At 56.4% G+C, this 243,793-nt stretch overlaps 19 protein-coding genes across 34 annotated transcripts in view; 13 read left to right on the forward strand and 6 right to left on the reverse strand.

Moving 5' to 3' along the window:
* The window catches only part of CGN (cingulin), an 11,485-nt gene extending 10,886 nt beyond the window's left edge, over window positions 1-599 (reverse strand). The window contains exon 1 of the mRNA XM_086768524.1: window positions 461-599. The gene's annotated coding sequence lies outside the window, so the exon portion shown is untranslated. The remainder of the gene's footprint in view (window positions 1-460) is intronic.
* A 2,204-nt stretch (window positions 600-2,803) lies between these two features.
* Window positions 2,804-5,315, forward strand: PSMB4 (proteasome 20S subunit beta 4). Its single transcript, XM_086768574.1, has 7 exons — window positions 2,804-2,964; window positions 3,274-3,480; window positions 3,715-3,861; window positions 3,979-4,060; window positions 4,149-4,265; window positions 4,732-4,820; window positions 5,189-5,315. The coding sequence occupies exons 1-7, from the start codon at window positions 2,843-2,845 to the stop codon at window positions 5,199-5,201; spliced, it is 777 nt and encodes a 258-aa protein (XP_086624700.1). The 5' UTR covers window positions 2,804-2,842; the 3' UTR covers window positions 5,202-5,315.
* An 860-nt stretch (window positions 5,316-6,175) lies between these two features.
* POGZ (pogo transposable element derived with ZNF domain) lies at window positions 6,176-42,969 on the reverse strand. Of its 2 annotated transcripts, none has more exons than XM_086768518.1 (18): window positions 42,854-42,969; window positions 30,810-30,934; window positions 19,641-19,816; window positions 18,979-19,087; window positions 17,889-18,068; window positions 16,774-16,971; window positions 15,871-15,980; window positions 15,253-15,587; window positions 14,829-14,983; window positions 14,248-14,348; window positions 13,234-13,380; window positions 12,202-12,333; window positions 11,730-11,899; window positions 11,056-11,196; window positions 10,412-10,471; window positions 9,952-10,064; window positions 9,146-9,170; window positions 6,176-9,015 (listed from the first exon to the last, which is right to left on the reverse strand). In XM_086768518.1, exons 2-18 carry the CDS (start codon window positions 30,931-30,933, stop codon window positions 7,437-7,439), a joined length of 3,855 nt encoding a protein of 1,284 aa, XP_086624644.1. In that variant the 5' UTR covers window position 30,934; window positions 42,854-42,969; the 3' UTR covers window positions 6,176-7,436. The 2 variants fall into 2 exon arrangements, with proteins under 2 accessions (XP_086624644.1, XP_086624643.1); XM_086768517.1 differs by having other exon boundaries at window positions 12,202-12,336.
* A 9,588-nt stretch (window positions 42,970-52,557) lies between these two features.
* Window positions 52,558-68,000, forward strand: LOC104479152 (methanethiol oxidase). Its single transcript, XM_086768545.1, has 12 exons — window positions 52,558-52,804; window positions 57,629-57,685; window positions 58,763-58,875; window positions 60,024-60,209; window positions 61,841-61,961; window positions 63,800-63,982; window positions 64,077-64,255; window positions 65,091-65,169; window positions 65,677-65,798; window positions 65,971-66,063; window positions 66,454-66,572; window positions 67,214-68,000. Exons 1-12 carry the CDS (start codon window positions 52,801-52,803, stop codon window positions 67,374-67,376), a joined length of 1,419 nt encoding a protein of 472 aa, XP_086624671.1. The 5' UTR covers window positions 52,558-52,800; the 3' UTR covers window positions 67,377-68,000.
* An 8,466-nt stretch (window positions 68,001-76,466) lies between these two features.
* On the forward strand, window positions 76,467-79,388 carry LOC104473482 (methanethiol oxidase). Its single transcript, XM_010123630.2, has 9 exons — window positions 76,467-76,649; window positions 77,180-77,300; window positions 77,391-77,573; window positions 77,742-77,920; window positions 78,081-78,159; window positions 78,353-78,474; window positions 78,572-78,664; window positions 78,898-79,016; window positions 79,219-79,388. The coding sequence occupies exons 1-9, from the start codon at window positions 76,482-76,484 to the stop codon at window positions 79,379-79,381; spliced, it is 1,227 nt and encodes a 408-aa protein (XP_010121932.2). The 5' UTR covers window positions 76,467-76,481; the 3' UTR covers window positions 79,382-79,388.
* Window positions 79,389-89,426: 10,038 nt separating this feature from the next.
* LOC147597330 (methanethiol oxidase-like) lies at window positions 89,427-92,371 on the forward strand. Its single transcript, XM_086768555.1, has 9 exons — window positions 89,427-89,612; window positions 90,143-90,263; window positions 90,354-90,536; window positions 90,705-90,883; window positions 91,044-91,122; window positions 91,316-91,437; window positions 91,535-91,627; window positions 91,861-91,979; window positions 92,182-92,371. The coding sequence occupies exons 1-9, from the start codon at window positions 89,445-89,447 to the stop codon at window positions 92,342-92,344; spliced, it is 1,227 nt and encodes a 408-aa protein (XP_086624681.1). The 5' UTR covers window positions 89,427-89,444; the 3' UTR covers window positions 92,345-92,371.
* Window positions 92,372-102,376: 10,005 nt separating this feature from the next.
* LOC147597331 (methanethiol oxidase-like) lies at window positions 102,377-105,298 on the forward strand. Its single transcript, XM_086768579.1, has 9 exons — window positions 102,377-102,559; window positions 103,090-103,210; window positions 103,301-103,483; window positions 103,652-103,830; window positions 103,991-104,069; window positions 104,263-104,384; window positions 104,482-104,574; window positions 104,808-104,926; window positions 105,129-105,298. Exons 1-9 carry the CDS (start codon window positions 102,392-102,394, stop codon window positions 105,289-105,291), a joined length of 1,227 nt encoding a protein of 408 aa, XP_086624705.1. The 5' UTR covers window positions 102,377-102,391; the 3' UTR covers window positions 105,292-105,298.
* A 10,039-nt stretch (window positions 105,299-115,337) lies between these two features.
* Window positions 115,338-118,530, forward strand: LOC147597332 (methanethiol oxidase-like). Its single transcript, XM_086768554.1, has 9 exons — window positions 115,338-115,520; window positions 116,051-116,171; window positions 116,262-116,444; window positions 116,613-116,791; window positions 116,952-117,030; window positions 117,224-117,345; window positions 117,443-117,535; window positions 117,769-117,887; window positions 118,090-118,530. Exons 1-9 carry the CDS (start codon window positions 115,353-115,355, stop codon window positions 118,250-118,252), a joined length of 1,227 nt encoding a protein of 408 aa, XP_086624680.1. The 5' UTR covers window positions 115,338-115,352; the 3' UTR covers window positions 118,253-118,530.
* Window positions 118,531-125,941: 7,411 nt separating this feature from the next.
* LOC104480546 (methanethiol oxidase-like) lies at window positions 125,942-129,720 on the forward strand. Its single transcript, XM_086768575.1, has 10 exons — window positions 125,942-126,064; window positions 126,355-126,540; window positions 127,059-127,179; window positions 127,367-127,549; window positions 127,869-128,047; window positions 128,613-128,691; window positions 128,784-128,905; window positions 128,998-129,090; window positions 129,230-129,348; window positions 129,480-129,720. Exons 2-10 carry the CDS (start codon window positions 126,373-126,375, stop codon window positions 129,640-129,642), a joined length of 1,227 nt encoding a protein of 408 aa, XP_086624701.1. The 5' UTR covers window positions 125,942-126,064; window positions 126,355-126,372; the 3' UTR covers window positions 129,643-129,720.
* Window positions 129,721-130,308: 588 nt separating this feature from the next.
* Window positions 130,309-135,411, forward strand: RFX5 (regulatory factor X5). Of its 4 annotated transcripts, XM_086768539.1 has the most exons (10): window positions 130,313-130,447; window positions 131,766-131,896; window positions 132,256-132,289; window positions 132,672-132,754; window positions 132,880-133,005; window positions 133,172-133,288; window positions 133,660-133,741; window positions 133,918-134,119; window positions 134,228-134,322; window positions 134,430-135,411. In XM_086768539.1, the coding sequence occupies exons 2-10, from the start codon at window positions 131,778-131,780 to the stop codon at window positions 135,363-135,365; spliced, it is 1,794 nt and encodes a 597-aa protein (XP_086624665.1). In that variant the 5' UTR covers window positions 130,313-130,447; window positions 131,766-131,777; the 3' UTR covers window positions 135,366-135,411. The 4 variants fall into 4 exon arrangements, with proteins under 4 accessions (XP_086624663.1, XP_086624665.1, XP_086624662.1 ...); XM_086768537.1 differs by having other exon boundaries at window positions 130,309-130,447; window positions 131,763-131,896; window positions 133,918-134,322; XM_086768536.1 differs by having other exon boundaries at window positions 133,918-134,322.
* A 742-nt stretch (window positions 135,412-136,153) lies between these two features.
* Window positions 136,154-160,180, forward strand: PI4KB (phosphatidylinositol 4-kinase beta). Of its 2 annotated transcripts, XM_086768530.1 has the most exons (12): window positions 136,154-136,377; window positions 141,961-142,930; window positions 151,615-151,659; window positions 155,506-155,733; window positions 156,157-156,384; window positions 156,585-156,694; window positions 157,099-157,203; window positions 157,893-158,016; window positions 158,105-158,370; window positions 158,527-158,659; window positions 158,974-159,094; window positions 159,816-160,180. In XM_086768530.1, the coding sequence occupies exons 2-12, from the start codon at window positions 141,989-141,991 to the stop codon at window positions 159,995-159,997; spliced, it is 2,484 nt and encodes an 827-aa protein (XP_086624656.1). In that variant the 5' UTR covers window positions 136,154-136,377; window positions 141,961-141,988; the 3' UTR covers window positions 159,998-160,180. The 2 variants fall into 2 exon arrangements, with proteins under 2 accessions (XP_086624656.1, XP_086624657.1); XM_086768531.1 differs by lacking the exon at window positions 151,615-151,659.
* Window positions 160,181-163,643: 3,463 nt separating this feature from the next.
* Window positions 163,644-187,061, reverse strand: ZNF687 (zinc finger protein 687). 5 transcript variants are annotated; one of them, XM_086768519.1, is made up of 9 exons: window positions 186,959-187,061; window positions 168,442-170,708; window positions 166,747-166,925; window positions 166,300-166,476; window positions 166,005-166,167; window positions 165,415-165,711; window positions 165,176-165,288; window positions 164,709-164,850; window positions 163,644-164,277 (listed from the first exon to the last, which is right to left on the reverse strand). In XM_086768519.1, exons 1-9 carry the CDS (start codon window positions 186,969-186,971, stop codon window positions 163,804-163,806), a joined length of 3,825 nt encoding a protein of 1,274 aa, XP_086624645.1. In that variant the 5' UTR covers window positions 186,972-187,061; the 3' UTR covers window positions 163,644-163,803. The 5 variants fall into 5 exon arrangements, with proteins under 5 accessions (XP_086624645.1, XP_086624649.1, XP_086624648.1 ...); XM_086768523.1 differs by lacking the exon at window positions 186,959-187,061 and adding an exon at window positions 186,823-186,839; XM_086768522.1 differs by lacking the exon at window positions 186,959-187,061 and adding an exon at window positions 179,440-184,771.
* A 1,037-nt stretch (window positions 187,062-188,098) lies between these two features.
* PSMD4 (proteasome 26S subunit ubiquitin receptor, non-ATPase 4) lies at window positions 188,099-194,978 on the reverse strand. 2 transcript variants are annotated; one of them, XM_086768558.1, is made up of 10 exons: window positions 194,888-194,978; window positions 192,658-192,798; window positions 191,809-191,923; window positions 190,854-190,940; window positions 190,001-190,069; window positions 189,454-189,669; window positions 189,258-189,366; window positions 188,750-188,881; window positions 188,500-188,567; window positions 188,099-188,387 (listed from the first exon to the last, which is right to left on the reverse strand). In XM_086768558.1, exons 1-10 carry the CDS (start codon window positions 194,911-194,913, stop codon window positions 188,220-188,222), a joined length of 1,131 nt encoding a protein of 376 aa, XP_086624684.1. In that variant the 5' UTR covers window positions 194,914-194,978; the 3' UTR covers window positions 188,099-188,219. The 2 variants fall into 2 exon arrangements, with proteins under 2 accessions (XP_086624684.1, XP_086624682.1); XM_086768556.1 differs by having other exon boundaries at window positions 188,500-188,570.
* Window positions 194,979-197,314: 2,336 nt separating this feature from the next.
* Window positions 197,315-220,548, reverse strand: PIP5K1A (phosphatidylinositol-4-phosphate 5-kinase type 1 alpha). The gene is made up of 16 exons (XM_086768121.1): window positions 220,488-220,548; window positions 210,611-210,645; window positions 209,755-209,844; window positions 206,819-206,949; window positions 206,322-206,439; window positions 205,921-206,073; window positions 205,047-205,346; window positions 204,285-204,490; window positions 203,573-203,656; window positions 202,862-202,910; window positions 202,362-202,446; window positions 201,870-202,007; window positions 201,309-201,438; window positions 200,264-200,344; window positions 198,353-198,437; window positions 197,315-197,850 (listed from the first exon to the last, which is right to left on the reverse strand). The coding sequence occupies exons 1-16, from the start codon at window positions 220,546-220,548 to the stop codon at window positions 197,848-197,850; spliced, it is 1,749 nt and encodes a 582-aa protein (XP_086624247.1). The 3' UTR covers window positions 197,315-197,847.
* Window positions 220,549-221,210: 662 nt separating this feature from the next.
* On the forward strand, window positions 221,211-224,423 carry VPS72 (vacuolar protein sorting 72 homolog). Its single transcript, XM_086768559.1, has 6 exons — window positions 221,211-221,359; window positions 222,672-222,824; window positions 222,970-223,081; window positions 223,164-223,343; window positions 223,459-223,600; window positions 223,883-224,423. Exons 1-6 carry the CDS (start codon window positions 221,243-221,245, stop codon window positions 224,274-224,276), a joined length of 1,098 nt encoding a protein of 365 aa, XP_086624685.1. The 5' UTR covers window positions 221,211-221,242; the 3' UTR covers window positions 224,277-224,423.
* A 489-nt stretch (window positions 224,424-224,912) lies between these two features.
* On the forward strand, window positions 224,913-229,109 carry TMOD4 (tropomodulin 4). Of its 2 annotated transcripts, XM_086768560.1 has the most exons (10): window positions 224,913-225,049; window positions 225,626-225,756; window positions 225,845-226,001; window positions 226,268-226,390; window positions 227,272-227,361; window positions 227,572-227,702; window positions 228,240-228,347; window positions 228,546-228,689; window positions 228,772-228,916; window positions 229,001-229,109. In XM_086768560.1, exons 2-10 carry the CDS (start codon window positions 225,634-225,636, stop codon window positions 229,021-229,023), a joined length of 1,044 nt encoding a protein of 347 aa, XP_086624686.1. In that variant the 5' UTR covers window positions 224,913-225,049; window positions 225,626-225,633; the 3' UTR covers window positions 229,024-229,109. The 2 variants fall into 2 exon arrangements, with proteins under 2 accessions (XP_086624686.1, XP_086624687.1); XM_086768561.1 differs by lacking the exon at window positions 224,913-225,049 and having other exon boundaries at window positions 225,607-225,756.
* Window positions 229,110-230,013: 904 nt separating this feature from the next.
* Window positions 230,014-231,882, reverse strand: SCNM1 (sodium channel modifier 1). Its single transcript, XM_086768573.1, has 7 exons — window positions 231,810-231,882; window positions 231,270-231,340; window positions 231,088-231,176; window positions 230,911-231,005; window positions 230,740-230,834; window positions 230,316-230,606; window positions 230,014-230,216 (listed from the first exon to the last, which is right to left on the reverse strand). Exons 1-7 carry the CDS (start codon window positions 231,858-231,860, stop codon window positions 230,117-230,119), a joined length of 792 nt encoding a protein of 263 aa, XP_086624699.1. The 5' UTR covers window positions 231,861-231,882; the 3' UTR covers window positions 230,014-230,116.
* A 317-nt stretch (window positions 231,883-232,199) lies between these two features.
* Window positions 232,200-234,211, forward strand: LYSMD1 (LysM domain containing 1). 2 transcript variants are annotated; one of them, XM_086768583.1, is made up of 3 exons: window positions 232,200-232,475; window positions 233,352-233,614; window positions 233,735-234,211. In XM_086768583.1, the coding sequence occupies exons 1-3, from the start codon at window positions 232,377-232,379 to the stop codon at window positions 233,877-233,879; spliced, it is 507 nt and encodes a 168-aa protein (XP_086624709.1). In that variant the 5' UTR covers window positions 232,200-232,376; the 3' UTR covers window positions 233,880-234,211. The 2 variants fall into 2 exon arrangements, with proteins under 2 accessions (XP_086624709.1, XP_086624710.1); XM_086768584.1 differs by having other exon boundaries at window positions 233,409-233,614.
* Window positions 234,212-234,470: 259 nt separating this feature from the next.
* On the forward strand, window positions 234,471-242,948 carry SEMA6C (semaphorin 6C). 4 transcript variants are annotated; one of them, XM_086768527.1, is made up of 18 exons: window positions 234,471-234,728; window positions 235,684-235,860; window positions 235,934-236,048; window positions 236,785-236,842; window positions 236,922-236,978; window positions 237,557-237,658; window positions 237,754-237,844; window positions 237,946-238,068; window positions 238,272-238,360; window positions 238,593-238,810; window positions 239,117-239,248; window positions 239,341-239,496; window positions 239,737-239,955; window positions 240,167-240,304; window positions 240,871-240,948; window positions 241,049-241,104; window positions 241,246-241,299; window positions 241,897-242,948. In XM_086768527.1, exons 2-18 carry the CDS (start codon window positions 235,752-235,754, stop codon window positions 242,679-242,681), a joined length of 2,580 nt encoding a protein of 859 aa, XP_086624653.1. In that variant the 5' UTR covers window positions 234,471-234,728; window positions 235,684-235,751; the 3' UTR covers window positions 242,682-242,948. The 4 variants fall into 4 exon arrangements, with proteins under 4 accessions (XP_086624653.1, XP_086624651.1, XP_086624654.1 ...); XM_086768525.1 differs by lacking the exon at window positions 234,471-234,728 and having other exon boundaries at window positions 235,615-235,860; XM_086768528.1 differs by lacking the exon at window positions 234,471-234,728 and having other exon boundaries at window positions 235,615-235,860; window positions 241,052-241,104.
* The last annotated feature ends 845 nt before the right edge of the window (window positions 242,949-243,793 follow it).

Raw genomic sequence — 243,793 nt, forward strand, 5'->3', positions numbered from 1 at the left:
GCCAGCTGCGCTCGCCGGGGTCGGCGGCACAATAAACCCTTTGTGCCGAGGACGTTAACCCAGAAAGTTGTTTTTTTGCAATCGCAGGCGGTGCTGGAAAAGGCTCCTACGCCGAGCGGGGGCTCTGTGCCGCACCGGCTCTGCGCTTGCGGCCAGCACGGAGAACGCCTAGGCGGGGAAGGCGATGGCGCCCAGCTCGGGCTGATCCTCCTCGGTGAAGGTCAGCCGGGTAATTCCACCGCGGGCCACCGCACACCGGGGCCCGGCAAGGCGCCGGCACCATTCAGCGGTGAAGCCAGAGCCCACCTCGGCCCGAACCCAGCGGGTCGGGGTCACACGGCCGCCGCGCCCCCCTCGAGCACCGCGAGCGAAAGCTGTCGGATTATCCCGAAGCGCTCCGCGTCCAGACCGACGTTGCGGGGAAGGAGGCTGGCGGAGATGCGTGAACCCGGCATTTCACCTGTTTTGTGGCTCCTGGTGCGGTTCGGGCCGTTTCCGCCGGGGGTTTTCCCGAAAGCTCTGCTGTGACTCCGGTGCCGCTTGCTCAGCCGTGTTTGTACGCAGCGCTGGTTTCGCTGGGGGCCAAAGTCCAGGGCTGGTTTCAGGCCGTGCCCACACCCTGCCCGTCACCGGGCCAGCCCGCGCCGACACCAGCGGAGACCGGCTATTCCTGCTCTCCCGCAAACACCGGAGCGCAGAACCTTGATAACTCCTCGGCCGAACACGTGAGCCGTGGGTCGGAGGAACGCGAAACCAGGGCACCCGCGTCACGTCGCGGGGACGGGCTGACGGTGACGCTGGGGTGCCGGCCTTGCGCCGGGGGCCAGTGGAGGGGCGTCTGCGGGGGATAAGGGTCACCCGCGGGCGGCATCCCCCCGGGGAGCCGATAAGAACGGAATTCCCAACGGAATCCCTCCACATCCCAGCCCAGCCGCGGGCTGAGCCCCCGGGTTAATCATCAACCCCCATACTGGAAAATCCCGTTCCCAGCCTCTCGCAGGCCTTCGGAAAGCGAAGGTCCTGGCTTCTCCCGGGGCAATAAATATTTCCCGGGGAGCGGGGGGACGCGGGCGGGGAGCAAGGAAGCGCCCCGGGGGCCGGAACGCGGAGCCACACGAGCCGGCAGGACCGCGGGGCTCGGACGCGCGGGGTTCACCCCGAACGGGGACGGGGCTGGCGGGAGCCGGCTCAGCCGGGAGCTCCAGGCCGCGAGTAAGTCGGGCGCGGCGGCGGCGGGGACCGAGCCCGGCGTTTTTCCTTTCTTATTTAAACCGGGCGGCCAAAACCGCCGCCCCGGGAGCTGGCGAAGCAGGGCAGCCCCGCGCGCGCACGTTTTGGGGGCACTGTGCCCCCGAGGGGCAGGGCCGCGGCAGCCAGCCCCACGGCGCGGGTCCAGCCCCACAGCGCAGGCTATAGGGCGAGGTCCAGCCCCACGGCGCGGGTCCAGCCCCACAGCGCAGGTCCAGCCCCACAGCGCGGGCTATAGGGCGAGGTCCAGCCCCACGGCGCGGGTCCAGCCCCACAGCACAGGTCCAGCCCCACGGCGCGGGCTATAGGGCGAGGTCCAGCCCCACGGCGCGGGTCCAGCCCCACAGCGCGGTCCAGCCCCACAGCGCGGGCTATAGGGCGAGGTCCAGCCCCACGGCGCGGTCCAGCCCCACAGCGCGGGTCCAGCCCCACAGCGCGGGCTATAGGGCGAGGTCCAGCCCCACACCGCAGGTCCAGCCCCACAGCACAGGTCCAGCCCCACAGCGCGGGCTATAGGGCGAGGTCCAGCCCCACGACGCAGGTCCAGCCCCACAGCGCGGGCTATAGGGCGAGGTCCAGCCCCACGGCGCGGTCCAGCCCCACAGCCCGGTCCGTAGGGCGATGTCCAGCCCCCCCGGCCCGGTCCAGCCCCCCAGCCCGGTCCGTAGGGCGATGTCCAGCCCCCCCGGCCCGGTCCAGCCCCCCAGCCCGGTCCGTAGGGCGATGTCCAGCCCCCCCGGCTCGGTCCAGCCCCGCAGCCCGGTCCGTAGGGCGATGTCCAGCCCCCCCGGCCCGGTCCAGCCGCCCGGCCCGGTCCGTAGGGCGATGTCCAGCCCCCCCGGCCCGGTCCGTAGGGCGATGTCCAGCCCCCCCGGCCCGGTCCAGCCCCGCAGCCCGGTCCGTAGGGCGATGTCCAGCCCCCCCGGCTCGGTCCAGCCCCCCGGCCCGGTCCGTAGGGCGATGTCCAGCCCCCCCGGCCCGGTCCAGCCCCCCGGCCCGGTCCGTAGGGCGATGTCCAGCCCCCCCGGCCCGGTCCGCAGGTCCCGCTCCGCCCCCCGCCCCGCACTCACCGCCCGCCGCCGGCTCCGCTCCCCGCCGCTCCCCCCACAAACCTGTTACCTTTGCTCAGGCCCCGCCCCCGGGGCCCGCCCATTGGACCGCGCCGCGCCAGGCCCCGCCCCGGGGCGGGATCGGAGCCGCACGAACACACCCCCAGCACACGCCCCTCTCCCGCTAGTGGCCCGCCTCGGGAGGGCGATCACGTGACGCCGCCATCTTGGGGAGGGCGCTGCGCGCGGTGTGGCGGGGGCGGTCCCGGGCCCTCCCGCCCCCTCCCGAGGGGCCTCGGCGGTCTCCGCGCCTCCGGGAGCAGCAGCGGGGCGGGAGCGAGGCCTCTGGCCCCGAGGGGGCGACCTGCGGCCCAGGCGAGCGAGTTCCGCCACACACAAGATGGCGCCCGGCCGCCGCCTTCCCTCTCCCGGCTGGCTCTAGCTACGCCCAAGATGGCGCCGCCCCGCCTCGCCTTCCCCTACGGCGGCCGGGAGCGGCCGCTCTTCCTTCGCGCCTGCGCAGCGGGGGCCGCAGCGTGACTAAGATGGAGGCAGGGGGAACGCGGGCACCGCCGCCGTTTTGGGCTGGGGGCCCGGCCCCGGGGCAAACGTACATCCCCGGCGGGCTCGGCCCCGCCGCCGGCCTCCTGCCCTTCAGCCGGACGCTGTGAGTGCGGGGAGGGGCCCAGGGGAGCGGGGATGGGGACGTGGGGGGGGCGCTGAAGTGGGGGCTGGAGAGCGGGGAGGTGGAAGGGAGCGGAGGGGCTGGGGATGCAGGGGAGGGGTCCTGGGGCCCGGGGTGGGGAGACTGGGGTGTCCGGGGAGCGGGGAGTAGCAGCGCTGGGCGAGTGGGGGGCCTGGGGGAGCTGGGAGGGGGCTGGGGTGGGGGAAATGGGGCTGGGGGAGAGCGGGGGGGGGGTGTTTGGGGACGAAGGGCCTGGGGGAGTCCGGGGCCGCGCTGACCTTGCGTCCCCAGGAGCCCGATGGTGACGGGCACGTCGGTGCTGGGAGTGAAGTTCGACGGGGGCGTGATCATCGCGGCGGACACGATGGGCTCCTACGGCTCGCTGGCCCGCTTCCGCGGCATCTCCAGGCTGCTGAAGGTGAACGACACCACCATGCTGGGCGCGTCCGGGGACTACGCCGACTTCCAGTACCTCAAGCAGATCATCGACCAGATGGTGTAAGTTCTGCTGGCCCGGGCCGCGGCTCGTGCTGCGCTGCTCTTTTCCCAGCCCTCAAAGGACTGGAGCGTAATCGGATGCGTTCACTGAGCAGTATCACCCTGAGCTGAAACCCTCCTCTTGGTACAAGTGTCTTTTCCAAATTCTCCAGCGGAGAGCCTGGAGGTGGGCTGTGCTTTCACGCAGGCGGGTTCCAGCTTTTCTCAGCTGGATGAAACTTTTGTCTGAATTAGAATCGACGAGGAGCTGTTGGGAGATGGTCACAGTTACAGCCCCAAAGCCATCCATTCCTGGCTGACCAGAGTCATGTACAACCGGAGGTCCAAGATCAATCCGCTCTGGAACACCGTGGTCATCGGAGGCTACTACAACGGCGAGAGGTGAGCGAGGACGAGCGACGCGGGGCGCGTGGTGGTCGCTGCACGTCCCTCCCTGGGGCTCAAAAGCCGAGTCCCCTCCCCGCCGCAGCCGCCGCGCTCACAGCTCTGTCCCCTCAGCTTCCTAGGTTACGTGGACATGCTTGGCGTGGCCTACGAAGCCCCCACGCTCGCCACAGGCTACGGGGCGTACCTAGCTCAGGTAGAGTACGCCCTTGCTCCGCTGCTGAAGTGACCTTGGCGCAGGGTGACTGTTTGAGCTATTGCGTTTTATTTTTTCTTTTCCCCAGCCGTTGATGAGAGAAGTCTTGGAGAAGAAACCCAGCCTGACAAAGGAGGAGGCCCGTGACTTGATTGACCGTTGCATGAAGATTCTGTATTACAGAGACGCGCGATCCTTCAACAGGGTGAGTGCCTGGCTTTGGCGCGCCTCGCTCTCGGGCTGGCGTTCCCGGCTTCGCCCTGGGTCATCTCCCGTCTGTGATCTGGGGAAACTGCCGTAACTCCTGAGCTGGCGGAGGCAGGGTATGCGAAGGGACCCCGTCAGCAAAGCTGCCCTCCAGAGCCCGTGCCCCCTGCCCTGCAGCTCAGAGGAGCTGTTTGAGCGTGCGCAATGCTCGTCTCTGGTGTTTTCTTACATCTGATGATGCTTCTCCCATCGCCACGCCTGCAGCGTCCGAGGCTGCGGTCTTTTAGCGTTGGAAGCGTTCCTCTTTACTGCTGCTGCCTCGGCTGGCCCACCAGACCTTCCCGAGTGCCGAGCCACATTAAAACAACGCTGTTTAAAGCGCAGCTGTGATCTCTGTCGACGAGAGCTCTCGCAGGGCCGGGAGTCGGGCTTTTCTGAGTTCTTGCCCTGCGTTCTCTCCGCAGTATGAAGTAGCTATTGCAACAGAGAAAGGCGTGGAGGTGGAGGGACCCCTGACCCTGGAAGCCAACTGGGAGATAGCGCACCTTGTCAGGTAACGCCTGCCGGATCGCGCGCGCCAGCCCCGGATCCCGAAGGCGCAGAGTAAAGCGGCTGCTGAGGGCTGGGAGACGCGCAGGTGCTGCAGGAGTCTCCCTCATCGCCCCGCTGCACCCAAATTCTTTGCGCCCCAGGAGGCAGCTGTCTGCCCAGGGCCAAGGCCTGGAGGCGGCAGCGGGAGCTCCTGGAGCGGGAAGGCTTTTTGCGGCTGCGCCATCCGCCGCGCTGCCCCTGCGCCTCCTCAGCACAAGCGTCGCCGGGAGGCAGCGCCTGCTCAAAGCCGAAACGCCCCATTTCAGCGCAGACGGTGACCGCGTCCAGGTTGTGCATTACCCTGACACAATCAAAATATTTCCCTTGCAGCGGCTTCGAATGATCTCCGAAGAACCGCTCCAGGTTGTTGCGTCCACGCTGTCGCCCTCCGTACGTGCTGTAAATGCTTTCGAAGCTCCGAGCTGAATGGTTTTGGAGACGAAATAAAGCTGTTTGTTAAGAGGAGCCTGTGTGTTTGGGCTGGGGCTGAGTCTGGGGGATGCTCCAGAAATACTGACTTCAGGAAGCCGCCTGCTTCCAAGCTGCGAAGGTTGCTAACGGCCGCAGTTTTTGCTGGAGAAGGGTAGCAAAAAAAAAAAACCACAAACCAAACCAAACCAAAAAAACCAACAAACAAAATTTGTTTTTTTTTCCTGGCTGGGGTTCAGGTAGGTACCGTCCTCCTGCCACATCCAGCTTGGCCGGGCAGCACACAGCGCGTTTCTCCTGCAAGTGATGTAATCCAGCCACCCAGGAATTCTGGACGGGTTAAAAATTCTCAGCCTTTAGAAGCGGCCTGCGGACAGACTGAAAACACATCCCAGGATTTCAGACGCAGCCAGCCCCGCGCCGGTCTCTGCGTGCGGTTCAGAGCGGGCTGCACTGGGTATAAATTCATAAATAATCGTTAAAAGCGGTCTTTACTGCCACCCGAGATAAACAACAGCAAAAATACTTACTCAGGAGAGAATTTTATTAATGATTTTTCAGACTTTTTTTCTTTTTAAATAAAAGAACAATCTCACTGGGGGGAGTAGGCTGAGCCCACTGTATGGTTTGAGGGCAGAGAGGGGCTGCAGAAACGCAGAACGGCCCGAGCTCTGCCGCGCGTGTCAGCGACACGTAAACACATTTAATTACCGTCCCACCTCCGGGCTTCTCCAGGACACGCCAAACCCCCCCGCACAGAGAGGGACCCCGGCCCACCACGGCGCACAGCTGGCGCGGCACGGAGGAAGGCGTGCTGCGCTTCGGCATCGGCATCACCGTCTTCCGAGAGTTAAATACTTCTTCGTAATAAAACCACATGTTTATAAATCCATTTCCCTGGCTTTATTAAATGTTCCACTTATGTACATTTTTTAAGATGAACCATTTACAGGTCTGCACATGCTGCCTCCTGCTTTCCTTCGGTAACGGGGAAGGTTCACAAAACCTCTATGGAAACAGAAGGGTGCAGGTGCTCCGAATTCCGTACGTCAAAACGCTTTCGTTTATACCGCAATACATACAATTAAAAAACCCTCAAACATGCAAATTGTAGAAAAATTTAAGCTGGCAGTGAAAAATAAAAACAAACGTCTTCTTTTTTTTTTTCTTTTTGTGCACGTCACAGTTTGTTTCGTTAAATGGGATTTCTAATTCTAAGGAACGTAGTGTCTGCTGCCACCGGTTAAAGCGGGTTTCTCACCTACAAGCAGCTAAAGGTCAACAGTTCAGGGTCCGCACACCCTGACCTCCCCTCTGCTCTACAGGAAGATCAAGACGGAGCTGGCTTTCCCCTTCCACCACGTACCCTCTGTCCGGATTTCTTTGGAGCAAGGCGGGCGCCGGGCGGTTTCCCCACCGCACGGGGAAAGCGCGAGGCGCGGGTCGGCGCCACCCCTGAAGCCCCTGACCGCAGATCTCGCTTCACCCTGCTTCTGGCTCCCCAGAAGCGCTGCTGGCATTGAACAGGCAAAAAAAAAAAAAACGCTTTCGCTTGTGTTTTTTACCCCAGGTCCAAATTCACAAGCAAAATAATTACTCTTCTTTTTTTTTTAAAAAAAAAAAAAAAAGAACAAAACAAAAAAACCCAAACCAAACCCAGCTCTTCACGGCCGATTCCAGAAGGCTCACACATTAAAGCAGTAAGTCATACCTAAACTTTCCACAGAAACCTACAGCTCTGGGTCAAGTGTTAAAAGAAAAAAATAAAAAAAAAAATCTGTGTTAAGCCAACCCAAAAGATTTATATACTGGTTCATAGCTACATCTTTTGTCCTTTCTTTAGAAATGGTCACATTGACAATGTATAATTCAAAACATTTCTGCACAATAAAAACAGAAAACTTATGGTACAGTGAGGTAAAGAAAACGCAAAAATATTCACCCACAATATATTTTCAGAAAATACCAACACAGTGATTCTTCTTTTAAAAAAGCACAAAACTTATAAATGAACAGCATAAATGGCTATTTGTCTGAGTGATCGCCTACCAGTTTCCTAAACCCACAAATCCACAGGGAAGTGTAATGGTCTCACCCAACATTTATTGAAAAACCAACCCTTTCCGGACCACGCTTCGCAGACCAGCGCTCAGATTTCCATCAGATCCAAATCAGCGTCTTCAAAGCCATAGAAGGACTCAGTCTCGCTCTCCCCTTCGAAGAGCTGGTGGAGGATTTCGGGGTCTGCAGACTCCTCGGCCTGGGTCCGGTCCTGCCCCTCAGCCGCCGCTGCCTCCTGCTGCTGCTGCTCGTCGTTCAGCTTCAGCTGCTCCTCCAGAGAGGCGATCAGCTCCTCCTGCATGTCAGCGTTGCGCGTGGGCGAGTTGGCCGTGCCGTCCGGACCGGGCAGCACGCTGGCCACCAGGAAGGACTGCTGCACCAGTTCAGGAGAGTCACTGATGACCTCCAGCACCTCCGCCAGCCAGCATAAAACCAGCTGGAGAAGGATGTCTGAGTCGCACGTGGAGTCCGCCATTTCCTTGGCTTGCTCTTTCCACTTTTTATGCAAGAAATTTTTCACAGTCCTTTTTATACAAACATCCAGAGGTTGGATTTTGGAGCTGCAGCCAGCAGGGACGACAGCCGGCAGGGTGCTGGAAGCGCTCAGCAAGGAAAGTACTTCCTCCGAGAGGTGCGTTCGGTGACAGTCCAGCACCAGCATGCCCTTGCTGTTCTGGCACTCCGTGTGCCTCTGCCACACTCTGGACGACCACAGCTCCATGACTTCGTCGTCGCTGTAGCCATTCTCCTTCGCCTCCAACATGATCGATTCCGGCACGTTGGCGGGCTGCTGTACGTGACCCCTATAGAAGACCAGCGTCGGGAGCACGCTTCCGTCAGCGAGGATCGTCAGGACGACATCGCACCAGGGCTCCCCGGTTCCCACCGTCTGCAAAGCGTTCTCCTTCCGGTCATCGCTGCTCAGCACCTCCACATCGAGGAACAGAGAGATTTCATCGATGGCCGCGATCATGGAGAGAGGCAGGTCCTGAGTGTGGATCTGCCGCTGCACAAACTCGATGAAGCAACTGGCGTTGTCCTCTATGTCTTTGGGGAGAGGGTGAGCCACCGCCCTGCGAGTATGCATGCTGAGGTTGTGCCGCAGCATGAACCTCACTGCCCACTCGTAGGAGATCTTGAAGCCCCCTTCGAGGGATCGGCCGATCTTGGTGGCTTTCTGGAAGAGCGTCTCCTCGTTCACGGGCAGCTGCTGCTCCCTCTGCGTCAGGACCCATTCCGCGAGCTTCTCTTCAGCCTCCAGGCTGAGGTACTTGCCTTCCGACAGGGAGGCCAAGTTCTCTTCTTGGAAAGCTTGAAACCTTCGGAGCCAGCGCTTGATCCGCCTCTGAGGATTTCGGAAGTGCTCGGCAGCCTGTTCGGTGTTGCAGCACAACGCGAACAGTACAACTCGCAGCTTTTTTACCGACAGCTGCTCGCTTCTGCTGGCAGGCTCGGGCTCCTTCGCTGGCTGCTCGTCGTCCTGAGCATCAATATTTAAGCACTCCTCTTCCTGGCAGAGCAGAGGCCTGTCGTAGGCTGCTGGTGCCAGCTCGGGCTCCAGGTCGTCTTTCACCGGTAACACCGACTTCGTCTTCACAGCAGCAACTTTACTGGGGGAATAGGGAGGGCACATGTTCTTCAGGGTTTTGTCCTGGGGCTGAATGTGCCTTGAAGGGAGAGAACACAAGGACCTTCTTAAAAAAAAACAAGAGAAAATAAAGCTGTGGAGGGAAAACAAACCAACCAATCCCCAAACCAAAAAAGGGGATGGCAGATAGGAGTTTACAGACGGTTTACCTGGAATGTGATATCCAAGTAGGCCCTGTTAAGAAAAACAGCACAACAAAAACATTTTTAACTTAGCAAGCACAGGAGAAGTCAGTGCGAACAAACAACCCCTCTCGCAGAGGAGGATCAGCAGCCCTCTGCTGCCTGTCACTCCAGAGCATCCCGATACTCCAACACTCATCCATCCGCTCAAACCCAACCTCCTCCCACACGCCAGTACCGTCCCATCCCAACCAGCAAGCGAAGAGCGCTCAGCCGGGCAGAGCCGCACCCCTCAGCCATCGCTAGAGACAAACGGTGCGACCCCACCTCCGTTTGAAACAACACACGGAGCTTGATTAGAAAGCTCCGCTTCGGCCAGATCCCCACAGGCAACGCCCCGGTGTTTTGCCAGTCGCGGTAATTCCCGGCAAACAGCCGGGACGCTGCAGCGGGGCTCTGTTCAAACCCCAGCAGCAGCAGCTGCCGCAGGCCTCCTGGCGTGAGTGAGGTACGATGGTGCCTCAGAGGAACCACCGGAGCCCCGGGCATTGTCCCTCCCTGGGAAGATCTCCTGAGAACAGCAAGCGTTAGTGCCGCAGCTGAGCTGCGGGCTGAGCCAGCCTCCCTCGGAGCTCAGCCCTCCGATCTCCATAACAACGGAGACCCTCAGGCCCCCCAAGAAGGTCCCTAACGCCACAGTGACAGAACTCAGGACTCAGTAAGCACCCGGCCCAACGCCCAACAACGATGTATTTGACCCGCGGCCTACGAACTGATGTCTTATGCCCTGCGTTAATTTTTTGCCTCTTTTCTGCTCCTCTTCAAACGCTCACCTCGGAAAATAATGTTACTGAACTCGTGCGACGGATTGAAGACCAGATGCTTAGCCATTGCATCGCCCTCAGACGTTACGAAGAGGCAAGAGGAACAGGAGAGCTTTACACCACTGCAAGGGAAAGGAAAAATAGGGGGAAAAAAAAAAAAAAAGAAGAAGAAAGTGAGCTTAGTATCAGCACCAGATACAAAAATATGTACAGCCCCTCATTAACAATTAGGAAAAAAGAGTCACCCTCCAGCGCAGCCAGGCAGTGTCCCACCCAAAACATTCACTCCCACTGGGAGACAACACGAGTCAGCACACTGCCCTTAACTCAAGGTGTTTTCCCGCGTGGCAAATAAACCCCAACAGAGCCGCCTCAGAGGCGGATAACGAAAGAACAGAACTGCAGGGTCAGAAAGCCAACGCGCGTTAGGTTCCCAGGGGGTTAAAGTAAGAAGAGAGGTCTCCATTACCAGGCAGTATAGTTCTTAAACAAAGCCAAGTATTTCGGACTCTTCCGGGGAACGTGGTTGCTGCAAGAGAAAGAGTTTATTGCCCGTCAGAGTTTTCCCAGGTATTTACAGAGCTATAAAACCGTGCAGAATACAGCACGTTTACACCCACAGCCCCAGTTCTGGTTTTAATAACAACTCTGTCCGCCAGTCTTGCGTTCAAGGAAATGAAAGCTCTGTGTCCCATCAAAAACCCTTGCACAACAACACTTTAAAATACCCAGATTTTGGAGTAACTGCTCTGCCACCCTGGTCTGTGGCCTACAGATCAAAGGCTTGCAGAAGCATGGCATAATTAAATTACTAAAACCTGAGAATTTTGCAAGAAATCCTAGGGGCACGGAAAACCGTGCAGCCACGTGCAGTGGACATGTCATCAGCTACAACAGCAACAGCTTGGAATCAACCTCAGCTCTTGCGCTGCGTTCTCATCTCGTTTGACAGCCACCCCTCGCCTCTGCGCCGACACAGAACGTCTCCAGCGTCTCACAAAGCGCTGCAGTGAACCAGAATTTCCCTGACACCCCTTTTTCACAGCACAGACAGGCGCGACGGCATTCCGGCAGGAGGAATTTCTACTGCAGCGCTCAAAGCATCACCCGTACTTGATCATGTGGTTGGCGTAAGCTCTGGAGCAGCAGGTGCTGTAGCGACACAGCGAACAGTGCACGTAGGTTGGGAAGTGGTTTGGGAAGTCGGGGATTTCGAAGCTGCACTCCAGACAGGTCTGCCGGCCCAGGACACTCCTGAAGAGAAGGGGCATTCCATTAGCGCCTGAAGAGCTCTCTCTGGAGCGGTAACAGTCATCGGGACACAAAAACTCAATGACACTAAACGTTCAAAGCGTACAGTCAAGCTCCTCTCACTGTGCACCCACCGCTCCCCAGGCTGCCGCGGCGCCAGGCAAAACATCTCCCACTTGCTGTACTCAGGAGCACACAATTTAAGGGTGGATAATAAATTTTTAAAATACAAAAAGAGAAAATTACTGAAGACAAGGCAGCAGGACAGAGAGCATTATGCTGCCAAAATTCCCTTGTTTCTGTAAAAGCACCTAGCCAGTTCTGTATTTCAGTTTCACCGTGTGGGCTTTGGGAATATGACTTAATCCTGGTTTTGTGGGAAGCGAGATTCTCCTGGCATAAAATTTCCCTGGCAACTGGTAAGACAGAGCTGTCCAGTGCCAAGATCATATTACCCATCACTGTGGCATTAAACAAGCTAACTGCATTTCCTTTAACAACATTTTACAATTTGAAATGGAGCAAAGTGTTCTGACATTTTTCTGACGGCTCTCTTCTGGACGTTCCTCTGGACAGGCGGGTACAGGAAGATGGGCTGGGGATCAGTAGAAGACGACAGCAGAGCTGTTTCCTGTCCGGCGCCCTGCGGCATGTCGTTCAACACCGGCACCGTCCGCGGCTGTCCTCTGGATGCCCTGATTGTGACCTGCGGAAGACAGTACACCCAGAGCTCCTGAAACACAAGGGCAGGAGCGCTCCGTCCAAAGTCAGACTCCTCGGTTTGGAGCAGACTCTTCGCAGAGGAGAAAGATGTGCTCCCAGGACAGGATTCATCCCACCCAGGGCAGCGGTAGGCACACAACCTGAGCCCCAGAAGGGCCACTGAGCGTGCTTTAAGTGATGCAGATGAAGCAAACATCAGTGTTGCAGCACGTAACAAACACACACCACTGCGGACGCTGCAGGTGTTTCCTGAGGCAGAGGCCTGCTATTAACCGGGTTTCTTACCTTGGTTCCAGGTTTCAATCCTTCTAACTGCTTGGGCTTTCGGAAAGTTTTGTGGTGCTGCAGCTTGTGTTCGATTTTATCCTTGGCAAAGAGGAACTGGAGTCTACACTTGTTGCAGTGATAAACACTCTTCTTCTAAAGCAAATGCAAAGGAAGTATTTCATTTTAGAGAAAGAGAAGTCTTAACAAAGAACCTCGCTGTGTTATAAAAAAAAAAAAAAAAAAAAAACAAAAAACCAAAACCACAAAACCAAAAACCAAAAACCACCCCACTTTGAAACCAAAGCCAGCCCCATTTTAAATTGGCATCTGAAAGTGCCCCCATCACCACGCTCTTCCTGGAAACGCCGTGGAACAAGTCTCACCCAGCTTGCTCAAGCCAAAGTAAGGCCACTAGCAGAGCAGCGCGTGGGGCAGCACTCCTGCAGAAGCTGCTGGCCTCCGCCTCGTACAGGAGTCAGCGAAGGACTTGGAGGGCAAATAGATTCAGGCACCAGGTAAGAGCGCTACCTTTCTATATTCTCAAAGCTCTCTTCAGCTACACCCACCCAAAATACATCGTCAATACAGCCAACACACGTGGAAACAGAACACCAAGCTGTGACGACGACGTTCATTTGTGTGCACACAGTATTATTTACTTGTTTATTACCTGGAGAGACCAAAATTTAACCCCCAAAGAACACAGAGCCCACTGTTGGTTAACCATCACACGGAGCAAACACGGCCCAGCAGAACATGCCTTTGTCCTGCTAAGTGACAGCAATCTGCGCTGCTCCCAAGGAGCAACGCCTCTTCTCTGCAGCACAGTCCCTGTGCAAAGTCTGGAATGACAGCACGCAAACTGCATTTGTACGGAGGGAACACAGCATCTCCTAAAAGCCCCCTTTCCACCAAGTTTTCTTTCCTTCTCTTTTTATTCCAAGCAAACGCCCAACTCATCACATGCTTACTTATCCACCGAATCTCTGGGGAAAGAGAATCACCTTAAAAAAAATAAATAAAACATAAGAGACAGCCCTGACACAGTACCTGGTGCCTCATGAAATGCTGCTGGAAGGCGTTGCCGTTCTTAAAGACTTTGAGGCAGTAGGGACAGAGCAGGTGCCGCGTGTCTTCGTGGATCATCCGGAAATGGCTGTCCACTTCAGAATAGAGCGACGAACGATACTGACAGACCTACGGGAGCGGACGGAAGCAATTAACAGTGAAACAACACAGGAATATCACACATCCACCGCTGCAACGTGGAGATCTTGACAGCAATGCCCAGATCCCCAGAGATACTTATCAGTGGAGTTTAGGAACCAGGTCCTACAAAACCTGCTCGATATTCCAACTGAAAAATACTAAATCACGCCATGTATATTCAGAGTAGTTTGGAGAAACAGATTTGAACTACATGTATAAAAAGAAAGTAGTGACAATTCAAGCTCCAGATCCAAGGAAAAAAAAAAAGAAAAAAAAAGGCAGAGAGAGTCAAAGCAAAACAGTTGGAATACATCAAAGAGCAGTTTCTTCAGGGTCTATGCAAGACAGAATTTGGAACATAATCTGTTATATTTTAGAAGTTTCCTCTCTGTTTTCTTTTTGGAGGGACAGCGTTAGGACCTCTGGTGGAGATGACACATTCAGAATCGATGCAAGGACAAATCTCATGGCAACGCAGTGTCAAGAAAAGGTATGACACAAGCAACAATCTCATCTGCTCCAGAGTGACAACTTCTCTTATGGCACAGCCATTTGCCTGCAGGCCCTGGGAGGAAAAAGAATAATTTGGCTCTGAATGCCACTGGGTCTAAGAAGCCTCTACCAAGCTGATCCAGCTTCAGAGTGCTGGGAACCAGTGGCAAACACTCAGCTGCCGTAATGGCCACTGGACTCCTCTAAGTCCACACCTGGAAAAAAAAAAAAAAAGCAACGGGCTCCAGAGCACAAGTCTGAGTTGGACCACCACGAGCCACGCATCTTGCTGAGAAGCGCCAGATTCCCTCTTGCTCTCTAGTGTGCGTTTATGAAGTCCAGCTCCTAAAACCACTTTAATACCTGACAGACATAGGGCATCTCGCCAGGCTTGTGCGTGTCCTTCATGTGCTGCAGGAACATCGGCTCACTCTCAAACGCCCACTCGCAGATCTTGCACTTTGCTGCAAAAGAAAGGAAAACCAGTAACATCAAAAAAAAAAAACCCAAACCATTACAAGTTCCTTTGGTAACAACTGTCCCTGAAAACAAAACAGACAAACACATAGCCCAAAAATCTAGCTCTGAATTGGGTAGACAACAAAATCTATTCAGAGAGGCTTCCAAAAGGCAGCAGAAAGTCTCTTTAACAAAGCGGTGGGTACAACAAGATGTCCTAACGAGGAAATTGCAAGTGATTTTAAGTCAATGTCAATCTGCTGACAAAGATTAAATTCTAAATGACACTGTTATTGAACTCAATCTTTAATATACTCTCGCCGTAAGTTTGCAGAAATGTAACTGGGCTGGATTTTTCTGGTGGCCTACCAAACAAACGCCCCAAGAGGCAGGGCAGAACAGACATTCCTTTCTCAACAGACGTACGGTTCATACAAGACAGAAACCCTCTTAAACCGAAGAAGCCAACAGCAAAATCAACTTACTCGTTGACTCATAGGGACTGTGGACGTTCTCCAGGTGACATTGTAGCTGGAACGGAGTGGAGAACTGTCTGTAACAGTGCTGACAGATGGTGTGGACATCCACCTCTCCGTTCTGCTGGTCCAGTTCAACATGGTGCTTCATGTGGTTCATAAACCTTACGGAGGGGAAGAGACAGTGTGTGAACAGAAATCCAAATATTTCACGTCTGTAACCCTGCAAGCATTGTGAACACCACGCAAGAGGGGTTTTTAACAACATGGAAAAGTTTCCTTCCTGCTCTTCCCACCAATGCAAGCAACATCTCTCCAGCAGCCTCCCACTCCCTAACTCCAGGGGAAGCCAGGGAACAGATTCTGCAGCACAGAGGCTGCGCTACTTGCTTCTGAGCATGCCTGACCCCAACCGCTGACGACGAACCCTTACCGTATGTTGTTCTTTAGCCTCTTGGTGCAGTGCGGACACCTGAAGGAAGTTGGGACCTTGGGGAAGTTCAGCAGCTGGCTCACTTTGCCACCGTCTCTGCCATAGTAGAAATCATCTACCAACATAATGAGCTTACTTTGGGAGGAGTCAACCACGTTCTCACTTGGCTCTGGAGCTTTAGCAGGCGGGGACAACGCAGGGATAGGAGTAGAAGAGGGTGGGGAAGAAACAGCTGTAGTTTTTTCTGGAGATGGAGGCTTTGCAGACTGAATATTTGGTTCAGATTCCAGAGATTTTCTTTTCTTGAGGAATTCAACCATTTCAGGGCAGCAGTACTAAAAGGAAAAAAAAAAAACAACAAACCCACAGTTTAATATGTGCGGGGGTTAGTATCTAGGAAGAACTACAGAAACAAAGACTAACTGGTACTGAGGACAGACAGAGGAACGCTAGGGAACTCTCGAGGAAACAGCAATGCAGAGTCAACAGTCGATCTTACATTTTGATTGTTTACCGATACACAAGACTAGAAAATAAACACATCTCTGGCACCAACAGGACATAAAACTGAGGTCCTGCCTACTTCCACAGAGGGATGCTGCGCATCTCAGAACTTACACACATGTGTCCTCTTAAAGCTTCTGTGACTCGAAACTGAGCATCACATCTTGGGCAGACCTTCCTGCCACCATCTTGCAAATCAAATGTGGGAATAGGAGACGAACTGACTGTAACGGGAAAACACAAAACAAAACAAGAACATTAGAATCCTTACACGTAATCTTAAACGCAGGGAATCTTTTTGGTATAGTAGGACGCTTTCGTTTCCAGAGCTGTAATTTTAACTACTAAACTGGAAGAGGCACGGAAAAGGCAAAAGTACGCAAACTTCTGACAGTCTGTATGACAAAACGTATCTCCTGGTAGCTAGGATAAGAATAGGAGCCTCTCAAAACTAGAGTTAATAAATCAAAAAGAAAAGAAGGAAAAAAGATCAGCTCCACCCATCTCCCTTTTTTCTTTAATCATTAGTTTGGTTTCTTTAATCATTCATTTGCTTTAGTTTCCATTCAAACTAAAACGCCTCATCTTCACCTCCAACCGCAGGAAGAGGCTCAGAACACAGCTCACACGAGATGTACCTTAAACCAACTTCTGGACCCCCAAAAACCTTCGGAAGGCGCTTTTTTGGAAGAAGAGAAGCAAAGATTTTATCCTTTTGCCTCTTCGTGTAGAGTATTTCAGGGGTGCGTTTTCAAAACGGCAGCATGCACACCAGTAGTTCTGAACGCAAATTAACGCCCGCAAGCAAACACCCACAAACAAAACGTGATCACCGGGTAAAAATGTACAAATAACAAAGATGAAGAAATTAATAGTGAAGCTTCTCAAGTGTTTATCCCTACTATGAAATCACAGTAAGTTCCAGTTTTGTGGGTTTTTTTTTTTAGTCCAGAAAATAGAATTTATGGATTCTCAGCAGAATCAACCAAGCTGTACGACAGCTGCTACAGACCAGACCTTTCAACGACGACGACGACTCTGAAACACTGGATCTCTGGGAGCCGTGCACGGGGCTGCTGTTGGAAACCACCAGCGGGCCAGGGCTCTGTCCTAGCGAAGGGACGGTGTTCAGGGTATTCACCAGCTTAGCAACCTCGCTGCTGTTCTCGCCGGTCACGCCGGGCCTCTTCACGGTGACGAAGCTCGCAATGCTCACTGCCGAGGGAACGCAGAGCAGAGCGCTAATAAGGAATCAGCGGGATCCGGTCCACTGGGTGAATCCCGCTCCCACCTAGCACGCCTTGCCTCTTGCTCTTCTACCTTGAGTGCTCACCAGAGACGACTAAACCATCAGCGATCCCGTTCAGTAACGCAAAGGCTGGCAAGACTGGAACGTAAATTTCCCCAGCCTTCCAGACCACACTCCAAGACATGAGCCGTGTCCCACCGTGAACTAAACAGGACGCTGATGGTCACAAAAATCATCTGTATTTCTTTTCTAAATGCAGCTGTGTATGATTATGGCCACTTGACGCTACAAATAACCTGACTACTTGTGTGTGAAGTTTTGGGTTTTTTTTCCTTTTTAAGTTGTTTGTCACTACTCTCGAGCAACCATTTCATTCATGAATTCAGCCAACATTGAAAAAAAAACCAAAAAAGCAACAGGGTTAGTGTCTGCTTATGTTCATCATCTATTTGACTTCGCCTTTCAAAAACCACAAGTGATTAACAAGCAGTAGTTTTCACTTCTGGGGAGTTCTAACCCATGGTCTCGGAAGACTCGACAGAAGGAAATGTAACTGGCTCTCAGACCAAACGGGACACGATGGCAGGACTGCCCTCATTTTCCAGGTTGGTAAGAGCGGTGAAGCGTGAGTCAGTGATGGAGGCAGAGATAGAACCCAGGGGTTCTGACTCAACTGCTGTCTTTTAGCCGCTAGGCTGTACGCTCCAAGATCAAACCACGGACAAGTGCTCCGCACTCGAGGCCGCCAGCTTTTCCAGAGCAAGTCTTACCTAATTTGGGGTTAGCGGCTCGACTGGACTGCCCTGGCTGCTGCACAGTTAACTGTCCAAGGTTGTTGGCTGCACCGCGGTACGAGGTGTGGAGGTGCTGGGAGCGGACTTACTTTGCTGCTGCGCCTGGGACTGCGGAACAGTGCTCCTGATGGTAAGCGTGGCCGGAATGACCGTGGTAAAAGTGTTGGCGGCGGGGCGGACCGGCATGGTTGCACCTGGTCTCACCTGGGCCATTTGAGAGAACACCTGAGGAACTCCGACTGTTGGTTTAACAAACTGGGTACCTGGGGCTTCACAAAACAAATGAACAAACAAGGCAGATCAAGCAATCCATTTCCATTCCTTGCACAGTAATACCTGAGCGCAACCCATTTTCCAACGCTGCTGAGCTCCCCAAATTCCCCAACTTCCATTTCAGTGGAAGTTTTAAGAGTTCAGCACCTTAATTTCACTTCCCAAGCAGATGAAAACTGAACATGGATGCAGACAGAGCGAAGACTGTATTTACAACTTTTTTTTAGGTGGAATTTTCCAAAAGGCTCAAGTAGTTTACGAGCATAAATCCTGCTGACTTTCGTGAGGCTCACAGTCCTAGTCACCAGGTCCCACGGAAACTCATGGAAGGCTTCCTACAACAGGACAAGGGCGATCTTACAGTTGCAAAGTAGTTTGCAATACGAGGCTTTGGAGATTTGCTCTGGGGAGAGTGAAACGTGACTCATCACTAGGCACAGCTGCGTTGTTACAAGGCAGGTGTCCAGTGACCAAGAGCTCTTGGTCTCTCTGATGATGCACGAGAGGATCAGGTAGCAGAAATCAGTGTTAGAAAAAAATCACCCTCGGGGTACGGCTTGGTTTGCAGGCAACTGGGGAGATTTCGAAAGGAAGGAAGAGGAGTGGTCACGGGCTGGGATTTTGGAATTAAGCTAACTGAGGAGGAGAGATCATACGGAGCGCTGCGAGGAAGACATGCTTTCCAGCTGGAAGTCCCCTGCTCTGCAAGGTGGGGCAAAACGAGGAGCGCAATTAGAGCCACAAATACCGACAAATCTCACCTGCTACAGAACTGAAAATCCCCCTCTTTAGAGTTACTAGATATGCAGGTGAAACAGATTTCAAAGATAATATATATATATATTTTTAATCCTTGTTGCTCTAAAGAGGAACACGACGATGGCTTGGACACGTTCCAGTCCTTACCTGGGACGAGGGTGATGGGCCTAACTGTTTGACCTTGCTGTACGTTCAGAACAATCCCAACTTGATTCATTGTGTTTTGTACAGGCCTCACGTTCCTCACGGGAAATCCCTGCGGTCAAACAGCACCATTACCACACCGAGAGTATCTGAGGCACTTTCAATACGAGCTCTCTACCATAAAAATCAAACAAATAATTAAAAAAGACCCACCCCACAGTACTATCACCTCTAGATCAGTTGAACTATGAGGCCATGCTGTTCTTGGCCAGCACATTCTAAAAAATTTACCTGCACGTCTCCCAGGAAACTAAACCAAAGCCATTAAGTATTCAAGGTCAAATTCACGCAGAGCGGAGAGACCCACGTGCAGCAGGGAGTCAGGCCCCACGCATGAGAGCCAGCGTGAAGTCCCACCAGACCAGCGCTGGCTCCACAGGACCTGCTGAGGTGTGGAACGTGGCCAATTTTCTCAACTGCAAAAGGACTAAGAACACACTACTTCTAAACCTACAGAAACCAAAACCCAAAAACCCAACAGATTTCAGCGCAAGTCTAACTTCCACTAAAGCGTACCACAAAATCTGAAAGAGGCAGCTGATTATTTCTCAACAGAGAAAAGTCTCCCACAGATGAGCGCACCAGAGCTTCTGCCTCAGCCTCACCTGGGTTGTTATGAAGATGGGCTGGCTCGTCACCGGAGAATTCGTGACGTGATTGGCATTCTGCATGATCTGCACAGGTCGCAACACGGGCTGAGTTACCATTGTGCCCAGCCCCGAGGTCGGGTTCTGGGTAAGGATTAGCGGCTGTCCGGTTTGCTGAACGAGAGGATTGCCAGCTGGAAGAAAAACAGAAACAGAGCAGAAGTCACATTTGTCCAGGAAAAAGGTTGCTGCTTCTCACACACACTCAGCTGGTAATTTCAGCCTTCAGTTTTCCAGAGCATGCTTTAAAAGGAAACTTGTGAAAATACCCAACCCTCTGTATACTGTTTCAATACGAATATTTAGGCTAGGATTTTCCAAGCTGCCTAGGAACTGGGTGTTCAAATCCCTGAGCCTTGAGCAACCTCAGAGACCGATGATTCTGGCTCCCACCTGCCCTCTGAACACAGCCACGCTAGCTCAAGGAAATATTTATTTTCTAGTGTCATTGACTATTAAATACCAGTTCGCCTGCTGGCAGACACTGGAGAACTCACACTAAACCCCCACAGCCCCGGCACAGGATGTGCACCAGAAGTAGAGCAATACTGAAAGTTTCTGAGCAGACCATCGGAGACACCAGGGTCTGCTCAGGGCTTCAATGAGCCAGGACCAGGAGGTGGCAAGAATTCTGCAGTAACCTGAAGTTATCTTCAGTATCCCCGGACAGAAAGAGGAGTATGGGACTGCACCTTCACAAAGCGGCCGACAAATTTCAACTGTAACAAAAGGGGGAAAAAAAGAAGACACCAAACTCGTGATGTGCAGCCTGCGCCACAAGAATATCTTGCAACGGTTCAAAGTGCTGATTCTCTTCATTCAGAAGTGAAACATCCTGCTTGAAAAAAAAAAAGTTATGATGGGGAAGAGGCAGCAGTTTCATCTGCTAAACTCAACACCCTTATATCACACAACACACAAAATATTTCACCCAGGTCATTTGGTATGAGAGCGTGTTGATGTGAATGCGAGCAGCAGTGCTACTGCAGCTTAGCAACAAGCCAGCTCCATTTGGAAGTCGAACCGCTCCGCTGGAACACCTTCCCAGCGTTCGTACTCGTGGACGTCGTTCAGTTTTCGCTCGTTTGACAATAACTTGCGCTTTACAGCAAGCAGCACCAGGCTGATTCCTTGCAGTTGTGCTGACGTACCTGCCGAGGAGTTCAACACAAAGCGCCTTTCCCTTGTAACGCTCTCCCCCGCACAGTCCCCCACGGGCTGTCCGCCATCTCCCACCACCCCCAGGAAACCCCACATCAATCAGCTGCTGCTCCTCTTGGCTCGCACCAGCCGAGCGGATGCTTGTGAGCGGTCGGCTGCGTCCTTCAGTCAGGATCCCGTTTGTCCCACCGTGCTCCCAGTTCCACAGGCTCCTCCTCGCCAGCCAGAGCAGACTGGCAACATCTGCACAGAACGAGGAAATCCACACCCAGGAACACTGCCCAGCTGCTTCTGGCAACCTGGGGGGCCAGTGCCGCACCAAAACAGCGCTCTCTCCTCACGACGGTTAGCTCATTCAGGAATCTGTGCTTACGCACGACTCGATCCCGCTGTCGTCCACGTCTCGAGGGCCAAGGGCTTCCAGACGGGCAGAGGGAGGTGTGACACAGGAAGCCGCAGAGGAACTCACAGATTTGCAGCACAATACGACACAACGCCCAGGTTGGTTCAGGGCCACAAACGCTCCGGCGTTACCAAAACTGCCGACGCCGAGAGAAAAGGGCTGCTGCACCCCAAGAGCAAGCGTTTCCTGCGTAACTGTAAATTCAGAAAGAGACCCGCTGCACGCCAAAACGTTCTGACCCACAGCCAAAACAGCTTTTCACGGAAGATGCTTTACAGTCTGGCTGCTGCCTGGCTGGCAGTCCTCAGGGCGTGTGATCCAAATGTTTTCATGAAGACCAGACCTGGCAGAAACAGTAGGCTGGGGGAAGACTGCATCAGAAGATTCACATCCAGCCACACAACTGCTTAGCCCACACTGCACCTCGCCTCACTTTTCCAAATGCCTCCGCAAGCAAGGGGACCGCTGGAAAAGAGATACCAGTTCCCACTTCCAGACCATTAAAAAAAAAAAAAAGTCAATCAACAATCGCAGCCCCAAACCAAGGCAGAGGATAGAGATGCAGAGATGTCGTGAAGGCCTATCTTTGACCATTTTCTTCTTTAAGATCAAAACCAAGGAGCACGAACCCACTACAGTCTGAATGCCACGCGTGCTGCCTCCGGTCCCAAGCGCAGAAGAGGACACGCTTCCGGCCTCCGCGGTTTTACAAAGCAAGGTCTCTGAAGATGGACAGGAAAAAGACGGAAGGAGTAAAGGAAAACCAGAGACAAACAGACTGAATTTGCAATCTTAAAAAACAAAACAAAAAACCAACCAACCAAACAAAAAAACCCCAAACAAACAAACAAACCAAAACAGAGAGGTAATCCCTGCACAAGACTCCTGAAAATGAGGTGATTATCCAAGAGAAGAGACGGGAGATGAGGAGAAGGAAAAGAAAAGGATGTTCGGACAGCTCCATCAGGTTCTGACCATTGACATCCCACCCAGCACCTGATGAAGGCCCAAATCCACAGCACGAGCCGATCATTTTCTCCTCCTCAGCGTCTCAACGATCTCACACGGCTGACAAGGAGCACACAGTCAGCCCCAGAGCTCTCACGGAGCGGAGACCTTCCCAAACACTGAAGGTCTGTGACTGCACGTGAGAGGTCCTACACTGCCGCTCCAGCTTCCGTGAGAAATCCTGACGACTGAAGCCACAACGGCCTCGCGGTCAGTTCAGAGGCCACCGCGCAACCTCAAGCAGAGCGTCACAGTCGGGTTCCCAACCCCTTTGGAGTTTACAGACAACCTGGGAAGACTTGTACTAGCCTAACAAACGGCTTTGGGTTCGAGTCCATTGTAAAGCCGCCAAAGATCTTCTGGTCAAATCAGCCCAACGACTTTGACTGTCTCCTCTCGGCACAGACTAGGCAGGTCCCCGCCACATCGCTCCCTCCTGAAATGCTATCGCTACTAGACAAAACAGCAGAAGCACAAATAAATACCCTGATTCCTTACCAGAAACTGCAGATTCTTCTCAATGTGGCCAGGATGGACACAGTTGTATGGCCAATTTCCCCCCCCCCGCCCCCGGCTTTGGTAGACTTTCATAAGTGAGAACGCCAAGCCTTCTGTAGTAGCATGTCCAAGAGCGTGCAGTACTCTCTTCGATTGTTTCCAAGGAGGTTTTTAATGTTTCCACAGGTCCTGGAGCACTTTAAACTCATCGGCCAAGACAGATGTACACAGATTCACTACTTCATCTAGGGAGAGCGAGGAGACCATGGCAGAAATCAGCTGCTGGGAAAGAACAAATTATGTTCTTCTCTCTTCTCCTGCCTCAAGTTTATGATTTGCCAAGCAGCTTGCTGGAAGTGGATTAATTGGCTTCTGGGAGGAGGGCGATGTAGACCTAAATGCCAGTTGATGAAGCAGACCTCCTGAACAGCCCATTTAGTCCAGTGATCCCTGCGATCCCAGGCCTCTTCCTACACTTCTTGAACTCCTCCTCGATTTCCAGTGTGCTACCAGGAAGGAAGGACACAGACATGCGGAAGAGGAGCTTCTTTATCCTCTCCCTCAACTACGCAGAACAGAGACGTTCTCCTCTAAAGGAGACGCCGCTCTCATCGGCCGTGCCCTGCCTGATCACAGGAGAGGCTGGACTGACAAAGCCCCGCTCATTCGATTCTCCAGAAACACCCACGCAGATGATCCGCACTTCACAACAGCGTAACCGTCCAAGAGAGGAATGCTGGTGCTGGGCCCATCAGGTATTTCAGGGCTCTGGGTTCAACAGTCAAAGGCTCTGGGGCGCGGGTGGTGTTCTCGTCAATCCTCCCGGTCCAAGGGCAATGGGCCTGAAAGGGCCAGACGCATCTGGCAGGTCAACTCGTGGCTCAGGGAGTGGTGCTGCAGCCAGGGCTTTGTGTATCCAGATCACGGGGCGTGCTTGGAGACGCCCGGGCTGCTAGGGGCAGACGGCGTGCACCTAACCCAGAAGGGGAAGAGCGTGTTTGGACAAAGACTTGCCGGGCTCGTCTGGAGGGCTTTAAACTGGTGTTGCTGGGGGGGTCCCCGATGACTGCTGCTTCCCAGTCATCAGGGACCTCACGAGACCGCCACGATTTCTCAAATACGACGGCCAGTGGCTTGGCAACTTCATCCGCCAGTTCCCTCAGGACCCGCGGATGGATCTCATCAGGTCCCATGGACTTGTGCACCTTCAGGTTTCTCAGACGCTCCCGAACCTGCTCTTCGAGTACAGTGGGCGGTTCTTCATCCTCACAGTCCCTGCTTGCGCCTTCTACCCTGCTTGGGTGGTGGGACAGGAACTCTTGTCGGTGAAGACTGAGGCAAAAAAGTCATTGAGAACCTCAGCCTTCTCCATGTCCTGGGTAATCAGGACACCAGTTCCCTTCTGGAGGGGGCCTACATTTTCCCTGGACTTTCTTTTGTCCCCTACGTACCGATAAAAGCTCTTCTTGTTACATTTTATATCCCTGGCCAGATTCAGTTCTGCCAGGGCTTTGGCCTTCCTCACCTGATCCCTGGCCACTCACGCAGCCTCTTTGTAGTCCTCCCAGGCTACCTGTCTCTGTTTCCACCCTCTATAGGCTTCCTTTTTCACTTTCAGTTGCTCCAGGAGCTCCTTGCTCATCCACGCCGGCCTCCTGGCCTTTTTGCCCGACTTGTTCTTCATCGGGATGCACCTCTGCTGAGCTTGGAGGAGGTGCTCCTTGAATATGGACCAACTTTCCTGGGCCCTTCTTCCCTCCAGGGCCGCCTCCCATGGCACTTGGCCCATCAGGTCCCTGAAGAGGCCGAAGTCCGCCCTCCTGAAGTCCAGGGCAGAGAGCTTGCCATGTAGTTTCCTTGCTGCCCCGTGGATCTTGAACTCCACCATGTCATGGTCGCTGCAGCCAAGGCTGTCCTTTAGTTTCACATCCCCCACCAGCCCCTCCCTGTTGGCGAGCACAAGGTCGAGCGTGGCACCCCTCCTTGTCGGCTCCTCTAGCGCCTGCAGGAGGAAGTTGTCGTCCACGCGTTCCAGGAACCTCCTGGACTGCCCGTGCCCTGCCGCGTTGTCTCTGCAACAGATGTCAGGGTGGTTGAAGTCCCCCATGAGGACCTGGGCCTGTGACCGTGAGGCTGCTCCTCTCTGCCTATAGAGCGCTTCGTCTGCTCTGTCCTCCTGGCCAGGCGGCCTGTAACAGACCCCCACCCTAACGTCCCGTCTGTCCCCGTCCTCTAATCTTGACCCATAAGCTCTCTGTCAGCTCCTCCTCCATCCCCAGGCGGAGCTCCACACACTCCAGCCGGTTGCTGATGTAGAGAGCGACACCCCCTCCTCGTCTCCCCTTCCTGTCCTTCCTAAAGAGCCTATACCCCTCCACGTTGGCGCTCCAGTCGTAGGAGTCGTCCCACCACGTCTCCGTGATGCCAACGAGGTCGTAGCCCTGCTCGTGTGCACGCATCTCCAGCTCTTCCTGTTTATTCCCCATGCTGTGTGCATTGGTATGGAGACACCTCAGCTGGGCCCCCGACAGAGCCGACTTGCTGGCTGGAGCGACAGGGGTTCTGTTGGACCGCAGTTTAGGTTCATTTGCACGTACCTGCGATCCTTCCTCAGCTTCCGGACCCTCGGTGCTGGCACTGGCGCCATGCTGACAGCGGTGGGCTGAACTGTGCTCCCTCTCCCCCAGCCTAGTACGCAGCTCTGCTCTATTCAAAGGAGAAGTGGCGGTTTGCGTGCTCAGCGTCAGGCAGTACAACACTCCACACAAGGAATCCAAGCACCCGCTTGTTAATTGTCTGGAGAGTCAGATATTCACCAACACGGGTGCTGTTCTTTAAGAAAAGGATAAATCTTGGGCCTCCAGGCTTGCTCCTAAGTGAATTACATCCTAGAGGGGAAAACCAACCAAACCAACCCACAACAAAACCTCACGCTGGAAGAACAGATAGATTTAACGGGTCTTTTTCAGCCCTGGCTTGTAAGTCTTTTTAATTAATGTAAAACAAAACACGAGACGACAGCCATGAGCGTAAAAAACAGATTGCTGAAAGCTGGGATGACTCCAGACACGGCTCATTTCGCAAGCGTTCCACCTAGTCACAACTTAAACTGGGCTGTGACCCTCAGTTACTGGGCCAGCAAAGGCTGCAGGGACCGCAGAGGTGACAGATGTCCCCGTGGCACGTTGCCACTCAAACTCCTCAGCGGCATCAGGCCAGAACGGGTTCCCCTGCGAGTCAAAGTCACGTCAGGCGAGCTGGCAGCGACTCAACGAATGCAACGCTCAGGAAGGAGACGGCCACGCTGTAGGCTGAAGGAGTCCGGGTTGGTCCTGAAGTTACCGGGCCAAGCAATCCTCTGCTCCCTCAATGCAACCAGGAGGAGAATTTACTCCAGCACAAGAACGAAGTGCTCTGGAGATACACAAAACCAAGCACGTTTCTGTATTTTTTTCCACCTAACAGCATTTAGAAGTCTACTGCTGGGTGAAGAAGGCGACCAGGAACACACAGCAGCACCACCAGCATGTTCCTCACACCCACGCAGAGTTGTTTCCATTCCAGCAGACCAGAAAAACACCAGTATAACCCACATCATCCAGTTCACCCTGAAACACACAGCCCAAACTGCGACGTTGATCGCTGTGATGCCGAATACTTTGTTCGACAACGCTAACAGAGCCGGCCAAGCTGCCCCGTCATAAACCCTGTCCATTTGGAAAGTAACTGTCTTGCTGTAAAGGTCGGTTCCCTCGCTCCTCTCCTGCACAGCACTGACACACACCTCAGACTCGCAGATTCTTTCAGCGGGGTAAGAGCCACGCCAACATCACCTCAGGAACTTTACAAACCCTCCTTAACGTGCAGGCTTGCACCCTGTGGTGGAAGGCGATCCCGACACGCAATACCGCAGCACGAGACGAGGGAAAGACTTTTCCAAGGCCTGCGAGGAACTAAGCCGCGAGGAAAACCTTTCTGTGTGCCTCTGGACTGTGCCACACGCACTGAAAGAATAAATATTTCTAGCTAGCCTGTAGGAGCGGGGCACAGCAATCCTCCCCAACCGCTAACACCTCCATAGCCCAGAGAGAACGCTGGGTGCAATCAGACTACGCAGCAAGGGACCGAGAACAGACGACAACACCATTACCGCTCGTCTTCTTTCCCAGCCTTCTTCACTACGTTTTCGAGTTGCACACTGGAGCTCTGGAGTCGTTTCCAGAGTTTACCACGGCTCTCTTTTTGAGGCAAACAAACAATACAGGAACAAAGACGACAGTTTCTCAGACCGCTGCCATTCTGCACAATCCTTTCAAATTTAAGATGTGACAAAGGCCTCTGCAAATTAGATTCCTGTAGAAAGGAACCAGTTTTAACGGGATCTGGGAATGATCTGGATAGCAGATCCTACGGGGACATGTTCGAACTTGTCAGAAGAGTACACAAATACTTTACTGAAAAATACATTGTTATTAGCAGATAATTTTTTTAGTAGTCACACTCTTCTTTTTAACCATTAATTTAATTATAGCACAGTGACACAGCCAAGCCTTTATTAATTTTTGTAATTGATTTAGAACATCTGTCTCCAATTACTTTTCTTAGTAAAGCTATGAGACATTCATCACCAGTGCACTACACAGGGATATCTAACACATTCGGAGTTCAAGATACCACATCACAGTGCGCCAGCGTGACCCTGAATAGTCCGGACCTTCACCTTCTCTCTTACCTGGAGGGTAATACCCCCACTGGTAATTTGCCCGCGCGTGCAAGGACACCGGAGTCACCCTTGAGCGGAGGAAAACCAGCTGCTACTCCCCTGCAAGGCTTTGCACAACTCCCACCCCAGCACCGCTCTGCCCTCTCCCTGTTCAGCCCGAGAAATCGTGACTGCAAGTGAGCCTCGCGTTTCCCCCCTGCACCTCGAACCGCTGTAACACCGAAGGCATTTCTGCTCACCATCGCTGCTCACAAATACCGTCACCAGCATCTTCTCAGCACTGCCGCTATCCCGAGCCCCACTGCTACCGACGCGGCTGCAGAGAGATCAGCACCTACAGACGCAGGGGCCACAGCCGGCAGAAGGGCAGAAACGGGCTGCAGGCTCACTGAAACTGCTGGGAAGGAACCGCACGCTTGTACTTCGAAAAAAAAACCAAAACACAGGAAGCACAATTTGTTTGTGGAGACACAACGCTACACTCGCATGCCGCCTGGCAGTGCTGCCATAGTGCCACGCTAAGTCACACATTCAGCTTCGTACAGCGGTCCGCACCCACATCCAGCTGCTGTAGCGTCGTGTTTTCTATCCAATGGCACAAGCAAGAGAAATTCAACTCGCTCAAGACCACTGCCAGTTTATTTCCATTCCAACCCATGGCTGAGGCACCTTCTCCTTCCAAACACCCTCCCACCTCGACATCTCTCAACTCTATTCAAAGCAAGCTCCTTCTAAATCCTGCCTGGCAGGAAGGCCAGAGGAAGCCGGTGACAGCAGGCAGCAGCGGAACATCCCCTTCCCTACGCAGGGACAACCTTCCTCTACTCCCCTGCCACTATCAACCAGCCTTCCAAAGTCCCGGGCGCCGAATTCCTTCCAGACGGGCGGTGTTAACCGCCAGCTGTGGAGAACAGCCGCTGCCAAGGAGTCAGCGGCACCCACTACGACGAATGCTCCCACGGCACTGCCTAAATGCTGATCCTAGCGCGATCGAGCCGTCAGAAACGCGAGACGTTGAATCACCATCGTCAGTTATCCCTGGCCTACAACAAGACACAGATCCATCTCTATTCCAGACACTGCTTCTCTTGATCTTCACCAAGAAAAGGTAATGGGAACGGCTGAACAAAAGCCTGACTTACGAAACACGCCAGTCGGCTTCACCCACACGCATAGCTAGGGTAAGAACGCGGTCTTCCACGCACCAGACTCCAGTGCCTGGCAGGAGACAAAGGGACAACGAACACAAGTTTTTCTTATTCTTTCATTTACTCCCATATTGTGGAATGTTCATCGGAGTTTAATTTGTATAAGACACGCACAATGGCCCAAGTCACTGCGCTGACACCAACAGGCATCACCGATGAGAAAATACCATCCTTGTGTCTTTACTTAGGATTCCTCGACAAACCGAGTCACTATACAGCATCTGAAAAACACAAAGCCTCCAATCTGGCAATTACCGCTTTATTTGAGTCCAGATTTCGCATTATTTGAGACAACTGGTGGATAACAACATACTCTGACCTGCATATCGAATGCAAAGGCAAAAAAACCCCACAAAACAATTGAAACTGATGCTATCAAATCGCGAGCTAAGTAATAATAACTAGTTTTATCTCACTAGTTTGAGCAGGTAAGTTAAGTCACAGGAAACAATTCACCAGTCGAATACCTGACTTCCTCACTCATTTCACAACTGCTAGAAAGATCAAAACTCAGTCACCGCTGAAAGCTGATACTACAGCACTTCATAAAATAAAAAGCATCACCTCCCATGTAAATTATCAATTCTCCGCTCTTAAGAAACCACTGCTTTGGTGGAACAGAACAGAACACTGTGGAACACTAATAACTTCGCGTAAGCTCACTTCATGTTTTTTTAAACAGGCCACCCTTTTCAACATCTGCAAAAATCTTACTTCTCTTGTACAGAGGGGGGGTGTTCTGGTTTTGTTATTGAGGGGGGGCTGCAGTGGCAGCTTCTGTAGGAAGCTGCTGGAAGTCGCTCCCCTTTGTTCAGGGGACTTGGCCAGGCCTAGGGCGGACCCGCTGCTGGCCAAGGCCGAGCCGATTGGTAGCAGAATGTCCCGTGATAACACCTCTGCGATAACGTATTTAAGAAGGGGAAACAAAGAAAAAGGAGAAGATGTGAAGCAGCTGAGCGGGGGGCAGAGGGGGGAGGCGCGAGCCTCATGGGCCTTGCAGGCCTCACCCTCTGGCCTCCCGCCGGGCAGCGACTGGGCCCAACTCGGCCCGGCCTGGCTGCAAGAAGTGGAGAGGAGATGAGAAGTGAATAAGATGTAAAAAGGATCCTGAGAGGCGTCTGCCAGCCTGTTGTGAGGAACGGCTGCAGACGCCAAGGTCAGTGAAGAAGGAGGGGGAGGAGTAACATGGCTCCTGGCCAAGATTCCTCTGCAACTCGTGGTGACGACCATGGTGGAGCGGGTTGTCCCCCTGCAGCCCATGGAGGTCCACGGAGGGGCAGAGATCCACCTGCAGCCCGTGGAGGACCCCACACCAGAGCAGGTGGAGGCCTGAAGGCAGCTGTGGCCCGTGGAGGGCCCGCTGGGACAGCTGTTCTAGAGGGACTGCACCCCGTGGAAGAGATGACCCACGCCGGAGCAGTTCCACGAAGGACTGTGGACGTGGGAGGGACCCCACGATGAAGCAGGGGAGGAATGTGAGGAGTTCTTCCCCCAACCATGAAGCAGCGGCGTAAAACAACGCGTGATGAACTGACAGCCACCCCCATTCCCTTTTCCCCCCCCGTGCCGCTCAGGAGGGGAAGGTAGTAGAGATAACGTTAAGCCCGGGAAGAGGGAGGGGTGGGGGGAGGTTATCTTGTTCCCTGTCTCATTCTCCTGCTAGTTTTAGAAATAAATGAATAGTTTTCCCCAAGTCGAGTCTGTTTTGCCCATGACGGTAACTTTAAGGATTTCTCCCCGTCCTTATCTCAAACCTCGAGCCGTTTTTCTTATATCATCTCCCCCTGTTCTCTCGGAGGGTGGGAGGAGTGAGAGACAGACTGTGTAGTCTGGTCCCGATCGGGGCTGAACTACGACGGGAGGGGGGGGGAAGCAAGCTTTTTCCTGCCTCCTAAACTACTTATTTGCAGGACACCAGGCCCCAGGCAGCACCCATCATGTCAGTGCTCCCCAGCACTCAAAAACTGTTTGTTCACAGAGAACTGGTTCCGTGACTCATTAACAGGGTTTTTTTTCTTTTATCAAATAAGATTACTTACTGGATAGGATGTAACCAATCACCGCCATTTCCCTTCAAATTTTAACACCAGTAACAGAAAAAATTCTAGACTAGAAGACTTAATTACCCGCAGCAGTTTTATCAACTGAATTATAATCCTCAACCACGGAATCTTCAATCACATCACTGATTTTCTGCCACGGTTCCAGCTCCTCCTCCTCACATTCCATAAAAAGGTCTGTGTCCGCCATCCTGCAGAGGGAAAAGAAGAGAAACCTTTATTGGAAAATTGTGTTTTGTTGGGCAGAAGTCTCGTTATAAGAAAACATTTAATGCCAGAAATACAAACAGCGGTTTTATTTCCCAGTATTCCAAAAAAAAAAAAAAAAAAAAAAAAAAAAAATGGCTGCACATGCTACTTTAACAGGCTGTGTTTCTTTTTCAGACGAATCTGTGCAGAAGGCACTTGGTTTTGACTGAACAAGGCCATGGCTTTGCCTCTCCTGCGCAAGAAAGCCAACCCAACAGCGGCGAAATCAGGAGTCACCCCGGCAAAGCCCGGTCCCTTCAAATAACGAGTAACTGTGACAGCAAGGAGGAAGAAGCATGGGTTTTGTTCTGTGCATGCTTTTGAATATTCCAGGATTCCTGCCAGCATGCATGATGGAGATTGAATACCCAAGCTTAAACGAGTCAAAAAAAGGGTGCGCAAACACACAAAGAGTGCTCGGCTAACCTCAGCCCACCCCTCCAACCAAAGCCGCGTGTTCCCAAACGCCGGCACGCTCCCCAGCCCCGACTCCAGACCTTCCTCGGAGTGGGGAATCCGACAGACAACTATGAACTTGTTCAAAGAACAAAATAAAAAAAAGAAAGATTTTCTGCAATTGGATCCATAGTTATTGTCTTTCTCCTCAGACAAATATCCTGCGATATCCGCAGTAAAGCGCCCAATTTACCTTTCCTGCACTGCTCCTCGCGGGCAGGGCCATCACCGCATTCACTCGGAGAAAAGACACGACAGACAACCCCAGCCTGCCCCCCTCTCCTGATGAGCAAGTCTCTCGTTCTTGCCACCAATCTCTTGAACTTCTATTTTGGCTACAGCCTTTGTGAGCCGGGGAAGCAGAAGCCGAGCCAAGGAGAGAAGCGGGGCGGGAGGGTGCATCGCTGCGGACACAACGATGTCAGAACACAACTCGCAGCGCTGCCTTCTGCCCCGCTGTTTACATACCTGCCCACTTTGTTTGCTCTTCCAAGCGCCACTGTGCACACAACCCAAGTTTTTATGGAACTGCCTACAGCGAGAGCCAAGCGCTTTCTCCTGGGACTGCATCTAATCAGACCTCAGTGATGGAGAAATCTGCACGTGTTTAAAGTTAAGAGTTCAATTAAACATTCAGACCACCGAAACCAAGCTGATTCACAATTATCAACAGTCTCAAGCGTCCTGCAGGAGATCTCTCCTCAGAAGGTGGGAGAGTTGCCACCAAAGGTCCCCAAAAAGCTGCTTGTCACTGCTGTTACCGAGATCTCATCGACAGGCACGGATTTCCAGTCACACCGACAGCCTCCAAGCCATAGTTCCAAGCTGCTGGAATGAGCTTTCTCCCAGATCTGGTTTTGCATTGTTTCAGGATTTGTCTGTTTCTAAACTTCTCTTGTAAACGCTGCTTATGCGAAGTTTTAATTCTCCTCAGTAACACGTTCAGGAGTCTCTAACCAACACGACTAATTCAAGAAGCTCAATTGCTTTTTTTAAAGGCAATAAGGATTCTTACAGGAAGTAAGACCCGGCAAAAGCTGAATTTCCTAATTTCCCACCTGCATTACAGCAAAAAAGATTCGATTCTTTCCCGCCATCAACCACTAGAAACGCTGGCGAGTGGGACAAGCGGCAGTTCTGAACTGTGAGCGACTGGGAATCAAGATGCCTAGCGGGGATTTTTCTCCTCTTGGTCACGTTTTGGTGGCAAAAGAGCCTGTTCCAACTGCATTGTGTCATCTCTACTACTATTTGACAGCCAAAAAAATCTGATGGAAATGTTCTGAGGCAAACTGGCCAAAAACCAGCTTACAATAGGGGACAAGCAAGAAAATAACCCAGCTCACGTGCAGACAACCCGCGTTCACAACAGCCGCACAAACCAGTGCTGACCAGAAGGCTTAAACACAGAGGAACGTTTATGAGCTCGCTGTTGAAAAACTAGGAGACGTAGCTTTAAAATATAAGCTGGATTAAGTAACCACAGAGCAATTAAATTATAAGTCTGGCATCATTAAGCTCTGTCTACCCTTCTTATCCTAACAGAGTCATAACTCCGGCCAAACAAACGCTCAGTCTGCTATAAACGTCGGTTTGCAAACCAGGCCGAAGCTGGGATTTACAGGAGCAGCTGCTGAGACTGTGGGTGCGACCACCTTGCGCAGAGTCTTCAATTTGTATTTGTGTTGTGCCACACGAACTGTAAAACACAAAAGCGTGACCATCAGGAACTTCCTGCAATGCAACATGAAGCCAAAACAAAAATTCAGCAAATGCTCATCTGAAGTGACTGTAACGGCTTTCCCGCTCGACATCCTGCTCTCCAAACTGGAGAGACATGGGTTTGATGGACGGAGCACTCGGTGGGTAAGGAGTTGGCTGGATGGCCGCACTCGGAGAGTGGTGGTCAACGGCTCGATGCCCATGTGGAGACCGGTCACGAGTGGCGTCCCTCAGGGGTCCGTGCTGGGCCCGGCCCTGTTCAACATCTTTGTCGGTGACATGGACAGTGGGGTAGAGTGCACCCTCAGTAAGTTCGCCGACGACACCAAGTTGTGTGGTGCCGTCGACACGCTGGAAGGGAGGGATGCCATCCAGAGGGACCTTGACAGGCTGGAGAGGTGGGCCCGTGCCAACCACATGAAGTTCAACCAGGCCAAGTGCAAGGTCCTGCACCTGGGTCGTGGCAATCCCAGGCACAAATCCAGGCTGGGCGGGGAATGGATTGAGAGCAGCCCTGAGGAGAAGGACTTGGGAGTGCTGGTGGACGAGAAGCTCAACGTGAGCGGCAATGCGCCCCTGCAGCCCAGAAACCAACCGCATCCTGGGCTGTACCAAGAGAAGCGTGGCCAGCAGGCCAAGGGAGGGGATTCTGCCCCTCTACTCTGCCCTGGTGAGACCCCACCTGCAGTACTGTGTCCAGTTCTGGAGCCCCCAGCACAAGAAGGACGTGGACCAGTTGGAGAAGGTCCAGAGGAGGGCCATGAAGATGATAAAAGGGCTGGAGCAGCTCTGCTGTGAGGCCAGGCTGAGAGAGCTGGGGCTGTTCAGCCTGGAGAAGAGGAGGCTCCGGGGAGACCTGAGAGCGGCTCCCAGTGCCCAAAGGGGGCTGCAGGAAAGGTGGGGAGAGACTCTTCAGCAGGGCCTGCTGTGACAGGACGGGGGGTGATGGTTTTAAAATAGAGGGGGGTAGATTTAGATTGGATATTAGGGAAAAATTTTTTACAATGCGAGTTGTAGAGCACTGTCCCGGGTTGCCCAGAGAGGCGGTGGATGCCCCATCCCTGGAAACGTTCCAGGCCAGGTTGGCCGGGGCTCTGAGCAACCTGATCTGGTTGGAGATGTCCCTGCTCCTGGCAGGGGGTTGGGCTGGGTGGGCTTTGAAGGTCCCTTCCAACCCTAACCATTGTATGGTTCTATGATTCTAATAACCAGGTAAGCCTCAAAAATAGTAGGAATTGTAAAAACTTGTTGTTGTTTGCCAAATCCAAACTGCCAGCATTTTTTTTGAAGCAACACATAGCGTTGTTTTCCCCTAGACACAGCCAGCCTCTCAGACTCTCGTTTTCCTGTGTTGCATTTGTCTGAAAAGGATTCGCAGAGCTTACACCACGGTGCTGCAGTTGCGTAAGAAATCCTCCTCACAGTTTTACGCCTGCTCATGCTCATACCTGCAATTCTCACTTCTCAGTTATGCTTTTGAGGCACAGCAACGTTCACTTTCAGAATAACAAAGAATGAGATTTAAAGGAAGCCCATCGCACCACTCGTGGTCAGAGCCTGATCTTTTGTTTTCCGCTTCCGCCACGTCCACATCGATAAAGAGTGGAAGCCTGAATGACCAGTCCTGCCGTTAGTCCCGTGAGTTACGGCGCGGCAGCACGTTTAACTGAACTGCTTTATGCCCATTCACGCACTGACAGTTTATGTCAGACAGCTATCCACGCGCCTCACAATTCTGCGCATTTACAGCGCAGAATCTTAACTAATATGCTAAATGGAAACATTTCCATATAATTTCACTTTGGATCTCTATGAAATTGCGTTTGCCCTTCCTTTAAAAGACAAAGAGCCCCCAAACTTGCAAATAACTCCTGCCAACACTACCTCTTTCAGTCTGCTCCGGGGCGCGGGGGGAACCTACACAGATTGCTGAAACAGAGGGCGTTCGTGGGCTCGCTCGGCTACCAGGACGAAGTCTTGGTAGAGAAATATTACCTAGTGTTGCGCTTTTACAAGGGAAGTGAAGAATCTTGTTTCTCTGAACACAGCTAGTACAAGAGATTATTTCTTTCCTCACTGTTTCAAGTCCCTCTCAGTTGACTTCTAGCCTAAACAGTACACTTGCAGAACTTTAAATGACCTTGCCCCTTCCAGCTGTCCCCCAAGCGCCCTGCCCTGGTATTCTGCCCAGAGACACAAGCCTATCTCCACAGCCGTTTTCTCCTCGCTGTTATCACCTTCCCAGCACACGCTTGGAGACGAGAAAATCCCAGTAACAGCTCAGGCTCGCCACGTCAGCCCGTGGGATCCACCAGCAAGTTATCAGCAAGCAGAGGGATGTTTTATGGTTCCTCATGGAAAATGATGAGGCCGTGCTCTGCGCGCCGTGACACTGCCTGGAGCGCAACGCTGAGATAAGCTTACACAACCAGAAAGTTGAAGAGAGCTAGAAAATGTGATCTTCAGGAAAAGCTGGGACAACCTGGAGTTGTCCCATCTACAGAGGGGATCACTGAAGCACAGTAATCCTCAGATGCGTAAAAGGCTATTGCGAAGTGGAAGGAAGCGGTCCGTTCTGCACATTGACAATGGGAACAAGAAACGAAGGGCTCAGATTGGAGAACAGACGATTCCAGCTTAGACATCACAAAACCTTCTAGGAGCGACGATGAAGTACTGCAACAGGCTGCCCAGGGAACAGGGGGAACTTCCAGCTCTGGATGCCCCTGGGAACAGCCAGGCCTGTAGGAGAAGGCGTGGATGCTGTGAGGGAGGCAAGGTGGATTCAACGCCTTGCTGGGGATGTTTGAGGCTCCATTTTTCCGCAGCACTGTGTAACTCATGAACTAAACATCTATTACCGGTTATTTCTGCACCACTACAAAATGGCAAGTACACATTAGTTCTTAACGTCGAGGCTTTTGCGATAGGAAGCAATTAAATACTCCGAAAAAGTTAACCCTCTTCATCCTGCTGAATCCACAAAACACTACTACTAAATAACACATGTACAGCAAACTACCCCAGCTTCACAAATCCAAATTCCTGCTCACAAACACTCTATAAAGCAGCTGTTGTTCAAACATGTCCATTAAACTTTTCAAACATATGCCTAAAACTAGTCTTTGTAAAACGTCTTGTAATCAAAGAGAAAAAATAGCCAACTAATTAAAAAAAAAAATTCAAGTCTCTTACTTGTCAAATAAAATTACACTACTATATTTAAAAAAAATAAATTTAAAAAGTACTATAATAATCCAAAAATACAATTAACCAAGTGTATTACATTAAGCGTGAAGCAGCTCACATTCTGCATAGTGCCCGTCACCCTGCCTGCTTCAAAACCACTACGAGCTTCTTAAATCACACAAAACCTGCAGCGCGTAAAGGTTTTTCATAACCTTACTGCCAAGCTGGGAAACCGAGTTCAGTGAAATTAAGTGATTTGCTAAAGACTCTACGAGCAGCGAATGGCTCAGTCAGAAATCAAACTCAAGATGCCCAGCCCTTGTTCACATCACTGAACGGAAACTCAAACTTCTCCCTGTTAAAAAAAAAAGAAAAAGTAAACAGAAATAATTTCTGAATGACAATGAGAAGAAGATAGATTCCAAGAAATGAAGCTCTGAAGTACAGGTGTATGCTAGAGATCTGCTTAGCAGGGGAAAGCAAGAATCAGAAAGCCTTACACAGTATCTTCTCTGCCTGTTAACATAAACTTTTTTATAATTACAAGATCTTAGTAAAAACAAGCAAAACCTCAGACAAGATACACAGTAAGATCTTGAACGGACAGGCGTTACAACTGATCAATTCCTACACATTCATCCTTCACAGAAACATCCAGAAAAAAAATCCCACGAAGCTTCTAGGACAAAGCTTCTCCTCGCTGGCGAAGCCGGCGGCGCTCACCACAGTAACTGTTTGTCTGGAATCACATTACTCCTCGCCAGACGAGTAACAGCGCCTCAACGCTCTGGTGATGGGCAGCCTATAAACAGGCAGGGTAAATAACCTGCTCCCTTCATTAAAGCATACACATATGCCTACCCGGGAAGGGGAGAACTCCAGAGGAAGCCTTTGCACACAGTGTCAAAAATCCATTATTGAACAGCTCATAATTATTCAAAAGATGCAGAGACAAAATGCTGAAGAGACGGTAGTTACAAGCTTCTTTTGACACTAACTTACATTATGCGCACAGTGTTTCATCTGTTCACATCAACCGCGCTAAGAAAATGTCTCCTCTCTTCTATCATGTAACAGCTTTGTTTTTCAAAGCTTTGATCTTGAATATTTGTGTGTGTAAGAAGTCTTTGCTCAATAAAATGATTAATCCCAGTGATAAATACTCTACATTTAGCTTTTCAGCACGTAGCTGGCAGATGCTCGGTTGAAAAAGATGGATGCCAAAAAAAATTTACAAAACAAAGCAAAACAAAAAAAATTAAAAAGTCTTCTAGACACACTGCAAGAAATAAAGCCTTTCGGACTGAAGGGTATTTACTCTCCCTTTTAGTCGGAAAACAGGAGAAGACCTTCAGGGGAAGAGCCAGTATAGATTAGCCTTACACAAATAACTGCCATCACTGCAAGATAGACCCTTTTTTTTTTTGTGAGCTGATGTGGTTCATACTCATTGTTGCTACACTGGGGGGGGGAAGCCAAGAGCCATTACATCTCATATTGAGAGGCTGGCCACCGGATTACATTCTCTGATCAACGTGATCACCGTTACCAGGGGAAATCCAACAATAAAGATGTTTTACTTGCGTACAACCAGGCACATTACCCTGTCAAGAGAAGAGAAGAAATCCTTTTCTTCTCTCCTATGCCTCACTAAAAAATTGAAAAAAAATTTCTCCCTTGCAATTTCAACCAATATTCAGAATCTAAGATCCAACGGCATTTACTTAGCAATGAACGACTTTCAAATAGTTAGAGATCAGATACAATCCCTACAGCCTGCCATCATTTTCGAGATAAAATGACCGAACAGGTAGAGCGGACAAACCACGGTACTCTGGTTTAAAAGACCACTGGCACTTTCACTCTTCAAAACCACCTGAAGAAACAAAATAACACTTCGCCCACTTTCTCCACCCAAATGAGGTGGCAAACAAAGGACTCTGCTACCGCAAAGCAAGTTTTAACTCTAAATTCACTGACTTGGAGCGAAGCAAGCGCAGAGCGCCGGGTCCCACGTGTTCTCCATTACCCACAGCACCTGTGGAGAGCAGGTCTGACGTGACAGCTGCAGAAGAAGGCAGCTGTGTCTCATCGAAGCGATCTCCAAAAGATGTGTGGTGATGTATTTACAGTTCCATTCACAGCTTGATATTATTTGACACAAAGCAAGCAAGTTATGACATACATATGCTGTATAGACGCACACGCTTCTTTTTAGAAGAGACTTCAAATTAATGACTCTTTCAGTGTTCTTCAAAACTCACATGATGGGATGTGCCACTCTTGCTAGACAAACTTCACTTTCTAAGGCTTTTAATTAAAAAAAGATAAATAAATCAGCACTTGTCAGGGCACCACTGGTGGCCCAATTTCTGCCCAGTGGGTGAAATCATCGGCAGCACAATCAAGTCTTAAGGGCACACTACCAGGGCAGAAATAAATCCCTACGGCACGATACAGGTCAGCCGGTAAAGCAGAACACTGGATTTTGTTTAAAGACGGAACAAAGAGGAGGGATGGAGCCTGTTATCCCAGAGAGACGGAGAGCATTACCCAGAATTTCACCACGGCCTCCCTCCAACACCAAGTTGCCTACAGAGGTACGAATACAGCCGCATACGGACAAAAAAAAAACCAAGGAAGAATTCACAGCCTCGCACGATCAGATGCGGGGAAGTTGTGAAGGACGCAGGAACGTCCGCTCCTACCTGGCGCTCCCCCTGAGCCGCCTGCATCGCCTTTCTCTGGATAGCCACGAATTCCAGGGGCAAACACATTTACGCTCCGACCATCACAGAACGAGCGGCAAGTCACGTCATTTAAAATAAAAGACACCGGAATCTTAAAAAAGATATCGCCAAGCCCTCACGAATCCTAACTTAAAGCTTTATTCACATTTCCAAAAGAGAATATGCGTCTTCACGTGAATTTACAATGTAAAAAACCAAGCGACTATGGAGCGGGAGTCAATCCGAGTACTGGCACATAGCATTAACGTGCTAGTATTTTTTAAATTTTTTTTTTTTTTTTTTTACAAAAAAAAGTCCCACCTGACTTGCAAGGGGAATCCACAGTCGCAGCTGGCCATCAGTGATGAAGGACTACTGAAAGCTGAGGAAACGATGAGAGAATAGTTTATGAACTTCACAGATGGGCCTTGCATCTTCCAAAAGTCTACGACTAACTTAAATTTTCACACAAAGGTGACTCCTGCAAGTTCTCACTTCATTCGGCGCCGCTACACCTGGCAGCACAGCGGTTTGGGACAGAGCTGGCGCAAAGAAGCACCAGAACAAAGAGCAAGTCCCTGCAAGGTACCTGCCCAGGGAATCCGCAGCAGCTCCTGGACAGACAACGTTACAGACCGGCCATCAGGCTTACGGTGAAACCGCGTCCTACAGACTCCACCGCACCCAGGGAACGCGGCTGTTCTGCCCCACAAGGAAAGGCAGAGGTAGGCTGTGTACAAACTGCTTCCCAGAAGATTCTATTTTTAGCACCAAGCGTATAAACTTTCTTCATCCTTCTTGCCAAAGGCCGGTCAGTTTTTATGCCAGCCTAGATTTGCCATTGTAGATTTAACTGCAGCACGGTTACAACGCGATCGAAACCCCAATCCTTTCCAAAAATACACACAAATAATTAATCGACGCCGACATTTCCTTCACCACTTGCTACAAATCAGCCTCCTCCCCTCCTGACAGCCCAGAAAAGATCTGAACTGTAAGACTGAGGGTCTGTCTTTAAGAGACCTACAAATAAGCTTGAGGAGATGATTCAGTGCACGCTTTAGGACAGAAATTGATGTACAAATCAACTTCTCTTGTCCAAGTTCTCCTTCTGAACGGGCGTTTCTCTCCATAACGTCTTCCCCTGGTGAACACGCAGCCTCAACAGGATCGCTGTCCTGTTACTTATTTTCTCACTCACTTTCGATAACTTAATGGCAAGGAACGTATCTTAACTTTTTCAGAACCCAGACACCTGCCGAGGTTACGTTAAACGCAAATGAATCCTACGATAAAGCATCAGGCTGTCAAGACATGCTGCAATCCCTGCCCTGCAAAGAAGACAGTGCTCTTCAGCGGCTTTTAACGGCTAACTGGCACAGCCTAAACCCGATACAATCTAAGCGATGAAAATACACACTGGCGGATGTTTTCCTTGCTGTTCATACGGCTATTCATCGCGAGCAACACCTCCAAACGAAGAAGGGAGGTGAAAGGCGCTGCGCGAGCTGAATGCCAGAGTTCAACAGTCACATCCTTCAGGCCAAGGGAAATTTACTTTCTGTCGACTGATGTGGTTGACTTGACTTTGCTGGGTACTGAAATAATTGCAAAAGGCATATTTCACTTCCTGCGAACGCCATCATTTCAAGTCCTATATGTTTTATTAAAGCTTTGAAGTGTGAGATGCCTACTAATTAAAATGTATTATTACACACTCGATTACGATGATTGCTATCTACCTTAAAGTTTGAGCTGCAGAGCAATGAAAACAAACCGCTTTCCGATTATTTGTCTCTACGGACCAGCTTAACGCTTTTGGCGTATTTTGTGAGCACGGGACTACCTTGAAGCTTCTAGAGGCCAAGAGCGAGGCCGTAGCCAGGTTTCTGCAACGGGCTCTTTTGTGAGGAGACAGCCCGGAGCGGTCCGCTCTGCCGGCGCGGATGCAGGTCCGCCGGCACCAAGGCAGCTGGAGGTTCTGTAACAGCATCTAAGCAGCTGTGGGGATGGCGCACACGAACAACGTAACCGTACATATCCACAAGCACAACACCAACTGCAAGCAACGTTTCCAGAACCCCGCACCCAGACAGAGCTTGAAGAGGCAACAGAAAGGAAGCTCTCTGGGCAGGCAGCCCTGTAGGACAGCCTTAGGCACGCGAATAATTATACGACTGAAAAAAGAAAAAAAAAAAAAAAATATGGGCATGCAGTAAGCTTAGCTTCACGATCAAGGATAAACATTAACTACTGAAGCAACATGAAGCTATGAGGCGGAGAACATGGAGAATCAGAGCAGGGAAGATGCGTTAATTCGTATATCCCCGTAAAGTATTTCCAAAAAGGAACAGATCCCCCCCATCCTCTACCCCGACTTCCAATCGCTCGCTCCTGCCCCATTTGGTATGTCTCAGTGACAGCTGCCACTGCTGCCAAGTTAATAAAAATAAAGCTGTGCGTGTTGTCATGCGTGCCGTGTTTTCTGCAAGGGTGTTGGGCAGCAGGCTCCACGCCTCTCCTTCATCTCCACACATGCTTCATGGAGCATCCCAGCCAAGGGGAAGAAGCAGAGAGCGAGGATGCCCAAACGCAGCAGCCCGGGCTCCCCAGGTATTCAGAAGAGCAGGACCACAGCAAAGGAAACATCTTCATGAAGCCAAACATCTTAATTTTTAATATCTGTAGCCAGAAGGATCAGCCATGGGGTATTCTATGCAAGTCTTTCAGTGAGCCCAGTCCTTCTCCAGAAGAGCCTGCTAAACCGAATTCCTGACCAGCAACGGGCAGGCGAGCGGGTATGTCAGGGCCATGTGCTGGGCCACCCGAGATTTCTCACCCACGTAAGGGGACAGGGCAGGTGAGGCAGCACAGGGAGAGGGCCTGCAAACTCAGGGGTTAAGAAATAAAAAACCAGTTTCCCCCCCTCCACCTAGTCGGGTGCGCTTGGGAAGAGGCCCTGGCACCGGGAGCCTGGCACGGAGGCGGGGAGGCCTCTGTCCTGTCACCCGAGGATGACACCCAAGGGAGAAGCGAGAGGCCAGGCCGAGCAGAGCCCACCGCCCAGGGAAGGCGCTGAGGGGCCGGCTGGCTGGCAGGCCCGGCTCCCCGCGGCCTCCGACAAGGCGACAACGGAGAGGGGGATCCACTCTGCGGAGAACACGCAGGCCAAGGGGGGATCTCACCTCCGAAGGAGCAGGCAGAGACCCCCCCCCCCACTCGAAAAGGGGCGAGAAGGGCATTTCCCCAGAGAAGCAAAGCAAAACCCACCCTGAGCGTATCGTGGCGGCTAAGAAAGAGAGAGAAAAATAATCCCCGTGCCCAACATGGCCGCCCACCCAGCACCAAGCCACAGCAAAAAGGAGGAGTGGGTGGTAAAACGGCGACGATGCGGCCGCCCCCTCCCCCGCGGGACGGTGGCGGGGAACCGGAGGGAGCCACCCTCCGAAAAAGACCGGGGGGGGGGGGGGGGGGGTGTGCGCGGATCCCTCCGCCTCCCCCCTCAGCGCCCGGCCGGGCGGCACAGCGGGACCTGCCGCCGCCGCCGCAGCTCCTCCCCGTCCCCCGCCTCGGCGGCCCCGCCGCGCTCGTTCCCTCCTCCCCCCGCCGCCGCCGCCGCCGCTTTGTGTACGGCGCGCTGCGGCGCAACCCCCCCCCCGCGCCCCAGACCCAGGCGGTTCGAACCGGTTCCAACGGTCACCAAGCGCCCCCCCCCCCCCCCCCGCCGCCGCCTTCCCGCCACATAACGGGCTCGCGCCACCTCACCTTCGGGCTCGCGCCGCGCTTCTCCCGCCGCCGCCTCAGCCGCTCGCTCTTAAAGGGCCCCCCGCGCACCGGCGAGGGGGGGTGGGCATGAGCGGGGGCCCGCGAGGAGGAGGAGGAGGAGGCAGGAAGGAAGGAAGGAAGGAAGGAGAAGAAGGAGGAGGAGGAATTATCTCTGTTTCTGCTCGCCCTCCGTACGTTCGCGCGGGGGGCGGCTCCGCGCTCGGCGGCTGTCTCCCGCCCCCCCGTCAAGAAGAGAGGAAAAAAAGGGAGGAGGAGGGGGGGGGGCGGTGGGCGGGAAAAGAGCGCCCGGCGGGCTGATGCGCGCGCGGAGCGCCCGCAGACACACGCGCACATATACAACATACATTTAAAAAAAAAAAAAAAAAATTAAAAAAAAAAAAAAAAAAAAGGGGGGGGAACCTAGCCGGCGGAGGGATACGGTGACGTCATTTCCTTCAGGGCCGCGGGGCGGCGCGGTGACGTCAGCGGGAGGCGGGCGCCGCCGCCGCCGCTCGCCGGGCCCTGGCGGAGTTTGTCTCCAGCACAGATTGGGGGGGCGCCGTCGCCGCGCCCCCCCCCCCCCCCAGGACCCCCCCCAGCCTCCCGGCCTCCCCTCCAGCCCTGGCCGCCCCCCGGGGGGGCTGCGGCGGCCTCAGGGGCTGGCCTGGGCCTGCCCAGGCCCCGCGCGAGGCCTGCAGGCCCTGCGGCGCCTCGCCGCCATCTCCCTCAGGTCGGGGCTGAGCGGGGGGGGGGTGTCCCCGCCACCCCCCCCCCCCCCCCCCCCCCCCGGCCCCGGGAGGTGCCGTCCCGCTGTGGGGGCTGTTGAGGAGCCCCGCCGTTGCTGGAGGAGGCGGTTGGTGCCTCCAGCCGAAATCCCCCACCTGTGGCGGGCAGCGTCCGCGCCGTCACCCGCGCCTTCGGGATTTTGCGCCTTGGGTTGCATCTGTCGCGCCGTGGACCTGCCGTAGGTTGGCAGCGTGGCGGGGATTCAATGCTGCCATCTGCAGGTGCAGCGATAATTAGGTTATGGGTGGTGTAACGAGGTCTTGAGGTCTCAACTGCGTCATGGTTTTGGTGGCTGGCGGTGTTGTGGAGAGTCGAGCCTGCCACCTCTGCCTAGGTGCCGTTAGGTTTCTTGGGGAAGGTGAGGAGAACTGATGCGGTTACGGGACTGAAACCCGTCATCCACGAAGAGTGATGGGTCCGATAGCGCCATTGCTGCAATTCAGACATGGGTTTGGTGGCTACGTCTCCAAACAAGAGACTTCCAATGTCCAAAAATAATCATTAAGAGGCCTTTTTGATGAAACTATTCCTTCTCTTTACATTTTATGTCCCTTCTATGAGACTCACATCAGAAGCTGGCACAGGTTTCACCCCTCGGGGCTGGCTTCGAGGCGGAGGCTGAAGATTAAATGGCCATAAACGTCTCCACGGGTTCTGGCGAGGTTTCCTGGAAGTCTGTGGTACGGCGCGACACCGGGAGCTGTCCACCTAGGGGTGAGGGCTTTGCCTGAGCGGATACGTAAGCCTTTATCCAACTTTACGTATTTAAACGATGCAAAATACAACCAACACGACCGTATAAATGCTTCAGATTGTGCCTTTGCTGAGGTACGTTGCTGGCTGGGTGCCATCCAGGTTTCCTGCGCTGTCAAGCCAGCGTATCGTCAGTGACTACATTTCTCCCTAGCATAAATTCAAATGGTTCGTATCCGTAACCGTGAACTTATTAGTGTGGTTATATCTGTAATAATGAACTTCTTATTATGAATAATTTAGGGATGATGGAACACACTGCTTTTAACCGCGTACGGTTCAGACTGAATACTGAAGACAGTATGGTTAAGACAGATAATAAATGTTTTGTATTAATAGTTAACAAAAATACAAGGATACGTTTTGTAACTCTGTTAACATTTCTATCTCCAGCATACTTTGAAATGTTATTTTATTTATTCTTAAAACACTCTTAGGAATTTGGTGAATAGTGTGCTTCCCAAATGACCCCCGTGCTGTGACACCCATGTGTTGCTGGAACGTCCTTTATTATTCTGCGGTTTGTTAAACAAGCACATTCGTTTTCTTCTGACGGTCTTTGTGAGTTACCAGTCACTCTTCCTGGTTTCCACCACGCACCAGGCCACCTCGCCTCATGCTGGAGGGAAGCGTGTTCACGTAACTGTCTGTCTGTCACCCATAAATCAGATCCATGCGCAGTGCAAAGGGCCGCGCTCTCTTCTGTGGTTATGCCAGTGATAACAACAATGGGCATCGTTATCGCTTGTTACGCATTCGTATTCCTGATTGTGCTTCGCAGCCTCTGCCTTAGGTTAAGTATTATTTAATTATTTAATATTATAATAGCAATTTTCACTTGCTTTTTTAAAAACAAAAAAAAAAATCTGGAACCAGAAGCTATGAATAAAAAGTGATTTTTTTTTTCCTTAAGTGAAGGGGAAAACAGCCAGCCGCACTGGCATTGCTAGCGATGGGAAAAATTAAGTTTGTAAATGGAATTCAGATGTCAACAGCAGCAAAGATTTGCCAGCAGTTTTATGTTACTGATGACTAATGATTGTGTTTACCGCTGAAAAAATTATCATCTGCTAATCCCAAACTTGATTTCCTCCTTCCTTGTAAATGCAATGTTTCTTAGACCTAAGGTAAGAGTTTAAAAAGCAGAGTTTAAAAAAAAAAAAGCCATAAAAACTCACCAGGGTAGTTTTGCCTTTATCCAGTGTAGGTTCTGCAGATACCAAATTCAAATGAAATTAACGACCCTGTCATGCAGCTGTTTTAAATCACAGCACCATTGGTGAGCGATTTTTCATTTTTGCTGTGTCCAGCTGGAACAGAAGAGAGCGCAGTAGAATGAGAAACTTTTAGTTGCTATTGAAATGCATAAATTCATGAGGGCAGCAAGATAGGAGTCCGGTATTCTTGCTCCAAAAAGAAAAATCCCATTTCTTTAGGAATAAAAGTGAATTACGTATGTTTTAAAACACGATACGTGTTTGGAACTCTTGTGTTTCACCTGGTAAATACCAACTGTGCGTGCACTTGGGGCAGTCGAGGAGATCCGGTAACTGCAGGTGCATGCGTCGACAATCTGTGGCTGGCAGAAGCAGCAAACGAACAAGTCGTGAAGTAGAAAGAAGGCAAACACCTGTGAAGACGTTGACGCGCTGTTTTCCGCAGGGCTCGTTCACCCAAGAAAAACAAGCCGTGTTGAGAGCAGCACGCACAAACCGATTTAAGCATGACAGGCAGGCAGGTCCAGCTCTGCATCTCAACTGAGCCGTTCTCCTAAGCTAAGGTAGGTTTTAGTGAAAAGTTGGACGTAGGAAAACTGGGTTGATAAATGCCGTGTCCCGAAGACAGTAAGTTGGGATGCTGGATTTCGCTTCTGCAGGTGTTTTGGACGCCTGCCACGGAAGGCTTTTTGCCAGGAATCTAAGATTGGAACCTCCTGCAGCAATAAGTGAAAAATTTCAACATGCGGTTTTAGAATAACTGACAACCATTGGAAGGAGGTACTTCAGCTCTGAACGTGGAATGCGATGTAGCGGACTTCTTCCAGTGCTTACGTATATTCAAAAAATAGTGTGGGGTTGGCCAGAGAAGATTTTGAGGGCGCAGAAATTTCCGCTAGAATAGGTTTGAATGAAATAAGCTTTGAGAATGCCGCTAACAATTTGAAAGCAAAGTTCTCTATGTAACTCCTTTTTTTCCTGTGGCAGCTTGGCTGAGTCAGGTGCGTCGAGGTAGACAGAAGCTTCTGCAGCAAGGCGTGCTGGCGGCCCCAAATGCCCAAGCTTACTACAGTTAAGTGACGCTTTCCCTGATTTTTTCCCAGTTTTTTTTTAATTATATTTATGTGTTGTTTTAAGTATAGGACACTTCCCTGTTTCCTTTTGATTACAGAACCATCTCCGTTTCACTTACGCCATTGAATGAACACTTAGGTTCAGTTTATCTTGTTTGTGATCGATTTGACATTAACTGGTATTCTTTAGATCTGAATGTTTAAAACATCCACATGTTCTATGTTTTAACTGACATATAGCGCTTGGAACTTTGTTAATCTTTTTTTTTTTTTCAAACAAACATTAAATAACATGTCTCTAGCTCTTCCTAAAATGCTTTTCTCCACCTCCTCACGAAGCAGAAATCAAACGTGGTGTTTCACTTCAAAAGGCTGGATTTGGGGAATCCTCCTTTAAACGTTTATACTTTGCACAAATTGGTCACTGTGGTGCCTGAGGATTCTTATTAATTTGTTCCGTGCTCAGTTTAATTCTCAAAAACGGTGTAACTAATTTACAGTTACAAGGTGTAACACAGAGCATGAATTTTCATTAGTTTATAGCTACAAACTTCTCCCTTCTCTCCAGAGTGTCCCTGTGATAACTAAGCGTGTAGGAAATGCCCTCCCCGGTGCAGTTGTTTCTGTACAACCCAGCGGACAGCCAAGGACAGGAGCGGGTGCCCAGGAGTTACTCAGGCTGATTTAAACCACATAGCTACCAAATGTGTAAGCCTCAGACACCACTTGTGTCTTTGAAAAGATTGCTAAAAATAATTTAAAAACCCTTACGTTTCTATTTCTAGGGTAAAAATCTTCTGCCGAGCTGTTTCAGTATGTTACAGAGAGGTAAGGAATATTTTTTCATTTGTTTTTTTTGTCATTGAGGAATCTTGTAAGTCTTTTTTTTTTTTTCCTGTCCTTTTTTTTTACTGAAATGAGCTGTTACAAAGAAAAAAAAAAAAAAAGAATGTATATCACAATCACAGGCTCTTATTTCAATGCCTGTTTGTGTAACAGGGGTAAATACCGAGGCAGACCAAACCCAAACGTTTGTTTTTAGAGCGCCTCAAACATTTGAAGGGAGCTAAAGCGCATTATGGGCCAGCTCTTAGCCCATGCAAGACTCCCTCCTTTATTCTTGAGAGTGCCTAGCTGAGCAGCACAGCTACAAAAAAGGAACGGGATTCCTTTCCTTAAAGAGCTGCTGAGACAGGGCAGTTTTTTACTGGCAGCTAATAATACTAGCCCTGAAAGAATGACAATATTATCTGCAAAATATGAGCTAATTACTTAGGCAAATAGCTTACCGCTGCAGAAGAAACCTACTCAAGGGAAGGCTTAATAAAAATAGAGGCCTCTAGCCTACAGGACTCTGGGATTTGGCCCGGGATCAAGATATTTCTCTGCAGGAAGCTGTTGTGGCTATAAAAATGTCTGTCTTTTTAATCATTGGTTTTGTTTGTCTTGTCAAGTCCCAGCTGAGATTTCCCTTTGCAGTTTCTCTAAACATCTGGTTGTTGTCATTTCTTTATTAGCAACCTTGAAGTGAAAGAGAGGGCTCTCCAAGATTATGCAATTTCTGTAAGCATTATGAAATTATTAAAAATAATTAATATGTGGGGTTTTGTACTTGTTTCCGCCTCAAGCGGTGAGCGCTCCATAAACACAAGGCTTAGCATATTGGCTCTTAAAAAGAAAAACGGATTCCTTCAGATAGCATGACTGTGGGATTGAACAGAAATCTCTAGTATAAGATCTGAGGTAAAATTTGCAAGTTGTCAGAGGCATCGTTTATTGTTACGCGTGTCGATGTTTAACCCCGCTTGCCAGTGGAATTGCCGTACAGATGGAGTATTTTACCTAACAATTAAAGAACAGTAATGTGTCTTGTCAATACCCGGGAAGTTCGAAGAAGGCTGTCAGCATTTGCGTTGCAGGTGATCACTTTGCCAACTTGACATCACGTCATGCATCTGGACCTGCTGCTGTGCTGTTTTACGGCGGATTCATTCATCTCAAGCCAGCAATTGTCAAATAACTGACGCCACCTAACACAGTGGGCAGGGCGCAGCTAAATTTAATGGCGTTTATAGAATACTCTTATGGCAAGGTTCATATACAGCAATTTGAAAAAAAAAGCCTTTTGTGCTTTGTGGAGTGTGTTGGGGTTTTTTTTTTTGGCTAAGCTTGAGGTTATGCACTAAATATTAATGCGTAAATGTGTATTAACTACTCAGGAATTGAATTAGGTGTGTACCTCATGGAAAAATAATGGGGAGTTATTTCACAACGTAGGATTTACAATGCAAATTTCAAAGACAACTGAATTTAATTTATATCAGCATAAAATTTAATTTATATTGACACCCTTAACTGTAGCTTTTCTTAAGGATGCTTGACTTTGTGAACACAACGGCCTCTTGATACTGTTTTCTGAGCGTAATTCTTCAGCAGCTCTTGTTCTACGTCGTCGCTGTGGTGTTGGAAGGGTTTTCCTGCTGTCCACTGGATGATCTGACTCTTGCTTGTCATGCGTGGGCTTTTTTCTTTCCCATCCTCTTTAGAGGTGAATGAATGCATCCCCAGTGGCTTGCTCTGTTTTGCCGTGCTTCTTGTTTTGGGGGTTTACTTTTGTGTTGCATTTGTTTGGATTTAATTTCTTTTTTCCTTTACTTTAATACTCTGCGCAATCAAGAGAGGAAAGAAATAACATTGCTCATCTAAATGCAATAGTTTTTACTCAGGCAACATTCTCTATGACACTTTTGCCTGCGGTTTGCAAGATTTTGCCTGTTTTGTACAGATTCATTTAAATTGACACAGTGTTTTCGTAAACAATAAAAGGATAAAACCCTGATATTAACTGTCTACCAAGCCAAACACACACCAGGGAATTCTTAGTTGCTGTGCTCTTTGACAATGACATTTAGATTTTTGTTCTCGTATTCCTGTTTTGGAGAAAGGATGGCGATGTTTGGAGAGGAGGAACAGATGGGTTTTGTATTAGTTATATGACTAGGATGAAAATATGAGTGTGATGTAAAGCTCCTGGTCCTGCTCCCGAAGAGGTTTTGCACTCTGTATAACTGCGGGACAATTATACAAACAAAGCACATCTCCTTTGCACGGGAGAGGACACTGCATGTGTAGCTCTAGGAGTGGAGATTAGCAGGAATGTGAACTGTTCCATTGACTTTTGGTTGCTTAGTTCCGTACCAACTCGTTCCTGAGTTCAAAAAGTCATCAGGTAGTCAGAAAGGTTGACAGACGGCCAGTTTGAAACTTGTCCAGGCCAGTGAAACAATTCCTAACTCAGACCGTGGCTATTTCACATCATTTTATATGAATGTTTGGATATATGCCTGACCCGGTTTGTAATGGTGAATAATTAGAATTCGTTCTTCCTGTGCTGCTTTTATACAAGGACTCTCAATGAAAGCTGAGGGGTTTACGTGCAGATGCGGTGCATCTGTAATATGCAGGACATCGGTTTAAACCGCAGATTTTACAGTGTATTCTTCCACTCTACTTGTAGTTGAAAGGATTGGCATAACAGTTGTTAGATCTTGTGTAGCATCCGAGTTTGGACGTTATTAGAAGATACAGGGCCAGCAACAAACGTGTTTGGCCCTACCTACGCGTTCTTTTTGTGCTGCTGTAAATATAACGATGTATTATACCCGCCCCTCAAGACGAGGCATGCCGACACGTGGATAAAAGTATTCTACCTTGATGAAGTGTGTTGGCGAACCTCAGCGATGACATTTCAGTGAGATGGATTTCTGGAGGCAGGGTACAAAACTCAGGCCCGCGCTTGCCAGAAGTGTTGCAGGAGTCCGAGTTGCGGCACGGGGTGTCGCGGTGGTGAGAGCTGTGCAGGAGCTGCACAGGCCTGCTGCAGGGTAGGTCAGCCTGTGAAGGCCTAGAGGAAAGTAATTGTGGCTGCTAGCGTGTTTTTTTTTTTTAACACAGCCCTGTTTCACTCAATGAGCTTTATCACCAGCTGTTTGTAGCTTTTTCACCAGCCTGTTCTCGACTCCCCCCCCTTTGGCACGCGCTTCTTTTAATCTCTAGCATCTCTTCTGCAACTTCCCTGCTTCAGGCTGCCTCCGAGACTGTTCCAAAGCCTCTGGTGCGTACAAACCCATCTTGGCCTTTCTCTGGTTTTGCGTTCGCGGTGACTCACCCCGAGGTGTGCAGTGGATCCCGCTGCCTCCACAGTGGCGCGAGATGTGAGCCGAGAGCACTGATGATTTAACGGAATGTGGTTTTCATCCTGAGCAATAATGCATTCCCCGCTGGGTCAGATAATTTAAACAGTTTGCCTGATCAGTTTGCGCATATTTATGGTGTTTGTATTCCGTGCTTCCCCTATTCTGGCAGTACCACTCCTCGCACGGGACTTGAGTGGGAGGGTGGGCTGGCCAGGCTGTCCTCCTGCTGACCTCCAGAGCTAAAACTCCTGCGGATTTTGGTGGCAGGTCATTGCTGGGAATGACTGAACTCCCACCCACTCCGCCCAAAATTCAGGTCTCCGTTCTTGTCGTTGAAGTGAAGTTTGTGAACTCCTCTTCATCCTTGGACTCCCGTTAACGTCAGCGGGGTTCTTCAGGAGCGGGCTGGTCTGAAAGCACGGGTCTGGTCAAAATGCCGATTCCTGGAGCCGGATCGTCAGTTAGTGTTTCGTGGCGTCTCCTGAGAACACAGTCTCGTGAGTCCCTGGAATAAATTATTCACACTTTTTAATAGCGGCTTAAAAAACCCGCTGAATCAAGCTTATGTGTCGTAAAGAGTGTTTTAAAATGAAAAGTTAAGGGAAGGAGCTGTTGGACAGACAAGGCTGTGTCTGAGGAGGAAAAGACCAGACGGAGTGAACAGTGTGCATGAGATGTAATAAATGATGAACGGTCCAATGGACATGAAGAATTTTTTGGCAAAAATAATAAAAATACCTTAAAAAAAAATTATCTTTGTTTTGAAGCAGTTGGCCCGTCGAATGAGATGAGAGGGGCATTTCTTGGATGGCCCATCAGGCAGTTCAAATATCTGAGTACAGCTGTGGAGCATTGAAAGCAATATTTAGAGAAAAGCATTTTTGAGCAGTAATTTGTTTGCATAAAGTATTTAGCTAGCGATCTGAAGTGGTAAACAAGTTAACTGAGAGCAGTTGTGCTTGGGAAGAAAAGGCCCAGGTCACTAAATAAATCATAAATGGTTAGTTATAGGGTGTTTATCAGCTCTCCCTGACTCTTGGCTTGATAGAGGGAATTGCTTAGATAGTCCTAGCGTTTCGGCACCCTTTAGTTTCTCTGCCGTTACTGGTGGCTTGGATAAAAGGTGGAGCAGAAATGGGACAGAGTTGTACAATGTGGTCCTGTCTCTTGAGGATGATTTGGAAATGACAGGTAATATTGCTTGGGGAAAAGTGCTGTGTCCTTTAAAAAATCAGTGGGAAAACCAGGCTAGGTCTTACTGGGGACAGCTTAGCTGTCCAAGATGGAATAAAGAGTGAAGTCCAGATTTTCTAATACTCTGGGGTAACTGTCAGTCTTGAAAGAATCTTCTTTAAGCAGCAGTTCTGTGACATTTTCAGCAGACAAATTGTCTTTTTGTAGCTGCCTTGTTTAAGGCACCAAAGGACCATGAAAGGCTAAAAAGATTGCTGCCTGCCAAACCAGGCACGACTGGGAGCTGGGAGCCTGTCTGGCACGCATTGACTCCCGGAGAACTGGAACCATTGCCCAAAATTAAGAGTTTTTAAGCACAGCTGGTGCTGGGAAGCTTGCATACGCTCTCTGCGTGACGACGGTTCCTTGGGTACGAAATACCCAGATAAACCTATCTGGAATGTAAACAGGAGCGGGTGCAAAGTGCAGCAGTGCCAGGTGTGGCAGAGCTTTGACAGCTTCCGCCACTCTTTCCCGGGAAGTGAAAGTGGAATTTCTGTTCCTGTGCTCCTCCTGCACCCCTCGCTGCGCCGGATCCTCCCCTTGGCTGTTTCTCTCCCCAGTCCTGCCCGCCCCTTCGCTCTTGTATATCTGACCCTCTCCAGGCAGCTTTTGCTTCACAAAAATCCGCTCCAGGCGACTGTACTTGCTCCTGCGCGCACCCAGCGGCCCTGAGCGTCTGATTCGACATGGGTAAGGGATCCAGCTCGGGGATCCAGCCGGGACCCGCTGCTGTTGGCTGCGGTTCGCGCTGTGAGACTTGTACGCCGGGGCCTGTGGGTTCGGCAGCACGGTGGGTGGTAAGGAGAGGTGCGGGGCTGAAGTTCAGTGTTCCTCCGGCTATTAACAGGTTTACTTCTTTCAGCTATTGAAACCCCCCTGTGCTTTTAAATAAGTAGCTTTAATGCTGTCGTATTTATGCATTCAATGTCTCTTTTAACACCTCAGCGTTTAGAAACGGAAATAACCGTTTGGGCTTGCTGCTCTGGTGGGTTGTGAACGTGAATGGCACGTTCACTTTTTGCCTATATATTTGTGATAGACCGTATCGTTTTTACGGGCTTTCATTTTTGGGTATAAGGGCAGGAAATGGAAGGAGGGGACTAAAATAGGCGGCAGGTTTTTTTGCACGTAAATTTGTGTAACTTGCAAGGGGGACACTGTTACACTGTGGTTTCCCAGAACAGGGTAAATCTGTAGACCTTGGTGACAAAAAGCCCGTCTTACACCGACAAAAACAACGGTTCTGACTCAGCAGAAGTGTCCAGTCTGCTCTATCTGCCTGGGGTGAATGTTTACCTTTCGTGCTTTACTAAGGACTAGTAGTGCAGTTATGTTTGTTTTGCTTTGCTTTCTAACGAGCGACAAGTTTCAGTTTGCAGCCTGGCGGTCTGTAAGTCCCTAGGCAGCGTGTAAAGAGTACGTTAAATACTTAAAGCTTAGGTTAAAGCCTTAAAGCTTAAAGCAGCAGGATGGCGACTGACTGGTCACAGGGTTTGGAAAAGCATGCTCTTGGCAGGGTAGGAGATCGAGCCTTGGACTGTTCTTCAAAAATTTAACGGATCGTTAAAGTCTGCTTGCATAATTTGTTACTTGGAACACAACTTGTATTCCAGGAAGAGCGTGCTGATTTAATCTCTGGTGTTTTGTAAGGCCTGTGTCTTGTCATTAACACAGCGTAGCCTATAGAGTGGTTTCTTTTTTTCCCACTTTTGTGTTTATTTCTGCAGTTTAGCGCCATCAGACCATAAACCACGTTTGCTTACCTTCGTTTTGTAAGATGTCAGCGTGTGACCCGTGCACACCCCTTGACGTCAGGGGCCTGTCTGTTCTCTCGGGCTGTGCAGAAAGCCCAGCTGGGCCCAGGTCTGTTCCACTTAACTTGAAGCTCTCAGCAGAGGGGCCTGGTTACTGCCACCTTTCTCCTAAACTCCCTCTGTAAAGATGCTCAGGCACCTTCACGGTTTGTCTGAAGCGGGCTGCAGAACTCTGCTGCTATAAAATACTGCAAAGAAAAGACAAAGTCTTTCCTGCTCCTTTCCTTTACTTCGTGCTGTTAACCCAAACTGCTGAAGAACGCCTCTCTGCGTTAACAGTGACTGAATTTACTATCAAACCGCGCTTTATCAGGTGGGATATTTTTACGGTGCTGTTACCCACTGTTGTAAATCTATAAACCTCACGATCCAGACTACCAGTGACTCCAGGTTAATCTGAGAATAGCTTGATCGTGCTGCTGCTTCCTCGGGAGCTTTGCATGTTACTTCAGTGCTTTTAACACACTGCTTAGGTAAGGATAAATGGACTGGCCTTTTATTTTTTCAGAAAATACTTACTTTCAGAAGTCTTTGATAAAGCAATCTCCAAAATCTCGCTTTTAGAATGTTTTGTGGTGTTTGCTGTCCTTTGGGACGATCTGTATTTCCCAGTATTTCTTTACTCTGAGGAGCTCAGCGTTTCTGAAGACTTTTCAGCCCTTGCAAAGGCAGAGAGGCGTTGTTATCACCTGCCTGACAAAGGCAGCACTTACACTGAGGGATGCAGAGTGACACAGTGACTTGGCTCACCCGGTAACGGGGACAGATTAATCTGAAGGTGTCTGGACTGGTTTGCTGTGCTGTGACTGCTAGACTGACAGATGCAGTCGTCGTTCTTTGACCTTGCACGGAATGTTGGTGCTGTGGTACAACATGGTGCCCCCAAAAAGAAGGGAAATGAAACGTTTTATTCTTCTCTGCCACCCGGAAGAGTACGATGTCTTTGCCACTGTCGGAGAAGCTCTTTTGACATTTATGACATGGAGAAGTGCCTCCTTTTTGTCTAAAACTCACTGAGTGGATGGAAAGCTGCTGGAGTCCCTTGTGCTTTCTGTGGAAAATTATGGCTTGTATATTTTCAGCTGTTGTAAACATAGCCACATATCCCCAAACCTTGGTGTTGATTTGTGTGGAGTTTTCCAGAGTGGCCTGTGGATTGTTGGTGGTGGCTCACCAAGGATCGGACAGTTGCCTTGATTTACTGTCCCTCCTGTTCTCCAAAACGAAGCACAGAACAGGTGGAAAGACATGAAAAAAATACAGAGCCAAAGGAAACCCGACTGGATTCCTCAATTCCCTTTGCTCTCAGCAAGAGAGAACTGCTCTAGACAACGGCAACAAAAGGAACAATGATATTTTTAACAACTCTTGGTGTGTATATATAAATAACTGCATGGAGTAAGGAGGAATGTGGCTTATTGTAACTTCACTTGTGAAAAAGGAAACTAGTACAATGAACAGTTAAAGCTAAATGCATACAGAATCATAAAATCACAGCAGGGTTTGGGTGGGAAGGGCCCGTTAAAGCCCACCCAGCCCAACCCCCCTGCCAGGAGCAGGGACATCTCCAACCAGATCAGGTTGCTCAGAGCCCCGGCCAACCTGGCCTGGGATGTTTCCAGGGATGGGGTATCCACCGCCTCTCTGGGCAACCTGGGACAGTGCTCCACCACCCTCAGTGTAAAAAATTTTTTCCTAATGTCCAGTCTGAATCCACCTCCCTCTATTTTAAAACCATCACCCCTCGTCCTGTCACACCAGGCCCCGCTGGAGACTTTCTCCCCGTCTTCCCTGCAGCCCCCTTTGGGCACTGGGAGGCCGCTCTAGGGTCACCCTGGAGCCTCCTCTTCTCCAGGCTGAACAGCCCTGGAGAAGAAAATGTTCTTCCCGTTAAATTTTCACATCAGCCATTGGCGGTAGAGCAACTTTCTTTGATTTAGAAAGACAAGAAAGATGGACTTTGTGGATAGGAAGCTGCCCATAGGAGAATTTGCCTATAATGGTGTAAGATATACTGAAAAAAAAAAAAATCTCGCTGCTTTTGTCCTTGCTGGAGTTTGCAAACCACGTCTGTGTGACAGCGTCCCACTTCCTGGTATTCAGAACCCTGGGAGCTGCCAGATTAATGGGGATCTGGCACACAGTAAGTGATCTTAACACGTTTAACCATGGCTTATTAACATAGCAATGTAAATATTAGTGTTAACATGTTGCTGTAACATGGTACAAATCACAGTTTCATGACAAAACCTTATTTTGTAATCACAAATGAGCTTGGCATCGTGTACCAGGGCCAGGCTTGCCTCACCCGCGGATGCCTCCAGGCAGTGCCATACAATGGCTCAGAATGAAAGAGTGTTTGGGCGAGATCAGAAGGAAAGCAGAAAAGAAATTTGTATGAGAAGAAGGAAGAGAAAACGTTCATCATCTTGCTGTATGTTTTCTCTGGAAAGCAATTTGGCACAAATAAGCTTTTTCTCAAAGTAATCTGCAGAAAACTGCATTTGCAATGCTGATTGCTCTGTGGTCGAATGCATACTGAGCTCCTGCTAATTTAGGTGATTGAGAAAATTGGCATCAAGTTTAAATTATGGCTTAGACATAAATGGAACAAAGCAAACTTTATCGTTTGTGTTTTCAGAGAAAAATATTTCACAAAGAATGTGAAATTCAACCTGAAGTCCTCAATTACTCTTTTTGAGAAGATCTAGTTTTTAAAGTTAGGAGCCTCCCCCTGCAGCCAGTGGATCACTTGGAGCGTTTGCCTTCCAAGAAAGGCTCCGTAATCAAATGGGCACTGGAGCTGTCCCTGCCTCTGGGTTTGAAATCTTAGATCTGTGGCGTTCTGAAGAAACCCTGTTGCTATAAACTTCTCTTTGTAAATTCTGGAGTGCGTTCAGCAGGCCTGCAGCTCCCTGGCTGTGGGACTGAAAGGGAGCCAAGAAACATTCCAGAAGCCAGCTGAAAGGGTTACCAAGTATTACACGTTAGTAGCAAGCACTGCTTTATGCTTGCTGAGCATCAAGTTCTTAATTTTGGAAAATCCTAATACAGGAGTCCTAGCTTTTTGGAAGGAATGTTTTTTTTCATGGAGCGTTTCTGGCAGCCATAAGAGTGGTGTGAGAGCAGAGGTGGGGAGCTGCATTTTTGATAGAGGGAAGGTGGAATGGCTCATAATTCCCATTCCTCCTGTCCTTTCTGGTCACCTGCGGTATCACCTCTTACCCAGGCTGTAAATCCTTAAAAATAACCATTTCTTCAGCTTTTACGTGCAGAGAAAGACTGGAGGCTTTCCAGTAATAATAAAATGGGTTGTTCAGATTGGGCAATCTGTTTGCTTACTCATCTGGCGGTGATTCAGCAGCTCTCTTAAAACATTTAACACAGTTTTCCTAAATCCTAGCCCCTTGTCACATATGAATGTCCTGCTTTAAAACTGGGAGGCTGAGCTCCTTGAAACGAAAGCCCAAGTTTCCCATTATTTCTGAGCATGGAGTGTCATATGATGTGTATTTTCAGAAACTCAAGTAACCTGGGCGCTGGCTGGAGTCAGTGACACTTACAGGTGTTTGGCAATGTAAAAATGGGATCTCAGATTTGTCAGTCTCTGAACAGAAAGCCAATGTCCTCTGAGATATATGCTTTAAGAGAATTTGGAGATTAAAAGAATTTTTTTTTTTTTTTTTTCCCCCCCTCTTAGCAGCAAAATGCGGAGGATGTGGTCCAGGCTATGCAACTCCTCTGGATGCCATGAAAGGTGAGTACTGTAACAGCTTTTCTTAAATCCAGGCCACCAGTCAAGGAACTGTTTTCCAATTGGTGAAGACTAGGTAGATGCCTTCCACAGTGGCTCATGAATTAGCAAGGCCAGGGAGACTTTAAATATCAGAAGATATTTGATTTCATTTTACACACCACTCTGGGCAAAGTGTGCAAGTTCTGTTGCCATGAGTTTGCTAAATCAGCAGCAAATCAAAGTGGGTCTGGGTTTAGATACCCACCTGGGTACGGGATGCTGACACTCAACAAACCGTGTGTTTTTCTGTGCTGCAAAGTAGAGCTTTGCTTTAAGAATATTGAGGGTAAGTGTTTAACCTAAAACCAGTATTTAATTGGTGGTTTTGGATGGAGATCTTTATAGACTGCGTCAGACTCTCTCATAAAAAACAAGTGATAGTCTAAGAAGGGGAAATAGGGAGACAGGACTGTAAGATACTCTGTGTGACATAGTTTAACGACACCCTTCTCATCCACTTGTAGCTGTACAAAAGTCATGTAGAAGTCTGTTCTTCCCGGCAGTGCCCGGTTAAATCCTGAACCTAAAGCCCAAGTTTAAATCCTAAAGCCCTTGAGGCATTTTGCTGTAGTTTTGGATAGCGTCAGAACTTCACCTCGAGTCCTCTGATATATTTTTAAAGCCTCCATTTTATAGCTTGTAGTAAGAAGGCTTTTGGCATAGGTGGGTTGACATCTGGGCCCTGGCAGCGGGGAGCCATCCCTTGTGAAACCGGGGACAGGAGAGGCTTGTCGTGGCCTCGCAGGTGGGAAGGTGCTCTCCAGCACTGTCCTTTTTCAGCAAAATAATTGCATCCTCAGTCTCCTACGTAAGGAGGGCAAGGGAGCGGGAGCCGAATCAGCACAGGCAATTCCTGGCCGCTCAAACTGTATATGACTAGTGTTTCTCCATACTGCAGAAATACCAAGGGCCAGCAAGGAGGAATCACAATTTGCAGACTGAAAGATTAAATCCAGAGAAGACTCTTTTAAAGTTAACCGCAGCTTTTTGTAAAAATGGTTTCTTTTGGGGCATTAAACAAGACTTCTGCCTTGAAAGGTCCCCGGGAGGAGATCGTGTACCTGCCCTGTATCTACAGAAACACCGGGATAGAGAAGCCCGACTACCTGGCCACTGTGGATGTTGACCCCAAATCTCCACACTATTGTCAGGTACCTGTGTGTAGAATGGCTCCCTTTGCTAGGGTGGTAAATATTTGGGTTCGCATAATCATTGTTAAGTAGATATTTGTGTTGAGGACCAGTGAAATCCTCTGCTGTTTTCCTTACTGGGTTACTCAAAGCTAACATTTATCTTGTTAGCCTCAAGACACTTTCAGAGCATTTTTGTGCTTAGTATTTTAAAAGTTCTGTTTGTAACGCTATTTCTGATTTATACTGAGTGTTCTATTTCTGATTTTATACCGGGTGTGAGTGTTAAGGTGCTATTTCCTCGGGGTCCATCAGTAGTATACAGAGAGTTATAATGTACGATGTCCGATACCCTGGGAAATTCTACACGTTGGGCTTTAAAAATCTCATCCATTTACTTCCTAAATGGAAAGCTGTGGGTAGGTACCTACCAATGTACCTGATCCGAAATATTGGTAAGTCTGTCCTTAAGCTGCTCAGCTTGTTACTGCAAATAACGTACACTGTGCTGCGGGTAAACATGCCGTGCTTATACGGCTCAGATTGCCTAAGATACTTTGGACTTTGATCTCCATGACTTTAAGGAGCATTGAGCATGGTTTGACAACACAGATTTTCCTAATTTGTTCTCTTTTTTTATAGCTACTGCTTAGAGTTTTATTGTGGAGGAGTGGAGGAAACAAGTCTCCTAAGACTTTGACAAAATTTAGCTGTAATCTTTCAACTTTTCTTAGTTACACAGAGGAAAAGTAAAAATCAGAAGCCAGAGTGCAGATTAACGTGTCAGTTTGCTACAGTCAGCCCCAGTTGTGATCAGGTAAATCTTGTAAAGTCAGAGACTTGCAGCCCATGAGCAAGCAATGTTTTTTCTGTTAGTTTTTCCATATCGTTATTCCATGTCTCCTTAATTAGATAGAGCCTTTTAAAGATTGGGATTAATTTAATAGCGTACAACATTTAACAACTGCTATGCAATCATGATGTCCAACTTTCTGCTCCCACTTTAGAGCTTCAGCCCTGCGTATCTCAGGCTGAATCTGCTCCCTGAATAACAACGAGCAGCTTCCTTCTGCTCTTTATTAATTTATGGTTTGACATAAAGACCCATTTCTTTGCCTAGGGGAAAAACCATACTAGACTGAATCTTAAGTCTGTCTCTGACTTTCTAGGTGATCCATCGCCTGCCCATGCCGAATCTTAAGGATGAGCTCCATCATTCGGGGTGGAATGCCTGTAGCAGCTGCTTTGGGGATGCCACAAAAAGAAGAAATCGTCTGATTCTACCAAGTCTGATCTCTTCTCGTGTTTATGTGGTGGATGTGGGAACAGACTTGCGAGCTCCTAGAATCCATAAGGTCTGTTTAGATGACTTTAGGACGTTTACTTCTTATATTTTGACCAAGAGATGGTGATTTTATGAGTTCCAACTTCAAATTAGAATGGGAGAGCTGGATCAGTTATGGAACCTTTTGTCAAATATTAGGAACTTGTGGGAGTTTTGAAACTCCTACAATTTATTGCTAAACTATACACAGAAATCTTGCCCTAAAGAAATAAGAGTAAATGTGGTGTCAAACACTCAAAATCTAGGAAGTTCCAAAATTCAGCCTGCCTCTGCAATTCTCTGCAATATGAATTTCAGTCGAAGTAGTTCACACTATTATTATTTTTGACTACAAGATCACGAGGCAAACTCTTACCTGACACATTTTGCTGAGCATATGTAAATTGTATGTTTTTCAGAGATTAGTTCAAATTTGATTGCGTTTTCACTGAGCAAAACCAGATCTCTTCCGTAAAGGACACCTCCTCCTTGATTTGTAATCTTTGGGTCCTAAACATGTGATATGTCAATTTTTTAAAAGAAAAAAAAAAAGAAAATGTTCCAATATGTGGAAGTGAACATTATAAAAAAACAAACAAACAAAAAAAACAAACAAAAAAACCCCAAAACCAAAAACTCTTGTTCATGGAAATAATTGAAATATTTCCCCAAATAATACTTCTACTGCAGTAGAATTAATTTGGCAGGGATGCAGATGCTGGCGTAGATACGGATTCGGATACAGACTTACACTGTCTGTATCACTGTGCCATGTGTAACTGTTTAGATTCCCTTTACAGTCAGTGAAAAAAAAAAAGGCATTGCTGGAGTCAGCTTTGACTAACCTGGTTTAGAAAACTGGTTTAGAGTAAAGGAATTGTGCTTAACAGTGTGCGTTTCTTTTAACTGACTGTAAAGCAAGCATAGAGGGTTAGCTTCGGTGTAAATCTGTACGCTGTCAGCATCTAGACTTGGTCAGATGAATCCTACAGCAACGTGTGAAACTTCAGTACAAAGTTCCAGGTTTGGCAGAGACCAATTCAGTGATCACAAACCTATTTTGAAGTCAGATCATGATGTAAGGAAACTTTTCAGTGGCCTTTTGTCCTGCCCCTCCTGCCTGCAAATACTCTCATTCATCGTCTTTCAGTTCTGAATTTTTTAGAACCTTGCCAGCCGTTAACTATTAATGCAGTGGAATAAAACCCCCAAAGGTCTCTTCTCATACAGTGAATTTGCTTTCAAACCAAGTCCCTGGCAAGCCTGAAAGATTATTTTTCCCTCTGAACTGCTAGTACTCCAGCGATAGCCGATGTCTGAATGCACACAAGTGGTGTTTCTGCCACTGATACTAATGAAAACAAACGCAGATATCAGTGTCTGATGCAGGAATTGGGCTGATTCTAACGATTCAACTCTTGCTGTTTACATTTTCGAGAAGAACAAATAAATGCCGTGGATGGCGCCGTATTAGTGGGCAGAGTAGAAAGCAGGAGGTGGCAGGTACGCAAAAACCAAAGTAGCAAGAGAAACAGCCCCCCTCACACATACACCATTCCCACCCCTTCCTCGCTCTTTCAAGCTTGACCTGTTAGCGGTGGAGCTGGAATTCTGTAGTGATCTCGGAGAAGCTGACTGTGACTATGTGTGTCCTCATTTTAGATTGTTGAGCCAGTGGAGTTATTCTGGAAGGGGAACGTGGCTCATCCTCACACCTCTCACTGTCTGGGCAGCGGTGACATCTTAATCAGCTGCATGGGAGACCCTTCTGGCAATGGAAAAGGTATTAATCCCCTCATTACTCCAGAAAAGTGTTGGTGGTATAGGAGTATCATACTCTAAAGTACAGGCTGCAAAGCCAGAAGCGTTGGTAAGGGCTTACAGTTCTTCTGCGCACCTAACCATTCCAGAATAAATACTTCCATTACCCCGGACACTGCTCTGCCAGAGCAGTTCAAACCTGGTCTGGAGGAACCTCTGTGGGACTCTTGATGAGTTCAGCTTCCAGTCTTTCACATATTTTACTCAAGAAGACCAACTCTGGTGGTTATGATATGAGCAAGAAACCCGTTAATGTTTGACTCAGGCCCCTTCAGCGCGGAGTAAGGAAGTATTGCTTTTGAACACAGTCTGTATCAGCGCAGTGTTTGTGACTTGGGCGTGAAGGATTCTGTTGCCAACCTCAATTCTCATTGTCGAATGAAAATTAAGCCTTCCAAGCTATTCTAGATTGCATTTCCTGTCTGGAACTTTTGAAGGATTCTTGCCTATAAATACTGTACCTTTTGAGACGTAAAGCACCTGACATCTGAAGAGAAGTACTAGCTATTAGAACAACTATACTTCAGATGGTGAGTGGTGAACCCTGCTCCTTTTCACGGGGTTTTTCTCTGCTGGATTGTGGGCAAACATGTCCTTGAATAGGTGCATATTAACTACGTAATTCAAGGATACTGGTGGCAAGCAAAGAAAAACAGAGATGACTCCTCCAGGATCTTCTCTAAAATATCCCCTAATTTGAAATGTACTCTAGGAGGGCTAACGGATTTATTGGAATGACTTGAGTAGAAATAGAGGAAACTGAAGCTTAAAAAATTCATGACAATGTGATAAAGTTCCTTAAAAATCCAGCTTTCATTTGCTTTAGTGCACAAAAGCAAAACTGACAGAATCACAAAATTTTCCTTAAGCATAGCATTGCGTAGTACAGTGTGTTTAGAAATTAGACATTTAAATATTCATATATTCTTTATCTTATTGTCGTAGTTCAGCCCCGGTCGGGACAGACTACGCAGTCTCTCTCTCACTCCCCCCACCCTCCGAGAGAACAGGGGGAGATAATATAAGGAAAAACGGCTCGAGGTTTGAGATAAGGACAGGGAGAAATCCTTAAAGTTACCATCACGGGCAAAACAGACTCGACTTGGGGAAAACTATTCATTTCTTACTACAAACAGCAAGATAATGAGACAGAGAACAAGATAACCTCCCCCCACCCCTCCCTCTTCCCGGGCTTAACATTATCTCTACCACCTTCCCCTCCCGAGCGGCATGGGGGGAAGAGGGAATGGGGGTTGCGGTCAGTTCATCACGCGTTGTTTTACGCCGCTGCTTCATGGTCAGGGGAAGAACTCCTCACATTCCTCCCCTGCTCCATTGTGGGGTCCCTCCCACGGGCCACAGTCCTTCCTGAAACTGCTCTGCCGTGGGTCATCTCTTCCACGGGGTGCAGTCCCTTCAGAACAGCTGTCCCAGCGGGCCCTCCACGGGCCACAGCCTCCTTCAGGCCTCCACCTCCCCCGGTACGGGATCCTTCACGGGCTCCAAGTGGATCTCTGCCCCTCCGTGGACCTCCATGGGCTGCAGGGGGACAACCTGCTCCACCATGGTCGTCACCACGAGTTGCAGAGGAATCTTGGCCAGGAGCCGCATTACTCCTCCCCCTCCTCCTTCACTGACCTTGGCGTCTGCAGCCGTTCCTCACAACAGGCTGGTAGATGTCTCTCAGGATCTTTTTTACCACCTTAGGCCCCCCCCTCACTAAACAAAACCACGACACTTATTTAAAGCTGTGAATCTTCGTGAAAGTCTTCAAACCCTGTTGTTTGTTTTTCCTGTCAGGTGGTTTTGTTTTGCTGGATGGAGAGACTTTTGAAGTGAAAGGAAATTGGGAGAATGGGGAAAAGGTCCCCCCGCTGGGTTACGACTTCTGGTACCAGCCACGCCACAATGTCCTGATCAGCTCTGAATGGGGAGTCCCAAAAGTCTTGGCACATGGGTTTAACCCAGCTGATGTAGAGAGAGGTGAGGGAGCATTTGTTTGAACTCTCAAAAGTAAAAGTGATTCTTTGTTAAATAATCTCTTCTGTGCTTATTTTCCTCCAACCTGATCAATTAGGGCATTACGGCCGCCGCATTAACGTGTGGGACTGGAGCACTCACGCCTACATTCAGTCAGTTGACTTAGGGAAGGACTCCGTTCCTTTGGAAATTCGGTTCCTGCACAATCCGGATGCTGCAGAAGGATTTGTTGGATGTGCTCTGAGCAGTGCAGTGCATCGGTTCTACAAAACAGAGGTAAGTTGTGAAAGCCGTGGCAAGCGTAGAAGCTCAAACCTGGCTGTTTCAGAAATCCACCAACCACTTAGGAAGCAGTAGAATTCTGATGTAAGACACAGGGCTGCTAGTTGCAGTCTGATTGCAGCCAAGTCCCACGTCCAGCTCTCCTGCCCTCCAGAATAACTCGTTGATCAGTTTAGTCACAGTTAACGATTTGTGGAAGTCTCAAAGAGGGGAAGGTCTTGCCAATGATGGGAACATTAGCGATCCCTTGAACACAAGACAATCTAAATGCTTGCATTGTGGAAGGGGCTGCAGCATTAGCTCAGCAGCTTGCCTTCTGGCCTGCAAGCTGGTCAACGAGCACGTCTCAATTGGACAGCTAATCAGAGCACGTGAAACTTGTCACCAGCATCAACGTGTGCTGCCTGCTGCTCAGCCGGTGTTTGGAAGCAGAGGGAAGACCCAATGGTAGAGGATGGGGGGAAAGCGATGGAGTCACGGACAGAGGAGTAGAGCTATTGCCATTTTAGAGGGCGAGCTGGGGACAGGTAGGACACCAAGCGGTGGGAGATGAGCAGTCTCTAGTTCTGCTGCTGTTACAGCAGTCTGTTTGAGATGTTATTGCGTAGTATAATCATTAACGTTCTCGCTGGCAGCGTAGTCACCATCCTCGCCCTCGGTAACACTTGCAGTGGGTATCACCTCTGTACAGGACCTGTTCATACACAGCACGGTTTGCTTCTCCTCCCTCTGTAAGGCATAGGTGAGCCCTTTCGGCTAACATCAAGACCAAAATCCACATTAATGTGAGTTATGAATAATGCTGTGTTCTTTCCTGTGCCTCCTGCAGAAAGGAGACTGGGCAGCAGAGAAGGTGATTCAAGTACCAAACAAGAAGGTGCAAGGATGGCTTCTCCCTGACATGCCTGGTTAGTGTGAGCATGCTTGGGAAAGAAACGGAGTGTTCTCCTCTTCAGGTTTTAGTGTAACTTTTCTCTTTTTTTGGAAAATCTTATCCTTAAATGACAAAAAAAAAAAGTAAAATTGTAAAATTCTAAATTTCTGTTTGGGTTCTTTGTGTCACACTTCTGATGTAACCACATCAGCCTTGTTTATAAGCCACCAAGCAGGAGATTGTCAGGCCTCTGCTCCCAGGCTGCTCCATGCTTGAGGTCAGTTTCTCTAGAAAATTACTTGGAGTTTGGATCTTTCAGCCTGAGCTCACAGTATTCGGGAATGGGCGTGGGAATGCTGGTAGAGCCTGAACCTCCTTTGAATAGGCACTGGGTTTCCAAGGATGATTGTGTTTGTTCAACCCATACCTTAGCATATTTTTCTGAGGCTACTATGACTAGAATTTGAAAAATAGGCTTGTGGCCTTCTCTGTTGCTGGTCCTGCCCATTTCCTGACTTTGCTACTGAATATTTTCTTGAAGGTCTTATTACCGACATCCTCATCTCGCTGGACGACAGGTTCCTGTATTTCAGCAACTGGCTGCACGGAGACATCCGCCAGTACGACATCTCCGACACCCGCAGACCCAAACTGGTGGGGCAGGTGAGGGAACATCAGAAAAGCTGTCACATATAAGAGTAGTACAGTCCTCTTGTTTCTTTATTTTTTAAAAGGAGAAAATGACAATTTACTTTTGCTTGAGAGCTGTGGCTGTCTTGCTCTCGTGTTCCTTCGACAGCTGATGCCTGTTCTCACACATTTCTCTTGGCCACAGGTGTTTCTGGGAGGAAGCATCGCAAAAGGTGGGCCTGTAACTGTAGTGGAAGACAAGGAGCTGCAATGTCAGCCAGAGCCATTTGTGATCAAAGTAAGTTTTCCTGAAATGCACGTTGCAGGTTCTTATTTGCAGTTGTGTTGTGCCACCCACCTCTTGCTTGATTTTTGATGCTTCCATCCAAGTACAGCAATGTGAACCCTTCAGCCCTTACTTTCTTACTTTACTAGTTCTGTGAATTAAGTGGAACTCGTCTGAAATGGCTTCAAGGCTCCCTGTTAGTAAGAAATGACTCCCAATAAAAGCCTTTTTCTCTCCAAAGCGGGGGTTTTGATGCTCCTGTCTCAAGGATTTCAGAGTGCTGGATGGTCCTCCGAGCAGCAGCACTGCGGTGCTGTTTTGTTTCTCCTGGCTGTTGTGTTTCTTTCGTTCAGCCTCCGTGGCAGCTTGCCTTGAGCACCTCGTTCTCTATTACAATTTTAGGGGAAGAGGGTGCCGGGTGGACCCCAGATGATTCAGCTCAGTTTGGATGGGAAGAGATTATATGTCACCACCTCTCTCTACAGCGGATGGGACAAGCAGTTCTACCCAGATCTTGTCAAGTAAGAAAACTCTGGCAAACAAGGATGGCTGTACAAGCCCGTGTTCAGGATTCCTTTGTAAACAGTGATGTGCACATACCAGCTGGTATACACAGCAAAGTTCCCCCGCAGGGAGGCTGGATCCAGTAACTTCTTATACACAACCTGCCAGCCCAGATGTTCTCCCCACTAGCCAGAATCCATTCCTGCTCAGCAGGCACACAGAAGTTGGGGTCTGCGCGCGCTATTTGTTGAAATCATGATCTGTTTGGAAGTAGATGAGAATAGGAAGAAACCAGTGAACATGACCTTGCTTCCTGGAATCCGTAGTACATCCAAACTGCCTTTGAGTGTATCGGCCCAACTTTCTGGTTTTGAGTTTAAGAACGGAGAAGATGATCTTCCAGATGGCCACAGGAGGGCACAGCGCAGCTTCCTGTTGCTTTGGCAGTAACAACAGCCATTAATTTTCTTTGCTAGCTTGAGGCTGCAGGTTTTACTGGAGCAGTGTAACTCACTTTTGAGACCTGCTAAGCCCCAATTTAAATCTAGAGGTCTTTCCATTTTATACTAAACAAAGACAAATCCTGCCCAGATATGGAAGAGAAGAGCAGCAAATACAAATCCTTTTCCCAATATCTGTTTTCTTGTCCCTTTTTCAGGGAAGGCTCTGTTATGCTGCAGATTGATGTGGATACTGAAAGAGGTGGATTGAAAGTGAATAAAAACTTCCTAGTGGATTTTGGGAAGGAACCTGATGGGCCTGTCCTAGCTCATGAGATTCGCTACCCTGGTGGAGATTGTACCTCTGATATCTGGATGTAACTGTTGTATGGAGCTGGTTTTGGTGGGTTTGTTTGTTTGTTTGTTTGTGTGTTGTTTTTTTTTTTCCTCTTTCTCCCTTTCTCTCCTCCCTACCTTCCACTTTGCTTTTGTATAGGTGAATCAGTTCAGCTGGAATTTTGTCCACCATCTAAATTTAGACTTCCATTAGGGTGAGCCACATAAGCTACACTTTCTTCTCATTCTGAGGCAGCCAAGTGAATCTCTCTGAAACATGATACGCATCTCATTTTCTCTGCGCGTTCCCCTTCCAAAATGTCCTGTTTAATCGCTATTGCCTGGGGGTTTCAAAGCCGAGGTCACCTGTCTTTCAAGGACTGTTTGTGTTGTGTGGTGTCACTTTGCCTCGCCACTCTTTGTTGATGGAGAAGCTGTTCCTAAATAACTCCTTGAGAAGGATACATTCCATGAGCTCACCCCAGAGCAAGAGTGTCCTGTCCCTGCAAAGCTTAATTTGCTCATAAAGTAATCGGTGCTTTACAGCAGGCACAGCATAAAAATCATGCGTACCTAATCTGAAGCCACATGCTTCCGGAGTGGGGTTGTATTTTAACATTTGTGCACTGATGTTATAAAAAATCAACAATAAAATTTTTCGTCAAGTCAGGTGGACCTGCACATTTTTTTTTCTTTTTAGCATTTCAGCATTTTCTATTTCAAAGAACATAAAATGTAAGGTCATTTCAGAAAGTAACAATATCATTTGTCTAAAAATTCTTTGGTGAGGGATTTCTTTTCGCTGAAGCCACTTTTATTCCCATTATTGCAAGCAAAGATTCTCTTCCATTTTTTAAGACTGGAGAAAACTGCAAAATCTTTTCTGCGCACTGTGCCAAAGCTGGGTGATGCTAGCAGCAGGTGCCTTACAGGTGTCTTGCAACTTCTTGAACAGACAGACACTCACAAATCCACCTTTTCTTCTCTTGCCAGTTCCTGATGCATCTTCCCAAAGCTGTTTCTGGGGTCTGATTCTCTTTTCTGTCTGTTGCTTTCCCATCTGTGTTGTTTCCAGTCTCTGCCCTTTCCTGCTGAGCTTCAGCATTGCCAGTTTTAACGCTGGAATCACGTCAGCAGTGTTGGAGGCGCAGCGTGTTAACGGGACTTCCTGCTGGAGCTTTTTGGCTGTTCTTTTTTTTTGACTTTCACTGTGCTTCCACGGCGAAATCCTCGTGGAGCTGACAGATCTTACTTGACAATCACGACTTCATTCTGTACACAGCTGCTTGCTGTCTTGCCTAACATATGTGGAACCAGGCTGTGAGAGTCCAGTTTTGCTTTTTTAACGCAGAGCAGCTGACTGCTGCCACTTGGTCTCTTGGAAGCCTGTGCCTAGCAGTTCTGTTAGGACCTCAAAAAGTCAGGAAGCTTTCTAACTGACACGGCATTGCAGCCACCCGTGTCTGATGTAAAAGCCCATTTTCAGCACCTTCTTGTTAGAAATGGGTGATGTTTAAACCCTTTTGCTGCAAGGACCCACTCTTACTTGCGAAGGGACTGGTTTCAGGAGTGGAGTATACACTACCAACCTGCGTAAACGCTGCTAATTGCTAATGCTGAGCAAGTATGGTGAGTGCTCAGTGTCTAAACAACCTCATGTTGTCCAGGAAAGTCATTATTTCTTAGGAAATAATTTGTTACCAACCAATACTACTGGAACCCATCTTTTTTTTCGCAGCTATTTCCTATACGAGTGAGCGTTTTAAACTGGAAGACGTACATGATCTTCCAGATGGCCACGCGAGGGCAGGCTGCAGCCTGTCTTCATGCCATATAGAAGTGCATCGAGGAGTTTCTCTCACTCTACTAGAATTTCAGGTCGTGATTTTCCACAGATCACACACTTGCTAGTGAGGCTGGCCATCGGGTCTCTTCTCAGTCCGTCAGGGTACTGCAGAATGACTGAGGTCTCTCATTCCAGCTACAGTGAGCACTGCAGTCTGCGTCCTGTCCTGAAATCTCTGTTGGAATTGCCCCTGAATACAAGTGTGCACAGCTGCTGAAGTGTGAATTGCTTCTATTCCTTGTAAAAGCCAAATGCTAAATGCCAAAAGGTGCTTAGAGCAGGAAGAGAAAAGCAAAGCGTGGGACTTGCTTGAATGAAAATATTTCTTTTTTTCCTAACATCTGCTAATCCGGGTACTGAAAAAGGTAAGCTGTGAGTGGAGAGTCTCTTGTGATTCTGGGAGGAAACCCACTGGGTTTTGCCATCCTTATGGGACCCATGTCCATAGCAGAGATTCTGCTTTTAGTACATGTACCGCTCTGGGTCTGCTTTATTGCAAGATGAGCTTTACCGTGGACTCACCTGACTGGGCTAACAACGCCTTCGCTGGCTGGAAGCAAGTTTCTGATGGGATGCTGTCATGGTAGATACCCACCGTCAGTCAGAGGCCAGTGGAAATGCACCTCAGAATTTCAGACGTTAGCCAGATGGCTCCTGTTTGGAGAATCTCTGAAGGTGGTGTGAAACCTTACTCTAACGACTGACCATTGCCTCTCTCATCTTTGTCAAAGTGGAAGAAACAATGGCTGGAAACAAAATAAGTTGATGAATGCAGAGTAGGTCCAGGTATCTGGTGGGTCAAAAAATGACACTCACCTGTTCGTTCGGTAATGTTGTAGAGGTTTCACCCACTGGCCCAAATCCATCCTTGCTCACAAGCACACAAACCTCTGGGTACACACGGGCTGTTGGATAGCGTGTGCTGAAATCATGATCTGTTGGGAAGCAGGTAAGATGTGAAGAAGCCAGTGAATATGACCTGGCCTTCAGCAGTCTGTGGTACTTCCAAACTGCCTCTGAGTGCATCAGCATGACTTCGGTTTTGGCGTTAAAGAGAGCAGATGATCTTCCAGATGACCGCAGGAGGGCATAGTACAGCTGGCCTGTTCCTTCACCAGTAACTAATTCCTAGTTTTGACTCATTTGTTCATAATTCAAGTTTGCAGATCATTTATATTTCTGCTGCCAGGTCATATCCAAGACAAGTAGATGTGTTTATACCAGAAGGAGAGTCCCTTGTAGAGTTTTCCACAATTGCAGAGGGATAGCAAGATACACGATATCCGTTATTAGCTGGGGAAGTTACAGAATGGAGAACAGTTTCTGCTGAAGTGAAACCAGAGCAGTCGTGCTGAGAGTTGCCATTTAAAAAACCTACTTTTTGGTCAGCTACCTTGAGCTACTTCTCTGGTGAAGACTGACCTCCTCCTTTTGGGTCTGAGAGCGTAGGGAAGAGCCTTGTTATATACAGAGAAACATGAATGAGTGTTTGGAGTGGAACCTGAAATGTTCAGGTAAAGCGCTCAGCGTACGTGTTCCTGGCCTGTGTGTCCTTCTCCATCAGTGGAGCAAAATCAACCGTCCTTGTTTTCACTGGTTACAAAGCAGCAGTCTGATTTGCAGAGCTCGTAGGGACTTTTAAGGAGAGTTGCTAATGCCTGTCTTCAGGCAGAGGCAGGGAAGAGGAGAAGCAGCAGGTCCTGCTCGTCGCCCTCCCCAGCGGCGTGATGCTGCCACACCTCTTGTGTCACACGAGCGACTGTGCGGTGCGGGAGGAGTCGGTTGAAGGCGCTGATCCGGCAGAACATCGCGCTGCCAAAAAAGTGACTGCCGGTCCATCTCCCTGTGGCTGCACGTGGCAGGGCGCTTCGGTGGCAGCCTGGAGTCACCTCTCATTCCACGGTGTCTGAAATCACAACCTAAGGATGTGGCTTTCCGGCGGGTTTGTCCGGGTGTAGCTGTGGGCTGATGCCACTGCTGCTGTGCTTCTGGCTGGACCTTTCTGCCCCTTCCCCTGTGACTCCTGCTCCAGCAGCAGACCGCTCAGTGGGAGGGGAAGGGGCGGCTGAAGTCACAGAGGGAAAAGGGCAGAGAGGTGCCTCAGGGGAGAAGTGTCGCTGTGCTGTGCAGGTGTTCCCTCCAGCAAACCCAGTGGCCTGTGTGGTTCTGTTTTTGAAGGGACGTGCCAAAGGGCACCGTGTGTATTGGGTGTGAGTCCAGTAGCCCTGCGATGTTTGGTTTGTCTCTGCCCAGTGAGGGGATCAGGAGAGCCAGGGTCGTGGGTCTTGGCTTTGCATAGTCTGCCTGCTGTTAACAACATTTGCCTTTTGTCTGAAGTGTTTCTCTGCCCTTCAGGCTCTTTGCATAACAAAGTTTTCAGCGCTCTGCTTTCTATCTCACGTGCCTTTGCTAGGCTCTCCGCGGCTGCCGCAGGAGCCATTTGTATCTTTCTGTTCCCAATGTGCAGTGAGGAGGCCACCGGCCATCAGCTCGTTGCTGCTCCACAGTCTTTCCAAATTCTGCTGCTCTCATGGTGCTTGGTGCCTGGCTGAGCTGTTTGAGTGCGGGTGAGGCTGTACAGAGAGTGTGGAGGCCAGGTCAGAGGTGTGGGAAAGGGGATTTAAGAATGCAGGACGATGAGCAACACTCGGACACCCTGGGGCACCTCCCGGGGTAAATGGCAGGGTGAGGAGCGAAGCAAGAGAACGTCGTCCCAGGAGAACTGGGGGAGGGCTGGGACGGCTCCCGTGCTCAGGGGAGTTCTTCCTTGGGTGTTCAGAGCAGACATCGTGTCCTCGGTGCAGCGCGGTCGTCTTCCAGCACGTTGGGTGTGCTGCGCCAGCCTGCACCAGACGTCATCACCAGGGCTTGCCCATTATCAAAATGACAGCGTGTTCTTCCCTGTCGGGGTTGGAGGGGTGGTCGTGAGGAGGGGAGGAGTGTCCACCTCAGCGTGGGCCGTCCAGTGGGGCCCCGATTGCTGTTGCGTGCCGTGGCTGCCCATCCCTGCCTGCCGCAGGAGCTTTTCTTGGGCCGAGAGCAGGCCACAGCGACTGTGCTCTCCGCTAACCATCGCCTGCTGGCTTGCTGGTGCTGCCGAGCCGGCTCTTATCCCTCCTCCTATCAGCTGCGATGAGAAACTCTACACCCTGCAGCTTGGTTTGGTGAGGGGTGCCAGAGACGTCACTGAGGAAAGCCAAAGAGGATGAGCAGCAAACTTTGTTAATGAGCGGAAGACTAACGAGCTGTTTAATTAGCAGGTGTGCAGGTGGAAGAAGGAGCAGTGAGCCATGCACGTTGCGACCGCAGAAGCACGCACCAAAGGCATCAGCCGAGCACCCAAAATGGCCTCTGATGGAGCAGGAGCTTCTCGCGCGTCCTTGGCGCTGGTTGTGCTTCCTGGAGGTGTGAGCTCTTGGAATCTGGCTGGTAAGGGTCGGGTGTCAGGTTGGTTCCCAACACTGGCACCTCCTTGTGAGCCCAGGAGAATCCCTCAGGAGATATGGAAGAGTTTGCCTCTGGGAACGCAGATTCTTAGCTTCCACTTGGCCTCACACAGCTGAAACAGAAGTGTTTCACATTAACACGGCCACGAGGGGCGAACGGTAGCCAGCGCTCAGCACGCCGCGTCGTACGGCATTGGCCTGTCAGTCTTGGTTTTGTCCAGTGTGGATATGCAGTGGCCTTTCACGGAGTCCGCTTGCCGTCTGGAGATGGTGACAGCCCGTACACGATACACCTGGTATGACACTTGCCCCTGCACTCCAGCGTGGAGCCCAGTCCCTTCCAGTTTGGCCTGATGCAGCACAGCTCTTTGATGCCTCTTTCCCCTGGCACCCTTTGCAGTTCCTCCTCATGGTTGCTGGTTTTTCTGACGGCCAGGAAAGGTTCCTCTGTTGAGGTCCTCAGTGGATGTTGTGCTCAATTAAACGGCTGCCCTAACGCTGTGAAAAGCCATCCAGAAGTTTGAGGACAGAATTTCTTTCCGTGTGCTCACTCTGGCCCAGGATCTCCACTTCCCCACAGCCAGTAACGTAAGGCTTGGAGCCACTGCTTTGCACGCTTTCTCCTCATGTCCATGATGATATCTGAACACCTTCTCCTTGCCTCACAGAGAACCGCCATGTACCTGGGACGCAGCTTGCGGCAATAACCGTCCGTTGCCCGGTGGCAGGGAGCTGTCTGGCTGCGGAAGGCCCTGACCCCTCTCCGGGCTGCCTATGTCTCTTGCGTTGAAACTGCCGAGATGGATTTCTGCTGAACAGATCACGAGTTCTCCCAGCGGCAGCAGTCTGGTGTCCTTGCCTACAGAAAGGACCGAGGGTTTGGCTGCACCTGCGTGCACCAGTCGCATGTTCAAGGTGCCGTTCTGGAAGCCATTTAGTTACAGCCCTGTGAGATGGGCCAAGCTGTCCTCTCCTCCGATAGAGATCTCCCGAGGGCTTCTCTGATGGCGCTGTCAGATGTTTCTGCATTCCTACGCGCAGCAATTACTTATCGCGTGTAATCTGCCCACTGATTGAGGGGTTCTTCCAAAAGAGATGACACTTGTTCACGTTCCACGGCGCTTGGTGTTCTCTTCCTGCTTTGGCTGGGCAGCTGCTGGCAGCCAGGCTCGTGGTGGTCTCAGGTGGGGACACTTCTTCCAAAAGGCTTCACTTCTGGAAGTGCTGCCTCCACAAGGCACCCGTTTCCAGCCGGGTGTCTGTCCTGGCTGCTGGGCAGACAGCAGCAGCTCCTCAAGTCTCTTCTGACGTCCGTGCTGCTGGAGGCCCCTCCATCCTCTGAGCGCTGTATCCCCGCTGAGGGATGCGCTTGAGCACTGAGCCCGTGATGCCTTCAGCTCAGCCCTCGCACACAGACGTGCCTTCTGTCAGGGTCCAGATCGCCGAGGTGCCTTTGGTGGCCTCCGTATCTTCACACCTTGTAATTTCCAGGAGGCTGCTGGTGGGGCCGATTATCCAGCTGGGCTTCTCATCCCTCCCGTGGAATTTGCAGCCACTGCACATTTGTACAGCAGGAACCCGGGGATGGGGATGGCTTTAATGATCTGGTTTCTTGGCTGGGACACGGAGTCCTCCAGAGCCAAAGAATTCCCATTGGAAATCAGATACGGGACGTGGCGTTTAAGGAAAAGACCTGCCTGGCCCAGCAGATTTTCCCTGCAGATTGGTGCTTAGCAAGGCGGAAACAAGCCACAGCGCTGGTCTGGCACCTCCCAAACGCTGAGGAGCCACGGCTCCTCCCTTGGCAGCTTGCTTTCTCCCCCCACCCCTTTGCCTTGTATATAAGGCCCCCTGAGAGCAGCCTGGGCACAACACAACCCATCCAGCGAGGCACACAGCAAGCTGCACCTCCAGCACCTCTGCTCTTGAGGAGAGTGACCCAGCCGGCCTTCAGCATGGGTAAGCGACGCTCCGCGGCCTCCCGCCAGCTCCAGGCCTCGTAGCTCCGTCCTGGAGCTGGCTCCAGCCACTGCCCGGAGGCTGCAGACATCCCAGCTCCAAACTTGGGCACTGGGGGGTTTGTTCCTCTGCAGCGCTGCAGGAAGGAGCGAGGTGGGACTGACGTTTGGTGTTTTGTCTGACTGGTGCCAAAGGCGTCTTTGGTTCCGCTACCAATCTGGGTGGCTCTTCAGGGAGGATTCCTCTCTGGGATCGGAGATGTTTTGTTGCCGTAACAAGAGTTGGTGCTGGTCACAGGGGCCCCTGGGAGAAGGTCCATGGGTGGGACAGAGTCTGCTGAACAGGCACCTGCTAAGGATGCGGACGTTCCTCATTTTCTTCTTCTCCTCTTCTCCATGCAGAGAGATGCAGAGCTCAGTGCTACGAGTACCCCACCTGCCCGGCTGAGAAAGGCAAGTCCTCCGGAGCGTGTTTTGGAGGGGGGTGTTTGGGAAAGAACGCTGAGTTAGTGAGGAGCACCTCCAATTAACGGGGTGTGCCGAGTCCCTGCCCAAAAGGGAGACAACTGGAAATATCTGGAGATCCGCTTGTGGGGCTGAAGCTTTTCTTTTCCTTTCTGGCTGCTTCACGGCACCTTCTAACACCAGCTTTCTGTGTGCCCAGATCCTAGGGAGGAGGTTGCCTACGTGACCTGTACCTTCAGGGAAACGGGCATCGACCAGCCTGACTTCCTGGCCACCGTCGATCTCAACCCCAGGTCTCCATGTTATGGCCAGGTACCGGTGTCTCTACTGGCTTTTACTGGGCGGATGACTGGCTGCTGGCTCTGTGCTTTCCAGTGCCTCCAGATTCACGACATCCACTTTCTTTTCTTTTTGCTCGACAGCCACTCTGTCGTGCGGGCTGTCTGCTTATTCCTGTCACCTTCTTGTCTTCCTGCACCTTCCTGTCCCACCAACCCTGGCCCGACTCTTGCCCCCGCCTGTTCGTGTCCTCCAAGCCCTGTCTGGGAAGCCCCTTGTGAGATTGGCCACGGCTGCTCTGCTTCTTGCTTCCGCACTGGAACTGCGCGCGAGATCAGGCTGTTGTCCGCTGGGAATCTCACCTTCCTGCCCTCCTTCCACTGTTCCCTGGGTGCCTGGCTCCAGTTCAGTCATCTCTGTCTCTGTGTCCTGGGGACAAGTCGGCTCTGACTCACTTCCCAACTCACTTCCAGAGCATCCTGGTGCTGCCAGGGAGCTTTTGAGCTCGGAATCGCCCTGCCAGTGGCTGCTCAGCGTGGAAAATGGGCTCTAGTGACCCAGGTGGCTGAGGGCGTCCAGCGCTTTTGCAGAGTTCAGCGTGTTTCTGTTGGCCTTCAACGTCAGGGCTGTTCTGCTGTGCACTGTTCCAGCCTCTCTGCTGTCATCCTGACGGGGAAATCGGCACTGGCCTGTCTCTGAGGGCTGCAGAGTCAGGTTGTCCACATCAGGGCTGTGTCTGTGACCTGATGAGTCCATCACTCCAAGAGCTGAGATGGAACTGGCCCCTTAAGGCTTCTGAAAGCTTTTAATCCATTTTGAACGCCAGTCTTAGGAGGAGTTTGCGGGGCAATGCACCCGTTTGGCCAAATTGTAATTTCTTCACACACCTAATTTTCTGAGTTTCAGCAGCGTGGGGTGAGGAACTGGTGAAAGAATCTCCGTAATTCTCCGCTGCGCACGGTTCCCTAGCGGAGAGCAGTGGCCAGGGCAAGGAGCAGCGCTCTCCGCGCTGGGTCTCTGCAGGCAGTCCCAGCTAGAGGCCAGTGGAGGCCACCACGGCAGAAATGTCTGCCAGCACGAGGGTCCCCATTTCTGCCTGCCTCCCCGAGTGACCCCTAACTCTGCCTTGACTGCCTAGGTGATCCACCGCCTGCCCATGCCCAACCTCAAAGACGAGCTGCACTCCGCGGGGTGGAGCACGGGCTGCACCTGCTTTGACAATGCCCCAAGGAAAAGGAACAAGCTGGTTCTTCCCTGTTTGATTTCTTCCCGCATTTACGTGGTGGATGTGGGTTCCCAGTGCCGGGCTCCCAAGCTGTGTAAGGTAGGCCTGAGGTGATTCAAAGAGAAGTTTCTGGGAAGGAGTTGGGAACTGGTGCTTCTGGAATCATACCCAAGGAAGAAGGCTTCTCTCTTCGTCTTCTCTCCCACCCTGGTTTCAGAGAGCCAGGGCACGTTTCCCTCTCAGCTCTCTCCTTCCCAGACCACGGAAGGCCCCGGTCGTCGTTGCGTCCCTCTCTGTGCGCCTCTTGTGTTCAGAGAGCTCTTGTGTCCAGTCGCTGGAAGTGACGCAACACGCCACGTCTGCCGCCCGGCCAGATAGCGAGGTGGACGGACAAAGCTGTTGCGGGTTGGGTGCTGCTGCCTTCTTCTTGTCCGGGTGCAGGGGAGCTCAGAGGCTTCTGTGCTCCTCTCCAAGGAGGAGCAGGCGGTAGGAAGCGTGGGTTCTTGGAAAGAAAGCTCCTGCCGGCGTCAGCCATTCTCAGACGTCTCTGATGGCCAAAGGCTCTGCCAGGCACTGTGAAATGAGCTGAGCGGTCGAGGCTGATGTGTGTGTGCGTCAACGTTTTTCAGACGATTGAGCCGGTGGATGTCTTCTGGAAGTGCAACAAGGCACACCTCAGCGTGCCTCGCAGCCTGCCCAACGGTGATGTTCTGATTGCCAACACAGGAGATCCGTCTGGCAACGCAAAAGGTGCCGTGCCCTGTCACAACTCCGTGGGCAAACCGGGTGGTTTGGAAGTGGAGCGTGTGATCTGTCATGCGTCCCCTTTTTGTGTCACAGGTGGGTTTATCGTGCTGGATGGAGAGACCTTTGAACTGAAGGGCAACTGGGAAAACGAGTGTGAGGTCCCCCCGAGCGGCTACGACTTCTGGTACCAGCCGCGCCACAATGTTCTGATCAGCTCCGCCGGGATAGTCCCAAAACGTGCGGGACGTGGCTTTAATCCCGACGACTTCAAGAAAGGTGAGGGAATACGGATGCGAGGGCTGAGCCGGAACGCACGGAGGCGGTGGGAGGCTGCCGATGCGCTCAGGGAGAGGGGACAGGCAGATTTCTCCCCGATCATTCTGGGGAGGGATGAGTCTCCACGGCCGGCCACCCCTGTTGTGACTCGGTTCTGCTTTTCCTCAGGGGTCTTTGGGCGCCGCCTGAACGTGTGGAACCTGTCCTGCCGCACCCTCACCCAGTGCTTTAACCTGGGGGAGGACTCTTTGCCCCTGACCGTTAAATTCCTCCACAACCCCGATGCTGCCGAGGGCTACGTCAGCTGTGCCCTGAGTGGCGTCGTCTACCGCTTCTACAAGTGCGAGGCAAGCATTCTGCCAGCGGCCAGGGGAGACCCGGCCATGGGCGCCTACGGGGGGCCGAGCAAAGAAGGGAAGGAATTTGGGGCAGCAGAGAGAAAGAGGGAGGGGTGCGGAGGGGGCGGGCAGGAGCGCTCATGCCGCGGCGCCTGTGTTTCTTGTCCAGAGAGACAGCTGGGCAGTAGAAGAGGTGATTCGCATACCGGCCAAGGACGTGTCGGGATGGATTATGCCCAAGATGCCAGGTTCGTGTGCCCGGGGCTGGGCTTTCCTTTTTCCTCCCAGAGCCTTGTGCTGTGCAGCTTGGCCGAGGCCGCTGCTGACCCCAAAGCCTTGCTGCACAGAGACTGGCAGGGAGAGATGGGAGCCGGGGCTCGATGCAGGGCACGTTTTCTGTCGATGCTGCCCCCTGTAGAGCTCTTTGTTTCTGTGCCCTAGCCTTCATCGCCGACCTCATCATCTCCAAGGATGACAAGTACCTGTATCTCAGCAACTGGTGGCACGGAGACATCCGCCAATACGAGCTCTCCAAAACCTGCAAGCCCAGGCTGGTGGGACAGGTAAGGCAGAGGCAGAAGTCTCGCCCGGGTGGCTTCCTCAGCAGGATCTGGTGGTGGCTGGATGCAGGACCACATGTCTCCCTCTGCCTTGGGACAGGTGTTTGTGGGAGGCAGCATCCTGAGAGGCGGCCCCGTGACCGTGTGTAGAGACGAAGAGCTGAAGTGCCAGCCGGAGCCCTTGGTGGTCAAGGTGAGTTCTGTGGCCTCTTTGCCCTGCGGTGTCCTCTGCCTCTGCTCCGCTGGTGCTCTGCCCGTGGTTTCTGGGGTCGCTCTCCTCTGCGGTACTCGTGTGTCTGCAGCATCCGGTAGCTTGCCTGCGCTGGGAGGCGAGGCGGCCGCTCTGCTCTGCTCCCCTGCCCCTGCTTGTGCTTGCTGCTGAACGAAAGGAGCCAGCAGCATCCCCCCTGTCTGTTGTGCCTTCAGTGCAAGAGAGTGTACGGCGGCCCCAGTAAACTGCAGCTCAGCCTGGATGGCAAGAGGCTGTACGTCACCAACTCCTTCTACAGCACCTGGGACAAGCAGTTCTACCCGAACCTGGTCAGGTGAGCAGCGTTTGGGAAGCGAGGGGCCTCTTCTGCACGGCCTCTCCGCTGGGAACGGGAAAGGCGCCTCATCGGGGGGCTGCAAGGGCACCGTGGGGATCGCAGGGGGACGGAGTTCTGAGGGATCTGAGAGCCAGGCCACGTCTCCGCTGCGCCTCTCTCTTTGCTCATCCGTAAGCGCTGCGCTCTTGTCCCCTCGCAGGGAAGGCTCTGTCATGCTGCAGATCGATGTGGACACGGAGAAGGGAGGCCTGACCGTGAACAAGAACTTCCTGGTTGATTTTGGAAGGGAACCCCACGGGCCTTGCCTTGCCCACGACATGCACTTCCTTTCCGGAGATTCCACCTCCGAGATCTCGGCCTAGGCGCCACGTGAAAGACCCCCTTCCTCTCTCTCTCTGTCTCTCTCGCTCTTCTGTAGTGCAGCCGTTTCCAAAAGAGCGCAGGGTCCTTGGGTCTGGGGGTCCCCATTCATTGCTGGAGTCTAGATTTCTGCTGACGTGAGCTGCGGGAGCTCTGCCTTCTTGCCAGGGTTGGCTTCAGGCAGACCAGTGAACAAGGAGACGTGGCGTGTCTCCGGAGGTGTTTTTGGTGCAAAGCAGCCCCTGGGCGGGACTCCCAGAGCAGAGCCCAGGGCGATCGCTCAGACACAGAGATGTGCAGGGCGCACGGTGCCTTTTGGCAGACGGCGAAGTGCCCGGTTCCTCTGAGCGACCGTTCCTCAGCCAGGTCGTTCCCGGACGCTCTTCCGCTGGCACCAGAGCCCTCTCGGCTCCCTTGTCACGTGCGTGGGCCGGTGCCTTACGGCGGAAGGAGCGCGAAGTGCTTTGTTCCAAGAAGACGTGCCTGTTCCCTGACGCTGGTCTGCTCTTGTGTTCTGCTCAAACACCAATAAAATCGTTCATCGCATCAGCCAGATCTTCACTGGTCTTATTTCACTGAAGCTTTCAGGTTTATTTCTGGGGAAACAAATGCCAGCGGTGGTTAATGATGAGATCAGGGTTTTGAAAATCCCGAAGACAGGACACCAGTTGTGCCAGAGCCCCTGTCAGGCTGCCTAGGAGTTTCTGGTTGAAGTTGGCTTTGCCTGGTTTTTCTTTTTTATCGTGCTTGCATTCCTGCAGACACATGTTTTATAGGGAAGCGTGGCAACCATTTGTTCTTTTTCTGCCCCGAACAAACAGACCTTGTCACGGCAATGCAGTGTTGTCATCCCCCACAGCAGCCATGTGGTTTTAGGAGGGCTTGAAGGAACACACTTAGTGGGCACTCCAGTGCAATCCCGTGTGTCTGTTGAGTGGCCGCCTTGCTGCTGGTGACAATTTTGATTTCCGCTTGGTCAATTCACGTGGACAACACAGCCTCGACACAGAGGCCGAGGGAAGGTCGGGTTTTCACCCGAAGGACTCTGCATGCAGTTAATGTGATGCTGGCACAATGGCCTCGGTCCCTTACACCTTCTCCCCAGACTGTCCTCTTGCACTCAGAAACAGGGCTGAGGTTTCCACCAAAGCAAGGTGCAGTTATTGGAGTTGTAGGTCGTTCTCTTGCTCATCGTGTGCGGTGCAGGATGTCAAATCCCGCTCCACAGGACAGCCACCACTGGCCTCCAAAGCCCTGCTGCACACCCACAGATCTTCCTATTGTCCCATCTGCCTTGAGCACCTTCACCAGGCACAGTTTGCAGCCAAAACCATCACTAGTTGGGAGGTGACAAAAACGAGGCTGTAAAGAGGATCCCCCTAAGTTTCCATCTTCTCTGTAAGTACCTTGGAAGAACACAGCTTCATTGACTTCCTTCAGGCTTCTCTCGGGCAAACACATTGCTACAGCTCTTATGCGCCCTGGGGTGCTGCCGTCGAGTATCACCATCGCTTGAGTGTGACGTCCCCCTCCCATCCTCCAGCGCTGCCTCGTTTGAGGCTCTTCCCAGGGGATGGCCCTGCTGTGGCGGTGCCTTTGGAATGAGCCCTCTCTCTCCCACCTTCAGACCCGGGGAGCCTCCTCCTCTCCATGGCTGGAGGGAGAGTCTGCCCAGCAGACGTCCCCGTGCCAGCGTGCGGTCCCCGTGGCTGGAGCTGGCTGAGCTGAACGCGCCCTGCAAACCCCTCCTGGGGATGGGGCCAGGCACCGGCCACGTTAACGTGGGGAAGAACTCCCTTAGCGAAGGGCCATGTTAATGGCCTTGGTCAGAGTCTGCTGTCCCTCACGCTCTCCACTGACCACCCTCTCTGACTTGCAGGTGCTCGCACGGCCAGGCAAGGACTCAGCCCAGGCTTTGAGCTGCAGCCGGGCCACGAAGATCAACAGGCACCGCAGCAGAGGTGACCCAGCTCCAAGGCCAGTTCCCAGGGCTCTGGGGCCTGATTCCCATCTTTCAGGGAGCGAGACTTGTGCGTGAGTTATCCCGAGGAACGCGGTGCATCTGCAGTGGCTGAACGTGCCTCAGCTGGGAGGCGGTGGCTCGGGGTGGCCCATGGTGGATGCTCTGTCTGTTCCCTCTGGCCATTATTTGGAAGTTGTGCTGCTCCCTGCTGCCAGCACCCTTCGAGTCCTCTGCAGTTTCCAACACCTTCCCAAATGTCCTTTTTTTTCTGGGGCACAAGCTCGGAGGGAGGATGGAGTTTCATGAGGAGCTGAGGGCTCCTTAGGCTGCACCACTGGTTAACGCACCGCGTTAAGATGAGGCTTGTAGATACCGGACTGGAAACAACGTCCTGACAAATCACGTTGGCGGTGCAGCTGTCGTGAGCGCTTCGTTCTGCCCTGGGCCTTCTTTGGAGACAAACCTTCTATTTTCCCCTCCCCTTCCAGAGAGCAGCGCAGGCGAGAAATAATCCCAGCCCCTGGCCAGCTCCCGGCAGCAGCAAACCCACACGTTTGCTCTCCTCCCCTCTGGTCTGCAGCAGATAGCCGCTGAGCTCTCCTCACCCTCCCGAGTGCTTTTTGCTGGGCTTTTGTAGCACGTGCTCATTTCAGCGTTCAGAAGCTGGGCTGGAAATGGGGAACTTGCACCGAGTGTGAGTGTGACCTTTTGTTCCTGGGAGGGATGTTGGGAGGGAGATGGGGGATGCAGGTGCCACTTCCCAGCTGCTTCTTCCAGTGTTTGGCAGAGGAATCACGGATGTTGCAGAGGGTGGCCAAGGGGATCGACTGGATTGTTTTACCACAGATAACAATCTTCTCTTCTGTAACAGCTGAACAAATCACTGCTGCGTATTCTGCCTTCCTGGTCGTAGGTGGATGAACAGAGACCGACCAGAAGCACAGAGAAATATGACTGAGTTGCTAATGCCTGTCTTTAGTGGCAGGGAAGAGGAGAAGCAGCAGGTCCTGCTCGTCGTCCTCCCCAGCGGCGTGATGCTGCCACTCCTCTTGTGTCACACGAGCGACTGTGCCGTGCGGGAGGAGTCAGTTGAAGGCGCTGATCCGGCAGAACACCGCGTTGCCAAAAAAGTGACTGACGGTCCATCTCCCTGTGGCTGCACGCGGCAGGGCACTTCGGTGGCAGCCTGGAGTCATTCCGCGGTGTCTGAAATCACAACCTAAGGATGTGGCTTCCGGTGGGTTTGTCCGGGTGTAGCTGTGGGCTGTGGAGTTGTCTGAAGCGTGCCTCTGCCCCTCAGGCTGTCTGCGTACTTGTACCAATGGTTGGAGCGCTCTCTCTTTCTGTCCCACGTGCCTTTGCTAGGCTCTCCTCGGCTGCCGCAGGAGTTGCTTCTGTCTTGCGGCTCCCCATGTGCAGCGAGGAGGCCACCGGCCATCGGCTCCTTGCTCCTCCGCCGGGATCCGCAGCCAGTGGGGAGGCTGTCTGCCAGGAACGTCCCCTTTCTGCCCCCTTTCTGCTCTTCCCTCTGCCCTGGCCGGAGGTGAGCTCAGCTGCTTTTGCTCCGTCTTCGCCTGCAACTACAGCTTCTCTGTGGCCGAGGCTGGGGGCAGCGTCCCAAGAGCCTGGTTCATGAAGCCCGGTGGCTCAGCCCCGTCGGGCATCCAGCAGCTTTGGCAGAGCGCGGCGTGCCCTGCAGCACCCGAGCTGTTGTGTTGTGCGCTCTGCTAACCGCCCCTTCTCATCGTGTCTGGGAATTCAGATTGATTCTCCTTCATGAGGCTGCAAATCCCGTTCACCTTCTCAACCCACGGCTCTTTTTGACCGGATTAGTCTGCCCTTCCAAAGAGTCTTGTAGAGACCAAACGTATCTGTGGCAGGATCTGTCTCACCCGTCCCTAGAGCACGAGACTCTGGAGGTGGAGGCGTGCGTGGTTGCCCGTGGAGAGAGAAAACGGCATCCTAGGAGTATGTTCCAAGTCATTCGAGGTGGCCATTTCAAACAGGAGAGAGGAGTGACACACAGAGAAATTACCCTTTGATTTCTTCTGTCCTGAGGGCTGTTGGCCTGAAATGCTTCCAAGCATTATGAACTTCTGAATGGCGTGCTGAAAGGCACTGGGAACATCCCGTCTCTGGCGTCATTATCCCTGGATGCTTGTGTAGGCAAATACGGAACTGGGACTCATCCGCGGTCATTAAAAAGGAGACCTCAGCTTAGACACAGACAGAACAGTAAAATGTGGGAGACACCTACATTAGGAAACGATTCCTTTGTCTGTAATGGGAGCTTGTTCTTTTCCAGAGGAAGTTGATGGATTTTGAAAGGAACTCAGCCGGCTTTGCATGCTCACGGTAGCGTCTTCTCTCCTGGAGACTGCCCGCCTGCTGTCAGGGTGGAAGGGTACGAGGAGGAGCCCCTAGTCCTGTCTCCGTTCTCAAATGCAGTTCTTGGCGAAAGACATGCAGTGACTTTTTTTCAGCAGAGACTTTGTCCACCACTTGAATCACCACGCTTTAGTGTGACCTGTAGGAGCTGTGTCTTTCTCCAGCGATCCGGTGGAGAAGGAACAGTTCCCGCATGGCCTGTATCTGCACCCAACAGGCAAGCGCACACCGTCACCTCCCACTGTCACTTTCCTTTCTGTCGCCAGGGCCATTGCACATTTCTTGGCTGGCACGCATGTCTCCTCACCCACCAGCAGGTTTCTGGGGAGCACATGTATCAGTGCCAGCTTCAAAAAAATCATCCCCTTCTTCCTCTCTGTTTCACGTTCACTGCTGATGGGAGAGCTGGGACCCCTTCATCCACCCATTGGCTGTTGATGAGATGCCGGCCCCATGGCAGCTGAGGTGGGAATGACAAACAGGAACTGGGGCTCGTGCCATGAATTTAAATTTGTGGGCAAAGCTCGGCTTCGGAACATCCTCAGCGCTGACCGGCAGCTGCTTACCATCCGACTCGATGCGGGTCAGGGTGATGTAAACACTGATGTGCAGAGCTGTGGGGGCTCCGATCTCGCGCGCTCTGAGCCACTCCTTGCAGAAGTGAACATCAAACTTGGTGAAGCTTCCGGTACCACCTCGGCAGCTTGGGAGGTAACGTGCAACGCTTGCCCCTGCTGCTAAAGGTGATGAACTGTGCCTGTTTTGACACAAGAGTTGGACGGTGTGGTTTTCCTTCTGCTCCTGATGAGGGTGATGGACTGGAAGAGAGGGAACCCCTGAGAGATGTGGAGCCTGGGAAGGTCTGGGACAACGTACCTCTGCTGGCGTTTTTGATGGGACACTGGCGATGACTAAAGTCTTTCCAAATTCTGCTGCTCTCATGGTGCTTGGTGCCTGGCTGAGCTGTTTGAGTGCGGGTGAGGCTGTACAGAGAGTGTGGAGGCCAGGTCAGAGGTGTGGGAAAGGGGATTTAAGAATGCAGGACGATGAGCAACACTCGGACACCCTGGGGCACCTCCCGGGGTAAATGGCAGGGTGAGGAGCGAAGCAAGAGAACGTCGTCCCAGGAGAACTGGGGGAGGGCTGGGACGGCTCCGGTGCTCAGGGGAGTTCTTCCTTGGGTGTTCAGAGCAGACATCGTGTCCTCGGTGCAGCGCGGTCGTCTTCCAGCACGTTGGGTGTGCTGCGCCAGCCTGCACCAGACGTCATCACCAGGGCTTGCCCATTATCAAAATGACAGCGTGTTCTTCCCTGTCGGGGTTGGAGGGGTGGTCGTGAGGAGGGGAGGAGTGTCCACCTCAGCGTGGGCCGTCCAGTGGGGCCCCGATTGCTGTTGCGTGCCGTGGCTGCCCATCCCTGCCTGCCGCAGGAGCTTTTCTTGGGCCGAGAGCAGGCCACAGCGACTGTGCTCTCCGCTAACCATGGCCTGCTGGCTTGCTGGTGCTGCCGAGCCGGCTCTTATCCCTCCTCCTATCAGCTGCGATGAGAAACTCTACACCCTGCAGCTTGGTTTGGTGAGGGGTGCCAGAGACGTCACTGAGGAAAGCCAAAGAGGATGAGCAGCAAACTTTGTTAATGAGCGGAAGACTAACGAGCTGTTTAATTAGCAGGTGTGCAGGTGGAAGAAGGAGCAGTGAGCCATGCACGTTGCGACCGCAGAAGCACGCACCAAAGGCATCAGCCGAGCACCCAAAATGGCCTCTGATGGAGCAGGAGCTTCTCGCGCGTCCTTGGCGCTGGTTGTGCTTCCTGGAGGTGTGAGCTCTTGGAATCTGGCTGGTAAGGGTCGGGTGTCAGGTTGGTTCCCAACACTGGCACCTCCTTGTGAGCCCAGGAGAATCCCTCAGGAGATATGGAAGAGTTTGCCTCTGGGAACGCAGATTCTTAGCTTCCACTTGGCCTCACACAGCTGAAACAGAAGTGTTTCACATTAACACGGCCACGAGGGGCGAACGGTAGCCAGCGCTCAGCACGCCGCGTCGTACGGCATTGGCCTGTCAGTCTTGGTTTTGTCCAGTGTGGATATGCAGTGGCCTTTCACGGAGTCCGCTTGCCGTCTGGAGATGGTGACAGCCCGTACACGTTACACCTGGTATGACACTTGCCCCTGCACTCCAGCGTGGAGCCCAGTCCCTTCCAGTTTGGCCTGATGCAGCACAGCTCTTTGATGCCTCTTTCCCCTGGCACCCTTTGCAGTTCCTCCTCATGGTTGCTGGTTTTTCTGACGGCCAGGAAAGGTTCCTCTGTTGAGGTCCTCGGTGGATGTTGTGCTCAATTAAACGGCTGCCCTAACGCTGTGAAAAGCCATCCAGAAGTTTGAGGACAGAATTTCTTTCCGTGTGCTTACTCTGGCCCAGGATCTCCACTTCCCCACAGCCAATAACGTAAGGCTTGGAGCCACTGCTTTGCACGCTTTCTCCTCATGTCCATGATGATATCTGAACACCTTCTCCTTGCCTCACAGAGAACCGCCATGTACCTGGGACGCAGCTTGCGGCAATAACCGTCCGTTGCCCGGTGGCAGGGAGCTGTCTGGCTGCGGAAGGCCCTGACCCCTCTCCGGGCTGCCTATGCCTCTTGCGCTGAAACTGCCGAGATGGATTTCTGCTGAACAGGTCACGAGTTCTCCCAGCGGCAGCAGTCTGGTGTCCTTGCCTACAGAAAGGACCGAGGGTTTGGCTGCACCTGCGTGCACCAGTCGCATGTTTAAGGTGCCGTTCTGGAAGCCATTTAGTTACAGCCCTGTGAGATGGGCCAAGCTGTCCTCTCCTCCGATAGAGATCTCCCGAGGGCTTCTCTGATGGCGCTGTCAGATGTTTCTGCATTCCTACGCGCAGCAATTACTTATCACGTGTAATCTGCCCACTGATTGAGGGGTTCTTCCAAAAGAGATGACACTTGTTCACGTTCCACGGCGCTTGGTGTTCTCTTCCTGCTTTGGCTGGGCAGCTGCTGGCAGCCAGGCTCGTGGTGGTCTCAGGTGGGGACACTTCTTCCAAAAGGCTTCACTTCTGGAAGTGCTGCCTCCACAAGGCACCCGTTTCCAGCCGGGTGTCTGTCCTGGCTGCTGGGCAGACAGCACCAGCTCCTCAAGTCTCTTCTGACGTCCGTGCTGCTGGAGCCCCCTCCATCCTCTGAGCGCTGTATCCCCGCTGAGGGATGCGCTTGAGCACTGGGCCCGTGATGCCTTCAGCTCAGCCCTCGCACACAGACGTGCCTTCTGTCAGGGTCCAGATCGCCGAGGTGCCTTTGGTGGCCTCCGTGTCTTCACACCTTGTAATTTCCAGGAGGCTGCTGGTGGGGCCGATTATCCAGCTGGGCTTCTCATCCCTCCCGTGGAATTTGCAGCCACTGCACATTTGTACAGCAGGAACCCGGGGATGGGGATGGCTTTAATGATCTGGTTTCTTGGCTGGGACACGGAGTCCTCCAGAGCCAAAGAATTCCCATTGGAAATCAGATACGGGACGTTGCGTTTAAGGAAAAGACCTGCCTGGCCCAGCAGATTTTCCCTGCAGATTGGTGCTTAGCAAGGCGGAAACAAGCCACAGCGCTGGTCTGGCACCTCCCAAACGCTGAGGAGCCACGGCTCCTCCCTTGGCAGCTTGCTTTCTCCCCCCACCCCTTTGCCTTGTATATAAGGCCCCCTGAGAGCAGCCTGGGCACAACACAACCCATCCAGCGAGGCACACAGCAAGCTGCACCTCCAGCACCTCTGCTCTTGAGGAGAGTGACCCAGCCGGCCTTCAGCATGGGTAAGCGACGCTCCGCGGCCTCCCGCCAGCTCCAGGCCTCGTAGCTCCGTCCTGGAGCTGGCTCCAGCCACTGCCCGGAGGCTGCAGACATCCCAGCTCCAAACTTGGGCACTGGGGGGTTTGTTCCTCTGCAGCGCTGCAGGAAGGAGCGAGGTGGGACTGACGTTTGGTGTTTTGTCTGACTGGTGCCAAAGGCGTCTTTGGTTCCGCTACCAATCTGGGTGGCTCTTCAGGGAGGATTCCTCTCTGGGATCGGAGATGTTTTGTTGCCGTAACAAGAGTTGGTGCAGGTCACAGGGGCCCCTGGGAGAAGGTCCATGGGTGGGACAGAGTCTGCTGAACAGGCACCTGCTAAGGATGCGGACGTTCCTCATTTTCTTCTTCTCCTCTTCTCCATGCAGAGAGATGCAGAGCTCAGTGCTACGAGTACCCCACCTGCCCGGCTGAGAAAGGCAAGTCCTCCGGAGCGTGTTTTGGAGGGGGGTGTTTGGGAAAGAACGCTGAGTTAGTGAGGAGCACCTCCAATTAACGGGGTGTGCCGAGTCCCTGCCCAAAAGGGAGACAACTGGAAGTATCTGGAGATCCGCTTGTGGGGCTGAAGCTTTTCTTTTCCTTTCTGGCTGCTTCACGGCACCTTCTAACACCAGCTTTCTGTGTGCCCAGATCCTAGGGAGGAGGTTGCCTACGTGACCTGTACCTACAGGGAAACGGGCATCGACCAGCCTGACTTCCTGGCCACCGTCGATCTCAACCCCAGGTCTCCATGTTATGGCCAGGTACCGGTGTCTCTACTGGCTTTTACTGGGCGGATGACTGGCTGCTGGCTCTGTGCTTTCCAGTGCCTCCAGATTCAGGACATCCACTTTCTTTTCTTTTTGCTCGACAGCCACTCTGTCGTGCGGGCTGTCTGCTTATTCCTGTCACCTTCTTGTCTTCCTGCACCTTCCTGTCCCACCAACCCTGGCCCGACTCTTGCCCCCGCCTGTTCGTGTCCTCCAAGCCCTGTCTGGGAAACCCCTTGTGAGATTGGCCACGGCTGCTCTGCTTCTTGCTTCCCCACTGGTACTGCGCGCGAGATCAGGCTGTTGTCCGCTGGGAATCTCACCTTCCTGCCCTCCTTCCACTGTTCCCTGGGTGCCTGGCTCCAGTTCAGTCATCTCTGTCTCTGTGTCCTGGGGACAAGTCGGCTCTGACTCACTTCCCAACTCACTTCCAGAGCATCCTGGTGCTGCCAGGGAGCTTTTGAGCTCGGAATCGCCCTGCCAGTGGCTGCTCAGCGTGGAAAATGGGCTCTAGTGACCCAGGTGGCTGAGGGCGTCCAGCGCTTTTGCAGAGTTCAGCGTGTTTCTGTTGGCCTTCAACGTCAGGGCTGTTCTGCTGTGCACTGTTCCAGCCTCTCTGCTGTCATCCTGACGGGGAAATCGGCACTGGCCTGTCTCTGAGGGCTGCAGAATCAGGTTGTCCACATCAGGGCTGTGTCTGTGACCTGATGAGTCCATCACTCCAAGAGCTGAGATGGAACTGGCCCCTTAAGGCTTCTGAAAGCTTTTGATCCATTTTGAACGCCAGTCTTAGGAGGAGTTTGCGGGGCAATGCACCCGTTTGGCCAAATTGTAATTTCTTCACACACCTAATTTTCTGAGTTTCAGCAGCGTGGGGTGAGGAACTGGTGAAAGAATCTCCGTAATTCTCCGCTGCGCACGGTTCCCTAACGGAGAGCAGTGGCCAGGGCAAGGAGCAGCGCTCTCCCCGCTGGGTCTCTGCAGGCAGTCCCAGCTAGAGGCCAGTGGAGGCCACCACGGCAGAAATGTCTGCCAGCACGAGGGTCCCCATTTCTGCCTGCCTCCCCGAGTGACCCCTAACTCTGCCTTGACTGCCTAGGTGATCCACCGCCTGCCCATGCCCAACCTCAAAGACGAGCTGCACTCCGCGGGGTGGAGCACGGGCTGCACCTGCTTTGACAATGCCCCAAGGAAAAGGAACAAGCTGGTTCTTCCCTGTTTGATTTCTTCCCGCATTTACGTGGTGGATGTGGGTTCCCAGTGCCGGGCTCCCAAGCTGTGTAAGGTAGGCCTGAGGTGATTCAAAGAGAAGTTTCTGGGAAGGAGTTGGGAACTGGTGCTTCTGGAATCATACCCAAGGAAGAAGGCTTCTCTCTTCGTCTTCTCTCCCACCCTGGTTTCAGAGAGCCAGGGCACGTTTCCCTCTCAGCTCTCTCCTTCCCAGACCACGGAAGGCTCCGGTCATCATTATGTCCCTCTCTGTGCGCCTCTTGTGTTCAGAGAGCTCTTGTGTCCAGTCGCTGGAAGTGACGCAACACGCCACGTCTGCCGCCCGGCCAGATAGCGAGGTGGACGGACAAAGCTGTTGCGGGTTGGGTGCTGCTGCCTTCTTCTTGTCCGGGTGCAGGGGAGCTCAGAGGCTTCTGTGCTCCTCTCCAAGGAGGAGCAGGCGGTAGGAAGCGTGGGTTCTTGGAAAGAAAGCTCCTGCCGGCGTCAGCCATTCTCAGACGTCTCTGATGGCCAAAGGCTCTGCCAGGCACTGTGAAATGAGCTGAGCGGTCGAGGCTGACGTTTGTGTGCGTCAACGTTTTTCAGACGATTGAGCCGGTGGATGTCTTCTGGAAGTGCAACAAGGCACACCTCAACGTGCCTCGCAGCCTGCCCAACGGTGATGTTCTGATTGCCAACATGGGAGATCCGTCTGGCAACGCAAAAGGTGCCGTGCCCTGTCACAACTCCGTGGGCAAACCGGGTGGTTTGGAAGTGGAGCGTGTGATCTGTCATGCGTCCCCTTTTTGTGTCACAGGTGGGTTTATCGTGCTGGATGGAGAGACCTTTGAACTGAAGGGCAACTGGGAAAACGAGTGTGAGGTCCCCCCGAGCGGCTACGACTTCTGGTACCAGCCGCGCCACAATGTTCTGATCAGCTCCGCCGGGATAGTCCCAAAACGTGCGGGACGTGGCTTTAATCCCGACGACTTCAAGAAAGGTGAGGGAATACGGATGCGAGGGCTGAGCCGGAACGCATGGAGGCGGTGGGAGGCTGCCGATGCGCTCAGGGAGAGGGGACAGGCAGATTTCTCCCCGATCATTCTGGGGAGGGATGAGTCTCCACGGCTGGCCACCCCTGTTGTGACTCGGTTCTGCTTTTCCTCAGGGGTCTTTGGGCGCCGCCTGAACGTGTGGAACCTGTCCTGCCGCACCCTCACCCAGTGCTTTGACCTGGGGGAGGACTCTTTGCCCCTGACCGTTAAATTCCTCCACAACCCCGATGCTGCCGAGGGCTACGTCAGCTGTGCCCTGAGTGGCGTCGTCTACCGCTTCTACAAGTGCGAGGCAAGCATTCTGCCAGCGGCCAGGGGAGACCCGGCCATGAGCGGCTACGGGGGGCCGAGCAAAGCAGGGAAGGAATTTGGGGCAGCAGAGAGAAAGAGGGAGGGGTGCGGAGGGGGCGGGCAGGAGCGCTCATGCCGCGGCGCCTGTGTTTCTTGTCCAGAGAGACAGCTGGGCAGTAGAAGAGGTGATTCGCATACCGGCCAAGGACGTGTCGGGATGGATTATGCCCAAGATGCCAGGTTCGTGTGCCCGGGGCTGGGCTTTCCTTTTTCCTCCCAGAGCCTTGTGCTGTGCAGCTTGGCCGAGGCCGCTGCTGACCCCAAAGCCTTGCTGCACAGAGACTGGCAGGGAGAGATGGGAGCCGGGGCTCGATGCAGGGCACGTTTTCTGTCGATGCTGCCCCCTGTAGAGCTCTTTGTTTCTGTGCCCTAGCCTTCATCGCCGACCTCATCATCTCCAAGGATGACAAATACCTGTATCTCAGCAACTGGTGGCACGGAGACATCCGCCAATACGAGCTCTCCAAAACCTGCAAGCCCAGGCTGGTGGGACAGGTAAGGCAGAGGCAGAAGTCTCGCCCGGGTGGCTTCCTCAGCAGGATCTGGTGGTGGCTGGATGCAGGACCACATGTCTCCCTCTGCCTTGGGACAGGTGTTTGTGGGAGGCAGCATCCTGAGAGGCGGCCCCGTGACCGTGTGTAGAGACGAAGAGCTGAAGTGCCAGCCGGAGCCCTTGGTGGTCAAGGTGAGTTCTGTGGCCTCTTTGCCCTCCGGTGTCCTCTGCCTCTGCTCCGCTGGTGCTCTGCCCGTGGTTTCTGGGGTCGCTCTCCTCTGCGGTACTCGTGTGTCTGCAGCATCCGGTAGCTTGCCTGCGCTGGGAGGCGAGGCGGCCGCTCTGCTCTGCCCCCCTGCCCCTGCTTGTGCTTGCTGCTGAACGAAAGGAGCCAGCAGCATCCCCCCTGTCTGTTGTGCCTTCAGTGCAAGAGAGTGTACGGCGGCCCCAGTAAACTGCAGCTCAGCCTGGATGGCAAGAGGCTGTACGTCACCAACTCCTTCTACAGCACCTGGGACAAGCAGTTCTACCCGAACCTGGTCAGGTGAGCAGCGTTTGGGAAGCGAGGGGCCTCTTCTGCACGGCCTCTCCGCTGGGAACGGGAAAGGCGCCTCATCGGGGGGCTGCAAGGGCACCGTGGGGATCGCAGGGGGACGGAGTTCTGAGGGATCTGAGAGCCAGGCCACGTCTCCGCTGCGCCTCTCTCTTTGCTCGTCCGTAAGCGCTGCGCTCTTGTCCCCTCGCAGGGAAGGCTCTGTCATGCTGCAGATCGATGTGGACACGGAGAAGGGAGGCCTGACCGTGAACAAGGACTTCCTGGTTGATTTTGGAAGGGAACCCCACGGGCCTTGCCTTGCCCACGACATCCACTTCCTTTCCGGAGATTCCACCTCCGAGATCTCGGCCTAGGCGCCACGTGAAAGACCCCCTTCCTCTCTCTCTCTGTCTCTCTCGCTCTTCTGTAGTGCAGCCGTTTCCAAAAGAGCGCAGGGTCCGTGGGTCTGGGGGTCCCCATTCATTGCTGGAGTCTAGATTTCTGCTGACGTGAGCTGCGGGAGCTCTGCCTTCTTGCCAGGGTTGGCTTCAGGCAGACCAGTGAACAAGGAGACGTGGCGTGTCTCCGGAGGTGTTTTTGGTGCAAAGCAGCCCCTGGCCGGGACTCCCAGAGCAGAGCCCAGGGCGATCGCTCAGACACAGAGATGTGCAGGGCGCACGGTGCCTTTTGGCAGACGGCGAAGTGCCCGGTTCCTCTGAGCGACCGTTCCTCAGCCAGGTCGTTCCCGGACGCTCTTCCGCTGGCACCAGAGCCCTCTCGGCTCCCTTGTCACGTGCGTGGGCCGGTGCCTTACGGTGGAAGGAGCACGAAGTGCTTTGTTCCAAGAAGACGTGCCTGTTTCCTGACGCTGGTCTGCTCTTGTGTTCTGCTCAAACACCAATAAAATCGTTCATCGCATCAGCCAGATCTTCACTGGTCTTATTTCACTGAAGCTTTCAGGTTTATTTCTGGGGAAACAAATGCCAGCGGTGGTTAATGATGAGATCAGGGTTTTGAAAATCCCGAAGACAGGACACCCGTTGTGCCAGAGCCCCTGTCAGGCTGCCTAGGAGTTTCTGGTAGAAGTTGGCTTTGCCTGGTTTTTCTTTTTTATCGTGCTTGCATTCCTGCAGATACATGTTTTATAGGGAAGCGTGGCAACCATTTGTTCTTTTTCTGCCCCGAACAAACAGACCTTGTCACGGCAATGCAGTGTTGTCATCCCCCACAGCAGCCATGTGGTTTTAGGAGGGCTTGAAGGAACACACTTAGTGGGCACTCCAGTGCAATCCCGTGTGTCTGTTGAGTGGCCGCCTTGCTGCTGGTGACAATTTTGATTTCCACTTGGTCAATTCACGTGGACAACACAGCCTCGACACAGAGGCCGAGGGAAGGTCGGGTTTTCACCCGAAGGACTCTGCATGCACTTAATGTGATGCTGGCACAATGGCCTCGGTCCCTTACACCTTCTCCCCAGACTGTCCTCTTGCACTCAGAAACAGGGCTGAGGTTTCCACCAAAGCAAGGTGCAGTTATTGGAGTTGTAGGTCGTTCTCTTGCTCATCGTGTGCGGTGCAGGATGTCAAATCCCGCTCCACAGGACAGCCACCACTGGCCTCCAAAGCCCTGCTGCACACCCACAGATCTTCCCATTGTCCCATCTGCCTTGAGCACCTTCACCAGGCACAGTTTGCAGCCAAAACCATCACTAGTTGGGAGGTGACAAAAACGAGGCTGTAAAGAGGATCCCCCTAAGTTTCCATCTTCTCTGTAAGTACCTTGGAAGAACACAGCTTCATTGACTTCCTTCAGGCTTCTCTCGGGCAAACACATTGCTACAGCTCTTATGCGCCCTGGGGTGCTGCCGTCGAGTATCACCATCGCTTGAGTGTGACGTCCCCCTCCCATCCTCCAGCGCTGCCTCGTTTGAGGCTCTTCCCAGGGGATGGCCCTGCTGTGGCGGTGCCTTTGGAATGAGCCCTCTCTCTCCCACCTTCCGACCCGGGGAGCCTCCTCCTCTCCATGGCTGGAGGGAGAGTCTGCCCAGCAGACGTCCCCGTGCCAGCGTGCGGTCCCCGTGGCTGGAGCTGGCTGAGCTGAACGCGCCCTGCAAACCCCTCCTGGGGATGGGGCCAGGCACCGGCCACGTTAATGTGGGGAAGAACTCCCTTAGCGAAGGGCCATGTTAATGGCCTTGGTCAGAGTCTGCTGTCCCTCACGCTCTCCACTGACCACCCTCTCTGACTTGCAGGTGCTCGCACGGCCAGGCAAGGACTCAGCCCAGGCTTTGAGCTGCAGCCGGGCCACGAAGATCAACAGGCACCGCAGCAGAGGTGACCCAGCTCCAAGGCCAGTTCCCAGGGCTCTGGGGCCCGATTCCCATCTTTCAGGGAGCGAGACTTGTGCGTGAGTTATCCCGAGGAACGCGGTGCATCTGCAGTGGCTGAACGTGCTTCAGCTGGGAGGCGGTGGCTCGGGGTGGCCCATGGTGGATGCTCTGTCTGTTCCCTCTGGCCATTATTTGGAAGTTGTGCTGCTCCCTGCTGCCAGCACCCTTCGAGTCCTCTGCAGTTTCCAACACCTCCCCAAATGTCCTTTTTTTTCTGGGGCACAAGCTCGGAGGGAGGATGGAGTTTCATGAGGAGCTGAGGGCTCCTTAGGCTGCACCACTGGTTAACGCACCGCGTTAAGATGAGGCTTGTAGATACCGGACTGGAAACAACGTCCTGACAAATCACGTTGGCGGTGCAGCCGTCGTGAGCGCTTCGTTCTGCCCTGGGCCTTCTTTGGAGACGAACCTTCCATTTTCCCCTCCCCTTCCAGAGAGCAGCGCAGGCGAGAAATAATCCCAGCCCCTGGCCAGCTCCCGGCAGCAGCAAACCCACACGTTTGCTCTCCTCCCCTCTGGTCTGCAGCAGATAGCCGCTGAGCTCTCCTCACCCTCCCGAGTGCTTTTTGCTGGGCTTTTGTAGCACGTGCTCATTTCAGCGTTCAGAAGCTGGGCTGGAAATGGGGAACTTGCACCGAGTGTGAGTGTGGCCTTTTGTTCCTGGGAGGGATGTTGGGAGGGAGATGGGGGATGCAGGTGCCACTTCCCAGCTGCTTCTTCCAGTGTTTGGCAGAGGAATCACGGATGTTGCAGAGGGTGGCCAAGGGGATCGACTGGATTGTTTTACCACAGATAACAATCTTCTCTTCTGTAACAGCTGAACAAATCACTGCTGCGTATTCTGCCTTCCTGGTCGTAGGTGGATGAACAGAGACCGACCAGAAGCACAGAGAAATATGACTGAGTTGCTAATGCCTGTCTTTAGTGGCAGGGAAGAGGAGAAGCAGCAGGTCCTGCTCGTCGTCCTCCCCAGCGGCGTGATGCTGCCACTCCTCTTGTGTCACACGAGCGACTGTGCCGTGCGGGAGGAGTCGGTTGAAGGCGCTGATCCGGCAGAACACCGCGCTGCCAAAAAAGTGACTGACGGTCCATCTCCCTGTGGCTGCACGCGGCAGGGCGCTTCGGTGGCAGCCTGGAGTCATTCCGCGGTGTCTGAAATCACAACCTAAGGATGTGGCTTTCCGGTGGGTTTGTCCGGGTGTAGCTGTGGGCTGTGGAGTTGTCTGAAGCGTGCCTCTGCCCCTCAGGCTGTCTGCGTACTTGTACCAATGGTTGGAGCGCTCTCTCTTTCTGTCCCACGTGCCTTTGCTAGGCTCTCCTCGGCTGCCGCAGGAGTCACTTTTTTCTTGCGGCTCCCCATGTGCAGCGAGGAGGCCACCGGCCATCGGCTCCTTGCTCCTCCGCTGGGATCCGCAGCCAGTGGGGAGGCTGTCTGCCAGGAACGTCCCCTTTCTGCCGCCTTTCTGCTCTTCCCTCTGCCCTGGCCGGAGGTGAGCTCAGCTGCTTTTGCTCCGTCTTCGCCTGCACCTGCAGCTTCTCTGTGGCCGAGGCTGGGGGCAGCGTCCCAAGAGCCTGGTTCATGAAGCCCGGTGGCTCAGCCCTGTCTGGCATCCAGCAGCTTTGGCAGAGCGCGGCGTGCCCTGCAGCACCCGAGCTGTTGTGTTGTGCGCTCTGCTAACCGCCCCTTCTCATCGTGTCTGGGAATTCAGATTGGTTCTCCTTCATGAGGCTGCAAATCCCGTTCACCTTCTCAACCCACGGCTCTTTTTGACCGGATTAGTCTGCCCTTCCAAAGAGTCTTGTAGAGACCAAACGTATCTGTGGCAGGATCTGTCTCACCCGTCCCTAGAGCAGGAGACTCTGGAGGTGGAGGCGTGCGTGGTTGCCCGTGGAGAGAGAAAACGGCATCCTAGGAGTATGTTCCAAGTCATTCGAGGTGGCCATTTCAAACAGGAGAGAGGAGTGACACACAGAGAAATTACCCTTTGATTTCTTCTGTCCTGAGGGCTGTTGGCCTGAAATGCTTCCAAGCATTATGAACTTCTGAATGGCGTGCTGAAAGGCACTGGGAACATCCCGTCTCTGGCGTCATTATCCCTGGATGCTTGTGTAGGCAAATACGGAACTGGGACTCATCCGCGGTCATTAAAAAGGAGACCTCAGCTTAGACACAGACAGAACAGTAAAATGTGGGAGACACCTACATTAGGATACGATTCCTTTGTCCGTAATGGGAGCTTGTTCTTTTCCAGAGGAAGTTGATGGATTTTGAAAGGAACTCAACCGGCTTTGCATGCTCACGGTAGCGTCTTCTCTGCTGGAGACTGCCCGCCTGCTGTCAGGTTGGAAGGGTGCGAGGAGGAGCCCCTAGTCCTGTCTCCGTTCTCAAATGCAGTTGTTGGCGAAAGACATGCAGTGACTTTTTTTCAGCAGAGACTTTGTCCACCACTTGAATCACCACGATTTAGTGTGACCTGTAGGAGCGATCTGGTGGAGAAGGAACAGTTCCCGCATGGCCTGTATCTGCACCCAACAGGCAAGCGCACACCGTCACCTCCCACTGTCACTTTCCTTTCTGTCGCCAGGGCCATTTCACATTTCTTGGTTGGCACGCATGTCTCCTCACCCACCAGCAGGTTTCTGGGGAGCACATGTATCAGTGCCAGCTTCAAAAAAATCATCCCCTTCTTCCTCTCTGTTTCACGTTCACTGCTGATGGGAGAGCTGGGACCCCTTCATCCACCCATTGGCTGTTGATGAGATGCCGGCCCCATGGCAGCTGAGGTGGGAATGACAAACAGGAACTGGGGCTCGTGCCATGAATTTAAATTTGTGGGCAAAGCTCGGCTTCGGAACATCCTCAGCGCTGATCGGCAGCTGCTTACCATCCGACTCGATGCGGGTCAGGGTGATGTAAACACTGATGTGCAGAGCTGTGGGGGCTCCGATCTCGCGCGCTCTGAGCCACTCCTTGCAGAAGTGAACATCAAACTTGGTGAAGCTTCCGGTACCACCTCGGCAGCTTGGGACGTAACGTGCAACGCTTGCCCCTGCTGCTAAAGGTGATGAACTGTGCCTGTTTTGACACAAGAGTTGGACGGTGTGGTTTTCCTTCTGCTCCTGATGAGGGTGATGGACTGGAAGAGAGGGAACCCCTGAGAGATGTGGAGCCTGGGAAGGTCTGGGACAACGTACCTCTGCTGGCGTTTTTGGTGGGACACTGGCGATGACTAAAGTCTTTCCAAATTCTGCTGCTCTCATGGTGCTTGGTGCCTGGCTGAGCTGTTTGAGTGCGGGTGAGGCTGTACAGAGAGTGTGGAGGCCAGGTCAGAGGTGTGGGAAAGGGGATTTAAGAATGCAGGACGATGAGCAACACTCGGACACCCTGGGGCACCTCCCGGGGTAAATGGCAGGGTGAGGAGCGAAGCAAGAGAACGTCGTCCCAGGAGAACTGGGGGAGGGCTGGGACGGCTCCGGGGCTCAGGGGAGTTCTTCCTTGGGTGTTCAGAGCAGACATCGTGTCCTCGGTGCAGCGCGGTCATCTTCCAGCACGTTGGGTGTGCTGCGCCAGCCTGCACCGGACGTCATCACCAGGGCTTGCCCATTATCAAAATGACAGCGTGTTCTTCCCTGTCGGGGTTGGAGGGGTGGTCGTGAGGAGGGGAGGAGTGTCCACCTCAGCGTGGGCCGTCCAGTGGGGCCCCGATTGCTGTTGCGTGCCGTGGCTGCCCATCCCTGCCTGCCGCAGGAGCTTTTCTTGGGCCGAGAGCAGGCCACAGCGACTGTGCTCTCCGCTAACCATCGCCTGCTGGCTTGCTGGTGCTGCCGAGCCAGCTCTTATCCCTCCTCCTATCAGCTGCGATGAGAAACTCTACACCCTGCAGCTTGGTTTGGTGAGGGGTGCCAGAGACGTCACTGAGGAAAGCCAAAGAGGATGAGCAGCAAACTTTGTTAATGAGCGGAAGACTAACGAGCTGTTTAATTAGCAGGTGTGCAGGTGGAAGAAGGAGCAGTGAGCCATGCACGTTGCGACCGCAGAAGCACGCACCAAAGGCATCAGCCAAGCACCCAAAATGGCCTCTGATGGAGCAGGAGCTTCTCGCGCATCCTTGGGGCTGGTTGTGCTTCCTGGAGGTGTGAGCTCTTGGAATCTGGCTGGTAAGGGTCGGGTGTCAGGTTGGTTCCCAACACTGGCACCTCCTTGTGAGCCCAGGAGAATCCCTCAGGAGATATGGAAGAGTTTGCCTCTGGGAACGCAGATTCTTAGCTTCCACTTGGCCTCACACAGCTGAAACAGAAGTGTTTCACATTAACACGGCCACGAGGGGCGAACGGTAGCCAGCGCTCAGCACGCCGCGTCGTACGGCATTGGCCTGTCAGTCTTGGTTTTGTCCAGTGTGGATATGCAGTGGCCTTTCACGGAGTCCGCTTGCCGTCTGGAGATGGTGACAGCCCGTACACGTTACACCTGGTATGACACTTGCCCCTGCACTCCAGCGTGGAGCCCAGTCCCTTCCAGTTTGGCCTGATGCAGCACAGCTCTTTGATGCCTCTTTCCCCTGGCACCCTTTGCAGTTCCTCCTCATGGTTGCTGGTTTTTCTGACGGCCAGGAAAGGTTCCTCTGTTGAGGTCCTCGGTGGATGTTGTGCTCAATTAAACGGCTGCCCTAACGCTGTGAAAAGCCATCCAGAAGTTTGAGGACAGAATTTCTTTCCGTGTGCTCACTCTGGCCCAGGATCTCCACTTCCCCACAGCCAGTAACGTAAGGCTTGGAGCCACTGCTTTGCACGCTTTCTCCTCATGTCCATGATGATATCTGAACACCTTCTCCTTGCCTCACAGAGAACCGCCATGTACCTGGGACGCAGCTTGCGGCAATAACCGTCCGTTGCCCGGTGGCAGGGAGCTGTCTGGCTGCGGAAGGTCCTGACCCCTCTCCGGGCTGCCTATGTCTCTTGCGCTGAAACTGCCGAGATGGATTTCTGCTGAACAGGTCACGAGTTCTCCCAGCGGCAGCAGTCTGGTGTCCTTGCCTACAGAAAGGACCGAGGGTTTGGCTGCACCTGCGTGCACCAGTCGCATGTTTAAGGTGCCGTTCTGGAAGCCATTTAGTTACAGCCCTGTGAGATGGGCCAAGCTGTCCTCTCCTCCGATAGAGATCTCCCGAGGGCTTCTCTGATGGCGCTGTCAGATGTTTCTGCATTCCTACGCGCAGCAATTACTTATCGCGTGTAATCTGCCCACTGATTGAGGGGTTCTTCCAAAAGAGATGACACTTGTTCACGTTCCACGGCGCTTGGTGTTCTCTTCCTGCTTTGGCTGGGCAGCTGCTGGCAGCCAGGCTCGTGGTGGTCTCAGGTGGGGACACTTCTTCCAAAAGGCTTCACTTCTGGAAGTGCTGCCTCCACAAGGCACCCGTTTCCAGCCGGGTGTCTGTCCTGGCGGTTGGGCAGACAGCACCAGCTCCTCAAGTCTCTTCTGACGTCCGTGCTGCTGGAGGCCCCTCCATCCTCTGAGCGCTGTATCCCCGCTGAGGGATGCGCTTGAGCACTGAGCCCGTGATGCCTTCAGCTCAGCCCTCGCACACAGACGTGCCTTCTGTCAGGGTCCAGATCGCCGAGGTGCCTTTGGTGGCCTCCGTGTCTTCACACCTTGTAATTTCCAGGAGGCTGCTGGTGGGGCCGATTATCCAGCTGGGCTTCTCATCCCTCCCGTGGAATTTGCAGCCACTGCACATTTGTACGGCAGGAACCCGGGGATGGGGATGGCTTTAATGATCTGGTTTCTTGGCTGGGACACAGAGTCCTCCAGAGCCAAAGAATTCCCATTGGAAATCAGATACGGGACGTGGCGTTTAAGGAAAAGACCTGCCTGGCCCAGCAGATTTTCCCTGCAGATTGGTGCTTAGCAAGGCGGAAACAAGCCACAGCGCTGGTCTGGCACCTCCCAAACGCTGAGGAGCCACGGCTCCTCCCTTGGCAGCTTGCTTTCTCCCCCCACCCCTTTGCCTTGTATATAAGGCCCCCTGAGAGCAGCCTGGGCACAACACAACCCATCCAGCGAGGCACACAGCAAGCTGCACCTCCAGCACCTCTGCTCTTGAGGAGAGTGACCCAGCCGGCCTTCAGCATGGGTAAGCGACGCTCCGCGGCCTCCCGCCAGCTCCAGGCCTCGTAGCTCCGTCCTGGAGCTGGCTCCAGCCACTGCCCGGAGGCTGCAGACATCCCAGCTCCAAACTTGGGCACTGGGGGGTTTGTTCCTCTGCAGCGCTGCAGGAAGGAGCGAGGTGGGACTGACGTTTGGTGTTTGTCTGACTGGTGCCAAAGGCGTCTTTGGTTCCGCTACCAATCTGGGTGGCTCTTCAGGGAGGATTCCTCTCTGGGATCGGAGATGTTTTGTTGCCGTAACAAGAGTTGGTGCTGGTCACAGGGGCCCCTGGGAGAAGGTCCATGGGTGGGACAGAGTCTGCTGAACAGGCACCTGCTAAGGATGCGGACGTTCCTCATTTTCTTCTTCTCCTCTTCTCCATGCAGAGAGATGCAGAGCTCAGTGCTACGAGTACCCCACCTGCCCGGCTGAGAAAGGCAAGTCCTCCGGAGCGTGTTTTGGAGGGGGGTGTTTGGGAAAGAACGCTGAGTTAGTGAGGAGCACCTCCAATTAACGGGGTGTGCCGAGTCCCTGCCCAAAAGGGAGACAACTGGAAATATCTGGAGATCCGCTTGTGGGGCTGAAGCTTTTCTTTTCCTTTCTGGCTGCTTCACGGCACCTTCTAACACCAGCTTTCTGTGTGCCCAGATCCTAGGGAGGAGGTTGCCTACGTGACCTGTACCTTCAGGGAAACGGGCATCGACCAGCCTGACTTCCTGGCCACCGTCGATCTCAACCCCAGGTCTCCATGTTATGGCCAGGTACCGGTGTCTCTACTGGCTTTTACTGGGCGGATGACTGGCTGCTGGCTCTGTGCTTTCCAGTGCCTCCAGATTCACGACATCCACTTTCTTTTCTTTTTGCTCGACAGCCACTCTGTCGTGCGGGCTGTCTGCTTATTCCTGTCACCTTCTTGTCTTCCTGCACCTTCCTGTCCCACCAACCCTGGCGCGACTCTTGCCCCCGCCTGTTCGTGTCCTCCAAGCCCTGTCTGGGAAACCCCTTGTGAGATTGGCCACGGCTGCTCTGCTTCTTGCTTCCCCACTGGAACTGCGCGCGAGATCAGGCTGTTGTCCGCTGGGAATCTCACCTTCCTGCCCTCCTTCCACTGTTCCCTGGGTGCCTGGCTCCAGTTCAGTCATCTCTGTCTCTGTGTCCTGGGGACAAGTCGGCTCTGACTCACTTCCCAACTCACTTCCAGAGCATCCTGGTGCTGCCAGGGAGCTTTTGAGCTCGGAATCGCCCTGCCAGTGGCTGCTCAGTGTGGAAAATGGGCTCTAGTGACCCAGGTGGCTGAGGGCGTCCAGCGCTTTTGCAGAGTTCAGCGTGTTTCTGTTGGCCTTCAACGTCAGGGCTGTTCTGCTGTGCACTGTTCCAGCCTCTCTGCTGTCATCCTGACGGGGAAATCGGCACTGGCCTGTCTCTGAGGGCTGCAGAGACAGGTTGTCCACATCAGGGCTGTTTCTGTGACCTGATGAGTCCATCATTCCAAGAGCTGAGATGGAACTGGCCCCTTAAGGCTTCTGAAAGCTTTTGATCCGTTTTGAACGCCAGTCTTAGGAGGAGTTTGCGGGGCAATGCACCCGTTTGGCCAAATTGTAATTTCTTCACACACCTAATTTTCTGAGTTTCAGCAGCGTGGGGTGAGGAACTGGTGAAAGAATCTCCGTAATTCTCCGCTGCGCACGGTTCCCTAACGGAGAGCAGTGGCCAGGGCAAGGAGCAGCGCTCTCCCCGCTGGGTCTCTGCAGGCAGTCCCAGCTAGAGGCCAGTGGAGGCCACCACGGCAGAAATGTCTGCCAGCACGAGGGTCCCCATTTCTGCCTGCCTCCCCGAGTGACCCCTAACTCTGCCTTGACTGCCTAGGTGATCCACCGCCTGCCCATGCCCAACCTCAAAGACGAGCTGCACTCCGCGGGGTGGAGCACGGGCTGCACCTGCTTTGACAATGCCCCAAGGAAAAGGAACAAGCTGGTTCTTCCCTGTTTGATTTCTTCCCGCATTTACGTGGTGGATGTGGGTTCCCAGTGCCGGGCTCCCAAGCTGTGTAAGGTAGGCCTGAGGTGATTCAAAGAGAAGTTTCTGGGAAGGAGTTGGGAACTGGTGCTTCTGGAATCATACCCAAGGAAGAAGGCTTCTCTCTTCGTCTTCTCTCCCACCCTGGTTTCAGAGAGCCAGGGCACGTTTCCCTCTCAGCTCTCTCCTTCCCAGACCACGGAAGGCCCCGGTCGTCGTTGCGTCCCTCTCTGTGCGCCTCTTGTGTTCAGAGAGCTCTTGTGTCCAGTCGCTGGAAGTGACGCAACACGCCACGTCTGCCGCCCGGCCAGATAGCGAGGTGGACGGAGAAAGCTGTTGCGGGTTGGGTGTTGCTGCCGCCTTCTTGTCCGGGTGCAGGGGAGCTCAGAGGCTTCTGTGCTCCTCTCCAAGGAGGAGCAGGCGGTAGGAAGCGTGGGTTCTTGGAAAGAAAGCTCCTGCCGGCGTCAGCCATTCTCGGACGTCTCTGATGGCCAAAGGCTCTGCCAGGCACTGTGAAATGAGCTGAGCGGTCGAGGCTGACGTGTGTGTGCGTCAACGTTTTTCAGACGATTGAGCCGGTGGATGTCTTCTGGAAGTGCAACAAGGCACACCTCAACGTGCCTCGCAGCCTGCCCAACGGTGATGTTCTGATTGCCAACACAGGAGATCCGTCTGGCAACGCAAAAGGTGCCGTGCCCTGTCACAACTCCGTGGGCAAACCGGGTGGTTTGGAAGTGGAGCGTGTGATCTGTCATGCGTCCCCTTTTTGTGTCACAGGTGGGTTTATCGTGCTGGATGGAGAGACCTTTGAACTGAAGGGCAACTGGGAAAACGAGTGTGAGGTCCCCCCGAGTGGCTACGACTTCTGGTACCAGCCGCGCCACAATGTTCTGATCAGCTCCGCCGGGATAGTCCCAAAACGTGCGGGACGTGGCTTTAATCCCGATGACTTCAAGAAAGGTGAGGGAATACGGATGCGAGGGCTGAGCCGGAACGCACGGAGGCGGTGGGAGGCTGCCGATGCGCTCAGGGAGAGGGGACAGGCAGATTTCTCCCCGATCGTTCTGGGGAGGGATGAGTCTCCACGGCTGGCCACCCCTGTTGTGACTCGGTTCTGCTTTTCCTCAGGGGTCTTTGGGCGCCGCCTGAACGTGTGGAACCTGTCCTGCCGCACCCTCACCCAGTGCTTTGACCTGGGGGAGGACTCTTTGCCCCTGACCGTTAAATTCCTCCACAACCCCGATGCTGCCGAGGGCTACGTCAGCTGTGCCCTGAGTGGCGTCGTCTACCGCTTCTACAAGTGCGAGGCAAGCATTCTGCCAGCGGCCAGGGGAGACCCGGCCATGAGCGGCTACGGGGGGCTGAGCAAAGCAGGGAAGGAATTTGGGGCAGCAGAGAGAAAGAGGGAGGGGTGCGGAGGGGGCGGGCAGGAGCGCTCATGCCGCGGCGCCTGTGTTTCTTGTCCAGAGAGACAGCTGGGCAGTAGAAGAGGTGATTCGCATACCGGCCAAGGACGTGATGGGATGGATTATGCCCAAGATGCCAGGTTCGTGTGCCCGGGGCTGGGCTTTCCTTTTTCCTCCCAGAGCCTTGTGCTGTGCAGCTTGGCCGAGGCCGCTGCTGACCCCAAAGCCTTGCTGCACAGAGACTGGCAGGGAGAGATGGGAGCCGGGGCTCGATGCAGGGCACGTTTTCTGTCGATGCTGCCCCCTGTAGAGCTCTTTGTTTCTGTGCCCTAGCCTTCATCGCCGACCTCATCATCTCCAAGGATGACAAGTACCTGTATCTCAGCAACTGGTGGCACGGAGACATCCGCCAATACGAGCTCTCCAAAACCTGCAAGCCCAGGCTGGTGGGACAGGTAAGGCAGAGGCAGAAGTCTCGCCCGGGTGGCTTCCTCAGCAGGATCTGGTGGTGGCTGGATGCAGGACCACATGCCTCCCTCTGCCTTGGGACAGGTGTTTGTGGGAGGCAGCATCCTGAGAGGCGGCCCCGTGACCGTGTGTAGAGACGAAGAGCTGAAGTGCCAGCCGGAGCCCTTGGTGGTCAAGGTGAGTTCTGTGGCCTCTTTGCCCTGCGGTGTCCTCTGCCTCTGCTCCGCTGGTGCTCTGCCCGTGGTTTCTGGGGTCGCTCTCCTCTGCGGTACCCGTGTGTCTGCAGCATCCGGTAGCTTGCCTGCGCTGGGAGGCGAGGCGGCCGCTCTGCTCTGCTCCCCTGCCCCTGCTTGTGCTTGCTGCTGAACGAAAGGAGCCAGCAGCATCCCCCCTGTCTGTTGTGCCTTCAGTGCAAGAGAGTGTACGGCGGCCCCAGTAAACTGCAGCTCAGCCTGGATGGCAAGAGGCTGTACGTCACCAACTCCTTCTACAGCACCTGGGACAAGCAGTTCTACCCGAACCTGGTCAGGTGAGCAGCGTTTGGGAAGCGAGGGGCCTCTTCTGCACGGCCTCTCCGCTGGGAACGGGAAAGGCGCCTCATCGGGGGGCTGCAAGGGCACCGTGGGGATCGCAGGGGGACGGAGTTCTGAGGGATCTGAGAGCCAGGCCACGTCTCCGCTGCGCCTCTCTCTTTGCTCGTCCGTAAGCGCTGCGCTCTTGTCCCCTCGCAGGGAAGGCTCTGTCATGCTGCAGATCGATGTGGACACGGAGAAGGGAGGCCTGACCGTGAACAAGAACTTCCTGGTTGATTTTGGAAGGGAACCCCACGGGCCTTGCCTTGCCCACGACATCCACTTCCTTTCCGGAGATTCTACCTCCGAGATCTCGGCCTAGGCGCCACGTGAAAGACCCCCTTCCTCTCTCTCTCTGTCTCTCTCTCTCGCTCTTCTGTAGTGCAGCCGTTTCCAAAAGAGCGCAGGGTCCTTGGGTCTGGGGGTCCCCATTCATTGCTGGAGTCTAGATTTCTGCTGACGTGAGCTGCGGGAGCTCTGCCTTCTTGCCAGGGTTGGCTTCAGGCAGACCAGTGAACAAGGAGACGTGGCGTGTCTCCGGAGGTGTTTTTGGTGCAAAGCAGCCCCTGGGCGGGACTCCCAGAGCAGAGCCCAGGGCGATCGCTCAGACACAGAGATGTGCAGGGCGCACGGTGCCTTTTGGCAGACGGCGAAGTGCCCGGTTCCTCTGAGCAACCGTTCCTCAGCCAGGTCGTTCCGGGACGCTCCTCCGCTGGCACCAGAGCCCTCTCGGCTCCCTTGTCACGTGCGTGGGCCGGTGCCTTATGGCGGAAGGAGCGCGAAGTGCTTTATTCCAAGAAGACGTGCCTGTTTCCTGACGCTGGCCTGCTCTTGTATTCTGCTCAAACACCAATAAAATCGTTCATCGCATCAGCCAGATCTTCACTGGTCTTATTTCACTGAAGCTTTCAGGTTTATTTCTGGGGAAACAAATGCCAGCGGTGGTTAATGATGAGATCAGGGTTTTGAAAATCCCGAAGACAGGACACCCGTTGTGCCAGAGCCCCTGTCAGGCTGCCTAGGAGTTTCTGGTAGAAGTTGGCTTTGCCTGGTTTTTCTTTTTTATCGTGCTTGCATTCCTGCAGACACATGTTTTATAGGGAAGCGTGGCAACCATTTGTTCTTTTTCTGCCCCGAACAAACAGACCTTGTCAAGGCAATGCAGTGTTGTCATCCCCCACAGCAGCCATGTGGTTTTAGGAGGGCTTGAAGGAACACACTTAGTGGGCACTCCAGTGCAATCCCGTGTGTCTGTTGAGTGGCCGCCTTGCTGCTGGTGACAATTTTGATTTCCGCTTGGTCAATTCACGTGGACAACACAGCCTCGACACAGAGGCCGAGGGAAGGTCGGGTTTTCACCCGAAGGACTCTGCATGCAGTTAATGTGATGCTGGCACAATGGCCTCGGTCCCTTACACCTTCTCCCCAGACTGTCCTCTTGCACTCAGAAACAGGGCTGAGGTTTCCACCAAAGCAAGATGCAGTTATTGGAGTTGTAGGTCGTTCTCTTGCTCATCGTGTGCGGTGCAGGATGTCAAATCCCGCTCCACAGGACAGCCACCACTGGCCTCCAAAGCCCTGCTGCACACCCACAGATCTTCCCATTGTCCCATCTGCCTTGAGCACCTTCACCAGGCACAGTTTGCAGCCAAAACCATCACTAGTTGGGAGGTGACAAAAACGAGGCTGTAAAGAGGATCCCCCTAAGTTTCCATCTTCTCTGTATGTACCTTGGAAGAACACAACTTCATTGACTTCCTTCAGGCTTCTCTCGGGCAAACACATTGCTCTTCTGCGCCCTGGGGTGCTGCCGTTGAGTATCACCATCGCTTGAGTGTGACGTCCCCCTCCCATCCTCCAGCGCTGCCTCGTTTGAGGCTCCTCCCAGGGGATGGCCCTGCTGTGGCGGTGCCTTTGGAATGAGCCCTCTCTCTCCCATCTTCCGACCCGGGGAGCCTCCTCCTCTCCATGGCTGGAGGGAGAGTCTGCCCAGCAGACGTCCCCGTGCCAGCGTGCGGTCCCCATGGCTGGAGCTGGCTGAGCTGAACGCGCCCTGCAAACCCCTCCTGGGGATGGGGCCAGGCACCGGCCACGTTAACGTGGGGAAGAACTCCCTTAGCGAAGGGCCATGTTAATGGCCTTGGTCAGAGTCTGCTGTCCCTCACGCTCTCCACTGACCACCCTCTCTGACTTGCAGGTGCTCGCACGGCCAGGCAAGGACTCAGCCCAGGCTTTGAGCTGCAGCCGGGCCAGGAAGATCAACAGGCACCGCAGCAGAGGTGACCCAGCTCCAAGGCCAGTTCCCAGGGCTCTGGGGCCTGATTCCCATCTTTCAGGGAGCGAGACTTGTGCGTGAGTTATCCCGAGGAACGCGGTGCATCTGCAGTGGCTGAATGTGCTTCAGCTGGGAGGCGGTGGCTCGGGGTGGCCCATGGTGGATGCTCTGTCTGTTCCCTCTGGCCATTATTTGGAAGTTGTGCTTCTCCCTGCTGCCAGCACCCTTCGAGTCCTCTGCAGTTTCCAACACCTCCCCAAATGTCCTTTTGTTTCTGGGGCACAAGCTCGGAGGGAGGATGGAGTTTCATGAGGAGCTGAGGGCTCCTTAGGCTGCACCACTGGTTAACGCACCGCGTTAAGATGAGGCTTGTAGATACCGGACTGGAAACAACGTCCTGACAAATCACGTTGGCGGTGCAGCCGTCGTGAGCGCTTCGTTCTGCCCTGGGCCTTCTTTGGAGACGAACCTTCCATTTTCCCCTCCCCTTCCAGAGAGCAGCGCAGGCGAGAAATAATCCCAGCCCCTGGCCAGCTCCCGGCAGCAGCAAACCCACACGTTTGCTCTCCTCCCCTCTGGTCTGCAGCAGATAGCCGCTGAGCTCTCCTCACCCTCCCGAGTGCTTTTTGCTGGGCTTTTGTAGCACGTGCTCATTTCAGCGTTCAGAAGCTGGGCTGGAAATGGGGAACTTGCACCGAGTGTGAGTGTGGCCTTTTGTTCCTGGGAGGGATGTTGGGAGGGAGATGGGGGATGCAGGTGCCACTTCCCAGCTGCTTCTTCCAGTGTTTGGCAGAGGAATCACGGATGTTGCAGAGGGTGGCCAAGGGGATCGACTGGATTGTTTTACCACAGATAACAATCTTCTCTTCTGTAACAGCTGAACAAATCACTGCTGCGTATTCTGCCTTCCTGGTCGTAGGTGGATGAACAGAGACCGACCAGAAACACAGAGAAATATGACTGAGTTGCTAATGCCTGTCTTTAGTGGCAGGGAAGAGGAGAAGCAGCAGGTCCTGCTCGTCACCCTCCCCAGCGGCGTGATGCTGCCACACCTCTTGTGTCACACGAGCGACTGTGCGGTGCGGGAGGAGTCGGTTGAAGGCGCTGATCCGGCAGAACACCGCGCTGCCAAAAAAGTGACTGCCGGTCCATCTCCCTGTGGCTGCACGCGGCAGGGCGCTTCGGTGGCAGCCTGGAGTCATTCCGCGGTGTCTGAAATCACAACCTAAGGATGTGGCTTTCCGGTGGGTTTGTCCGGGTGTAGCTGTGGGCTGTGGAGTTGTCTGAAGCGTGCCTCTGCCCCTCAGGCTGTCTGCGTACTTGTACCAATGGTTGGAGCGCTCTCTCTTTCTGTCCCACGTGCCTTTGCTAGGCTCTCCTCGGCTGCCGCAGGAGTTGCTTCTGTCTTGCGGCTCCCCATGTGCAGCGAGGAGGCCACTGGCCATCGGCTCCTTGCTCCTCCGCCGGGATCCGCAGCCAGTGGGGAGGCTGTCTGCCAGGAACGTCCCCTTTCTGCCCCCTTTCTGCTCTTCCCTCTGCCCTGGCCGGAGGTGAGCTCAGCTGCTTTTGCTCCGTCTTCGCCTGCAACTACAGCTTCTCTGTGGCCGAGGCTGGGGGCAGCGTCCCAAGAGCCTGGTTCATGAAGCCCGGTGGCTCAGCCCCGTCGGGCATCCAGCAGCTTTGGCAGAGCGCGGCGTGCCCTGCAGCACCCGAGCTGTTGTGTTGTGCGCTCTGCTAACCGCCCCTTCTCATCGTGTCTGGGAATTCAGATTGATTCTCCTTCATGAGGCTGCAAATCCCGTTCACCTTCTCAACCCACGGCTCTTTTTGACCGGATTAGTCTGCCCTTCCAAAGAGTCTTGTAGAGACCAAACGTATCTGTGGCAGGATCTGTCTCACCCGTCCCTAGAGCACGAGACTCTGGAGGTGGAGGCGTGCGTGGTTGCCCGTGGAGAGAGAAAACGGCATCCTAGGAGTATGTTCCAAGTCATTCGAGGTGGCCATTTCAAACAGGAGAGAGGAGTGACACACAGAGAAATTACCCTTTGATTTCTTCTGTCCTGAGGGCTGTTGGCCTGAAATGCTTCCAAGCATTATGAACTTCTGAATGGCGTGCTGAAAGGCACTGGGAACATCCCGTCTCTGGCGTCATTATCCCTGGATGCTTGTGTAGGCAAATACGGAACTGGGACTCATCCGCGGTCATTAAAAAGGAGACCTCAGCTTAGACACAGACAGAACAGTAAAATGTGGGAGACACCTACATTAGGAAACGATTCCTTTGTCCGTAATGGGAGCTTGTTCTTTTCCAGAGGAAGTTGATGGATTTTGAAAGGAACTCAGCCGGCTTTGCATGCTCACGGTAGCGTCTTCTCTCCTGGAGACTGCCCGCCTGCTGTCAGGGTGGAAGGGTGCGAGGAGGAGCCCCTAGTCCTGTCTCCGTTCTCAAATGCAGTTGTTGGCGAAAGACATGCAGTGACTTTTTTTCAGCAGAGACTTTGTCCACCACTTGAATCACCACGCTTTAGTGTGACCTGTAGGAGCTGTGTCTTTCTCCAGCGATCCGGTGGAGAAGGAACAGTTCCCGCATGGCCTGTATCTGCACCCAACAGGCAAGCGCACACCGTCACCTCCCACTGTCACTTTCCTTTCTGTCGCCAGGGCCATTGCACATTTCTTGGTTGCCACGCATGTCTCCTCACCCACCAGCAGGTTTCTGGGGAGCACATGTATCAGTGCCAGCTTCAAAAAAATCATCCCCTTCTTCCTCTCTGTTTCACGTTCACTGCTGATGGGAGAGCTGGGACCCCTTCATTCACCCATTGGCTGTTGATGAGATGCCGGCCCCATGGCAGCTGAGGTGGGAATGACAAACAGGAACTGGGGCTCGTGCCATGAATTTAAATTTGTCGGCAAAGCTCGGCTTCGGAACATCCTCAGCGCTGACCGGCAGCTGCTTACCATCCGACTCGATGCGGGTCAGGGTGATGTAAACACTGATGTGCAGAGCTGTGGGGGCTCCGATCTCGCGCGCTCTGAGCCACTCCTTGCAGAAGTGAACATCAAACTTGGTGAAGCTTCCGGTACCACCTCGGCAGCTTGGGACGTAACGTGCAACGCTTGCCCCTGCTGCTAAAGGTGATGAACTGTGCCTGTTTTGACACAAGAGTTGGACGGTGTGGTTTTCCTTCTGCTCCTGATGAGGGTGATGGACTGGAAGAGAGGGAACCCCTGAGAGATGTGGAGCCTGGGAAGGTCTGGGACAACGTACCTCTGCTGGCGTTTTTGATGGGACACTGGCGATGACTAAAGTCTTTCCAAATTCTGCTGCTCTCATGGTGCTTGGTGCCTGGCTGAGCTGTTTGAGTGCGGGTGAGGCTGTACAGAGAGTGTGGAGGCCAGGTCAGAGGTGTGGGAAAGGGATTTAAGAATGCAGGACGATGAGCAACACTCGGACACCCTGGGGCACCTCCCGGGGTAAATGGCAGGGTGAGGAGCGAAGCAAGAGAACGTCGTCCCAGGAGAACTGGGGGAGGGCTGGGACGGCTCCGGGGCTCAGGGGAGTTCTTCCTTGGGTGTTCAGAGCAGACATCGTGTCCTCGGTGCAGCGCGGTCGTCTTCCAGCACGTTGGGTGTGCTGCGCCAGCCTGCACCAGACGTCATCACCAGGGCTTGCCCATTATCAAAATGACAGCGTGTTCTTCCCTGTTGGGGTTGGAGGGGTGGTCGTGAGGAGGGGAGGAGTGTCCACCTCAGCGTGGGCCGTCCAGTGGGGCCCCGATTGCTGTTGCGTGCCGTGGCTGCCCATCCCTGCCTGCCGCAGGAGCTTTTCTTGGGCCGAGAGCAGGCCACAGCGACTGTGCTCTCCGCTAACCATCGCCTGCTGGCTTGCTGGTGCTGCCGAGCCGGCTCTTCTCCCTCCTCCTATCAGCTGCGATGAGAAACTCTACACCCTGCAGCTTGGTTTGGTGAGGGGTGCCAGAGACGTCACTGAGGAAAGCCAAAGAGGATGAGCAGCAAACTTTGTTAATGAGCAGAAGACTAACGAGCTGTTTAATTAGCAGGTGTGCAGGTGGAAGAAGGAGCAGTGAGCCATGCACGTTGCGACCGCAGAAGCACGCACCAAAGGCATCAGCCGAGCACCCAAAATGGCCTCTGATGGAGCAGGAGCTTCTCACGCGTCCTTGGGGCTGGTTGTGCTTCCTGGAGGTGTGAGCTCTTGGAATCTGGCTGGTAAGGGTCGGGTGTCAGGTTGGTTCCCAACACTGGCACCTCCTTGTGAGCCCAGGAGAATCCCTCAGGAGATATGGAAGAGTTTGCCTCTGGGAACGCAGATTCTTAGCTTCCACTTGGCCTCACACAGCTGAAACAGAAGTGTTTCACATTAACACGGCCACGAGGGGCGAACGGTAGCCAGCGCTCAGCACGCCGCGTCGTACGGCATTGGCCTGTCAGTCTTGGTTTTGTCCAGTGTGGATATGCAGTGGCCTTTCACGGAGTCCGCATGCCGTCTGGAGATGGTGACAGCCCGTACACGTTACACCTGGTATGACACTTGCCCCTGCACTCCAGCGTGGAGCCCAGTCCCTTCCAGTTTGGCCTGATGCAGCACAGCTCTTTGATGCCTCTTTCCCCTGGCACCCTTTGCAGTTCCTCCTCATGGTTGCTGGTTTTTCTGACGGCCAGGAAAGGTTCCTCTGTTGAGGGCCTCGGTGGATGTTGTGCTCAATTAAACGGCTGCCCTAACGCTGTGAAAAGCCATCCAGAAGTTTGAGGACAGAATTTCTTTCCGTGTGCTCACTCTGGCCCAGGATCTCCACTTCCCCACAGCCAGTAACGTAAGGCTTGGAGCCACTGCTTTGCACGCTTTCTCCTCATGTCCATGATGATATCTGAACACCTTCTCCTTGCCTCACAGAGAACCGCCATGTACCTGGGACGCAGCTTGCGGCAATAACCGTCCATTGCCCGGTGGCAGGGAGCTGTCTGGCTGCGGAAGGCCCTGACCCCTCTCCGGGCTGCCTATGCCTCTTGCGCTGAAACTGCCGAGATGGATTTCTGCTGAACAGGTCACGAGTTCTCCCAGCGGCAGCAGTCTGGTGTCCTTGCCTACAGAAAGGACCGAGGGTTTGGCTGCACCTGCGTGCACCAGTCGCATGTTTAAGGTGCCGCTCTGGAAGCCATTTAGTTACAGCCCTGTGAGATGGGCCAAGCTGTCCTCTCCTCTGATAGAGATCTCCCGAGGGCTTCTCTGATGGCGCTGTCAGATGTTTCTGCATTCCTACGCGCAGCAATTACTTATCGCGTGTAATCTGCCCACTGATTGAGGGGTTCTTCCAAAAGAGATGACACTTGTTCACGTTCCACGGCGCTTGGTGTTCTCTTCCTGCTTTGGCTGGGCAGCTGCTGGCAGCCAGGCTCGTGGTGGTCTCAGGTGGGGACACTTCTTCCAAAAGGCTTCACTTCTGGAAGTGCTGCCTCCACAAGGCACCCGTTTCCAGCCGGGTGTCTGTCCTGGCTGCTGGGCAGGCAGCACCAGCTCCTCAAGTCTCTTCTGACGTCCGTGCTGCTGGAGGCCCCTCCATCCTCTGAGCGCTGTATCCCCGCTGAGGGATGCGCTTGAGCACTGAGCCCGTGATGCCTTCAGCTCAGCCCTCGCACACAGACGTGCCTTCTGTCAGGGTCCAGATCGCCGAGGTGCCTTTGGTGGCCTCCGTGTCTTCACACCTTGTAATTTCCAGGAGGCTGCTGGTGGGGCCGATTATCCAGCTGGGCTTCTCATCCCTCCCGTGGAATTTGCAGCCACTGCACATTTGTACGGCAGGAACCCGGGGATGGGGATGGCTTTAATGATCTGGTTTCTTGGCTGGGGCATGGAGTCCTCCAGAGCCAAAGAATTCCCATTGGAAATCAGATACGGGACGTGGCGTTTAAGGAAAAGACCTGCCTGGCCCAGCAGATTTTCCCTGCAGATTGGTGCTTAGCAAGGCGGAAACAAGCCACAGCGCTGGTCTGGCACCTCCCAAACGCTGAGGAGCCACGGCTCCTCCCTTGGCAGCTTGCTTTCTCCCCCCACCCCTTTGCCTTGTATATAAGGCCCCCTGAGAGCAGCCTGGGCACAACACAACCCATCCAGCGAGGCACACAGCAAGCTGCACCTCCAGCACCTCTGCTCTTGAGGAGAGTGACCCAGCCGGCCTTCAGCATGGGTAAGCGACGCTCCGCGGCCTCCCGCCAGCTCCAGGCCTCGTAGCTCCGTCCTGGAGCTGGCTCCAGCCACTGCCCGGAGGCTGCAGACATCCCAGCTCCAAACTTGGGCACTGGGGGGTTTGTTCCTCTGCAGCGCTGCAGGAAGGAGCGAGGTGGGACTGACGTTTGGTGTTTTGTCTGACTGGTGCCAAAGGCGTCTTTGGTTCCGCTACCAATCTGGGTGGCTCTTCAGGGAGGATTCCTCTCTGGGATCGGAGATGTTTTGTTGCCGTAACAAGAGTTGGTGCTGGTCACAGGGGCCCCTGGGAGAAGGTCCATGGGTGGGACAGAGTCTGCTGAACAGGCACCTGCTAAGGATGCGGACGTTCCTCATTTTCTTCTTCTCCTCTTCTCCATGCAGAGAGATGCAGAGCTCAGTGCTACGAGTACCCCACCTGCCCGGCTGAGAAAGGCAAGTCCTCCGGAGCGTGTTTTGGAGGGGGGTGTTTGGGAAAGAACGCTGAGTTAGTGAGGAGCACCTCCAATTAACGGGGTGTGCCGAGTCCCTGCCCAAAAGGGAGACAACTGGAAATATCTGGAGATCCGCTTGTGGGGCTGAAGCTTTTCTTTTCCTTTCTGGCTGCTTCACGGCACCTTCTAACACCAGCTTTCTGTGTGCCCAGATCCTAGGGAGGAGGTTGCCTACGTGACCTGTACCTACAGGGAAACGGGCATCGACCAGCCTGACTTCCTGGCCACCGTCGATCTCAACCCCAGGTCTCCATGTTATGGCCAGGTACCGGTGTCTCTACTGGCTTTTACTGGGCGGATGACTGGCTGCTGGCTCTGTGCTTTCCAGTGCCTCCAGATTCACGACATCCACTTTCTTTTCTTTTTGCTCGACAGCCACTCTGTCGTGCGGGCTGTCTGCTTATTCCTGTCACCTTCTTGTCTTCCTGCACCTTCCTGTCCCACCAACCCTGGCCCGACTCTTGCCCCCGCCTGTTCGTGTCCTCCAAGCCCTGTCTGGGAAACCCCTTGTGAGATTGGCCACGGCTGCTCTGCTTCTTGCTTCCCCACTGGAACTGCGCGCGAGATCAGGCTGTTGTCCGCTGGGAATCTCACCTTCCTGCCCTCCTTCCACTGTTCCCTGGGTGCCTGGCTCCAGTTCAGTCATCTCTGTCTCTGTGTCCTGGGGACAAGTCGGCTCTGACTCACTTCCCAACTCACTTCCAGAGCATCCTGGTGCTGCCAGGGAGCTTTTGAGCTCGGAATCGCCCTGCCAGTGGCTGCTCAGTGTGGAAAATGGGCTCTAGTGACCCAGGTGGCTGAGGGCGTCCAGCACTTTTGCAGAGTTCAGCGTGTTTCTGTTGGCCTTCAACGTCAGGGCTGTTCTGCTGTGCACTGTTCCAGCCTCTCTGCTGTCATCCTGACGGGGAAATCGGCACTGGCCTGTCTCTGAGGGCTGCAGAGACAGGTTGTCCACATCAGGGCTGTGTCTGTGACCTGATGAGTCCATCACTCCAAGAGCTGAGATGGAACTGGCCCCTTAAGGCTTCTGAAAGCTTTTGATCCATTTTGAACGCCAGTCTTAGGAGGAGTTTGCGGGGCAATGCACCCGTTTGGCCAAATTGTAATTTCTTCACACACCTAATTTTCTGAGTTTCAGCAGCGTGGGGTGAGGAACTGGTGAAAGAATCTCCGTAATTCTCCGCTGTGCACGATTCCCTAACGGAGAGCAGTGGCCAGGGCAAGGAGCAGCGCTCTCCGCGCTGGGTCTCTGCAGGCAGTCCCAGCTAGAGGCCAGTGGAGGCCACCACGGCAGAAATGTCTGCCAGCACGAGGGTCCCCATTTCTGCCTGCCTCCCCGAGTGACCCCTAACTCTGCCTTGACTGCCTAGGTGATCCACCGCCTGCCCATGCCCAACCTCAAAGACGAGCTGCACTCCGCGGGGTGGAGCACGGGCTGCACCTGCTTTGACAATGCCCCAAGGAAAAGGAACAAGCTGGTTCTTCCCTGTTTGATTTCTTCCCGCATTTACGTGGTGGATGTGGGTTCCCAGTGCCGGGCTCCCAAGCTGTGTAAGGTAGGCCTGAGGTGATTCAAAGAGAAGTTTCTGGGAAGGAGTTGGGAACTGGTGCTTCTGGAATCATACCCAAGGAAGAAGGCTTCTCTCTTCGTCTTCTCTCCCACCCTGGTTTCAGAGAGCCGGGGCACGTTTCCCTCTCAGCTCTCTCCTTCCCACACCACGGAAGGCCCCGGTCGTCGTTGCGTCCCTCTCTGTGCGCCTCTTGTGTTCAGAGAGCTCTTGTGTCCAGTCGCTGGAAGTGACGCAACACGCCACGTCTGCCGCCCGGCCAGATAGCGAGGTGGACGGACAAAGCTGTTGCGGGTTGGGTGTTGCTGCCTTCTTCTTGTCCGGGTGCAGGGGAGCTCAGAGGCTTCTGTGCTCCTCTCCAAGGAGGAGCAGGCGGTAGGAAGCGTGGGTTCTTGGAAAGAAAGCTCCTGCCGGCGTCAGCCATTCTCAGACGTCTCTGATGGCCAAAGGCTCTGCCAGGCACTGTGAAATGAGCTGAGCGATCGAGGCTGACGTGTGTGTGCGTCAACGTTTTTCAGACGATTGAGCCGGTGGATGTCTTCTGGAAGTGCAACAAGGCACACCTCAGCGTGCCTCGCAGCCTGCCCAACGGTGATGTTCTGATTGCCAACATGGGAGATCCGTCTGGCAACGCAAAAGGTGCTGTGCCGTGTCACAACTCCGTGGGCAAACCGGGTGGTTTGGAAGTGGAGTGTGTGATCTGTCATGCGTCCCCTTTTTGTGTCACAGGTGGGTTTATCGTGCTGGATGGAGAGACCTTTGAACTGAAGGGCAACTGGGAAAACGAGTGTGAGGTCCCCCCGAGCGGCTACGACTTCTGGTACCAGCCGCGCCACAATGTTCTGATCAGCTCCGCCGGGAAAGTCCCAAAACGTGCGGGACGTGGCTTTAATCCCGACGACTTCAAGAAAGGTGAGGGAATACAGATGCGAGGGCTGAGCCGGAACGCACGGAGGCAGTGGGAGGCTGCCGATGCGCTCAGGGAGAGGGGACAGGCAGATTTCTCCCCGATCATTCCGGGGAGGGATGAGTCTCCACGGCTGGCCACCCCTGTTGTGACTCGGTTCTGCTTTTCCTCAGGGGTCTTTGGGCGCCGCCTGAACGTGTGGAACCTGTCCTGCCGCACCCTCACCCAGTGCTTTGACCTGGGGGAGGACTCTTTGCCCCTGACCGTTAAATTCCTCCACAACCCCGATGCTGCCGAGGGCTACGTCAGCTGTGCCCTGAGTGGCGTCGTCTACCGCTTCTACAAGTGCGAGGCAAGCATTCTGCCAGCGGCCAGGGGAGACCCGGCCATGGGCGGCTACGGGGAGCCGAGCAAAGCAGGGAAGGAATTTGGGGCAGCAGAGAGAAAGAGGGAGGGGTGCGGAGGGGGCGGGCAGGAGCGCTCATGCCGCGGCGCCTGTGTTTCTTGTCCAGAGAGACAGCTGGGCAGTAGAAGAGGTGATTCGCATACCGGCCAAGGACGTGTCGGGATGGATTATGCCCAAGATGCCAGGTTCGTGTGCCTGGGGCTGGGCTTTCCTTTTTCCTCCCAGAGCCTTGTGCTGTGCAGCTTGGCTGAGGCCGCTGCTGACCCCAAAGCCTTGCTGCACAGAGACTGGCAGGGAGAGATGGGAGCCGGGGCTCGATGCAGGGCACGTTTTCTGTCGATGCTGCCCCCTGTAGAGCTCTTTGTTTCTGTGCCCTAGCCTTCATCGCCGACCTCATCATCTCCAAGGATGACAAGTACCTGTATCTCAGCAACTGGTGGCACGGAGACATCCGCCAATACGAGCTCTCCAAAACCTGCAAGCCCAGGCTGGTGGGACAGGTAAGGCAGAGGCAGAAGTCTCGCCCGGGTGGCTTCCTCAGCAGGATCTGGTGGTGGCTGGATGCAGGACCACATGCCTCCCTCTGCCTTGGGACAGGTGTTTGTGGGAGGCAGCATCCTGAGAGGCGGCCCCGTGACCGTGTGTAGAGACGAAGAGCTGAAGTGCCAGCCGGAGCCCTTGGTGGTCAAGGTGAGTTCTGTGGCCTCTTTGCCCTGCGGTGTCCTCTGCCTCTGCTCCGCTGGTGCTCTGCCCGTGGTTTCTGGGGTCGCTCTCCTCTGCGGTACCCGTGTGTCTGCAGCATCCGGTAGCTTGCCTGCGCTGGGAGGCGAGGCGGCCGCTCTGCTCTGCTCCCCTGCCCCTGCTTGTGCTTGCTGCTGAACGAAAGGAGCCAGCAGCATCCCCCCTGTCTGTTGTGCCTTCAGTGCAAGAGAGTGTACGGCGGCCCCAGTAAACTGCAGCTCAGCCTGGATGGCAAGAGGCTGTACGTCACCAACTCCTTCTACAGCACCTGGGACAAGCAGTTCTACCCGAACCTGGTCAGGTGAGCAGCGTTTGGGAAGCGAGGGGCCTCTTCTGCACGGCCTCTCCGCTGGGAACGGGAAAGGCGCCTCATCGGGGGGCTGCAAGGGCACCGTGGGGATCGCAGGGGGACGGAGTTCTGAGGGATCTGAGAGCCAGGCCACGTCTCCGCTGCGCCTCTCTCTTTGCTCGTCCGTAAGCGCTGCGCTCTTGTCCCCTCGCAGGGAAGGCTCTGTCATGCTGCAGATCGATGTGGACACGGAGAAGGGAGGCCTGACCGTGAACAAGAACTTCCTGGTTGATTTTGGAAGGGAACCCCACGGGCCTTGCCTTGCCCACGACATGCACTTCCTTTCCGGAGATTCCACCTCCGAGATCTCGGCCTAGGCGCCACGTGAAAGACCCCCTTCCTCTCTCTCTCTCTCTCTCTCGCTCTTCTGTAGTGCAGCCGTTTCCAAAAGAGCGCAGGGTCCTTGGGTCTGGGGGTCCCCATTCATTGCTGGAGTCTAGATTTCTGCTGACGTGAGCTGCGGGAGCTCTGCCTTCTTGCCAGGGTTGGCTTCAGGCAGACCAGTGAACAAGGAGACGTGGCGTGTCTCCGGAGGTGTTTTTGGTGCAAAGCAGCCCCTGGGCGGGACTCCCAGAGCAGAGCCCAGGGCGATCGCTCAGACACAGAGATGTGCAGGGCGCACGGTGCCTTTTGGCAGACGGCGAAGTGCCCGGTTCCTCTGAGCGACCGTTCCTCAGCCAGGTCGTTCCCGGACGCTCTTCCGCTGGCACCAGAGCCCTCTCGGCTCCCTTGTCACGTGCGTGGGCCGGTGCCTTACGGTGGAAGGAGCACGAAGTGCTTTGTTCCAAGAAGACGTGCCTGTTCCCTGACGCTGGTCTGCTCTTGTGTTCTGCTCAAACACCAATAAAATCGTTCATCGCATCAGCCAGATCTTCACTGGTCTTATTTCACTGAAGCTTTCAGGTTTATTTCTGGGGAAACAAATGCCAGCGGTGGTTAATGATGAGATCAGGGTTTTGAAAATCCCGAAGACAGGACACCCGTTGTGCCAGAGCCCCTGTCAGGCTGCCTAGGAGTTTCTGGTAGAAGTTGGCTTTGCCTGGTTTTTCTTTTTTATCGTGCTTGCATTCCTGCAGACACATGTTTTATAGGGAAGCGTGGCAACCATTTGTTCTTTTTCTGCCCCGAACAAACAGACCTTGTCACAGCAATGCAGTGTTGTCATCCCCCACAGCAGTCATGTGGTTTTAGGAGGGCTTGAAGGAACACACTTAGTGGGCACTCCAGTGCAATCCCGTGTGTCTGTTGAGTGGCCGCCTTGCTGCTGGTGACAATTTTGATTTCCGCTTGGTCAATTCACGTGGACAACACAGCCTCGACACAGAGGCCGAGGGAAGGTCGGGTTTTCACCCGAAGGACTCTGCATGCAGTTAATGTGATGCTGGCACAATGGCCTCGGTCCCTTACACCTTCTCCCCAGACTGTCCTCTTGCACTCAGAAACAGGGCTGAGGTTTCCACCAAAGCAAGATGCAGTTATTGGAGTTGTAGGTCGTTCTCTTGCTCATCGTGTGCGGTGCAGGATGTCAAATCCCGCTCCACAGGACAGCCACCACTGGCCTCCAAAGCCCTGCTGCACACCCACAGATCTTCCCATTGTCCCATCTGCCTTGAGCACCTTCACCAGGCACAGTTTGCAGCCAAAACCATCACTAGTTGGGAGGTGACAAAAACGAGGCTGTAAAGAGGATCCCCCTAAGTTTCCATCTTCTCTGTATGTACCTTGGAAGAACACAGCTTCATTGACTTCCTTCAGGCTTCTCTCGGGCAAACACATTGCTCTTCTGCGCCCTGGGGTGCTGCCGTTGAGTATCACCATCGCTTGAGTGTGACGTCCCCCTCCCATCCTCCAGCGCTGCCTCGTTTGAGGCTCTTCCCAGGGGATGGCCCTGCTGTGGCGGTGCCTTTGGAATGAGCCCTCTCTCTCCCACCTTCCGACCCGGGGAGCCTCCTCCTCTCCATGGCTGGAGGGAGAGTCTGCCCAGCAGACGTCCCCGTGCCAGCGTGCGGTCCCCGTGGCTGGAGCTGGCTGAGCTGAGCCCGCCCTGCAAACCCCTCCTGGGGATGGGGCCAGGCACCGGCCACGTTAACGTGGGGAAGAACTCCCTTAGCGAAGGGCCATGTTAATGGCCTTGGTCAGAGTCTGCTGTCCCTCACGCTCTCCACTGACCACCCTCTCTGACTTGCAGGTGCTCGCACGGCCAGACAAGGACTCAGCCCAGGCTTTGAGCTGCAGCCGGGCCACGAAGATCAACAGGCACCGCAGCAGAGGTGACCCAGCTCCAAGGCCAGTTCCCAGGGCTCTGGGGCCTGATTCCCATCTTTCAGGGAGCGAGACTTGTGCGTGAGTTATCCCGAGGAACGCGGTGCATCTGCAGTGGCTGGGGGAGGGCCATGGTGGATGCTCTGTCTGTTCCCTCTGGCCACTATTTGGAAGGTGTTCTTGTTCTTTTTTTTTTTTTAAGTGACGGGCGCTTCGGTGCCAGCTTCTGTATGAAGCTGCTAGAAATGTTTACCCTTTTTTTCAGAACAGTAGACTCGGCTGGGCCTAGGGCGGACCTGCTGCTGGCCAAGGCCGAGCCAATTGGTAGCAGAATGTCTCATGATAACGCCTCTGCGACAACGTATTTAAGAAGGGGAAACAGAAAGAAAAAGGAGAAGATGTGAAGCAGCTGAGCGGGGGGCAGAGAGGGGGAAGCGCGAGCCTTGTGGGCCTTGCAGGCCTCACCCTCTGGCCTCCCGCCGGGCAGCCGACTGGGCCCAACTCGGCCCGGCCTGGCTGCAAGAAGTGGAGAGGAGATGAGAAGTGAAGAGACCCCGAGAGGTGTCTGCCTGCCTGCAAGGTGGGTGAAGAAGGAGAGGGAGCAGTAATGCTGCTCCTGGCCAGAATTCCCCTGCAGCCCATGGTGATGAACATGGTGGAGCAGGTTGTCGCCCTGCAGCCCATGGAGGCCCACGGAGGGGCAGAGATCCACCTGCAGCCCGTGGAGGACCCCACACCAGAGCAGGCGGGTGCCTGAAGGAGGCTGTGGCCCATGGAGGGCCCGCTGGGACAGCTGTTCTGGAGGGACTGCACCCCGTGGAAGAGATGACCCACGCCAGAGCAGTTCCACAAAGGACTGTGGCCCGTGGGAGGGACCCCGCACTGGAGCAGAGGAGGAATGCGAGGAGTTCTTCCCCCGACCATGAAGCAGCGGCGTGAAACAGCGCGTGATGAACTGACTGTGACCCCCATTCCCTCTTCCCCCCGTTTTGCTCAGGTAGAGATAATATTAAGCGTGGGAAGAGGGAGGGGTGGGGAGAAGTTATCTTGTTCTCTGTCTCATTATCCTGCTTTGGTTTTTAAAACAAATGAGTATTTTTCCCCAAGTTGAGTCTGTTTTGCTCGTAACGGTAACTTTAAGGATTTGTCCCAGTCCTTATCTCAAACCTCGAGCCTTTTTCGTTATATTCTTTCTCCCTGTTCTCTCGGAGGGTGGGGGAGTGAGAGAGAGACTATGTAGTCTGGTCCCGATCGGGGCTGAACTACAAGAGAAGGCATGCTGGCACGCGTCAAGGCCTTTGCAGCTTACAACATCTGTCCATGAGGACAGACACTGCTTGTATCACCCTTCTTCCCTACTTCCCTCTTATGGCAGCCCTGCTGACCTGCAGCAGAGACATTTCTGTGGAAGATGACTGGAGGGTGCCTGTGATGTCCAGATGAAGCTGGGCTGCTGCTTACACATGCCTCGTCCGTTGCATTTTGGCCCTGGGCCTCCTGGAGCAGCTTTTCTTGGTCAGAGGCAAGGTGGGACACGGGGGGATATGCTGACTGCCACAGCATGGATCTGCAGCATGCTCCACGGTAGAGCGTTGGGCAACAAATACAAACAGATAAGCCCGAGCAGGAGAGTGTGGGAGAGATAGAGCCGAGACCATCGGTCTTTTTTGCTGGCAAACTTCAGGTGCAACAGGCTGAGGGACTCTGAGACCGGAGTAATTGACTGAGTGTGGTGGTTTCTGATTTTGCATCTGGGGTGAGCAATCGAGAGGACAAGGCAGCAACCTGCCAGCAGTGATGTGCCTGCAGAGGCCGAGCATCTACCGCGCAGCCAGCTGACGCCCAACTTTGCCGCCAGAAGCCATAGTAGACACTGACTAAGTTGGATGTGTCATGGGGAAAACTATTAACATCGCTGCTGCCTTGCTCCCAGACAGCAAATTAACATCCCTCAGTAAACACTCAGCCTGCAATTAAAAGAAAGCCAGTCATCATTTTTCATTTTCTGTTGCGATTAACATCTGCAGCCTCGCAGAATTATTCCTGTGGTTGGGAATGCAGTGCTTGCCCATTCTTCACTGGGGCACCCCCTCAGCCAAATGGGAAAACTCAAAAAACTGCTTCTAGCAGGGAATCGGGCGAGAGGAGCAGCCCACTTTTCCCCCGTGGCGAAAAGCCCCGGTTTTTCCAGTGTGCAGGAATGTGCGTGCTGTGCAGTGCAGGAACAGCCGCGTCCCCTGCCCCTCTGGGAGGGGAGGAGGTCCTGCGAGCACTGAAATAGCTTCCCCGCACATTTCCAGTGCTTTAAGATGCTAAAGGCTGCCCCAGTTCCTCCCACACCGTGCAGTGCGTGGATCCTCCCCTCGGCATCCTTTTCCCTGCCTCCCTCCCGTCATATATTTGAAGCCCCACGGAGCTGCGTCTCCTCTCCTGACTTGCTCCCACAGGCAGAATGCAGGCGGGATCCTCTCCGTGCGCTGTTCCGCACCAGGTGAAATCCTACCCAGCCTCCAGTGCAGGTAAGAGATCTCTCCGTGGACAGCAGCTTGCTCTGAAGAGGAGAAGGCTTGGGACCCTTAGTGGCTTGCTACTCTGATTTGGAGTCCCCCTCAACTCTTTTGGAGCTGGGTCTCATGGTTTTGTTGCCGTGATGCCCAGAAAGCATGACATTCAAACAAATGCGGGGATGAATGTGGCGTTTTCTCTGGCCAGGAAAGGGTTTCTTTTCTCAAGGTACTAAAAGCGCCAGGAAACGCTTAGGTAGACAGATGGTTAAAAGCCTTCTAACTGTTCTCTCCTCTATTCACCTGCAACTTGTACAGGCTGTGCCTGCTGCAGTCAGATCTGCTGCGGCTGGGAGTCCTCAGTGCAAAGCCTGGCTTTGATGGGGCTGGGTTTTCCAGGCGCAACCTAAGGAGAAGGGGGAAGAAAGCTGGAGGGGTAGTTTCTCAGTGCTTCAGGTCGGAGCAGGGACACAAGTGATAAAACAAATAAGCTGACGTAGAAAAGCCAGGTCTTCCTCCCTCTCCTCAGACTTGCTGTCATAAGTGAGGAACTAATCCTCTCCCCTCCCTCTGCCCCAGTGCAGAAGCCCAGCCACGCTGCCTTTCTTCCTCACTGCCTCCCCTCCTCCTCCTCACAGAGGAACCGTGGAGCTTTCGGCTTCTCCTTGAGGCCATGCGAGACCGTCATCGCCTCTACAACCTTCCTCTCTGCCACAGGGACACAAAGAGGAGAGACATGGCTCCAGAGCCATCCTATTCTGCACCAGGAATATACTTCCAGCCTTTCTGGCTGCCCAGAGCCCCAAACCTTTCTTGGGGTCGCCTGGACGCAAATGGGCACCCTGCTTCGCCTCGGACTTTGCCAAAGAGTGGGAGGGAGGGCAGCCACTCCAGCATGAAAAGGGGATTAAAAGAACTAATTTCTGTTTGTTTCCGTTCTTCCCAACGCAGAAAACTGTGGAGCATGTGGTCCCGGCTTTGCCTCACCTCTGGATGCAATGAAAGGCAAGTCTGAAATGCAGAGCAGGCAGGCGAGAGCCCTGCACTTGCCCTCAATTTATGTGAAGAGTAAAACAATGCTTTCAAGAGGGCGTTATCAGCTAACACCATTCTCTAGGAGGGGCTCCCAGCAAGTGTAAGGGAAGCGATGATTTTCCTTCTGGTCTGTCCTGAGGCCAAACATCAGTTGCATAATGGCAACCTGGTGTCAGAACAAACTGAAATTTTTATGTTTCATGACAGCTTGGGATGGGTCACAGCCTGCAGCAAAGTCACCTGTTACCTCCCTGTTCAAAACCCAGTGGGATTTTTTTTTTTAAGCTCCTCAGAGGCAATTGCATTCCTCTAGCCCCACAACACCATCACTGGGGACAAACCTGGGGAGGGAAAGAGGACAGTTCTGGTTTTTCATGCCTCCTGATGGCTGGGAGCAGGACACGACTGGTGGTATAAAAAAACAGCCTCACAGGCTGCCTCCTTACGTGTCTGAACGCTTTGCCCAAAATCCTCCTGCGGCATTGCTGAAACACGAGTGCTGTGATGTAAAGACACCGACAAATGCGTCATCTCTTGCTATCCCTCCCTTAATCCTCCTCTCTCGGGTTTAGCAAATGCATCCTCAAAACTTCCAGAGCGCTCCGGTGCTTGGTCGCGGTGTTGTTCCTTAATCCAGGAATAGGTTTGTGCCCAGTGCGCCGCAGAACAGCAAGGGGTGCTGGGCGATAACGCGCAAATCTAGCTCAGCTCTTAGGAGGGGTCCAGGCTTTTCACACAGGTTAGCACACAGCAGGAGCTGCGCAAGAATCGCATGTGAGTCAGCTGTTAAGTTCGTGACTGGTGCACTTCACAGCTCCTGATGATTGACACACATCAAAATATAATCTCACAAAGGCAGTCAGACAATGACAGGTCTCCTCCCAGGGGTGTGATTTTAATCATACTGATTACCTTTGTATTACTTTTGGGCAACCATGCTGTGACTCATCTTTGTTGATACGAGCTCCCTTATCTCCCTTCTCAGAAAGCAACTAACCTTGCTGTAATTCTTTCTGAGGAACACAGTGATCTGTGACTCCTGTCCCCGAAAGTCCTGGAACCAAGAAAGCAGCAGTGAAGAGATCAGGCTTTATGACATCGCCATTGGCAGGGATTTAAATGGTTAGCAAATAGCACCGATCCCACTGACTGCTACTCCGGGCAAGTTCCCTTGGGAACTGTCCAGTTGCTTCAGAGGTGCCTAGTGACTGCCACCCAAAATTAGCTCTTCCATGCCAGCCAGGCTCCCCAGCATGTGGTGAGAAGCTCCTCGGGGTCCTCTGGATACCTCGGGAGCTGTTCGAGGATGTTGTCCCACACCCTGGCTTTCAGTGGGGGCGGGGGCTGTAGGGGTGGGATCCCTCGGTGTGTTGTTATCAAACCCGAGACTGACTCAGGCACCACGTTACAAAGGTTTCTAAAGGCGCCGTGTTGCAAATCTGGTTATTATCAGCTTTAGATCAAATCCAGATGTCCCAGATCACCTCCCTGTCTCTGTTCCCCACCGCTCTCTCTTCCACATCATTTCCTAAACCAGTTTTTCCCACTTGCCCTTGCTTTATCCTGATGCAACCGAGCGCAGATACCACCTCTGCAGCGATATGGAGACTCCTGGGGTCTGAACGCTCTTGCTTGAGGGTCAGGCAGTGCTCGGGTCCCAGCGTAAGGGGTTGTGACACTTGGTACAGGGAGAAGGGAGTGTGGCTGACCTGTCGCTATGAGGACATCCTTGGGGCATAGCCCTTCTCCCTTTCCCCGTGGGATGCTTTGCAAGTGGGGAGCTCTTGCTCCGCCGTGTCCCAGTAGGTTTTCACTGCTCGGTGGGACTGCACGGGGGTTTGGGGGACTTTTTGCCTTTGCCTTCAGTCTGGCAAGCACTTCTCGTGTGTTTTTAGGGTGTGATGGGGATGAGACTGATAGGACTGGGGAAGGGCCAGCGTGTCCTCACAGGCACAGGGCAATTCCAACGCTGTGGACTTCCTTAGGAACTCCAAGGCCCAGGGATCTTTTCCCAGGGCAAGGGAAATGAATAAACCCGAGCCCCTCCAAACAGAGCCCAACCTAGTGCCTCTGGTAGGACAGGAATATGGAGATCCAACTGCCCCCGTACCTCTGGGGGCACACCAGCTCCAGGCTGACCAGAGACTCCGGCGAGGTTTTTATTCTGCCAAAGGTGGTTTCTGCTGATGCTCACGCAACGTTTCTCTCTTGAAAGGTCCTCGGGAGGAGATTGTCTATGTGCCCTGCATCTACAGGAACACTGGGAGAAAGAAACCTGACTTTCTGGCCACTGTGGATGTCAACCCCAAATCTCCGCACTACTGCCAGGTACCCAATATTTTATCTTGGTCCTAAACTGGTCTGGGAAAGAGCTCAGTGCTTGTCCTTCGTGCTCAGAGCCTTCCTGTGCTTACGAAGCGCACATAAACCCCCCCTCACACCCCCCATCCCTAGGGTCCCCTCTGCAGGGCGAGGCTGCTTGAGGCACATGGACCCCACAGTGCGGTCTGCAAGGCACCGAGCCACGACCCCCACCCCCCCGCCCCCCGCCCCCGTCTGCCGCTGACCTGGTACGTAGCAGAGGAAAAACTGGTGTGAGCAGGGCTGGGATTTCACAGGTGATCCACCGCCTGCCCATGCCCAACGTGGGGGATGAGCTGCACCACTCAGGCTGGAACGCCTGCAGCAGCTGCTTCGGGGACGCCACCAAGAAGCGGAACCGCCTGATCCTCCCCAGCTTGATCTCTTCCCGCATCTACGTGGTGGATGTGGGAACTGACCCGCGAGCTCCCAGGCTGTTCAAGGTAACTTGGATATGGTGCCAATGCACGTTAAGGGCTAAAGGACCAGGATCATGGCTTCTGGCTGTGCCAACAGCTGGGCAGAGGCTTTGGGAACTCCGCAGGACCCTGATGTCCGGATGACAGTACAGGAGGGTGGTGGGAGGTGGCTGTTCTCCTGCTGATGTGCAAATATTGAGTTCTCCATCAAGCTCCGCGCAGGAGGGGACCAGGGCAGGCTGGGTGCCAGGCACAGCACTGCCTGTCAGGTTTTCGGCTCGTGTCTCACCTGCGGCGCTTGTCTCCAAAAGGAGCCTCGGGTGCACAAGCGCCTCTCTGGCGGCTCGCAGCCAGCTTCTTGGTCCAAGCACAGCAGCTGCCCCCGTACAGACAGAAAGTCCCATCCTGAGGTCAGGGTGGAGCTGCCCCACGGGGTAACACCAGGCTGGTGAACCCTCCATTTGGCGTGGCAGTGAAAACCCTTCCTGCCTGGGACAGCCCCGGGCACAGAGGATGTGACGGTGCCTGTGAACTCCCGGCAGGTCGTCAATTCGGAGGACGTCTTCTGGAAGTGTGACCTGGGCTATCCTCATACCTCCCACTGCCTGGGCAGTGGTGAAATCATGATCAGCACCCTAGGAGACCCAGCTGGCAATGGGAAAGGTACCCCAGCACCTCTCCAGTCCCCCCCCCAGTCAGAGGGTGCTGGGACAGGAGGAATGGTCCCCGCATCCAGAGCTGTCCTGGAGGCTTCGTCCAGGTCTCGATCTTCACTGTGTGATTTATAACACGCAAACTGTTAAATCCGGATGATTTCCTCACTGCCGATGCGGTTTTGTTTCTGCATCAGGTGGCTTTATCCTGCTGGATGGAGAGACCTTTGAGATCAAGGGGAACTGGGAGAAAGGGGACAAGGTTCCCCCGATGGGTTACGACTTCTGGTACCAGCCACGCCATAATGTCCTGATCAGCACTGAATGGGGAATCCCCAAAAGCCTGGGATATGGGTTTGACCCAAATGATCTGAAGAAAGGTGAGAAAACCAGTTTTTTAAGTACTCCAGGCAAGAGGTGCTGAGCGGGACAGTAAAAAAGCCAAATTTCAACCTTCTGCTGCTGCTGCTGGTGAAGCCCCATCTCAGCCAAGCTCCCCCCCAAAGGCTGCGCTGCCCTTCCCAGCCCCATCCTAGCGAGACAGTTCCTGACGGATGCTGGGCGCGTTCCCGTGGGTTTTGCCAAGGTCCAAAGCGACTGTGGGGAGCTGACGAGAATGAGGGTCCACCCGAAACACGTAACCCACCTCCTCAAGACCTCGCGCCTCGCAGCATCCCCTTCCATAACCCTCCCTCCCAGGGCGCTACGGCCGCTGCCTCAACGTGTGGGACTGGACCACTCACACCTACATCCAGGCCATCGACGTGGGCGAGGACGCGGCCCCCCTGGAGATCCGCTTCCTCCACAACCCCGATGCCGCCGAGGGCTTCGTGGGCTGCACCATCAGCAGCGCCATCCACCGCTTCTACAAGACCGAGGTAGGCGCTCCCCCCACCCTGGGGCAAGGGGAAAAAAAGGGTGCTCCCCCTCGACTGCGCAGCATCGCTCTTCCCGCATTCCGCCGCCATCCTCCCAGCAGCCCGCTCCGGTCCCTGCCAATGCGCACGACACCTCTGTGCCCAGAGCATGAGCTGGCCCTGGGGTAACCGCACCAGAGGACTTGTTCTGACTGGCATCAGCTTAGGCCGAAATGATTTAATTTAAGGGAGATTTGTTTCTGCCTTTGTTGTGGGTTTACAACGGCCCGAGCAATGTTCTTCTCAGTGTCTGTTGTGCGTAATGACAGGCTGGGTGAGGAGAGAGAACATTTTTCACCAAACCAGCTCATCTAGGTGGAAAATTGGGCAAGTTTTTGCTTTCCAAAGCCCTTCCTCTGGTCCCAGAGCCCGTCTTCCCCATGGGTCTGCTGAGCCAGAACCAAGCTTTCCCGCAGCCAAGCGGCAGCCAGAGGCGTGGATGCAGCATCAGCGCCGGGCCTCATTTGGCCTCTGCCGCCCACACTGAGCCCCCTCGGGGCCGTGTTCTGTCCCCCACTTCCTGCAGCGAGGAGACTGGGCAGCCGAGAAGGTGATTCAGGTCCCCAGCAAGAAGGTGGAGGGGTGGCTCCTCCCGGAGATGCCAGGTCAGTGCATGGCTGCCAAGACGGTGTCCGAGCCGGCTGCGTGCCGCCAGTGCTGCCACCTGTTCATCCAGCTCTGTCCTACCCTCCCCAAGGCTTCATCACGGACATCCTCATCTCGCTGGACGACAGGTTCTTGTACTTCAGCAACTGGCTGCACGGCGATGTCCGCCAGTACGACATCTCCGACACCCGCAGACCCAAACTGGTGGGGCAGGTGAGGCGGCAGCAGGGCTTCTTACGTTTTTCCTCCATCTTTTGGGGATCGGCCCCATCCACGCCCTCTTGGCCCACCCGGCTCTCTCGTAGGTCTTTGTGGGCGGCAGCATCACCAAGGGCGGACCCGTGACTGTGTGTGGGGACGAGGAGCTGCGGAGCCAGCCAGACCCGTTTGTCATCCAGGTGAGCTTGGGCCATTTCCCCGAAATCCCAGCCTGCACAGCAATGGCAAGGCTGGGGAGCGGGCCCTTGGCATGCGAGGCGGCGGCAGCCCCCCGCCGCCGTCCTGCACCCTCTGGCATCGCCTCCGCTCCACTCCCAGGGGAAGAAGGTGGCGGGGGGGCCCCAGATGATCCAGCTCAGCTTGGACGGGAAGAGGCTGTACGTCACCACCTCGCTCTACAGCGCCTGGGACAGGCAGTTCTACCCCGACCTCATCACGTAAGAAAATTCTGATTAAACTGGGATCGGACCGGATGCACTCGTCAGGCAGGACCGAATTTTGGCCACTCCTTGGCAGTGGGGGCAGGTCGGCTCCCCCCCACAACCTCCCCGCTCTTGCCATTCTGCAGGGACGGCTCCGTCATGCTGCAGCTGGACGTGGACACGGAGCGGGGCGGCCTGGCCGTCAACCGCAGCTTCCTGGTGGATTTTGGGAAGGAACCCGACGGGCCCTGCCTGGCGCACGAGATCCGCTACCCCGGCGGTGACTGCACCTCCGATATTTGGGTTTAGCCGCCCAAAGCCTCTCCACACCCCAAAAATCCCACTGCGCCAGGGCTCCGGGCAGCACACGCGTGCTCGGCCAACGGCTGGCGACCCGCGCACCTTGCACTTGCGCGGATAAAACCTGGGGCTGGCCGTGCTCCACGGCAGCTCCTCTCCTTGCTTCCAGTCTCGGTGTCAAGCTGTTTTCGGGAGCCTCTCGGCGCTTCCCACCCCCCCCCCCCCAAAAAAAAAAAAAGAGCGTTTTCTGGTTTGCACGGACACAGGCTGCGCACCCGGCGCCCAGCGCGCGCGCGCACGCGAACACACTTCGCGCGCACGGCCACAGGCCACGCGCGCAGACGCACTGCGCACGCCGCACGCCCGTGCACTCCATGCACGCACACGGACGGCGTGCGCGCGCCGAGGGCGCGCGAGCTGCACACGCGTTGTACAGGCGCACCGCACAAGCACAGGCTCCTTTACACCCGGGCTTCCTCCTCCAGCCCCTAACCAATCAGAAGCCTGTTACTAGGCAGACTTCAGCTCGGGCGCGGCTAATCAGGAGACCGAGCCCGCTTGTATCCGGGTAGGAAAGCCAGAGTAGCCAATCACATTAAAGGAGAGCGCAGTATCCGGGCGGACCTGCGGTGCCGCAGCCAATCAGAAAAAAAAAAAAAAACGTCCGGCGGGGCTCGCGGGCGCGTCCCGGTGGGGAGCAGCACTTTCGGTTCCTGTTGCGCGCGGGGTGGCGGCACGTGGCGGGGACTGGCCCGAACCGGACGGAACCGGCCCGGCCTGAGTCGAGCCGCGCCCCGGCTGTAGCCGCCCGCAGGTGGGTGCGGGTCGGGGCGCTGCGGGGCGGGGAGGGGGGCCCGGGGCGGCCCGGTCCGGTGCGATCCCAGCCCCGCCGGGCCTGGCCCGCTGCTCCCCTGCCCGGGACGCGGCTGTCCCCGTTCCCTGTCCACTACCCGGCAGCCGGTACCGGCGGGGCTGCGCTGTCACGGAGCTCCCGGCCCCCCTGTCCCCCGGGGACGTGCCCTGATGGTGGCCCTGTCCCCGGGGACCTGCCCTCCCTGGAGTCCCCGTCCCCATACCCGTGCTGACCTCTGCCCTCCTGGTGTCCCCTGTCCCCCTGTTCCTGGGAACCCCCTGCCCCTGGTGTTCCTGTCCCTGGAGACCTCAGTCCTCCTGCTGTCGCCTGTTCTCATCTCCCGGGGGACCTCTGCCCTCCTGCTGTCCCTGTCCCCGTGCCCCTGGTGTCCCTGGGGACTTCAGCTCTCTTGCTGTCCCTGTCCACACACCCCTGGGGACGTCTGCCCTCTGGCTGTCCCCATGTCCCTGGGGACCTGCCCTCCTGGTGTCCCTGTCCCCATGCCCCGGGGGACACTGTGTCCCTGCTGTCCCTGTCCCTCGAGACCTCAGCCCTTTTGCTGTCCCCTGTCCCCGCGCCCCTGAGGACCCCATGCCCCTCGTGTCCCTGTCCCTGGAGACTCCTACCCTCCTGCTGTCACTATGCCCCTGGGCACCTGTCCTCCTGCTCTTCCCTGTCCCCATCTTTCTGGGGACCCCATGCCCCTGGTGTCAGTGTTCCTGGGCACCTCTGCCCTCCTGCTGCCCCATGTCCCCACGCCCCTGGAGACCTGCTCTCCTGCTGTCCCCATCATCCCCATTCTCCTGTCCCTGTGCTCCTGGGGACCTGTGGGAGTGTCATGGTCCCCTTCAGCATCCTCAGCCAGGCCGGGGGGACACCTGCCCTTCTGGTCCCCTCTGGTGCCCCCCAGCACCCCCGTCCCCTGCCAGGAGCAGGGTACCTGGGACCGGTTGCAGTCTCTGCTGCTGGAGACGCCCCTCCTGGGACCGCTGGGGGCCGTTTCTGTGGCCATCGGTGGCTCCCGTCCCGCTGACGTCCCAGCCCTCCCCTGGCCCGCTGCGCTGCTGGGGCTCAGCCCAGGGAGCCAGGGCTCCTCTTCAGACCAGGATGGACAGGGGCCAAGGTGGGGGAGAGTTTGCAGCTGTGCCGAGCCCCACGGTCACCCTGGGGCAGGCAGCCGGAGGTCAGCCCTGCGGGTGCCCAGTGGGAGCTTTACGACTCCGAAGACTTTTTCTTCCCCTTTTTTTTAGTTAAATTTTTGGTTTTTGCTTCCCAACAGGAACCAAATGTCATGGCTGACGAAGAGCTGAATGCCCAAGCTGCCAAAAAGGGAAGTTTGTCACCCAGCGGCTCCCGGGGCAGCGCGACCGAGTCGAGCACACTGCTGCAGGAGCTGAGGAGCACCATCTCGTAAGGGCAGCGCTCGCTTTTCCCCAGGCAGCTCCTCCGCTTAATCTGAGCTTTACCAAACATGGGTTGATTTAATAAGGTTAATTAATTTGCAGCCCCAGGGAGCGAAGGGATAAGCGTTGCGGTGCCTTGCAGCTTCTTGTGGTGGCACTGCGGAGTGGCGTGGCCTCGGGTGTGCCCTGCTAGGTGCTGTACGCGGAGCGCTGCGCTGCTGGCAGCTTGCTGCCTGTTTTGGGTGCAAAATCAGTTTGGGGTTCCAGCGGCTGTGGCAGAGAGCTGGGGATGGGGCTGAGGAGCACCCCGCGTGCTGTGGTGTCGTCCTGCTCTGGGCTAACGCCTTTTCTCTCTGTCCCACGCAGCAAAGCCGTGCAGAACAAAGTCGACTCCATCCTGGTGAGTGCCTCCATGGCATGTTGTGCTGAGGGCACGCAGCGACGCCTCTCCCCCGGGCTCCTGCCCCGCCTAAACTGAACCCTGGGTTTTGCCTGATTCCGTTTGCCATGGGGTGAGGATTTGGGATTCGCCCCGAGAAACCCCTGATCGCCCTGCCCAGGGGTGGCACCTGCTCCCCCAGCCCTGTGCGGGACAACCCTTTCCGGTCCAGTTCCTGTGACTTTGTTTCCCCGGTTCCCTCGCACGCGGGCTGTGTTCACGCTGCTCTGGTTTCAGTGCCCCGTCCATTACTGCCGCTAAGCGGGTAACAGCTCGTCCTTGTTTTGGACCCTTAACCTTTCTTTGTCTCTGGTCCCTTCTCCCGTGGACCCTTTGACCGTAGCAAGATGTCCAGAAGTTTTCGGACAGCGACAAGCTTTACCTCTACCTCCAGCTGCCGTCGGGACCAAGCTTGGGGGAAAAGAGGTGGGTGCTGGAGAGAGCAGGATGACGTGGGGGGACACCAATCGCGAGAGGCCAGGGGCTGATTGCCTTCTCCTTGTCCGCTTCCCCGCTAATTAAATGTTGTTCCTGGCTTCCCACGGGAGCAGCAATAGCCTGGATCTGAGCTCGCTGAGCACGGCCGAGTACATGCACGCGTGCAACTGGATCCGGAACCACCTGGAAGAGCACACGGACACCTGCCTGCCCAAGCAGGATGTCTACGATGCCTACAAGTGAGCGCAGGGGCTGGCCTGGCACGGGGAGTGTCTCCTCGGGGCCGGGCTTGTCCGGCAGCGAGCGCCTGGGGTTTTTTTAGGGAATGGCCCTGCCCAACCTGGGTCTCTCGAAACTAGAAGTGGGTGCATCTGGATGGCTTTAACTTGCCGCTCTCCCCGGCAGGCGATACTGCGATAACCTCTGCTGCCGCCCTCTGAGCGCTGCCAATTTTGGCAAAATCATCCGGGAGATCTTTCCAAACATCAAAGCCCGGCGGCTGGGGGGCCGAGGACAATCGAAATATCCTTCCGTGTGCCCGACTGGCCAGGGAAACCCAGGGAGCTGCTTGGACCTGGGGCAATAGCTGCTGCTTCTCCAGTTTTTCCCCATTATGTCTGTGCAGGAGATGGTGGTTTGTAGCTTCTGAGCTGGTTTTCTGGCTCCTGAAGGTTCACCTCGTTTGCCCGAGCGGGGCTTGGAGTCGCCCCATCCTTGCCATACTTTCGGGGCAGCCTGGGGGGCGCTGGTGGTGGCGCAGGGGGCAGCCCAGCTCGGCGCGGGGTCCGCTGCCTCGGGGACAGGCCCACGGTGAGCCCCTTCGAGCTGTGGCTGCCCCGGCGCCTGTCGCAGCTGCGTTCACGTGACGGCAAAATGCCTTAACCCTGCGGAACGTACTGCTACAGCGGGATCCGGAGGAAGACGGTGGTCAGCCTGCCGCCCCTGCCCAGCCTGGACCTCAAAGCGACCGAGACCGTAAGTCCTCTGCTGCCTCCGTGGCTTTGGGTTTCGCCAGCCTTTTGGTGCGGTAATGAACTTCCTCGCTCGTTAGACCTAACGAAGGGAAGGGGTGGAGGGCTGCCCTCTCCAGGAGCAGGTTCCGCTCTGTCCTGTCCCGTGCCGCGGGGGCTGACGGCTCGTCCCGCTGGCAGCAGTCGGAGCTGACGGACCTGGTGCAGACGTACGACAGCGAGGTGATGGAGGCGGCCTGCGCCCTGACCTGCGACTGGGCTGAGAAGATCCTCAAACGGTCCTTCAACAACATCGTGGAGGTGGCCCAGTTCCTCATCCAGCAGCACATCATCAGCTCCCGCTCCGCCCGCGCCGACCTGGTCATGGCCATGGTGGTCTCAGGTGGGTTGGGACCCCGAAGGGCGACGGAGAATTTGCGAGGCAGGGGGTCCCCCAAGGTGCCGCGTCCCCCTGCTGCTGCCCATGGTGTCACCTTGCACGGACCTGCAGAGAGCGTGGAGCTCCACCGCGAGAGTCGGACCCCGCTGGCGGTGAAGAGGAACGGCCTGGACCCCTCCGAGGGTGGCGACAGGGGCCAGGGGCAGGTGAGACCCTGCCGGAGCTGCCTGGGGGGCCGGGACCCCTGCTTTTCCCCCCCCAGCCCAGCCCCACTGCTGTGTCCCCCCCCGCCAACTCCTCTCTCTGCCCGCAGATCAAGAAGGAGAGCGGCCCCAAGCCCCCTGGCGTGGCCCGGCCCGAGAAGAAGAAGCCCCTGGAGCCCCCCAAGGCCACCAGCAGCCCCCAGGTGAACGCCCTGGTCGCCCGCCTGCCCCTGCTCCTGCCCCGCATCCCGCCGGGGGAGCGACCCATGGCGCCCGCCGCCGCCGCCGTCCGTTCCTCCCCTCCCATCCTGGCGCCCAAAATCACGGCCGCCCCGCTGGGGGGCACGGTGAAGGTGGCCCTGCCGCTGGGCTTGGCGCCGGGGGCCAACGGGGCGGCGGGGTTGCTGAGTCAGCAAGCCGCTGTCCCCGTCCTCAACGTCCTGCTGCCTGGCGTGGGCGTCCCCCCCGCCTCTGCTGAGCGTCCCGCCAACCCCCGGAACGTGGGGGCCGGAGAGGGTCCCGGCCCCCAGGACTCGCAGAGCCCCAAAGCCACCAAACGTCCCCCGGAAGCAGCCAGCACCGGCGCCCCACGGAAACGGCGACGCGGGCGGCCGCGGAAGAGGCCGGAGGAAGTGGGCGCAGGGTCCCCAGTGGAGTTTTGTCACCGGCCGGCTGCAGGTGCCGACGGCGGTGGCTGTGCCGGGGGTGACGGTGCCACCAGCCCCCTCGGGGACAGCGCGGCTGGGGGCTCACTGCCCACTCAGGTCGGCGTTACCCGCGACGGTGGCACCCACGGCCGCGAGCTGGCACTGGAGGAGGAGGAGGCGGTGGCGGCGCAGAGCCTGGGTGACGCCGGGTCCCCTCGGGGTGACACCGGGGGGTCCTGCGCCCCCCGCGGCGGGACGGACCCCCCCACGCCGCACCACGGACAGACGCAGGCGGGGAGCGGTCCCCCTGCTGCCACTTCCCAGCGCGTGGACGTGTGTCCCCGTGTCCCCGCGTCCCAGGGGGGCTCGCCGGGGCTCTGCGCCCGCACTGGCACTTAGGGGCCGCGTCCCCGCCGTGCCGCCATTAAACCCAGCGCTGCCCGGCCGTCTGTCCTGTCTGTGACACGCGTGGGTGGAGGGGGAGGGGAGCCGCGGGACCCTTCCCGCGGGGTGGGCTCAGCCCCGGCGTGCGGAGGGTGAAGCCGCGGCCGGTGTCGCAGCCTCCGGACGGGGTGGGGGAACCCGTGGGGAGGGGGACACGGGGCCGTGGGGCGGGGACACGCGTGGACACGGGCTCGGCGGGGCGCCGGGCGCGCGCGGAGCGGCGCCGCGGGTGACCCGCCCCGTGGGTGACCGTGACGGCAGCAGCGATTTCCAAGGTCGGGGGGAGGGGATGGGGGGGGGGGTGTCCCCAACAAAAAACCCACGGGCTGCCGTCCCGGGGCCACGCCCCCTCCGCCCGTGCCCCGCCCCTCCGGGTCCCGCGCTGCGCGCGTTCCGCCGGGCCGGCAGGGGGCGCGCGCGGGCGGCCCGGTCCTTCAGCTCCCGTCAGGCGGCGCCGCGGGCAGCCCCAGGCCGCCGGGGCCCTGCGCTTGTCCCGTCCCTGCCCCCGCCTCCGCCCCCGCCGCTCCGCTCCGGGCCCCGGCCCCGCGCAGGCGAGCGCCGCTCCGCCACCGGCAGGCACCGGGCCCTGCCGCGGCCTTCCCAGCCGCCGCCCTGTGCCCCCGGCCCGCCCGGCACCGTCACCCCGGGGCGCGGGGGCTCTCGGGCCCGTTTTGCGGAGATCGGTCCCCCCCGGCTGCCCCCCCCCCCCCCCTTCCGGGGAGCCGCCGCCTCCTCCCGGGCCCCCGCGGGCCGGGAGTACCTCGTCGCGCAGGAAAATCATCATTTCCTCCCCCTCGGTTTTTTTTTTTATTCCTTTTTTTCCCCTCCTTCCCTCCCTTCCCCAGCAGCAGCCGCTCGTCCCCGGGGCCCCGCGGAGCCGCTGCCCAGGATGAGCCGCCTGCCTCGCCCCGTGCCTCGGCGTCCCGGAGCGGAGACCCGGCCGTCGTGCGGGATGGGGCTGCACCAGGTACCGGCTGCTCGTCCTTATCCCTAAATCCCGGCGGGGGGCGGGGGTGGGCACCCACCTCTCTGGCTCCTCTTCTGGCCCCAAAACTCGTCCCCCACCCCTGGCCGGATAAAGCGTCGCAAGGACCCGTTCGGAGACTTTTTGGTCTGGTTTTTTTTCCTCTGTGCCGTCGGACTCGGTTCTGACCAGGCTTTGCCCGCCGTCCCCTCTTGGAGCCGTCTGCTGCCCTTCGCGCTCTGTAGTTGCCGAAAACGTCGCCTTAAAAACCGGAGATATTATGCAAGGCGCTGGGCTGGGGGGCTGCCGAGCTGCGCTGCTTCAGGATAAGCCTGCTCGGGGGGGTTGTAACCTGTCAGTGCTTTTTTCCTCCCCAAAAAAAACTTCTGCTTCGAGTTGATCGTGACTTTAGGCGCGATAAGCAACAATATTTGATGGCTTGCTTTGCCCTGCTTCTCTTTAACCCGTGTTGAAACTCAGAAAGCAGCGTGGGGAAGTAACTGGGTGCAGGGCTGGGTGGAAACGCGGGGTTTTTTTCCCAGCGCTGTTGCCATCCTGCTCTCGCTGGAAGAGCAGAGGCTTGCCAGTGCCTCGGAGGTTTTGAACTCCCCGTGGGGGATTTAATCGCTCTCTGCGTGAACCGGCCGCCGTCTCGGAGGCTGCCCTCGGCTCGCGCGAATGCCGAGGGATCCTTGAATCGCAGCTGGTTTCTCCTCGTGCAGTTCAGGGCCCGTGTTTGGGTCGCAGCGGAAGAGCTGCTCTCGGAGTCCGAGCCAGGGATGTGGGCGCCTGCCGTTTCTCCTTCCATTTTAAGTCTCATCTAGACGGCGTATTTCAAGGCGCGCCTTAGAGAAAGGCTCAGATGCAACTGAGCGTAAAACCAGCAACTCAAAATCGTGAATTTACGTATAGAAACAAGCGTGGGAACGTTCAGGCACACAGCACCTTGTGATCCCTGGGAGGAGGAAACTTCCCATGGTGGCGGTGCCAGTGCGGCTTGCTTAAGGGTTTGGTGTGCTCGGCAACAGGCTGCTGGGATGGAAGGGTTTGTCCTTGCTCAGAGATCGTAATTAATGCTCATCAGGGGCGGAGAGGTGCGGCGGAAGAGGACGCAAGGTTGTATGTGTTTCTGAGTGATTTGTTGGATGAGCCGGCGGCTGTGGTATGCGTGGAGCGCGTTTGCAAAGGGCTGCCTCGCCAAAGCGATGCCTGTTCCAGCGAAACCCACCTTTTCTGCAGGACTGGGGTGCTTCTCAGCATCTCCCAGAGGTGAGAGAGATTTTACTGTTCCCACAATTATTTTTTTTTTTATATGGAGAAGTTAATTTATAAGTAAATCACTGGATTTAACTCCTTCCAGCGAGGCTGTGTCATTTGCGGAGGAGGAAGGAATGAAGGAAGCGCTGGCGGTGTGGCTCTGGGGCTGGCAGGCTGCGGGATTCCCTCTTCCCCGTGCCTCGGCGGAACGACTTCCTAGGAAAGACGCTGCAAAGACAAATGAGAAATAGTTTGACGTGGACGGACATTCAGAGCAGGGAGTCGGTGGCGTCTCCTTTACGGAGCCAAGAGGCTGAGGAGCACCGGGAGCCGTTCTTTAACATGTGGCGTAGTTTGTTGTTCTGCTGCTCTGTTTCTTGTAGTGTGGCTTCTGTTCTATTCCAAATTCAGGGGCGAGTCATCGCTCTGCCTGTGCGAGCCCCAGGGTTGTTGCTGTTTCGGACACGCAGGCTTGGCACTGGGATGCGGAGTCCTTCCAGTGAGAGCATCCCAGCGAGGCCGAGCTGCATCCCGTCCCACCGGAGGCGCCAAGCTCTGTCCTGATGCCCGACGCGGGGTGGTCACGTTGGACGGAGGAGCCTGTCCCATCTCTCTGTGGTGCCAGCGATGGCTCAGTCTCTGGCTCAGGGCTTCCCGTTGCCATTTTCCCTGAAAATTCACCTTTTTTTTGCTTTTCCTCTGCTATTTGCTCCATGGTGTGCAGGCTTTGAGAGGGAAGCAGTGCTGCTCCCTGGGAGAAGAGTCCCACAGCAATGCCCTTGTGCAGCAGGGTGGGTTTACGGGCAGAGTTTGTCCTCTGGGGGGGTCTGGAACCTGGCTTTTTGGGGTTTGGTTTTTTTTTGAAGCAGAGTGAGACCCGTGTGCTGTGCAGAGGTTGAATCTGCTTCAAATGTGAAAACCGAGTGGGAGCCCATCTCTGTTGGTGCTGAGTCCCTTGGAAGGGGATTTCTGACTTGAAAGAGGGTGCTGTGTCCCCCAGGAAGAATTATTTGTCCTCGCTTCAGCGATGCTTGCAGCATGCTGCCCATCTCTCTGTCACAGTCCCTTTATGTTTCAGTTTCCCCGGCTATTAGGCGACTGTTATCCCCTGAGAAGTTGCGCTGAGTCTCTGTGGGGCTCTCCGGGGAGCAGGGATGCAGGGAGGGGCATCCACAATACGTCCTCCTCTGGCCCCCAGCGCCTCTGCAGTGTTTTCTGCCCCCATCCAACTCCTGTTGCCTTCCCGAAGGCGCAGCGAGATGTCGAAGGCCGTCAGTGCCGAGCAAAACAAAAAGTAATGCAGCGTAATAGAGACCAGATGTCTTGGTGAGGCTTCATCCTGTCCCTCTGGTCGTTTGCCAGGGCTAATATTTCTTATTCCAGTCAGGCAGGAGTGAGACTTTTATTTTCTTTCCTGTAAAGCCACAGCTCTGTGCCCGTAGATCTCGCTCGGCTTTTGTCCCTTCCTGAAGGAACTGGTCTCTCGCATCACTGCACCAACACGCGGCTGCTTCGTCAATCGTTTCCGTGCTAACAGGGGCTTCCCTTTCCTTGGTGTTTAATCACCCGCTTCGGGGCTGTTCCGCCAGAGAGAAACTTGGCCCGTTAGGGCTGTGGGTGGAGGATGAGCCGCATGAATTCAGCTCAGCCTGTTTTCCAGACTGGATTGCTTCATTGTGTGCAGCTGATGGGGTTTTTATCCCCGTTGAGAGCAGCGGTTTGGAGCAGGGGAGTTACGCTGAGCCTTGAGAGGTAAAGAGCACGTTGCGATGCCTTAAACAAACGGTGATGCCAATCGCAGAAACGTGTGGAGAGGTGCGGGAGGCAGGGAGCAAACTCCCTCGCTGGGATTTTGGGGAGCGCTAGGAGCGGAAACGTGTCGTCGGTGCGCTCCGAGCGGGGTGTCGCTGGAGAAGGCAGCTGCGTAAGTGTGGGGGTGGGCTGAAGAGCAAAGTAATGATAATTAAAAAGCAATGCACTTATTTTTAAAAATAAAAAGCAATGCATGGATTTCAAAGCCATGCCTGCGGTGCGGAGGTAACCCTGCAGGCCTGTGGGTGGATTTATCTTGCGCAGCTCCTTAATCCAACTTGAACCCACTCAGCAGTTGTGAGCTCAGGCCGGCCGCCTCCTCTCTGCGGTGCAGCGGGCGCGCGGGGCCCCTCTGGGCCTGGCTGGCCGGGAGAAGGCGGCAAAGGGACCGGGGAGCTGGGGCTGGCGGCGGGAGCAGCTCGTCATCGGGACACCTTGCATGAGTAGCTCAGGTGGGATCCAGCCTCTCCCGCGGAAGCAGTTTAACCTCCGGAACTGCAGCGTGTGCTGCCGCACCACGCCAGGCCTTTCCTCTGTGCCCCGTCTTTACGGGGAGGGAGGTTTAACGGGGTCCTGCGTGCTTTTTCTCCGTCTCCGGCCCGGCGAGGAGGCTGTCGAAAGCGTTTTCCTGCGTTGGATAAACCAGTCGGGGCTGGGAAAGCCCTCAGTGGGCGACCAAGCCGCCCGGGGTCGCAGGTACTGCTGCACCTGGTGAGCGGCTGCAGAGCCGTGTGCAGGTGCCACCGCTAATTTTTTGTTTGTTTTTAATCGGTTTGTCATCCCGGTTGTCTGGACGCAAATGTTTGAAGGACCCCAGAAGCGCTGCCGCCAGCAAAGCTCTGGGCGACTCTTCCTTGAACCTGGCTCCTCTTGGTGCCTCTTCAGATCCCGCCGAGCTGTGCCAAAGGATCTCCTTTGTGCCGGCGCGGCGTTAACTTAAAAATTAGATTGGCTGGGCTTTTGTGGGGCAAGGCTGGACTCCCGAAGAAGGAAAAACAACTTCCTTCAGCGTGCAGGGTCTTTAGGATGTAATGATCGCAAATATTTGAAGCATGTGGGATTTGTACCGAAGGGAGCGGCGAGCACAGAGGCAGACGTTGTGCGCTGCTGCTGTGCGGACGGGGTGAAAGACGCTATTCAGATGGGTTCAGGCTGCTGGACTTTGCTCGGGCTTTTTTCACCTCGGAGTTACAGCTTAAGCGCTCTGAAAAACAAGGGGAGGTAACCGCTCTCTGGGAAGCGGCGCTCACATCTGGACACGCCAACCTCGTTTTTCACTCGTTTGGAACATTTAGAGAGAAATGCCGTGGGTTTCCTCACCCCTTTTCTCCCGCGTCGGGAGCTGCAATCACTTGTGAAAATAAACAGATAAAACGAGGCCATTAAATTACCGGGGAAATACCTCGTCGCAAGGACCCGCCAGCGCAGCCTCTGCAGATCAAACAGGGGGGAACAGAGAGGCAGCGAATGGTTCAGGGCACTTCTTTTCCAAAGACAGTGATTTTTTCCACCATGCTGGACGCGAAAAGCAGGAGGGAATTGGCAATCTGCTTGCGGCGCTTGACATTTGTAAAAGGCATTGTGCCCTTCTGGTGATCACGAGCTGTCTTGTTGCGGCGTGTGAGCAATCAAGGGGAGCAGGCAGAGCCGCTGTGAGGACGTTGGATTGAGCAGAGCGCCGCCTTTTATTTTGAGAGGCCGATTTCACTTGGCACCGGCCTTCTCTGTTCTTGCCGGTTATCTATCGAGATGCACCACTGCGCTTTTTGTCGAGGTGGGGAGAGCAGGAAGTGTGTTCGATCCCGCGTTTACCTTATTTATCAAACATAATTAAGTGCCGCTCGTTGGCGAGGAGACGTAATCTTGGACTTTGAAAACGGGGACCTTGTTGTAACAAACGTGGCTCTTGCTCCAGCTCCTCTGCTCGCCCGGCACAAGTGGGGGATTTCACCGTCAAAGCGCCGCGTGCCGCTGTCCCCCTCTGTCCCGGAGAGAGGTTAAACAAGCAGGACCTGCGCGTGCGGGTAAACTTCAGCCTCTCCAGCAAGAGCTGCTGGGTGCACCCAGCCTGCGGCCCTCTCGTCCCCAGCCTTGCAGAATTTAGGGTGGAGAGCGTAAAGCAACTGCCTTATTTTTTTACCTCTTCTCTTTCTCATTTTGGCTCGCTCAATTTTTTTTTTTTATTGTCATGGTAACAGAGACATTTTGTGTGATGGCTGATAGATGTTTACAGCTCTCTTTCAAGTCTGAGTGGAAGGGGTGCCAAGAAGACCCCGAAAAGCCAATGTGAGCAGCTCGGCGTTGCGCTGGTCCGGCTTGTGTTGCGCGCGTTGGCTTCAGGCACCTTCCCTCTCTGGACAAAGGCTTTTAGGAGGGGTTTGCGCCAACCCCGAGCTCAGCTCTCGGTGTCCCTTGAGGTGTATCCCAGCGTGGATTCCTGTTTTCCCACCTTGGGGCTGGAAGCAGGTCTCCTCCGCAGATTGTGTCCCTGACTCTTTTGTTTTGTTTTCTTTTCAGCTTTGAAGCGCGCAGACCCGCCACTGCTATGGGAGACTTGGTTGCAGACCCAGCCCGAGGGACAGGCTTGGAGCAGGCCCCCGGCTCGGCGCCCCAGGGGAATGGCGGGACGTCTCTCAGCGTCATCACGGAAGGTGTGGGCGAGCTGGCGGTCATCGACCCCGAGGTGGCGAAGAAAGCCTGCGAAGAAGTCCTGGAGAAGGTCAAGCTGATGCACGGCATCTCCTCCGACAGCTTAACGAAACCCGCCAACGGCAGCGAGGCAGAGCGCACCCCGCGGGCCGCGGGGGATTTGGCCAACGGAGACATCGGGGAGGGCTGTGAAATCAAGTGCTTGGACGATCCACCCGGCGCGGCCTCGAAGATCCAGGAGGAGGACGAGACCACGGCCAACACGGTGAAAACCGCCCGGAAGCGGCAGAAGAACAACTCTGCTAAGCAGTCCTGGCTGCTCCGGCTCTTTGAATCTAAACTCTTTGATATCTCCATGGCTATTTCGTACTTGTACAACTCAAAGGAACCTGGCGTGCAGGCGTACATTGGGAACAGGCTGTTCTGCTTTAGGAATGAAGAAGTGGACTTCTACCTGCCGCAGCTGCTGAATATGTACATTCACATGGACGAGGACGTGGGAGACGCAATCAAGCCCTACATTGTGCACCGCTGCCGGCAGAGCATCAACTTCTCCCTGCAGTGCGCCCTGCTGCTGGGCGCCTACTCCTCGGACATGCACATCTCCACTCAGCGACACTCCCGCGGGACCAAGCTGCGCAAACTCATCCTCTCGGATGAGTTGAAGCCGGCTCACAAGAAGAGGGAGCTGCCGTCACTGAGCCCGGCGCCCGAGATGGGGCTCTCTCCTTCCAAAAGGACTCACCAGAGGTCCAAGTCGGACGCCACCGTTACCATCAGCCTGAGCAGCAATCTGAAGCGCACAGCCAGCAATCCCAAAGTCGAGAGCGAGGAAGAGGTAACAGCGGGGCTCTCCGAAGCTCAGCCTGCCTGGGAAGGGATGCCCGCGCGGTTGGTTCTCATCTCATAGCTCCTGCTTTACCGCAGAGTTGGTTTTTTTTTAATCCTAGTTGCTGCAAATGAGTGAAGTTTTCATTCCTATGTCTCTGAGCAAACTGACACGCACCGGTGGGTCGCGCTCAAGGGTGCTGGGGCTGCAGAGGGGGAGTTTTCTTGGTGCGAGGGGAAGGGAGGACGTGAGATGGCTTCAAGGTAAGGCGGAGAGCGGGGTCGGGGGGGCTGAGGCGCTTCCTGCGCTGCTGAACTTCCACAGGGTTTGGGCAACCCGACTGGCGTCTCTGTTTGGCAATCTGCAGCCGTTCTGATCGGTGTTGGAAATCCCAGTTTCCTCCTTGTCCCAACTTGTTCAGATTTAGCAACCGTGAGGTTTGTTTGCAGGCAGGAAAGGCCCTGGGCAGCCGAGAGCTGGGAGCAGGAGCAGATAAAGCCATCAGCTCCACCGTCCCGGTGCTTTGGTCAAAACCAGCCTCTGGTGCACACGCCCTCCTGGCTGTGGGGCCGAGAGCTGCAGCCGTGGGCTTTGTCCGTGGCTGCTGCCCCGTGCTGAGCTCTCCTTTGGGTTTCTGTTGTCTTTTTGTGGCTCCGAAACAGTGGAAAGCCAGCTGGAGGGGCTGGGCTGCGCAGAGGGGACGCTTTTGGTTTGCAGGGTTGGGTGCTAACGTGGCCTTAACGCTAAAGGAAACGGCAGCTGAATAGATGAACGTGCGTGTGACGTGTTTTCAGAACCAAAATAGCTCTCGTGGGGTCTTCCACGGTTTTATTTTTAAGTGTCCAAAAGTTACCAGCGCGAAGTTGCTTTCCCTGTGGTGCTGAGCTGCCGTATCGGTGTGCGCTGTGAGGCTCTGCGCGTGCTTGCCAGAGAGCGAGTGGTTTTGCCGGAGTGGGATTTCTGTGCCTTCAGTTCACGCATCTGCTGACACGGACACTTTTGGAGCAGAAGGATGAGCGGCATCCTTGGTAGCGGGGATGCGGCACTAGAGGGAGAAGAGCTGGGAGTGGGAATTTTCTATTTTGGTGCTTTGTTTTTGAAGGGCTGGTGGTTTTTAGAGTGAGCATCGGCCTGGGATGGTGAGAAATCGCCGCCAAGGTCCCATTTTGGCTGCCGTTCACCCGGCACCCAGGCAGATCAGCCAGACTCCGCGCAGCTCCTTTTCTGGATCATCCCTGTGACTCGCGTGGACGAGACCTCGAAAACAGAGTTCCCCGCGGCTCCATCTGGACCCTGAAGATCCCGTGACTGTTTTTGTCATGACGGAGTGTTTTCTGGCTGTCCTGCCTTGCCCGAGATTCCCCCTTTACCTCAGCTCTGCGCTGGGCTGTAAATCATTGGAAGTGGCCGCGTGGTCGCCTGCCTCCCTGCCAGACTTGGGGAAGGCTTTGGATAAGGATTTGAAGGAGGTTTCCGAGGCGTGAAGTGACAGGTGCCCGGGCTGAGTTCAAGTTAAAACCCACCCTGTCCCCTTCTGCACGGTTCTCAGGCGAAAACCCAGCCGCGAGCCGGGGCAGTGGCGTTTGCCGGTGGGAAAATGGATCTTTCATGTCCCTGCTCAGTGGAAAACAACCGGCTGATGGGGAGCAGGGCGCGCCGGGCTCTCTCCCGCTTGCACTGGCTGCAGCCGCTTGAATAATGAAAACAGAAGCTTTACATAAATGATGGATGGAAGCGGCGCTGCTTTCATCTGCAGGTTGGTTTGCCCTTGGTCCAGGAAACCCACAAATGTCTGAATTGTGTTGCACTGGGACCAGCTTCTTCCCCAAACTTTCTTAAACTAGAGATTTTACAGCAATAAAATCTGATGTTTTCTCATCTGGGAGTTACTTGATTCCCTCGATGTGCCAGCGCCTGCACCATTGAGCCGTGGGTCAGGAACTGCTTCTGCTGCCCTTCCTGAGAAACTTGTGTTTCTCTCTTTGCAAAAAAAAAAAAAAATGGCCAAAGTGGGATGAAAAACCAGGCGAGTCATCAGGCCAGGTGAGGGAAGGCTGCAACACCCGAGTCTCCTTATTGAGCCCACAGACTCCTCAGGTGGTCAGCTGTGTGTGTGTCTGCCCAATCTTAAAAAAAAAAGAGAGGAGAAGAGAGGAAGATGGAGAAGGGGGTTTGTGGAGGAGTTGGCTGTTCCTGGTCTGTGACCAGCCGCTGCGGAAGAGCAGAGAAACTGAACGAACTCTGGTCTGGAAGAGCTGTAGGGAGAAGCTGGAGCGCTGGTGCCTTTTCAAGCAGCGTCGATCGGATGTACGAGCCGTAGAGGAGGCAGGAGGTGCAGCGGGGACGGCAGGTACGTCCCACCGCAGTCCCTGCCTGTGCCCGAGGCTCTGCCGCGGGGCTGCCAGCCGGGCTCTTTTCCGGTGAGGGCTTCCCACATCCAGGCTTCGTCTCTTTACTGCTGGAGCCTGAAGCCGCCTTTTAGCTCTGCTGACGTGGTGGTGGCACCGTATTCCCTTCTCCCCGCGTCCCTCCATGTCTGGCTGAGTTATTTTCCCGTCAGTCCTCTCTGCGCTGAACAATTTTGGCCTCTTCTACCCTTTCCTGTCCGTCACCTCTGGAGTTTTATTTTTCCTTCAGAGGATTTCTCCTTTGCCCCTTGCTCCAGATCTTCCTGGAAGCGCAGTGCCGGGCCCCCGCTGTTTCTAGGCTCCTAAAGGTGCCTCTGTCCTTCACCGCTGGTCTGGATTAGCTGAGTCAGCCCCAAAGCAGGTATTAACGCTGCTTAAGGAAAAAAAATCTCTGTTGGCTTTAGAGCGTGGTGGGGGGTGGCTCTTAGGAAAGTAGTCACCCCTGGGACGGATCTGTCATTTCGTCTGCAGCCGCGGCACTTTGATTTTAGGGAATAGTTTTTCCCACTCAGGTTTTGTGTTCCAGTCATCACTTCGTGCTGCATAGCCACCGTAATGAGGGGCAGCAGAGGTTTTATTTCAAGTGCTGTTCGCGCTGTGGGTTTTTAATCCTCGTCGGGCTACGCGTCCATAACATAATTCCAAAATACGTTTCTCATGGTATAAATTAATTCTGTGTTTGTTACTTTGCATGTTACTTTGCACATGGTGGTGCAAAGGAAAAGCCGTGAGCTTGAAATTCACATCATCCTGCGTCCCTCCGGTGCGAGCTGGAGGGGCTCGGCCTTTCTTCCAGCCCTGCTTTCCAGCCCCAAAAGCCAGGGTGGGTTGGGTTTTGTTTTGTTTGCCGGAGCCCAGGTGTGTCTGGTTCTCCGTTCCATTTACAGACAAAGGCTGGATTAAATGCCCGCGGTGAATTTTCCCCCTGAGCAACGGGAGCCCTGGCCCTGCTGTAACGGGACGCTGGAAACCAGGGCAGTGCTGCGAAGTCTTTTGTTGTAGGAAGCGATCTGAGACCTCCTGCTTGGGTGGGTTTGGCTGTGCGGTCCGCTGGGATGCGAGAGGATGGCCGGGATCCCTGTGCTCCAGACGCGGGGGCAGGTTGCTGTCCCAGCGCTGTGCCAGCGGGGATGTTTGATTTCTTTCTTGCCTGTTAACGTTCAGTCTCCAAGACAGGTCCCTCGCTGTCTGCGGCAGGAGCCGGTCCTGCAGTGGTGCCGTTAATCGGTCATGCTGGGCAGGAACGTGATGGAGTCGGGCCGAGCGGCTGGTGAAACTTTGTCGGAGTGGAAGCTGGCCGTGGGTGGGACGTGGCGTCCGGCTCCCTGGGGTTTTGGCAGGGCTGCAGGGAGCGACGTGGAAGCAAAAGCTCACCCAGGGCAGAGCAGCTGCTTCAACGTCAGTGAGACCCTTCGTGGTTGGGTTTCGTACCAGAAATGTCTCGGGCTGACCTGGAGATACCTGGTGGAGCAGAGAAGGTCGTCTGGCTGCCTGATTGCCTTCGTCATACCCAGCTCCACAGAACTCGAGCCTCGCTGGCTTTGGGGCGGTTGGTTTTCGTGCCACCTGCCCCGTAAGCCCGACAGGATTTGCAGCGAAGGCGCAGCAAGTCCGCGTCAGCCCCCGGGGATTTGTCGCACGAACGGGTCCTGCTGCCTTTGCAGCCTGTGAATGCCTTTGCCTCTGCGGTTTCTCACAGGGCTATGGCTTTTGGAAAACCTTTCTCGAAGATGAAATCCCCCAGCCCGGAGGTAAAGCGGAGGCTGGCTGTGAGCTGTTCCGCTCCCCGGTTTTCCTCTCCCCAGACTGGGGGTTGCAGCCCTTATCTCCCCTGCGAGCCGTGCTCCGCGATCTGACCCCGGCGTCCCTGCCAGCGTGGCAGAGCGCAGCTGATGGTGCTGAAATCCGGGACCATGAGGGTGTCTCCTGGTGTTTCAGAAATTTTCATATTAGGACAAATGTGTCAAACTTCACAGCCGGGACAGGCTGCTCCCTGTGCCCTGCTCTGCCTCCCGCCGGTGTTTTAGCTCCCCACGCCTCGGAGGTGGGAAGAATAAATCACAGTGACGGCCTGGAGAGGAGTGGTTCATTGCAGATCCCTTTGGGAGTAAGATCGAGGTTCAAAATATGCAGAGCAGGGCAGGGAAACAGCTTTTTTAATTTTTTTTTTTTTTTTTTTTTTGACCAGCTGGATTGAAACCAGCTTTTGGTTTTTTTTTAATGAGAAGGGCTTGCTTTAGCTGCAAGAGCTCAGTGCCTGCTCCAGAGCTGGGCTGATGGAGAGGGCCGGGCAGGCTTGTGTCTCCGTGCGAACAGAAATGTTTGGCTGAACTCGTCCCACCAGTCAAGTGGAAAAAAAAAAAAAAAAAAAATTAATTAGAAAACTGCTACTTGAATAATCAGTTTGAGAATCTCGGCTGGCTGCCGGGCAGGGAGCACTGGAGATGGTAGCTCCTTAAATGCCAGCTCCTCGCTGGTGACTGGGGGACGCGGTGCATGGGTGGGCGGTGGAGGAAGAGCAAAGCTTTCACGCAACGCCAGCGCTGCCCACGCTGTGGGTTTTAGATTTGTTTTTTCTTTTTTTACCAGCAGCATCAGCGTTCTCTTGAGAAACAGCAGTGAGGGTTGATATCCAAATCTGTTTACATCTGCAGTTCTGCGCCGATTCAGTTATGGATCATAGAACTGTAGAATGGTTAGGGTTGGAAGGGACCTTCAAAGGTCATCCAGTCCAACCCCCTGCCAGCAGCAGGGACATCTCCAACCAGATCAGGTTGCTCAGAGCCCCGGCCAACCTGACCTGGAACGTTTCCAGGGATGGGGCATCCACCGCCTCTCTGGGCAACCTGGGACAGTGCTCTACAACCCTCATTGTAAAAAATTTTTCCCTAATATCCAATCTAAATCTACCCCCCTCTATTTTAAAACCATCACCCCTCGTCCTGTCACACCAGGCCCTGCTGAAGAGTCTCTCCCCACCTTCCCTGCAGCCCCCTTTAGGCACTGGGAGCCGCTCTCAGGTCTCCCCGGAGCCTCCTCTTCTCCAGGCTGAGCAGCCCCAGCTCTCTCAGCCTGGCCTCATAAGAGAGGTGCTCCAGCCCTCTGATCATCTTGGTGGCCTCCTCTGGACCCTCTCCAACTGGTCCATGTCCTTCTTGTGCTGGGGGCTCCAGAACTGGACACAGTACTCCAGGTGGGGTCTCACCAGGGCAGAGCAGAGGGGGAGAATCACCTCCCTCGACCTGCTGGCCACGCTCCTCTTGGTGCAGCCCAGGAAGCCGTTGGTTTCTGGGCCACAAAGGCACATTGCCGGCTCACGTTGAGCTTCTCGTCCACCAGCACCCCCAAGTCCTTCTCCTCAGGGCTGCTCTCGATCCATTCTTCGCCCAGCCTGGATTTGTGCCTGGGATTGCCACGCCCAGGTGCAGGACCTTGCACCTGAAAGCTGCTTTTGATTCAAGGTCGCCCGACACTTCTGACCCCGGTCTTTAGGTTTTCAGCCCACGTCCCTGCCCTGCCTTCGCCAGTCGGGGCGTGGAGAAGCGTTGGCCTTTTACCTCTGGAACTGCACCCTCGGCAACGCTGGTGAAGGTGCTTTTTCTGGTAGAGCTCGTTTCCCCGCCACGATAAGAGCAACCTGGCTACCAGAGAATCCCCTTCCACGCCGTCGTGGCAAATCGCTGCGAGGGCGGTGCTGCCTTCCCACAGGCAGGTCCGACTTCAGAGGCTTTGTGTCTTTTCTGCATCGCCCGTTGGGATTTGCCAGGTTTCCACTTGGCCACGGTGACGGTGGTCACTCAAGCCACAAAGTGATGCCTCCAGGCATCCTGGTTTGATGGCTTGTAGCTAAAATTTCAGCATTTCCCCATAACACCAGCAGTACTGGTGAGGTGCTTGCCCCTCAAGAGCTGTCTTCATTTAAGATTATTTTTTTTTAAGATCCAAAATGTCTCATTTAGTTTAACAACAGCTAGGGAAGTCCTTCTGTGAGGGTTTTGTGGAAGCAGAAGTCGGAAGACGTCGGGGCCAAGACACGCCAAGCTCGCTGTCGAGTGCTTTACGGGGAGCTGAAGTTATTTTTACTGGTAGGATGGTTTGTGTTTACCAGGTAGAAACTTGTGCTGGACACTTCGACGTCTTAAAAAAGACTGAGAATTTCACCTTAAAACCCCAAAGCGAACCCTGCGGAGGTGGCGGCTGCAAACGGAGCAGTGGGTGACGGGGAGAGCGCCGGTGATGGCTGTGGCTGCCCGTAAGCACCGCTTTGTGCCTATGTCTCAGGCGAGACCGGCGCATTAAATGTTCAAGGCTTCTCATTTTCCAAGTGATGGATCTGGAAACTCGCCCGTGCTTGGCGAGCGGCTCATCTGTGTGTAGAGTTTGCAAGGGAGAGGAGTCGTGCTGCTGGCACCCTTTGAATGTGCTTCCTTTTCCCGCTCCTTCCAGCCCAGTTTCCCAGGAAAAAGAGACTCCTGCGACCCCACTCTCCTCCGGCAGGAACTTTTCGGAGCCTCGACCAAATGCCGCAGAGAGGAGAAGCCGGAAACGAGCCAAGTTTCTTTACTTTCTGCCGAATCGGCTGCTCTGTGGGGGTTTGTGCCCCTCGCTGATGCCGGTCAACGTGCTCCGGGGAGGAAAGTTTGAGGGATGTCGGCTGGAGGAACCCAAACTTTGCTGGGTCTGCTTGCACAATAAGCTGTGTACTCTATTTTACTTTTTTTTTATTACAGTTTGCGGGCTGACTGCTGTAGAACTACCAGACCTCGCTGGGGAAATCATCAGAGACTCAATACAGGCCCCAGAAAGGTCTTTCCCTGGGTGGCCGTTGGGTCCAGCTGCCCTGGGGCAGAGCTGCCCTGTGACGGACGTGGAGGAACAGGGAATGACCGAGCCCCTGGGGGGGCTGCAGCGGGTCCTTCCGCAGCCGTGTCCTTTGGGTTTAGGCCAAGCTCTGCCCCAGCTTTCCCTGCCCCTGCAGCTCATCATCCTTCGGAGCTGGGGAGTGAAGCCACCCGGGAAATGACATCGCTGGAAGCGCGGGCGGGTGGGGAGGAACCAGCTCTGAGCACGCCCGGAGCTGCTGAGGTTGTGCTGGAGGGTCAGACGGTTCTGCTGCCCTGCACGGCGTCCATGTCGTCTCCAGCTCCTGTCATCGACGGTTGCGATTCTCAAAGCCAATGTTTTTTTGGATAAAGTGGGTAAATCGCTTTTTAAAGGTTTCCAGTGGGATCAGAGTCCTGATGGCACGACGGGTGCCGCCTGTGAAGCCGGCCGGGAGCAGAGGCTGCAGACGGCGAAGGAGCGGTTGTGCGTGACCTCGAAAGTCAGGGGATTTAAGACTTTGAAATGAAAATCGGGAGCTTGGGTCCTCAGTCTGGGAGGAACTGGAAAACTCTGCCCTAAGCCTGGTGGAATTAGCATACCCCTGTAATTAACACACTAAACCCAGACCTGTTTGTTTCTTTTTTGGGAAGTGAGTTTTAAAACCAATTACCCGCTGGTCTCAAGAGTGCAGAGCTCCGTTTTGTCTCTTTTTGGTGTGAAAATAGTGGATTTGTAGGCTGAACTCGTGGCTGGAGACGGAAGGCACCGTTAGGGTGGATGTACGTGGTGGGGTGGCAGGGAAATGTGGTCGATGGCTTGTGGCTCCTCTGCCGATTAAAACTCAGATTTTTTTTTTAATCTTCAGGAAAGTTTCCATGGGGTTGATTTTATCTGCTGAAATTAAAGGCTGAGTTAGAGCCTGGGGAGAAAAATAAAGTGGTTTTGCTGGGGGAAAGAGACTGGTCATGTGGCAGGTATCGGCATGAGCCCTAGCAGCTCTGGTCTCTGCAGCCGATTTGAGCCAAGAAAGTCAGAGCTGAAGCCTTAGTTACGCTTCTGGGATAGAAAAATATTTTAAAGGATGTAAACGGGGAAAATCTGCGGGGGTTTTATGGGCGTTTAGCGCGGGGATGAGCCGTGCGGCCTGCTCCCCGTTTGGTACCAGCACGAGCGCCCTGGCCCCAGGAGGCTCCGGCTGAGATCGGTGGCGTTGTCGTCGCGTTTGCTGCGGAAGCGTCGTGTGCCGGTTTGGGTGCCGCTTCCTATCCAAGAGCGAAAGGCAGCAAAATTGTGATGGGATGGGGGGGAAAAAGAAAAAAAAAAAAAAAAAAGAAAAGTGATGGTTGTGAACCTGGAGCTAAACTATTGCTTTTTCTCCCCCTCTCCCTCCTTCCTCTCTCTCCTTTTAAACAAACACCACCACCAAAACCGCCACCAATCCCCCTTTCCTCCGTTTCCCAGGAGCTCTCCTCCAGTACGGAAAGTCTCGATAAGTCATTCTCTCCCGTAAGTGGCCCGTTTCGTCCCTGCGCCCGGGCTGCCTGCCTTCTCCCACCCACAGCAGCATTTCCTCTCTGCCACAAAAATACCAAACCCCGGCCCCCGGCCGTGCACCGCAAGCCACTCTGGTCCCCAGCAATCCCCGTCCCAACGTCTGCACCGCTTGAGCCCCCGGCGAGTGCAAAGCCAGCGTCCCCCTTGGCGCCACGCACGCGCTGGCCGCCTCTCGTGTCACGGCAGCGCCAGCTTCGTCTGAACCTTTCCTGCTCGTTTGGCCAAAACGCTGCCGGAAACGGAGCTTTGGGCAAATCTGCTTGCGCCGGTTTGGCTAAAATAAAGCAGAAAGGCCCGAGTGGCTGGGGGGTGCCCTGGGCGTTCATTCTTCCCCCCACCCAAAAAAAGGGAGAGAGAAAAACCCTCGTACTGCCAACGAACGGCGAGGCAGGGGGGGGCCTTGGCTGATGCTGCCCATTTCGGTCTGAGCAGTTGCTGACCTTTGTGTGGCGGCGTCCGCGGATGAAAGAGGAAATGCTGTTTCCTTGAATTTGACTTAAAAGTTCTCTGCCAGATGAGATTTAATTTGCTTTTTTCCCCAGATAATTTTTTTTTTCCCCCTTCTGTGTGTTCAACTTTGGTCTTTCCATCAAAACCCAACCTTTCCCTAATAGAGCGTTTTTCTTTCAAAATGAGCCTTTTTCATTATTAATTTTTTTTTTTTTTTTTTAAAATCAGTAGCATCTTCCTCATCCGTGTCGTTCTGCCAGTGGCTGTGTGTTCTCTGGGATTTCACGCATTGAATGTGTAGTCCATGCTCAAAACCACTTTCCCAGGCAGTGGTGCCGTGCGGGGTGGGATGCTCGGATCGGGGGGAGACAGGACACTGCACTCCGAGTCCCGAATTTAAACAAGCTGCTTTATTTTTTTCTCCCTCCCGCTCCTCCCAGCCAAGCGAAGGCAGCCACGTCTCTTCCTCCCGCGGCTTTTTGAGGCTTGGCGTCAGCGGGGCGCGTGCGGGCTCCTCGCTCTCGGGACAGCGCAGTCCTCCAGCCGCCCCGTGACAGTTGTCGCTGTCACCTCCGTCACCGCCCGGGGCTGGGCGGTAGTGAACGCCCGTTCCTGTACCCTGGGGCAGGAGACCCTGTTCCGCCTGGCTCTGCAGACGCAGGTTTTTTATCCGCGGCAGACGGTTATCGCAGCAACTGGGGCTCGTTGCAAGCATCCATGCCAAATTTATGAACCTGCTGGCCCCTGCACCGGGCTGAACGGTCACAAATCGTGCCAGGTGCTGGTTATCGGTGAAATGCCGAAATCCCCCGGCAGTTTCTCAGCTAAAGGCACCGCTGAGTAGTTTCCAGCTCGGAGCAGATCGGATGGGATTGGGGTGAGCAGCCGCCGGCAGCAGAAACGGGGGGGCGGCCACCGTTTTGCTGTGTGGAGCTCTGCAATGAGAAATCGTGGTGGTTGGAGCTGGGGAGAGGTGGGACGTCGGGGTAAAGGTCCGCAGAACGGCGGAAAACACTTTGGCAGCTGGGAAGGGCAACCACTTTGCAGCTGGGAAGCGTCCCAAATTAACCCCCTGGGTTTTTGAGATGCTTTGAACCCCACCCAGGCGCGACGGCTATGCAGAGCTGGAGCAGCCTTGCCTCTTCGCCTCCTCGTGACGCCTCCAGTGTCGCTCTGAAGCCGTCGGCTGAAGCTGGGTCTCCCTCCTCCGCCAACACCTCGCACGCGACCTGGACCGGGAGCAGATCTGCGGCGTCGTCCCTGCAGTGTGGGAGCGGTTTGAACCTTTGCGGGGAGAAGAACGCTCCTTGGCAAAACATAAACACAAAGCCCTGCCTGACTTAAGAACAGAATTTTTTTTTTTTCAAAGTGCTGGCAGTGAAATGTTTTGCTGTAGTAGAAAGTAAACGGTAGAAAGTAAATATTTTTATTGGCCCAGCGCAGCAGAAGGATCCTTCGAGTGCTCGGATGAGGGAAGAGCGTCTCCCGTTGTCCTCTTTTTTGCTGGCTTTGGGACAGTGATTTTGAAGAGCTGGGGCACAAGCAGCTCTCTGCAGCCCGGCTTTGGCACGGTGCTCTTTCTGCAGCTCGTCGGGCTGGCTGGAGAGTGCGTTTCCTGCGATGGCTCGGGCCGGGGACAGCCCTGCTTCAGCTGATGCCGTTTTCCAAAACTCCCTCTCCGTAACAGGATGCAAAACTTCCCGTGCTGAGTCCCTCGATAACGCCGAAGACCAGAGCAGCACTCGAGGGGATGCCTTCAGAGCGGGACGGGGTGGGCAGGACATTTCCCGGCTGCACGTTTCTCTCTGGAGGAGCCGGGATCTGAAGGTTTTTCAGCTGGAGCATGAACATGGGACGTGCAGAATGGGTCACGGAGGCAACGGGGTGCTCCTGGGGTTGGGATGGCTTTGCTCCGCTCGCTGCGGAAGAGGGAGAAGATGTTTTGGGATCCCTGGAGAAGAAGGGGTGTAAAAACGGCCTGTGCTGGTGATACCACGGGTCGACGCAGGGCTGAACCAGGAGTGCTCTGCTCGCGCTCTGCTCCTGTGCGCGGGCACCGTCTCAAATTCCCACCAGCAACTCTTTCATTAAGTTTTTCTGCTGGGACAAGTAACGCATGGAGACCTCAGAGCGGGCAAGGCGGGTACGGGGCCGTTTTGGGACAACATCGACTGTGTGCCAAAGCGAGAAAGCAGGCTTAGAGGGGCAGGGACGCCGCAGCCACCGAATTCCAGGGGAGAGGACACAAACAGGTGTCAGCAGGAGCAGATCGCCTTCTGCTTTTTGCAGAAATGGGATTAAATGCAGTTGAGGGAACCGATCCCGGAGGTCGAGGAAGCGTTGTGGCACGGGCTGGCAGAGCAGGGTCTGAGCGGAACCGGCTGCTTTCCCACCCGTCAGGGGCTGGACCCCCGGCTGGTGCAGGGTTTTAAATATTTATCCCTGCCCGGGAGGTGGAAGTGATATCGCCAGCTTAGGGGCCGTGCAAAAGCTGCCTCCTGGCCTGAAGGCGCCTCTGCTGTGCCCGCCAGCGAGGCAAGTGGCTGAGCGGAGCGGAGGAAGGGGCGGGAAGGATTTTTGGAAGGATTTTTGACGTGGACTACAGATACAAACGATTTCCCACCTGCCCTTTCCCAAAAGGGAACCACGAGACTGATCCTTTTTTTTTATCATCCCTTTGTTTTGCTGTGCAGCCGTTCCCGGCTCTCTGACGTTTTCCTTTGCTTTTCCTTCTGTCACGCTCCGTAGCTTTTTTGCATGTGCGTTTCCAGCATGATTGTACAGTGACCACTTTTGCAAGTTTAATTCTGCATCTTACCTGGCAAAATCAGTCGCAATTGTTTGTTGTTCTGATTTAAAAGCTTGAAAAAGTCGAGCAGAGAGCTCAGCTCAGGCTGCGGGGTGCAGGGGGCTCGTGGGTCCAAGGGGCTTCCTAAATCACAGGTTGATCTTGGCCAAATGATCCTAGCGAGCCACAATCGAGGCTTTGGGGTGAGGATACGGGGAAAAAAACCCAGTGCCGAGCTGGGTGAGGCTGATCTGTGCTCCCTCTGCCGTGGCCCTGGGGATCCGGGGCCTTTGGTGGGGATGTGGGCTCTGGAGTTTCAGGGAGGAGGATTTCTGGACAGCACAACAGGAGGGGAAAAAGTGCTTTGATCCTGCCCTGCTTCCAGATGATGAGCATGGCTCTGGTTACAGGAGCATGATCCGAGAGCGGGGAAGAGAGCGGGCTGGGACTTTGTCCCGGTGCTTCTAAATTGTGAAGCTTGATTGCGGAACTGCTGGTGTCTTATCCCCCTCCTGCCTTTATAACGCTCTCCCCCGCCCTCCTTCCCCAAACCCCTTTAGCCTGTCAGACTTGCCCCGGAGCGAGAATTCATCAAATCCCTGATCGCCATCGGGAAGCGCCTGGCCACCTTGCCCACCAAAGAGCAGAAGACCCAGCGGCTCATTTCCGAACTGTCACTGCTGAACCACAAGCTGCCGGCGCGCGCCTGGCTCCCGACGGCTGGCTTTGACCATCACGTGGTGCGGGTGCCCCACACCCAGGCCGTCGTCCTCAACTCCAAGGACAAGGTACGAGCGGCCGGAGAACAGTTTTGGCCTCGAAAGGCGACTTTTCTGCCCTTGACGTGGCCCCCCGTTTGGGCATCGAGCAAACAAAAATGCTTCATGCATGTGCTCAGGGCATCTCCTGGGTGCCACGGGCTGTGTTATTGCTTCCAGAGCTGGGAGAGATCTGCGCAGGCAGCTGGTAGGGGGAAAAAATCCCCCTGAGAGTAACGGTCCCCTGAACCGTGTGCTGTCGGGGTCTTCGGGAGGGCCGACCCTGCCTTGGGGCTGTTCCACGTCTACTGAAAAGCACAGCTTTGCCCTCAAAAGTGCCAAAAAACCCTCAGCGTATGCTTTGCAAGAGCAGAGAGCGCCCTGCTGCCTCCCGTAGCCGTGCAGTGCTTGCAGCGCCCATGCCCCGCTCACGCCAGGTTTTGCTCCCCCCAGGCTCCCTATTTAATCTACGTTGAAGTACTTGAATGTGACAATTTCGACACCGCGAATGTGCCCGCCCGGATCCCCGAGAACCGCATCCGGAGCACACGCTCGGCCGAGAACCTCCCCGAGTGCGGCATCACGCATGAGCAGAGGACCAGCAGCTTCACCACTGTCCCCAACTACGACAATGACGACGAGGCTTGGTCGGTGGACGATATCGTGGAGCTGCAGGTGGAGGTGAGGCTCGGGCCTGCCGGGCGGGGTTTGTCCCTCGCTGGCGCTGCGAGACGCTGTCGGCATCCAGTGCAGCAGCATCGCGGGACGGGAAGTCTTTCCAGGTGGCACTGCCGTCCCAGCTCCTGCCTGGGACGATAAATGAGTGGAAATCCCATTTCAGTAGCCGCTCCATCCCACATCTCACTCCTTTCCCCTCCCAGCTGCCGGAGGTTCACACCAACAGCTGTGACAACATCTCCCAGTTCTCTGTGGACAGCATCACCAGCCAGGAGAGCCGCGAGCCCGTGTTCATCGCTGCTGGAGACATCAGGTGAGGCTGGCGGGGCGTGAGCAGCCCAGGCAGTGCCTTCACTGGGGTGGGTTACGAGTTCAGGTGCAAAACAGGCAAGATGTGAAATTTCTCTGCTGGGTTCCTGGAGAAAAAACATCTGCAGAGGTTGACGAGGGGCTGTGCAAACTCTGGGCGGTGGACGTTTATGAGCCCTAAAGAGGGGCGTGTCAGAGATGTTCTGGGCTGATGCAGCCTCCCCTGCTCAGCCGCTGACGTCTTTCCTGCCAGCGAAGCAGTGAATGAGACCCTGCCTTGGGGCCTGGGGTGAATCCATGAGCTTCGTAAAGTGCTTTGAACCGAAGAGGCTCTGAGTCCACGTGGTGATGCTGCTCTCTCTCTCCCTCACCAACGGCTTTTCGCTGTTTAACGGTTCTGTCTTGCAGGCGACGGCTGTCGGAGCAGCTGGCGCACACCCCCACCTCCTTCAGGAGGGACCCCGAGGACCCATCCGCTGTTGCCCTGAAGGAGCCCTGGCAGGAGAAAGTCAGGTAGGGCTGGAAGGGGGGGGGCACGCGTGTGCTGGGTGGGTCTTGGCGTTGCAGGGACTTTGTACGTACCGGAAATCCAAGGAAATCGCCCACGATTTGCCCGGTAAATAACCGTGGCCCCTGCTCGTCCCGCGGTGGGTGTGCTGGCTCGGGGCACGGGCAGGCGGACGGTGGCAAGCGGTGGGTGTGCCAGAGGAAGCAGAAAATCCGCGGCAGCTTTGCTGCTCTTGGGTTGGGCTTTGAGGGGCTTTACCAGGTATTTATAGGCATCTGTTACGTCAGAAGGGTTTGGCCTGTCCCTAAATAAACCCATTCCTGTTCCTGCTCTCAGAGTTGTGTGTCCAACCCCCAAATTTTCCTTGAGTAAGAGGGAGAGCTCTCTGGGCTCTCTAGATTTGGCGGAAGTCTTGTCCGCTTTGTACTGATGGAGGGGCTGGGGGGACTGAAGGGTTCGAGGGAAGTGAATTCCCCTCTGCTGTTCTCAGAGACAGCTTGAGGCTCAGGTGGGGTTTGCCCTGTGGTGGGCGAGGGCTCGGTGCGCTGTTCTTGCAATCCTGGGCCCTGGAGCTCATTCTGCAGTCCCAGTTGAGCAGAGCTGCTGCGTTTCCAGAGGCTTTCCCCAGACCTTGGGGCTGACTCGCTGTCCGCCCTCCTCTTCCTTGCGCTCCCATCCTTGCCATTCCCTGCAGGAGGATCCGGGAAGGGTCCCCCTACGGCCACCTGCCCTCCTGGCGCCTCCTTTCCGTCATCGTCAAGTGCGGGGACGACCTCCGGCAGGAGCTGCTCGCCTTCCAGGTCCTCAAGCAGCTGCAGGTGAGACAGGAGCGGGGCCGCCACGGGGGCCGTGGCTGCGTGGGGCCACCCTGGGCCCTGAGGGATTTTTCTGGCTCTCTCCCACCAGTCCATCTGGGAACAGGAGCGTGTCCCACTCTGGATCAAGCCATACAAAATCCTCGTCATCTCTGCCGACAGCGGCATGATTGAGCCGGTGGTGAATGCTGTGTCCATCCACCAAATCAAGAAGCAATCCCTGCTTTCGCTGCTGGATTATTTCCTGCAAGAACACGGCAATTACAACACCGAATCCTTCCTGACGGCCCAGAGGAATTTCGTGCAGAGCTGTGCCGGTTACTGCCTGGTGTGCTACCTGCTGCAGGTCAAGGACAGGTGGGTCCCCCCGCGCCGTGGCCCTGTCTTCTACTGGGATTCATCATTTTGTCCCTGGATACAGCAGGGAAATCCTGGGAGCTGGGAGCGCTGCTGCTCCTGGGGCTGTGCACCTGCTCGCAGACCTTAACGGAAACTTTCCCCTCTCCCACACAGGCACAACGGCAACATCTTGCTGGATGCAGATGGACACATAATCCACATCGACTTTGGATTCATCCTCTCCAGCTCCCCCAGGAACCTTGGCTTTGAGACGTCTGCCTTCAAACTCACCACGGAATTTGTGGATGTGAGTGGAGGGGGACAGGACAGCGAGGGGTGAGGGTGGTCCCACAGCGCCGGGTGGCACAGTTGGACCCTTGGCTGATGCGCGGGGCGGTTCCTGGCCAGCGCTGCAGCCTCAGCCGAGCTGCTCCTGGGACCCAGCTATGAGCTGAAAGCTGAGGGTGCTCTGTTTGTGGGGTGGCTTCACTCAGAGAAGTGAAATTCCCTAAAAAATCCGGTCGTGCCCCTCCTGTTGACAGTCCCCCGGCTCAGGGCACGCCCTTGTCCCAGCGTTTCTCCGTCCGCTGCCCTCTCACCCTCATGGCCTCTCCCTTCCAGGTGATGGGCGGGCTGGACGGGGACATGTTCAACTACTACAAGATGCTGATGCTGCAGGGGCTCATTGCTGCCCGGAAGCACATGGACAAAGTGGTGCAGATCGTGGAGATCATGCAGCAAGGTGAGGGGAGCCAGAGGCCCCCAGCGCACGGTCTTTCGCCAGAGGAAGCACGTGTGGGTCTGGGGCCGCATGGAGCATCGCCCAAAAATGGCTGGGGGACCGTTGGAGGAAAGCGCGTGAGGTTTGCGGAGCGCCTGGAGGAGTCTCGTAGTGGGGGAGGCTCTAGGCTGCCCTGTTGGGGTCTGAGGTCTGCATGGGGAGCTCCCGGCCCAGGGAAAGGGGTTGGGGGATGCTGGAGCCCGTGAGGCTGAGGCTGCCTGCGCCGCCCGGCTGTGTCAGAGGTGTGAGCGCTGCCTGGGTGAGAACAGCTCAGCCTGAGCGGGGCATGTGTCTCCTGGGGGAGAGGGAGCATCCCCCAGCCCTGGGTTCTGGCCCTCCTCTGCCTCTCACAGGGCGTTGGGGGCACCTGGGCTGCGCCGCGGAGCGGGAAGGGAGCGGAAACGTGTCCGTGGCAATGGCCAAGCGCCGCTGTGCCCCGGGGAAGCCTAAAACGCACCCAAGGGGGCTGCCGTTCCCTCCATGGGGGAAGAGGCTGTAAATGTGTCAGCGTCCTCTGCGGCAGCGGCACCCGAGTAACCCTGACACCAGCAGCACCCAGGGAATCCCCGTGCCGCAAACTGGCCTCAGAGCCGATGCCAAGGCCACCGTGCCCCGGGGCGGGGGGGGGGGCTGCGCTGGGCCCTGTCACCTTGCACCAAACCCTGTCCCGCTCTCCCCACAGGCTCACAGCTCCCCTGTTTCCACGGCTCCTCCACCATCCGCAACCTGAAGGAGCGGTTCCACATGAACATGACGGAGGAGCAGCTGCAGCTGCTGATCGAGCAGATGGTGGACGGCAGCATGCGCTCCATCACCACCAAGCTCTATGATGGCTTCCAGTACCTCACCAACGGCATCATGTGACGGCTGCGCGCCTCCCTCACCCGGAACGGTGCTGCGCTGCCGCTGTGCCTGGCCCAGGCCCGAGCTTTGTCCCACTGGGGGAAGAGGTCCTGTGCCTCAACGGTAAAAAGGAGGCCAGCGCAGCTTGTTCTCGGGGCTGCTTTTCACCAAGACTCCGCAACAAATGAATCAAGAGGAGAGAGAGAGGAGAAAAAAAAAACAAACCACCACAAAAACAAACAAACAAACAAAAAATCCCAGCAAACCAAACCAAGCAAGGAAAAAAAAAAAACAAAAAACAAAAAAAAACCCCACAACCTCAAAACAAAAACCCACTTATGAAAAAAAAATCAAAGCAAACAGATCATGCAGTAACCGTTGCCATCACAGAAGTGTTGGGTCCAGCAGCGGCCAGGGAAAGCCAGCAAAAGGCCCCGAGACGGCGGGGTCGTGCTCGCCCCCCGCGCTGCCGCCTGGCCCTCCCGTCAGTATTACGCCCGTGGGTGTCCTGTGAACGCTCCCACGATCTCACGCAACGTTTAGGACTGGGGGGGGGAGGGCCTGCGCCCCCACTTTGGCGTCTGCTGTGACCCGAGCCTTCTGCTGGCAGCACCGGCTGGCGGCGGAGGCAAAATCCCACCCACCGGCCCCAGCCCCTTCCCTGCATGCCTCCACCTCAGCTCCCACCCTTGTTCCCCCACCTTCGTTTCTCGCACCCCTTTCCCCGAAAGCCGCGTGTCCCCTTGTCCCACCCGGCGCAGGGCACCGCTCCAGTGCCGTCCCGCAGCACCCGCGGGCGCTCGCCCGAGGCTGGGGGGGTTCCTTGAAGCCGGTGCCCGCTCGGGGGGCAGACGGAGCGGCGCTGCCTCCTGCTCCTGGGGTTTTGACTCCGTTCTGGGATTTTTTTTTTTTTTTTTGGGACGGTGAGGCTTCCTCTCCCCTCTGCACCACAAGAGTTTCTGGCTGCTTCGCCCAGCCTCGGGTGTCGGGCTGGGCTGGCGGGGGGCAGCACCCCTCGCCGGAGCCCCGGGGGCGATGTGAGCAGGGGGTGGGAAGGAGCCTGGTCCCCCTGGGGTGCCCCAAGCCCGGGCTCAGCCCCCCCTCCCCTCCTCGGGGGAGCGCAGAGCTGGCACTGCCGGCCCCAGGAGAAGGGAAAATGGCAGCCCCGAAGTTTTAACCCCCCCGCACCAGGCGCCAGGGCCCCCCCTTCTCCACCCTTTCCTTTGCGTTCAGAGCAGTGAATCGCCCCCCGTGCCCTCCCTGGTGCCGCTGGCCCCGCCGTGACCTCCCCGCGTGCGTGCGGCCTGTGACCCCCGCCGCCCTCCGGCGCTTTGTTTAGCACTAATTCTCTGTCAGGTTGATTATTACTTAGCATTAAAAACCAAAAATTTCTATTTTAAAATGCTGGCTGCCAGGGGCCAGGACCCACCTGGGGGGGGTTAATCATGGATCGAGTGGGGGATCCCTAAACTGGTCACAGGCAATCACAGCCCTCCTTTGGGGGTATCCCCCCCACCCCCCTTTGCAGCGTGGGGGGATCAGAGCCGCGCTGGGGAAGGTGGGGGGGCACTCAGCCCCTTCCACCCCCATCATTTTGGAGCAGGACCAACACCGTTGTGAAGGGGCTGGGGGGGGGACCCAGGACGCGCCCAGGGCCGCGGAAGCAAGACAGGGCACAGCAGGGGTGAAACCACTAAAAGTTTAATTGCGTTCTGCCTACAAGAATAAAGGATACCTGAGAGCCGCGCGCTGCGCCCGCAGTTTTCGTGTAGCACAACCCCCACCCCCGTGTACAGCCCCCCCAACAGAAACCGATCTAAAGGCACTGAAGTGCTTGAAAAAAACCAAGAGATTACAAAGCAATTTGTTTTGTTTCCTTCCTCTAAAACGCGTAGAAACTTTAGGTTCTTCTCTATTATTAAACATCATTTACACGGTCACAGCCCCGCGCGCTGCAGCTGGGGGGGGAGGCGGGGCGCGGGGGGGGCCTGGCGCAGGAGCTGTGGGAACCGCTGGCTGCTTTGCTTTTTTATTTTTATTTTTTTTTTTTCTCCTTTTATTTTAAAAGCCCCCCCGCCCACCTCTGGTTGTGCCGTTCAGCTGAATCCACCTGCAGCGAGGGGGGGGATTGGCCCTCCACCTTGCACTTAAAAAAAAAAAAAAAGGAGAAAATAAAATAAAAAAAAAAAAAAAAAGGGGAGAAAAAAGAAACCCAACCCCACCCCAGCAAACCAGCTTTCCCTTCCCCAGAAAATAAGAAGAAAAAACCAAACCAAACCAAAAACAAAACCCAAAATCACAACAGCAGTTGGTTTTTTTTGTCACTTTTAGTGTATGGTACAACTTTACACAGCGTGTTAGAGGTTATTCACAAGGAAATGAGGAGCCCAAAGTTAAGTTACTGAAATAATTACTCACACGAACACCCTACCCCAAGCACAGGCGCTAAAAACAAACATAACAAGTAGAAAGTTTCTTTTCCAGCCTTTTTTTTTTTTTTTTTTTTTCCTCCTTCCCCGCAGGTACCGGGGGCGATGAGGTGACAGCCCCCCGCTGTGCCGGGGCCAAGTTCTCGCACGCACGCGTGGTTTGCGGTGGCCGAGGGGGAGCTGGGTCCGACCCCGTGGTCCTGAGCCGCAGCGGGAGCCTCGGGGCTGCCGAGGAGCAGCCGGTAAAACCGAGCCTGGGCAGCAGCAGAGCCCGCGAGCCCCGGAGCCGGGCGGGAGGGGGGGGGAGTGGCAGTGGGGGACGCCAGCACCCACGGGAGAAGCCCCCCAGGACTCACCGTCACACTTCGCTCTGTAACGGGATTGGGCAGCGGCTCCGGCGCGGGGATCCCCCCTCGCTGAGTCTTCGATGTCGGTGCCACTGGCCTCTCGCTGATCTCGCCCAGAGGCCTCTTTTTTTTTTTTTTTTTTTGGCTTCTGTTTTTCCACCGCGAAATGAAAATCTCCTCCCCGGGGAAGGCTGCCAGCCGGGGCCTTGAGCACGGCCATGCCGGGGCACGAAGCGACGAGCATCCGCAGGCCGGTGTCACCTCAAGTCAGTGCAAGTAACGGCGAAGACGCACCTCGTGCATCTGGCGGGCGAGCGGAGCCAAGGGGCGTCTCTGCGCCGAGGGAGACCGGCCGCGAGGCTGGTATCGCCTTCTCCCCGCGGCTCCCAGCAAAACGCAAAATGAGCGACATTCAAAAGGGAAAGGAAAGGAAACAAAAAAAGCAGGTGGTGGGTTTTGCTGTGACGTTACTGTCAGCACAGACGTCTGTCCTGCGATGGAGGTGTCTTCCCTGATCCCCGGGTCCAGCGCTGCCACTGCCTCAGCCGGGAGCAGGCGCGTGGCATAAAAGAAGAGCCCGTGACTCGGGATTGCCAACGCCGGCGGCAGGGCAGGAGGTGTCCTCCTCCTGTCCTCGTCTGCCGCAGGAGGAAGGCCACTGTCCCTGCCCACAGAGACGAGCGTCCCCACGTCGAGGGCAGAGCAGCAAACGGTGAAGAAACCGTTGGGTCTCCCTGAGAGCAGGGCAGCCGCTCTGGACTCTGCCCTTCGTCTCCTGTACAACACAGCAGCCGAAAATCCTGCCTCCCCCCGGCTCTTCCCACAAAGCAGGGTGGGCTGAGCCCCCCCAGGCGAGCGGGGACGCTGGCCGAGCCGAGGCAAGCGGAGTCCGGCTCTCGTCTCTCTTCACGGCTTCTTCCTCCGAGCCGCTGTCGAAACGCTGCCCAGGAGGAGGGAGGGAGGGAGGGAGGGAGGTGGGGGGGCCCAGGCGGGCGCCACAGGAGCTCTGTGCTGATTATATACAGGGTCTCGTGCCCCCTCCACCCGGAGCCTAGTTTTCGGGGCTCGCGTTCTGCCTGGCGCGGATGAAGGCCATGCCGTGGGTGCGGAAGTGCGTCTTGAGGTTGAGCTGGCTGTCAAAGCAGCGCCCGCACACCTTGCAGGAGAGTTTGCTGTCGGCCGCGTGCTGGGTGCCTCCTTCCAAGGGGCTCCGGGGTCCTGGCTCCTCCATTTCGGCCGCTCCCTTCTTCTTCTTGTGGGTGATGAAGCGGTGGCGGTTGAGGGAGACCTGGGAGGTGAAGCAGAGCCCACACTCCCGGCACTGGTGGGAGCTCTCGTCAGTCCGGTGCTGGGGGATGTGCTCCTGGAAATCGGCTGAGCTGCTGGCCAGGTAACCGCATTTTCGGCACCGGAAGGGAGCCTTGCGGTCGCCCTTGGGGTTTTTGGAGGGAGGGGTGGTGCTGTCAGGCTCCTCGCTGCATGAGTCGCCCTCGTCCGAGGACAGCTTCCGCTTCCGACCGGACACCTACAGGACGGTTCGGGTAAGTATTAACGGGTGCCCAATTCCAGCAGCTCCTGGCGTAACCCGGCCTCCTCGGGGGTTTCCCAAGGCACCCCTACAGATATTTGCTTGGATAAAGGCTCAGGAGCCAGTAACCCCGGCCGAGGGGCTCCCACAACGGCCTTTGAGTTGCCCGTACCCCACGCATCGGGCGCCTTTGCCCCCGCAGCCTGGGGATGGTTCGCGTTTCCTCCCGGGACACAGCGAGAGGCCCAGTTCAACCCCTGCCATGCTCACGCAGCAGGAGGGAGCCGCCGCTCCCAGGCACCGCAGGACACGCGGAGGCAAACACAAACCAGGACGGAGGCTCAGGGTGCAGCCTTCAGCCCCGCCTGAAACCTCTGCAAGGCCCCAGCCCTTTGCGAGCACCCTGGGAAACTGCAGAGACCTCTTACCTGCATGGCGCCGGTCCCTATCCGGGCGATAACGACCTCCTGGCTCTTCGTCTGGTCGGTCACCTTGATCCCATGTCGCACCTGGATGTGCTTCTCCAGGATGAGGCGGCTGCTGAAGGTCCGTTTGCCCTCCGTGCAGTACCTGCAGGGCCAGAGCAGGGAGGCAGTGAAGCGACGCTCCGAAGCGAGGAGCCGAGTCCCACGCCTGCTCCAGCCCTGGCTCCCCCGAGAAATCCCAGCTCCAGCATCCCGACTCCGAACTCTAACCACAAACGTGCATCCACGCTCCTCTAGAGGGTATAAAACCCCGGAGTCCTTCCCACTTCCTCCTTTCCCTCCTCCTTCTAAGACACTTCAGCCATCTGTAGCTTCATCCTCCCCACAACAGCTTGACTGGGAGCAACCGAAGTCTCCCCTCTTAAACCAGAGCCCTTTTCTCAGCCAAACCCAGAAGGTCCTGCGGGTACCGGCAGGGATAGACGCGCTTGATCCCTTCGTGATTCACTCGCACGTGTCTCCGGAGGCTGGGAGCGGAGCAGAACGAACGCTCGCACAGGTGGCACGGGAATTTCTTCACCGACTGCAAGAAACGAAGAGGTGGGTGTGTATGGCCTGGGGAGCCGAGGGGCCGGTGTCCTGCCCCCACCGCTCTGTGCCATAAACGTTCCCTGCCCGCGCTTCCCGGAGCCCCCGGCCTTCTCCTCACCTTGCCGTGGTCCTTCTTCATGTGGGAGACGTATTCGTCGCGTTCCGGGAACCAGGAGTGGCAAACGCCGCACGTCCACCCGCTGCCCTTCGATTTGTTGACCGTCTTGCGCTGGAAGCGGCTTCGCTTGGTCTTGCGCAGCTCCGGGGAGCTGGGGGGTTCATCCTCCTCTGTGGAGGACGACGACTCCTCTGAGATTTTGGACACGGGTGTTTCGACAGGCTCCTGCTTCGGTGTCAGCAGGATGGCCGTCTTCTTGGGCAGGTCTTCCTTGGCCTTCTGGGGCTGATGAGTGTTCTGGAAGGCAAAGACAAGGGTGTTGGCAGCTGTCTGGGGCCAGATTTTCCCCGCAGTGCTGGAGCAGGCTAGAAGAAAAGCCTGCCCTCCCCCAGGCCCCAGACTGCAGAGACAGGGCCACCTCCTCAGGACAGGGGTGTGGGGCGCAAGGGAACCAGATCTCAGGGCCCCGCTGCGTCAGCGACGAACTGACAGCCGCAGCCCACCCCGAGACGTCCCCGGTGAAGGAGAATTCTCAAATATTCACACCAACGGGTTGCGTAAAAGAGCGCCGAGCCAGGCCGCAGCGTTACCTTGAGGTGCTCCAGCATGGTGCGCTTCTGGGCGAAGAGCAGCGGGCAGTCTGGACACTTGAAGACGCTGACCCGTTGGTTGAGAAGATGCTGGTCAAAGTGGGAGGAGAGCAAGGGCTTGTGGGTGAAGACCGTGTCGCACATTGCACACTTGTAAATCATTCTGTCGGGGGAAAAAAACCACCACCGTTGGCACAGCCCAGGTCTGGACCGAGAGGAACTTGGACAAAGCGATCCATTCCGTGATCTCTTCCGGCGGGACCTGCGGGAGCGTCCGCTCGCTGGGAACACTTACTTGGACTGCTGGTTGCTGAAGCCGGGGTGCTGCGTGTAGACGTGGGCGTGGGCGCTGGGGGCCGACTTGAACGCCATGGGGCAGATGGGGCACTTGTGGAACACCTCGCAGTGGGAGGTCTGGATGTGGGACTTGATGGAGTTGACCCCACCGAAGACCACGGCGCAGCTGGGACACCTGGAGAGCGGAGGAGAGCAGGAGGCAGGGGGTAGGGGACGAACAGGTCCCAGGAGGAAGAAAATTCCCCGGGGTTAAAGGGCGAGAGCCGGAGAAGGAGTAAAGTGAGACGTTCACCCTCAGCCCCGCGCCCAGCACTGGCGGGGCGAAGGAACGCGGATCCCCGCCCCACGCACAAAACGGAAACCCGCCGCGGACCCGGGGCTCTGCCCTTCGGTCCTGGGCACCCGCCAGGTCCCTCAGCCCCAGGCTGAGGCCGCGCGGCCCTACCTGTAGCCCACCCTGCGGGAGAAGTGCAGGCAGGCCTCCTTCAGGTGGGCCTCGAAGTTCGCCAGGAGGAAATTCCCTCCGCACTCGGGGCAGACGTGGGGAGGCCGGTTTTTGTGCATCCGCTGATGGGCGTTAAAGCTGCAGCGGTTGGCCATGATCATGGGACACGTTGTGCAAACCTGGGGGAGGAAAAAAAGCATCAAGAGGTTCAGCCTGGCACGCACCCACGCATACGGGCAGGCTAACGACCTACGCCACCCGACGCGGCCGCAATCCCCGTGGTGCCGGCACTCCGCAGGGCGCGCTTTAGGAGATAATCTGCGCGTGCCAGCTTGCTGGGTAACTGTCAAGGGCGTTTGGCAAGCAGACGAGATGCCTTTTCCAGGCTTTCCATCGCGGAGGGGTCCCAGCTGCAGCGCGTGCCAAGGGGCTAGCCGGGGACCAGCCGCTCGGTGAGAGCGTTTTACCGGAGGGAGCGGGAGGTGCATTCAAACCAGCTGCCAAAACTGTTTCAAAACTATTTCCAACTCCACGCTGGGATACAGAGATGGGGATGTCAAGGGGAGAAGGGATCAAGGAAACGGGATGAGGCTTGCAACAGGAGCTGCCCTGAAAGATTAGGGGATCGGGTCGAATTCCCAAGCTCAAGCGCTTCCCGCAGACGAGCTCCCTCGGAGACAGAAAGATTATGCTGCAGCATTCACCGGCAGCGAGTGCCTGCGGGGAGACGAGGATGACTTCCCTCGGCTCTCCCGTCCCTCATCCCCTCCTCCTTGGGCCCTCTCACTGCTCCTGTGTAGAAATCCCACCTTCCTGCACCCCTAACCTTCCACCGACATCCAGGCTAGGAGAGGCGATGGGAGTGGGACACCAGCCCCTGTCCTGCTCCTCAGGACAATCCACCCGAGCACGTGAACGCCAGCACTCCTGGTGACCTTCCAACGCAAGCCTCCCTGCTCCACAGCGGCAGGGCCGTAACTGGCATTTCAAAAGCGTCCCGGCTACGGCAGCAGCTTTGAAATAAAGTTACCAGGAAACAGCAAATTCCTCCTGGCACAGGAAGCTGAGGGGCTGAACGTCTCCGGACAAAGGGAAAGGTGAAGCCATGCTCCAGGGAGGACAGGGCTCCTCTGGGGACCTGTTTTGCCTCCTCGCCTTCTAAAGCTCGTCCCTCAGCGTTAATCCCCATGTTTGCTGGATGCTGCCTGCCCTAACAAACCAGGATGTGCTGGCAGCAGCAGGAAGCGCCCAGGATCTCCAGGCTGGCTTCTGAAGAGGTGTGTGGCGGGGAAATACCCACACACCCTGGTTTCCCCAGACTCCATTTGTGCTTCGCGCAGACGAAAGAGGAAGTGGCACCCTCGGCTCTAACATGGCTCCGTGGGGATGGCAACGTCCCGCCGGGCACCAATGCCTGGGGACCCGTTCTTCCCTCCCCGCTGCACCCATGGGGCAGCTTTATCGCCCGCCGACAACCGGGAGCAGCCTCCCTTCCCTCCACCCAGTGCCTCGTGGGCGCGAGCCGAACCCTGGCTCAGGCGTTTCCCTCCTGCACGGGTTTCACAGCAGCACGAATCGGGCATGCGCAGGCAGACGTGCCCAGATCGGATTTGGAGAGTCCTCCGCTCGTGCGCCCCCAGGGACAGTTTGCTACGGCTCTAATGCCCAGCTCCCGCTGCCCGCCCGCACACGTACCGTGCTGCTGGTCGTCCCCGTGGTCACCGCTTGCTGGAAATGCGCGGCCAGCCCGGCTTTGTCCTTGCACTGCTCTTTGCACTCCAGGCACCTGAAGCAGCTGTAGTTGGTCTGCTCCGCGCTGCTGTTCAGGGGCAGGATGGGCAGGTCCTGAGCCCCGTTGGCTGCGATCAAGGCGTCCTGAGCCACGCCAGTCACTTTGCTAGCAGGGAAGGAGGTGACCGAGACCAGGGGGGTGATGTCCGGCTGGCCGATCATTTGATCCAAAGCGATCGGCCTCATGACCAGGTGGGAGCACTGCATCACCAGGCCTTTGTCCTTGTGCTCCCGGGCGTGCAGGAGCAAGCTGCACTTGTTGAAGAAGACGAGGCGCTTGGTGCAGTGGTTGCAGGTTACCTCGATGCGCATGCTTCGCCGGTCGTAGTGGCGAGCCAAGCTCTTCTCCAGGGCGAAGGAGTCGCCGCACTCCAGGCAGCGGTAACCGAAGGGAGGCAGGGCGAGGCTGGCGTCGGCCGGAGGATTCAGGTTGGGTTTGTAGGTCGGCAAGAGGTTTTTACTGTTGAGGATCTTGTTGAAGGCTTCCACAAGGCTGGACTGGCTCCTGGAAATGACCGTGCCCGCGATGGTAGGCGAAGGCTTCTGCGGCTGCACCATCACAACGGTGGTGCCGTTGACTTTCTGGTTGGCCGTGGTGGTGATGGTGGTGGTCTGCGTCACCGTGCTGATGTTGGTCCTGGTGTCGGCTTTGGGCAGGGTCTGCGGCACCAGGTTGATGATGTTCTTGGCCACAGCTTTACCCGTCTTCGCCGGCAGCACCACGGATTTTTGCTGAGCCACACTGGCAGCGATCAGCATGGCGCTGCTGGCGTTCTGGATGGTGGAGACGGGCAGGACTGTCCCTTTGAGCTTGGTGCCGTTGCCGAGCTGAACACTGACGATTTTTGGCCCGTCGATGGTTTTCAAGGGGCTGGAGAGCTCCATTTTCTCCTTGGGCACCTCCAGCGCGATCCCTTCGTCTCTCTCTGCTGACGCCATGAAGCCAGCACCCTCGAGAGAGGGCTCCTGGGAGGCCTGCTCAGCCGGCCCCTTGGTGGAGCCCGGCTCTGAATCCGATGAGACCCTGGTCACCGTCCGGGTGATGCTGCCACAAGACGTTTTGATGGTTTTAATCCGCACTTTCAGGGGCCGCGAGGAATTGGAAGAAGGGGAATCGTTGTTGTTGTCTTCTTCCTCCTCCTCCTCCTCAGCGCTGGACATACTCTGGGGACTTCCCATCGACTTCTCCAGAACTTCTTGCTCTTCCTTGAGGGCCATGTTGTCCAGCTGCTTCGGAGAAGTGGGCAGTCTGGGGCTCTGTACCACCGGCGAAGAAGGCTTGAAGAACGGCTCCCGCGGGCTGGCGGGTGAGCGTTTCATTTCAGGCAGGTTGCTGGTGCCGCTGTCGAGGTTTGGATCAGAACTGGGCCAGGAGGCGATGGGAGAATCATCTGCGGAGTAGCGAACAGTGACCGATTTCAGGTGATCCAAGGGACTGTCACCCAAGGCTGCAGCCAAACCCTTCGGGCTGGCGTTGCAGCCCACTTCCTCCGAGTCGGACTCCTCTTTTTTGATGCAGGGGATGGCGGGAGGGGACCCGTTTGCACCCCCCGCCTGGCCTGTTTCGAAGGGCTGTGGGAAAGCTGGGGGCAGGTTCTCCGTGCCCTCTCCCATGGGCTCCTTGCAGTCCAGCGGCGGGGTGGGAGACAGGGAGAGGGAGGGCACGGCCAGGGATTTCTCTTTCGGCTTACACTCCCGGGGTCTGTCAATCAGGTTAGCAGCGTTGTCTTCGTTGGGATCGGGGCTAAAATGGGAGAAGATATCCAGGGGTTTGGGGCCTTTTTCTTTCACCCAACACTCCCCGTTGGAGGATGCCACAGCTTCCACGGACCTGGAAGTGGGGGACCTGGGCATTTCGGCGGCCCCGAAGCCGTTCTGCAGCAAGCGGGGCCCGATGACGTGCCCATCTTTACCGCGTCCATCCAGGGCATCGAGCTGCTCGGGGCAGACGGTGTTTTTCACGATCACGCTGACAGCGGTGATGTCTGTGTGGGGGAGGACATGGTCAGGGGGTCCTGGCTCCCCGGGGACTTGCTTGATGTGAGCATCAGCTTCCTCGTGGCCAGAATGGATGGCCTCGTTCGTGTCAATGTCGGGAATATCGAAAGCTGCCAGAAGGTCATCGAAATCCGGAGTTTTCATGTCACCCATGGTGGGGAATGTGGCAGAGCCTGCAAGAGAGCAAGGAGAGGAGCGTTAGCACCGTGACAAAGCCACGGAGCAGAGACACGGACGGGAACCTGCTTCTCCCGCGCCCCACGCTAAGCACAAAATCCCCGTGCCGCCTTCCCTTTGAACCCCAGCCTCGAGCCCCTGGGGCAAATCACAGCGCTCGTCGGCCTTTTTCGCTTTGTTTTCTTGCGTATCGTTATTTGATTCCCAGCCAGGACGGCAGAAAGTCCAGAAGGATCCCAGCACCCTAGGAGAGACGTCCGAGGCCACGGGACGCAGCTGCGCAAGGAGAGCGCGGCCCCAAGGCCGGAGCAATCCCCCACCTACGTACGAGCCAAGGAAAGGCATCAGCTCCGCGGCAGAGGATCGGCGGGGGCTGCAATCACCAGGCGGGACCAGAGCGCTGCGGAAAGACCGAACGCCTCGCACGGGGAACGCGCTGTCGAAACCCGGTGCAACGCAGGAATCGTCCTTCCCCGCTGCGACAGCGAGGCCTCCCCAAGGCCAGCCCTGCGAGGAAGGCATCCAGACTCGGATAAGAGGCCTTGAACACACAGGCCGTGGCGCAAAGGATGAAGAAACCGGGGAGGCCGAGGGGAAGACACGGCAACAGGTTTCAAAACACGGCAGCGGCAGAGACAAAGGGAATAACGTTCCTCCTGGCGCTGCAGGCCGGGTAAGAAATCCCAGGATTAAGCTGCAGCCACTGGATGTGGCTTAGACAGCACAGAAGACTCTGATTTCTAAGGATAACCAGGCGATGAAGGCAGGAGGACGGGGGACACCCCAGGGGAGCAGGGCTTTCTCCTCTTAGTAACTCCTAACAGCAAAAAGAGGGGCCTTTACGCTGCAGGCCGCAAGGCGTAAATGCAAACACCCTGCGGCCCCACCGAGAGCCAGCGCCGCCCTGCTGCAGGGCTGGCACGGCAGGACACAGACCCGCTCCTCGGACAGCACTGCTTCGGCGGCAGGGAAACGGCCGCGGCTCGCGGCCCGCCCCAGCCAAGGAGCGGTTCAGCCTGCGCGGCTGGCACCTGGGGTCCCACGGCCCCCACAGCCCAGTGCTGGAAGCCCCTGACCTCGCCACGATTGACGCCAGAAACAAGTCACGGCTCTGAAACCTGCCGAGCCGCCGACAGGCAGAAAACCCGCAGCGTGTGTCTCAAGAGATCAGGCAGAGTGCTCCCCGGCCGATGGCCCATCACAGGCACCTCCAGCTGTCACGTCTCCAGGTCACGGCATCCATCCTCCCGTCCTACCGGTCACTGCTGGCGCTGCTCAGGGGAAGCGGAAGGGTTGCATCCTCGGAAGCGGTCCTCTGAGCCTCCACGGCCATCTCCATTTTGGAGACTCCACCGTGTCCACAGAGGGCCAGGCACGCTCCCACGGCAGAGCTCCGTCCCGCAGCGTTCCTCCTTTCCCAGACCGGAGGCAGATGGAGGAAACGAGTGGAGCTTGTGCCCATCACCTCCGTGGCAGCACCTGGCCTCGGGGAATCGGCGGCAGCGGCTCCCACCCAGCCGCGGTTTCCTCGAAGGCGATCGGCAGCAATCGCAGCTCTGCAAAAATGACCTACTACCTCGAGCGCCTGGAAGTCTCTCAACCAGCCTTCACCCTCTCCAACACGAGTTCCTGGTGACACAGCAGCGCTGGAGGCCAGAAACTCCCTCAGCACTGCTCTCACACATGGTTTGGTCTTTTTTTTTTTGCACCTGGCTCACTCCGTTCCACGCCCAGTTCAGCTATTCTCAGGGCTGTAAAGACTCCGGCGGTTTTCCCGACAGACAGCTTAGCGAGGAGGCTTAGTCCACCTTTATTTTTATCTCTCTTCACAGGTCACCCCAAGGGGATCTCCGCTGCATGCAGCGCGGGGTCTGCGGGCCACCAAGCAACCCTGCTGCTCCCAGATGACGCCGACATTTAAAATGCAAGCGGGAGACTTTCTACTGCCGAGGACGCTACGGCACAGGCCTCACCGGCCAGGCAGCAGAGTGGGGTTCGTTAGCCACGGGAAGATCATCTTTGTGAGGCTGAGATACGCAGAGCACAAGCAGGATTTGGCTTCCTTCTCTCCCCATGAAACCATTTTTAACCAAATGTCCGATTCCACTTTGGGAAAAAGTCAAAAAGCAGCTGAATTTGGGGGGCAGAGGCTGCCCCTGCAGAAGGGCTGATAATCCTCACCTCAGAAAGCAAAATTAGCCTCTGCGGACGGTTGCCACGACTGCCTGCATGATTCCCCGCAGACCTCGCTCCGCCCAGCAGCCCACTGGTCTGTGCCGGTAAACATCTCCAGCGTTGGGAAAGCAGACTCACTTCTGGGAGATTTCAACAAGCTCACCCCGCTTTCTAAAACCAGCTTCCACCGCGTGCTCCTCCAGCGACGCAGCACTTCAGCCGCGACCTCAGCAGGGGGAAGTTGTCGGCGAGAGGAGCAGAAGGAAAAGCATCAGGCTTTAAAACGCTGCGGCATGGGGAGATACCAAACGCCACGCGCTCCTCTTCCAGCGCTGCCATCTGGTTCTTCCGCACAAGATCTCTGCCGAGAGCAGCAGGACACAAGGACGTTTGTTTTTCAAATGACTTTTCTAATCACCGTTTAGCAGGATACAAATATTGACAGTAAAGCGGAGAGAAGCAGGTTGCTACACTGGAATATCCCCAAGAAGAAAAGTGAGGATACAAGGGAAATCCTTCTCCATCCAGCATGGAGGGAAAGAGCGCCGGCTCCGTCCTCAAAGCGGCTTTGGGTCAGCGAGCTGAGCAGCGCCTGAAGGTTGGGGATGATGAAAAATCCGTCGTCAGGCTCGATGTCGCTTCTCTCCGTGCCGGGGGATGGCTCACGAGCGATTCGGAGGAGCCAGCCTTGCTGCACCCCCACCATACCTCCCCGAAAAGAAAGAGACTAGGGCTGAAAACACAAAGCTGCCAAGAAAGAGCTTCTCTCCTGGACAGGAGGACGCAGGAGTGGATTCAACTCCACTGGGATGAGCGGAGCCCGGAGACGCTGGCTGCATGCGGCGGCCTGGCTCCAGGCGCAAAGAGGTCGCTCTCGTCCCTGCAGCGCTGGCCTGCACCACCGCCGGCACCTCGGGCCACCGAGGAAGGAATCCTCTCGGATGCTCATGCCGCCACGGACCTGCCTGGCTTACTGCTTTTATTTTATGCTCCAGATCTGCTCTGCCGCGAACCCCGATTCGTTTTCATCAGGGTCTCCAACAGGGAGTGGGAAGAATGATTTCTCTGGGCTGACAGATGGGTTTTCCCCCGATCTTTTTAGGTGTTTCCTTTGATGACTTCCTTCCCAGCCCCTCACTGAAAAGTTTCTGGCCTTTCCTGCCTTTAAGCACCTTGCCTTTGCCTTGGCCAACCACGCTCTCCGTTCAGCATCCCTGCTTTTCAAAGCGAACCAGATTCTGGCTCTGCAGTCTCTTTCTTTCAAAAGCTCACCACTTTAAGGCAGGAATGAAGTCGTTTACCAACCGTTCACCGCTTCCACGCTCTCAGAGATGCTCTCCAACTGAAGGCTTCCCACCGAAAGAGAGGCTCCTCCTCGCAGGAGGCCCTGCGCAGGACTCATTACGAGTAGTTCTCCTTGTTTGGTGGCAACGGGAAGGTCTCCGCCCCAGAAAGGGGACGGTTTTTGTTGTCCTTCAAAATCCTGAGATCCTAATCTTACAAGTCCTAAGATCCCCCGGTTCAGCTCCTTCCGATGGAAGATGAGACTCACGGTCCCGAGTCAGTAAAGGAGTGATGGGAAGAGCCCAGCCCTACCAGGCTGACACGGGGAGTTATTTTGGTAGCTCAAAACACAACTATTTTCTTAGGCAAAAGAAAGATTTTTCGTAGGCGAAACAAAGCCAACGAGGCGGGGGGAAGGGAAGGGTATTTTTAACCTTCCTGGCTAAGCGGCGTTAACTATATTGCATCACAGAGAAAGAAGAGTTTACAGCAAGCACTGGCTTCACGTGGAAAGAGCTCTCTGGCAGGGGCAACGGCATCCACAGCCCCGCGTTTCGGAGTCCGTCTGATCGCCCGCCAGCATGGTGGTCACCCACCCCCCGGCTTCACAGCTCGGGAAACAAAGGCACAGGAGAGAGAAAGAGTCAGAGATCGAAACCTGTCTGTGGAAAAAGATCCCCAAGTCCTCTCTGGATTTGATGAGGAAGAGCTGCGGACCAGGAGGCTGCCAAACTTGTCTGCCAGCCTGCCCTGAACATCACAGCCCCGGCTCTAAATTAGAGGCCAGCAGGCTCCACGTCTGAAAATCCCCGCGCTGCGATCCTGACTGCTGCCAAAAACACATCAAAGCACGCGGAGCACAGGATCACTGGAGGTGACCGATCCCGGCCCTCCTGAAAAACGCCCCGCAGACATGGTTACCCCGATGGAGAACCGTGGAGGAGAAGACACATAGCCTTTCGGTAGGTGGCTCCTACGGTCAGGAATGCCAGATGTCACTTCTCCACAAATCACCTCAAGGTTACAGGGGGTTTTTGAACCAAAATCGTCAACGCTACACTAAGACCAGCCCCTCCTCAGCAAAGCAGAAGGCTGGAGAGACAGGCCTAGAGCCGAAAAGCAGAGCGGCCACAGCCCATTATTTGCATAATAAATACACACACACAAACCCTAGCGAAAGCACGTCACACCATAATCACCAAGCTTTCAGTTTCAGGCAGAAGGAGATTTTTTCTCTGGTTAGTCTGCTCCTCACAAAACCATCCCCAGCATCCAGCCTGGCTGCCTGGCCTCCGGATGCACGGGGAGGATACGGCTCTGCTCCGGGTCAGCTGCGTCCAGCCCCAGCCGGGACATTTGCTGGGGTGCAGGACCGCAATCAGCAGCCCAGCGCGCTTATGAAACACGCGCAGACACCCGGGAGGTAATGCCGTCTGGCCGGGACGCGGCCGGGACGCATTTTAGCTGGTCCCCAGCAGGAAGAGGAAGCGGTTCTGGTAACTGTCTGCTGCAAGGTTCGGGTTTCTGCTTTTCAGAAGAGCAGGCGGCTGGGCAAGCGGCAGGCTGTGGGTTGCTGCCCTCTCCGCGGCACAGCAAAGACATAGAAATCCACAAACGCTGGAAGAACAACCGTAAGGAGAGGAGATTCTGCTCTCCAGGTCTGAGTCCACAGACCTCCAGCTCCCAGTCTGGAGCAACCCAAGCATCTCCCTCCCAAATCCGACAGCGCAAGAGCCCAGGTGCTTCCTGCCAGCAGATGATTCCCCGCCAGAGCGAGACAGTCACAGGTGAGGCCCAGACAAACCAGCGCCGAGCTGGTATCAGCAACGTAGAAAAGCCAGCCTGAAGCTTAAACCGGCCCCAGCTCCACCGCAGCGCTGCTGAGACGCAGACCCGGAACGGGTCCGGTTGAGGGGAACCGCTGCAAGCCCCCCGAAGTTAACGAGGCTCACAGCTAAAACAAGGAGTAACTGCTGAAACGCAACTGTTATTTTTATGGCTCGCTTGCTTATTCAGTCTGCCACAAAAAGATAAAATGCTGTTAAAAATCTCCTCTCCGGCAGCCAAGCCTCCCCTTAAATAGATTTTTTTGTTCGTTAGGAGGGGTTTGCACAGCCCAGTTTCAGGACACTGACACCAAAGCTGACCACCGCACACGTGGAGATGACGCTGCTTTCCCTTCCCCAGCCTCCTCCTGCTTAAACTCCCCCAAACGCACCAGCTCTGCCCGTGCCATCTCCTCGTACGACCGTTCACCGACCACCACCCCACGTCCTCCCCCGAACACCAAATCAGCGGCAATTCTCCATCTCTGCGCCGTGTCACCGCGCTGGCCCTGTACCAGTCGCCTCCAAACACATTTGAAGGATCCCGCCCAGCGTGCAGCCCTTCAAGCACTCGCACAGTTTTCCAGATCCGCTTTCCGATGGAAGCTGCGGCTGCACCAGCCCTCGCAAGCCGAGGGGCTCCGTGACACCGCTCAGCCCTGGGTCTGACAGGGGCGTGGAAGGCTGCACGCTCACCCTGGACGCCAAGAGCACCCCAAGGGCTCGCCACCCCGCGTTTTTGGCACGGGACCGGCAGGCACCATCTGCAGAAGCACCGGGCACCCAGCTGCTGAGCCTGGGCTGGCAGGGCGAGCGGGGCCCGCTCTGGAGCGGCCGGGGTAGTTCAGACAAAAAGAGACCGAACACTGGGACTATTTCAAGGCCTTGCTATTTTTAAAAGTTGCTTTTCCTGTTTCCCTTCCTGACCTTGCAGGGAGACTCGCTGCCCGCCAGCAAGTGAGCACCAAAACAACAAGAAAAATTACCCACCAGAACCCAACTTTGGAGCCAAGCGACGCTGGGTTCAAGGCCCTGCGCCCCGCGCCGCCCTCCCGCCTTCACGCGCGCGGGGGGCCCGCCGCCCTGCCTGCTGCCGCCGTGTCCAAGGCCAGCGGGAACGGCTGCGCTCCAGCGCCACGTGACAGGCAGGATTAGCTTCCGTGGCACAGAGGAAACCTTTGACAAAGCCTGTCCCCACGCCGCTGCTCCCAGGCCTCAAGCTGGTGGCCGCCAGCTCCTGGGAGCTCAGGAGAAAGAAACCCAAATCTCCGCCACGGGGAATCTGCAAAACACAAAATAACAAGGACAGGTTCACCTGGGCGGCAGGGAGCCAAGCGGATCGCTGCCTCTCTCGTCCTCCCAGGGCTCTCCGAGCTATTTTAAAACCGATCCCCTGCTAAAAAGCCCCAGCCTTTGTGCAGAGGAGACGTCAGCGGTGAGAACAACTGTTTTTAATGAGCAAGGAGCGCTGGGTGTTATACAATCTCCCTCCCCGGCAGAGACCTCGCAGACAATCTTCAGAGGACCTTGCAAGGGGGGAGCAAATTCCCCGAGCAACAAACTTGCAGCACCTGGTGCAGCTTTTCTCCATTTCAGTGCCTCCCGTGCTCTCCAAATCCTCCCCAGCCCCCTGTGACTGGCAACTGGTGGAGAGGAGGAAAAAAACCAGCCCACCGTAGCCCCACTCTGTTATGTATGCGATGACCAGCGTTCATCTGTTCCCCTTCCCTCACAGCCACGTAAACGGCTGCGATGCAGCTCACAGCTGGTGAGGGGAGGGACAGGAGCGGTGGCAGCTGCCCCAGCACGGATAAAGCCGCGGCGCAGCCTTCGCTGTGACTTCCCTGCAGCCCTGCGACTTGCCAAAGCAAGCACAGCCCGCAGCAGAGAGCCCAGAGCGCTGCTAGAGCTGCTGCCCGGATTTTGTGGTCGAGAGATTGCGCGAGATAAACGCGCGGCTTTCCTTTGTTTTGGGACGAGGAGCGTGCAGAACTTGTCAAAATCACAAGCTGGTACGAGCAGCTCTGGCTTTGTAGTAGAAAGCCATGTTAAAACTGGTGGGTTTTCGTTTAGATGCTTTAATTTCAGTTTCTTGCTGCAACACGCGGTGCCCTGCTCCAAACAGGCTGTCTCCAAAAGGGAAAATCTCCTGAAAGCAGCCAGAGCTCTCTCCCCCAGCAAGAAGCCAAAACCAACGTGGTATTTTTCAGGTGATGCAGAACGGTGTCATTTTGCTGTCCAAATTGAGGCAAGGCCAAAAAGTAAACAAGATTTCTGAGATGAAAAAGTTTTAAGAGATATTATTAGTCTGACAGCAAGCTATTAAGGAATGACCCAGGATTGCTTGCTCGGAAAACACGGGCTGCGCTGCTGTCAATCCAGCAAAAAACCATGCGCTGAACCTGCAAGGGGATTTTGGTTTTCTCCTCATCTCCAAACAGCATTTCTGGTGTACAGGTAACACCCTAACGAGCTCACGCTCTCAACGAACCTGAGTTTTAGCCCCCTGCTCCCTGCTACGCCTGAGGAAACTGAGGCACAGAGTGATGTGAGCACCAGGCAACGGAGCCGGACCAGCACGCGGCCCGCCAGGACTCACACCCCACCGAACCCGCCGTACCTGTTGGAGCTACATCCTGCCCCTCTCCGCTTTCTTCGCTTCCGCGAAGGCCCCTGCTGCTCTGGGAACCACCTCCTGGTTATCTAGCACACTGCCAGATTCTCCAACTTCAACGTTCGTTAGCCGCCCCTCACTACTTTCCAGAGCTATAATTAGTTTTGCTAATATAAAAGGCAGAAAGGATTCAGCCAGGCTTTGGAAGAGATAACACAGGTCAGAAGAGAAACAAAGGCTAAAGAATGGCTCCTGCACGTTAAACGTATTTCTTTAATTCCACCTCTGTGGATCCACAATTTAATTCCACGTCCGTGGATGCACAGATTTTAACTTCCCACGCCCCCTTTTCTCCTCCTGATCAGGGAGGAAATATTGCCTCCTGCCTCTCAGGATGAAGGAAGCAGGCAAAGAGGAGAGGCATCAAGGGCAGCAAAGCAATTTGGGGAACTGGCACCCCTGCGTCCCCAGCCCTCGTGGCGTTCCTGCACCCGGCAGCCCCTTCTGCTCGCGCACTCCTCCGTCACCCCGCCTGCTTTGCTGCCCCTTCCCGTGCAGCAGCGATCCACGGAGTCCCCCGGCATCACCCCAGGGACACGCCCCTGCTCCCACTCCCGTCCACTTGCTCCGGCGTCGCAGTCCAAACCTGCGCAGCCTATTCCCAAATCTCGGTGCCCAAGCCCTTGCCAGCACGCAAGATCTCTCTCTCTGCCTCCCACTCTCCTAAGAATTCGCTTCTCTAGCACAGCGGCACAATTTGCAAACACCGTCCCCGTTGCGTCTCCGGAGAGGCAACTGCTGTGCTGGGGACCCAAGCCCAGTACCAACCTGGCGGGAAGGAGCTTCTGGATGGAGCTGAGAGGGAGCAAAAATGAGGAAAAAAAAAAAAAGGGGGGGGGGAGGAAGGGACAGAGAGTGGTCTCGGGTTTCACATGCAGGAGAGGGTGCGCGGGGAGCGGGGGGAGAAAATGATAGAAAGGCAGGCTGGTTAAACAAGAACCAGCAACGCGTCCTACTCCCAGCATGACATCATGAGGTCAGGGCTCAGCAGGGACGGCTGCAGTGGGAGGGGAAAAAAAAAGAAAAAAAAAAAAAAAAAAAAAGAGAAAGAAGTAAATAAAATAATCCAGCACCAAACTTCTCTGCCCTCCCGGCACTTTGGGTAGGGCCACGGTCTAACGGCGACCGCCGGTGCGAGCCGGAGGGGTCCCTCCTCGCCGCCTTGGCCTCCCACGTAGCGGCTGATGGCCGGAGCAGCCCCCTCATCCCCTGCCATCTGCCAGCGCCACGATCCGGCATCTTGGCGGCGCTCAGCCTCGCCGCCGCTGCCAACTGCGCCGGCAGGGCCAGAGGCTGCAAGAAGCAGCGGCGGCTACGGGGTGGCCAGGCTCTGCTGCGTCAAACCGCGTTTCTCAGCCTTCCCAGTGGCGTTTGCATCCTTCCCTCTGCTTAAAATCCTCTATGAGTCCCGGGGAGGAAATTCCCTACCTCCAGGCACGTATGCCGGCCCTTTCCAGGGCGCTCTGGGATGGAGAGGGGGCTCCATTTGCTACAGCAGCAGCCTCTGTGGTCCCCTGAGCTCAGCCAGGCGCGGATCCACCACGCAGGGGAAAAGGGAGCGAGATCAGGGCACCCCAAGGACGCTGTGGGGCCTCAGAGCGCACACCGAACCGCGCAGGAGAGACGCGAGAGAGAGAAAATATCTGACGGGGAGCACGGACCATCCCTCCAACTGCTCTGAAGGACAGAGTAAGGCAAAAGGTGCAGGGTTTCCGGTACTAGGATTCTTCAAAATCTCGCAAAGGGGAAAGGTGACGGGTCCCCCCTTCCTTCACCCTAACAGGGCCGCTGCGGCTCCGACAGCTTGGCTGGAAGCAGGCACCGAGGAGGTGAGCTCATGACAAAGCCAGGCAGCATCTGGGGAGTTTCATAAGCCGTCGTCTCCACGCCAACCCCCCCGAGCTCCTCCTGCTCTCAGGAAAACACACGCACGAGGCCCGAGGTTCCCGGCTTCGGGAGCTCCATTTCCCTTTTTCCAGCAGGGAAGCTGCTGCCCGCGGCCTGACGAGAAACCCTGTGGCGGTTGCCAGGCTCAAAGCACAGCGAAAAAGAGCTCCTAAGGGAGGTCTGAAGACCAGTCATCTCCAGTTTAAAGACCAGTTGTCCCCAGTTTAGAAACCCAGAACCGACCGAAGCCACTCAAGAGCAGCTGCAGAGCGGGAACGGGCGCTGCAGGTCCCTCCTCCTCCCTCCCTTCCCCCTTTACCCAGCCGGCGGCACGAGGGCACCAGCAGATCCGGATGGCGGAGAGGCGCCAGGCCGGTTCCCTGCTCGGGAGCAAACTCCAGTCTTGTTTCTCGCATGATCTGGGCCTCCACCTGCCACGTCCAACCCTTTGTTCCGCTGTTTTCCAGGGCCATCGTGAGCCAACGGTATCGTCTTCTCCCAAATGCCCAGCTCCGCTTGATTTACCAAGAGTGTGGGGGAAGAGACATTCAGTTCAGGCTTTCCAAAAAAGAGCTCGCACCTCCTGGTTCAGACAAAGCAAGGAAAGGATCACCCCCCAGAGAAACATTTTTAGCCGGCGCTCAGGAGGGGAAACGATGCTGGAGGAGCAGCTGGCGGGGGCTTGAGCAACGAAGGCCTTAGCGCAGCGAAACGCAAAACGCCGCTGGTGCAAAAATCCAGGGAACAAAGTCTGCACCAAGAAACATCCTCGTGCTCGGTGCGTGACGGCCCCCCTCCCTGGGGCTTTGTCACCCCTGTGTTAAACAGCAAACAACGCTCGGCCACGGTGGGAGGGCAGGGTTTGGCTGTTCCCAACAACAGACATGTCCCTGACAGACGCAGTCCCAACACTTCAGGCTTTTTTTTTTTTATTATTTGTCATTTATTGAACATGAACGTGCCTGGATACCCATAATAACAGCAAGCGCTGTTGCCAAAACGGCTCCCGGGGCGACGATCCGATAACCTGTCCCACAAGGGCTGGGCTGTTCGGAGCGCATCCTCTCTTAAGCCCAACGGGACGAGAGGGGCAGCGTGCGCATGGATTCGGTTCAACTGGCACTTGAACCCCTCCCCGCTGAGCTGCTCCGTCCCTCTCTGATCACACCTTTCCGAGGCCCAAGACAGTTTCAACGGATAACCGGCACGCTCTGGGAGAGCGGCGCGGTCGGAAACCCCAGCTGGGTCTGGTTCAGCCAGCACGGCCCGGATAACACAGACAGAGAAGGCGGCACAGCGGGATGCTTGGTGGCTCTGGCCAAGCCTGGCTACCAGCTTGCTGACAGACAGGGAGAGAACGGTTGCTTTAAGGGCGCTCCAAGAGTTTAATTATTAATTTTTCCCAATGAAATCTACTGCCTCTCGGGGAGGCACGCTGCCTTGCCCCAAGCAGAGCCTGCGTCCTGCTCCTGACGCGCCTTGGGAAGGGCTCCATCTCCATCTCCGTCCTTCCTTCCTTTCCTTTTTTCTTCACTTCCAGCACACGAAAAGGCTCTCTGGGGGTACCAGGTAGAAAACAACGCTCTGCCAGGGCGCTTGACGGGCCATTCAAAACCCTCCGCATTGTTTCCCCGCTCCGGGCGGCAGCAGGGGATTAAAACTTCGGCCATTACGCGCGTATTCCCTGCTCCATTGTGCTCTGCTCAGCTGTCTCTCCACGTTAACGTCTAAAGAGGCTGCACGGCCAGCTCCGAGCTGCTCTGGGCATCTCCCGCTTCCCCTTCCTCCCCTTCCACCCGACCTTGGGCCGGAGCAGCAGAGCCAAGCGAGATGGACGTTTGCACGGGTCGCGGAAGAGAAACGCGGGGCGCCGGTGGTGGTTTTTGGAACAGCCGCGGCAATCCCATTGCCTACAGTTCTCCAAGCAGCGTGGCAAAGCCGCTCTGCCGGCCAGGAGCGCGCCAGCAGCGGGATCTCTTCCTGAGAGGAGCACGCAGGCCCTTCTCATCCTCCTTCTGGAACAAGCACATCCACGCTCGTTGCTGCGGCTCACTGCAGCAGCCGTTCCCCTTTGCAGAAAAAAACCCCAAACCCGGTACCGCAAACGCCTCGGCTGAACCAGCCGTGAGCTGCGTGCCTGCACAAGCCAGCGCTGTTTCGGTTCAGCTCCAGGAGGAGGAGGAGGAGCGCTGCTCAAAAACCCCTTCCCAGCTCCATTTCCTAATGGGAGAGCGAGCAGGCAAAGGGCTGAGGATGGCGCAAGGCCCATCATTCGCACGGGAGTCGCGTCGAGTCAGTAAGCCGGCGCGGCGAAGCGCTCCGGCCCCCCGTCCACCAGCACAGCAGGGCAAACACGCCTCGCTCAGGTGGCCCCCGACCGCATCGAGAACGAGAAACGATCCCCCAAAGGACCACGGTGATGATGCGAATGCCGTGGCAAACAGCCAGCCTCTGAACCCGGAGCCGAGGCCATCCTTGTGCTCAGACCCAGCCAAAAAAAAAAAAAAAAAAAAAAAAAAGGAGGAGTTTTTTAGCATAAACTTATTTCGGTCGGGCAGTATATTTCTCTTCCCGTAAATAAATGATAGGAACTGTATCTGTACAAAAGCGCTCGCCAGCTCTGAACAAGGCGTCTGCGTTCCCAGAGCACCCAACGCGCCCCAGCCCCATTCCGCCGCAGGCCGCGGGACAAAGATCTGTGCCCAGCAGCAGTTATCTTTCCCTCCTTTCTAAACATCACTTCCTTTTTCAGGCTTCCCAACTTTAAAAATTAATAAGGAAGAAAATATATATCTTCTCACCCACAAACTCCCCCTCGCAGCGCAAAGAGAGGGTTTCCAGCTGCAGTCTGCCCGCTGCCTCCCGCTTCACGGCCTGAAGTACGGAGGCTGAATTATTTGCTGGAGGATGGGTGCAGGTAGCTCTTTTTTTTATTTTTTTAAAATTTTTTTTTGCATATAAACCAGATTTACGGTTGCCGTAATTAATGAAAAAGTGCGCTCCCTTCGCTCCGCGCGCTTACTCTGTCCGTCCAAGGCGGCTTCTTGGGGATCCCTTCTGTTTGGATCACGTGTGGCAAAACCAAAACCACCCCCGATCTCCCTCCGAGGCGCTGGGCGAACGAAAAGTAGGAGAGAAGAACATTTATGGTGAAATACAAAGAAAGGGCTGGTATCGGAGCCAGAACTGGCAGGCTTCACCACCAAAACAGCGTTTGTACCTTTCAAAAGGTTTTGCAACAGCACGTGAGCCTCTAAAAGCAAGAGGTGAATCTCAGATCAGCAAACACACAGATTCCCCCTGCCAGGATAGGAATAGCTGGCTGACAGATTTCCTCGAATTCCCGCAAAAACAACACGCTTCATCAGGGAACGGAGCAGGAAATTCAGCTCTCCCCCGTCCCCCTCACCCCCGCAATCGGAGAGGAGCCCGGCAGCCCAGCCCCGAGCTCCCGTCCCAGCCACGGAGCACAGCTGCCGCGCAGAGTCAACGCATCCTGACCGGAGCCTGGTCGGGGATTAAATTCCCATACGTTTCACGGAATTAAGTCTCTACCATCTGTTAACTTCTGGAGATATCAAAACAAACAAGCGGTGGACGAGATCCAGAAATCTCAACAATTTGGCTGGCCTGAAAAATTGAAGTTTTTACACACTGGCAAGTGTTTTTGTAGCCACCATCAGCACAAAGCAGCCCCGACGTCAACGTGGGGAGGTTTCTGTTCCCAGATGTACCAGTATGACCGGGATCCACACTGGCATAGGTGCTTCTGGGCAGACATTTCATGGAAGAATGACCAGGATCTCCCCAGGCATTCAGTCTAGCGATGCTCCCCTCACCTGAGATGGTTTCCACGTCATGACGAGCGGATACCAGCGGCGCATTTCGTGCCGTTTCATCACCTTGGGTTTTACAACGCCAGGACGCCCCGTTTATTTTAGCGGTGCAGATAGAAAATCTGCCAGGTAGGATGCCAAAAGGAAGGGAACGCAGAGCTCCCTCGCTCCCATCACATGCCACGACGGCCCCGCGCCACAACTGCGCTCACTCGCTCCCAGTACATTGTTATTTTTATAGCGCCCGCACGCGTGCTTCGGTACTCGACGGCACAAATAAATTAAAGCCCTGGAAAATATCTTGCAGGGGACAATCGCGCGTTAGCAGAAGGAGGGAATAGCCCCAGGAGAACCTCATCAGGGTGGAATAAAGCCAGAAAACTAGAGACAAACATGATTCCTGCAAGGCGATGAGAGCTTTGGGGGCTGTCGGTACTGCTGGTCGTCACCGGAGATCCTGAGCTACCTCCACAGCGGCACGGCCTCTCTGACAGCCGGAGCCTGGCAGAGCTCCCCGATCCTCCTGTCGCTCCTGACCAGGAAAACTCAGGGGAAGAGGAGTCTTGGGAAGCACCTCTGCCAGCCCTCCCACCTCTGCTCATGCCAGCACGGCCACACGCGGGGCGACGCATTTTTTTTTCCCCTCCTCAAACACTAAAAACACGTCCTGTGAGGCAGCTGCTTCCACAAACAAGGCTCAATTCCTAACACACTGCTTAAAACCGAAGTTGGAGGCTATCAAACTTCCCCTGCTCACCTTCTAGGGAAGCCTCTTTGAATTAAACTAATTGCCGGAAGATAACCACAGGCCCAAGGGCTGCCCAACCACACACAGACACCGGCAGCGAGGAATTAAGGGACTTTTCAGGGGCCAAGATCGAGAAACAGGAGGAGAAAAAAAGAAAAGAAACTGGGTTTGAAAGAAAACAACACGTTCTTACCACCAACCCACTGTCACAAACCCAAACCCAGGAGGCTGTTAAGGAAGCGGCCAAGACCCACAAGAAATAGCCCCGTGAAATGCAGAAGGTCTGCTCCCTGCCCCTTGGCCTCATCCTCCTGCCCGGGGCTTCAGAAAACAGGCCCAGCCCCGGGCCACCTCGCTGCCTGCAAAGCAGGCCCAGACATCACCGGGCACCGGAGAAATGCCAGCAAAAACCTGTCGTTAGTCTTCGTTATTCCCAGTTTCTTCCCTGCGGGAAGTCAGAGCAGATCTAGAGCAGACCCCGAGTCAGGGGTCACACCTCTCTGTGAGCCTTCTCCTGCAGCTGGAACCACAGCAGAATAGCGGGAGTCTCTTCTCCCAAAATTCTAAAACGCTCCGCAGCTGCAGCGCTGTTTTTCCCAGCACGCTGGGGGGTGATAAGAGAGCCACACGCCCTGTTCTCGGGACACTGGTACCTAGAGAAGCCAGAGAGGATCTCAACGGCCCAAAGCCCGATCGGCTTCTCGTTCACACGGCTGCTCCTCAAAAACCGGAGGAGCAAGAAAATCCTCCCGGGAACTGGGGCGCCAAAACAAGACACCACCTTATCAGCAAGAGATGTTACAGCTGAGGAATCGGGGGGGAGCCCAGCCAGCCCCTCTGAGCCCTGCGTCCCAAGGGCCCCCAGGGCAGAGGGCAGGAAGGGGCTCAGTACCGGAGCTCTGGGAGGGAACGACAGCAACCCCACATCCCAGTGCTGGAGAGGGGGAGCCAGCAGCAGGCTCTCCCAGGAGCTGCGGGGCCACCAACAGCCCCCGTGCCCCCCCAGAGCCTTCCCCAGCTACAGCAGGTCTCATCCTACCCCTGACTACAGGGGGCCATGACCAGAGCCCCCCCCCCCATTCCCGGTGATGCCAGGGACGGAGGCAGAAGCCCAGGTCTCCCCGGGAGATGCAGGTGGGCGCTCTCAGCCCCTCCGCTGCTGGGGAGGGAGGGGGACCTGCCCAGGCTCCCCAGACACGCAGGGGAGCGGACCCAGGACCGGCGCCCCCCCCCGCCAAAACCCCCCCTGAGGCCTGGGTGCGCTCAGCCGTCCCAAGAGACGCGGAGGAGCAGGGCCGCTCCCCCACCCCAAACTCCACAGCGGGACAGGACGGGGCGCCCGTTAGGTTGCGTGTGTCCCGCCCTCACGGGGAGCCTGGGACCGAACGGCGCCTCCCGCAAAGCCCGGGAGGAGCGAGGATGACCAGCACCCCCACCCCAAACCCCGCAGGGCAGGGGGGATGAGCGCGACCCCACCCTACGGAGGGGAGGGGGGAACGGGGGCCCCCTTCCTCACCCCACCCCCGCAGGGGGAGAGGGGCAGGGCGGTCACCACCACCCCCCCCCGCCAGGCCTCACGGCCCCTTCAAACCGGAGCGGCCCCTTTCCAGGCCGCGAAGCCCGACCCCCAGCGCCCCCCGGGGGCTGCGTGAGGCCCAGGGAGTCCCGCGGTACCGGTACCTGCTGCTGCGGGCGGGGGTGGGGGGGAGGCCGCTCCCGCCCAAGGCCTCTCGGCGGCGGCCGCTGCTCCTCAGCCACTTCCTGCTTGGCTCGCGCGCCCCCCCCCCCGCCCTCCGCCGCCGGGCCGCGCTCCCACCTCCCCCCGCCATTGGTTGCGCCTCCCGCCACTCGTCACTTCGCGCACGGGGATTGGCCAGTGCCGCTGTCGCTCTCGGGTCGTCGCCGACTGTTTGCACTCGCCGTTGGCGGAGGGGACGACAACTCCACGGCTGGAGCCCGCCCCCCGCGGGGGGTGCTCATTGGGGGGCGCAGGTGCCATTCAAAGGATGGTCACCGCCCACTCCACTGCCCCGCTTCCTATTGGTGGGTGGCCCTGGCTGGCGCACGGGGCAGCTTCGCTGCTTATTGGCTGGAGGCTTTGTTCATCAATCCAGCCCGCCTCCTCCCGCTTTCCATTGATCAAGCAAGCGTCCTTCAAGCACGGCTCGTAGCAGGTATTGGCCACAGGGACTGTCCATCAGGGCACCTCCCGCTTGCTGTTTTTCTATTAAGCGAGAGACCTGTCGCTCAACGTCAGGGCGTGCCCCTCCGCCAGTCCCCTGGGCCGGACGCTCTCAGCGGTGGTTCAACTGTCTTCCCCCATTTGCTGACAACGCTGTCACTCAGGGCTGTGCGCCTGCCCCACCCCTTCCGCCTGGCACCGCTGTCACTCAGGCACGCCCCTGCCTCTTCGCCCCCCCCCATTGGCTAGTCCGCCGTGACAAAGCCACACCGCCCATTGACCCGCCTGGCCGCCACTCAACGCAAAACCCCGCCCTTGTCCCACCCCATTGGCCGACTCCCCAAGCCCTATGAACTGACAACATCCATGCCACCCGTCACTGATTGGCTGACTCCGCTGCCCATCAGCCACTAAGGCCCGCCCCCCCCCGGGCCTCACTGTAAACATCCCGCGGGCGGTACCGCGCCGCGCTGGGAGGTGGGGCGGGGGGCGGGGCTTCGGCAGACAGGCCCCGCCCCCAGGCACGTGTGCAGGGGGAGCGCAGGGCAGACCCCGACGCCCAGTTCCCCCAGTGCAGGGGATTCCGAGGGACCAGTGTCCCCCAGTACAGGGAAATGCCCTCTCCCTCCCCCTGTGCAGGGGAGGCCCAGTCTCCCCCAGTATAAAGGAGCCTGGGGGCCCAGTTCCCCCCAGTGCCGGGGGGCCCAGTTCCCCCCAGTGCCGGGGGTCCCTGAGGGCCAGGGCTCGGCCCCACGGGCGCAGCAGGACAGGGACCCCCTGCAAAGCCTTTATTGTCCCCTTACAGCAGAAGCCAGCCGCCCCCGCCCCGGCCCCGCGGGCAGGCGGCCGCTCACCCCCTGGGGGCCAGCGGCAGCGAGCCCCGGCCCCCGCGCCCTCATTTCTTCTCCTCCTCCTTTTTGTCCTTGCTCTCCTTGGAAGCCTGGGAGGCCAGGGAGCCCATGGCGTTACGGATGGCTTCGTTGTTGGGGTCCACGCCGGGCAGGTTCTCCAGAACGCTCTGCAGGAACTCGGGGTCCTGCATCACGTCGTAGTCATCTTCCTCCTGCAGGCAGAGGGAGAGGAGTTGGGGACAGGATGGATGGCCCCCGTCTTCCTCCCAGAGGGAGAGGGACAGAGGTGGGACGGGCCCCCCTCGCAGGAGGACGAAACCTCACCTTGGTGGGTTCAGAGGTGTCCATGGCCGTGCTGCTATCCACTTCCGCCGCCTCCGCCTGGGCAAACTCTGCCGGAGGAGAGAGGATTCACGCACCCCACCGCACGCACCCACCCCGCGAGCGTTCGGGGAGATCCGGACCCTGCTCAGGTGACAAAGCCCCACTTTGGGGGGGTTCCAGTCGCAGAGGAGCTGCCCCCCCCTTGGCTTTCCCTTTGGGAACGGGCTGAGAGCCGGCGCCAGGCACTCACCCGCTCCCTGCAGCGACATCTGCATGGCGTAGGCGATCTGCTCCTCCTCCGTCATGCTGCTGAGGTCGGGCAGCCCGGCCCGGCCAAACTCCTGCTGAGTTATCGTCATCTTCAGCAGAGCATCGTCCGAATCTGCACAAAAAAACTCCACCCTCAGAAACCAGCGAGGCTGCTGCCCCGCAGCGCCAGCGCCACATGCGATCCCTGTCCCCCCCTCACGCACAGGGAGGGACGCTGGAGCAGAGCCGCTCCCCGGCAGCGTCCAGGACAGAAGCAGGTCCACCTCCGTCCGGGAGTTTCAGCGGAAGCAGAGGGAGCTCCCCCCCGCCGCCGCTGCACTTAAACTGCCTCCCTCCAACAGTGCGGGGCAGAAAGCGCCTCTCGCCCCGCACCTTGACAGCGCTGGGCAGCCCCACAGCAACAAACGCCGCCACGGGTGCGCGCACGCTGATCAGGCACCCCGGAACATCCTGCCTGTCCCTGCTTCATTCCCTTCCCAGCTCCGTACCGTCCCCGCCAGTGCCCGCGATCCCAGCCTCGGCCGCAGAGGCGGCTGCAGCCCTCCTGGCCTCTTCCTCTTGCCGCTGCCTCTGCTCCTCCATGGAGACGCGCAGAGCCTGCGGAGACAGGGAGCTGAGCGGGACGGAGCTCGGACAAACCAAGCTGGGCACCCAGAGCCACCCTCCACCTCCCCCACCGCTCACCAGAGCCAGCTCCGGGTCCGCGCTCGGGTCCACACCGAACTCGAAGTCGCTGGCGCCGAGGCCCAGCATGGCACCTCCCTCCCCGGCCAGGATGGGGGAGCTGATGAGGGCATCGGCCAGGCTCGGCCCCGGCGGCACGGTCACCAGGTGGGAGCCGGTGCCATCCTTGCCGTTTAAGGTGTTAATGAAGGCAGTCAGCTTATCCGTGTTGGCTTCCTAGGGCCAAAAAGAAAGGCTGGGGCTAGAGCTTTGCCCGGCTCCGCGAGAGGGACGGCCGGCTGCTCCTCACACCCCCCGCCGCGCCGTGCTGCGGAGGAGCCGAGAGCTCTGCTGTTTCCATCAGGATGGAAAGCACTTCACAACATCAGCAGTGGAACGGGACAGGTGTCTTCCCAGAGGGAAATGTTCCTCCCCACATCAGCATTTTCACTGGGGCAGCTGCTCAGAGAGCTGTTCGTATCCTCACGTGCCCGAGCGAGGGCTCGGGATGGAAAGGATACAAAATCCTGCCTTGGATCTTATGCCAGAAACACGGCAGAAGTCTCACCTCTTCTCCAAAATTGATGATGTCGACGTTGACTTTCTCTTTCTTAAGACGCTTTGCCAGTTTCACCAGCTGCAACGAGGAGACACCGTGGCGTTAGCTTGGGATTTCGGCTCTTACCCGTGCTGAGCTCATCAGAGACCAGACAACAGCACTCAGGATCCAATCCTGGAGGCATGAAGCCCAAAATCAGATTCCCAGTTTCAAGTCCTCCCGGCAGGAAAGCGTTTGAGATGTTTCACCTCTCCAGGTGGGACAGGAGCTACCGCAGTGCCCGAGGCGCTGCGAGGTGGCACAAGCGAGGGAGCTGCTCCTGCCAAAGCAAGAGCCGGGACAGGCAGTGTCTCCTCATGTTTCTGATCTGCTCTTTCACAGAGAGCCAGAACATCCGGATGGACTTGTGTTATTTTAAGTGCCAAGAGAACAGCATCTTCCGAAGGCTGAGAGCATCGGTTCTGCTCAGGGACACACGTTTCCTCCCCCAGCTCCTCAGGCAAAAAGCCCAAAGTGGTTTAGGTGACAGCCACGAGCCAGGAGGTGCAGGACATGGCACAAGCTCCCTCTGGAGCCAGCGGAACTGGGGGAGGGAAGCAGTCCTACGGAAAACAGCAGACCTGGAGCTCCGGCCTTGGCTCAGGCCCGGCTCTGCCCAGAGATCCGGCCTTCCCTCTCCTCCCATCTCAGAACTGCTCTGCTTAAGAGGCTCTGTAAAACCACCTCCTTGCCGGGGTGTAGCGAGGAGGTGTATCCGCCCCTCCAATACGGGCGAGGAACAGAACAAACACTATTTCCGGTCCAAGGCAGAGCGTGGAGACGATCCCACATATTTATTTGCCTTCGACTGGCCGCTACTCACGTCTTTCTCGTTATCTTCTACGGGGCTCCCGACGAAGGCGATGATTCGCATCTTGTGGTTCTTGCCTTGGCGGTGTTTTAAAGCCAGCTGCAAGACAGAAGCCACGTTGGGCTTGAGGAGCAATTCTCAGGAAAAACACTGATACTGTTCCTGCTATGTAGTAAAATTCAGGCTAAAGGCCAGGAGAGACTTTTCAGTAGAAGTTTCACTAAACTGACAGGCAGCTGAATGGTGGAGGCCCCGGAAGGAAGCGAAACCCCCTCGGTGGAGGCAACAGGCAATTTCTCCTTTTCCTCCTCAACCCCTGGCCAAGCGAGTCCCGTTACCAAAGCGGGTCACAGCTCTGCGCTGTTTTTCAGCGCGCTCGCTGCTCCCACGTGTTGTCTCAGAGAACAGCCTCTAACGACGACACCGTCAGCCGGATAAATACGCAGCAAGACTGAAAGGCACATTCACGTGACTTCAGGTCCACAAACACGCATGGCTCGAGGGCCTTGCCTTTGCTGGCAGTCGTGACTCAGCTGGGAGCAGTTTGTTGGCAGAGAGACAGTCGGGGAAAGAGCAGGGAAAGAGAACAAAAGCGTGGCCACATCCTGGGGGACGTCCCTGGGCTGGGGGCCGCTCTCCTCAGGGCGGGAAGGGCTGGGCAGCTTGGCTGGACTTCTACACAGCAGCTGCCAGGTTCCTCCAAGAGCAAATCAGGACCAGACTACAAAACTTCTGACCTTTCAAATTGGATTTTACAAACGAGGTTTCATCTGCATTTTGCAGACAGGGAGGCAGAGGCAAAACCAAGATGATTTGCCCAGTATCGTTCAGCCAGAGGCAGGGAGAGAACAAGACTCCCTGTATCTAAGCCACCAACGGGACAGGTAATTTGAGAGACACACCAAGCCAAAAGGGACTGCAGAGAAAGGCAAAGACTCGCTGGTGAGGAACTGACGAGACCACTCACGTGAGCGACTCTGATCCCCGTGCAAAAGGTAATTTTCCCTTTGGGTTGCACTGTGTGTAGCTTGGAAAGGATCCGGCCCGTGTCTGGAGTGAGCGTGGTCAACACTTCACAGTTACTGCAACACAAAAATACACTCACGTTAACGACCTCTTCTTTGAGAATTTCTTCATGAAACTCTTTATTTGCCAGGGGAATAAGAAGTGCTCTCCTGCCCACGCTGCCCTCAGCCTGTGTCTGCTCCAAGAGTCTGCCAGCCCTTGGCTCTGGCGGGTCAGTGCGAACAGGGAGCAAGACTTTTAGCCTGTTTTCCTAAGAAAAAAAACCCAACCAAACAAAAAAACCTAAATTAAAAACACCAAAGTAATCTGCCTGCTTGAAAGCTTGCGGGTGTCTCTGCCCCCAGCCCCAGCAACCTTGAGGCCACTGGCCAATTGTAACTGCCTCTGGCTAAGAGGGAGCTCACAGAGGCACTGGAGTCCTACAGATTTCAGGAAAACAGGGGAACCATTCTCTGGAGGCTGCCCGTGGGCTGCAGTGACAGCTCAGCCCTGATTCAGCACCCTTTGGGGCACGAGGCCACAAAAGGATGGGCCTAGCAGGGAGCCCCTGAGAGAGAAGAGCCTCCAGAACACACCCTGGCATTGCAGGAGCGAGGCAAACAAGCTCAGGAACCAGGTTTTCTCGTACCAGTCCTCCTGGAAGAACCGGTTTGGTTTTAGACCATGCTACTGCTGCTCCATCTTGCAACGCTCCCCTGTTCCTTGTCTCCGCGCTCTCTCACCGGTCCCCCCAGCCGCTCCTCGCAGGAGCGGCGGCCCCCCGAGGCCAGTTTCCCCGCCCCAGGCATACTTGGCTAAGGTGATGAGCCCCACGTTGTTCTCAGGGTTGCTGCGGGTTTTGGAGTGGCACACGATGTTGACAGCATCTTGCTGGGCTTGCAGGCGAGTGGGTAAGAAGTCTCCATTCCTCATGTACTCGCTGTTGTCAACACTGAGACACAGAGGGGAGGGCGTCAGCTTGCGAAACAGCCGAGGTTTATCCCAGAAAGTGTGCTTTCTGGGACAGCACACCTAAGGTCACGCAGCTGGGGACGCGCAGCAGGACGCAGACGTTTCCCAGGGCGGAGAGACGAGTCGTCTCTGCGTTTCCCTGAGTTTTCAGATCCCGCTTTTGGGTTGCAAGACAAATGCTGGCAGCCCTGTGACAGCCGAGCAGCCAACCCGGAGCTGGAAGCTCCCACTCCTTGCTGAAGAGCGGGAGAGGCGGCTGCAGCCAGATACAACCTCAGATCCACGTCTCCACAACGACCCCCACCACCGGGAGACATCACTCCACAGTACAGTACAAAGCTCCGCGCTCATCGCCGCCGTGGAGCCTCCATCAGGACGGAAAGCAGCTTTCCCAGGGCAGGCGCTTCCCAAACACGGCTCAGCTCCACCAACACGGCGCCCTCCTCAAAGCGACACGGTGACGAGCCGAACCCCCAGACCCCACAGCCCCACGTTAACACCCTACACAAACCACGCAGGTCGATCCTCTGTGGCACGCGGGCAACAGTGCCCCGCAGCGTCTAACGGCGGCAGCCACACCACAGCGTCGCTGTAACTAAATCCCTACCCCTCCGCTCCGTGGCCGATTAAATATAGCACAGAGCAGGCAGAAAAAGCCCTTCTGTCACACCAGCCTTCAGGAAAGCAACCCTGGGAAGGAGGAGTAGTTAAACAAAAGCTTGAGAGTTTCTTTTGGCCCCAAATTAAGACTTCCCTGAGCAGTACTCCCAGAGTTTCTTAGTTTTAACATCAGGGAAAAAGTTTCTTCTGAAAAAAAAAACCAAAACAACAAAAAAAAAACCACTTAGACCATTTCGCTGACCACGCTTGCGCTTGGGCTGGGCCATCCCTCCTCTGTCCCACATCAAACATCCCAGCACGAGCTGGAGAGTGAGGAGGCGGCGGCAGGCGAACGTCAACCTCAGGCACGAGGTGACCTGGCCGAGGCCTTCCTCCCGCTCTCCAGGACAACACAGGGAGCAGCACTGTGTTTTAATGCTCTTACACACGAGTAAGCAAAGAATTGCCCAGAGAGAACAGCAAGGACTTTCATATACGGTCAGTGAGTCAGCCTACGGTAACATCTGTAGCCTCACGGCCGTGGGACTATGTAGAAAGCCAAGGAAACAACAGAATCCGGACGGATTTCACAGGTTTTCTCTATCGTGGCCTTCTTAAAAATCGAACCCAACGAACAACAGGACTGCAGCTGCTGTGACAATAACGACACAAAGTTCACCTCCGCTTCCAGCCCTGTCCGTGTTCGTCGCCCGGGGACAAAATCCTCATAGCGCAACACGGACGCCGAGCGACAGTAACGGAAGCGATGCTGGACCGCGCGAGCATCCATCCGCTACGCCCCAGCAGTGGCGGGCACGGCCGCAGGCCTGAGCGGCCGACCCTCCTGGGGCCGGAAGGACGCTGGCCCAGCGCCCCAGCAGGGCTGCACCGTTCAAGCCTGCGCCCCGGCTCTCCTCCCCTGGGACGTCGCCCCAGCTCGTTGCTCGAGCGCGGCCCAGCACCACGTCACGCAGAGCCCCCATGGCAGCCATCCGCCCCGTCCCCTTCGTCGAGGCCTCCTCTGCCCACCCAGAGCCCCTCTCTGCCCAGCGCTCAGCCAGGAGCCGTCCCCCCTCGGCAGACCCCTCCTCACCCCAGCCTGTCCCGTTCACCCCTCTCCCTCCCCGCCCCGCTTTCCACCACAGCCCCCAGCCTCACCCGCTCTTCGCTTCACCCAGCCTCTCCCCCGAGCGCCCAAAAGCTTCACCACCACCTTGACCCCTCCCCAACTTTAACCACCCCCTCCCCCCCCCAAACACCTCCCCGTACCCCAATTCTCTCCGCAGCCGCCCAGCTCCCCATTCCCCCCCAGGCCCGGGCCCGGCCCGGCGCTGCCCGCCGCCCGGGATGACTCAGGGAAAGCCGCGGCGGCCCCAACCGGCCCCAGGGGCTCGGCGGGGGCCGTGGCGCGGAGCGAGAGGGGGCGGCGGGGAGGGGAGCCCCGGCTGCGGCCCGGCCCGCCCGCTCACCACACCATGGTGCTCTCCAGAACCATCTTGCCCTCCTTCCCTCCAACACCGACCCGGACCCGGCTAAACAAGGCGTCCGCCGATTGGTTCTACGGTAACGGCCAATCGTCGCTTCCTGTCTTGCGAGGTGTGTCGCCGGTGCCGACGCGGGGCATGCTGGGAGTTGTAGTCCCAGGAGGACTATACCCCCCACTGCCACCAAGCAGACAGCGCCCCCTCCCCCCCCCGGGTATGTCCTCTCTCTTCGCCGCCCCACGATGGGGAAGGAACCCCCTGTACCCCCTCCCACTCCACAGCCACCCCGCGGGCGTCCTGCCCCCTCCCGCGACCCCCCCAGACACCCCACGGGGGTCCTGTGCCCCCCATCACCCCCCACAGCCACCCTGCAGGGGTCCCATCCCCCGCCCAAGACCTCACGGAGATCCCTCAGGGGTCCCGTGCCCCCCAAAGACAGAGGAGGCAGGCGGGCAGTGGGTTCAGAAGCACACCGTGTATTGCGCGTCCGAGAGACAGCGTGGTTCCAACAGCGGGACGAGGCCACAAGCGTTACACAGCCGGAAGGACAACGGGTCACGCTCGGCGCGAGCTGCTGCTCCCCGGGAGGCAGGTCTGCCCCTCGCGGGTGATGCTCCTGGGGGGGTCCCAGCCGTGACAACGGCGGCGGCGGCGACACCAAGCAGGACAGGAGAGGTCCATCCGCACTCCATGCCGTTACCCGGCGTCGATGCGGGGGGTCACGGCGGCGGCGGCTGCTCCCCGATGTGACAGGAGAAGCAAAGTCTCCTCCCCGTGCTGGAGAAAAGCTGCTCGGGGTGTTCAGAGAGACGTAAAACCCATCGCCCGTCACTTTGAAACACGCGCACGCACAAAAAGAAGCGGCTCTGAAAACCCAGTACAAAGCAGAGGTCAATATATAAACGCCACCCCCCGCCTCCCTACTCACTGAATAACTATCCCCAGGAAAAGGAAATAAAACAGCACTTAAATACAACTTCATAAATATTAAATCATGAAAAAAAAAAAAATTGAGACTATGTTTTCTTCCCTCCTGGTAAAATAAAAAAAAAAAAACCAAAACAAAACACAAATACGGGTTAGGAGGGAAGATGAGAAACAAGCGTCTAATATAGACAGTTACTGCCGCTGCGTGTGCCCCGCTGGGCCGAGGGGAGACGGGACGATCCGGCAGAGGCGCACGGGCGTCCCCGAGCCGATCTTCCTCCCGCCCACGGGTCTCCTCATGACGTGTAATGGGCGTCGAAAAGGTCTGAGAGCCCTTGAGAACCAAACGGTTTTGTGAACAGCGACTGTCCTCACGCTCCGCCAGTGCCCCCGGGGATCCAGATAACTGGAGTAAGGCCATTCCGCTTGGTCTTCCGAAAAAAAAATTTAAAAAAGCTTTTTCTTAAAAAATACCAGCTCGTGTCGCATCCACTTTAAAAGGCTGAAGTGGAAGGTGGGAAGAGCCTTGGCTCTGACACTTCAAACACAAAAAGCCCCCCTTCTACATCACTACGTTCTTCGTTTCCTTAGCAATCATTGCTAATTAGCATAGAAACTCCTTGCACTACCGCAAGGGCAAGCTTTAAATTACTTTTTAATATATATATATATAAAAAAGAACGGAGGATTCTAACCCACCAGGAACACGGGGAAGAGTCACTTCATTTCTTTAAAAAAAAGCATTTAGTGAAAATAAAGCTCAGTCCAACATCCGCTCGGAGATCTCCGGAGAAGCCTGCGCAGCCAGCGTGGGCCAGGCCTCACCCCGGGGAAACGGCGGCGGAACAATCCCTCCTTTCAGCTTATTTTGTTTAAAAAAAAAAAATCGGACTCAGAATGCTCCGTACTTTCGCAGAAGCAGAAGTCTGTCTCATTTACGCAGGTTTCAAGCCGCTGGGAGCACCGGCGTCGACCGCAGCTAAGATCCAGGCGAGATACCAAGCTATAAAAACGGGAAGAGTTTTGCAGGACGGAGGGCAGGGGAAGGGAATGGAGCAGGTTAGGTTTGGTCCGTTTGCTTAAGAAATAGCTTTAAAAAAGTGTGCCCCTGACAAAGGTCACCTGCGGCTCCCTGCTTGGCGGGGAAGGACAAAAGGGTTTCATTTAAAAACCGAGGACAAACCAACCCAAAACCTCCCTGACACCTTAAAAGCTTCACACATTCGAAGTCCTCTGAGCAACACGGCTCGGCTCGTCGCTGTCTCGGGGCGACGCAGGACTGAAAACAGAAGAGGCGCTGGCAGCCAGGAGCAGCTGGCAGGGCAGAGGAGCTCGTCCATGGCCAGTGCAGCTTCTGCTCCCCCTTTCTGCCTCTCTCGCACAGGATATTTTCTGATGGAACACTGAAAAACCTCTAATCATTTAAAAAAAAAAAATTTACTATATTGCAGGACTAAAAAGAAGTTATATGACTGGATTCAGAGAAACATTTAAATTAAGAAGTTGTTTAAAATACAAAATAAAGCCACGTTGCTCTGTCATACACTGCCCCAACGAGGCTCCAATGCCCGTTTCCCCCAGCAGCTCCGTAGAGTCGCCCATTCTTGCAAGGTTTGTGGTGTCGGCATCGTTAAGCAGCTAACTCCCTGGAAGCCAGATCCCTTTTCCAGAGGGCTTTGGCCCACGGAGAGCAGTTCCTCCTCCTCCTCCCCACAGCCAGCTTTGCTCCCGGCAGGCTTCAAAGAAAGGAGGACAGCGGGGACACAGCGGTGGGCTCTGCTGTAAGGAGACTTCCCGGCGTCCGAGGCGCAGCTGCGCTGGCTCAGTCGTCGTTAATACTATCCCACTAAGCGTAGCCCAGCCTTCCAGCTTTTAGGTTTCCGTCCAGATAAGATTTCTTCTTTTTTTTTTTTTTTTTTTTAAATAAGTCAGCAACAAGGGCTGAATGTTTGTCAGACTCCACAGACCACGTAGAGCATGGAACAATCTGCTTCCATCGCAGCGGTCTCGGTGTTGCTTCACTGCAAAGAGAAAAAGAGAGGGAGACACTGGGGAGGGGTCTGCCTTCCTCTGAGGAGCAGCAGCAGGAGGTCTCCTCCCCTCCCGGGCAACGAGCAGAGGGGGCTGCTGAGCTCAGGCTGACCCCAACCACCATCTTAACACTAAAGCAGGAGGGTCTGTGAGGATTCATCATCCGCCACGGGGACAAGATGAGCTCGGTCAGCTCCGTCTGGTTCTACCCCTGCCATCAGGCCCACTCCGTGCCCTCAGGATAAAGGAACACCTCTGCTTTGCCTCCCACTTATTTAATTTGAGGTGTTTGGGGCAGCAGATTATCCCTAAGAGCATGAAGAGTGCCTAGCACAAGGCAGGCTGAGCTTTTGCATAGCAGAGGGGGACGAAAAACATCTGCTACTGCTGTGGTCGCCACAAATCCTGCTCGCAACTAGGGACCACATAACCCCTGCACCTCTCCATCCACCTCCAGAGCCGCTCTCTTCTTTCTGAAAGGGAAGTACTCACAAAGCTTATCTCTGTTTCTTGCAGGTCTTCGAGCTGCTCTCTCAGCTCTGCGGAGCACTCGGGTATGGAAGGTCCCGGGGAGCCGCTGGGGAAACAGAAGGGGGAGACCTGTAAAGCAGTTTTTAAGAAGTGAGCTGTCAATAAGTCACAACTCCAGGGCTGCCCTGCTGTACCCAGCCGACAGGAACATCCCGGCACGGGCACCACGGCATTCGTTAGGCAGGTTTAACGCGGAGGCACAGGCAACACTATCCCTGCTGGGCCAGGCACCCGAAACATCACCTAGAAAATCACCCCTCCCAGTAGAGGCGCCTTCAGACATTAGAAATGAGGATCTTTCATCCAGCCAAGCGGCAGCACCTCTTTGCAGAGGTCTTCGAGCACCTTGTCAACACAGAAACAGTCCTGGGTGAAAACAGTCCAGGGATAAAGAAACCACGAAGCAGTGGAGCTGAGCGACTCTCAGCCTTTCCAGCCAGAGGCATCCTTGTTTGAGAAGGCCCCTAGCAAGCCTTTCACAAACCCTCCACGCTCTGAATGCGAGCCATAGCCTGACGGCAGGATATTCAGCCGAGCGCCTGCCAGGACCAGTCACCGAGGAGCAACGGTGGAGCACGGAAGACAACTTGCTTTACTCCAACATCCTGTTGTTTTCCCGCTTCTTTCACAATCCTGCAGCCAAAAGGTTGCAAACCTGCTGCCCAAGCAGCTCCAACTCCCAGCTTGGATCTTGCCCCGCTTCCTTACGGAGGCTGTGGTGACCACAGCTTCTCTCCTTGTCCCTGGAGCGAGGGGCCAAGTCTGCAAGCGCATATTTCACGCAGGCTCTGGTGCACTGGGGAGTCCAACCATTAACCTAACACTGCCAAGTCCACCACTAAATTACAGCACTAAAGAGAAACAGAGGTGCCCCTCCGGGATGGAGGGGATCACCCTTGTCGCAGGATATCGGTCAGCAGCTCCCAGCCGAGAGGGCTGAGCTCGCGCTCCCCAGGCAGATCTGGAGTGGGACAGACCCGGCCTTTCCCCTGTGCCCACTCCTCGAAGGGCAGGAGCTCTAGCTGGAGAGGTTTTGGGTGGGATCATTCCCCTTTGTACAGGGTTACAGAGATTTAAGAGGTTACCTCCCCAAAGGGTTGTAAACACTCTGATAGACTGGTTGATTCCGGAGAGAGGGAAAAAAAAAAAAAAAAAACAACAAAACCAAAAAATCTTTTTAAATCCATTCAACATGTTATGTTGTCATAAATCAACAATCCACAGAATGCTTTCATCCTTCTCAGGGTTTGCAAAGCTTTACAGCTCTCCCAAGGCTGCAGAAGTGGATTTAAGCCTCTGACAACAGGTCTGGTGCAGAGAGCTCAGATCCCAAGGCTCCACATGGGAGAAAACACTGCTCCGTTCTCCCTCCTGGGTTTCATTACCACGGTCTGGCGCTGGCACGTGGTTTTAACAGGTTGTTGGCAAAAGGTAACCACATGCTCGAGTGCCCGCAGGGTACGGTAAGCGGTGTGCTCCGCTCCAGAGGTGCCTGAGCAAACACAAATCAGGCTTTGCACCTGGGGAACTGCTTGGGACTCAGCCCGACAGCGCAGTAGGTCTGACTTCACCTACCAGAACCCATGTTTTTGGCAAGAAGGGTGCTCAGCGCCACGGGGGGGGGAAGGAGGACACCATCCTGAGAGGTTTTACCATCGAGCCCTACAGCAGACCGACAGGTCAAGGGCTGCTGAGCCTCCGCACAGGGACATACTGCATTACAACACCGCACTTCAGGAGTGAACTGACTGTACGGAACCTCTGTAACCGCTGACCAGCGACAAGCGTGAGGCCAGATCCCAGGGTGAGTCTCACTGAGCACACCCTCTAGACAGGAGAAAGTTTCAGGCAAGGTCTGGTTCCTCCCCTCACCTAGACAGGAAGATGCCTGGAGCTGTTCTAGCCAAATCCTTTGCTGAGCTGTCAGCTTTATGCACTTGTACGCCCACTGACCTACGTAGAGATTGAAGGAGAGAGACCCACGGTTAAGTAAGGGAAAAGGACACCTCAGGCATGCTGACGAACTGGAAAGGAGCAGCTCTGGTTTAGGATCCCTACCAAGAAGTCTCCCTGTTTTACAGGGGGAGTAGGAGGTGTTAATCACAACTGCAGCTTGCTCTCCTGCAGCTCAGGAGAGAGTGGACACTTTGACCAGTGCCACTGTGCAGGCAGTGGGTCAGGAATGGGGAAGACTGTTTCCGATTGCTTCCAGGAAGAGAAGTTAACACCTCAGAACAACTTCTGTGGAAGGGACTGTCCTCTGACCACAGCTCCTCCTCGTCCCTGCTGGTCTTACCACTTCAGCAAGAAACAAAGCATTCCAAGGCAGCCACCAGCCCCCTCGGGGCTCTCCATGCATTTCAGCTTCTGCGACATTCTGAACCTCACCCTGCACACGTCCTGCAGCCTCCTTTCCTGAGGAGTTGTAGGAGCTCCATGTCAACCCCATCAGTAAGTTGTAAGAGAGCCCAGCCCTCTGAAAAGAGCAGCAGGAAGGTCATCTTCAGCACCACCCATCATCACATGAATGCTCTTCACGCACATTTTGGTAGCAACACTTTCACCAATTCTCTTTAATTAGCGCAATTACCTCAACTCCAGAACAAAACCATTAAATAGAGAACACACAAGGAACCAAAAGCCACTGGGATCCCCGTGCAGCCCAAGCAGGAGATGCAAGATCATGTCATCTGAAAAGAACTGCACGCAGGAATGGCAACGCAATGCTCCCCCTTGCACATGCTGGAACCAACAGCACCGAACTTGCCCAACGACACACGGACCACTCAAACAGGGATTTCCACAAGCATGCCAAAAACCAAAACACCCTGTAAAGCACCAGAGTCCTCCCCCGGCTCAGGAACCTGAACTGTAGGAGCCGCTGGCCTGCCATGCACCAAAACGGCACAAGCCTTACCTATTTGCGGGCGAGTTGAGGCCTCCACTGCCCAAGGAAGAAGTGGACAGGGTTGTTGCGACGGAGTCGCTGTTCGCTTCATCTACCGGCAGGGTCCTGGGCAGGAGATCTGGGCGACCGAGGTGGGAACCTGAGTTGAAGCACAGACTGTTCCATCACCAGCACAAGTAGCATCGTGTGGCACGAGCTCCCACGCTAGCCAGGGGTCGGGATCCGTGCTGGATCCCACCCAAGGCATCTAAGATGCCTGAGCACTGAAGAATCAGCCCTGCACACAGCTCTGCTCCAACGCCAAGTTGGACTGAGTAGCCCACTTCACCTCCCCTGACACAAACCCAGCCTCAGCCCACTTCCCAGGGGGAGCCCGGCCCACGCTGGATGCTCAGATGAAGCTGAAAGATGCCACGAAAAAGAATTCCCCACCTCTACAACCTGGTCTTACTCCGCTTGTGAATAAAGACATGAGGTTTATCATCCTGCCTTGCATTTGTTGCAACAGAATTCTGGGAAACAGCCAAGTCAGCTTCTCTAGGTTTTTAATTTTTTGCCCAGGGCACCAACCTTGCTCTATATCCGCCTCTGCCGTCACTTGTGCTTTTGTCTCACATGACATGTGTGACTGGGAAGGCACTCCTCCTTGACAGCTCCGCCGAGGAACTGCTGTGCCAGACCGGCTCTTCTTAGAAGGGGATGGCTTTACTTAAGAACAGAGAGAAAAAAAAAAAATAAAAAAATAAAAAAGCAGAAAGCATTTAAGCATTTTTCTAACATGTCCAGGAAGGAGTAAAAGACCCGATGCAGCAACGTTCCACGTGACAGAGTACGCTGCAAGGGCTGTGCCCTGATGGAACAAGCTGATGACAAAGCAGCTCCTGTAAGGTCACACCTGCTAGGCAAGAACAATCTAGGAGGAAGGAAGAGGTGGACACAGCACAATAGACTTCCTAAATCTCTTGCACGCTGTCGTCCACCTTCCCAAACCACGGCTGCTGAGCAGGGAGAAGCCAGGAACCATGGCAATTGCCAAGGGTACAGCTGCACGGAGGTACTTACGTGGTATTTTCTTGAACGCCGTGTTGCACATGAACCGTTGGAACCTTTCAGCATAGAAGCTGGGTCTGTGCACAGATACGGTGTCCTAGAAGTCCAAGGGACAAGCATTAGTGTGCGAATCTGAATTAATAAATGATTACGGGTAACATGAGCTTCTCCCAGGTCGTTTGGCCTCGAAACACCCACTGCGTTGGACGAGGAACAGTCGGGGATCCTCACCGTCGCTCTCACTAGCGGCTGTGAGAAGTGATAAGCTACAAGCCATAGGCATTACATACAAAGCAATCAATACTTGTTAATGAACAAGGAGGTGACCACCATCAACAAACCAAATGTTTCTGAGACTACCTAGAAAATAATACCTACGTATAAAAGGAAAAATACACACATCTTAGAAATCCAGGATCCTGCGCCCAGAAGGAACAAGCACAGCAGGCACAGTTTAAAGAGACGCCAGTATTCTTGCTGAACGAGTCATGAAGTGGTATTTTTCTACTCACCCCATCGTGTACAAGGGCCTTCCAGGAGTGCTCCAGCTTCTTGACAAATCTGACAAAGGAAAGAATCAAGCACAATTTTCACATCACGTCCCCACTGTCTGCATTGCATCACGCTCGCTCAGTAGCGAGTCCGGTTTCTGGCCAGGGTGGCAAGCACACCCCAAACGCTGACTGCTTTGGCTTTGAATTCCCTTCGTTGTCCCATTTTCCTAAAACTGTTCCACAGACACCCAAGGGGAGAGTTTCCCAGGCCTGATTATCGAGAGCAGTTAACTTGCAGTGACGTTTAACACACATTTCACGTGCATAACCGTCTGCACACTGCATTTTAATATAAATAGAAGAAAAGGTAAGCCTTGCCGCTATTTTTAAATTTTACAGGGAGAAGTGGTTATGGCCATTTTAAGCCACCACTTGTTTTTCCCTCGCCACTTCCTGCGCAGTGACTGTGTACAACCACAAGAGCACACAAAACCAACTTCGTAGCAGTAAATCATTCCAGGAACATGAAATAAATAAAACAAGGAAGACCCAGAAATGCTCAACTTCAAGAAAATAGAAAGTGGTTAATAAAAAAAAACACCACCAAAACACTTATTGTGCCTTAACTATTTCTTGAAAGCCAATCTCGACAACCAAGCAGGAGCAGACAATGCTGGAAAGCAGTCTTCACATCTAGCTGCCACAAAGCTGTTCCCAAACGTTTCTTACCTGTAGGACTGCAAGACATCAATGATGCCAATGTACAGCAGCAACCTCTCCCCCTTTGCGTTGCGGGCCGGAATGCCTCCCATCCTAGGAGAGGACAGGGCGCGAAGGTGAAACCCGGTGTCCTCACACCGCGCTGCCTCTCTTGCGCAGCCCAGAGCGGGCTGCGCGTCACGCAAAATATTTAACAAGCGTCAACAGGCAGGAGGCACCTACCGTTCAGCTAACAAACTGGGGAAGCCAAGTCAGAGCAAATTGCTATTTCAGTCAGCGAGCTAACCCTCCTGAGAAATGACCCCCTCTTCCCTCCAGATGACAATTTAATTGAAAATAAGGATTAATCCCCACTCATCCGTAAGAGGAAACCAAGCAACTGCGAAGAGCATCTGCTAGCATCCCTACTAGGGTGGCAGCTGGACTTTACAGGCCGTTGGTCTGATCTAACAAAACACTCGCTAGGCCTCTTGGAGGTAGACGGAAATAACCAGTTGAAGCTGCCGACAGGCGGGCAGAGAACTCTCAAATGCCACCTGGAAGGCGAGAAAATCTTTCGTACGTTAAGGAAGGGAAATCAAAGGTAAAGTCACAACATTTTGCACCTCTGCCCTGCGCGACAGCAATCCTGTACAGCCCAGTCTGCATCAAGACTAAGTCTCCATCAGCCAGGCTTGGGTTTTACCCGTCACCGGTAAGAGTAACACCGCCACAGACTTACTGGTCATCTGTTTCTATGGTGCCACCTCGCCGGGCCTCTCCTTGGATGGATTCCATGGCTGTGGAGTAGAGGGCCTTCTGGGCGGCGGGTCGCCGCGTATCGGTCTGGGACGTCCCATCTGCCATCGCGTGCTCTCTCTGTGCCAGGTCAATGTTGTGGATTGCAACGAGCAAACTGTAATCCATGATTTTAAAGCTCTGCAGGACCTGGGCAGAAAGTCAACAAAGCCTCGCTCAGTATCGCAAGCCCAGTGAAACTGGCAGAGCAGACATTTTCAGAAGCATAGTCAGCAGTTTTGCCTGGCGCCCCAGGCGTGTTGAAGGGACGGCTTTTAATCCACAGCTCATGCGCAGTCAGCTCATCTCTAGTCAGAGGGGTCAGAGGAAAGCCACCGATGGCAGCCCTGTGCAGACAGGGAACCAAGCAAGGAGAAAACTGACTTTTGCACAGCCGCTGGGACCGGACTTGGTCAAGCATCCTTCCCCTCTCCCCAGATCCTGCCCTGCTGCAGAGCACGTCCCGGGCAGAGGGTGCTTCCTCTACCGCTAGAGGCAGTGCTAGGTTTCATTTGGGCTGGAAGTATTGAATGAAACTGCGGTCCAGGTCCTGCTTCTTGTCCACACCATCACCAAAAAAACTAGGTTCTCTAAGTCAATACCCCAGGCAGAGGCTACAAGGGTGGCAGCCACCATCTCCTTTTCATGGGAAAGGCTCAGAAAAAAGGCAATAACTCTCCACGCTGCCCTTCACCCCTCCACTTACCAAACAGTCTCTCTGTAACGTTTTGCACAGAGCATTGTACATGTCAGAGTCTAAGAAGAGTCCGTCGGGGATGTCCTGCATAAAATCCAAGTCCTTGTACGTTGGAAAGACCTTCTCCCGCTCCTTCTGGGATGCACGGCGTTTGTAGGTGGAGCCCTTCAGGTCGTATTTCAGGTGCATTTTAACAGAGCGCGGCAGCAGGTTGTTCATTACGACAATGCGAATGTTTTTGCCTCCGGCCTGGACACAGTACAAGCCGTAAAACTTTGGCAGCAGCGTCCTTGGGTTCTGGTTCAAATTCTGAAACATCAAAAAGAAATACCTTCAAAGCCATTCTGGTTATTCACATGCCAGTTCGAGGAGTTATGTGCCCCTTCTCGTGCTTCTGCATTGAAACGGAGCTGGCAGTGAATCAAAGCCTTCGCCAAAGAAGCAAAGAGACAAGGGCAGGTGAACACGGGGAACAGACGGGTGCTACCTACAGCTGTTAATAGCCTCTCTGTAAAGCCAAACAGGTCAGAGGAAGACTGAGCAGCAAATTCCTCCCTTCCTACACTCACACAGAAGCTAAGCTGGGGAGGCTTCAGAGCAAAGGAAGATCTCGTGCTCAGCCTTTTTAAATGTGGTGCTTAGGTGAAGCTAAATACATCAGGACAGAGATTTTTTTTTTGCTGTAGCCACTTTCATAAAATTAATACGCCTTTATTTCCATGTAAGTACCACGGGTGTGATGCCACGCAACAAGGAAGCAATGGACATTTCACAGCTGGTCAGGAAGCAGCCTGCAATCTTCCATACCAGTCCGCATCACAAACTTGTACGTCTGGAGGACTCTTCCCTAGCTTGCAAAGAAAGCCTCACCCGAGTGACTCACCATGTAGTAGCCAGGCAGCAGCTTCTGTAAGAACTCAGCCTCTTTGTGCTGAACCGTTTTGATGATAAACTCATCGTCACTGGATACGTAGAAGAGGGATCCGCTGGCCCCAGAGTTTGAAAGTTCAATGAGCGGCTCGTTGCAGAGCGAGTACTGAGGAGAACAAGGTGAGAAACACAGAGGTGAGAGAACACCAAGAGGAAACCTCAGTATGAAGGCTCTTCCTTTTAAACATTAACAGAGGCAAAGCCCAGGGTCACGTACAGCATCCACCGCTGCGCTTACAGAACTCGTCATCACCACGGGCCCTCACAGCACTCCAGAGCTCCGAGGGCGGAAGAGGACAGACACCCGCCACAGAGTACGCGACAAACGGCAACCCGGTCCCTCCACCAACTCACCAGATAGTCATCTGGTCGGATCCCAAAGAGCTCCCGGAAATAGCGAAAGGCCACTGGAGCGTAGGTTTTGAACCGAAAGTCATTGTAGTGATGAGCTGGGGTCAGGTTACTCCCTTCACTGATGCAGGGGAGAAGCACACACAAGTATTTGTATTTGAAACATTTCCTAAGAAACTGCCCCAAAAGCAAACACCCGCTGGCTGGCTGCTTCTAACACACCGCAGGGCTAGGAAGCACCCACCCAAGAGAGACAAATGTAGGCACACACAAGAGCAAGAGTGCATTCGTTCACACAACCGATGGTGGATAAATATAGGGAAGAGGCAGGGATCTTCAGACACCAGTCGCAGGCAGGAGCCAGCGCTGGTCTGTAAGCACTGCACTGAGCAGCTCTGCTGCCCTGGTTTGACACCGCTTCCTCACGTTCAAGCAGGGTCAGGAATTAATGCTGCGACTCACTAGCAAAGCACCACAGAGAGAAGAAAGCAAGCACCAACCTTGGGAAGAAAATACTTTCTACTACGTAGAAATCTTGCATGAGAACATCTCTTTCGGGTTTGGTGCTCAAGCTTCCAACTGTGTGCGTGATGCCCAGCTGAATGGCACCTTTCAAGGCAGATGACGTCGTCTGGAGGAGAGAGAAAACGTTAGACAACGCAGAACAGCAGACTGGAAATAGGAATGAAAGGCGTTAAAGAAAAGAGAGCTCCCAGTTTAAAACAGCACTGTCAGCGAGGGTATTTCACACCTGCTGGTTTCAGCTTCCATCGTTTCCCTCTCATGGATTAACACCGCTCTGGCGACGGAACACCCCAACATCCCTGACAGCATCCTGCTCAATCCCTGCGCTCTGAGCAGTCAAGCAGTAAGGGATGTGAACTGGAATCAACATCCAGCTGGTCCTTAAAAGGATTGAATTTCATTTCCTCCTCCCACAGCACTCATCCCTACGCCCTACAGAGAGGGGAGACATCCAGGGACAGATCATCTTGTGGCCCTAGGAATCAACACACTTCTCGTCCCTTGGTCTGCCAGGTCTTGGAACTACAACACTTTGAAGCTCGCCCTTCCCAGCTTGGGCACAGACTTGGGTCTTCTACACGGCAGCGCAGGCAAGGGCGGTACACAACACACGCTTCTGTTCGGCGCTACCGCATTCCTCCGTCTGCCTCACTCGCTAGGTCGTGGCTCCTCAACCCTAAGGAGTTCACTGGCATTTTTAAATGACGAGCAAAGACATGAATCCCGCTCCTCCATCCTCTGCACAAACCGTCCAAGAACAATGCAGAGCTGTGTTCTCGGAACAGCTACTCACAGCAAGAGTCCTCTCTTCTGTCTAGGAAGCACATGATCTCATCTCAGACCACGGCGACGTGCTTCAGCCCAGCTCGTGCTATGGGCGTCCCTCCCAGAACAGCCCAGATGAGATCTGCCCAACGCCTCGGTGTGATACGGCCCGTCAGCTTCCAGAGCTTGGAGATACGAACTCTGCTGTAAAGCCTGCCGGAAACGTTGAGGCTGCAGAGCAGGTGGAGGCTGGATTTGTGCGCTGCAGCTCATGGACATTTCACTTGGCTCATGCATAAAGCGACCAGACCCACAACAAGATCCGACCAGCTCGTGTTTGTTTCCTTAAGCTAAACAAAGCCCAGCCTCCTGCCACATGGGATCAAAGCGTTTGGCAGAGGACACCGCGGTATCTGGGGGACAAACATTTCAAGCTTTTTCCCCTGACACACATCTTCCATGAAGCCTTATAAAACAAACAGTTCGCCGATGACACCAAGCTGTGTGGTGCCGTCGACACGCTGGAGGGGAGGGATGCCATCCAGAGGGACCTGGACAGGCTGGAGAGGTGGGCCCGTGCCAACCTCATGAAGTTCAACCAGGCCAAGTGCAAGGTCCTGCACCTGGGTCATGGCAATCCCAGGCACAAATCCAGGCTGGGCGGGGAATGGATTGAGAGCAGCCCTGAGGAGAAGGACTTGGGAGTGCTGGTGGACAAGAAGCTCAACGTGAGCCGGCAATGCGCCCTTGCGGCCCAGAAGGCCAACGGCATCCTGGGCTGCACCAAGAGGAGCGTGGCCAGCAGGTCGAGGGAGGGGATCCTGCCCCTCTGCTCTGCTCTGGTGAGACCCCACCTGGAGTACTGTGTCCAGCTCTGGAGCCCCCAACATCAGAAGGACGTGGAGCTGGTGGAGAGGGTTCAGAGCAGGGCCATGAAGATGGAGCACCTTTCCTATGGAGGTGGAGCACCTCTCCTGTGAGGCCAGGCTGAGAGAGCTGGGGCTGCTCAGCCTGGAGAAGAGGAGGCTCCGGGGAGGGGAGCCTTTCCTTCCTTACCCTCTAAAGTTGCTTGAAAATAGAGCTCGGCTCAGCTCACCTAGCCCTGCTTAAACTGCCAGGCCAGTCTCACTGATGAGAAACAGAACTCACCAGCACGGCGCAGCATCGCTGCCTTGTTTGTGAACGCAGAGCCACAGGGCCAGGTTGCCAAGGAACAAGTATTTTCCTCTCCTATTAGCCAGCACGGTCAGCTGAGCAGCTGACTGCCTGTTTACTGTCATTTTTATAGGGCAAAGAATTTTAAAAACCAGCTTACCACCCCTGGAAAAGGAGGGGATGGAAAACAGACAGACTGTCCATTAGTCTTATTCCCAGACAAATCCCACGCAGCATCCCACCAGGTTTCTGGGACCCTTGCAAGAAACATTTCAGGCATTTTCCATTGACTTCTACTTTTCTCTCCTATTATCGTGTCTAGCCCTCTAGCTCTGAATTCACTGGGAAACCGAAAGCCAGATCCCAGTCCTGAAGACACCAGCAATTTCAAAAGCAGCACTATAACAAAAGCCAGCTTCCGGAGAAACGCCATTTAAATTCCCCCCTTCCACTCCGATTCCCGACAGGCAGCTGGAGGTACATCTGGATTAGAGATTTCAGACCAGAACAGCAGTGAAACGCCTGCATCAAGCCACTACCCATTTACTCCACATCCTGTAAGTCAACCTCACTTCAGAGAAACTCGGTCCACCCCGATGAAGGCCAACAGAGCGGAAGCAGCATCCATAAACCAGCCGCGTTTACAGGCTTTTTAAAAAATACCCAAACAATCTCCCCTTTGTAAAGCAAATTCCAGTCATGCCACAAGATCTATAGGAATGATTGTGTCCCAAGAGGACAGAAAGCACCCAATAAACCAGAACAGGCCTAGAAGTGTTGCTAATGGGCAAAGTTTAAAAACAATCCCCTCTTTAGGCGGCTACAGAAGAGAGGCCAGGAAGTGCATATTCAGTCCTTCAGCTCCTTTCCTCTGAAATCTTCAGCAACTGTCACAGTCTTACCTCGTCAGACACGCTGCTGCTCCGGGCAGCACTCGCATCGCCAAGAGGAGAATGACAACAATTAAAGAGTTGTGCAAGAGGCAACTCACCTTTTTATAGGTAGTCTCGCCCGTGGAGTCCACTCCTCTGTGCCCTTTCTTTATTGTCTGCGAGCCCGGCTGCCCAGAAGCACCTGGCATCTAGGGTTGGAGGGAAAGACAGTAAGAACCAAGGATGGAAAACCCAGTGTCTTGGAGATCAGTGGCCGCCCAGAACCACCTGGTCTGATTTCGCTGTTCTCAAAGATGGAGCCTGCGAAGCGCAGCCCGCCAACGCCCCGGACCCCTGCAAGCACGCGAAGGGAGGACACGGTACAGGCTGGAAGAGCGACGGCATTGAAACGCCTTCAAAGAATGGACCGACGCCCGTGTGACTGAGGGTGGACATCTATTTAGAGAAAAACACCTTCGTGCAACACCACGTGGAAGGGTTTGCTTTTTTCTAATCACAAACAGATCGGCCCTAAGCAAGCCTGGACCAAGCAGAGCCAGTCGCTGTGCTTTTTTGCCAGTAAGGCTAAGCATTTGAGGAAGCATTTTAGGAAGGTGGCAAATCCCACTCTGATTCATGCCACAAGAGCTCGCTTGACTCATCGTTTTCTAACGCACGCAGTTGTTAAATGGCGTTTCTCAGCCAAAACGAGTTGAACGCCTTGCTCGCGGCAGGAGATGCGGTGTTCTGGTGGCACAAGGATTGCTCAGTGCCAGGACAAGCAGAGTTTTAAAGCAGAGATTCTCCTGGTAAGGAGAAATGCTCCCACTTCCCAAATGAGTACCTGCAGCTTACGGTAGTCACCACTGCCTGGTTAACCCCCAACCTGAGTGAGACTGGAAAAACAGCAGATAAATCTAGAGCTGGGCATTCTGTAAGCCAGGGAACAAACCAGCTTGTCGGTCAGAAACTTACCTCGGGGGTGAGTGATTTTTTGAAAGTAGATGATCCTGTCAAAAGAACAAAGCCACACTCAGAAAGGGTTAATCATTATCACACATCACAAAAAAAAACTTGGTTCCAACGTTCTGAAGGCATCTGAAAAAGCACTGACTCACGGCTGATTTCTTCCAGCTTCTCTTACAGCAGCGAATTTTGGTCAAGCCACGAGGAAACGCTATTCTGCTTAACGCTCACCAGCCAAACTCCGCTCCGGGGTTGCCCTGCCCCGCTCGGCTGGCTTCCAGCACCACGCCAACAGGCAGGGACAGCCTCCCAGGCGGGAGCAGCGGCCTCCCTGCCTTCGACGGGGCCATACGGCTCTGCGGGACCATTCACGTCTATCCTTTAGAACGGGGAGGGCCAAGTGCTCTGCAGTCTTTCAGCAGATGTGCTGACCACGCTTTATCTTAAAATTACTTCCAGGATCTCTTATTAAAAGGCCCAGAACATCAACCTCTCCGCTTGAAGCCAAGCCCAGGGATTTTCATACAGCTGCGGTCCTAAATATCCACGAGGTGACGGACTAACTTCTCTTTTAGGCCTGGATTCTTCTCTTGGGCTTTTTTGGATGCGGTAAAGAGAGAAAAAAAAAAAAAAAAAAGGCAATTCGATGACACTGCCCCTCCGCGATGTCTGTCTACACCGCAAAGCCACCGGCCAACCTGAGCCCAGCACCAGCGAGGCCCAGAGCTCCCAGGACAGGAACTCTGACCCCGCCGGGCAGATGCGTAAAACAACTACGTACTCTGCCTCCAGCCCAGAAAACCACACAAGCTCCTTTTTTTTTTTCCCTACTTCAGACACAGCAACAGATTTATTTTTTTTTTTTACACATGGGAGCCACGAGCACCGCCCCCACCCAAAGGCAACACCCCCATGGTACCGCAGAGCGAGCGCAGGGCTGTGTCCCCAGCGTCCCGGAATTGTTTTATCAGCTGAAGCGTTACAACACACGATCCTTGCAGCGGTTCTGGGTCCACCCACCGCTCGCTCACAGAAGCCCCTTCCGCTTGCCTGTTCCAGGCGGTGCAAAGCCTCACGCTGCGATTTCAGCCAACGCTACAGCGCTACAAAACCTGCCTTTCAGCAGACGGAGCAGAGGTACTTCGCAGCAAAATCCAGCAGCCTCCTGATCCCCTTATTGAGTGATCAAAGTTCTCATTTCAATACATATTAAACACGCAAACAAAAAGAAAAAACGTCTGTGACAAACGCATTTTGCTAAACAAAATGAGCGCAGAACAACCGGCTCCAACCCCCTTCTCACCCTCTCTCATCTCCCCTTCAAGACAAGGAAGTTTGTCCCAACAAGCTCTCGTTTTTTGTGTGTTTGAAGTTTCTTGCAGCCAGCTCTCCTCCTCCCCGGCGCGCTCGGGGCTCTGCGGAGTCAGCCGCCTCACTTCACCTCTCGCATCCCTTCCCTCTTCCCCTCACCACCAGCCCAGAGCTGAGAGCATCTCCAGCCAGAAGGAAGCTTCTGCGACTTAGCGCGCTGCAACGAAAAACCAGTAAAGCTGCACTCCACCACCTTGCCACAAGGCTTCGGAACTGGCCAAGATCCATCAGGACACAGGGACGGAGGAAACATCCCGGGGGCAGCGCAACGTAACACCCGACTAATAGCAATTAAGCCTTTTTTTTTAAGCAAGTATCTGTAACTATGTAAATCTAAAAGCCCTATCGCTTAAGCAATCCTGAAGCAGCAGCGCCAGCCTCATCACCTTGGAGACTCGCTGCGTTCACATTTAATCATGCGTGCAAAACCGTATTCCGCTAGGATTTAACTGAAGCTCGCTCACCAGAGGAGCCAGCAGCAAATCTCTCTGCCGCCTGAATCACACGCAACATTAAAAGCAAGAATACGCAACAGGTCTTGGCTGGAAGAGCTACCATCCCAAAGCACGTCTGGTTTGTGCCCTGCCAGACCGCAGAGCACCTTTATCTTGGAGGTTTCACCCTGATTTTAAGGTGCACAGCACCTCAGCACAGACCAGAGCATCGGCTTCACCTTCTCCTCTTCCCCCACGGCCCCGGTGTCTCGGTTCACCCTTTCGTGCAGCGATTTGGGAAGCAACAACAACCGATCCTCCCATCCGGGCCGCTTACAAGAAAGGGTGAGTCACCCAGGGAAAGCCGCAGCCTGCGGTCGCAGCACCGCTCTGGTCCCAGCACACCCAGTTTCCGTGACAGGAAGCTTCCCCCTCCCTCCCTCCCTCCTGCTACTTTCCAGATGAGTTTGTTGCTGACTGGGAAATAGGAAATTCCTGTTCGACCACGGTAAAAAACGCTTATTCACGCCCAAGCAGAAGGATGAACGCACAGCTGCTGAGGTCTGAAGCTAACGCAGGGCTATCGCATGTCCTGCAAAAACAAGCTCTCCCCAAAAGTGTTATTAGCTGAGGCCAGAGAATAAAATCTCAGATGTTTCCGCATGAAAACGTTTCGGTTATCTCCACCCCTTTTTATCGCTATGTAAAAGCGGTTTTGTACCATCCCACACACAATCCGCTTGGAGAAGTGAATGTGTTAAATTCAGTGGCACAAACGCAACAAAAACGAAATAATCTCAAAAAACCCTGCTATTTCTGCATTTAAACACCTCTTTAAAACAGAGGATCACCGACTCTAATTCTGACCCAGACTGACACCTGACCCAACCAGTTATTTCTGACCAAAGGCAACAGAGCAGGGTTGGAAAATCTTCTCCAAACACGAATTCATGATGTCTCAAAAAGTTTCCTTTTTTTTCCTTTCCCAATTCTCGGGGCAATCCCAACGGATGATTGCAGAGCATTCCTCAGCTGTTTACTGGAAGCTGAATCAACCTAAATAAATAGCTATCTGCCTTTCCCTGGCCTTAGCTGTCCAGGATTATTTTCAGCCGGCAACAGATAGGATACTCTTACCGACTACGACAGAAACGTTAGGGGGAAAAAAAATAAAGGGAAGTTGCAGCAACGGCACCTGGTCAAATGGTTTGGACAAATATTTCACCGGAAGGAGCGTGTAACGAGGTGTTCAGTCAGATCCTCGCTCATCTCGTGCAGCAAACGAGCACGGTAATTTGGTACCGCCAGGACAAATACCTGCCCTGCTCTATTTTTAAACAGAGCTGCTCAGACAGATTTTTAGCTGCGCCTCGTGTTTTAGATGAAAATAAAATGTGAAAACATGAGCACACGCCAGCACATCGCCAAGCTCAAGCACTCCAGCGCCTGAGCAGAGCAAGGCAAGCGCCAGGAGACATCACGCTGGCATGCACTGCCCTTCCTCCCCAGTCCTGCTGCTGAGTTTCACCCAAACAGCTCCTCTTAACGCTCAAAAATGGGAATTGTCTCCTTCCTCATCTGGACTCTGCCCGCAGGCGGTGGCACCAGCGATACGAGCGCTTCTGCGCACGCAGAAGTCGCTCAGGAGGCCAAGCCTTCGACCCACCGAACACTACCTGGAGGACGCACACGCCGGAGCCTCCACGGACACATCCAAGCCGCTGTCCACACAGAAATCCCACAACACATTTTTTTTTTTTCTTCTGCCTGCAAATCCCCCCTCAATACTGGGATGAGTTCCGCCCAGTCCAAGGCCACTGCCGCAAACGGGAACAGTAGCGAGATTTCTTTTCGTCAAAACGCCAACCAGGCAGAAAGCAAAGCAGAAACGCTGGAACAATCCGGTGCACGCGCAGGGGTGCGGAGAGCTGTTTAGATGTCAGGAGAGCGCTTACACAACACACTTCAATAAACCGGCAGCTTTTGTTGTGAGCGGTAGCAGCTTATTTGGGGGGGGGGGAGAGGGGGGAGGGAACAAACCCACCAAGTTTTGTCAATCCTCAGAAGCCAAGACAGTTACGTAACACGGCATTTTGCTGCTGGTTACTGGAGAGGAAGAAACCATGCTTTTTTTAAGCACAAAATACATCTACCTCTTCGAAACGACATCACCGAACAGCACAAAAAGCTGAGATCTATATGAGGAAAAACAAACAGGTTATACAGTTGGCACATCGGTCTGACACCTCAGCTACTGGAATATTTTCAATATATTTGAATATCCAAATACTTGAGATGTTTCCCTTGAGAAAGATAAAGAAACAAGAAATCCCGTTTCCACCAGTCCAGAAAACAAAGGTCCAAACTGCACAAGCAAAACACTTTTGAGCAACGCTCCTTTGCACAGCAGCATAAAAACCTCTTCCACAGCTCTGGAAGGTAAGAGCCAAAATATTTCATTTGCTTCTCTCAGGAAGCTCTCATGGAAAAGCGTAGAATTCTGGCCTGAACCAAGAGTCAAAGCCAAGGCTCTTAACCACGGCAGCTGGAGACGGAAGAAAACCCGTGAGATCACGCAGCCCGCCCCTGCCAGCACGGAGCTCGGCCCTCCAGAGGAGGATAAAACACTTCCAAACACTTGATCTTGGCCAGAAGGCCAAGCAGTGACTAATAATTCTGAAATTCTCTGCATCAATAGATCTGTTCCGATAAATTACGCTAAGGACACAAAACCAACGGCATCAAAGCTGCCCTGAGGGGGCTCACGAATTCAGTTTCTAGATAAAGACCCCTGCACGCTGTAGATCCCTGTTCAGGGTTATCGTTCCCACCACCATTAGCAGTCGGCAGCTGCCGTACGCGTGACTGATTTCACTGGCCCGGATTAGCAGATCTTCCTCCCTCTCCCCTACGCTCGTTTCACGAGCCGGGGGATGGAGGCACAGGACGGGGCGCTCCCGAGTCACCGGACACCGCCGACACGTCCACGCTGGCGAGCGGATGACACGTTGGGAAAAGACTCAGAGAGACAGAGGAGACGCAATCTCAGTAACGTTATCCGGACACTTCTCGCTGCTTCGCAGAAACAGAAAACCCTTCCTCAATCTCTCCTGACCAGCAAACTGCCAAGTGCTTCACGAGGAGGTCAGCACACCTAGCCGCGGAGAAATAAAGCCATTTTTTTAATGCCAGAGGCAGAATTAAGAACAGGATTCTACACACAAGATTTTCTAAGTACCCAGAAGAGAGCTGAGGCCAGGCACGACATCTAGAAATCAATTAAAAAAAAAAAAAAAAAAAAAAAAAAAAAACCCAAAAAAAAAAACCGAAAAACCAAGGAACTCCTCTGCAGAGGAGAAGAGGTGCTCACCACAGGTGAGGAGAAGAGAAGGCTGGGGCTTATCCCAGCGATCCCTGGAAGAGACACGCTTCATGGCAACTAGTTCTTTGGGAGCTCCAACGCAAAACCATCGCAACTCACCAGCACGGGGAAGAAACTCGTCTTCCTTCGAGTCTCGTCAGCGCAGCAGACCTTGACCAAAGATCAGCGGTCACAAGAGCAGCGACGAACAAAGCCCTGTCTAAATGTCCACGGAAACGCAAATCCATCTTTGACTGACAAGTTACTCTCTCCACTGAAAAACATTTGAAATAAATAAAAAACCTCTGAGCAAAGAGAGTCTTGGATGCATGACAGTTTCAGCAGCAACGAAGGATGGAGACAGAGCAGTAGGCAGGACTAAAGGGCGGAAACTCTGAAGACAAAAAGGACAGCGAGCAAGAAGTTTACAGCATCTGCTCCCGACTCCCAGCCGCGGTTCTTCCCCCATCGTCCCTCTCCTGAGACCACGGCCAGAGCCATGCCCTCCTGCTCCCCCAGAAACACCAACTCCGAGGCAGAGCAGGCAGGCAAACTCTTTGGTCCTATCGAAGCGCCTGGGAGTCAAAGAGCACCAGGGAACTGCAGAAATCACAATTAAAAGGAAATAAATCACGGAGCAAGTTCAGCAAAGCTACCTTCAGCCTCGGGGAAGGGGCTGGAAACCAACACAGGAGCAAGGCTAATGCAGCCGGGTGAGCACTCCTGGTATTGCTTCTCCATATGGATCACAGCACAACGATCTCACGTTTCCCAGCAGAAAAGAGGGCAGACCAATTCCTGCTGAAGGCATTTTGGACAAGACCACTTTCTGGAACATCTGATGGCAACTCCGGGCCCCGTGGGCTGTAGAAGAGCTAGGGAGAGCCTCCTTCCCCGCGGCAGCGCCTTCTGGCACACCGGCTCCGCACGAGGTTCCGCCTTTTGAAAATGAATCCCACCGTTGGCCGAAGACCACCGATTCTACAGCTCTGCATTACTCCCACTTTCCACCAAAACACTCTGAGGATTTAAAATTTAAGCCAATCCCCGCTCCCCAACAGCGACACCTATTCAAGAAATGAAAAGGCAAGGAGTTTTCCGGGGCGTTAATGAATTTAAAGTCCAGCTTCAAGGATATCAGAAGCTACTTTGGGGCTACGAATCCTAACAGTAAACACTTCAAGCACTCCTTTTCCAGCCTGCTCTACAAAAAAAAAAATAAAAAATCACTAACCCCGGGAAGGGAGCACGTCAGCAGCCCCTGCTCCAGCCGAGCAATTACGGGACTTGCTCAAAACCGACCCCAGAGGGAACCGGCGACAGGGAAACCAGAATTAGCGCCCTGTCTGCCGCCCCACCTTCTTAATTTGGGGGAAGATAAACAACCCTTCCCCAGAAGAGTAAGATTTAGGTCAGATGTAAGGGATCTGTCTGCCCTGGGAGTGCTCTGCTTTTAAACACAGCCGAATCCACAGGGGTGCGGCGAGATTACACATTTAATCACTGCTGTTAGACAGTAATCAAGAAAGAGCAAGATCAAGTGTGATACCCGGTTTGGGGGAAAACGAAGCCCTGATCCTGGAGAAGGGAGCTCTGGGCGAGCGGAGGGAGGCAGTGCAGGCAGCATTAATTCACCTCCATCTCAAGAAAAAAAGGGCTCCTCCACCCCGCAGGGCTAACGGGGGTGGCAGGGAGGAAAAATAAAACACCAAGCAGCTGCTTTAAAAAACACACGGCGAAGCTGGAGGCAGGGAGGAGGGGCTTTTCCTCTCCAAAGGGAAATTCAGTCATAATTCAGGAAACGGCGCTCCAAGTCATCAGCGTCCCCCTAAAACCACACGATTCTCACTCGCTTTCTAGCTCCCGCTTTGCCAGACGAGCTGCCCTCTGACGGATGAATCTGTCTTTATTAGAGGAGCTGGCTCCTACCTTTGTCCTTTCGACAGTCATCTTTTGTCTCCATCCTAAAGAAAAGGAGATTTGCCCCGCGCCAGAGCGGGCATCAGACAGAAGCACAACTCCCGCGGCACGAGTTTCAGCAACGGGAGCCAGCTGACGACAGAAACCTGCAACACCCACGGAGGTTTCACAGCTGATGGTCAGGAAGAGGAGAGAATTTTATAACAGAGACGGGACTTGGGGTCATTTGACAGTCGTATTTTAAGCCCGAGGATGAGCCGTTCAGACGTTTCTATTCAATAATCTTCCCTCCTGCGCACTCAGTCTTGCTTAGTTGGCATCAAGAAAGCTTTGTCCCTTCTGCGGGAATTTGGGGGAGCGGGGCGAGTCCTTCTGGGTGTTCTACACCGACATTAACAGCTCAGCAGTTCGGGAGCCTGCTCTCAGCTCACTTTCAGATGCGTTGGGATGATTTCCCTGTCCCCAGAAGTGACCGAGCCATTTTGAGAACAATTCTTTTGTCCGTGGACTCCGGGGAGGGGTCTGAGGCCAAAAGCGACAATGAACTCCCAACTCGCTCGGACTCGTACTTGTAAAGCAGCCGCGCACCACCCGTTGCACAAAGGACTGAACAACTGAAACGCCCCATTTCATGATCGCTCTCCTCGGCTCACAGCTCTTGTCATCCCCAGCTCCACCTCTCCAGAACCGGCTGAGGAACCAGGTCCTACCCAAAACCAAACGCCGCCCAGGACAGAGGGCGATCGCTCGGAGAAGCCCCGAGTCTCCTGGAGGTGGGGCTGAAATCTGAGGTTTAAAGCCTGCGCTGTCAGGGATCAGCCGAGGTGAACGTACGTCATGGATCGCACACGCCACATGACGGGGGCTCTGTCACAAACAGAATTCAAATCCTGTGGGAAATGAGCACTAGCCAACAGCTCGCCAGCTGGAGAAGTGGAACAATGGCAATTATTCCACCAGGAAGGGAGCAGAGATTTACTCGTGTACTTGCATATTTTCTCTTAAGCAACGCTCTCGAAACCCTTCAAGCTTTCCGAGGCCAGTTCCTCCTCCTCCTCAGCTCAGAAAATGGGCGAGCATGGGCGAAGATCAAGATCTCAAAGGAAGCCCCAGAGCAAAAAAACCCAGGGGTCTTGCCCGCAGAGGCTCAGCCCCACGCTGAGGCACCACGGCTGCCGCAGCCAACAAACACCAAAGCGTTCTCCTCTTCCTCACAAAACTGGCTTTATCCGGCCGACAGGTATAACTTCCCGCAGGCCCGGTCACACAGCAAGCAAAACCAAAGTGAGTACGCTGGACGTCTGTCTTCACAACTGCCCAAAGGATGCAGCTGAGAACCAGAAAATCGAGCGCAGGCAGATGTCCCTGCTAGACAATACTTCATCAGTGCCGCAGCAATAATTAAATCAATTTCCTTTACAGTGGTGCTCGGCAATCTGGCCCTAAATACCTCTAGAAGAGAAGCGAGGCAGCAGGCAGCGGGGCTTAAGGTGCAAAACATCACCGCTCCAAGAGCGCCGAACGAGTCGGCGGTTCAGCCGCACGTCTTCCGGGGGGTTTCTGTCTCCCTTGCTGCGACCTGGGTGACAAGTGCTGTCACACTGACTGGGAAGCGTTCAGTACATCGCATAATCATAAACAAAAAAATCCAGCCACTCTCTATCAGAGAAGCTCAGGAAAGATCGCCGGATCCTGCCAAACGCAAATTTCAAGGCTTTGAGAAAGTAATTTTGGTTTCCGGCCCCAAACTAGCATGAAGAAGCAGGTTTGGGGCCTGCGAGAAGGAGAACACAGCTCTCAAGTCCCCCAGGAACGCTGCCAGACCTATGAAATGCCAGGAGGAGGCAGAGTTGCAGGTTTAAGAACCAGAAGTGCCCTGTTTCATCCCAGATGAGGTTTCCACCCCTCGTTACCATCCCTCTGCGGGGAGGAGGAGGGTGCCCGGTTCCAACCCTGCGTCTCTCTGCTCCAGTTCGTGTTTCAAATCAGCAGAGCAAGAGAAACTCTCAGCCGTCAGAGGCCTCCAAGACCTTCCCCTTGACTCTTGCTGGTCCTGGTTCCGGGCACCAAAACAGACCTAACCAGAAGACATTTACGTTCCCACAACATCTTGCCTCCCCACGGGCGCCAAACGGCTCCGGCGAGCTCCCTTCGCCTTGCCCGACGCAGCCGAGAAGAGGGTGCCTCTGCCGGGGAGACGCCATCCTCCCCCTTCCCCAGCACAGCCCTGACTCCACGAAGACATTTCGGGTCCCCCCACCCCTCTGCGCCCCAGCAGCCCAGCGCGGGGGGACACGGGACCCGCTTCCACCCCCGGGGCAGGGGACCCGCCTCACGGCTTGGGCTCTAGAAACACAAGGGAACAGAGTCAACTTTCGCCTGGCACCAACCCCTCCGCTCCCCCCACCCCACCGCAGCCCGCACCCCCCAGCTGCCCTGTTGTAGCGGGGTGTCAAGCCCCCCAGGCTCCACTCACGCCCGAGGGTCCTCACCACGCACCCGCAGCCTCCTCCCCAGGAGGAGCTCAGCCCTACACCCCCCCACCCCCCCCCCCCCGGAGCCAGCCGGGCCCCGTGAAGCCCATCCCACCCGTGCCCGGGCCCACAACCCCCCCACGCAGAGCTCGCCCCCCACCCCCCCCCCCCCCCAGCTTCACCCCACAGCGCCGCCCCAAAGCACCGACCGGCCTCCCACGCTCCCCCTCCCCGCGGCCTTGCCCATCCCCTCGCCCCACGCGGGGCCCGGCCGAGGCCCCGCGTCCCTTCCTGGACACCCGCAGCCCCCGGCGCAGCCTCCGTACCCGCCAGGCCGCCGCTGCTCCCGCTGCTGCCCCCCGACTCGGGCCCCACCGCGGCCGCCATCTTGCAGCGCCCCCTCCTCCTCCTCTTCGCGCGCGCGCGACGGCCGCGCCCAGCTACGCTTGTCTCCGCCCCCTCCTCGCGCTAGGCCCCGCCCCGGGCCAGGGGAAGTGGGGGGGGGGGTGGGGGGAAGGACGACGACACACGCGGCGCCAGCCCGCACAACGCATGCGCAGTCCAGGGGGCTGCCCCCCCCCGCCCCCCCATTTGGATTCGTCCCTGCGGACGCGACCACCGGAGGGGGGGGGGGGGGGGGGCGAGGAAACCCTGAGGGCGCACGCGCGCCAGGCGCGACCAAAACAAAGCTGGGGCACGTGGCGCCGGCACGTCACGGGTTACCGTTGCGTCACGCGGTGACGTCATTTTCTAATCTTCCCTCCTGAGGGGTGCGACGTGGCCGTCCTGGGGAGGGGGGCAGGGTCAGGGCCCGTCGGCGGGCAGATAGGCGGTGCTGGGCGCTGCCGTGACGCACTCGGGAAGGTGACGTCACGCCGGTGCCGCTGCGGTGACGCACTCCCGGTTCCGCCCCCCGAGCCGCCGCCGCTCATAGGAGCCCGCAGCGCCCCTTGCGCCCGCCAGGGGGCGCCGCCGCCGCCGCCATCGGCCGCTCGGCGCTCGCTCGCTCTCTCCTGCCTGGCGGCGCAGCGACGGGGCCGGGCAGGACGAGCAGCGGAGCGCCGATCGCGGCGGCGGGGCGATGAGCTTGGCGGAAGGCCGCGCCCCGCGGCGCACGGCCGGTAACCGGTTGTCGGGGCTGCTGGAGGCTGAGGAGGAGGATGAGTTCTACCAGACCACCTACGGCGGCTTCACCGAGGTGCTGGGGAGCCGGCGGCGCGAGGCGCCTGGGGGGGTCCCGGTGCTATGAGGCGCTCGGGGGCCGGGGCTCTGGGGTCCCGGGGGCGGTGCAGGGGGACCCCCGAGAGGGATGCATGGGGGTCCCAGGGAGCCCCGTGGAGTTCGGGGGTGTCCCCGTGGTGGGGGGGGGGGCGGTGCAGGGGGACCCCCGAGAGGGATGCATGGGGGTCCCAGGGAGCCCCGTGGAGTTGGGGGGTGTCCCCATGGGGGGGGGCGGTGCAGGGGGAGCCCCGAGAGGGATGCATGGGGGTCCCAGGGAGCCCCGTGGAGTTGGGGGGTGTCCCCGTGGTGGGGGGGGGGCGGTGCAGGGGGACCCCCGAGAGGGATGCATGGGGGTCCCAGGGAGCCCCGTGGAGTTGGGGGGTGTCCCCGTGGTGGGGGGGGGGGCGGTGCAGGGGGACCCCCGAGAGGGATGCATGGGGGTCCCAGGGAGCCCCGTGGAGTTGGGGGGTGTCCCCGTGGTGGGGGGGGGGCGGTGCAGGGGGACCCCCGAGAGGGATGCATGGGGGTCCCAGGGAGCCCCGTGGAGTTGGGGGGTGTCCCCGTGGTGGGGGGGGGCGGTGCAGGGGGACCCCCGAGAGGGATGCATGGGGGTCCCAGGGAGCCCCGTGGAGTTGGGGGGTGTCCCCGTGGTGGGGGGGGGCGGTGCAGGGGGACCCCCGAGAGGGATGCATGGGGGTCCCAGGGAGCCCCGTGGAGTTGGGGGGTGTCCCCGTGGTGGGGGGGGCGGTGCAGGGGGACCCCCGAGAGGGATGCATGGGGGTCCCAGGGAGCCCCATGGAGTTGGGGGGTGTCCCCGTGGTGGGGGGGGGGCGGTGCAGGGGGACCCCCGAGAGGGATGCATGGGGGTCCCAGGGAGCCCCGTGGAGTTGGGGGGTGTCCCCGTGGTGGGGGGGGGGGCGGTGCAGGGGGACCCCCGAGAGGGATGCATGGGGGTCCCAGGGAGCCCCCTGGAGTTGGGGGGGGTGTCCCCGTGGTGGGAGGGGGCGGTGCAGGGGGACCCCCGAGAGGGATGCATGGGGGTCCCAGGGAGCCCCGTGGAGTTGGGGGGTGTCCCCGGGGGGGGGGGGGGGCGGTGCAGGGGGACCCCCGAGAGGGATGCATGGGGGTCCCAGAGAGCCCCGTGGAGTTGGGGGGTGTCCCTGTGGGGGGGGGGGGGCGGTGCAGGGCTGGGGGAGGAGCAGCTGGGGGGGGTCCGGGTCCTCCCGCCGTGGCTATGGGGCGGGAGGGCACCGGGGGTGCGGGGTGACGCGGCCCCCCCGTCCCCGCAGGAGTCGGGCGACGACGAGTACAGGGGCGACCAGTCGGACAGCGACGACGAGGTGGACTCGGACTTCGACATCGACGAGGGCGAGGAACCCGCCAGCGACCAGGACGAGAGCGAACCCAAGCGCCGCCGCCGTGTCGTCACCAAGGCCTACCGGGTACGGGACCGGCGGGGAGACCCGGCTGGGGGCTGCGGGCAGGGGGACGGGCTCCCCGTTTGGAAAAGCCAAGGTTCAAAGGAGGCCGTAGCCGGGGTTGGGGGGAGTTTTTCTCCCTCCTCACATCCTCTGCCCCATCCCGTAGGAGCCCCTCAAGAGCCTTCGCCCCAAGAAGACAGACGGCCCCAGTGGCAGCTCCCAAAAGCCACGTGAGGTGAAATCCATCCCCCTGGAGCTCCAGGATGACGTAGGAGACAGTGAGTGCTCGCAGGACGGGACGGGCTTGGAAACGGGCATCCGCCGGGAGAGCTCCCCGTGAGTCCTGTCCTCCCGCCACAGGCCGGAAGCACATGCGGCAGTCGACGACGGAGCACACGCGCCAAACCTTCCTGCGCATCCAGGAGCGGCAGGTCCAGTCCAAGCGTAAGAAGGGCGGCCCCAACTACGACCGGCCTCTGACGCAGGAGGAGCTGCTGGAGGAGGCCAAAATCACGGAGGAGATCAACCTCCGCTCCCTGGGTGAGCTGGGCGCCGCGCGGAGGGGTGCAGAGGCACCCGAAATGGTGCAGGGATGAGGGGTGAGCGTGTCGCTGAGGCGCTGAGCCTCCCACTCGGCTTCTTCCTGCTTTCCCAGAGAACTACGAGCGCCTGGAAGCCGACAAGAAGAAGCAGGTCCAGAAGAAGCGGAAGTGCGTGGGGCCCGTTATCCGGTACTGGTCCGTCACCATGCCCCTCGTGCCGGAGCCAGGCAAGGAGGAGAACGTGGACGTGGAGGGGTAGGTTGGGGTCACCACAAAATGGCCCCAGTGGGGTTTTTTTCCCCCCAACACTGCACCCGGCCGGTCCCCAGCTCCCACTCCCGATCCCTCCCTGGGCTCTGCTCCGTCACAGCCAGGGAGAAGCGGGTATTGGGCAGCACCCCGGAGCCCCGGCAAGCCCCACGGCTCCAGCCCTGGGGAGCGGTTGAAGCAGATTTGGCAGCTCTGCCTGCCGTGGGAGCTCTCCTGGGGTTCCCCCCACCCCGAGAGTCTCCTGGGTGCTGATTGCAGCTCTTCCAGCTTGGACCAAGACCCGCAGCAGGCGGAAGCAGCTCCAGCCCCGGCTCCGGCTTCCGCCGGGAAGTGCTCCCGCACTTTCATCTCCTTCAGCGATGACGAAACCTTCGAGCATTTCTTCCCCAAAGCAAAGCCTCCACGCCTGCCGGTGCGGGAGATCTGCCCCGTCACCCACAAACCAGCCGTGTACCGCGACCCCATCACCGACATCCCCTACTCCAACATCCGCGCCTTCAAAATCATCCGAGAGGCCTACAAGAAATACATCACGGCGCACGGGCTGCCCAGCGCTGCCGCTTCTGCCGCCCTGGGGGCCGCCGCTCCCCCCGGCCCTGACCCCAGCGTCCGTCCCACCCGCCAGAAGATCATCATCAAGCAGAGCGTCCCCACGACCTGAGCGCCGGGGGGCTCGGGGCTGCTGCGGGTCAAGGCCTCTCCTTGCTCCGACTCCCGTGGGTGACGGTTCGTTGTTCTATTTATCTCCTCCCCGCCTTTTTTTTTTTTTAATGCAAAAAAGAAATAAATCCAAGTAGCCTGCGTACGACGAGGTTGAGGATTCTTATTTCTGTATGCGGCGCCTGGGGACCCTGTGGCAAACGCAGGGTGCGTACGACCCCTTGTTTTCTGAGAGACCCTACGATAAACAAGCGGCTCGTTCCCACCCTGCTGCCCCCACAGCGCAGCGCTGCCGCGGGCACCCCAGTGACGGTGGCCCCACGCGCCCCTCTGTGATTTGGGGGGGTTAGGGGCGGTGTGTGAGAGCCAAGTCACCCAGACGGTCTGGGGGTGAAGGGGCATCCCTTGGGGGGGGGGGTCAGAGCGGTTTGGGGGTCTCCAAGAGCCTGCGGGGTCCGACGTTCAGCCCCACCCCTCTCCCCCCTTGGCCAGGGCACCCCAAGCGGGTAACGGGGAGCCACCGGCTCATGAGGGGCCCCCCCCCCGTCGGCCCGGGGGTGCCCCCGTGGTGCCGGGGTGCTGGGGTGGAGCCAGCGCGGGGCTGGTAGGGCTCGATAACGCCCGGGGATATGTGATCTCGCCCCTCCCCGCCGCCGGCTCGCAGAATAAAATGCTGATCTCATGCCCTGCGCGGCCGGAGCCCTTGGCTCAGCACCGGGGCTCGCACCCAGGCAGCCTCCACCGCCCCAGCCAGCGGCCAGGTAGGACCCTGGGGTGGGGGTCCCAAGGGTGGGGGGGGGGGGGCGCGTCACTGCTGGGGTGCCTGGGGGCTGTCGGGGATCCCCATTGCGAGGGATCCCCCAATCTGCAGCCTCCTGGCCCTCGCCCATGGGTGTCTGGCCCTTACATGGGTGTCCCCCTCCAGAGCTGGTCCCCCCCCAGCCCTCGGGGGACAAATCTCAACCCAGTTCCTCGGGCGGGACCTGACCCCGGTGTCGGGAGATTTGTGTCCCCTGCGTTTACCCCTGCCGCCCGCCCAGGGAGGCGGGGAACCGTTCTGGGGGGCCAAAGGGGCAGAGATCGGGGGAGTGCAGGGGGGCTGGGGCTGCCAAAGCGGGAGGCCGTGGGGGGATGTGGCGTCCCCGTTCTGGGGAGCACCCCCGAGGCGTGATGCAGTTTCCCCAAGAGCTCCCCAACCACCACCCCAGAACCCCCACCCACCCTGGGATGTCCCACGGCCCCCTACCCAGCGCAAGAGGACCCCAACGGCACGAGGGGGGGTTCCTCCGTGACACGGGGCATCCCCCCACCCTGCTCAGCCCCCTTGTCCCGCTCCAGACCGCCCCCCAGCCGCCACCATGACGTCCTACCGGCAGGAGCTGGAGAAATACCGGGACATCGACGAGGACAAGATCCTGCGGGAGCTGTCGGCCGAGGAACTGGAGCAACTGGACACGGAGCTGCTGGAGATGGACCCCGAGGTGGGATCTTGGGGGCGGGGGAGGCCAGCAGGACGGGGCGCCACCCGACTGTTGGGGTCCCTGGGGGGGTGACGCTGCCTGTCCCCAGAACGTGCTGCTGCCGGCGGGGCTGCGGCAACGGAACCAGACGCAGAAGAGCCCGACGGGGCCGCTGGACCGCGAGGCCCTGCTGCAGCACCTGGAGAAGCAGGCGCTGGAGGCCGGCGAGCGCGACGACTTGGTGCCTTTCACCGGCGAGAAGAAAGGTGGGGGGACGGGGGGGGGACATGGCGGGGAGCTGGGGGGATGGGGCCCCGCAGCGCCGGGTATATTTAGCTCGGGAGAACGGTCCTCGCCAGCGGCTCAGGTGTCCCGGGCGAGCTGGGTTCCTGCCAGCCCCGGGCACGGCCACCCCCTGGCAATGTCACCCTCCATATGGCCACCCCCCCGCAGCGGCCACATCCCGCCTCTGCCAGCCCCCGTCACTGCGGCCGGTGCCGCCGGCTGGTGCGACCCGTGTCCCCGCGCCCAGGGAAGCCCTTCGTGCCCAAGAACCCGACGCGGGAGATCCCGCGCGAGGAGCAGATCACGCTGGAGCCCGAGCTGGAGGAGGCGCTGGCCAACGCCACCGAGGCCGAGATGTGCGACATCGCCGGTGGGTCTCGCGCCTCGCACGGGGCTGCCGCATCGCACCACCGCCTCGCACGGGGCTGCCGCATCGCACCACCGCCTCGCACGGGGCTGCCGCATCACACGGGGCTGCCGCATCGCACCACCACATCGCACGGGGCTGCGGCATCACACGGGGCTGCCGCCTCGCACGGGGCTGCCGCATCGCACCACCGCCTCACACGGGGCTGCCGCATCGCAGGGGGCTGTCGCATCGCACCACCGCCTCACACGGGGCTGTGGCATCGCACGGGGCTGCCGCATCGCACCACCGCCTCGCACGGGGCTGCCGCATCGCACCACCGCCTCGCACGGGGCTGCTGCGTGGCGTGACAACCTTGCACAGGGCTGCCACATTGCACCACAGCCTTGCACGGGGCTACCGCCTTGCTTCACAGCCTCACGCAGGGCAGGCACGTCACACCGCAGCCTCGCACGAGGCCGCCCCATCACACTGCAGCCTCGCACGGGGGTAGTGCATCGCACGGGGGTAGTGCATCCCACGGCAGCTTCGCGTGGGGACAGCACGTGGCGCTGCAGCATTGCGCGCTGGGGGGCACGCTGCATGAGGACAAGCATTCCACGGCGGGAAACGTTGCACGGAGCCAGCGCGTTGCACGCCTGCCCCGGTCCCGTGTCACGCCCGTGTTCCCCGCTGCCACGCCTGTGCCAGACCCCCCCCCGCCCCCCTGAGTCCCGGCTAAAACCAGCGCCGTGCCCCCGCGCCCCGCTTTCACCGCTGGCCCCCAGCCCACCCTGGGCAGGGCTGGGGGAGGGGGGGGGGGGGGCTGTGGCCACCCCAGGGGAGACAGGAGGGGACCGTGGGGGGGTTGTGTGGCCCCCGCTGACCCCCCTTGGGCCCCCCAGCCATCCTGGGCATGTACACGCTGATGAGCAACAAGCAGTACTACGACGCGATCTGCAGCGGGACCATCACCAACACCGAGGGCATCAACAGTGAGTGCCTAGGGGGCACGGGGACGAGCCCCACCCCAGGAGCGGGGACGAGCTCCCCGAACACAGAGTCCATGGGGCTGCTTTTGGCGGGGGGGAGGGGATTTGGGGACCAGAACCCCTCCGGGATCCCCCATGGTGCGTGCAAACATGCGTGTCCGTGTCCCCGTGCGTGGTCACGCGTGTCCCCGTGCACGCGCCCGCGTACCCCAGGCGTGGTGAAGCCCGACACCTACAAGCCGGTGCCAGATGAGCCCCCGAATCCCACCAACGTGGAGGAAACGCTGCAGCAGATCCAGGCCGACGATGGGGCTCTGGAGGACGTCAACCTCAACAACATTAAGGTGAGAGACCCACCGGCGGTGTCCCCAGGGGGTCCCCAAGGTGCCAATCCCACTCCTAGGGTCCCAATCCCCGTCCCCGCGGGGCTGCTCCCAACCCTAGGGTGTCTCCAGGACACCTCGAGGTGCTGGTCCCCCTGCTCCGGGGGGCATCACGGCGGGGCTGGTCCCTGTCCCAGAGTGTCCCAGAGTGTCCCCAGGCGCCGCCGGGGTGATGGGTCCCACGCTGGGGTGTCCCCATGGGGCTGGGTCACCCTGTTGCAGCGTGCTGCTCGCTGTCCCGGGGTGTCCCTGTCTTGGGGACAGCACCCCAGGGTGCTGGTCCTCATACAGGGGCATGCGTGTCCCTGCGGTGACATCCCACGTCCCCTCAGTGGCACTTACATCCCTTGGGTGACATCCAGCACCCCCTCAGGGATGCCCCCGTACCCTTGGGGACACCTACACCCCCTCAACGCCACTTACATCCCCTGGGGGACATCCTGCCTCCTCGGGGAACGTCCCCATCTCCTCGGTGACGCCCACGTCCTCGTGCCGCAGGACATTCCCATCTCCACGCTGAAGGCCATCTGCGAGGCCATGAAAACCAACACCCACGTCAAGAAGCTCAGCCTGGTCGCCACCCGCAGCAACGACCCCGTGGCCAGCGTGAGTCGTGTCCCCTCCGCGTCCCCAGACAGGGAGGGGACACGGTCCCCTGCCCCAGCCTCCATCCTGGGCACAGGCAAGGCCAGGTGACGGCGGCTTTTCCACCGTCACCTGGGGCATCGGTGGCCTGGGACGTGCCCGAGCGGGGATGCCAGCCCTGGGTGACACCTCGAGATGACACTCTGAGGTGACACGCAGGCGGTGGCCGAGATGTTGATGGAGAACAAGACCCTGCAGAGCCTCAACATCGAATCCAACTTCATCACCAGCACCGGCATGATGAGCATCATCAAGGCCATGTACCACAACACCACCCTCAGCGAGCTCAAGGTGGACAACCAGGTAGGGCGTGGGCACCCGCGGGGGCCCGAGGAGGGGACGGGGGCGTCCCCAACTTCCCACTGTGCCCGGTTTCACCCTGCAGTGCCAGCGGCTGGGTGACGCGGTGGAGATGGAGATGGCCACCATGCTGGAGCAGTGCCCCTCCGTCGTGCGCTTCGGCTACCACTTCACGCAGCAAGGCCCTCGCGCCCGCGCTGCCATCGCCATCACCAAAAACAACGAGCTCCGTGAGTGTCCCCCGCGTCCTCTCCCTGGCCAGGAATCGGGGGCCCACCTCTGACCCCCCCCAACTCTTTCCTCTCCTCCCCAAGGTCGCAAGCAGAAGAAAACCTAACGCCCCCCCCCCCCCCCAACCCTGGCACGAACGAACTCCGGCCCCTGCTCCCCAGCGCTGCTGTAAATAAAGAGGACGGAGAGAGACGCGGCTTTTCAGCTGCGCCCCGAATTTGCGCGTGGGGGACAAGATCGGGATCACGGGGATGGGCTGGGGACGCCTCTCGCGGGGCTTGGAGCCCTCGTTAGCCTCCAGCCGCTAATCCGCGGGGGCCGAGTTGGATGCCTGGATCCCTCAGGGAGCGGCGGGGCCAGGGGATTTATCCCGGGGGATTGGGTTACGGCACCGGGAGGGGTGGGGGGAGCAGGGTAACCCCCCCGGGGAGCACCCGGGTGCCCCCATGGCACCTAGGGCCCATGGTGGCCAGCACTCGTGGCCCGCTGAGGTGGGTGGGAGGGAAGCAGGGCCTATTTTTAGGTCCCACCACCTATTTTTAGGCACGAGCTGAGCGAGTGGGTAAATCCCAGTGCCCAGGGGTAACATCATCCCGGGCAGCACTGCCAGGGAGCCCCCCTCCAGGAACAGGATCCGGTCCCAGGGCCCAGAGAGACCCTTGGGTGGGTGCTGGGTGCTGTCCCAGGGGCCAGCTAAGGGCGCAGACCCCTAAACGACAGTCCTGTGGGTGCCCCTCAATGTGAGAGCATCCGTAGGCACCCAAAAGCTGACAGGAAAAGTGGAGGGGAAACTGAGGCACGGGGAGGGCAGCGTGGCCGGGCACTTTCCGAAGCAGGGGGACAGCTGCCCCAGCCGGGGAGGAGGGAGGGAACCTGGCACCGCCGCCCCGAAAGGCCATGACCCCGCCGGCAGCTGCCAGCGTGCGAGAAAACGAGTGTGACTTGGTCCAGGGACGGGGCGGGGACGGGCCGACACCCACAGCGAGGTTGGCAGTGCCCGCAGGGCCCTGGCCAGGGCAGGAACAGCTCACAGAAGCACTGCGATCCCCAATATCACCCCTCCCAGGGACCCGGCCCAATGGCTCAGACACCTCTGTCCTCTCCAGCCGCCTCTATTAACAGTGGGACGTGGGGGCAGCACAGGGGGACCGTCCCGCGGGGGCTGGAGGGGCAAAATGGCGGGGGGAGGGGGGTGGGCATCAGGCAAGCAGCAACGCGGGTGGCTCGTCCTCGTCGGAGTCGAATTCGGCGTTGTCATCCTTCACCCACTTGCCGGAGCGGTCCTGGATCCAGCCAGCGCTGAGGACGGATGGACGGAGGGAGGGAGGGAGGGAGGGAGGGAGGGAGTGAGAGGCGGCTCGTTACAGGGCTCCTCGCGCCAGCAGGGCCAAAACTCACCTCCGCAACTGCAGGTATCGCTCCAGGGCCTGGCGCCTCTCGGGGCTGAGGGCTTCAGGCTGGCTCAGGGCCGGCGATGACGCTTTTCCTTTGCTGCCTCGCTGTGCCTGGGCCGGAGCCGCCTTTGGAGCACCTGGGTTCTCACCTGCTCGCCCACCGCGGTGCCCCGGCAGCAGCGCCACAGGGCTGGCGTCCATGACTTCTCCGTGTTTCTGCAACAGCTCGGGTGGCGGCGGGGCGGCACTCGGCCCCACCCGGGTCACGCCAGCCTGCGACCTGCTTCCCTCCGCCCTGCAACGGGGAAAAGGAGTCAGGGCCTCGTCCCACAAACGCCTGACGGCAGCGAGGCCACGGCGCTGCCAGTCTCCTCCCGGGAAGCCCAGAGCTTTTCCCAATCCTCCAGCAGTAAAACCAAAAGCCTTACCCCGTCCTCCGGCAGCAGCTGCTGTAGGGAGCGGCTTTCAGCAGAGCGCTGCGGGCGATCCTCCTCGTCCGTGCCAGGAGAGGGGCCGCAGAGCCCTGGGGAGAGGGGACTGAGCTCAGGGGGGCCTGGCCAAGGGGTCCGGCGGGGTGAGCAGGGGGCGTCCGCACCAACCTGCGCTCCTGCCTCCTCCGCCTGCACCTCCTCCTGCCGCCGCTCCTGGGCCGCGTCCTGGAGCGAGCGCTTCCTGCCGTAGAAGCGCTGCAGGCCTGGGAGAGAGCAAAAGGGACAGCGAGGGGGGGACACGCTCGCTCGGCGCAGCCCGCCCCACTGCCGGCCCCCACAACTTACTGCTCGTGTGCTTCTTGCCAGCCCTGTGGACCGTCAGTACATCCAGAGTGTCAAAGACAGGGCGGTGGGCGCACACCGTGCAGGCGTACCTATGCCGAGCCGGGGGCGTGGGGAAAAAGCTGCCGTCAGGACCCCGTGAGCGGCTGGAGCGGGGGCCGCGCTCAGGGGTGGGTCTCGCTCACCTCCCGCTCCTCAGCAGCAGCGCCTCATCCTCGGGGATGTAGTTGGCCAACAGGTCCCCCACGCGTCTTTTCTGGGAGAGACCGAGGGGGCTGCGTGAGCACCCATCCCCTCCGCGCTCATCTCCCCGCCACCCAATTCACCCTGAGGGGAAACAGCCTTTGGTCCCAGACCCTCAGGCCAGGAAACCTCGGCACCCTGGGGACCCCACTCTGAGGGAGGAAAGGGTGGGGGGGGGGACGGGGCAGGTTGAGGCAGGGGAAGCGGATAATTTCGAAGAGCAGCCTCGGCCAAGGGGGATATTTGGGGGCGCTGGGAGCGCTGAAGGGGTCCAGACCAAGGGAGGGGTTGAGGGGGAATTGAGGGGCAGAGGAGGATTTGGGGACAGGGAGGAGGGCGGGCGGGGAAGGGCTGCGGGGGCCCCCAGGCCGCGGCAAGGGGGCGAACCCGGGGGGGTACGTGGGAAGGCCGCGACCGAGGTTGGGGCGATCTGGGAGACTCGGGAAGGGTCCGTGGGGTCCTGGGGAGGGCTCGGGACCCACCTGCAGCACCCCGAGCTGACCGGGATCGTCCCCTTCCCGCTTGAACGACATGGCGGCCCCGGCGGTTACTATGGGAACCGCCCCGCTTCCGGGTGCCTGTTCCCGGCGGGCCGCGCGCCGTGAGCGACGACCAATTAGAGCGAGGGAAGAGCGAGGCGGGAGGCCGCTACCCCTGTGCATGACGGGAGTTGTAGTTCCGCCGCGCCACACGCCCGCGAGACTGTGGGCAGACAGAGACCCTGAACCGGGGACTGGGACCGGGCGAGGGACAGGGGCTGGAGAGGTGGGGAGGACCCCGGGGCGAGAGGGGGGCTGTCAGAGGGGGCGGTGGGGATCCATCTAGTTTCGGACTACAACTCCCAGAGGCCTCCGCGAGCGCGGCCGGGCCGGGCCTGGCGTCTCCGGTTTCACCGGGGCCCGGGGGTGGCGGCGGGGCCGAGCCCGCCCCCTTCAGCGGCGGCCGGGGCGCCCGGGGCTCTGGGCCGGGCCGAGCCGGGGCTGTTTGCATGAGTCCCCCCACCCCGCTCCGCGCTGGCGGGGGCCGGGGCTGAACGGAGCCGTCCCGCCATGGCGGCGGGGAGCCGGGAAGCGGGGGCCTCCGCCCGGGAGCACCGGCTGGAGCCCGGGGACACGCTGCCGGGGCTGGCGCTGCGCTACGGGGTGACGGTGAGCGGCCACGGGGGCCAGGGGGCGGCGGGGGGCGGGACATTCGAGGGACCGCGGGGTGGGATCCTCGGCGCCGGGGGCAGTGCCCGGGGTCCCGCGCTGCCCGTGGGGTGGCCCCTGTCCCCTCCGGGCCCTGGGGCTGTGGCTGTCCCCGTCCCGTCACCGTCCTCACCCTGTCCTGGCCCCTGGCCCTGGCCCCATCCCGCCCTCATCTCTGTCCCTGTCCCCATCCCGGTCTCCATCCTCATCCCATCCTGGTCCCCGTCCCCATCCCATCCCCATCGCATCCTCGGCCCCATCCCTGGCCCCATCCCATCCCTGTCCCCATCCCTGTCCCCATCCCATCCCTGTCCCCATCCCAATCCCCATCCCATCCCTGTCCCCATCCCAATCCCCATCCCATCCTCGTCCCCATCCCTGTCCCCATCCCATCCTCGTCCCCATCCCTGTCCCCATCCCATCCCTGTCCCCATCCCTGTCCCCATCCCATCCTCATCCCCATTTCTGTCTCCATCCCTGTCCCTATCCCATCCCTGTCCCCATCCCCATTCCCATCCCCATTCCCATCCCCATCCCTGTCCCCATCCCATTCTGGTCCCCATACCCATCCCTGTCCCTATCCCATCCTCATCCCCATTCCTGGCCCCATCCCATCCTCATCCCCATCCCATCCTCGTCCCCATTCCCATCCCATCCCATCCCCATCCCTGTCCCCATCCCATCCTCGTCCCCATTCCCATCCCCATTCCCATCCCCATCCCTGTCCCCATCCCATCCTCGTCCCCATCCTTGTCCCCATTCCCGTCCCCATCCCCATCCCATCCCTGGCCCCATCCCATCCCTGGCCCCATCCCATCCCGGTCCCGTCCCTGGCAGATGGAGCAGATCAAGCGCGCCAACCGCCTCTACACCTCGGACACCATCTTCCTCAAGCCCACCCTCCTCATCCCCATGCCGGCGCAGCCGGGGGGACCGCGCCACGAGGATGAGGACGCCCCTGTCCCCTCGGAGGACGCCCCGGCTGCCCCTCCATCCCGTCACGACCTCTCGGCCACCGATTTCCTGCAGCGGCTCGACGCCGAGATCGGGCGCTCCAAGGCAGCAGCGGCGGCGCAACGGCTCCGTGCTGGCGCCACAGGGTGAGCGCGCTCCGTCCCACCTCCCGTTTTGGGGCAAAATGGGGGACTTTTAGCCGCAGAGTGGGTGGGCGCATGGCGAGGCCGCCACCCCTCAGTGCCACCCTGCTGCATCCCCTGCAGCACGGCCGAGGCCGAAGGCACCCGCAGCCCCCGTGCTGGGGTCCCGCCGTCCCCCCGGGGCCCCCGCCTCGGCCCCCGACCCCTCACCAGGACCCCGCGGGCGGCCGCGCTCCGCGATGCTGAGGACGAGATCTTCACGCTGTGATGCCCAGGGACGCCTGGGGACGTGGTGACAGGGTCACCGGGACACCCCGGCGTCCGTCTGGGGGACGGCGGAGGGGACGCAGGGATTAGGGGAGGGGAACGTGGTGTCCCCTCCCTGTCTCCTTCGAGGGAACTTTCCCAGTACAGGGCTGCTGGGAGGTACTGGGACAAGATTTACCAGCTGATGGTTTTCCTCTGGTTGTATTTATTTGTACATTTTTTTCTCTCGTGGGGAGTGGGACCCCCCCCCCCAGCCTCTCCTGTGCCAGTGCCTGGACCCCCCCCCGTGGGGGCGGTCACCCCCCACCCCTGTAAATAAACAGGACCCCTGTCGCCCGCTCTGCCTGTTTGTCACCCCCGTGGGGACACCGTCACATCCTCCGTGGGGACGCGGACCGCCCCCCGTGGGGACGTGACCGCTCCCGCCCCGGGGACGCCCCGTGCCGTGCCACCAGGTGTCACCCTGCGCCCGCACCCGTGGAACCGCCCCCCCCCGACCCCCCCACGGGACCCCTCCCCGGCCACCCGCGCGTGCAAACCACCCGCCTCGCGGGTCGAAGCGCTGCCCCCCGCTCCCACGCGTGTCTGCACACGCGTGTGCAAGCCGTTCCCCTTCTCCCAGCCCTTCGGCAGCTAATGAGGATCATCTCGTTAAGGCGGATTAACGCCTATCTATAGGGTGTCCCGGGTGGGGGTGTCCCACGGAGGGGGGGGGGGGGGGGTCCGCGGTCCCGCCCCCGGCTCCGCTCCGGCCCATCCCGGCCCGTTCCGGGGCGGAGCCGTTCGGGACCGTGCGGGGGCCGTTCGGGACCACTCGGGACATTTCGGAAGCGCTCGGGGAGCGGAGCAGGTACCGCGCGGGGAGGGGTCGGGGGGGGTGGGGGGGGCGGCAGCGTGTCGCGGGGTGTCGCGGCGCGAGGGGGCAGGATGTTGGGGGGAGTCGCTGAGGTGTTGGGTTTGGGGTGATTTGGGGGCGCTTTTGGGGTGTGGTGGGGGGCACTTGGGGGGCTGCGAGGGTGTCCGTGGGGTGTTGCCGTGGGGGTGTTTGGGGCTGCTTGGCCGCGTTTCGGGGTGCTGTGTGTTGCAAGGGAGGGGAGCGAGGGGGGGGGGGTGTGTCCGTGGGTGGGTGGGGAGTGTCCGTGGGTGCGGGGGTGCTCGCGGCAGTGCCCGCTGCACGCGCTCGTGTTGTGCGTGGTGTCCCCGCGCTGCTGGCGGCGGTGACCGGAGCGCTGGGGCGGGGGCACTGGGAGCACTGGGAGGAGGCACTGGAAGGGGACACTGGGGACGCTGGGATGAGGCACTGGGAGCACTGGGAGGAGGCACTGGAAGGGGACACTGGGGACGCTGGGATGAGGCACTGGGAGGGGACACTGGGGGCGCTGGGATGAGGCACTGGGAGCACTGGGAGGGGGCACTGGAAGGGGACACTGGGGACGCTGGGATGAGGCACTGGGAGGGGGCACTGGAAGGGGACACTGGGGACGCTGGGATGAGGCACTGGGAGCACTGGAAGGGGACACTGGGGACGCTGGGATGAGGCACTGGGAGCACTGGGAGGGGGCACTGGAAGGGGACACTGGGGACGCTGGAATGAGGCACTGGGAGGGGGCACTGGAAGGGGACACTGGGGACGCTGGGATGAGGCACTGGGAGCACTGGGAGGGGGCACTGGGAGGTGGGGCTGGGAGCACTGGGGACATTGGGAGGGGACACTGGGAGAGGACACCGGGCGCACCGTCCCCGCGCTGGGGGCTGCCCTGTGCCCTCCCCCCAGCGTTTCCCCCGCTGAGCTTGGCCCCTCGCAGCCCGGCCGGGGGTTGGGGGCAGGGGGGCATCACCCCCAGCCCCGCGTCCCCTCCGGGTGCCCGGGACGATGCTGGGGGTCCCGCCGCCCTTCCTCCTCCTCCTCCTCCTGGTCCCGGGGGGCGCAGCCCCCTCCTTCCCGCGGGACCTGGTGGCGCGCAGCACCGTGGGGCTGGCAGGTGAGCGCGGAGGGGACGCGGGGGGCGCGAGGCGCGGCGGGGTGTCACCGCGTCCCCCCCCGTGTCCCCGCAGCCACCGCCGCCTACCCCCGCTTCAGCGGCCTTCGCGGGGACGACAGCGCGGCCCGCCTGGGCCTGGACTTCCAGCGCATGCTGCGCCTCAACCGCACGCTGCTCGTCGCCGCCCGGTGAGCGCGGCCGCCTCGTGCCAGCGCGCGCACGCTCGTCTTGTGCTCGTGCAAGCTCGCGCATGCCTGTCTGCACTGCTGCGAGCTCCTGCACGCCTGGGCGCGCTTAGCAGCAGTTGTGCGAGCTCACGCACACCTGTCTGCGCTCGTGCGAGCTCGTGCACGCTTGCCTGCGCCCGTGCGAGCTGACGCACGCTTATCTGCTCCTGCGGGCTCGTGCTTGTTTGCGCGTGGGGGGGCTTGTGCACTCTTAGCTGCACTTGTGCAAGCTCACACGCTTATCTGTGCTCATGCAAGCTCGTGCACGTTTGTACTTGTGCGAGTCACGCACGCTTGTACGTGCTAGTCCCTGCTTGTGCAAGCTCATGCGTGCTTGGGCACACTCGTCTGTGCTCGTGCAACCTCGAGCACACTTGTACATGCTAGTCCACGCTCGTGTGAGCTCCTGCGTGCTGGCACGTGCTTGTACGTGTTCGCACATGCTTGTCTGTGCTTGTGCAAGCTCAGTCCCGCTTTGTGTGCTTGTGCACGCTTGTACATCCTCGTGTGTGCTTGTGCAGGCCGGTGTGCGCTTGTCCACGCTTGCGCGAGCTCATGCACGCTTGTGCACGCTTGTGCATGCTTGTACCCCCAAGGTCCCGTCCTCTTACTTGTGGTCATTTGCACGTGTCCCCGTGTCCCCTCGCACGCCCCCGTGCCCCTCGCACGCTCACGCCCTCACCCCCGCCCCCCCCAGGGACCACATCTACACCTTCGAGCTGGGCCAGGACCCGGGGACGCTGTACCCTGTGCGGGTGAGGGGGCTGGGGCCGGGGGGCCGCGGGGGGGCCGGGGGGGGGCCCCCGTGCCCACCCTCCCCGTGTCGCCCTGCAGCACCTCACCTGGGAGGCGCGGGACAGGGAGAACTGCGCCATGCGGGGCCGGCTGCAGGTGGGGGCACGAGGAGGGGGGGTGTGGGGGTGCGGGGTGGAAGGCTGTGGGTGGGGGGGTACGGGGTGGGGGGGCACAGGGTGATGGAGTACAGGGGTACGGGGTGAGGGGAGGGCCGTACGAGGTGGGGGGTTTGGGGACACAGGGTGGGGAGTTCGGGGATGTGGGGTGTCGGGGTACGAGGTGGGGGCACGTGGTGCGGGGGCTGCAGAGGCGCAAGATGGGGGGGTACGGGGTGGGGGGGCACAGAGTGGGGGGTACAGGGATACGGGGTGGGGGGGCACGAGGTCAGGAGCACAAGGTGGGGGATACGGGGTGGGGATATGGGGGCACAGGGCGGGGGGTTCAGGGGTACGGGCTGGGGGGTACAGCAGTAGGGGGTGAGGGGGGTGTGGGGTGGAGGACGCAGGGTAGGGAGGCGCAGGGTGCAGCATATTTGGGTGGGGGGGTGTGGGGGGTACACGGTGCGGGGATAGGAGGGACAGGGGCAAACAGGAGGCTCAGGGCAGGGGGCGGTGAGGACGCGGGGACCCCCCTGTCCCCTCTGCCCCCCCATTTCCCCCCTGTGCCCCCCGCAGGACGAGTGCCACAACTACATCAGGGTGCTGGCGCCCCGCGACGCCCGCACCCTCCTGGCCTGCGGCACCAACGCCTTCAGCCCCCTCTGCCGCACCTACCAGGTGGGGCGCTGGGCGGGGGGGGTCCCGGCCCTTGCTGGGGAGCGTGGGTGTGATGAGCGTGGGGGGTCTCATCACCTCGATGCCCCCCCCGCCAGGTGAGCAGCCTGGCGCAGGAGGGCGAGGAGGTGAGCGGCCAGGCCCGGTGCCCCTTCGACGCCAAGCAGAGCGTCGTTGCCCTCTTCGTCGGTGGGTGCTGGACACGGGGGGGGGGGGGGGGGGGGCGGGCAACGGGGTCCCTCGGTGGGGGGACAGGCCTGACACTGGCGTGTCCCCCCCCGGCCCCGCAGACGGCAGCCTGTACTCGGCCACCGTGGCCGACTTCCAGGCGAGCGACGCCGTGATTTACCGCAGCCTCAGCCCTGGCCGGCCCCCCCTGCGCACCCTCAAGTACAGCTCCCGCTGGCTGCAGGGTACCCCGCGGGGCGGGGCGGGGCGTGGAGGGCACGGGGGGCTGAGGGAGGGAGGTCTCTGGCGGGGGGGGGGGGCTGGGGGGGCGCAGAGGCCAGGATCTGGGGGTTCGGGGATCTGGGGGTTCGGGGTTCAGGGGGTTGCAGGGGTGGGGACGGGGACAGAGGCAGCGGGGACTGACGGCCCCACCCCGTCGCCCCCCCAGAGCCCCACTTCATCCAGGCGCTGCCCTACGGCCCCTATGTCTACTTCTTCTTCAGGGAGGTCGCCGTGGAGCTCAGCGCCCTGGGCAAGGTGGGCACGGGGGGCGTGGGGGGCACCCGGGTGCCCGTGAGACCCCTGGTGCCCCTCACCGTGGCGTCCGGCCGAGCGCTGGTGGCCCCAGGGTGCTGTCGCCTGCGGGTGTCGGTGGGTGCCAGCCCGCAGTGACCGATGCCCACGAGACCCTGGGTGCTGATGCCCATGGGTGCCCCCGCACCGACGCCCGCGGGTCCCTGGGTGCTGATGCCCATGGGTGCCAGCACAGGTGGTGGTGGCGCGGGTGGCACGTGTCTGCCGCAACGACCAAGGGGGCTCGCCGCGGGTGCTGGAGCGGCGCTGGACGTCCTTCCTGAAGGTGCGGCTGCAGTGCGCCGTCCCCGGTGATGTCATCTTCTACTTCGATGTCCTGGAGGCAGTGACGCCACCCCGCACCCTGCACGGGCACCCCGCCATCCTCGCCCTTTTTGGCACCCAGCCCAACAGGTACGGCGGCGGCGGGGACATGGGGACGCAGAGAGACGGGCTCCTGGGGGACGTGGGTGGGCAAGGGGACGTGGGGACGCAGGGCAGGGGCGCGGGGGGGACGTGGGTGGGCAAGGGGACGTGGGGACGCAGGGCAGGGGCGCGGGGGGGACGTGGGAGATGGTGGCGTGAGGACGCGCTCACGCGGGGACATGGGAGGGACCAACAGGGACACGGAGGGGTCCTGGCCAAACCAAGGGTGACCTGGCAGCCCCGGGAGGGGACAGGGGTGTCCCCAGCGCCGATGTCACCCCCTCGTCGCCACAGCATCCCCGGCTCGGCCGTTTGCGCCTTCTACCTGGCAGACGTGGAGCAGGCGTTCGAGGGCCCCTTCGCCGAACCCCACAGTGCCGCTGGCACCTGGGCACCGGTGCCCGAGGACAGGGTGCCCCGACCCAGGTAACCCCCCCCCCGCCCAAAACTGGACGCATTCCCCCTCTACCCTGTGGTGCGGCACGGCCACCCGCGTCCCCACACCGGTTGTGCCGCAGGCCGGGCTGCTGCGCTGGGATGGGAGCCGGTGCCGGTGTTTTCACCTCTGGTGATTTCCCCGATGAGACGCTGGCATTCGCCAAGGAGCACCCGCTGCTGCACGGCGCCGTGGCACCCGCCGGCGGGCAGCCCCTCTTCACCCGCACCGGCACCAGGTGGGGACCGGACGGGGTGGCATCGGGGACGGGGGCGGGGGGTGGCTCGTGCAGGGAGCACGGATGCTGTCACGGGGGGAGGCTCCTTGTGCAAGGGTGCACGAGGCCCTGCTGCGAGGCCACGTGAGGGCGGGCAAGGGGAGTGTGCAGCAGCACGTGAGGGCCCATGCGAAGCCCTGGTGCGAGGGCGTGCGAGGCCCTGTGCGAGGCCCTGTGCGAGGAGGGTTGCGCTGGGCGCAGGCTGACACAGCTGGCGGTGGACACGGACGCGGGGCCGCAGGGGAACGAGACCGTGCTCTTCCTGGGCGCCGAGGACGGGCGGGTGCTGAAGGTCCTGACGGCCGCCCGGCGCCCCGGGAGCACCGGGAACCCCAGTGGCACCCCGGCACCCGGTGACGCCACTGACGCCACCTCCGAAACGCTGCTGCTGGAGGAGATCAGCCTCTACGATCCCAGGCGGTGGGTGCCCGGCGCTGGGGGTGCTGGGGGGGGCTCGTAGGGTCCACGAGTGCTGGGTGGGGGGCTGATGGGTGCCATGTGGGTACCATACAGCGCACGTGGGTGCTCTGGGTCCATGCTGTGGGCGCCCCCCCCCTCCCCCTCCCGACGCATGGGGGGGCTGATGGGGCGGGGTGCCCTCATGGTGGGTGCTATTCGGGGAGGGGTGCAGGTGCCGGGGACCGCAGGGCGCCAGCCGGGTGCTGGGGCTGGAGCTGCACCCGCTGGGCCGGGAGCTCTACGTCGCCTTCGCTGGCTGCCTGGTGCGTCTGCCCCTGAGCCGCTGCGCCCGGCACGGCGCCTGCCGCAGGTGAGCGAGGACGGACAGGGCGTGCGAGGGCGTGGGAGCGTGCGAGGGCGTGGGAGCGTGCGAGGGCGTGGGAGCGTGCGAAGGTGTGGGAGTGTGCGAAGGTGTGGGAGTGTGCGAGGGCGTGGGAGTGTGTGAGGGCGTGGGAGTGTGCGAGGGCGTGGTAGTGTGCGAAGGCATGGGAGTGTGCGAGGGCGTGGGAGTGTGCGAAGGCATGGGAGTGTGCGAGGGCGTGGGAGTGTGCGAGGACGGACAGGGCGTGCGAGGGCGTGGGAGCGTATGAGGCCGTGGGAGTGTGCGAGGGCGTGTGCGAGGGCGTGTGCGAGGGCGCGTGCGAGGACGTGGGAGTGTGCAAAGGCGTGGGAGCGTGCGAGGGTGTGGGAGTGTGCGAGGGCACAAGGATGTGCAAAGGCATGGGAGTGTGCGAGGGCGTGCAAGGGCGCAGGGGGAGGTGCAGGCGCGAGGCGTGCATGGAGACACGAGGGCGCGCAAGGGCACAAAGTTGCGCAGGGGCGCAGGGGCGTGAGGGTGGCTCTGACACCCAGCCGCCTGCGGTCCCCCCCGCGCAGGAGCTGCCTGGCCGCCCGGGACCCCTACTGCGTCTGGCTGCCCGCCAGGGGCTGCGTCCCCTTCTCCGAGGACCTCCCGTAAGTGTCGCCCCCCCGGGGCGGTCCCCCCGCATCCCCTCCTGGTGGGGTGGGGACACCGGGGGGTGGTGGGTGACGTCCCCCCCACTCTGTCCCCCAGCAGTGGCTTCGAGCAGGACGTGGAGGGAGCCCCCGGGACCCCTGGGACCTGCCAAGGTGAGCGGGGGGGACAGCAGGGGACATGGGTGACACTGGGGGCTCTGGCATATGTGGGTGACACCGGAGGATATCGGGGGGGACACATGCGGCCTTGGGGGGACACGCGTGGCCTGAGCCAACCCCGCTCTGCTCTCGCAGATGCAGCGGCTGCGGGGGATGAGGACGGGGACTGGGACGGGGACTTGGCTCACGGTCAGTGACACCCAGCTGTCCCCTCCCTGGGAGAGACCCCCCCAGGATGGGAGAGGGACCCAGGGGATGAGGGGGACCCCAGGGACAGGAGAGGGACCTCAAGGGATTGGGGAGGGACCCTGGGGATGGGGGGACCCCTGGGGACAGGAGAGGGACCCCCGAGGGATTGGGGAGGGACCCTGGGGATGGGGGGACCCCTGGGGACAGGAGAGGGACCCCCGAGGGATTGGGGAGGGACCCTGGGGATGGGGGAACCCCTGGGGACAGGAGAGGGACCCCCGAGGGATTGGGGAGGGACCCTGGGGATGGGGGGACCCCTGGGGACAGGAGAGGGACCCCCGAGGGATTGGGGAGGGACCCTGGGGATGGGGGGACCCCTGGGGACAGGAGAGGGACCCCCGAGGGATTGGGGGACCCCTGGGGACAGGAGAGGGACCCCCGAGGGATTGGGGAGGGACCCCAGGATGGGAGAGAGGGAACCCCAAGGAGCGGGGAGGAACCCTGGGGATGAGGGGGGGACCCCCAGGGGTGGGAGAGGGACCCTGGGGGGGGGGGTTCAGGCCCCCCCGGGTGCCGAACTGACGGGTGCTCCCGCAGGGGTGCGTCAGGCGGTGCCGGGGGCCGAGGCGACGGTGCCGGTGCCGGTGCTGGTGGGCTGCGTGCTGGGCGCCTTCGCCTTGGGCGCCCTGGCCACCGGGCTGCTGGCCACCTACTGCCGCCGCCCTGCCGTCCCCAAGGGACCCCCGGAGCCCCCCGCCGCCCCGCGGCCCCCGGCCCAGCCACCCATTCCCCGCCTCTACCCCCCGCTGCCGCCCCAGGGAGGGGCGGGGGGCCTGCGGGACCCCCCCGAGCTGCCCACCCCCGAGACCACCCCACAGCCGCCCACCAAGATGCTCCGGGAGTGGGCGACGGAGCCCCGATGCGGCCAGGCCGCCCACCTCAGCACCCTGGGGTGCCCGGAGCCCCCCGGCCCGGGACCCCCACCCAAGGCCGCCGTGGAGGAGCTGCTGGAGAGGCTGCACGGGGTGGGGGGCTCAGGGTGGCCCGTGACCCCCCCGAGCTCTGGTTCTTTCACCAACCGGGTGCAGCCGGGCGCCCCGTTCTCTGGTCTGCCCCCGGCCCCCCGCGACGGGGCGCCCCGGCGCCTGGACGTGCCCCCCGACAGCCCCCCGCCACCTCGGCGGCCCCTGGCGCAGAGACACTCGCTGGGGGGGCCGCCCGCCAGACCCCCCGGCCTGGGGCGGGGGCTCACCCGTATGCACTCACTGGGGGCGCCAGGGGGGCCACCCTGGGGCCCCCGGCCCGTGGAACGCTCCCTTTCCGTGAAGCCCCCCGTGCTGCCCAAGCCGCTGCTGGTGCCAGCGCCCCCCGGGCGGCCCTGAGCGCTTCGCCGGGGACACGGGGAGCTGGGTCACAGGGGTCCCTGTGCTGGCCCGCACCGGGGGGATGAGGGTCCCCACGTCCCCATCTCCCAGGGCTTTCCGTAAAAATTTTGGGGATTTTCTAATTTATTGGCCGCTTTGGGGCCGCCCCGCTGGCTGCAGTGGCCGAAAGGCGTTGGGACACCGCCGCCCTCCGCACCAGAGCTCGCTTCACCCTACCGTGTAGGGCCAGGGCTCGGCCCGCGGCGATTAAAGACGCGGTCGTTACGTGCGGGTGCCCGCCTGGCTCTGTTCGGGGTGATGGGGGGGACGAGAGCGGGAGGGGCGTCCCCGCAGAGAGGGTGGGACACGAGACAGCGAGGGCGCTTGCTGACCCCGGGGGTAAAGGCAAGCCGCTGCCTGCGGGCGTGGTATTTTATTAAGAAACATAGTATTAAAAAAAATATATATATATATAACGTTGACATTTCCACATTTCCAAACCCTGACTCTCAGCAGCAAAGGGGACCCGAGCTCCCCGTTCCTCGTCACGGCGCCAACGGGGTCCGCGAGGACCCGCCGGTGCTGAGCGACAGTTTATTCTGCAACAAATACCCCAGCGTCGCGCCCGGCCCGGGGGAAAGCGCGATGGCGGCAAGGCTAAAGAAATAACGGGATTTGGTACCGGGGCCGGCGGGCAGGGGGTCGGGGTGAAGGGGAGCGCAGAGAGGGAAGGCCCGGGCTCTGTGACCCCTTCGCCGTCAGCCAGAGGAGCCAGTTGACGTTTCCTCCGCTCAGCCCCGCCGGACCGACACCACCCCTCTTCCGCCCGGGGATAACGGGAACCGGTTCGAGCTGGTCACTGGGAAATCCACCTCTCCTCAAACCCAAAGGGCTTTCTCCTCCGCCGCGGAGAAACGACTCATTTTACAAGACCGCAACTTCTCCATCGGCGTTCCCAGCACGCAGGCCGGGATTCTCCAGCCCACGCAAGCGCAGCCGCGACACCAAGCGTGGGCGAGAAAAGCCCTGACGTGGCAGAGCACAGCCCGGGCGCCGGTGGGAGGCTATTTACCCGCTCGCAACAGAAAACACTCGCTCTTGGCTGAAAAACCTCCAAATCCCTGCTGTGG

Source organism: Chlamydotis macqueenii, chromosome 28 (assembly GCF_036417535.1).
Source record: "Chlamydotis macqueenii isolate bChlMac1 chromosome 28, bChlMac1.mat, whole genome shotgun sequence".
NCBI lineage: Eukaryota > Metazoa > Chordata > Aves > Otidiformes > Otididae > Chlamydotis > Chlamydotis macqueenii.

Bases quoted from the DNA above. Each gene is read 5' to 3' on its own strand.
- LOC104473482 (XM_010123630.2), top strand. From the start codon at position 76,482: ATGCCCAACCTCAAAGACGAGCTGCACTCCGCGGGGTGGAGCACGGGC. The intron at 77,921-78,080 runs GCAAGCATTCTG...TTTCTTGTCCAG, and splicing joins ACCGCTTCTACAAGTGCGAG to AGAGACAGCTGGGCAGTAGA. The intron at 78,665-78,897 runs GTGAGTTCTGTG...TTGTGCCTTCAG, and splicing joins CGGAGCCCTTGGTGGTCAAG to TGCAAGAGAGTGTACGGCGG.
- ZNF687 (XM_086768519.1), bottom strand. The intron at 165,712-166,004 runs GTAACGCTGCGG...TTTGCCTTCCAG, and splicing joins CCATGCTGGAGCACCTCAAG to AACACTCATCAGCCCCAGAA. The intron at 164,278-164,708 runs GTAAGAGGTCTC...ACCGTCCTGTAG, and splicing joins TAGGGACCGGCGCCATGCAG to GTGTCCGGTCGGAAGCGGAA.
- LOC147597331 (XM_086768579.1), top strand. From the start codon at position 102,392: ATGCCCAACCTCAAAGACGAGCTGCACTCCGCGGGGTGGAGCACGGGC. The intron at 103,484-103,651 runs GTGAGGGAATAC...GCTTTTCCTCAG, and splicing joins TCCCGATGACTTCAAGAAAG to GGGTCTTTGGGCGCCGCCTG. The intron at 104,070-104,262 runs GTTCGTGTGCCC...TCTGTGCCCTAG, and splicing joins GATTATGCCCAAGATGCCAG to CCTTCATCGCCGACCTCATC.
- LYSMD1 (XM_086768583.1), top strand. From the start codon at position 232,377: ATGGCGGCGGGGAGCCGGGAAGCGGGGGCCTCCGCCCGGGAGCACCGG. The intron at 232,476-233,351 runs GTGAGCGGCCAC...CGTCCCTGGCAG, and splicing joins CGCTGCGCTACGGGGTGACG to ATGGAGCAGATCAAGCGCGC. The intron at 233,615-233,734 runs GTGAGCGCGCTC...CATCCCCTGCAG, and splicing joins CTCCGTGCTGGCGCCACAGG to CACGGCCGAGGCCGAAGGCA.
- RFX5 (XM_086768537.1), top strand. From the start codon at position 131,778: ATGGCTGACGAAGAGCTGAATGCCCAAGCTGCCAAAAAGGGAAGTTTG. The intron at 132,755-132,879 runs GTGGGTGCTGGA...CCACGGGAGCAG, and splicing joins CCAAGCTTGGGGGAAAAGAG to CAATAGCCTGGATCTGAGCT. The intron at 133,006-133,171 runs GTGAGCGCAGGG...TCTCCCCGGCAG, and splicing joins GATGTCTACGATGCCTACAA to GCGATACTGCGATAACCTCT.
- SCNM1 (XM_086768573.1), bottom strand. From the start codon at position 231,860: ATGTCGTTCAAGCGGGAAGGGGACGATCCCGGTCAGCTCGGGGTGCTG. The intron at 231,341-231,809 runs GTGGGTCCCGAG...GGTCTCTCCCAG, and splicing joins GTCAGCTCGGGGTGCTGCAG to AAAAGACGCGTGGGGGACCT. The intron at 230,835-230,910 runs GTTGGTGCGGAC...CCCTCTCCCCAG, and splicing joins CGGAGGAGGCAGGAGCGCAG to GGCTCTGCGGCCCCTCTCCT.
- POGZ (XM_086768517.1), bottom strand. From the start codon at position 30,933: ATGGCGGACACAGACCTTTTTATGGAATGTGAGGAGGAGGAGCTGGAA. The intron at 19,088-19,640 runs GTGAGGCTGAGG...GTTTGACCGCAG, and splicing joins CCATCTTCATAACAACCCAG to GGATTTCCCGTGAGGAACGT. The intron at 15,981-16,773 runs GTCTGGTCTGTA...TTCCCGTTACAG, and splicing joins GTCGTCGTCGTCGTTGAAAG to TCAGTTCGTCTCCTATTCCC.
- SEMA6C (XM_086768527.1), top strand. From the start codon at position 235,752: ATGCTGGGGGTCCCGCCGCCCTTCCTCCTCCTCCTCCTCCTGGTCCCG. The intron at 236,979-237,556 runs GTGGGGGCACGA...TGCCCCCCGCAG, and splicing joins CCATGCGGGGCCGGCTGCAG to GACGAGTGCCACAACTACAT. The intron at 239,249-239,340 runs GTAACCCCCCCC...GTTGTGCCGCAG, and splicing joins GACAGGGTGCCCCGACCCAG to GCCGGGCTGCTGCGCTGGGA.
- PIP5K1A (XM_086768121.1), bottom strand. From the start codon at position 220,548: ATGGCGGCCGCGGTGGGGCCCGAGTCGGGGGGCAGCAGCGGGAGCAGC. The intron at 203,657-204,284 runs GTAAGTCTGTGG...GTCCTCTCCTAG, and splicing joins ACCATAGAAACAGATGACCA to GATGGGAGGCATTCCGGCCC. The intron at 198,438-200,263 runs GTGAGGGGAGGA...CTGTTTCCCCAG, and splicing joins CCAGGCATCTTCCTGTCTAG to CGGCTCCCCGGGACCTTCCA.
- LOC147597330 (XM_086768555.1), top strand. From the start codon at position 89,445: ATGCCCAACCTCAAAGACGAGCTGCACTCCGCGGGGTGGAGCACGGGC. The intron at 89,613-90,142 runs GTAGGCCTGAGG...AACGTTTTTCAG, and splicing joins GGGCTCCCAAGCTGTGTAAG to ACGATTGAGCCGGTGGATGT. The intron at 91,980-92,181 runs GTGAGCAGCGTT...GTCCCCTCGCAG, and splicing joins TTCTACCCGAACCTGGTCAG to GGAAGGCTCTGTCATGCTGC.
- PSMB4 (XM_086768574.1), top strand. From the start codon at position 2,843: ATGGAGGCAGGGGGAACGCGGGCACCGCCGCCGTTTTGGGCTGGGGGC. The intron at 2,965-3,273 runs GTGAGTGCGGGG...TTGCGTCCCCAG, and splicing joins CTGCCCTTCAGCCGGACGCT to GAGCCCGATGGTGACGGGCA. The intron at 4,061-4,148 runs GTAGAGTACGCC...TCTTTTCCCCAG, and splicing joins ACGGGGCGTACCTAGCTCAG to CCGTTGATGAGAGAAGTCTT.
- LOC104480546 (XM_086768575.1), top strand. From the start codon at position 126,373: ATGCCCAACGTGGGGGATGAGCTGCACCACTCAGGCTGGAACGCCTGC. The intron at 126,541-127,058 runs GTAACTTGGATA...AACTCCCGGCAG, and splicing joins GAGCTCCCAGGCTGTTCAAG to GTCGTCAATTCGGAGGACGT. The intron at 128,906-128,997 runs GTGAGGCGGCAG...GCTCTCTCGTAG, and splicing joins GACCCAAACTGGTGGGGCAG to GTCTTTGTGGGCGGCAGCAT.
- VPS72 (XM_086768559.1), top strand. From the start codon at position 221,243: ATGAGCTTGGCGGAAGGCCGCGCCCCGCGGCGCACGGCCGGTAACCGG. The intron at 222,825-222,969 runs GTACGGGACCGG...CCCATCCCGTAG, and splicing joins TCGTCACCAAGGCCTACCGG to GAGCCCCTCAAGAGCCTTCG. The intron at 223,082-223,163 runs GTGAGTGCTCGC...CTCCCGCCACAG, and splicing joins CCAGGATGACGTAGGAGACA to GCCGGAAGCACATGCGGCAG.
- PSMD4 (XM_086768556.1), bottom strand. From the start codon at position 194,913: ATGGTTCTGGAGAGCACCATGGTGTG. The intron at 190,070-190,853 runs GTGAGTAGCGGC...TCCTCGTTGCAG, and splicing joins TAGAAGATAACGAGAAAGAC to CTGGTGAAACTGGCAAAGCG. The intron at 189,670-190,000 runs GTGAGACTTCTG...TTTTGGCCCTAG, and splicing joins TCATCAATTTTGGAGAAGAG to GAAGCCAACACGGATAAGCT.
- LOC147597332 (XM_086768554.1), top strand. From the start codon at position 115,353: ATGCCCAACCTCAAAGACGAGCTGCACTCCGCGGGGTGGAGCACGGGC. The intron at 117,031-117,223 runs GTTCGTGTGCCT...TCTGTGCCCTAG, and splicing joins GATTATGCCCAAGATGCCAG to CCTTCATCGCCGACCTCATC. The intron at 117,536-117,768 runs GTGAGTTCTGTG...TTGTGCCTTCAG, and splicing joins CGGAGCCCTTGGTGGTCAAG to TGCAAGAGAGTGTACGGCGG.
- LOC104479152 (XM_086768545.1), top strand. The intron at 57,686-58,762 runs GTGAGTACTGTA...CTGCCTTGAAAG, and splicing joins TCCTCTGGATGCCATGAAAG to GTCCCCGGGAGGAGATCGTG. The intron at 63,983-64,076 runs GTGAGGGAGCAT...CTGATCAATTAG, and splicing joins CCCAGCTGATGTAGAGAGAG to GGCATTACGGCCGCCGCATT.
- TMOD4 (XM_086768560.1), top strand. From the start codon at position 225,634: ATGACGTCCTACCGGCAGGAGCTGGAGAAATACCGGGACATCGACGAG. The intron at 225,757-225,844 runs GTGGGATCTTGG...GCCTGTCCCCAG, and splicing joins TGCTGGAGATGGACCCCGAG to AACGTGCTGCTGCCGGCGGG. The intron at 226,002-226,267 runs GTGGGGGGACGG...CCCCGCGCCCAG, and splicing joins TTTCACCGGCGAGAAGAAAG to GGAAGCCCTTCGTGCCCAAG.
- PI4KB (XM_086768530.1), top strand. From the start codon at position 141,989: ATGGGAGACTTGGTTGCAGACCCAGCCCGAGGGACAGGCTTGGAGCAG. The intron at 157,204-157,892 runs GTAGGGCTGGAA...CATTCCCTGCAG, and splicing joins CCCTGGCAGGAGAAAGTCAG to GAGGATCCGGGAAGGGTCCC. The intron at 158,660-158,973 runs GTGAGTGGAGGG...TCTCCCTTCCAG, and splicing joins TCACCACGGAATTTGTGGAT to GTGATGGGCGGGCTGGACGG.